Raw genomic sequence first — 243,793 nt, 5'->3', positions numbered from 1 at the left:
AAGAAGATGTTCGATCGAAGGATAACGCAGGATGTTCTCGTGTCATCATATCAATTATTGGTCAAATTCGATCTTCATAAAGGTAAATAAATTTTTACACGATTTTTGTAAAGGATTCGTTAAATTTTGGTAAATTTTCGAGATGAATTTCACACTCGTGAAACAGATACGTAGTATACACTCGTGACTTTTAGCGTGGCGAAGGACGCGAGCAAATATTCCACATATTCTCGTGTTTCCAACGCTTCGTATTTCCGAAACATACATTTCTATAGTAACATAAATACTTCTATGTAAGCTCTCACGTTTTCCAGTTAAACAATTCGCGCCTGATTCTCTGCATTCTGTTTGTTACGTTTCTGTATTACATTGTCTTAATATATATATATATATATTGAATTTGTTTGAATTCGAATAAATTTTAATTAATAGCAGATTAAACACGGATTTATTTCAAACGTAAGGTTCGTTAAGAAATATGGTAATTCGATTGAAATTGCTGAAGGCTCGACTATTTCAGATACATGAAGCGATATTCGAAAAAAAAAAGAGACGATTCGACACGATGCTCGAAAATGATAGAAAGATCGTCGTTGGAAGTATAGCAATAGCTATCATTTCGATATGTTGTCTGGCATCATTTTTGGTAAGAAATTCTTTCTTCGTTTCTAATATTAAAAATATTATAATATTGCTATAAGTGTTGGTTTCGTTGTTAAAGAAAATCAGTCTGAATATACTTCTCATTTTACACTCTAATATCATCGCGAAGTTGGAAGGTTAATACTTGTCATACGAAAAGTCGAGTTTCTAATGAATAATTTCGATGGAAGTTCGGTAACTTTTCAGTCCCATTATCGATCCCTGTAAAATTGTATAATTGGCCGTAATTAAACTGCGAACGTTTGTCGTAATTATAGAAAGTTTGAAGATGCAAAGATATGTAAAAGTACGTGAAATACTCGGATCGAAGTATTTTATAACATATCGCGCGTTTGATCCTTTTTAGGAAACAAACTTTTACATTATAATATAATAATATTATAGTAATTTTCCGCAATCCCGTTTCATTATTTGCCTCCATAAAAATACGAATTTACGCAAAGATCCCCGGTTTAATCGTAAATTTAATTTGCAGTTGAATCCCAACTCGCCAATTTCGAACATGAGAACGAACAATCCCTTTCGAATTCTTTTGCTTGTAAAATAGCTGCACTAATTCGTCGAAGGAGTAGAAAAGAATAGAAATATTCGGCACGGAGAGGCAAAGCTCGTAAAGCGTGCAAGCCGGAGCGATTAAAAACTTTTATGTCCGCGCAATATGACGCGGCGACTTGTTTTTGTCAGCCGGCCTATTTATACGCACCTTTTGGCAGCTACGCGAGAAACTTCGTCACGAGGATGCCGTTTCCGTTTCGTAGCTCCTTCGTCTTCCTCTTCTCTCGAGAATTTACAGAGTTTCTGTCCCCTCTTCCTCCAACTTTCTTCTATTTTCTTACTTCCTACTTATGTGTCGTTTGTTTTTGAATTTTTCTGTCTTTTTTTGTTTTTTGTACTTGTAAGGAGATTTAGGACATTTCATAATTTTGTGCGACTAATATAATAACATGGATTCTTTCTATTAAAATTGACGTTTGATTATATTTCGGATTTTTTCGACAGGAGGATCGCGAAGGATTAGATATTAGCGTTGGCATGTTAGCGTAATAATAACGGCTTCAGGGATTTTCAAAATTAGAGTTACATTAGATTCAGGATATTTCGCAGGAGTGGACGCAAAGAATCAAATATTCACGTCGGTATTTTTAATAACAGCGACCTTGCATCGAACTCGATTAAATTTCGCGTTTCCGTATACGTCGCAGAGATGCAAATTTTCGCGTCGTCGATGTAAGAACAATAGTCTCCGATTAAATCAAAGTTACATACGTATACAGAGAAGATTTCCAACTTTTGAAACTTTTATAAAAGAATATGCAAGGATTTTGATTTAGCGGTTCGATTCAAATATCCATCTTGAATATCTTTTAACGATAAACCGTGACTTCGTATTCGATCAAAGCTGTTAAGTTAAAATTATAAAAGTAAAGATATAAACTTTCAAACTCTCCATTAAACGTTCAGAAAGAGAACACGCGAGAAGCTTCAACATCCACATGAATACGGTTGAACCAACTTTGCAGAATTATCGAACTTTCACGAATAGAACGTACAAAGAGTTCAATATTCGTGTCAGTAGCGTAATAATAGTAGTTTTATGTTGGCTATGGCTGGAAGATGGAAAGGATTGATGGGCAACGCCAGATGGCTGACTCGTATCGCGTTTCCCTGGATTCTGTCCGTGGATTACGCGAGTTTCGCCTAGGGATCTCGGTTTCGGCAGCTTACTCTGTTTATAGTTATGCACGTTTGTTTGGATCTCGAACGTTGATGATCTGGACGCGCTGTGGAAAGCGAGATCACCGAGTTTTGTAAGCAGCCTTCTTGGACATTTACATTTGGAGATCGTGTTTCTTCTTTTTTTCCTTTTCCCTTTTGCCAAACCATTTTGTTTCAAAGGATTTGCCAGAAGGAAGATTTATCGAATAGAGAAAAGCAATCAAACGATTCGATTGCTTTCCAAGTATCGCCTCCTTCTTCGTTCGTTCCTCTTTGTGAAACCGTTATATTCCTGCGGTTAAATATTTCAGTTTCGGTATAACGATTTTAAAGAGGATTTCATATATATGTACATATACACGATTGCCGGTTATGTTGCCGTTTTAAAGCAAAACAAGTTTTTCTGACTTCTGTTCTCTGTATACGTTTGAAACGTGTATACAGGTCGGCGAAAGAAATTTCCCAATGTTGCCGTGCTCCAGCGTTTCGTATTGAAATACACCGACTGATCGTGAATTAATAATTTGTAGGCTGTGGATATTCATGCAAATTCACATTTTACGCGAGCAAAATTTGAATAAAATTACGTTTTATCCTCTGAATGCTGTAACGCGTACGTACTTTATTCCTTTCTTTATTAGGCGTTTTTCGTTTATACATTTGTGTTTAGTTTGTCCATTGTTTTCGTGTCTACAGTTAGCATAAATGCATAAACATCGGCAGCCGTGTAACTAGCAATAAAATGAATACACGCGTGTGTACTTTTCGAAAGCGTGCGTTATTTCCCATAGTCCGACACCTAAAGACCTGTTTCATTAAAAATCTGCATTAGTAAGAGTCACAAATACGATCGACTGTCTCATAAATATTCATTTATCGCGCTACCATAACCGTGCACTTTCTCGATTAGTTTGCATCTTCAAGACTACTTCTATTTGAAATCTTCGATACGAAGAATCGCAAATACGATTAGCTATGTCGTGAAAATCCATTCATTGTGTTACCATAAAAGAACAAATTCAGACACCCAATCAATCCCAAGAAATCCTCATCATATTTCTACGAACTTCGAAAGAAAGTCGCGTAAATAAGTTCGGAGTATACGTACGTACGTATGTATGCGGTGTATGAAAAAGATATTATAGTGTACTAATGAAAAATGTAGTAAGACAAAAATGTAAACGAAGAATTCTTATTAGAGCTAAAACGACGAAAGGACATATACGTCAGACAACCATGAAGATAGAACACGGAGGTTCATCCGAGCTTTGTTACTAGCTAGGAAGTAAGTAACACAAGAGGAAATTAAAAGGCCGCGGCAGCATTAAAAATTAAACGTAGAATTCATTTTACAAATGTTTTGTAACTGGATTCGAGCTTGTTGCCAAATGAGGATAATGGAAATTGATCGATGATCGAGAAACTAAAAACGTGACTTCGCTTAAGAATCGAAAATCTTAGCAAAGATTATCGATTCTAACGAGTCCCTTTCGTTTTTCTCGACTTTTCGATTAGTTTTCATTCATAGATTCATTTAAATATAAATTAGAATTTAATCTCGCGAGGAAGATACTTCTGACGATGTCGCAATTATCGGAATCGATTTTTGTATAAGAGTTTTGTTAAAGATATGTGCTCTCATCTTAGTTTCGCGTAAATCTTTTTTTGTAAGCTTAGAAAATAGGTGATAAATGTATAATTTGTTTGTAAGGACCTGCGAATTTAGATATAATTAGGTAAATATGATTAAAATAATTATTACGTCAAATTTGTCTTTTGATGAAAAATTTTGCATACATCTCGAATTAATTTTCATAAATTATGCATTATTTGGAATGAAATATGAACGCTGTATATTGTAAAGGTACCTAGGAACTGTGATCACATTATGTTAAATTTTGTAATTTTAAATTTGTAATTTTAAACAATCGATTATTCTAATTGATGTAGGTTGTATTTCGGCGGGCAACCGTTTAGATTTACCAACCACATCTTATGATATAATTTCATTGTTTAAATATATACAATTTCAAATAATTTGAATATATTAACAGCATAATAATTGTTCAAATTTTAATAAGCAGAAAATTAATCTTTCATATTTAATTAAGATATACAACGTCTGTATGTATAGGTAGAAACAAATAATACCAAGGTTCCTTAAATCACGATTCTTTTTTACTAAGTTAAATCGTGGTTCCTTTTTTATACTTTTTGAATCATTGTTTTATATGTTTTTATAATTTGATTGTTAGCAGACTCTTAACATTATTCGACTATTATCTAGTTCGACTTTTACGACTTTTACTCTTTGAACGTGATTTTTGGTTAATCCGAAACCATTGTTTGGTTCTATCCCCTTTTTAAGTTTCACCAAATGTTTATTCGCATATTGTAAACTTCAAAAATATCTTCCTTGTATACATTGTTGTACTCACCTTACGAAGAGGCAAAGTTCTTATAACACTATAGACTCCTTAAAAGATTGTTAAATAATTGGTAGCACAAGTTGAAATATTATATATATATATATATGTGTGTGTCATTCGTATGATTGGCTAACTCTTCTATTTATATGTTATATTTCTATGTTGATATAATTTTTATATTGCATCTATATTTAACATTATAAGAAATACATCCAAATTCAACTGAAACATTGTTTGACCACTACGCACCTATCTCCCTGCGATTTCTATCATTTGACCTTTTCAGTCCCTTTCGCGTTTTTCTTCAAAACATTCGTAAAAAACTCTCTAATGTCGATCGAGATATAGCAGAATACACGCAATAAAATATATTTTTAGAATCGTATTTCGAATTTAACGTAACTACCATGTGAAAATATTCTTGCACAGGAATAATTCCGAATTTTAATACGCAAAGTAGGAGGAAAGTTAGTTGAAATTTTGAAGGCGAACCTTCTTAATGGGCTACAAATTCAGAACGTTATTCTTGCAACTTCATTGCAAAAGTAGAAACAAATGATCTCGCTGTCAGTAACTTCGTTCGTTTCACAGTCCTTTAAATGGAAAATGAATCTTCTTCTCGGATTAAAGATCGACAGCGTTATTCGACCAGTTGATTTCTGAACGTACTATCCTCGATAATTGAGATTACCGATATCTGATCGCACTTTGACTCACGCGCGATCGATTAATAGGCAGCTTTTCACAAATTGAAATTTAATATCGTCTACAGGACTTTATGGAAATTCGACACGCTCTGCAACCCACGAGAAAACGGTTCTACTGCGCCGGAAACTTCCTTTGAAAGAGATGAAACGATTCTTTAAAGTTTCGAACGATTCTTATTCATGAGGTACAACGCGGAACATAGTTCTCGAAAACAGTAGCGAAATAGTGTTGCAACGTTTCTAGTCTGTTAAAGCGTATAGGCGGTGCGCTGTATTTTGCCTTCGAATTTTATATAATTCTTTTTGGCCAGAAACAGTGGCTGCCGAGCCTCTCGAGACGATACTATTCGGTATCTCTCGCGAGGATCGTGGGACAAATAAAAAGTTGGCCAGCTTTAAGCAAGCGGTTTCGTCCGGTCTGAGCGAATTTTCTTCAGGACCAAAAGATATCCTCCCTCTGCCTCCGGGTGATTTGTGTTACTTGAAATTTTGGTCAACCGGATACGTTGGTGTCTTTGTTTTAATCAGGTTGGTACTTAATGACTTGATTTAAACTAGAAAAACTAACCTACAATTTATCACTGAATATATTTTAACACGTTAACTGAATTTTTTTGGAAATTTCTATAATCATGAAATAAAAGATTAATGAAGACAAATTAGTTTTAGTTAGATAGATTTTAATCCTTGACGCGATTCAGGTTAGATTTCTGGAGAACAAGTAATCCTTAGAAAATTAATTAACAGCGAACTTTTATGAACACTGGAACGTTTGTATTATATATAAGAAAGAAGTTCGACGAAAAGATAAAAATTGATAAGGGATTCGGATAAAAATTGGGCAATTTGCGTTGTAAAGGAAGAAGCTTGGTGCAAAAAAGAAAAATATTTTATTTCTGTTAGTGATTTAGTTAGTACAGCATTAGTTCAGGATTGATACTGGAAATTATCTACTATTTATTCATAGCATTTTATTTTTAATTCTATTGATCTAAATATAGCATATTTAGTTTTGAATTATAACTACATAACATGATCGATGATATCTCAAGCTAAAATTAATTTTAATTAATTTTGTAATTGCAACTGTCTTACTTAAATGTACCTCGGTATCAGACAAGCAGCCAAACCAGTTTATTACGTACGTATTTCCAGTGAATTTGGTAATGGAAAAGAAGCAGCATAATACAAATCGTAAAGGTAATTCGATATTAAAGACAAGAAGCGAGAGCAGTTTATCATAGAAGTGAAAGAGCTAGCCAATCGCAGATAACCAAACTATCCAATTACAATCCAACTCGTCTGTCTACACCAATTAACCACGAGTTGCCATACACGCCACAACCAACCACGAACCAACGCAAACCACTGTGCTCGACCAATTAACTCACCGTTTCAATACGCAACAACTTCACTGTACCGTCGTTATTTTATCTACGTTGCAAACGACGAATCTTCCAACATCTTCGAACTCGACCGAACCAAAAGCGAAAGTTACGCTTCTCTTATTCGTGTTGATGTTTGTATGGTGAAAGTTGCACCGTGTCATGTCATCGGACGACGTTTGCTACGATTCTTCATCGTTGTTGAAGAAAAAGACTGAAACGGAGAATGGAGAAGAAGAGGAACAAGCAGAGGGGAAGGACAATTGTCGAAAACCGTGGAGAACGTTGGACGCCCCTTCGGTCGATCACGACGATAACTTATACGTAGCTGTTCGTCAGAGCTTGCACAAGGTTAATCGAGTTTCAGAAAATTCCTTGTCCCCGCTAAGAAACGCTGAAACTGGGAATAGAAGTGGAGTGTCGCAGGAGTCCAGCATGGGAAGATTTTCAACCATAAAGGCGTACTTTGATATGGGCCAGGAGGAGGGGTCAAGGTACACATGCAGGACCACCATAATGGGCAAGCTGAAGAGGATGCTGGAGTTGAGAAAACGAGAAGCGAGTTCCATGGGTTGTTTGACACAATTTCTTTTTAATTTTTTTCTCGTTTGTATAATAATTTCATTTGGTCTGCGAGAGTTTGAGTGCCACGTGTTCAGATCGGTATATTGTATTGTATGGTATTGTATGGTATTGTGTGCTATTGTAATTAATACGATACATTGTGGACAACAGTGCGTTGTGAATAGATGCTTGAAATGTGTTTGGTTGTCATTTTAATGGAAAATTGGAACTGCAAGTGTGTTCGACTTGATAGAATTTCTTCTTAATTTTGTTTTTATTTCAATGATAGGTTTATCTAATTTACGAAGGTTTGAATGTTACATGGTCAGGTTGTTATATAGGATGGTGAAGGAATGTACTTTGTGAAGGACGTTTGAAACGTATTTGATTGTCATCTTAATTGAAAATTGCAAGAACGAGCGTTTGACTTGATAGAATTTCTTTTTAATTTTTCTTTTGTTTGAATAATAAGTTTATCTAGTTTATGAGAGTTTGAATGTTACGTGATCAAAGTGATACATGGTATGAAAGAGATATGTATAATAGATGTAGGTTTTGTGGTTGATATAATACAATGTGGGCAATGGTGCATTGTGAATAGATGTTTGAAATGAATTTCGTTGTCATTTCAATTGCAAATTGGCGTAGCAAGTGTTGATCGTTGTGTAGCAAGGTTTGCCTTTAAAGTGGTGTAGGTTTATGTGTTATGGATAATGAGTTACATAAGAACATAATATCGCAAGATTATTTGATTATTTCGTTTAATCGAATATTCTGATTGTTGCATGTTAATAATAATATTGACATAGAAAAGAAATTAGGGATATAGGTTTTAAAGTTAGATTCATGCATTTTGTATATATATACAAAAGATTTGAAAGAAATGGACATGTAAATTCTCAGGGTAGATTTATGATACTACGATGATACCTTTAACATTCTGTTTTCATTCTTTTTGCGATCTGAAGTTCTTCGGTAAACTTCATCACTGTTTCCCTTTCTTCGTTGCTACCAGCTTATCTAGAATATACTATCATAACCGTGAGCTGCATTTTTATCTCCAGTTATAGAGCTTTCGAGACGACTAAATTATAAGACAAATATTTCCACGACCCTTGAACCTTCTACTTTTTCAAACAAAGTAAAAGAACAAAAATGTATCTTCGCTTCGCAGAATCGACGATGAACGGTTTGAAGAAAGACGTAAACGGCAATATAATATCAGACTAGAAGAGAACTACGAAGAGACTTGAAAGCTACTGCCGTTCTATGATCAGCGGAAGGAAATCATCGAAGAGGAAACAAACTGTTCAAGAATCTACCGCTGTTTTATCGGATAATCCCCGCAAACGTGGGACGCGAGCAAAATTATATTTTAATTCCATCTTTTGGTTGTTTCGTCGGGAAACGATATCGTGAAACCTGGAAATACGAAGCAACACGAGCTCATTTTTCAGTATACGGTTAAAACTATTTGCGGGGTTCAGACGAAAGATCTTATAGGTATATCATACATACTTTAATTTGAGAAAACTAAAGTTATTTTGTCTAAAGTTATCAGGATATTAGGATTATTATTTACACTATAATAGGTATATTTATTCGAGTTTTTGTTTTCTCAGCAGAAACATGTATTCTTCTTTGTTTTGCTTAAAGTAACAGTGAATCGTTTTATTATTTTTCATTAGTTGTTTTTAAGTTATAACAAAAATACGCCGAAGAGGAATATTAGGAAAAAGAATTTCTGGTATTTCTAGCGTTAAATTCTTAAATGTAATAAAGACATGTTATCATACGTATTCATAAATATTTGGGAATCTATAGCAAAGTTGCCCAAATAAATACTCGATATTGTGTATTTAAATTTATATGCCGGTTTTAGAAAAATATTCGCGCTTGTGCCATTTTCTCATCGATTGGTCGGACATTGGTCAACGGTTGTCTATTGAAGATTTATTTACACGTTGCGATTGTCCGCCAATTCACAACTAGCTCGATAATAAAGTTGTCACGATGAAGTTAACGAGGTACGGTGATGGAATGAAAATTAAGTAAGTTTTTCTGAGAAAGATCTTGGCAATGGAAAATGTTGAATGATAAAGATGATTTATGACATTGTGTATGATTTTAATAAATTTTCTGCGACTTCCCTAATTCTGGCTCCTTCATTCTGGAAAACCTGGCTCGTTTAATGAGATGGATATATCTGGTTCAATGTTGTTTCAATATAGTTAAACTCTTCCTGAGAAAGAATATATATGTAGTTGTAAAAATACTTGTAGTTTGCTTCCAAACAATTTTTTGTTTCTACTTCGATCAAGTGACATTATATATGATAATATGTGACAAATAGATATTTACAAATCTTCCTTTATATAATTTATAGACTGCTTTTTAAAAAAAAAAAAAGAGAGAAGATAACCTTCTAGAAGGTTTTTACTATAAACGTATCTGTGACATTTGTTAGGCTAAATCGTTACGAGAGCCGAATAAGTTTCCTTTGAAAATACTTAAAACAATCAAAGAATCGCATTCTTCAATGACGTTGAAGAAATGATCAACTGAAATATTAACAACCATTTTACATCTGGAAAAAATATCAGCGAACTTTGTCAAATAAATTAGCAGCAATAAGGATCAACGATCGTCTTACAGCACAAAGAAACTAGCTATCCGTCAACGAGTAAATACACAACGAATAATAAAAAAAGTCGAAAACATAATCTTTTGTAACCAATCGACGTTGATTAAAACTCTTCGTTCGGAGCAAGGTAAACGTCAACCAACAAAATTAAAGGAACAGCGGCAACGTTCTCCAATCAATTAACAGCGACAAGGAAAAGAAATTTTCATTGGCCGATCGGAACACCAATTCAAATCGGACTCCAACGTTGATGTAAATGTTCTCCCAACCCATTTTAACCGTCTTAACTGAAATCGACAACCGTTCTTTCCCAACACTTTTCACTGTTTAGTACTATTTCGTATTATCAACGTGGCTGATCTTTCTATCGGTTCTAGAATTCGTTCGTTCGCGACGTGCCTTAGATGTAAGTGACTGGTTTCGTATGCGCATCGTCGTGTATTGTTGCTGAGACTGTACTTGCAAAAGAAACAAAGGAGTTTTGTTGTCTCAGCGTGCGCGTAGAAACCGTTAACGATTGGTTCGTACAAGGTCCGTGATACTCTTCAACCGAATTTCGTCCGACCTTTCTGTCAATAGACGGATCATTTTCACTTTGCGAGACGAATAATAGGCAACAAATAATAAATAATTCCACGGAGTAATACATACGAGGGTCTGTATTTAAGACTAGAGATTTATTATTGTTATTTAAGACGTCTGAAAGGAAAGAACATAATGGAACAGTAATAGAAATATTAACAAATAACAGAGGCTATTCAAATAATATATGATTATTAATATATAAATAATAGATAATTATCGATATTATATAATAATAATAATAATAATAATAATATAATATAATAATAATAATAGTAATCAATCAAAATAAAAGAAGAAACAATCGAACAACCAAGACTCAAGATGTCTGAAGAAAAACGTAGCGAGACCACCTACCGTTTGCTCGAGGATTCCTCCGACTCACCGGATTTGTCTCCATCCGACAGATACGACACTCCAAACCCGACGCCTTCGAAATTTCATACAGATTCGAGTCCCACCATGAATAGTCTGATAGAAAGGTTGAGGCAGTTACGAGTGAAGACGCCCGTGGAACCCAGGGTACCCTTTCCTACTCCTGTTAAACTATCTCCCACTGAGTCTTCCGAGCCGTCTTCGAGCAAAGACACCAAGCTACCCATCTGTAGTGGGCCTGATCTGGTGAAAATGTTAGAAATGCATATCAATACGCGTTTATCGATTTCTGAAGAACGATGCAGTCCAGTTCGCGGCAACTACAGTATCGACAACGAAACGTTGAAGATGATGTTAGCCAAAGAACATGAACGTCGTCAGATGGAAAATTGGGAATTAGACAGGGAGAAATTAAATGAAGGGAAGAGCGAAACGATCTTGAGTCCGCTTTTAGGTCGCCGTTTGAAGAAGAATCGAAAGTTCTTCGTGGATGTCCCACCTCTGGAAGAAATTGATTCACCGCAGTCAAGCGTGGACAGCTCTCTCCTGGTTGAAACTGGTTCACCTGTGTTAATGGAGTGTCACCCGGAATGTGAGCCAATTCGTCAGGACGATGAACTGGCGTTCTTGTCACATAGCTTGCACAACATCTCTGGAGCGTTTTCTGAATTATTGTCGTTGAATAGAGATAGTATGGGATGCGAAGCTAGTGACAAAGAGAGTAGCGCGAAGTTGGAAACGAATGTATTGATAGAAGAAGGGAAATTTAAGGAGCTTATAGACGTTTACTTGGGAGATTGCGTGAGCTACGAGCAGAAAGAGATGGTGTTCGATAGCTATATGAGTAGCATTAATTTGAACAAATCTGAAGATTTTACCGAATTTACCGAAGCGTACAGAAAGGACGATCTTGTTAGTAAGTTTTTGGCTAGGGTTTCTTTGGAGGATTTGCCTGAGGATCGAAGAGAAGCGAATTGGAAGGTTAAAATGGTCGAAGAGAAGACCGTGGATCAGAATTTGTCCAAAGAAGAAGGAAGCATCGTGTCTCAAGACAGAACGTGTAAGAACGAAGATATTGTATCTCCTAATAGAGACATTTTTTTGAAAAAAAGTTGCTCCGAATCCGATATTTCAAACAGTCCTAAAACCAACGATGACGTTATATCCGAAGAGTATATCAAAAGATTGGATAGATCTCAATCGATGACGGACGAGTTAACACGCGCCGGGTCCTACTCAGAGCTATCAATGAATTTTGATATGCAGATCGAAGAGAGGGTTACTGATACTTTCAAATTGATAGATTCTTTTGATACAACTGGTGATCACGAAAGCTCTGATGACCCCATAGATTTTTCGATAGCTCCTGAACAGAAATCGTCTGGCTCGGTTGATTCTTTGACGAGTTCAAAAGAAGATATAAATGATGATCAAAGAGATTCGAAATCATATGCTAGTGACAAGTGTACCGAAGATTCGAATAAAAGCAGCGAAGATAATGTTGCGAGCATTTATTATTCAGTCAGCTCTCGTGGGAGCTTTGGTTTAAACGAACTTCCCAATGAAGTAGACAATATAAAGGATTCTTCTATTGATTCGAGGGAACGAGAATCGTCGACAGACACGAGTCATAAAGATTGTGGTCCATTGCCTGACGCAGAAGATGAAGTTTTCGAAAATTTTGGCTTGGTCGATACTTTTAAGAGGGAGGCCTGTTTCCAATCGTTTCTGAGAAGAGTGATGAAGAGAGAATGGATACATTCGATCAGAAAATTGAGGAATTCGTCAGAGAAAATAATGGATGCTGAAGATGATAGGAAAAAATCGGAGAAAACGAAGAAGGAAGATACGTCGTCTTCGTCGATGCAGAAATATGACGGCAGTGATCTAAAATCGACGAAATATTACGAAACGGAAGAATGTCTGAAAATAAAATTTAAGAAGAGGGAGCCTAAGATATTGGAAGAGAGAAATCCAGGTAATCTGTGTTGTGTCAATTTATTTTAGAAAAAGATGAAGAAATTTAGTCTCGTCGCGTTGTATAAAATTTAGTAATTGTCGGAAAATGTACAATTGCAGACGTGTCGTTTGACGTCGGAAATTTGTATATAAGATTTTTATTTGAAATTTATATTGCGAATCGTAGAATTAGAAATTGACATGAAAGAAATTGGTATACAACTGGAAATTGTTGAGATTAGAATCAAAGCGCAGAGAAATTGGAGAATTTACGAATTCATGTTAAGTCCTCGGAAATTGCAGCATACGGAGTTGCATGAGTCCTGTGCCGGTACGAAGCGAGTTGATTGTGGTAACAAATTCTTCATTTATTTAGGTGGCTTCTATCGACAGAATAATCCAATTAGGTGAACAAACATTGGACAGACTGCGAATGTTTTAAGTAATCTAATCCAAAGGTTTAACACGTCGAAGATACAGAGTTACCAATATACTTTCTAAAAATGACAAATAATAAATTTCTTAGAAAATACTAATTATAAATCAAACATCAAACTTTTAAAATCCTAATCGTGATACAAAGCGTAATATTTGAAATCAAACATTTTCCTTCGTTTCAATCCTAACACCTTGCAGTTTTTACCTCGATATCTTCTCAAAATTATCTTCTGCGGATATATATATATATATAAAACGCAGCACGAAATTTATCAAAGCAGCAGGTCGGAATATTCATTATAAATTCTCGATGGTGTCACGAGGCTCGTAAAGACAGAACGAATAGCTGCATCGATTTATCTCCGTAAAACGCATGCGATGCTATCGATAGAAAAACGGGATTATGGTTGGCGTGCGATCCAACGTACCACCGCGGTTTCTCTTTCTTCGTCGACCGGCAAACAGCAATTTACAATGGCCGGCGATAAGCCAACTAACCTATAAATCATCCACGAAGAAAGAGAGGCCGCGAACAAAATATATGCGAAGCATTAATTGGAAAGATAACAGGTTGATTATACCAGATAACGTTTGCTACTGCCTCGGTCAATATTTGCCAATAGTTAATTACCACGAATAGCACACTGTCGTTCATAAGCATGCGGCCACTCCGCAGAACTTCTAATAACAATGTGTGAATTTTATGTGTTACGTTCCATTAGCGATGAATTAGTAATTGGGAATGATATTTATTATTTTCTTATTTTTGTTACTATTATTATCGGATATATAACTCTTTAACGTACAATTCGGTTACAAGTCGTTCATGGATGACAGTGCTCTATTAATTAATATTATATTATACCAAAAGAAGTATAGTGAGAAGAGAAAAGTCTACCGAGTCACAAAATTTATCGGCGTTTGTTGTTACGCGATTAACACAGTTAAATTGACGGAAGATCGTACGATGAGCTTCCTTTGACAGTTGTTGAAGTGATCACCACTTTTAAGAAAACTCGACGTCTGGTCTTTTTAGTTTTCTCAAGCACTGAAGCCATCGACAGCGTATAGACAATAGACTAGGACGAAGGCAGACCATAGACAGTAGACAGGCGACGATGGCTTCGAGGTTTTCAGTTATAGGGTAACACTGCCAGCGTGCGGATCTGGACCAGCTTAAATTATATTCCTACTTGTACTTACACTTCTGTATTAAAATATATTTTCTACTTCACAATTTATCTACGCGTTCCTCTCTTCATACATCTAATAACCTCAACAGCAGTAAACTACGATCTCGTCTGAATGACGCTGACGTATTTTACTTGAAAAAAGACACTGTGTCAGCGCACACGATAGTGACATGTGTGGAATCAATAGATTGTACGTTGAGAATGTATATTAAAGAAACATGTCAGTAATGTATTTTATTAGTTGAAGATTACAGAGGAGAACACGAGAGGTCACACTTTTTATTCGATCTTATTTTAGTTGTCGTAAAATTAATTAAATTATTAAGAACGTCTTATGAATGATAACAGTTTGGTTTGTCCGTAATTTTGTAATTAAACTAAACTCTCGCAGAGTGCAAACACGAGCGACAGTGCAGCTGACTGATATAAGCGCAATACAAGTTTAACGTGCAATAGAAAATAATAGGAGAGAGATCGAATCAGCGTGGATTTTAGCTTGGTAATCCGTACGAAATGTTCGTTCGAGAGATACTAGGAGATTACCCGTGTGCTTTTTTCCGGAAACTGTGTCAGATGCGTGGTCACGATAAGCTGGTATAATTTCTGGAATGGATACCGGCCGAGCTGCTTCGACTTCGCGATACGAACGTGAGTCCTTCGCTGATCTCGGGATTCGGGATTTCGCTACGTTTCAGCTTGTTTCAGGGATATACGTGTGTATGTATATATACATATACGTGTTTCGATCGTTTATTCTAAGGGGGAAGATCGACGATTTGGAAAATTAGCTGGTGATAACGGTCGTATCGATATAGAATATCGTTGAATTTTTTTAAATTTTTATAACTATGGGTTCGAGAGATTTGACAGACATGATTTTTAATAATTTCTTTTAAGATATCGAGGGATGAATTAAATATGCACGAACAATTGTACATCGATTTCTTGCCTTCAATCTCTAACTGAAAATTAGAAGTTGCAGAGAATCGATGAACAAGGTTTTTACGAATTGTTTAAAACATCGAACAACTTGTCGCTACTTTCTCGATGAGTTCATAGAAATGGTAATTTTTCAGTGTTTATATTCCATTTCATCTTATACATGTAGTTTCTTCTTACCTCAATGAGCAAAAATGATTCTCGTAACTGGGAGGAAATAAAACAATGTACCAAGTTAGCAAGATATCGTCTTATAACTAGAGGAAATAAAACCACGTACTGAATTAACAACATTAACCACGTTAACAGTAAGCATTCATGTCCTAACAAGAATTTATTGATTTTATTAACAGATGTGCCCTTTCCGCCGTCGCAAAAATTGACAGTGGCTGATGTGTTCGACCCGCGAACGGATCGGCCACGGCCGGAAGTCCTCAAGCAACACTTTATCCTGGAAGGTAGAATCGACGAGGCAGCGGCTCTTCGTATAGTCAACGATGGAGCAGCCCTTCTTCGCTCAGAGAAGACTATGATCGATATTGAAGCTCCAGTTACCGGTGAGTCCTCTTCATCTTTTTCTTTTAGAACATTTTTACATCGCCCTCCATCCCGCAACGTCAATTTCAATCCCCCGTGAAACGTGTATCGATCAAATCTACTTCGCCAAACCAATCCAAAAAAAAGAAAGCAAAGAAGGAAAAAAAGAAAAGAAAGAGAATAGCAACTCTGGAGAACCTTTCGAAGAATCGAGTCGCAGGAAAGGACGCGTTATATGGCAGCACGTTAGAGGGAAAAACATGAAAGGCACTTGACACAGTTACGCGCGGCGAGAAAGACCACCGATTCCACGGCTTCGATATGCGTTTACATGAGAACGATCGCGACATCGTGAACGAAGCGAAGTATCGACTTCGTGCTACCATCTTGTCCTTCATATGTGTATACAGAGTGTCGCGAAATATGTAGAGGATATTTGAGCCTTTCGAAAACCAAACAGATTAATTCTTCTTTTTATGAATTTCTTAATTTCGTTATACAGACTGTCCCAAGTTTGAACGATCGAACTTCGCCAACATGTTGTACGATGAGTAGAAATAAGGGAAATACGTGTACGAATATACGTGTGCTTTAGTAACACACGTTATCATGTTGAACATAAAATCGATTTATTTTTCCATTTCAAAGTACCGTCCACCGTTTCGAACTCAAGCTTAACGTCGTACGAACAGATTGAGCTTATCGCTCTCCGAATTTCATGTTTATCTTGCTTTAGTTCAATGAACGCGCTATTAATCCTTTTTATTAGTTTTTCCCAAGAACCAGTTTTTGTACGATACACAGTTCACTTTTTCTGTTCCCCGCAGATAAAAGTCTAACGGTGTCGGATCTCGTGATCTCGCGGATCAAATCGTCTTTCACGATAACGTTCGTCCCTCGCCCTTAGGTTTTACATTTTTGTCTTTTAGAAGCCTTTATAAAACGTTTACGGATCTGTGTTCGTACAAAATCTGTCTCTTGTTTCCACTTATGGAACATATTGGCGAAATTTGATGGTTTTTGACCCTTATCCGCCCCTCGGTTTCGCATTTCAATCTGTACATATCCCTCGGTATTAATTTGACAGTGGTAAAAAATCAATGAGACGAAGAGGTGAGTAGTTCATTTTGTAAATTCTCTTATCGAGTATAAAAATTCGCATTCTTTACAAGGAATAAATCTGTGAGATGACCGTAAAGTTGTTTTACACTTGTCACAGCATGTGCTGCGAACATTTACATTCTTCTTCCCTCAAGTTTATGCTAACTTTCAAGGTTATAGATGACTATATATATCCTGGAAGGGTGGTACATGGAGAGCATAATTGTCGTGTAATAGCAAAATTATAGCTGCCAAAGGGCTTGATAAAACGTCAAAGTTATATAGGTCAAATTGATACCCAACAACGTTTTCGTAACAAATGTCATTTACAGGTCTAAAGGTATTTTTTGTCCATAAAAATAACAAATATATCCTATTCGTGTGAAAAGAATAAAAGTCAAAAAGATCCAGAAAAATGTTTGTACAAATGAACGAGTGTAATAGAATCTTTCACTGAGAAAATATGTCAGATTGACACAAGGGGCAGAGTAAAGGTTAAACTTGGAACACCCTGTATAAATACGCGATGAACGTTCAATTCTTAAGGAGCAAATAACTTATTTCCGTAAGACAGCCCATCGCAAGATGATGACATACTTAATGGTATTTGTAAATAAAGAACAGTGTTTGTACCATTATTGCTTTTTCGTGGCGCACTAATATTTTGTCACACCCTGTATATACGTAGAACGGACAAGTTAGTGCCGCGTGCGACGGATGCACGGTTGAGCGGTTCGTTTCGTCTGATCCAATAAGGGTAGCCTGATCGATTCCGCTCGTGTGAACCGGCCTTAAACCCTCGACAAGATAGAAAAGCGAGGCCTCGAAGCGTCGATGCCTGCCTGCTGACGCGTTTCTCTGTTTTAACGCGACGTCGAGCCTCTCTCTTTACTTTGCCTCTTCTCGTCCTGCCTTTCTTCCCTCTTCTTCCTCTTTTTTTTTTTTTTCGTCTCTGTCTGGCTGCTGCTGATACTTGGATCGAGTATCGCGCCGCTGCAATTGAACGTTGCAGATTCAGATCGGTGGTTGAGTTTACACGAAATGGCGAGATTCTTGAAACGGTGCGCGTGGAACTGGGAATTTTGGAAATTGGCGCCAGTGGAATTGCAATTTCTGGAGATGCGCGCGTATAGAATTACGTTTTGAAAATCGGAGCACGTAGAAATGCGATTTTAGAAATTGGCTCGTATGAAATCGAGAGTTTCCGAGACTAAAGCGTACGGAATTGGGAATTCTGCAAACTGGTATCCATGGAAATCCAAATTTAAAGATTGAAGCGTATAGAATCGTAAGGTTTTTTTTTAAATTCTCAACAAATTGCCAATATTGGAATTCGCCAGGCTTGGAAATGCGAATTTCTACGTTTTCGCCTGTCGGTTTTTCGTATTAATTGCAAGAAAATTAACCGAATCAAGACGATTAAGATCTCCTTTGAGTCGTTCAAAATTAAAAATACAACAACGAGGAATAAACTGGTAAAAAAGGGTAATTTAGAGGGAAGAAAAATATGCAAACAAAATGTCCAAGCTCAGATATAAAGCAACGAGGGTAAAACTCACAGTAAACACGGGAATCGGGATTTTTCCAGTAAATATGTATGCCTCTTTGAGCTATATCCCTCGTTAATTAGTTCCAGTTTACCATAATCTATTAGTTTTGCAGCAGGTAAAAAGCATAATCCTTCAACATCTTGCACATTATCCTCTTTCTTTTTTCTTACAACTTCCTCTTCAATTTCGACTTCAACCTTTTTTAACTTTTTATTTTCTTCTACCTCATCTCTCTGATTTCACGCGTCCCCCCCCCCCACCTTTTACCTTCATTCTCCGGCTCTTTCCTTTAATTTTGTCTCAAAAACTTCTCTCTGTTCGCTTACTGAACTCGTTTTCTTTTGTATTTTCTCCGAGTAGTCATTTCTCTCTTTTTCGCGAAATCAGCACCAGTCAACGGACCGAATCTTCCCCGTTCTTCTTTTCTTGAGTTTCTCCTCTCGCTAGTCAACCATTCTTCTCCATTTTTCTCTTTCTTTCCGCCCCTTTCTCCTCGTCGATCCTTGGAAAAACGCACCTGGGCAGAACTGCCGCAAAACCATCCACTCGAACCTTTGAAGTACGTTCTTTCGCACCTTTCCTCTCGTGTTCTCCTCCATTTTCGCGGATCTACGTGCCGACGGATAATGGCTGGATTAATTGGGTCGAGCGGTGAACAACCGCGTTCCTTAAATAATATTCCTTTGAACCGAAAAACAAGCAGAACAAAATTAAACCTATCCGTTAAAGAGGGCAACTTTGAACGATTTCTTAATTTCGAATCAATTAAAATTTTTCAATAGAAACAACATAAAAACTAGTCCACCATAGTTCAACTAAAACAGTCCATTTTTAACAATTCCGCTCATTTTCGCCTCTATTTTCATTCTTCGCGTTACACGAGAAACGGTATTTCACGCGAAAAATGCTGTTATACATCAAAATAAATTTACGCATCGATTCTTTCAGTTTTCAAAGCTATCCACCCAGAATCCCCCTTAATTTCGATTCTTCACGATGGATGGCGTCCGACAATAGGACAGACGTGTTCCCTAGGTGGAACGAAATGAAAGCAACAACCCCGACGCGACGACACACACACACCCCCTGCCCACGTCGCGAATCCTCAATTACGCGCATCAATTAGTTCCATCACGGTCGTCTTCACGGTGTCTGCGATTGTTCTGCAGACACAATACACGCCAGAACACAATAACTCGAATCGATTCGATTCTGTCCTTCATCCCTCCGCAGCATGCCCTCGTGCAGCCTCCCGCCTTCCAGGCGACGACGACCACATCTTCCAAAAGGGGTTGTTATTACCTTTCGTCGACGAGACGACGACGCGACTTCTATCGTTTACGATTAATCCGCTATCATCTCGTCGTTGTCCTTCTCTTTTTTTCCACTGCTCTTTTTCTCCTTTCTGACGAAAAACAGCGGAGTAACTTTTTAATTCGGTATGGTAGGGTAGTTCTTTGCGAATTCTTTTAGGAATTTTGTTTTCGGATGTTTGTCTCGTGAAAAAATTTTGTTTTCACACAAAGATTTACTTTTGAATATTTTTATATTGAATATTTTGTATATTGTTGCATTTTGTCGACGTTTAGGATTAATGTACTGCCGTATCTTCTTTTTATCTATTTATTTTTTCTTCTTGGAAGGTTGAGAGAGGTAGAAATGAGGATAAAGATATCGAGGGTACTTTACTCTTTCAGGATATTTCTTGTGAATTTTTAAAGGAATTTTCGCGTTTAATCGGGTTCTTCTTTTTACAGATTCATTGTTTCGTTGTTTGTTTCTTCGTAATTAACTATTTCGTCGTTCTTCGATAATTTACTAAAAAGTTACTGTATATTATTGTCTTTCGTCTACAATCACCATTAATCCTCCATCTGCTTCCCGTTTTTCGTTTTCTCTTTCTCTTCGTTTACTTCGATATGGATAACTAAGATATTGATAGTTCTTTACCTTGCGCTGAATTCTTCATGAATTTTTTACGAACTTCCTACGAATCGTGTTTTAATATTAGATTCTTTGTTCCACTAATAGTAATTGTTCCTTCGTAATCGGATATTTCATGTTTTAATCGTCCAATATATCATACAATAATTATGATATTTTACGTAACAGTAATTCGTGAAAGTTTCGTGAAAAACTAGTCTCTTGTCGAGGAGATTAACGGAAGAGACTGGTATAATCTTATTTCGTAGATGTAACGGAACAAGGATGACCGTTTCCAAAGTCAGTAAAGGAAGTGACAATAAAATTTCTTACGTCTTGTTTATTAAGAAAATCAGGATCAAGAAAATCTCGTAGCACTTGGCCGGGACACGGTTCGTCACTCCAGATACTACGTTAAATGAGCTACAGTTACTTCCACCGCAGAAATACTCCGTTGAAAGCTGTTTTTCAAGCTGGAACGTCAAATTAAATGTTTTGGAAGACGAGAATCTTCGCAACTGTTGGAAAGCTGGAAGTGACGTAAAATAAACTCGGTCGAAGAGAGAGCTTGCAACTTCTGCCTGTGTCCTTTGTCGTTCAGCAATCGATCGAGAACCACTTTGGAACGGTGCCTTCGACTCGAAATATCCCCTGTGAAAGCAATCGATTCTATCATTTCTTCGAGATTGTTGACAGAATCTCGACAACATCCATGTTATGGAAAAAGGGAATAAAAAAATAGAATTATTCTGTAATTTTCTGTATTATCGCGTTTTAATGCCCGGTGGTCTTGAATTTTTACGTTTCTAATTATTCTAGTTCATCCCGCAGATTGTCCATTCAAAGTTTCATATGGTTTCATGTGCTTCCATCTTTCATGATAGATAACATCTATTTTTTCAATGTAATTTGTTCCTTGGCCTTAAAGCGATACAAAATAAATCGAGATAGGTACACGCAGTAAATTGATACAAGGTAAACCGGTAAGAGGATAATATTTCTGTACGTTCAGGTGTAATATTGTTCGCGTCACGAAGAAGAATAGAAAGTAATAATAATCGAGCGAATATACTTTTTAGAAATTTGTCGCTATTTTCTAAATATCTTAGAAATATCTTGCAAATATCGTGTCGTATTAACACGAGAGCTGAATAATAATTAGAAGAAGAACGCATTTAGCATATAAAATATGACTGGTAAAAAATGAAATTTTCTAGACTCTAGAAATTTCAATTTTGAATCGATTCTTGTCCAGAAACAATCCTATTTTGCGAATCAATGTGACCCTCGCGTGAACAAACCTCGTCCTAAGTAAATTTACATAAACGACGTTTAATATCAATCAACTTCAAGTAGAACAGCCGAGATGTCAGGTCAGTTGGACGAACTTAAAGCCAGTCATTAAGAACAACCAACGTTTTTTTATTTCTATCGCGCAATTTGCCTTTGTATTTGTATCTGTCTACGTATCCGTGAATGTGCTCTTAATCATCGCGGACGCGTTTTGGTGCACACGCTGCGACCGAGATGGAAAAAGGGAACAACAGGCGACTGGCAAGAGAAATTGCGTTTTGCGTGGGTTGGTTCGTTGTCGAACGTGGAGTGAAATGATGAAAGAAAAAGGAAGCACGAGGGTGTGCAAGGTGGCGAAGATGAATTATAGACGCAACGCGGGCGCAGCAGCCGGTGGATATAGCAAGAGAAATAGAGTTGAAGGACGTTGCGTTGGAAGAACGAGCGATTCTATTGGCGGACAAATTTCTTTGAGCTGATTTTGCGGAAGATTCGCGGAAATTTGATGTTAAAAGCACGGCTTGGTCCTTCGGCTAGGATTTCTGTTCGTAAAACACTCTGAAACTTAGTGCTTCTTCTAAAATGGATACATCTATAACATCGTTCGTGTTAAAAAGAAATCTTGACAATCTAAATTGGTACACACTCAATAGTAATAAATAAGAGTACAAATTTTGAAGCAGAGATTGCAAATGTAAATATAAATGAGAAACATCTTTATCATAGACAATATTATATAATATAATAAATTTACTATACAATATAATAAAAATGTAAATTTATCGAATTAAGTACCAAACATATTCCACAGTATCACTGCGAATAAAGCAAAGCTCATTCTTGTTATACTTGGAGAGAAAGGGAAAGAAAGTTAAAAAGAAGGACGAAGTTTTTTTTCCAAATTTTTTCTAAAAGCCAAGTCAGCTCGGCGTACGGGCCTTGCAATTAAGAGGATCATTATCCATCCAAACACCTAGCGCGTTGGTAGAAAACAGCCTCGAATTTCGCCTCATCAGCGTGGCCCGTATTCGAATTCCTGTTTCAGCGTAGAATCACGAAAATACGTAGATCGAAGCTTCGTCGTAGCTACGAATCCGATGAATTTCGTTGGTTCTTCGTGGTGCCGGACGACGATGCTCTGCACGCTGACGGATAATTTTACGAGTAGCCGCTTTACGGTCGAGCTGATGGTCGCAAACGTGGCTCGATAAAGAATTTCCAACGATAGAAACGGAATGGGATAATAAAGAGAGTCGACGGTAAAATCGTCGAATGTTACGATTCCGCGGAATTGTCTGGAAAATTTTAACGCCAACCTAGCTCATCCTTTCGCGACGTTCGGACGAAAAATCGAACGGAGAGAAGGTTGAGATGGCTTTCAGATGGAGTAGAATTTCGAGAAAGAAAATGACAGAGTTGTGATTAGAGCGATTGGTCACGGTGATTGCGTGAATCTAGATTTCTGTGAAGATTTATTTATTTGAGATAAGGATAATTAAGATTTCCTAAGGTATTAGGTTAGTAGTTTCCTAACTAACTTTTCTAACTTCCTAAAGACACTCCTGTGTTCATCACAGGACGATAGGATGTGTTATCGTTTGTTTTTGATAATATTGAAAAATGTTTCAAGTACAAGTTGGACGATTTAGAAGGTGACGCGTTGAGTTTTGAGATGAACGCGTAGAGAAGATATGAAACTCACCTATGTTTTATTTCACATAGAATCATGTACATTTTTAATGTATTAATCGATCCATCTCTGCATTCCCCAAGGAAAGGTATTAATATATTTACGAAATAATCAGATCGAAAAATGATTAGTTTAGCAAATGTATCAACTTCAATTTGTCGAATTTAACGTACGAAAGACGAAGACAACGTAAATACAGAAATGCCGTTTCGCATTTTTCCTCGCCTTTCGTGCGTTAAATTTCACAAATTAAAGTTAAAATATCTGCCAAACTAATAGTTTCTCCGCATTTAACTATATTAATGCATTCCTTGCGGAGAATGTGCAGCTGGATCGACTAATGTGTTAAGAAATATATAATTCCATTAAAAAGACACCGGTCAACTTCGTCTGTTCTCTACGCGTTCATCTTCGAAGAAACTAATCATTTCAGATTACGTCGGAATCATTCAACTTGTTGCTGAAATATTTCACAATATCATTAAAAACACACGAGATACTCGAGCTGACGAAGTTAGTAGGATCAGTCTGTATATTCGGATCTAGAATTATGCGCTCGAATTTCGCTTGAACGCATAATCCTAATAACCTTGTTTAACTCGTAATCGCGAGAGACTCTTCGATAATCACGCGCGATACTTAAACAATGGACGATAATAACATGGAGTATGCTTTACGGCGATCGAAATTCCGAAATTCGAGGATCTCGAGGTGTTATCTTTAATGCGGTTGGAAAATTAATAGCCCGAAGGCAGACCTGGGTGGTAAAAGTTTACCTGTTTGATCTGGCTCGCTGGTCGGAAAGCAACGCGGTCGCGGTTTAAATTATTCAGAAAATTCCCGCGGGATGGCCAGGGTGCAAAAGTTTCGGGAGCAACTCTCGTCGAACATTAATTGAGCCTCGCCGTGAGCTCACCTTCGTATAAACGCGACCGTTTAATGCTAACGATCGCAGTTTCGAGGGCTCGTTTCCCACTCCCCCGTCGTGAACTTGGCCGCGGATGCCAATTCTCTGTGTCCGCCTTTGTGCTTGCTTTATCGGCCTTTCCACGAATTAATATCCACCTGGAACGCGCGAGTTCCTTTGTTACCAGCCAGTTTCAAAACATTATTTCGCCGCCTGCGAACTCTTGTCTTTTGCAAAAATCGTTGCTTCTCTTTTTATTTGTTTGTTACGCGACTTGCTACACGGCTCGTTTCCTATACGATGGAATTCGTGCGTTCTTCTTTTAAAAGCTCAGAGGATGGTTCATCGCTTGTAATTAGTGCGCTTGCAATTAATGTGGGAACAAGTGGATGTCGTAATTAGAAAATGGAGTTGATACCTATTAACTTCGTGTAGTATAAAATATATTAAATTATACTATATCTATGTATGCTTATAATTAAGATGGAAAGGAATGGATGTGGTAATTAAAAAATGGAGGTGATACTTATTAACTGCGCGTGGTATAAAGAATATTAAATTGTGCTGTATTTTGAAAATTTTGTTACGGGTATCGGGTTGTCCAGAAAGTTTCTTTCGTTTTATAAGGAAATGGTAGATGCACATTTTTCGTTTTATATTATTTTATTGAATTATGTATGATAATGGTAATAGAAATAGAATAAAATCGCATCATACATAATTCAGTAAAATAATATGAAAGAAAAAATGTGTTTCTTACTATTCTCCTATAAATCTTTTGGAACAACCTAATATATCTCATTGGTAATTATATATCTCATTAAAATTAGTAAATGAATCCTTAGTTTATGTATAGTCTCAGTCTATGTAAATGATTTTTGATTTCCAGATACTTTTTGAATCGCGAAGAAAGAAAAACCCAGTCAGGCGTTTACAATTAGTAACAAGGCTGGTATCGATTCTAACTTTACATTTTACGATTGAAACTCAGTGTCTTCGATTATCCTGTCGTGTCAATTTATAAATATATCTACATCATGTAGAATGCAGAAAAAGATTTCGTGGTAAGATATTAATTTTTGCCCTCGATTCGTAGTTGTATCGTGTAATTTTATAATTAAGGGCTCCAAGTTAGATTCGCAGGGTTTTGTGAAAATTTAATATCATCCGATATTGGAAAGTTCTACACAGCGAGCTAATTATGTCGGAAATGGGCCACGCGGCTCTCGAGAGTCGCTTCACGTGCGAAATGAGATTTTGACCTAAACTGACCCACGTGGCTTCGTCGAGGCTTCTGGATCGCGTGTGTGATAGCTCCACCCACGCTTCTTCCTCACGTCGTTGCACGTGGCACGGGAATGTTCGACTCGTAACGACCTTACGCGTCCCTCTGTCAATTATCTCCTACTGCATTTTACAAACATCTACGCGTTACCAAGTCTACAGACACCAGAGTTTTAGTAAATAGCTAGTAATAGAATTTTAAATCACGCGCTTCTATAAAATGTTTAATGTACGAACGCTGTATTTAAGTGTTAAACCTTACCGAGTAAACCCACGTTTTGCATTTTTCTTGTTTGAATTAAGTTAAACAACAAACATTATGTTTCATTTGTCTTACTTTGTACTATTGGGTTGGCAACTAAGTGATTGCGGATTTTGTCATTAGGTGGTACTGACAAAATCCGCAATCATTTAGTTGTCAATATTTACTGTACGATTTGTCAGAGATTTCGCAACAGTGTTAGCTGAGAAAGTTTGAAGGCGCAGTTACATAGTGAGGGTTAATTAGTTGGTGATAATAGAAGCATTTTATACAAGAATCTGCGAAACGGGTCGATAGAAAGGATAACAGAGTGGAAATTATGAAACGAAACAAACGTACGATTTAATTAAATTTATTAATTAAACGGGCAATGGTGCTTTTCACAAGAAAGTGACATGCAGTAACAAGTGTCGGGGTAATACGGTCGCTCTGAGACAATTAGACAAACACAAAACAAATATAAATGCGCTATGCTAAAACTACGCTAATGCTCGGCTCGGGTTAGCTAAGGCTTCATAGACCTTCTCTCTGAGATTGCTGGTTGAGGTGGAAAAAAGGTTGATATCATTGCATAAGGCGTTGCTTAACTCACATAGATGGGCGATAATATTTACGTGACCAATCTGGAGAAGAAAGACGGAGGAAGTCGTCTCGTCGGACGGTCGATAAATCCATTTAAGATTTTAAATAGAAAAATAGCCTCGTCAGCCAGTAGTCTGGTTGCAAATGGAAGGAGTTTATATTTGCCATGATAGAAGATATAAAATAATCGTGAAATCGGGCGTAACTCGAAACGAGCTTTTGGCGGTGCTTCGAACGAACAATATCTACGACCCAAAAGCCTAAAAAGGAGGGGAGGGATTTCTAGAGATTTCAAGGGACTCTGAAAAATCCAATGAACCAGGTATACGTATCAAGTATCGCGCATTACCCCGAAACGAACGTGGAAAAAGGGAACGATAAAGCTTCGAGGTCCGTCCACATGTTCGCGTTTCATCGAACCATTGTTTGGTATCGAATTCTCTTTGAATTCCATTCCAGTTTTCGTCTCACGAGACGCTTTGTGCGAACGCGTTGCTGCGTATATCGCCATAAAGTAGAAATTGGTATTCGCGGCAGACACACGACGGGAACAGTCGCTTTTACGCCGTTTCGCCCCTTTCTAAGACTTCTTTCGCGCTTTTCCTCGTATCCAGAAGCCATATGGCGACTATCATCGGTAGATTATCTTCGTAGATTTGCTAGAACCATACGAGAGCTGATTTCAATGAATTTTTCTTTAAAAACATAGACATAGACTGGGGTAGATTTTTCTTTCGAAATCCCTATTTCGAAGATTTTATTTCTCCTTGGTGTGTAGAAACGTTGGGACGCAGACAGAGATCAAACGTAAGATATACACCGCAAACAGGGTTCAGATATCAAATACAACTCGTTGAATAAGAACATCTAATTCCTAAAGTGAATTTTTCATTGTCGACATATTGTATCGTCGACATTGTATTGATTCTACGAAGTGTCTGGCCACGGTTGGTCCGTTTCTACTGCGCCACTTGTACTTCAATTCAACTTATATATATCTACGATTTATATCCGTACCAATGTTTTCATAGTATGCGACGATTTTCACAATTTTATCATTGCTTTCATTTATCGTTCTGTCGTTGTACATTGATGTATCCCTATGTTAGTGTATCTACTAATACAACATTATTTATAGTAATTAATAGAGTTCAAATAACAAGAACAATAAACAATTGGATCATTATCCAAATTAATTAAAAATTAAATTAATTAATTAGAAAGAAATCACTTTAGCCATTATTATAATACATTAACCTCTTAACCTACGATTTACGTTCGAGAATTTACGTTTGGTCCGATCATCGTATTATACTACGGGCTATGCCCGTGGTTGTAGGTTAAGGGGTTGATATAATTCTATACTAGTACGTATCCTATTGATACAATATGACGTATAGCAACTCAAATTTCAAGTTAACGAAAAGAAACGATAACCAATCGAATTACTACGACAACAACAATAATTTGTTTGGCTTCAACCTCGCGGTCAATCAACAACGCGATTTGGTCACAATCCTTCTAACCATACACTTCCTCATCCTATCTTCTCACCGATCTTTCCAAACTTTATTCTTATACTATCCTTAACCTGATTACTACATAGTAAAAATCTACGCTCGAAGTTTTCTCTATTTTAAAACTATTATCTCCGCCAGCCATCCCTATCGTCCGCTTATTGCACTTTTTAATCTTATTTCTCCCACCATTTCTCTCTTTATCTTCCTCTTTCCTTATTCTTCCTACCTTCCTTAACCGTTCCTCCATCTATGCCGATCTTTCATCCCTTAGAATATTTTCTACGCTCACGACTATTCTTCCTACCCCTGCTCAGTTCTCCCGTAGAAGTTCCAATGTCCCAATATTCCTCTCACAGATTTCACACATTCTTTCCAGTTCCGACCTCCAATATTTGTTCGCCTCTCCCACGTTTCCACATCTCAATCTGGCTTTGACCATCCTACCCGCCCTTTCTCCCTTAAATAGCCTGACATTCGGACATCTTGTCTCGATTAAATTGCTATTGTTCCACTAAGTAAATACAAAAATTCACGAATCTTCGCCTAAGTGCAACGCTATCCTTCCCAATTTCATCCGATATGCTTCGATGTCCCTGTACGGAAAAAAGGCAAATGTTCGTCGTCGCGGTGTCGACGTCGAGATTCGCGAAAACGCGAATACGTCGCGATCGAGCGCCAGATATCGATGTTACATAACTTCAGAGAGGGATGGTCGCGATTAACGACAAGCCCTAATTCCCCGTTGAACGTCCCTTTCTTCCCCGGAGGCACCATTAAGAACTGCCTATCTGCAGATGCAAGCACGCTTCCGAGTGCACTCGGTGTCGTTATTGCGCCGAGTCCGAGATACCGGCCAGCGGGGAGGAAATTATTTCGTGAGCCGTTAATGGCTCTTCTCCTCCTTCCGTCTCATCTTCCTTAACGCTTCGGGATCTCCAATTAGAGACCAATTCGAGCGGTTTTTCCCCACTCGAGATGTAGCAACACTCTCCTCTCCCTCCCTCTCTCTCTCTCTCTCCCCTCCATTATCCTCTACTATTCCACTTGTTGTTATATAGATTGAAATAACCCATATGTTCGCGTGATCGATGAAATGGATGCGCTTAAGTTTGGATAGAATTGTGTATTCGAGTGGAAATTTGTAGGAAACTGAAGGTAGAGATGTTGAAGTGTAGGTTGGAATATTTTAAGACTTGGAAAGTTAAGTACATCTTTCGTAATTATAGTTTGTGTTTAGAAATTGTGTTGTTTGGTATTATCAGAAATTTTGCAACTTTAGTATCACAGCGTCAGAGTGTAATTGGTAGATATTTTTGTGCAGTTTCGTAGTTTTATTAACGCGGAAGCTGCATGAAGATTTGTCTCATCTGCGACCGGCTATTAATTTTTAATTCCGTAGTTGAAGAAGATTCTGATTTTAAAAAAGTGGCCCAGCCCACAAGTTAAGTGATCGTTCGATTGGAAGAATTATTCGATTCGATAGGATCGAACGTTCCGGTTATTATTTAGGCTACTGTGAATTTCCACCATAATGTTACGCAGCCACGTTGATTTATCGAGCGATATTGATTTAATTAAAAATATTCCCGAATAATTGCACGATATAGATAGAAAGTAATATCAGTCGTTATATTTGTACGTGCAAACGAGCGTCATACAAAGTGGTTAGAAAAAGTATTTACACATAGCGTTATTTTCCGATAAATTATATGTCCATCAGGCTGCACATTTTATTTTCACAGCAACAAATTGTTATAGCCGTATGAACTACTACTAGCGATACAAAATTTAATACACTTATGTAGACCTCATTAAACCACCATATAATCACCGTAAAAATTACGGTGCCGTGAAATAAATAAAAAATACTTTTGCAGCCACTGTATATCGATATCACGCAGTATGTAATTCCAAAGTTTCAAGCCTAAAATAGAAGCTGCATAGAAGACTGCAGTACAAACCACAAATAACAAAAAGTTATCACGAGTTGGAGCATAAAAATCGTTGAAACTCCATCCTTATTAAAAAAAAAAAAAAAAAAAAAAAAAATCTACATAAAGCAGGGGTAAAGGATTCTATAAATATTCCCTGCATCGTCACCTTCGCCAAAAAGGCTTTTCTCGAGCCGGTAGCCACCTTGTATCATTCCCTTGATTCTATTCCCAACAAGCTGAACGTTTTTCGATGGTCTTGGCCAGGTCCTGTTGTTTCTGTGCGTCATTTTTCTCGGCAGAGGATTTATCGCGTCCGGCATGGCATTTCGTAATTCTGCCATCGCTTTAACGTTCCGATACACGTTTCACGCTCGTTTCTATCCGTACTTCCTTCTCCTTTCGTTCTTTTCCATCGTGAATCTCAACCAACAGCCGTTGCCTTCTTGTTTGTCTTGGCTCCCTGTCCTACGTTTCGACATTTCCACAATACGACCGCTCCCACAGTGACCTCCATCCGTTCCCAGAGACCAGACGACCGCTGTGCGGCCTGGCAAGGATCGACTTGGTGTTACACAATCTTGACGTCGCCATATCTCCACGTGATGCAATGAATATAAGGTTTATCGTATAGCGTATTATGCGTATAATGTTTGGACAGCTTTAAACAAATTTTTAAGCAGAAAGGGAAGGTTTTCAGATGTTTAACTTTCACGATGATCGGACGATGTTTGTGATTCAAGTCTGCCCCGAACAAACAAATGTGAACTGGCACGTGGACGAAACGTTGGACAGTCAAGTGCAATGTACTGATAATTAGATCGCGGGTTTTTACGTATTTATGGGTCCCCCGAGGTTTTCCATCGACAAGCTTGTCGAAAACAACGGGCCAATCAGAAGCTTTTTCTCGTCTGCCAAAGCGGGGTTGAAGTGTTTTACAAATTCCTAGGGTGGTCTCTCGGACTGCTCTGGAAGATCTCTTCCAAGTTTCGACCGTTGACGCTGAAATGTTTAGACAACTTTGAGCACCAACAATGACGCCCGTTGAGACCCTTCGAAGACTCCTAATTTATGGTACGACTGTGTATCTCGACTCCCAACCAAGTCTAAAGACACGAGCAACTTGCGTGCTCCTCTTGAATTGTTTGATTTATTCAATACACAGACACGCCGCAAACCTTGTTAGCTGCGGTTGCTAACATACGCACGTAGATAGATAAACATCACATAGCTTATTATATATTCTTATTCTCGTATGTTTCTGTAAACGCAGCTAATTTATCTTCTAGATTTGGATTTTTGGATCTGTCGCAGCACTTGGTCCCGGTAATACTCGCGTTGAGACACAACCGCGAGTCCATTAAGATTCGTGATTAAGCAAAATGCTAAATACGCAACTGTTATGAATCTGACCTCCTCCGTCTTGCTCCGTAAATCCATTCCATAAATCCATTCCATAAATCTATTTCACTTGTCAACTACAACAATCGTCATCCTCCTCTTATCCTATCTTCCCATTTTATTTTTCTACTCCTTTCTCGTGTAGTCTCAAAAAAAGGACAAAAAAACAAGACAATCTGTAACAGATTCGAATCAATATTCTCTGCTTAAAGCACAAAACCCAGTCAACTGCGATTCCACCGAACCGAAAAAACATTCGTTCTTTTCCCAATGGACCTCGGTAGCGGTAGCGACGAATTAACGAGACTGCATGTCTCCAAATTAATATAGATCCATCGACAGAGCTTTCGGGTCGTTTCCACGCCAACAGGTCGAACCGATTATCGGGGGTCGTCGCGACGATGAAATGGAAACGTTTGTTCCCTCGAGTCGAGGCACTCGATAATTAAACGCAAAAGGATGACGGCCGATCGGTGGAGATACAATCTGGTTTCTCGGTTCGTGACTCGAGGCTGAGTTTCCTGTGCCACGTGGCCCCTGCCGCCATGTCCTGCGACCTTGTTCCTCCCACGGGATCAAGGAGACGTGTACGAGGCAGCATGATGTGGATCACCCTATAGGGAGAGTTATCGAATTAATTTTAGAAAGATTCTACTTTCGAATCGAATAGCCACTGCCTTTTCTTTTATCTTTGTTGTATCTTTCACGGTATCTTCCCAGGTTTTTTCTTTTTCATTTGGGGATTATTATTTTTTATTTGGTTTTTTTAATGATTTTTCATCAAAATTTTTTTGTTTCAGTGAATCTTTGAGAGTTTTCAGTTCTTCTTTTTTTTATATCTTTCCATAGAAATATTTGTTGGTATTTTTAAAGCATTTCCGACATTTCCACGATTTCGTTATTCTTTGCGATTTTTTCCGAGTGGTTTGCTTCGTATTTTCTCTATCATATATTTAGAAATTTTTTTCGGGAATTAATTTCCCGGAAATCTTTATATTTTTCCCGTATCTTTCCAATCTTTTTCTTCCCTCCTTTTTCTTTTTTACTCTTCATGACTTTCGAAATTATATGGATTATATGGATATAATAGACTGGATTTTTAAGCATTCCCAGCTATATCTCTAGCGAATTATGGTAATATTATATTTTCGATGGAGGTTAAGGGGAAGTTTTTCTTTTGTATTGGAATTTTGACGGATCGATAAAGCAGAAAAAAGAATACGGCAGAAGGACAAGTTCAAAATCGATTCGAAGGGCGTATCTACGAAGAGACGAGCTGGTACTATATATATCTTTGAAGAAAATTCACGGTTTATTGGTCGCTTAGATTCTTTTTATATTAGAATTTAAGTATGCTCGAGTGTGTCTCAACAAGCTGTATTACACGTGAAGCTGTTTCAAGCTCCAAGGAAGAAAAATTACAAAATCGATTTCAGCTCTATTGTTTTACATGTATATATATTAGTTTCTCTGTAGTTGTCAAAACAATTTCAATCAGGCTTTTATTTTAGAAAATTAATCTCTGTTTTAAAAAATTTTGAAAACCCTTAGAGAGCACGTAACGCGACGTAAAAAAATTGGCGTCATCTCGAAAACGTTTCGATTTTGCCAGCGATCCGTTTCGTACGAATGGGAGATCGTTTGAACGAATCCGACTTGCCCGGAAATGAAACGATAAACACGGAACGCGTCTCTCGGCTGTTGCTCTATAATGCCCAATAAAATTTTTTTGCTTCACGATCGAATGACCGTGTAGTTTTAACGGGGAATCGAGAAACAGAAATAGCCTGGTATCCGGGCAGAAAAGGCCGGCTGCTCGTGGCAAACTGCGCCCTCCAAGGTTTTACATTTTTATCTTGCTCAAACTATCGAAATGTCACGACCACGCTTCCCATAGATTCTACGTTTTCGACAGCCGATCGCTTCGAATTTCTTTTTCGTTTCAAATCTCGCTCTGTGTCAACGATATATCGAACCTGTGAATTTAATCATTTCGCAACGTTGTCTAGCTTTGTCCTTTGCAGAGAACCGGAACGCTGTGCGGTTATCCGACAAATGTATAGATCACTCTGAAATTTTCATATTTATCGCGTAAATTCTAAAGCGAAAACGATTTCGTTATGTTTTCGCTTGAAAATAAAAATCGTTCAAGAAAATATGGAAATTTTAAAGAATTCACTTTAGGGTTAAATTAAACTTTTATGGAGTTGAAATTAATCGTTTAACGGGATTGGCGAATCTTTGATGACTATAAGAACGTAATATTATAAAATTCCAACGAAAATGGAATAAGAATGTATTGCCTGTGATAAAATTATTTCTCCTTGGTTCGATCTTTTCAGTTCAGTTTTTCGATGTTGTTTTTTCTTCTCCCTTTTTTCTGTTAAACCGGTTGATTTTTCTAAATCTTCTCACATATGCACGTTCAACGTGTTCGTGTTATTTTTCTCCATATTTTCCGAAGTTGTTAAGTGCATCATTGAAATAGTTCAATACACGATTCAATTAACGCGTGCTGGAAGTAAAAAGGAATTTAATTTGAAGTTATTTTTTCGGTATGAAATGCTGGAGGAATTAAAATATGGAGACAGAATTTTTCTGCAGTTTTATCTCTGTAATTTATTTGACGATAGACGTCGAAGATAGCAAAGACGTTAAGGAATAAAATAAAATGAATTTTATAGGCGTCGCGCTTCTCGCAAGATCGCATAAAAGCATCGCTGGGTCAGTAAATTTTCTGTTACTCATAAACGCACACTTTATTCGACGGTAATTACTCGTCCCGACGACACTGGCAAAGGGGATCGAGATATATAATACGAGAGAATATTTATTTCGACTAAAGTAGAGCCCTTTTCTCGGGAAAATATCGCCATACTAAATTTCCTATCTGCCATAAATAAAGCTGGGTATATTCGATAATAGTTATCCATCTTTACGATGACAGAAAAGTCAAAGAATAAAACAAACAACGCCCAATACATCATATACTTCTTTTCTCATACTTGATATGTACGTTAAACATCCATCAGAACGCAGTGAGTGATTTGGGAATGAAACAACTAATCTGAGTAATAAGTAAACAAATATATAGAAAATCTTTTTTAAAAGATTCTTTAATTCTGAATTAGTATACATATTATCTGTATCGTTAATACGAAACTAATGGTAGCAACATATTAAAATAAGAATTATCTCTATCTAAAAAGATTTTTTAATTTAATTTATAAGGTTCGCTTACAATTTTACTAAAATATAACTAAAAATATAATACTTATAATACAATAGATATAGATATAATTGTGATTGCAATCTTCCGATGCATAAAATATAGTTCATTAGGGATTAGTCAGTACCTTACGCATTGAAATTCTAAAACTAATTTGCATAGTAGAGGATGAAAAGTCGATCTGATTGAGATTTCCGACTAAACAATTTCTAAATCGATAGAATTTCTAACTTCTTAATCTTTGAGATGTCGGATAGAACATTTGGTAATACCAAAGTTTTAGCTAATATAATAATACAATAATAATATAGTATGTAATAATAAATAATCCACGAATATGTTTGCAACGAAATCAATCGACGAAGATTTGAATTAACATTTAAAAATATCGAACGCAACAAATTAAAGGAAAAAGAAAGGAAACACCATGGGGAAAGAACACTCTTGGTTATTTGAAAAATAATTGGAATATGGTGGGCGATTTCCTACGCAAAACGATGCAACATATATTGCTTTCTCATGGCGGTGTTTTACGATGTATTAAGGTGCAAGATTCTTGTAGGAAAACGTCGATAACACGGAATATTGATACAAACACGCATTAAGATTTCATACGTCTGCGAGTGGCGTTGCGGTACAGCCAAGCTTTGATAAATATTCCCCCGTATCGAAGGGGATCTTATGGTTGAGACGAGCGCGACGAGGCAACAGGAAACAATATAACACGAAGCCTCTATTTTCCACTAAGCATCCTTAAGGCAACGTCTATAAAATAGCAGCACACGTGTGCCTTGTCGGGGATATTGATCGACGTTCCCGTTTTTCGCTCTAAATAGAAGCTGACAAACATTTGCAAATTATACAGCGGGCACATAACATTCATTTATTCATAGAATAGATAATAGCATTCATCGTTAAATTGTTAATCGTTCAGAATTTGGAATAATTTCCCAATTGTTAGTAGCCGCTAATTTTATTCTTATCTCTGTTTTGTAATCAGAGTACATTTTTTTGACATGCTCTATTTTTAAGCTTGGTATTAGGTTGTCCGAAAAGTTTCTTTCGTTTTATAAGCAAATAATAGACGCACAATGTTTTTTGTTTTATATTAGTTTATTGAATTATTACGAACATAATAATAGAAATATAATGAAATGGATCATACCTAATTCAACAAAATAATATAAAACAGAAATTGTTGTTCATTTATTATCACCTTATATAACCTAATATAAAAAACGTACGTCTTTTTTTTTTTTTTAACGATTTGTAACTATAATCGTCCTCTCGACGTAGGAAAGGAAAGTAGAGAAAGAATGATGATATAAAGAGACATGATATAGCTGAAATAATGTAAAAAATTATTTAATTATCGAATCTAACTGATGGAATGTATTTGATCTGGAAAAATTTTGACAAATTACAACGATCTTTTCTACTTGCTATTTAGGAAGAAGGAAGAGTTACGTTATACGAATTATTGTTCGTAGATCCTGAAGATCTCGAGGTGAAAGAAATTGAGATGAAATCGGAATGGAGAGAAAATGAAATGACATCTCGTTTCGACAATTTTTCTCCAAGAGAGGAATTTTACTTCGAAAGATTCTTGCCAGATTAACCGATTAATTTCCTTCCTCACGCGAAACTTGAAGATTTCATAGAGACGAATCGAAGGGAAGAGAAATGATCGGACGATCGTGTCTCAGACGGAATTGTTCGTTTATTAAGGCGATTCTGGTTGCTGTCAAGGATCAAGCCAAGTTGAGTTGTCTGAGAGAACAGTGGCAGCCAAGAGGCGAGATTTATGCGTACTTAAACGAAGCAGCGACGCTCGTAAATAAGGATACAGAGGAAATGAAGTTCGACCGCGGTGTCGGCGGATCATCGAGTGATTTATTGCGCAATCGACGAGAGACACGTCGCGTTAACGCTTGCAAAGTTTTCGTTCGCGTCGCTTCTCGAGGAAATTGGACAATTCTCAATGAAGAATGGGAATTTCTGGAAACAAAAATTTCTGCACTGCGACTCGTTCGACCAAGAAATTGTCGAATCTACTGAGAATACAATTAGCTAACTCCTCCAAAAGACGCATCCTAAAATTAAAATTAATCTTATTTATCGATCGATCAAATTTACTCAATTTTACCCTTCAGAAGAAACCACAAAATAATAACATCCACATGTCCATCTTCGAGAAATATAAATCGTGCATCGTTTTTCACATTTCCCAAAATCAAAACTGAGCTTCCTTATAGATCAATGAAGTTTTGTTAATAAATTCCTAAAAAAAGAGTAGAAAATAATATTCACTTGTTCATTTTTCAAAAACACAAGTCACAGGAGCTTCGTTTCTCACGCTCCCTAAAATCAAACCTGCCCTTACTTATAGATCAATGAATTTTTATTAATAAATTCCTAAAAAGTTAAGTTACAAGTGCGTCGTTTCTTACGTTCGCTAAAATCGAAACTGAACTTGCTTACAGATCAATGAAATGTAATTAATAAATTCCTAAAGGAAGTAGTAGCAGAAAATAACATCTCCCTTGGAAAATCACAAAACACGAACGCATCCGTTTTTTACTCGTCGCGCCAAACTCACAATTTAAACTTCGTTCGTCTTTCAATCGTTGAATCCACTCTGGAGCCACTCGGGCAAAATTCTCGCGAGAACCCGACCGTTCTTGTTAATTACAACAGTTTATTAATTAGAATGCTTGATAACGGTTTCCCACGGGAGGAATAAATCCCGCGAAAGCAGCGAATAGAGGGCGAGACAGCATTTGCCCGCGATAATTCGTTTTCATCGTTCTCGTGCCGGGTGTTTTCGTGTGCAACTTGCAACGGGACACGCGACGGTGCATGTATTCCATCGTTGCGATACGGTTAACGAAAGATAAGACCTCGAAGGCGGAGGAAAGAAAAGGAAGAATAAAAAGAAGAAAGAAGGATTGTTCGCTCCTCTTGCCTGTCCAGTGACGTTAAGAGTTGCTGGTGGCGGTTATCCGCGGGGCCATCGCTTCACAGGCGAACGAGCTTCGAGGAAAAATTGGCCGGAACGAATAAATATCTCTTAACGAACACGTCGGATAACCCCCCGACCTCTCTTCGTTTCTGGGTCAGCCCAGGTCCGCCTGGATAGTCCGGTTGGTTAGCTACTTTCGAGCCTCTTGAAATTAAATTTTACCAGCCAAGTACCTGGCAAACGATGTTTCACGTTTGTGGGAAAGGATAGCAAAGGTGTTCGTATCTTTCGTTTGACGTGTATAGTGACTGCAAGGAGTATCAGCGTGTATTTTTTATTATATTAGTTTCCAATGTAGCATTTCTTCTCAGGTTCTATACATTTCATTCTTTTGTTTCTGCTTTTTTTTTTTTTTTTGCAAAGTTTCATTCAACTTGATATATTTGTTTGAAGCTGAAATCTGATTATAGACACGTTTTTACTCGTTTTATTGTCTTCAAACTTTATACCGAGACTCATCTTCGATGACAATATCGGTATTTTATTGAAAACGAGACCGACGACCCCAGAGAATTAAATCAACTTAGCAATTATTTGTTCGTTAGTAGTCTTTTCTTGTGTGTGCCACTTTCTATGCGAGTGCACAATAATGTAATCAGTTAATGTAGTTTAAAAATGGTTCCATTTGGTAATGCTCGTTGGATGTATTTTAAAGAGCTGAAAATAAAAATAGAAATGTAAAAAATTTGGAAACAAGGTTTTATTCGTGTACTCGTTAGAAAACCGAAAATAATCTTTGCTTGCTGTATGTGATTACTGCGAGGCGTGGCCCATCTGAACAACAAACTGCCCTAATTGTTGTCAAAATGACATCAATCGATAACTCTAAGCTGATCGGGCTTCGTGTACCGTACTAACTCGTTCTCTTATTCACACGCGAAATTTAGCTTGCTTCAACTTGCAATTAGAGACATCATCATAACGTTAAGCAACGTTAGGGTGATAGGTTAAGATAGGTATCGTCCTAACTTTACAGTTGGTAATAACTAACCTAATCTTCTAGGTAGGCACCGTAAGCTGTACAAGTTGGAGCACGCTGAACGTTACGTGTGAATGGGAGGATGCTTGAGCGTGGTGAACGATCAACTTAGAGTTGTCGATTGATGCCATTTTGACAACAATTAGGGCAGTTTGTTGTTCAGGTGGGCCACGCCTCGCAAATGTCGTGTATCACACGTAGAAATTATTTTCAACGTTCTCGTGCGTTTACGAATAGAAACATCGCTTTAAATTTATTCTAATAAATTAGAAAATAAAATTTAAACGGAGGTTTTAAAAACACTAAATACGATTTTAGGAGAACCAAGTGCTTCGTTTTGTAGATAGGTAAAATGTTCGTTAGAAACATACGTTAGAAATAAAATCGAGATGAAGATTTAAAAGAGACAAAAATTCCGGTCTCTTGAATGTAATTTTAGAAATCCGTCGTACTACATTTCGTAGATAGGTAAAGCCCGTGCACTGTAGAAATAAAATTTAAATGAAAGCAAATTTAGTTTCAACAGGATAGAAGAGGGATTTCGGTTTCTTTCGTTAAATGTAATTTTAATAATCCAGGTGTTTTATTTTTTAAGTACGTAAAAATGTACGGTACAGAAATTTTTAATCGTCCGTGCTTTATTTCGTCGGCGAATAGACCGTTTAAACTTTGAAGAGTCGAAAATATAACGTAGGCAAAAATTCGATGAAACTCTCTTTTATTGCGTGCAATTTTGAAACATTCGATGCTTCACTTCGCCTTGAAGCAAACGTTTGAGTATTAAAGATAGAGTTCGAACAAAGCAATCGATTTTCGTATTCTTAGTTTTCCGATATTGTCCCCCGCATCTGCAAGCAATTCCCTCAAATCGAAGTTCCGCATTTTTCTCCCAAGGTTGCCTCGCTATTACGCTTCGTGCTGCCACATTTCCTCCCGTTTCTTCTTTTTTTCTTTTTTTTTTTTCGAAAATCGATATAGAAACAGATATGCGTGCTCTGCTTGGTGATTGCGCCGGAGACAGGATCAATTTTTGATCGACGATAAATGAAATTGCGAAATAGAATAGAAGAGAACGAATCACGACTTGCCGCTCGTAAAAGATGCACACGAAGCGAGAACGGTCGAACCGAAGCTGCAAAAGGTATTTTTCAACGAGTTGGGGATGAAGCTGAAGCGGCAAACAGTTTGCAAAGAAAGGCTGGATAGAAAGACGCGTTTACATGAAACGTTAATACGAAGCACGGTATCTGTTTGACGAGTATACAAAGAGAATGCTGATGTTCGAAAGTTTCTTAAGGAAAACGAGGATTTACAAAAGGTTCGAAAGAACTAGCATTTGCAGAAAAATATTTTAATGCCGTATATAAGAAAGAATAACGTATAATAAGGAATAGGAAAAAATGAAAAAAATCAAGGTCTCCGATGGAATATAAAATTGGTGGATACAGTAAAAATATGGAATTTATAACGAGGGAAGAATTTTTTCTCCTCTGACCTCTCGAGTTTCTGTTTCATCGTAAAACAATTGGAAATACTAGAATAAAATTTGCCAAAGCTTCGTCGTTCTTCGTCAATGATTAAATTGAACGGGGACGATCGTTTTACACGCGAGCGAAGGAACATCGGGTTTTAATTAACGAGCGACGAAAGATACTGTACTCGTTACAAACTCGATGAGTAAACCGATCGCAATGTTGCGCCGGCGTAATTGCGCGCTAAATTCAATACAACAATCGACACTTTCCTCCTCTATGAGCATCGATACCTCGTGGGTAAATTCGATCAATTTAATATTAAAGCGATTTCTCCGCTCATATTTTTAGAATGCGTTTGCTTTACGTTCGTCGAAGAGGAAACGTAATTTTCTGAACGTTCACGCATTTACATTTAAATTTATTATAAAATATGGTTACCATCAATATGATAATGGATTTTGAGACGCGTGGATTTTATACGTTGCTCGATGTCAACGGTCGTTTTATTAATTATGTTCTTTATTTTCGTAATTAATTATTAATTGACGGTGATTGAATATAACAATTACCATGTCACTAAATTATTGGCAACCGTAGTATCGTTATTCAAAACGAAAACAATTCATTAAGCGTGAATAAGATTGATCGATAAACCTGCTATTTATTATAGAAAAATGATGATGCAAAGTTTCACGGTCCCGTGTGGCTAGTCTCGTGGTGTAGTTACATACCTGGAACTTTTTCCGCGTCGATATTTAAATCCCCAGTGGAATCAATTTTCACGATAACGTTCGGTTGCGAATAAAGTAAATACGAACTCGCCAGGAATCTGTACAATATTTCAGTGATTTCGATGCGTGAAACGACAGAAAAAAATGTATTTCTTTAAAACACGATTGTTAGAATTCTCGTTAATTAATTTCACGTGCGTATCATTTTTCGATAAAAACTTAAAAGTTGGGAGGAGAGGTTTTTATCGAAGAATCGCATTATCTGATTAATCCATTTCACAAGTTTTCTTAATATAAGAACTTACGTCAAGTTAGGCGAACAAAAGAAGTAACAGTGAGTATTGTACAATTTTAAGTTAAATTTTGAAACCGGCCATTTGACCGAGTCTGGTTAGTGTTAAATGGATTTTTGCTTAGGAATTAAAAGTCGAAGATTCGAAGATTTTTATCTAAGGACTGAAGAATCAAATAGATTCTTGTTGCAGAATTAAAAATTAGAAGGAAAGATTCTTAATGAAACACTTCAAAAAAATTAAGTAAATTTCTGCTACAAAAAAAAAAATAATTAAAAACTAAAAAGAAAGATTTTCCAAGTCCAAGAGATAGACATATATTTGAAGTTCCATGGTTCTCTATGAAACAGAGGATATTTCCGGGGTTCAATCGTGAATTGTTACGCTTTATCTGACGTCTGTCTGAAACCTCGAATGTTTGATTACATTTCGCCGCCGGTTGACTGCGGTTCGAATAAGGACGAAACGAAAATGGGGGTGGCGTGATGAATATGAGTACATATACATATGTATATCGCGTACAGAAACGTTTCGATGGAAATTTTTATCCGTTTTCAAAATGTACGAATACAGAAGAAATAATTAAAACGTTTAATGGTTGAAAGTTAAATTTCGTTCGAGAAATTGCACACACCTAGGTTTATTGAAATAGTTGTCGAAAGAGAAACATTTTCTGAAAGCAAAGTTTCCTGTATTTTGTTGACGTAAGTTTCATAATCGTAATGAAACCTATGAGAGCTTCCGCCATGAGCGAGGCTCTTTGTTAAATTAAAGAATCATGCGTTTTTTATTGGTGGGCTATGTCAAGACTGACAATTAAAAAACGTGCTCCAGAAACGCAGTTACGATAATAATGAGCACATCTCCGAGGGAAGAGATCTAACAATAGAAGCGCGCAAATGAGTGAAAAGGTGCAAGAGCACGAAAAAGATGAACTCGAGCCATCGAAAACAGATGGCGTGAGATTATATAGAAAATGGAAATTCTAACGATAAAAGATGTTAATGCATGAAGATGTCAATGGAGACGCTTCAGCAAGAAAACGAACAGTACAAAAACAAACATCAGTAGAAATATTTTCGTAATAAGGAAAAACGACGTAAAATGTTATCAATAATAAACGCAGTAGAGCAAAGACACAAAAATGGGTTAACAGAGAAACAGAGGAGTTTTAACAATAAAAAAGCGAAACATTGGAACATTAGAAGGTAGAATTACAACAGTAAAAAAAACCCACGAAAACGTCACAAGGGAAGAATTTACAGCAGCAGAGAAAGTAGCGCAAAGGCATCAAAAAAAGGAAGTTGCATCGTGAGTCCACTAAAACAGGGATCCGAGTAATAAAAATGGATAAAAGATTCTCCGAATAAAAATTGCAAGGACAGCAGAAAAAATAGCCGCGATAAAAAGTACATGGCGGAAGGTTCGCGATAATATTCCATTTCCTCGTCCGAATAAATCAAAGGCTCGCATCGTTCTCAATCCTAACGCCTTTAATAAACTTCGTCCCTCTTTCCTCGTTATTTCACCAATGCCGTCTCTTCGGCAAGAAATTTCGATGTACAGTGTCGTAGTTCGTTGACAAATCCACGAAAAACATTTGATTCGAGGCGAGGGTAGTACGCGAAGGTACATAAATCGAGGAAATTGCGACGCGCCCCCGGTAGTTTCGCCTCTCAAGTTCGCGGCTGCGGCCGCAGGGGACAAAGGACACAAAAGTCCGCGCTCGGCCGGCCATTTAATTAAAAGCCAACCGGCTACAGCGCCACTCCAATTTCATTACCGCGGGTCGAAGAACGATCCATCGAACGGCCAACTTCCTGCTTTCTGCCTGCTGCGTGCTCTCCAGCTTGAAAATTCAACCGAGCCCCCACGAGTTGTTAACGAACGTTTCGTAATAACCGATCGGTAATCCGACTTCCTTCTGGTTCTTTACCTTTGAAAGGAAGAAAGATTACGGGGAAGTAGGAATTCGAAGAAGTTATTTGCGAGGGAAGAATGTTTGTTGAACGAGCCTTGAATAACAGAAAGTACGATTTTAAGAGGTGGCTTTCGCAGGAAATGAGATGGAGAGTAGATTGTGGAAAATTAAATATTTTTTCAGAAATTCTGTATTCTACATAGACCTGAAAAAATTTATATATAGAGTGAGATATTGCGTTTTAAATTCGTTAAATAACCGTTTGCCTAGAATGTGAGTAAATGCAAACTTGATAGGATCATATTTTCCTCGCTGCTAAAACAACCTGTTCTTGAAATCTCTTCTTAATTATACATTTTCTTCGCCCATTAACGCTCTAAAGAATTGACATTAATAAAATTAGCTTCCTCTAAATCTGTATTAACACGCAGAAAAGAAACACAAGGGCACATTCTACCCCTCGAATACCTAACCCGTAACCATATTCCACCCCAATCTCCCTTAATTACAGTCTTTCCTTAGTTTTACTTCTTCTCTTCATCTGCCTTTATTCTCGATTATGAACTTTTTCCCTCATTAAAAATACAAAGAGCTTTATCCACGTTCAAATATTAACAGCAGAGAACAACAAACCCCGTTGCTAGCAAGCTCCCAAGGGATGGTCGATACGACAACGGAAAACCGCAAGAAATCGTAGAATCGCTGCTCTAAGAAGCAAGATTTTTCACAACGTTATACGTTCCCTTCGAGCATGATCGCGGTTTCCATCATGGCAGAAAGTCGAAACGACCCCATCGCCATTTTCTAGCGAGTGAACGTGGCCCTCGAGGTGCTCGCAGCCCCTTTTCGCTCCCTTTCTTTTTTCCCTCCCTTTAGAAAGCCTGCGAGCACCGTGTTATCATGCGGTAGCACACGTGCCTCACTTTCTCTCGGTTAATCGACGTACACGCGAGGGTCAGCCTTTTCCACGGAAATTCTACGAGGGTATATTTTTATCGAAAGGTTTTCGACAAGAAGAGGTAGAGAGCCAGGGAACTATGCGTCCATGATTAGACGATACTTAGATCGGAGATTATCTTGGAAAAATTCGATTATTAATGGAAAGGGTCGAAGGTTTCTTTTTTTAAGGTTGTCTTGGTTTTAGAAACAATGTATTAGTGATTTCGTTCTATATAATAGGAAATTTATTTATAAAAAGATTGCCGGTTGTAGCAGCTTGATTTTATTTTATAACGAAGAGGCAGGTGTTTTTAAGGTTTTTCTCTAACGACCTTTTTAAAGAATTCAACTTTTTCATACAAAATATGATGATGTAAAACGTGCAAAAAATAGAGTTGATTAGATTGAACTTCTCAGATAGGGGCTCAAATATAAAAATACTGGAACCAATGTTAAATTAACTTCGAATGCTATTCTAGCATTCTAAGAGTCTCAATTTTTATTCTGAACACTCCAGACGATCTCGAACATATATCGTGATTCTCGTTCCAGTTTCTTCCATTTTATTCGACATACTCGAAATGAATTTAAATTAACTCCCCATTTTATCCATCCACGATATCCTCGCTTTTTACTTTAAATACGTTTCAAATGACGATATTGAAATTTGTTCGTAATCATTTTCATTTTCATTTTCTAAAAACTGCAGAAGAAACGTAATGGTGCAGAGGAAACACGTGCTTTTATTTTATCGCGGCCATCAAAAACCCTTCGACGACAAAATGCGTTTCTTATTATGTATCATTATATGGTTGTTATGGTATCTTGGAGTGGGAGGGTTGGGAACGGTGATTTATCTTTCGCCGGAGATTTCAAACGAGGGTTCGCCTCGAAGCTCCTCTTCCACGAGGAAAACATTGGGCATCTTCGGGACACGAATACAAATGATCACGCGAAACGAAAATCTTCCCGAACAACCATAAATAATTACTTTACAACGTCGTTTCACTTTTCTAAAAATTCTCGTTTTTCCTTCCTCCAACTATTTATCTCGGCCGAGTCCAGGTCCAATTTCCTATTCTACGACTTCCGGTTCGATGTTGTCGCTTGACGAAGATTTACGACATGCTTTCAGTTTCGCGTTTTTATGCTGGTCACTGAAACTACCGATGACTAAAATTTAAAACTTGTATCAAGGCAATCGATACGAAAAAAAATATATGCAGTACAAGAGAAGAACAAGATTCTGTTCATATAGTTTTAAAACGTTATTAGGACTCTCAAAACTACACCATAAAATAGCTTCTATAACGTACAATGTAAAAGCAATTTGTATAATGACAAAGCAAAATATTTCAAACTGCAAACGTTATCAAATTTCTATGAAAATTAACCAATTGATTATCTCGTTTATTTTGGTGGTTTCAATATTAAACAGAAATATCAAAAGCTGGATAAGGGCTTTTTCATTCAATTGCTTTAAATTTTGTGTATTTTAACATGATTTTAACACGAAACTGTGTGTTTCTGAAGTGTGAAACGAAGGTTTATAGATATTTGTATTGACATTTGTAACCATTGCACTGATGAAGCGCGCTAGTGTTTTATAATATATCGTTCAATTTCGTTCAAATTTAATTACACGTTGTAGTATTTTCCAAAAGCATCTGTGTGTGTTTCGATAATCGAAAGACATTAAAAATCTGAAATCCTTCAAAGTCTAAGTGGAAAGAATTTCCCACGGCTGAGTCGTAATTAAAAGTTTCGAGTGGAATGGTCTGTGTGTCGATGTTCGAACAAGGTCACGATCGAGCTAACAGGTAAAAAATTGAGTTGTCTACGCCACGTGGAGGCGCCCACGTGTGCACGAACAGCTGACGTTCGGGCCTCGAAGACGCTGCTTTTCAGTCGGTGCTCGTGAATTCTTAACGTCGCACGATCGACGACCCGGCACCGCGCGCATTACGTGCACTTTCGATCGGGTCTATCTATTTATAACGCAGACAATCGTGTCTTCCCTTTGATGTTCCTCTGCCGATGGCCACGCGTTTCCGCCTATCTTTAGCCTGCGTGTAACTTCGCAGAATCCCAACTTACTAACCAGCCTCTCGGACCTTCTTCGTCCTTTCTTACCGTTTCTTTCGGACTGTAAGAACGGAGGACAGTGCTGCTGAGAGAAAGAAAGAGAGAAATAGAGAGAGAGAGAGAGAGAGAGAGAGAGAGAGAGAGATGTAAATCAGTGGAGAAATGGTATAACGAAGGATTGGGTCGCAGGATGCAACAGATGCTCATGGAACTAAGTAGGCTTGTTGTAGGGTAGTTGGGATTAAGTTAGAGTCATACGAATAAGTGGGAATAAAAAATTCAGAGATCAGCAAAGAATTGTGAAAAATGAAAAATACACCGAGTCTCGAAGCAATCAGAGGATCGGTTATATTCGTTCTTTATTTTGTATTATATTGAATTTTGTTATGATCGCTCTCAAGTATCGTACGAATAACTTGTCTTTCTTTGATTGACTGCGCATCTTTTTACGACAAACGAATCTATGAAAGTAAATCAGAAAATTGTTCCTTGAAAATTGAATATTAAATCGCGTATCCGTGTAACGAAATTGTGAAATTGAAAGAGGATACAGTCAACTAGGAGGTAGATCGAACGATTGTTTCTTCAGAATTGAATATTAATCGCGCGTCCGTGTAATGAAATCGAGAAGCTGAAAGAAGACAGTGTCAACTAGTTTGACTTGTGGAGGATTCGCGTTACAGAAATAACTTAAAGCATGATTTTATTGGTTTCTCTGCTCCACTAATGCGGTTAGTAAAGTGAGAAATACGTTTGGCCGTATCGGTTGAATATTGTCCGATCGATAGTCAAAGAGGAGAAGAGCCATCACGCGGGAAGATCATCTCATTAGAGGAAGACAATCTCATAATCTGCGCTAGACCAGCCGCAGCTCGTGGTTCCCACAAGCTGCAGTTACATGCCCCTAATCTCCTTATCCACCGGAAGCGCATGGATATACATGCTCGGGCGCGTTTGCATGGGATTGCACGAATAGAAATTGCTAATGTTACATTGATAACATTAATAACTTCGTACGCTGCTAATATCGCAAGTTCCATCAGCGATTAGTGCTCTGTGCAAGCAGGAATAATGATGACGTCAGGAATACACTTTATATCGTTTATATTTCGTATGCACTAGCGTCATTAGGTTAAAAAAAAAAAAGGAATTCAAATTATAGAGAATCGTGTTTTCCAGAAATTACATTCTCTGAATTTCAGCTATTTATTTACTAATTTAATTTTTCATATAATTATTGTTTCAGCGATAATTAGATTTTGATACCTGTAGGGATAAGAGAAATCAATTGAGTAACACCTTTTGTTCCATATAGCTGTTCGTTCGTAAGTCACTTATTAGTTTTAGATATAATTGTTAGTTGGTATAACCTGGTTCTTCTTTAATAATAGGTCAACAGAATAAGTGGCATCTTTATTTCGTGATTATAGTCCTCAATTATCCTTATGCATATCAAATATGTTAATCTAAAACTGCTTACATTCTTCCAAAAGAATGTTGGAGAATAATTCTTAATAATTCGTTCCACTGAAACTGTAAACAGCTACATACACTGGCCAGAAATTCTCCAGCTTTCTAATTTGATCCTGCATCTAGGATTCTCAGGTAGTTTCTATTATTCTATACAGAATATATTCTCTGCACAGAATTAACTATGCCTCCGGCTCTCCAGTTCTTTAGCGAAACGTTTGCTCGTGTTTGAGAAACATGTTGGAAACGTTGTACGTAATTCGTCTGTATTCCACTGTACCATGCTTGATTTACTATTAATCAATTGTTAATTATTTGTTCACTTCTATCGATGTTTGTCTGCACAGCCACGGACTGCTACCCGTATATTTGTATAATTATTCATTCGCTTCCATAATTAAAACAATAAATGCAACGTACATTTCGCTGGTTGAGAACTGCAAAATGGAAAACACCTCGAATCCTAACAATTTCAAGTATCAAAAATGTTCAATCACCGATCGAGATTGAACTACCGAAAACTTGGAATCTATCTTATCACCTCTGAGTTCTAAAATTCTTCTCGTGTTCGCTCAACTCAACCAAAAAATCACGTTACCGCAGCGAAGTACGATCTTCGTGAATATTTACACTCTTCGTTGGGTGAAATTTCGCGGTTCAGAAGGGATGATCGCAGCGAAGTGCCATCCGATTCGTATGACAAATGGATGGACGCGTGATTGATATTGGCGGCGCTTGTTCCTCTCTGAATCAATGGGGCGGAGGCAAAGGATAGAACGTGCACACGCTGCGTCTTCACGTCATCGACATGCGTGTCAAACCGGCTGAATGCGCTTCAACGCGCGCGACGGCCCTGTTTGCCGCTCGTATTCACTGGAAAACGACGCGACACGCGATCTAACCTCTATCGCTAGCAATCGCTTCGTGCAACTTTCATCGCACCGACTTTTCCAAATGATAATCTTTTTCCTGGATCTTCGAGATCAACGTGACTCGTATTTCTGATGTGTTTCTTCCCTAATTTATTTTTAATTTATTTTTAATTTATTTTTAATTTATTTTTAATTTACTTTTCATTTATTTTTAGAAGACGAAATGATAGGATGATACGTTAAGACATGGAGTTTCAGATGGAAACTTTGGAATCATAAATGCCACGCTTAAAATTATATGATTTTTTAATATTAAAATTCAAGTTGTACCTCAGTCGTAAATCTCATATTTTAACCATCGCGATACGAACTCTTAACGATCGAGGGAGCTGCTGCGATAAGAAGGCAGCTTTACATCCTGATAGATCTAATAAATCAACAATAAACAACCCGAAATTGTACCGCGTTTTCAAACGTGTAATGAATTTTTACGCTTTAAATATGAAACCTACCCCACTCTTTCTTTTCCAATAAATACGATTTAAATATCAGAAGTTTCTATAAACTTTTCAATTTCAACTGCGATCGGTAATCACAAAATTCTACGAAAGGGCAAGCTTTCCCTGCAGTTCGCGAAATTATCTAAAATCCAGTCGACAAATCAAAACGCTCAAAATTTCGCGTTCATCTAACGAACAAAACGGCAGATTAAAAAAACAGGGAAACTTTAAAGTACCCCCTGGAGCACGCACATGTATATCTCCGTACGTGGAAATTCTCCGGCGGATATAATACGATACGAAAATATTCTCGGGTAATTTACGGCAGGGGCCGAACGACACGACGTATCATCCGGATTTATGGTGCTCGTTAAAATTGCCCATAAAAGCCGATGAGCCCGCGCGGATTGCTTTTTCGGATTAAACGCGGCCGCTGCCTCGGCAACATACATCTGAGCGCCAGGTTGCGCCGCCCCGCGTTTTCTATTCTCCACGGAATACATCACCGTACGTAATAATGCGGGCCAAGAGATGCATTCCGTGCAACGACCAACATTCGACCCCCACCAGAGAAACACGGAGGGCCTCTCCCCGGGGAACCTGGCCGGGAATAAAAGTCGGGAGCGTAGCGGAGGCGGCGCGTAAGGAGCGCGAGTTACGAGTTTTGCAGGAGTACGCGCGGGCTTCGTTGACGAAAATGGGTTTCGAGTTTAGACGGGGCCAACACCGTTCGTTGGTCCCCCGTGCAATTTATTCCGGAGAATTTCGTGCCGCGCACACGTTGCACGAGGATTTGCCACGCGAAATGGAGAAGAGGATGGCTTTTGGATAGAGAGGCAGGGTTCGCGTCTGCTTCCAGGGGAAAGATTACGGTGTTTGGAGATTAGAGAGGAGGGCTATCTGACTGAGGGAGATGTGGAAGTTTATGGGGTCTTATTGGGGTTTCAAGGTTTGGACTGTAAATTTTAGCGAAGTCACTTGGCATTGATCGATCTTGGATAGGTTTTGCGGTGGAAGGGCTACTGTAATTTTGATTACGGAGGACTTAGAAATTGGTGTACGCGATCTTCTTGCGGTTTCTAGGTTCTAGATTTTGGCTGATTAGATACTCATTGATTTCGTATTGATCGATCGTCGGTCGATAGGGTTTGCTTGTGGCGTATGGCTTGTGCAATTTTGATTCAGAAGAATCTAGAAGATGGTTTACGAGATTTTGGTGGGTTTCCTAGGTTTAAATTTTAGGTTCTGAGCGAAGTGATTTCGTATCGATTCATTCTGGATTAATAACGTTTCGAATGAAGTGGCTTGTATGATTTTGATTAAAAGGGATTGGTTCATGAGATTTTAATAGGCTTTCTAGGTTCAAGTTCTAGGCTTTGGGCGAAGTAATTTGATATTGATCGATTCTGGATAGAGTTTACAGTGAAATGGCTTGTGCAAGTGTAGAAGTTGGTTCGTGAAATTTTGTTACGGTTTCTAGGTTTAGGTTAAAGGTTTTGGACGAGCTGAGTTACAGCGTTTCACTTAAATAAATCTTCGAGGAGACCTCAAAGTTCCTATTGCATCATCGATCGACGGAAATTTCTTCAGGGTCGCGTCGCGTGCGTTTTATCGGGTCGAATACGCGTGTACACTCGTTTCTTAAGGTTTATCGTAGCTGATAGTTTCACGACACGCAACCTCGTGTAAAATCTTGATTTTAGATTTTACAAGACGCAGTTTTTATCGAAACCACCTTTTCCTGCCCAATATTGAAAACAAGAAAGTCCGGTTACGGGTTGTACAAATTCCTAATCATTACATACACGTTTTAGTAGAATCTTATCGATTAATAAGAACATTAAATATACTAAATCTCAGAGCAAGGTTCTATAGCGTCTCACTGAATATATCCTTTTCTAGTGACCGCGTTACGTCTTCTATCCTCGCACACATTGTACTAGATATTTACCAATCAATAAGAACCAATTCAACCTACTAAATCCCGAAAGAAAATTCTCGTATAAAATTGAAACTTTACAGTGCTTCGTAGAATTCGTCCTTTTCTACCGTTTCCATTACCTCAGCGACTCTCGTTCAAACTTCCATTTCCCACCAGAAATTTAATGAATATTCAACCAGAACACTCCACAAATACTGTACCACAAATTTACCACTTAACAAACCCACTGAAATATACTAAAAGTTCCAAACAAAAATCCAAAACTGAAACGTTAATATCTGACTATGCACCGTCCTTTTCTGGTCTTCGCTTCTTCCTTCGCCATCTTCGCTGCGTCTTCTACTCTCATTCGAAACTCTAATTTTTCACGAAAAATCGAATGAATATTCAACTGGAATACTTCACGAACGTCGTACTAACAAGGACAAGTTAAATATACGAAAAATGTAGAACGGAAACTACGTCTGGCTAGATTCTGTCCCTTTCCACTGTCTCCACTACTAAGTCTCCTAATCTCATTCGAATCTGCCATTTCCTATAAAAGAAGCAAATGCTCGAACTATTATAGAATCAATCTGCCAGAAGGGAGCAACCAGTGCCCATAAAACCAAAATTTTACTCTCTTCCCTCGATCACGACGTTATCAACCTTCCCCTAAAAATTTCTTCCCAAGATTCTCGCGATACGGTGGCAAATCGAGTGTATTCTCCCTTCAGCGCACGGAACACAGATCCTTTCACAATTTACTGCTCCCCCTTGACTCTTCGTCCCCGACCCGCGTACTTTAATTTCCTCGGCGCTTCCGGCAGCCCGGTTTCCGGCTATCGCGTCGCCACGGAACCTCGCCGTTGACCCTTTCGTCCGGGCTGGCAATGGCTTCGCTGCCGGGAAGTCGGTTTTCACGACTTCCGCCGGTGACCCGTGTCGACACGAGACGCCGCTGCCGCGACTCGCTTTATCGACCATCTCTTCCGCGTTGACCGACGATAACCGTTATCGCGATATCGAGATCGTACTTCGCTCTCCTTCTCTGTGCTTGCTCGGTGCTCGCCACGAACCGTGATACTGCAAACGGAACTGTTCGACTGCTCGACTCGTAAAGAATATGGAGATTGTTTTTCGTGGAACAGGGTCAAGGCTTTTTCTAATGCATTTCATGAATTTTGTAACGCGGTTGTTTATGCGAGTGTAAAAGTTTAGGCTCTGAGGGTTGCAAAAGACACGAAGATGATTTCTCGTGGAAGAGGGTCAAGGTTCTTGCTAATGCATTCGATGAATTTTTGTAATCTTAATTAGCGAGTGTGAAAAGTTAGGTCCTGAAAGATGTAGAATGGTAGATTTATCCGGGCACTGGGTGATTCGATCGATTATGATATTTATGAAAAATGCGAGGATTATTCTTCGTAATAAGAGTTGTTTGCGTTGCGATTCGTAGTTTTGATGGAATTTTGTGTAGAATTTGATCGCATGGGAATTATAGCTGTTTAAAGTATACGTTTTTGGAAGTTTCGAGATTCGCAGGAAATATGAAAGTTATTTTTGAAAGTAGGAGGAAATGTGAAAGTTATCTTTGCAAATAGGAGAAAATGTGAAAGTTATTATTGGAAATATTTCAAGTTTTTGGAATAATTTTGTCCAGTTTGTATGGAAGTTTATAGACTGTAGAAAGTAATTTTCTATCAAAGTTTGTTGCACGGATGTAAGAATTATGTTCTTCGTAGCGTAGGTGGAGACTGAAAGCGTTCGTATTTTGAATAATTGTCATCTTTTCTGTATCACAATTGATCGAGTTGGTGCAAGATATCGATTCGGTAGATTTAAACTGTAATCGTTCAATAGGTATTCTGGAATCAGAGACTTTTGACTTTTGTGTAATTAAAATGTGTGAAAATCGCGGTACAATTAATCATCCTTGACTGTTACATATGTTTCAAAGAAATTCTCATCTATATTCCGAATAAACGTATTAAGTAGCACAGTATACGGTTATATATGATAGTTTGCAGGCAAGTTTGGGATTAATTCACAGCGAATGTGTCGAGTGAGTAGGTTATATAGAAGAAAGTTCCGAATTTAATTTTGATAATCCATTGAGAAGATTAAAAGTTAGTTGCTTAATAGATTTTAATAATGTCGAAGCTCGTATAGTTGAAGCCAGCGAGCTATGGTTAATCAATATTATGAATATATATATTAAAACATTAATAAAATATATATATTACATTATTAAATTACTTTAATTATTTTATAAAATACGACATTATTGAATACAACCCTTAGAAATTATTTATTTGTTTAGTACAATAAGTGGGAAACGCCGTTTTAGAACAATGTTAAAGGTACAATTACAAATGCATAGAACATTGATTTATATCTATTATTATTTATATAATAATTTATTGGTTATATAATTATTTAATTGTATCATCATTTATATAATTATATATTGATTTATATGAGTTACGAAGATATAAAAGTACACCCAAGCGTTAAATATAAATTCTAATTAGACGTAATTGATGGTATATATATATATCGTCGAATTAAAAAAATCACACTTATCATCAATTACGTCTAATTAGAATTCCTATTCAACGCTTCAGTGTATTTTTATATCTTCGTAACAAATAACGTTGACATTGTTCTACTAAAGTGACTTCAAATATATAATCAATGTTCTATGTATTAAATGTAAAAAACAGATCTAATAAAATAGAATGTTGATGCAGTTACAGTTCAACAACATAGAACTACGAAAGTTAAAAATAAATGTTACCTGCCTAAAATTATCTCAGTACCTGTCTGTATTAATTCGAGAGCTTAAGATATGATTATAAGCTGGCTATCTGCAATGACAAGAGCGTGATCATCGCATCCATATTTCAGACGATTCTACATTCTGCGAATCTCGTTAATTATGCGTGCGACCGATCCCAGGAGACTGTGCGACGCGGATGACAAGAAACTAGTCGTTACGCGGCATGGCCGTAATACGGCGTTTCTTTGTCCTCTTCCACGTTCTTTCGCCACAGAGTTCCGTTCATCCGTGGTCTCCTTTTGTTGGACAGTCCCTTTTGTTCGATAGAAGCTGGATTCAAGCGGAATCCAGCAGAGGACCGCTGTGTGAATTTGTTATTACGTGAACGCGCTCCAGTTCCAGCATGTTAATGCGTAATCGAGTCTTGTTGGCACGTTGCACTGGAAAAGATGACTGAGTTTGAACTAAGGATGAGCAGTGACGTTGTAAAATGCAAGCAATTGCCTTTTGGTGTCCCTTGGTTTCTTTAGAGATTCAGATTTCGCAAATATTCCGCGGTAATTGAAGAGATCGTAACAAAGGCGATCCTTGTTTATGTTCGTCTTCATTCGGCAAAGCAAAAGAATTATTCTGGCATCACTAATTTCCCTTCGATACTTTTCAGTGGATTTTTAAACGAATAAAATAAGAAATCAAACAAATTTGTAGTTGAAATATTCATGGTATTACTCAGCATACGGTCCCTATCGAACACTATCTGATAGGGCTGTTCAAAGAGCCAAGGATTATGTATCGTACCCTTAACATTGTTCTAAAACAGCGTTTCCCACTTATTATTATACTAAACAAATAAGTAATTTCTAAGGGTGTATGTATCTGTAACTATGTCTAATTAAGTGACCAGTTAATATTCACTTTATATTTTCTACAATTCCGATTCCGATAAAGCTTCTGAGTACAGTTTCTGACTAGTAGTACAATACCTTGTTATAAACACAAAGTTGTACAATTCTCAATCGTTTCAAGCTTTATCGTGAAAATCGCGAAGATGAATACATTAAGTTTACCAATTAATGACCACTTGAGAAGTTGGACGAAAACACATGTTTCTGAAAAATCAATAAATAGCGTGTAACCGGAAGAACGAAGATAAGAATAAAGAATGCTGAAACCATCTCTTCGCAAAATGTCGTTAGACTTGCACAGTGGTATCTCAAAGCTATTATCATCGACTCTCTGCGATAATGTACTTTCTACAGAAGCTCAGAATTCAAAGAAACTTGTTCTTAGCATCGATGTTATCTGCAGGACTAGTTTGAGAATTTCATATATGCGCTTGAACGAGATACGTTCCAAAGGAAATTCCACGAACGACAGGCAGAACTTGACCAAGAGAGACCAAGAGAGAGACGCGAATGGATCACAGTATGAGGTATATATATTGCTGGTTCACTTACGCGTTCCTGCAAGTTGGAGATCGAAACAGGCAGGACGATTTGCGGCTGACAAAGCCGGTTAAGCGGAAGTGGCAGTCGATCGGGTATACCGCCACTAAGTAAGTGCGAATTAACGTGCACAAGGGATCAACGTGGACGATAGAAAGGAAGAAGTGGATCGAACTGAGAAATTATCAGGATTTGGTCCTTTCCTACGTATCAAAGGAATGATTCTACCGTATAAATAAATTTATGAACACTTGCAATTCTTTTCTTCTTGAAAAAAGATATTTGATTTTAAAGGAGAGAAGTGGCTTTTTTTTTTAAAGGAGAGTATTGATCGTACAAAAAGTTATCAACATGCAAAGAGCTAAAATATTGTTTAGGATGATTTTCATTTAATTCGCAATATTCGGATTTTTATCTTCTAGTCTTAATAAACAAAGAAACTCTGAACGTTCTAAGGAAATTATCATCGCGTGTGTCATGTGATTTTCGTATACCTTTCTCAAACTTAATAAATTTCTCATGTTTTGCAAACACCGACTGGATTTGAAGATGAAGCACAGGAGGATTCGAATCTAAAAACGTGATTCGAAATTTTAGACATATAGTGGTTTTCGAATAAGAGCCCCGGGCGTTTGTGGATATGATACGTTGTTTGAAAAATCCGCGATAAAATTCAATGTTGAATCTCTGGGTCAAGGATAAGCCCGCGATACTTTTCTTAATACATTAATACATTAAACCAGAGATATAGTTAAATCCATTTACCTTAATGGGAACATATACTTCTCCCACGCGCTATGCATACAATTTCTAATTACCTCTATCTCTATGATTAAGAATAACATTCAGAAGCTTCGTATAAAAGACCAGCGTAGATTTTTCCATCCCAACAAAGTGCAGATATCTCTTACGGGACTCGTTAGCCCGAAAACGTAACGCAAGTTTCCAACAAACTCGAACCTAAGCGAAGAGGACGAAAAGCCAATAGCTCGGAGTAAAAATCTCCGATGGGAAGTATACATAACCATTTCGAAAGGAAACTGCGAACTGCTCGAAATAAAATTTAATTTCCCGCGAAACCAACTGCAGCGTTGTTTTTCCGGGGAAAAAAAAAACAATTTTGCCAGACTGTTTTACGATTCTCTATGGCACGCTGTTGGAATTTGTTAATTGATACGAGCGACAATCCCCCGTGGAAATCCCTCGTTATTACACTTATTTCGTCGGTGGTCTAAACAACAGATGGAATCGACGTTCCATCAGGGAATCGGCATTTTTGTAAGCCGATTGACCGATGATTAATATTCTGTCAGCCGACATTGCTAATTGGTTTTTCAACCAACATTAATGGAACACGAATATAATAAATCCGACAGGATTTTGCTGCTGACTACCTGTTAGTAAGCCTCGCGTCTTGCGTAACGGAAATCTAGCCATTTCCACGAGAGAAACAGAGCGTCGAGATTCGAATCCTACGTTGAATTAAAGTTTGTGGAGTATTATATCGCTCATTTGATTGTATAACTTGATCTGTTCAAGAAAAATGCGAATGTTTTTGAATTTTATTAGAATTGAATAAAATTCTTAAAATAAATTAATATTCTAATAATAATAATAATAATATAATAATAATAAATAATATTCTTATAATAATAAAATAATATTCTTTCCGTGAATAAATTAGCAAACAGAATTTCTGGAAAGAATATCTTACATCTTTTTAATATTATAAGAAGCCAATGTTGTGCTCGAGATTCAATCATCAAATCACAAAATTAATGATATATAATAAAATTAATAATAATAAGATTAAACCTTCTTGTAAACTTTTGAAATGGTAGGAAGATCGAACGATGTGTTATTGCAATTACGATGGTATTTTGTATTCAAGTTAAAACAGTGAAAATCTCTCTTTATCGTGAAACTGTTAAGGAGACGCTTAAAATTTAAATTTTGTTTGTTCAGTTAATCGAGTAATCGTTAGCTAACACTCGACGTAACATGAATGATCATGAAGAAATCGGGAGAGTGAATTAATTAGTTGAAGCCTTACTTATCTGTCTCCCCTGCAAATTAACTTGATTTCATTGCTTGTTAGAGAGAAGACATGTGGAGGATAGATGTGTCTTTAATTAGAGAAACCGCATTGGAACAAACTTTCTGCTCTTCTTTTGTCTTTCTCTTCTTCGTTTTACAATAGCAACGGGAAACCATGAAAAGAAAATTTCGAGAGTTTCGTACAAATGCATAGCGTTCTCTCTTTCTCTACCTTTTGTACAATCTACTGGCGTCCCGTAGAACAAAGATTCGAGGAAATAAAAATTCTACGATTCTAAGAGAACGCAACATTCTTCTCTTTTCCGAGTTTCTCGTCGGCAACGAAAATCCTCGAAAGCAGAAATTCGACGCATTCCAAAGAAACTCGGTGTTTGCCTGTCTCCACGTTTTCCACGTCCAGAAGAGAAAAGAAGCAAAGAGCCAGAAAAGGACATTCTTCTCTTCCTCCGCCAAAGATTAATAAAACTAACGGATTCTACAGATTTCAAGGAAACGCAACATTCTTATTCCTTTTCTTTCGAGAGGCGATAAAAATCCACAAGAATTCCAACGTGTTCCAAGAAAGTCCGGCGTTTCTCTGCTCTTTTTGCGCCAACGAAAAGACTAGCAGAACTTGAAATTCTACAAATTCGAAGAGATCGCGACTTTTCTACTTCTTTTCGATAACAAAAATCCGCAAAAGCAGGAACTTGACGCGTTCCAAGCGTTTCTATCCTCCGCGAAAAATTCCAGAAACCAAAGATTTAATAATTTCCAAAAAAAGCACAACATTATTCCCTTTTCTTCTCCCATTTTTCGATAGAGAAGAAAACAGACAGCGACGTCCCAACAGACACCGACGAAAGGAAAAGTTTCCTAACTACAGAATTCTTCTCTTTCCCTACTTTTTCGAATTTCGCGTGATTTGCCAAAGTAACTGTTGGGAGCCAGAAGGCTATTCCGCTCGATAGTTTGTCGAGCAATTTCTTCTGGTCTTAAATATTGCGCAATATTGCTACACTGCCTATGCCCGAAAGGCCACCCAATTTCGACGTAGTGGAAACGTTATGCTAATTATGTCACTTGAATGAGACTGACTGAACTTTACAATATGCTGAAATTTACTGAATCGAACGAACTTGGCGATAGACTTTTCTCCTTTTCTTCTTCTTCTTCTTCTCTCGACTCGAAAAACCGAAAGCTGCCTTCCTGGTTTTGCCCATCCTCTCCAGGAGTCATCCTCCTGATTGAGAGTCTTCAAGGTTGTTGACTGGCCTGCTTCCCTAAAAGCCAGGGCCAATTAGCACTACAGCGAGACTTCGTGACTTGCTTCCAGTAATTTGCCCTTTTCGGAGCGAGGGTGAAGTGATTCCAGGGATCATCGAAGGTGGCCTCTCCGGGTACCGCGTGAAATTTCTTCCGAATCTCAACGATTGGTGGCTGTCGAGACCCTTGAGGCTCCTTAATTTCTGGCACGACTACGTGTGGCAAGAAACTAAGCGATCTTGCTACGCGTGAAGCGTCCTGTCATTCGATCGCCCAGAGACGCTAAACCAGCGCTTCTTAAACTTTTTCCATTCGAGGTCCCATCTTGCTCGGGTAAATTTTACGCGATCTCAGTTATATATAAAGAGAAATATACGTAAAATATATATACAAAAAAACATTAGTTGCTAACAAATGAACAAATATTTGATATAATATCATTATGATTGTATTATTTATTATCACTTAGTATTAGGACAAACTCGAGATATACATGTTGATAAGACATGTTGTAACTTCCACTTAACAGAGCATCGTCAATCTTCAGTATTTCGAGGTCGCTCGATATCTGAATCTACAGTCGCGATTTTGCAATTGATGTGTGGTGTGAAATGTCATGAGCCTGTCTGAGGTCATTTTAGAATTTTTCGCAAACTCTGCTCTAATTCCAAGCAAAAGACCGTTTGAACTATTTCTTAAAAAGCTGATGTTTCACGCTTACGTCGATCGATAACTCAACGAAGTCTTTGTGATTCTTTAATGACATACGATTGAGACGTTTCATCTCACCGGTGCGTGGCAAATTGGAAAATTTTCACGACCCTATAATAAACGGGCGACAGTTGAAGAAGTCCTCCTGTTCTAAACTAAATAACGCAGCTGTGACACAAACGGCGTTAGCGATGATCGCTAACAGTAAGAAAGGAGAAAGAAGATTAAAGATGGGGGAAGAGAAATCCTGCGGGAGCAACACGTGTATGAAAGAATTAGACGTGTGTACGTGAGTGAGCCAGCATCCCACGACAAGGATGCGGTTTCCGGCGATGATCGACCCGGATTTCGAGGCACGCGAACAATGAACCCGCGGCGAACAGCGAATCTGGAGCTGTGTCCAAGGCGCAAGATTCCTCTCTACCTGGTTTCGTCCCTAAGAAAATCAAATATCCCAAGTTCCATTGCGACTTGAACAACCGAATCCCTCTATATCAGACTATAGAAGATGTCGGTCGTCTGCTCCTTGCTCGTCCAGAGATCTTAATTGCACGTGTAATAAGGTCCACATGACGCCTCAATATTCTCCACAGGGTTTCTATCGTCGAGAATATTGAACTTCTTTTTGTCTTCTTAAATCGAAGCTGTGGAACCTGTGCTAGTCTGAGGTTTATTAAGATTCGACGAAATAAGATTACATTGGAATACCGAAGTTTTGATAGAATCTAAGTATATTCAAGGCGTGTTCGGAAAGTATGTGACCCGTAGATGTATCCTTTTTACCTGTATTTGTTGTCGCGAAGAACAGGTTTCTGCCATTTACGAGGAACTTTTAGAAGTCGACTGCTGAATTTTATGCATTTATGGGAATTTCAACGTGGCAGAAGTTCGCAGAATGCACGCAATATAGAAAAATATATAAAATATGTAAAGTATGGTACACTAGGGCCTGTTCTTTCAGCTACGTTCATAAAGATATAAATTTACATAAATGTAATATCGTGATATAATGTGTTTACAAAGAGTGGACAATAGAGATGTTAATCAGACAGAAAAAGACGATTGTTGTTCAACCTGAACTATTCACGCCAAACGCACAGAAAACAGCGCAATCCACACTCTCTTGGCAACGCCACTCGCAACCTCTGTCTCCGCTCAACTCGCACTCGGCTCCTCGACTCACACTCTGCTTTTCGACTGCCTCTCGGGCCGTTGTAGCGCTCTATTGTCTATTGCTGGGCCCACCGCACACGTGTTTTACAAACGCTCGTAGCCAGGGTCACGAAGGTCTTTTCGGCTATTTACCTATTTACCTGAAGGACCCGGTAATGCATTGATGGAGCCGACAGCGCCTCGGCTCTCGCGACATTGTCTGTAGTTAGCTCGACGTTTCTTGGGCCCTTCTTCCCGATACTACATAAATATATCCAGACTATTTGTGAGTGCCACTACCAAATAGCATAATCGTCCGGATGTTCATCGACTCGCAGAAAATAGCATCGGTCATCGTCGACTTTGCGTTCGTTGATGATTATACAAGTATGGAGAATAGTTTAAAATCTTCGAGTAGCCGTGACACTTTTTCCAACTAAATTTCACGTGATAATAGGAAATTTACATACTGTCGAATTTACGTCGTACATACTGCGCATTTAAATAAAAATGGAAACGAACCAGCTATTCACGATTCTCGCGTAAATTCGAAGACTATCCGAGTTTCAGTTCTAATTTGGGGCTTAAAGTAGTTGGTTCGACGATGAGGAGTAAAAAGGCGTAGAATTTGTGACTTCACACGCGAAACGTATGGAGTAAATGGACAAAGTGGCGTGGTATAGGAGGTTTCAAAGGGGAAGCAGCGTTCTATATAGGTCGTTCGTTAAACGAAGTGGCTCGCTGCAAGGCTGCTCGTCTCGGCTGTGAAACGGTGCATAAAAATGCACTTACTTAGCCGCATAAATCGATCCGCTCCGGTATGTTTACACCGCTCCATAGCGGTATACATATAAACCCTCGTCCCTCTTCTATTCTTTCTCTCTCTTGTTCTCTCCATTTCTCGTTCAGCGACGATGGTAAGTAATGTCCCTGGAAAGAAAATACGATGCCGTGTACATGTACATGTATATGCACAATGTAGAGGCTGGTAGGCGCGAAAAATTTTCTCTGCCACGAAGCAAGCTGGCTCTCTTGTAGTGTTTTAAATAATCATCTGGCTGTTTTCTAGTGAGTTGGTCGGCTTCCTGAGTGTCGTTGATGTATACCGTTCTCGCGTTGAATTTCATCCAGTTGCCTTTGTAGGGTAGTTTTTACATGATGGAACACGCATGGAGTGTTTTCTAAGGAACCTGGTATCTTTAAAATATCCGGATTCAGTTTTATTGGAATATATTTTCGAGACCCTTTTGTTCAAGTTTTCGTGAAGATCCTTTTGGAAAAGTTCAAGTTTGGCACGATCTTTTATTTAGGGTAGTTTTTTGAATTATGAAAAATATGAGAGAACTCTTCTCTAAAATATAACTGTACGGGACTTACTTCTATTCCAAGTTTTCCACTCACTTCGCATCGCGTTACTAGACAAATCTTCAGACTCTTCGTTTAAATTTCGAAGTTGGTTCGAAATTTCAACAGGACCAACGCCTTATCTTGCAGTTTTTCAGCTACAGAAACCCGATAAAAAATAACGAGAAGATACTTGGAAAGTTCAATCGTTATTTTCACTCCTGACTAACTTTGCTTAATAATAATTAAATATCCTATTTATTTTGTTATTCGTCGTAATACATTCGCCCTCTTCTTCGCTGTTTAAAACATGTTCAGAACTGTGCATCTGAGTCGCTGAAATAAATGTATGGAAACACTCACATTATACGTGGAAATGATATTAAAATAGTTTCAAATTTATTTAATGTGTGATTTACAAGATATTCGTAGATGCACATTGCATACTCTTTTTGTCTCAGCATCTTCTTTACCACCATGCGTACGGAACAGTTGTATTCTTCTGTTTTACGAGACGCTGCGCACGCACATACTGCCACGCATACTCATACTCATAAAATTTTTACCAATAAAATTTTTTTTAATTTTTCCATCGAGACAACGATCTACAGTGAGATCCGTTATAACGAGGCATGATAAAGTGCACGCGTACCGAACGAAAATTCAAAGTCGATTTTCTCGAAAACAAAGCCTCAAACGAAAAATTGTTATTCTATATTTTCGACTTCTTTTTTCGCGTAGAATCACCCCCTTTCCGCTTGTACCACCAGTTACCAACCACCCTGTAGTGTGTCACTACCACGCGGATAATTCAGTGTAGCACACAAAATTACACGTATGTCAATAAAACGTAACTGTATTAAATTGCCGGAAAATTCTAGTCTTGACACGCGCGATCTCGTAAAACGCGGCGCAAATATGTACCTAACCGAAAAAAGGAGGGAAAAAGCACGAATGAAAGAAGCGACGAAGATAATATAAAACGTTGCAGGCGGTTTTTCATTCATCGAAACATCGTTGAGCCGAGTGTCCGTGAGATCGATAGCGTCTGACCGGCAAGCGAGTCATCGCTTTCGCCTTTTTTCTGCTTTATTATCATTAGGCCGGTTGCGAGCGTGCTTACAAATTGCACGGCTGAACTCGTTAATCACCCGACATGCGAATAATTGATACGAATGGCCGGCTTTAAACGACCGACTGTGCGGCCAGCCTTTAAACGAGGACGGATTAAAACGCGAGAAAAAGGAGGGAAGATAAATTCTGTTGGTGGAGTTTTATCGCGGATCAACCTGCTGACAATTGTTTGCGCCACTTTCTTCAGTTTCCCGAGATTTTACAAACGTCGATAAATGGCGCTATTGTTATTTTTCTTGGGCTTTTTGTTTTATTTTAGAGCAATGAATTTTCTATCGTCAAATATCTGCTGAATTTTCTTCACAAACTATAAATTCGTAGGAACGTATTTCTAAAGAAAGTGTCGTTAGAGAATAAAAATTGATTGCCTTTAGCGCACGCCTGCATGTAGTAATTCATGAAATCATCTTGCGAAGCAATCTCGTCGTTAACGTGGATTTTTTTATTAAAAATCGATTTAATGCAATGACTGTGAACAGAACCGCTTAGTCTACAATTGATTGCATGCTATTTTATCAATTCGTCGATTTTATTTCCGAGTAAGAAAATTCTATAAGGAAAGTAATTTCAGTTCACCGATCATCCGTCACAAACTTAGAACGAAGTCGAAAAAATCACGTCTATGAAATCAGAAATTCCGCGAATCACAACAGCACCCCAATCCACTCTTCCACTTCATCGTAATCGCGAACCTTCGAACGAGAACATTCCACTCGAGTCTCGTTAAACCGTAGTCGCTTCGAGGCAAGAATCAACGAAGACCTAATTAATTTACTCTGTGCAAAGAAATTACGGTCCCCTACCGAATTCTTCGGCCGAAATTTCCATTTCACCGACTCGACGTTAAGACTCCTCCTCCTAAGTTCCTGCCCGTTCTACCTTCGTCTAACGACGAAGAATTCATTTTCCAAGAACAAGCGTCGCCTCAGACCATAATCAGACCTAGTCCGCACTTATCCTAGCAATAATTGCGATTCGTCGTCAATGATCGAAACAAAGCGCTTGGTTTATGTTTATCCTACAATATATATTTATTTCACCGATTTTCTCTATATTTTTATTTTTATTTTGTTAATCGATTTAGCAAGTAAGCGAATAAAAGTAACATATATATGAAATTTATGAAATTAGGTAAAAATCTATGAAATTTCGTGAAGATCCTAACGCTGTAATATCTAATACCTGAAACGTGATAGTCGATATTTCTGATGGAAATATTGTTCAACCAAAAAGAGATTTAACAAAATGAATGTGACTTCAGTGTTACAAAATTTCTGATTCACCGCCGGAAACAAAAATACATGACAAGTAGCGATTTTTTTTACTTAAGAGCAAAACGTGAAAAAAAAAACGGGAAACAACATTGAGCCACTTTTTCAAGAAATATTACAGATTATGAGAAAGAACGTTAACGAGAATCTCCTCGTTGTTGGTTCAGCGAAGACGCAGCTTCACGACATCTGTCTCTTTATCCCATGATGTCTCTGTTTCGTTCATGTGCTTCTAGCGTTGGAACGCGTTTGTGCGAACGAATTCCGGACACGTAGCAGCGTAATGGTGCAACGCAATGCTCTAAACATCCAGGTCACGATAGCGCAGTTAACCTGTATATCCGTCGAGTCCATTTCGCGATACGTTCACGCTGGAATCGTCGTTGTTCGCGTTGTATCACTTTAACCAGGAAACTGACTCTGTCGAGCGGAACGTGTGCTGAAATGGAAAGACATTAATTTTTCGAAAGTTAAGAAAAAGAATTGTCGTCATTGAAAATTGAAATTAGAAATTAGCGGTATTTTGATAGACTGTAGCGTGTTCGTTGAGAGGCTGATGATACGCAAAGACATTCGTTCCTTTTTTTTTTTTAAATTAACAGAAAGAAAATCAATTATTGTTGAATCGCTGTTAGAAACGTTTTGTACAAATCGAAGAAACTACTGTGCCAAAGTCCAAGTAGTCGAAAAGCAATTGAAAATCAATCGCAATGAAAACCATTTTTTCAAACTGTATTATAAATTCATAGCCAATTAATATTCATAGTTACAATTTACACTTTCGAATATGAGATCTAATGGTAGCTAGCATTTCTCAGGTTTAAAGCAAGTATAATTAAAAAGAACGTTATTTAATTACCCCTCCATATACGTAGCGTATAGCTTGAACGTATATCCTATTCATAAATCGTTTCATTCACATCACGCGTGCGGGATAAATCGGCGAAATAAAAGCACACAAGCTTATAGAGAACTCGTAGAGCTTGAGAGTCGCTTCGATCACTCAATGGCCTGGTTTATGGATATCGGTGCGGCGATATAATCCAGATGCAAATTATCGTCTTCCAGCTTCGGTCCACGGCGCACTTAATCAGCCTCGAGCACGATAGCATCGTGAAGAGCCACTCTGCCCCCCTATTAGTCCCTCCAAGAGAAATTCCCAGGGTGACTGTCACAATTAGCTTAAGCAACTTCTAAGCACAATGACCGTTGCTCGAAGAGTTTCTCGTGCGTCCTCTCGCATTTTCCTCACGTACCACCGCACCCCTTTCCTCTTCATCTTCCGTCTCTGATCCGCGTTCCGGAAACGGATGTTACTCGCGGTGAAACGTAAAACCCAGCTACTCGAGGTATTTTGCTGCTCTGGGGTACGAGAGACAATTTTTAATCCTCTTACGTTGCATCGAGTGTACGACTGAAAAATATAAATTCAAAAAATGTGAAAAATATATGACGTTGACAAGTCTAATGAAACGATGGATTAATTAAATCGATGGATTACCAGGAAAAATGTCGTCACCGGCTTATTCAGAAGAAAACAACTTCCGTTTCCTGGACAGGTTTTTGATACGGCGAACTTCGAGCGAGCTACTGGAAGCTGTCAATACTTGAAAAGGGGTAACGAAATGAAATTAAGAGACACGATTCCCGTGACGTTTCAGTTCGTAGGTTTAGGTTGAAACGAGTAATCGAAGATCGAACGCTTTTCCATTGAACACGGATAAATTTGAAAAAGAATGACAGCATTCACGCACCAGTAAGCTTCGCGACAATTATAATTACAATTACAAATTGAGTTAGAAAAAAAACGCGATGTAAAATCGTTGCAAACTTTGACTAATCTTTTTTTATATAGACGGTAGTTATGATAGAATTGGTAGTAATAATCGTTACAAATTGTTTATTGCAATATTCTCTTTCTTATACGTATTTTGTAGCTTTTCTATTAATTTTTGTTCAACGTGGTAGTAGAATTTCCACTGCTATCAGTCGTAGGTAGACTCAGTATGAAGTATAATTAAATTATCTAAGAAAATAGAAAAATCTGTCCTTTCGAAGCGAATATAAAGTTTCTTATCTTTGGACATAAGAGTCTTATATTATGTTATATTAATTTAAAATAAGAACAAATAAAGTGGAAGGAATATTACGATAATTTTGCGATAGTGATTGAGAGAGTGATTCTTTAGCCTAGTTTCCAAGTTTCCAGAGAGAACTCATCGGTTGTCTCGTGACGATCGACGAAATCGAAACTTACTCGTTGAAACTAGCCTTTCAATTCTGTCTGTCGATAGGAGTAAATTTTATCAAGAAAGTTAACAGTTCGATATAGCGATTCTCGACCTGAGGGTAGTTGGAGAGGCGCGCATGTCAAACGTTTCCCCTCGAGCGTGCAACTACCTTCAAATTTCATACGTATACCTGTGAATAACATCGTTTGCTCTAGCGAGACGTGCAACGCGGCTCTAGCTGCGCTACAATGTCGAAACATACTTTGGTGAATTAAAAAAAAAAAAATAAAAAAGACAAGAATTTTAAATTAATTTTCCAATCTATAATTGATGTACGTGTACAAATTTTTAGGATCAATCGATCAAGAACGTCTTAAAATATCATGTAAGCCAGGTGGAAAATGATATTTTCGAGAAAATTGCGTTTAGACACGTCTGCGTGAGATTTTCGTTTTCGCCACACACGCGTTTCAGAAGAGTGGAAAGAAAATTCTATTTCAGGTATTTATAGAGGCTTGAATAATTCAGGAGGACGTGTCCAAGGGGAAAACACCGTGAAAATTGCAGCGAGTGATTTATGTTTCGCTTGGTCATGGGAGATAGTCTTTTGAGAGATAAGAAATGGCTAGGTTTGATAGTAAAATGCAACTTAGATTGGTAAAACGCGATAGCGCGAATATTAAATGTTATTCGGTTGGAATTTTAGATGAGATTCAAAGAATTGTAGAGTTACGCCGAGAAAGAGTGAAATACGAATTTACAAATGGGATTTGAAAATTTGATGGACACGAGGTTTGTTGAATTTCGATGAAATAGCGTTGTTAGCACCTTCTTCTTCCTTTTTTTTCTAAAAGCGTAGGACAATGAAAAAATAGAGCTTGAACATGAACGACCAAGTTCGCTTATGTTTTACTCTTTCTTTACGCATTCTATCAGTCATTCCACTATTTCTATTACCTTTCAAATGTTTCTAATAAATAGAAAGATCTCTAAATACAATCTGTACGACACATTTTTCAAAGATGAAGAATCTCTCAGAGATCGTACTGAAGGTTCCTCACGCAATTCCTCGCACAAAGTACTTCTGACCAAGTACGTATGTTTCTCCAATAAAACGTCTCTAGCTATCCTTACACAATATAAAAAAGAACGACAGGATGAAAAATAACTGTCAAGATGTAAAAATAATTAATAAAATAGCGGAAGCTTGCAGCGCATTGTAATTCACAATTTCTACAACGAATTTCTCAAAAACAAAGAAAGTCTCAGACATCGTGCTGAGGGATTCTCACGCGATTCCTCGCGCAAAGTGTTTCTCAGCAAATGCCTACTTCTCTGATAAAACACCTGTAATTATCAGGAAACAGAGTAAAAAAGAACGACAAGATGAGAAATAACTGTCTAATAGCGGAAGCTTGCAGCACATTGTAATTCACAATTTCTACAACGAATTCCTCGGGGATGAAGAAACTTTCAGATATCACGCCAAAGGATTCTTACATAAATCCTCGCACAAAGTACCTCTGATCGTAAATAAATAAATAAATCAATAAAATACCGCCGATTATCACGAAACAACACGAGGAAGGAACGAAAGAAACAAATATCCAAGGAATAAATATCCAGTAGCGGAAACTCGGCGTCGACCTAGCAGAGCCGAGATTCGCGTGCGTGCACGCGTGCTTTCGTGACTAACGCAGAAGTGAGACACCGTATCGCACGCGATCGCTCGCACGTGAGTGCGTCTTAATTAAAACGGGGTCGCGAGCCAACCGGAGTAACGAACCTCCGACAAGTTAAGGGGGTTCCACTCTGCTCTCCGCCTTCTCCATCTCTATTCTCTCTCTCTCTCTCTCTTTTTTCTTTTTTTTTCTCGTTGGAGCGCTGATTGCGACAACTTGCTTTCGAACGTAACGAGATACCGATCTCTCTCGGTATTTGCAACACCTCTCTCTACGTTCCTTTTATTAGTTTTTCGCTTATAGGGAAGCTACCCCGTGAAGAGCTGAAAATAATCAACGCGAACGGGGACACTTTGGGGGCTGTAAGAAAATTGACGACAACGAATTGACGATGAATCGCGTTAGATTCGCAGTAACAAATCGGATTATGAAGTTGTTCGAACGATAGAAAATGAACCTTCTGTTGAGCGTTTAACGCGCGTACTGCGATAATTAGGCCGCCAAGTTTCATGCAGATTTTGAGAAAATGAGACCTATAACATTTATTTCTTTCGCCTAAGTATCGTGATAGCCGCTATTTTATGAATTTTATATATTTTTGCAATTTTAAATTCATCGTAGGTGCATAAATATTCGTGTCATTTTGCTTTTTTTTACGTATTAACCGTTTATTTGAATAACAAATACAATTGAGACGTCTAGGAAAGATAGAGTTAACCGATTTAGTTTCTAGGAACATCAAATATTCTCAATGCATCTTACGTTTATTATTCTCGGGACATTAAAAGGATTTTTCATTTCCATTCAACGAATTCTAAATCTTCGGAAATCCATTGAATCGAAGGTATTCAATAACGGAATCGAAGGATAGAACCAGTTATTGGCATTAGAGAAGTAGAATATTTCACAGTTGCTCTTTCCGCTTTTCGTAAGAAATTATCCGGATCGCTTTTGCGTTCCTTTATAAACGTGGAGGATCGTCTAGGGAACTGGTGGTAGTAAAATCAGACCAGGCGAAGTTCTCGAATTGTCGTTCGGGGGAAGTTTCGACGTGAATTGCGCAGCTTTTTAGTCGTTTGAGAAACAACACGAAGAGTGACGTATGAATGTCACCGATAAATTCTTGTCGATAAACGTTGTGGCAAGGCGGGGAAGTTGTTAGTATTCGCGACATCTTAAACGGCGGATCGCTTTCCACTGGTAACATATTGCTTAGAAAGTTGTGAATGTGCGCCGCTTTTCTGCCAACGTGTCGCGCGAGTTTACTGCATCATCGTATACATAAATCTTGCCCGTGTCTCGGTCGTATTAAAATCACTATTTCCTCCGACGATAAACAGTATTCCTCGTTGAAGTATAAAACGCTCGAAGTTATAAGTTTTATAACAGTTGTTCACACGAACTGTCTCGGTTTTCAAATTTACATCGAGGAGAAGATTGCGACCAGCTTTTTTACCATAACGTAAAAATTAAGTCTGACGTCTAATGCGTAACGCGATGGTTCTTAACCATTTTGCAAATATATACATGCAAAACGTGGAAATTTAAATATCATAAATTAAAATGTCTACTGTTCAAATAAGAGTTAAACGATACGCGTGTTGTTGATTAAAAACCATTGTCGTAACGCATCGTCGCCTGTATTTCCTTTAAGACAATTCTCGGCGAAATGTTAGCCAAACTGGAATTTGTTAATAAATGTTGATAGACGTAAGGGTGATACGATATCGTGGAAATAATAATTTTGATTTATTTATTTTATGTTTATTTCAAAAGGTTAAATGTTAATACAGATAATTGCAATATCCAATGTAAGCATCCTTTTTTATTAGTATTTAATTCTTTGTATGACATTTCGATGTAATCTTGTGCCAATTTTAGTACGGTTCTTGAATGTAGCTTTCCTGTATCAGAAAAAAGGTAAAAACCCTCTCTTTTCAAATCCTCCGTATGTCACCGTGTTAAAATGCATTAAGTTTTGTTAACAAATTCTCGATAACTGTGTGATAAATCGATTCCAGATAGACAACAGTTTCTCGTAATTGAAATTTAAAGATAATGTCTTTAATAAATTAAATAAATAAGTCTTGAATTTTGAAGTTCACCTGAGGAATATCTTAAAATATCATCCTTCTAATAAAAAAAAAGAGAGAGAGAGAAAAGGAAGCCAGTTCTTAAATCTATAAATCTTCCCACTATTAACAAGACATAAATATATTAAAAGAAAAAAATGCAATAACCAGAAAAAATTACACAAGTATCGTAAAACGTTAATCTCGTTTCTTTCTAACCAATTTCTAGCAAACTGCGTTCCTCTCCAAAGCCCTTAAGATACCACAAACCATCCCTCACGGATTACTTCAACAGCTTTTCCCCATTTCGAGTGTGGTAAAGCGGTTGAGTAGTATAGGCACGTGTGTGGTCAGACATTGAACACAGACCCTTCGAAGGCGGCCTAATAAAAGCCGAAGGAAAGTTGCCACTTGTTGCTGAATTACGCAGTAGAGAACTATACGGGCAGCGATGCTTAAGCCAACCAATATCGTCTCGGTATATCCTGGGAAACGGAATGGCCGCGTCGAATTCGCATAAATCGCACGGAAGGGAAACAGAACTCGAGACCCGTGTAATCTTGACGCTTTTAACATTGAACACACACGCCGTAGTGCGTGTCTGTCCCTTCCGTTTCCACCACGTTCTGGTAACAAGGCGAGATTTATCGCTGGACGATATCCATTATATGTTTGAACACACACGTTTGTTATACGTTTGTTGTAATGTTATAACATTTTCATTTTTAGTGGATAGAACGTAAGTTAGTCGACTGAGACGCGATTCCCAATCATATTTTGGCTTCATTCTGTTGTCTTCGTCATTTCTTAGACATCTTTTTTCTTTTTCTTTTTAAATATTTTATTCGTACGAAACGTGGAATATATAAAAGATAGTAAAATTATATTGAATACTAAAATCACATATTTTAAAAACTATCTATATCGTAATAATCTCTGTTGAAATAGAGCATTCATTTCGAGAACAACTTTGCAAACTTCGTACTATTATATTGGTAGAAACAAATTTGCAGAAATAAAATATCCGAATGAATAATTTTATATATCAAAAAGGTATAAATTTCCTATGATTTAAAATACCATAAACCATAACATTACAGGGTACAATTTCGCACATCAACTACCCCAATCACGACCCTCTTTCAATTGTACATATTTCAGAAATAAGATATCTATAATTCGTTCTTAACCCCGTACACACTCGCAGATCAGAGAACCAAGAATCAAAATTACTACTGTACTTACCATACAAAAAGCCAACAGCATTGAAAGAGAGAGAGATCGCCAGCTTTTTATTCCCGATTTTCCTCGACGATGTTCTCTGCGGATTATCTCCATATACAGTGGAAAACGCAACAGCAGTCCGCTCTGAGCTTATGCAAGGAGAGATCAAAGCGGTTTTCCCAAAGCTTGATCGTATGGATTTACGCTTCGTTAGTTGCCGCGGCCGCGCCTTTGGCCTTATTATCGCTATAGTAAGCGGTCCACCGGGCGACCGACGACCGATGGAAATTGCTCGCGAAACCGCTCGGGATTATGGTAATCGCGCGATGCTCCCTACGTACTCTCGTTAATTTACCTCGCTCCTCTTTTTTCTCCCATCACCTCGATAAGGCTTCTATCTGAATCTACTTCGATTTCCATTGTAATTCCTTGCGCGCTTATCACGCGAAAACGGTTTGAATACGAAGGTACGCAATCTTTATCGAAGAATTTTGTTATTAATGTATCTGTTGGGAAAATCGAACTTTGCATGATTAATGGGGAGTTACGGTTTAATTAATCATCTTGGGTCTTATCTTATGGCACATGTAAGGTAGATTTGTTATGATGCTAAGGATTTCGAGATTTAGAGTTGGACAGATCGGTACACTGGAACGTCGTTTGTATAGACGAAATTTTAGAAGTCTTTAAGTATTATTCCACATGTCGCCGATTGTCAGCTCACTTACACGAACGACTAACAATAAGACACGCGTTTCGCAGCCGATACAAGTTTGCAACGCTATTATGTATTTTACAGCAAATTTGAAATGATCTTGTACGAACATGAACTTTTATTAACTGAACGAAAAGTTATAGATGGTAGAAAGTAGTATGTGAATTCTTATTATATGAACGACTTGATTATACGAACTAACTTGTCCATACACATAAACGGAGTTCTATCGTATGTCACTTAAATCAATCGTTCGAATCAGTAGGTACTTCTAGTTTCTGTTTCATATGAAATCTCATAAGACGATACTCTATACATTGCTTATGATTATACACATGCTCATGCTTTCACCCCTTTTTGAATCCTCGAGACTACTGCGCTGTAGAGACAGCATTATGTACCTATATTACAGGAAACAAAGAATCTCGATTTTTGAGGATAACATTTAATTTGACACTGTAAAACCATATATTTATTGTACTATTATATTGTCATTAGTCAGCCTATTTATAGTAGGCTATTATTATTCCCAGGTTTATTAGACTAACGTAGGAACCTCTTACTAAATAAGACTTTGATCTTTTCTAAAAAAAAAAAAAAAAACTACGAAAAATTGATAAAAATTGGATAGCTAGAAACATGTACATGCGTATAATATATAAATATTTCCATTTTATAATTATATCAGAATAGAATTATACTCTCCAAGATATCTACCTGTAAATATCCAAAAGACGGAAATTTTACGTTTCTTCTTCGAAGCCACCACAACCTTTTCTCCAAAATTCCACTTGAAAAACATCATCCTCCGCTGCTACCGCATAATATTTCCACTCTTACCTTCCCTAGAATACGCATTAGAACTCAATTCCTCGATCTGCGCAACGGATTTCCTCATTCTTCCAAGTGAAACAGATAGAAATCCCAGCTTTACAGAAGCATATTTCGCCGAGTCACGTCTCCGCGCTTCATCCTCCAAGAAAACCAAGACTTCATCCGTGATTGTGGATCAAAGAACCGTGGTAAAAATTCCTGTTCAGGCCCCGTGTTGGCCAGCTTACCATCAAATCCGTGGCGTATACGTGGCAAATGTTTCCTTTTGAACGAGTTGTAAACGTCGGAAAATAACTTGCCTCCAGTTACGTACGTCTCCGTGTGTATGGAGTTTGCCAAGTAACATCGGTTGGAAAGTTTCCCCTAGCGCTGTGTACCTCTCTCTCTCTCTTCTCTCTCCTCTGCAACCATCGTAATTTCACTGTGGAAACATTCGCAAACAAGTTTACCTAATCTCCGAAGTAAATTCGTGTACGCGTGTTTGACGTTGCTCGGGCATTAATCGTGCTCGATTAATCGTGCTAGGTAATTTCGCGAATCGACCTTGAATTTCCCCAGAGAGAGAGAGAGAGAGAATCGCGTTGGTTCTTCCAGGCAATTCGTCTACCATTTCGGTTCCGAGCTGTTCAGACGATCATTCTAATTTAGTTTCTGCTGCAGAGAGCAGTTTCTTGGAATTAATTGTGTTTCGACGAAGATAAAGGTTGAGGTCTTCTGGTTAGAGCGGCGATGAGAGAGCGGTAGAATTATTGAGATTTCGGAAGGTGGCAATATTTTTGGAAACGTGGAAATAAGGAATGGTTTTACGGACGTAAATGAACGTAGAAATGGACGCGATGAAATGATTTTTAAATATATTGCCAAGCACAGTAATAAAATTCGAACACGATATCAAAGTTTGGTTAGAGTTAATTGTGTTTGGAAGATAAAGTACATTTACGTTTAGACAAGTAGAGTCAATGGACAGAAGTTCATTTAATTAAACCTTAAGTTATTTCTATAAACGGAGTACAGATAGATGCAATGCGGATGTACAAGGATTTTCCGTATAAATAAATTATGCAGATATTCTCAATACATATTTGATATTCGTTCTGTCTCTGCATCCTAATCTCAAGTCTCTCCTCGCGCTCTCTGACGTTCGAAACTTGCCAGTTACTTGCTATAAATACGTAAAAAGCTCGCTAAAATATTTATACCGAATTCCTGTACCTATAAAATTAATTAAAAGAAAGTCGAACGATCTCATTATTTTTCGAATGCTCTCTCGGGGATAACGAACAGGGGCGTTTGATCGATCAAAATAGTGCGATGACAATTTACTCAATATAGATCATTTCCTGAATTACTATATTTTGCTTGATTTCATAGAAGGACGCGTAAGAATATCGAGAGAAAATAGAATGGCGAAAAACCAGATTAAGTCGTTAAAAAATGTAAGTTTGGATTGGTTGACGATTTCGTAATAAACTGGCAATTAATTAGCCCGAAGAAAATGTATGTTTTACATAATTGTTTAAATTGGTATTCTTCAGTTTCCTTTTAAACCAGCTCGATAATAAAAGAGAAACATTTTAAATAATAAATGAAAATTATGTTAAAAACTCGGTTGATCTCTAGATAGTCTTTATTAATAATAAGAAAACGGTCTGAATAATTTCTTTTTCCTTCTGCTTCAGTGTGCGGTGACATTCACGGACAGTTCTATGACCTGATGAAGTTGTTCGAGGTGGGCGGGCCACCCTCCACGACGAAGTATCTCTTCCTCGGCGATTATGTAGACAGGGGTTATTTCAGTATCGAGGTAAGTTTGAAAATTCATTACGATACTCTCGTTCTCTCTCGAACTTCGCACAAACGCCTCCGTAGATCGTTATCGCGTTAAATAGAAATATTAACGAAAAAAAAAAATGGCATTTGATAATATCAATTTACGCGATTAAAACTTCTTATTCGAGATAAAATAATAATTTTAATAATGATACAAACGATTGGATACAATATTTATTCATTACGTGAGACTGTTCTTTTATTTCATTGAAAACTTTCATTTCATACAATAAAACAAGAATTATTATTTTATCCTCCGCTCCAATTGAAATTTTGAATTGTATCGGATGAATTCCGTATCCTTGAGGTTTTCGAACGCTTCCATAAATCGCTATCGCGCCGAATGGATGGAAATGTAACAAATAGCGTAGAATCTTTTCCCTTGGATTATTTCCTGCGCAAGAAAAATAATAATTTATTTTAATAATTTTTCTTAGAGACAAGAAAAGAGAGAGAGAGAGAGATTTCTTCTTTCAATAGAAATATCAAGAAAAATAATTATTTCGATAATTCCTCCTGGTAATATCATTCTGTGCTCGTTTCATTTTATCACGAGGCTGCACAATTTTCAAAAATACGTTTCTCCAACAAAATTTCGAGAAAAATGTTCTTTAAAAATTTCAGCCCACCCTATATAATATCAATGATTATTTTACTATCTAATTTCGTTCTATTATCGTACCAATTGAAATTTAGCACGATATCGAGCAGATTCCAAGTTCTTGAAGGTCTTCCTATTACGATAGAACACGGAACGCGTGCAGACTCGCATTCACGAGGCACGTAGACCGGAAGCAGAGAGTTTCTCTGCTCCTTCCCTCGATTATCGGACTTTCTAATTAGCGATCCGCTCGGTTAATTACCAATTAATATGCTCTCCGTTTGTCCTGGAATGTGGTTAACCATAGAGAATACGAAGTTCAGGCCGTTCTCATTTGAAATTCCCGCGCTCGTTCGAAACTTGCACGGATTTATTCCCCTGTAGGTACTACGAGATGCGCTTTATAGGATTTCTCATATTTTCCTAGTAATCGGGAGAGCATGGAGAAAGGAAATTCTATTAGGTCTGCTTTCGAAAGAATTTAGAGGAAAAGTAGCTTTTCAGTGGAATAACAGCGATTCGATTTTTCAGCGTTTCGAAATTTTTATCAAAAATAAGAAAGTTTGAAATTTTGGTTTACTAATCAAACGGAATTGCCAGTTAATTAGACGGCTGTGAAACAGAATCGTTTGGAGTTACATTAGCGAGTAATTAGAAGCAGTTTACGTACTTCCAATGACTGGACAGGGACATCGTTGATACAAGTTTTCATGTAATTAGTATTGTTTGGTAATCGGAATGGTATTTATCAAATTCTCCATTTGCATTAAAATGTATAAATAGTATAATGGAATATACGAATATTCTATTTATATTGCTCCATTTCCATTACTCGAGTTCTATACGTATCGAAATACGAGCGAATAAAGTAAACTAGTGGAAAGAAAATGTTTGTTGTTCATTAATGATTCATAACAAAAACTGAAGTATTATTTAAAAAAATAAAAGCAGAAAACGATAGTAGGTATACGTACTATAATATACAATAATCATAATGATAAATGTCAAAGGGGGAAAAATAAAGGAAGACGATGTAGAAGAAAGTATGCAAATACTCAATTATTACAATAATTGATTTATCCTGTTACACCAATCACGATTATTATTAACGACGAAACACATAAATTATTCCTCGATATTTAAACGCATCGAACTGCAGCTCAATCGTCGCAGATATTTCATCGTCAAACAATTTTTTCACAAATATAGAACCGTACCTGTATGAGAAGAAATCTATAATATCATAGTAATAAATAACGCTTGCCGGAGCTAGACTTGTCGTCGTCCACGTGAAAGAACGTCCTCACGATCGAGCAAGATGAAAAGAATTTCAACCGGTGGCTGGATTGAAAAATCGAGAAGCAGTTTACCGTCCGTTTTTAAGAGGATCTTGCCGCAACAACGTGAGCTTCTGCGTGACCGTGCTCGCACACGCGAACAAGAAGGACGCAACGAGCCTCCATCGACAGATCGATACTCTCTATCCGCAATATGCTTCGCTCGATTCTCCGGAGAACGCCAGAGGAAAACAGATCCTTCCAGTTTTCTCCATGAAATACACATAGGCGTTCTATGATGTTACGATACGAAAGGAAATCGCGTAGTATCAGTCCTTGAGCTTGCTCTTCAGGTTTATATTCTTTACGGTTATTCGTAATTAAACTGTATAATATTTTATGCAAATTTTATGAACGTTGTTGAAGAAACGGAATAATGTTTGTATGGTGAAAAATGCCAATGGTGGGCGCGCTATGATATATTAGGTTGTCCGAAAAGTTTCTTTCGTTTTATGAGGAAATAATAAATAAAGACGCACAATGTTTTTTGTTTTATATTATTTTGTCGAATTACATTTTGTTCTGTTGAGATAATCACCAAAACATTTCACTGACTTGGTTTCACGTTTGTATGCATTGTTGTAAAAAACACGTTTGCGAAAGAAAGACACTTTCCGGACAACCTAATACATGACAATTTCAAGATGCAAACATACAGAGAAATCACGTAAAATGCTAAAATATGTAAAATGCAAAATATGAAAAATATCCAGGAAGCATCAAACGCATTAGAAAGCTATAGTGAAGCGTGGAAACATAGAACAGGCAGATATTGTAGTTCGAAAAAGGGGAGAACGTGTAAGATCTGTGAGAGAAACGTGAAACGTGTGATGGAAGATCCCGCAGGAGTACAAAGCGTGGAAAAGATTCTAAAGGATAAAAGATTGCATCAGATTAAACAAAATAGAAAGAACAGGGAGAGAAAAAATGTTAAAAATGGTGGAAGAAATACTAAAGATTAAAAAGGTGTCATAAACAGACGGTTAGCGGTGAACTGTGGGAAATAATAGTTTAAGAATACGAAAAACTTCTGGCGTAGACTCTTAGGATGAGGAAGATTGGAAAAATTGTAACCAAGTCGCATTTCTTGGCTTCGAAATCAAATAAATCATTATTATTGTCAAATATCCAAAGTAAAGTACTTGTTATGATATTAAATAGACGAAAGAATTCTCTGCTCGGTCTCTCTTCAGTTTTATTCGCAAAAGTTTGAATCTATATAGACGTCTGCTCTAGCTATAACGCATTGCAACAGCCTTTCAAAGGTAATAGTACTGCAACAATGGCAAAATCCAATTCTTATTGAACTTGGATAATTCGATGTCTATTAAAGCGTAATATTAGGTTGGCAACTAAGTGATTGCTGATATTGTCAATACCATCTAATGACAAAATCCGCAATCACTTAGTTGCCAAGCCAATACATCCTGACGATGGTTTTACGAATAAGAGTGACGGAATAGGAACGAGAACGACGTAAAAAAGAACGAGGGGAAAGTTTGTAAGGGAATATTTTGAGAGGTTGATGATAAAAAGAAGAGAACAGGGTGTAAGAACGGAATATTTAGTAGCAAAGAGGAGGAGAGAACGTGAAGGATATAAGTGGGTTAAGAATGCAGAAAAAGGTATAGGGAAGCGAAGTGACAGGGGAAAAAATGAAAAAAGCGGATCACGGGGAGATTCGTGTAAAAAGGGAGGAAACGAAGAATGAATTGATTACTCGGTTAAAAAAGAAAAGGAGGGAATACAAAGGGGAAGAAGATATCGGAATGAGTGGAATAAAAAGGAAATAAAATATAGGTAAAATATAGGAAAAAGAGAAATAGGGATTTAGGATAAAGAAATGGATAAAAATAACGAGGAGTACATGTAACAATTTTCAAAAGAAAAAGTAAATTGAATAAAGGTATTGAAAAAATAAATTGAATAAGATATCCCCTTTATGCAAAAATGTAAAAATGATAGCTCGAATGTAGTGGAAATCGTAACAAGAGTAGCTTCCAAATATTCATATTATCATTCGATAAAAATGACTATGTTCTACACAGACAGGGTAGTTTACGATTCAACTCTCTGGTAGCCGAAAATGGTTCCGATTGAGTTTCCAATGTATCTTGGATAAAGTGCCAATTTGATTTTCAGGAGTTGAATAAATAGTAGCAGAGAGAAGTAAAACATTGAATTTTTTATTTAGAAGACAAGTAAGACAAACGAATTCTACTAAACTGGATTCTACTAGAATGTTAAATAGGGCTTGAACTATAACATCTATGGTGTCATAGAAAGGGCTTATTCTACTATCTTAGGACCAAGAAGGATTCTACTACTTTAATACAGTTGAACAGGTCATAAATTCTATCATCTTTGTCGCGCACACTAGTGAACTTAAGCAGAAACTGGAGAGTTCTACTACTCTTACAAATAAATTTCCATCTTTATGGTTATCGTCACAGAACTCGAGAGCTCGGAGCGTTGATTCTGGAATATTACAATAGGGTGCAGCATTCTCCGTTCCTTTTTGTTTCAGCTATTCCTAGATCTTAGTTATTTATACTTTCCGGTCCCTTTTGCACGATCAAGTTAATATTAAAACAGTAAAAATTGGTTAAAGTCACTAATCGTCGGTATTAATAAACAAATGGAACAGATTTGATTCGAAATACCTGATTATGATATTTCACGTGAACTTGTCAATTTACCAAGAATTGATGATATCGTCAATTATTGCGCAACAAACGTGCTAGTAATATTCCAACATAAAAATGAATATTACATTGAAAAGATTATGTCTACCCGCCATTCAAACCTCACGTTCGCCTACTCTCACAATTCGAACATAAAATCCGCCGATATACCGATAAATTGATTGCACGCACGTGTAGCGCTCCGCCATAAAAATCTAAACTAAAAGTAAGAAAAATAAAGAACGCGCCAACTAAAATAAGATATAAAGCCACATAACTAACAACTACAAGAGATGAAGTTAAATCAAGGCCGAGTTAAAGGAAACGAAGGGAGAAGCTAGAGAAAGATATTTCCAAGAGGAGGTGGAAGATCACGGAAAACGAGAAACAGGATTAAAGGCGAGGAAAACCATTCAGGAAGACGCAGAAGGAATAAGTCAGATGAGTCGGAGAAAATTGGACTCGGTTAAAGGAGAAACAAAAAGGAGATGTCGTGCAATGTTCAAGGAAAAAGATAGCTGTTTCTTCGGCTCGAAGCGATTTCAGAAAAAAGCGAGTAACGAATAGGGAACGAATCGAGCTAGATGGTTATGACACACGAAGGAAAAAAAAAATGAATGACAAGGGAAAGATAAATTGGGGGCCATAATTCCGTGAAGGATCAATCCTTTGACCCTCTCTTATCGTTCTTATCGGCGATATCGTTCATCGGGTTTCTCTTATGTGCGTCCCCGGCAACTCTTATTTCCGGTTCTAGTCAGAGATACAGTCCTACGAGAAATACATTGTTTCCGGCTCGTTTTTATCGATATTCAGCCACGGAATTACTCGGAGGAAAACGACGATACGATTATCGGAACGCGGGGAGGGAACAATTTTATTTTCTTCTTAGAGAAGAAGGCTGGACCATTCAACGTTAAGGTCAGATATCTCCTGTGATCCTTTGCTAGAAGAAGATTGGGAGAACGTAAATGGTCTCCGTAGTTTATGGGAATTGGCCTCTCGATACGTTTTCTTGGCGATGTGCGGAATAGAGAGAGATTGGAGTAGTTCGAAGAGGTCGGAAGCTCTTGGGTCAGTTTTGGCGATGATCGATTAGAAATACGTTTGTCTCTTGAGAACTTGTGTTTAGCAACACGTTAGGAAAAAATTTATGGGACATGTTTGTAACCTTCTAAGCTGCCTTCGAGTAAAGTTTTTGCCTTATATCTTTCTCGTATCTTTTCCTGAATCTTCACAAACTTGCAAATATTTCGTCCCGCGTGGTAATATTAATTTTAGAACACTTAGCAGATACATATTTCATTTAGAGATGTGAGAATAAAATTTTCATATTTATACTGGCCATTCGTTTATTTCGATGGAATGACTTACACCTTACCAATTCACGGAATAAGGTAAAAAGCACGAAAATGGTAAAATTAAGACTGCAAATTTTTTAAATGAAGAAACTGAAGAACTGTTTCATTGGAAAATCATATTAAGAATCAACAAGAGTGCAAATATTGTGAGCATGACAGCAACGTGGATATAAACAGAAAATATTGTTTCAATTGTTCGCTCTAAATATTCATACGTGTTATTAGTTATAAATTAACGATGGTTCATATCATTCTTACAAAAACGTTTGCAATATTCGTGAATTATATTTGAACATATGAAAACGGTCATGAGTTAAAACATAAAAATTCCGTTTATTTATTACCAGAGGAAAATTAAAATTAAGGTACAAAATTTGGAAGATCGCGGCGGACTTAGATGCACAAAACGTCGTTACGCAAGCGAGTCGTCCAAGTTGCACAATTTTTGGCAGCGATCGTCGCGAGCAAACGCGCAATTTCCTTATAACTGAAAACTCCACGGCCTCGACGTAACCCTCGAGTCAATTAATTTCACTTCGTTAATTCGTTCGACTGTCTGCGTTGTTCTCGCTGACTCTTTTGTACTTCTGCCGTCCTTTTGTGATACCACTGAAACGATATATTCCCTTTTTGCTCGTCCTATAATTACGCCCGATACCGCAGCCATATCGCAATGAAATCATTTACCTGGTCATTGTTCCGCGGCTTGCGCACTGTAAAATGGTCGCGCAGACAACGTCTCGTTCGTTATTTCGGTTTGAAGGGCGATTGAACGCGAATGGCCAAGTTCTTTCAGTTCGAATTCTCGCCAAAAGCGAATCTTCCCAACGCAAGATGAATATCGAGCAAACATCGATGGTTCGGCGCGTTAAGCCAGTAGAACGCGTTCAGAAGTCGATCTCCTACTTTCTGTTTCCGCGAACTTTGAGTGTCTTTGGATTCGTTTGAAAATGAACGAAGAGTAAAATTCCTGTCTCGGTTTGAGTTAGGTTCTGTAGTTACGAAAGAGGCCTGTGAGAGAGTGTGTGATTGCCTTGATTTCTGCGCTGTACGTGACGATTGTATGTACCTATTCGCGAGGATAATTTGACGTCTGGTGCTCGGCGAACGTTGTGGTTGAATGTGTTCTTTGCTACTCAATGACGTTACCTTTTCGTTACGAATTTACTGTTTAGGATTGGTAAGTAGCATCTTGTTTCGGATTGATCGTGGTGCGAGAGTTAGAGGCAAATTAAGTTTAGGTTTATACGATTTGCGGTGGAAGGTTTTAGGTACGGTGATGTGCAATTTATTATTATTATTTCTTACGGGTTCTTTCGTATATTCGATGTAGAATGTAGAAATGTTGAGCTGCAGGGGAATGCTACTCAACTAAATGAGAGGATAATGATTATGTTCACATAAAAATACCTAAGCAGTTGAGTATATCTTCTGGTTGTTGCGCTCTAGAGTGGCGTTATTTCTAGAACAAATCTCTTCAAGGATCGTCAGAAGTATCAGTTTAAACGTAGCTAATGTTTCAAACAATTAGAATAAAAATTACTTGAGACTAAACTTGAAAATTTACTCGATTCATCATGTTGTCTCGTAAGTCTTTTCCCAGAAAGTTCATCAATTTCAGTTAAATTGTCAAAAATTTTTGTTTACACGAATAGGTTTGTGTAAATTCTATTCGTCTAATTGTATGAAAATATTTTTGGCAATTTAACTGAAATTGAGAAGCTTTCTGGAAAAAGATCTACGAGACAACATGATGAATCGAGTAAATTTTCAAGTTTAGTCTTAGGTAATTTTGATTCTAACGAGAATTTGATTCTAAATGAGAAGTTGAAGTTTAGTTTTAGAAAAATTTGTTTCATCGTTATAAAACCTGAATTATCCTCGATACTATTCGATCCTATGATGTAGGACACGGTTTTTGGCTATCGAAGACGACAAAGATTAAAACCTCTAAACTTCCTGTCAGCAAACATCATTCAACACTGCCAACAACGTACTTCGATTCAAAGATATCCCTTTCTCTTCGCGATCCTGTCGCAAACTTGCCAAACGAGAATCTTTATCTATGTCGTTCCATCAACCAAGACAATCATCGACTAAATAATTTCGCTGATTCGGCTGTAAACATGTGTCACGTTTTGTTACATGTTCCGACATGTGCAAAGAATCTGTTGTCCTAAAATCAAATGGAAATATTTTAATTTCACGCGACGTGTAATTTTAATTGGCGTAGAAATTTCGGAAAGAGCGCATTGTTTGTGACAGGCGTGACCGGACGCTGATATTTTTGTTTCGCAAAATTGGAAGGTAAATAAGATTGAGAAGATCGTGGATCACAATCGGGACGATTCTTCGGGGTACGTTGCAAAGCAACGCTTAGCTGCGCGTCTAATTTATCGGCTTGGCAAATGATCATGCACCGTGTCACTGATCCAGACAACGTCGCTCATAGTCACCGTGGGTGGCATTAGTCATCGTGCCAGATTCTCTTGTCTTTAACCACGTTACTTCGTTTGTACAGATTAGTAGAATCGTCTTGTAATATGTACCGATCTCTGTCTCTTGTTAAAATTGTTTACCGCGTTCCAAGACGAAAATGATCGCCTTGGCAGAGTTTGGAGACGCAGTGAAAAAATCGAAAGCACTGTTAAAATATATCTTCTTAAACTATTGTAAAATTAAGTACAAACATATTTTTGTCGTTAACGTATAGTTAGATGTATCACGTGTGTACCGTGTAGGGCATAACTAATTCAATAGCTACAGATTTTGTTCACGTCATTTTTTATTAGCATTAATAAAAGAGAATGATGTGCAAGAAAAATAAACACTTTTTTAATTCTGCGAATGTTCTTTTATTGGAGTTTTTATTTGAGTCGTAAATTATTGAACGATCGTTCGCGACTAGAAAGTAAAGAAAATTAAAGTAGAAGAAAGGATTTGATACTAGTCGATGTAAAAGAGTATTTTCAATCTTTAAATGGCAATTATGACTGACATTTACAATTTAATTTATGTAGCGTCGTATTTTAAAAGATTTTATGCGTCTTTTAGTGGAATTATTCGTTTTCGAAACTAAGTTATTCGTTTTCTAAAAAATCACGTCGTGCTCTAATTAATAATTTTTTTAAAAGATTTTCCAGTTCTCCCAACTTTTTCCTGCCCTCTGTATACGCGTATGCAAACTTCCCCGAGTTTCCAAGCAAGAAAGGAAAAACGGGAGGGAAAAAATCGAGGTTATATCCCATAAAATGGAATTACAATGAAATTCTCAGGCCACGTACTTCCAAGATTTCCCGATTCCACGTGCACCGCTTAAGTATGTACAGTGTATAAAACGTATATAGTGTATAAAACGTGTTAGAGTAACATGGCCCAGGCGTTATATGCACGTTAGAGTCGTCCTTATTTCTATTGTGCACAGCAGCCTCTAGAAGTTGCAGTACAGTCAGCCAAGCGCTATCATCCAATTCTTTGAAATGGCAAATTTTTCTGAAAGCACCTATGCTTTTCTTTTCTTCTCTATTATAGTTCTAGAAACGAGATATGAAGCGTTTAATTCATCGACAATGGAGACATTTTACTGAGAAGTGCGTTTCGTTTTAAATTCGGAACAATTTCACTTGAGAATGCACCACTGTAGATATTAAAAATTTCGAAAGGATTTTTTGACAGCGCGCTGTATTTGCGAAGAAAATTAATTAAATAAGAAAAATTAATTCAGAGATGCATTGTATTTCTATGGAAATTTCTACTAAAAATTCTACTTAAAAATGCACTCTATTTACAAAAAAAGAATTACTTCAACGATATATTTCTATAGAAAGTAAAAATTCTATTTAATGGTGCATTCTATTTTGTATATTTATTTATTCTCTGATATGACAAAATTTCGTAATTGTAGCGACATACAAGTTTCAATGGACGATTTTTTTTCCTTCAAAAACAACTTTATAGCGTAAACGTGCAAGAATATTGCAGCAGAGATTACTAGAAGGTAAAATTCGCGAGGCTAAAGCTTAGGATTGATATACATAGGACACTGCGATTCTGTGTTCGCGAAATAGACTATCGTATCTAATAATAAAACGAAAATGGGGGTTCACAATGAGAGGTAATAGCGATGATAGCGGGTAACAGACACGCGGACAACGCATAAGCGCGTGACAAGAACAAAAGCGGACGCGCGCGTCGATCATTTTCCAAATTTCTATTAATCAGCCCTCTGATGATGAACAATCGTGTGACGAGTAATTAACCGCTACTCCGGTAGTTTCGTAAATGAACAAAAGACACGCGTGCACTTAAATGATTCGACGAACTTGTTAATTACACGCGTTCTGTTCCAGACGAACAGATATCTCGGCATGTGACATTCGCTCTTGGATCATTTAATCATTAAATATGGCAAAGTGAAAAATGAATACACTGTATTGTAATTTGATTCTCTAATGGACAAGTTTCAGTAAAAAATATTACTTCGATTTGCAATTTTTAATTCTTTTCGTCTTTGAAGAAAAAGAAATGACGAGAAGAAAACGAGAGGAGGAGGAGTTCGATCGAAAATGATTTCTCCACTTCGTAATTTTTTCTTTCTTTTTATCCTACATGAATTCAATGATTCCATGAAATTTTAAAAACTTGTAGTCTTCGTAACATTACGATAAACTATCATTACTGTTACGTCGCGTGAAATGGACAGACCCTCAATAGACCTAAGGCCCCACCATAAACCGAATCTTATTCTTATATCTAATACTCGCAGGAACCTTTAATCCTGCAAGTATTTTCGGTTTATAGCTGGTACTTAAAACAGTCTTTAGATCTATTGCATCTAATGAGAAAAACGAATAATTGTCTAACGGAAAAGCTGGTTTCTCCCATAAACAATGTCGCCCATGAGCCACGTTGGTCGGAGGCTTCTTCCTTCTATCTTCATTCCTAACGTTGGTCATAACCAATCGGCATCGCGGATCGTTACCCTCACTTTCCTGACGAAAGGTGTGAGCAACGAATCCACGTTCTTCGTGGGCACACCCTTACCGAGCTTTCCTCCGTAATCATATAAGAACGAACTTCACTTCTTCTACGACATCAGGAGAGTCAACTCAACTTCCTCTACTACACTAGACTTGTTCCACAGTAACATTCAACAGACAAATGTCATCAGTCATTCTACATCAACCCGAGTCAAAGGACAGCAAGAGTCAGAAGTCAAGCAGAATCTACAAGTCGAAGACAGTCAATCGACAAAAGATACATCATCATAGTCGACACGAAAGGTCGTACTCATTCGTAGTTGTCATTTCAAATACGCAATCTTGTATCACACTGAAGTTGTTGGATCATTCAAAATATATAGTAACCTGTTAATAGTAGCGTTATATTCGATCAACCGCCCTTATTATCCCACAAGAAATAAGGGATCGAACGATTCGTAGCTTCGATTAGTCGAATCTTAACGGGAATTTACGACTCCCGTTGGCGCGCTTCTTCGAGATCGCATCTCCCCGCTAACGTCCGAAAGTTCAGGTACTTAACCCACTGACGGGAATATGGTTTTCGACTAATGTGAACCGCACGATCTTCCATTTCCTAGCCTGGTTTCTCGTTGTTTCGGACTTTAAAAAATCTGAAAATATTCTCAGGTACTTACTATAGTCTCTCGTTTATTATACATGTAATATCGTGATATAATGTGTTTACAAAGAGTGGACAATAGAGATGTTAATCAGACAGAAAAAGACGATTGTTGTTCAACCTGAACTATTCACGCCAAACGCACAGAAAACAGCGCAATCCACACTCTCTCGGCAACGCCACTCGCAACCTCCGTCTCCGCTTAACTCGCACTCTGCTTCTCGACTCGCACTCTGCTTTTCGACCCGCACTCTGCTTTTCGACTCGCACTCTGCTTTTCGACTCGCACTCTGCTGTTCGACTGCCTCTCGGGCCGTTGTAGCGCTCTATTGTCTATTGCTGGGCCCACCGCACACGTGTTTTACAGACGCTCATAGCCAGGGTCACGAAGGTCTTTTCGGCTATTTACCTATTTACCTGAAGGACCCGGTAATGCATTGATGGAGCCGACAGCGCCTCGGCTCTCGCGACATTGTAGTTAGCTCGACGTTTCTTGGGCCCTTCTTCCCGATACTACATACAAGTGATATTTCAACCAAGTGTTTGCACCTTTCTGTAATAAAAATAAAATTTCGACGCGAAGTTATTTGATAGTACACAGTGTTGTAATAAATAATTATATAAAACAAGTAATTGTAGGATTTTGCCCACAGGATCATGATCATTCAGGATCAAAAATATAAAGAAATTTGCCTTAGAAAAGTATAATTAATCGGAGATCTATGTTTGCGGGATTTTTTATTGGATTATTATCGAAAAACGATACGAGACGTTAACTTGGAAAATAAAATGATTCATAGAAACGAATTAAAAAGTCGAAAAAATAATTTATTAAAATTCCACAAGATTTTATTATTACATATATTTTACACAATTTTCAGTATATATATATGTAGTATCGTGGACGAAAGGCCTAAGAAATATCGGGCGAACTATGAACAATGTCGCGAGAGCCGAGGCGCCGTCGGGCCCATCAATGTGTCATCGGTCTTTTCAAGTGCATAGTTTCGTGGAAAAGACCTACGTGACCCTGGCCACGAGCGCTTGCAGAACACGTGTGCGGTGGGCCTAGGAAAAAGACAACGGAATGCGGCAACGGCCAGAGAGTAAGTCGAAAAGCAGAGTGCGAGTCGAAAAGCAGAGTGCGAGTCGAGGAGCCGTGTGCGAGTCGAGCGGAGACAGAGGTTGCGAGTGGCGTTGCCGAGAGAGTGTGGATTGCGCTGTTTTCTGTGCGTTTGGCGTGAATAGTTCAGGTTGAACAACAATCGTCTTTTTCTGTCTGATTAACATCTCTATTGTCCACTCTTTGTAAACACATTATATCACGATATTACATTTTTGGGGGCTCGTCCGGGATTGGACAAGACAGAAAACGAAACGGTTTAACAGAGCTATTCGAGCTAGTTGTGAATTTACCGGTACGCGGTGCGGTAAAAGACGATATCGTTGACGGTTTAAGTTTGTGTAGTGTGAAAAATGGCAAACGTCGGGGACGAGCGATTGTCGGGTGAAGAGGGTTCGACGCTGGAGGAGCTGAGGAGTAAGCTCGCGCGAATGAACCTCCCTATATCGGGTGTGAGGTCAGTGCTGATTGCAAGGCTGAATCGGGCGTGTAGGGCTGGACAATCGTATCGTAAGGGATCGACGGGCGGTGAAGAGCTAACCGGTCAACGAGATTTAGAAAATGTACAGAGAGCTGAGCGTGATTGTAACGAAGATGAAGATGTTGAGAAAATGAATACGAAGGAGTTGAAGGAGCGCCTCGCTAGTTTGGGTTTAAAAACGACGGGAAGAAAAGTAGAATTACGCGCACGGCTACAAGCGGCCATGGATGGTAACGACATATCGTCGGAAGAAGAAAGCGACGACGAAAGTGAGGATGAAGATGACAAGAAAAACGCAAGAGGATACAAGAGAGATACGCGAAGGGTGTATCAGGACCGTGATGAATATTGTCGAAGGGCATGCGTTGGTTCGACACTGAGTTTTAGAGACGTCGAAGATGCATTAGAGTCGTTTAGTGGCGACAAAGGTGAAAATGTCGAACGATGGTTCGAGTCGTTCGAGGAAGTCGCTGATACGTGCATGTGGTCGGATGGGCAGAAGGCAGTCTACGCCAGGAAGCTGCTGAAGGGATCAGCGAAAATATTTGCGAGATTCGAGTGTCATGCCAGGACTTGGCATGAGTTGAAGAGGGGGCTAGTGAAAGAATTTTCGGGGAAAGTCAACAGTAGGCAAGTTCATCAGAAACTTGAAGAAACGAAAAAGGAGAGTGATGAAGCATGTTTGGCTTACATGTACCGTATGCTCGAAATAGCCAGCCATGTGGACATGGAGGAGGAAGCAAAGGTGGAATACATAGTGGATGGAATAATAGACGACGAGAACAATAAGGCTGTATTGTACGGCGCTACGTCAATCAAAGAGTTGAGGAAGAGGTTAGTGATGTACGAAGAGCAGAAGAGTCGCAGAGCAAAGTCGATTGTGAAGCCGGCTAAAACCCAGAAGAACGGGAAGCCCAGTCAATCTGTAGATGCAATGAAGAAAAGAAGATGCTTCATTTGCGGTAGTGAGGATCATCTAAGTGTTAAGTGTCCGGAGAGGGGAGAAGGTGTTAGGTGTTCCGAGTGCAGCGGATTTGGACATATTGCAGCGAGGTGTACGGCGCGACCGAAAGGGACTTGCGTAGTGTCAAGATCCGAAAAAGGGAAGTATGTGAAAGAAGTGGCGATAGATGACTGTAGGTTTGTGGCATTAGTGGATACGGGTAGTGATCTCACGTTCATCCGATCAGACGAGTATGCGAGGTTAGGGTCACCACCGCTAGGTAAATGCAAGTTTAAGTTCGACGGTTTTGGTTCCGCTGGCAATGAGACCTGGGGTGAATTCACTAAGGTAATGACGGTTGATGGGTGTAAACTGCCAATCACTTTGCACGTTGTTTCAAACAAAATATTGACGAAGCACGGCCTGTTGTTAGGCACTGATTTTCTGGATCAGGTAGAGTTACGGGTTAAACGGGGCGAAGTGACTTTCTTGCGGCTTGACGAACAGACTAACAAAGACGTGTCGGATGTGTTTAGAATTAACGTAGTAGAAGAGACTGACGAAACAGACCTAACACACGTACAGGAACCGCATTATCGTGAAGCGATTCGAGATATCGTTAGGGGGTATAGGCCGGAGAAGAAGCGAGACGTCGGAATAACCGCAAAAGTAGTTTTGGAAAGCGACAAGCCGGTAGCGCGAAGACCGCGAAGACTGGCGCCGTCGGAAAGAAAGGAAGTAGATGATCTGATGGAAGCGTGGACAAACGAGGGTGTCATCAAATCGTCAGACTCGGAGTATGCGAGTCCGATAGGTGTAGTTAGAAAGAAAGATTTGTGTGTGCGTGCGGCTAGATGGGCCTTGTTACTAGGCGAGTTTAAGTATCAGGTGTGTCATCGGCCGGGGAAAAGTATGCAGCATGTAGATGCTTCGAGTAGGAACCCCCTGCCGAGCACTATGTATGTAACGGAGAGTGAAGACGGGCTGATTGCACGGTTGAGAAGGGCACAGAACAAAGACATTGAAGTCCGTAGGATTTTGGACGCCGCAACGTGCAGTCAGGCCGATGGGCAGGTAGTAAGAAACAATATTTTGTATAAGGAGTGTAAGGACGATGTGCTAATAGTAGTATCGAAGGTGATGCGGGCTCAAGTAGTCAGGCAAGCGCACGAGCGTGGGCATTTCGAGGTTACCAAAACAGAAGCTATGGGCAAGAAGGACTTCTGGTTCAAGGGGTTACGCGAAAAGGTCGAACACGTGGTATCCAACTGCCTTGACTGTAGCCTAACCGAACGAAACATAGGTAAGCTAGAAGGGAACCTGCGAAATTACAAGAAAAGAAGAAAGCGTGCGAAGCAGTACCGAAGGAAGGACCCGCACACACCTCGATTTTATGAAACCTTGGGTCCTAAACGCCGAAAGTGACGCATCTGATGACAGCGAGATAGAAGGCAACATCTGAGGGCAGATGTTATTGCAGGATGGCCGAGTGTAGTATCGTGGACGAAAGGCCTAAGAAATATCGGGCGAACTATAAACAATGTCGCGAGAGCCGAGGCGCCGTCGGGCCCATCAATGTGTCATCGGTCTTTTCAAGTGCATAGTTTCGTGGAAAAGACCTACGTGACCCTGGCCACGAGCGCTTGCAGAACACGTGTGCGGTGGGTCTAGGAAAAAGACAACGGAATGCGGCAACGGCCAGAGCGTTAGTCGAAAAGCAGAGTGCGAGTAGAAAAGCAGAGTGCGAGCCGAGGAGCCGTGTGCGAGACGAGCGGAGACAGAGGTTGCGAGTGGCGTTGCCGAGAGAGTGTGGATTGCGCTGTTTTCTGTGCGTTTGGCGTGAATAGTTCAGGTTGAACAACAATCGTCTTTTTCTGTCTGATTAACATCTCTATTGTCCACTCTTTGTAAACACATTATATCACGATATTACATATATATTTTACACAATCAATATATTTTACACAATCAGTGTCACTTATTTATCAAAAAGACTGTGGGCGGCAATACGGGTCACTGGAAGCACAGCGCTTATTTTACCTTAATCAAAGCCTTGTTGGTGCAAGGTTTTTCAGGTGCGACAGGTCTGACACCCTCGTTTTGGAGAAAGTGAGCGATGAAAATTTCGGCTGGAACGCAAGGACCCATTATGCCAGCGGATGCTTAATAGGTTAAATAACAATGGCAAATTGATAGGAAAATTACGATTTTCAAAAAATTTACGATTAAGATATCCTGAAATCATCGAATCGACGTTGATATGTCGCGACGATTCTCCTAGTCTTTTGGAATTACCATAATTTCGCTGTTTCACGTGCCTCTGATAATGAAGTCGGTGACTCGCAACGTGTCTCAGCCGGCGGCATCTCGCCTAATAAAACGAAAATGCACTCATAATCCTGTTATCAAGCCAGCCCGGTCAGGAACAATAGCGGCGACGCGCGTTCACGCGTATTCATAGCTACTTATACGCGATTGTTCCCTAGGTCGTGGAATATGCGCGACGTGCATTAATACCTGTGGATACCCGCATTTGAAACAAACGGTTAATGTATACACGATGAATAAAACATAGCCTGGCCCTGCCCCTCCTCCTGACTTCTCCCATTTCTCGCCACCCATTCGCCCTTCCTTCGATATCGATTTTACTAACGCGGCCAAGTTTCGACGATTGTTTTCCGCCGAACCGTACGTGCACTTCATCGATGCGCTTTCATCGGAAATAAATTATTGTTGTGGGATTGTAAGTGGGCTGTCTCTTCTTTTTTCTTTTCTTGGATTTTGGAGAGAATTTATGAATGAGAATGAATTTATGTATTGGGACTAGGTTATAAGTTGGATGGGAAATTTTTAATGAAATTTGAGAAAACATTGGTATTTTGTTAGGTAATTCATTTTTTCCTAGCTATTATGTCGTCCGAAAAGTTTCTTTCGTTTTATAAGGAAATAACGGATGCACAACATTTTCCGTTTTATATTATTTTATTGAATTACGTATGATCCATTTAGTTTTATCGAGATAAATACATATACAGATTAGGTTTCATGTTTGTATAAAGATGTATCGTTGTCTGTAAAAGAAAGACACTTTTCGGACAACCTAATATTTTGGAGCAGCGTTGCGAGCTTTTCTCAGAAAAGTTTTCGTCCTTTTCAGCGACGAGTTTCTTCGGGTAGATTTTACTTGAATTTCCTTAAATCCCTAGGAGATGCAAATTTTCATAATTGTAGTACGCTTAAAGGTTAGAAATTAGTAACGTTATATCGCCTGGTTTTAATCGCAAATATTGTTAAATTAATGGTAGCATTTATTAACATCGCAATAGCAATTGACAACGATCGATTATGTCCATTCTATTCCTGAATTAGAATATACGCATTAAAACGAAGTTGTGATTTAATAGTATCGTCTGACGCCGTAAATCATCGTGCATAATAGAATCATCATCTCTTGTTTAGTTTAGTTTAGTTTACATAATTCACATTAGATTTCCCAATTCTGAGTGTTGCTTTAATTTTACATTAGCTTCTAATAATAGATATATCTATATATCTGCATATTTCGTATCTCCATCGATTTATATTTATATAGTAACTATTTTTAACTAAAAGCCAGTTACTAACACTGCCCAAGGTAGTGTTAGCGTGATGCGAAATCTCAAACAACTGTACGCTTAATCATGAAACTGGAGAGGTATAAAAGGAAAGGAATTTGCTACTTCTCTGCCAAAATTCTCACTTTTATCATTGACGATGCAACCTCAACAGCCTGTAGTTCGTATTAAACGCGCGTTGCGAGAAACAGAAAAAGAGAAAACGGGAAGATTAATTACGTGCCGACCAATTGCGTTGAAACGTGAACGAAGATTTCGCGTAGGCGCTTTTGTTCGCGGTGCATGCCAGTTCCGCTAATTTCGTCGTCTCGCGTCGAGCTGGTCACTGCAATTAATTAACCAACGCCTCAAATAAAGCGAATAATGCTTCTTTCTATCTATCACCATGAATGCCTTTGTGATCTTTACAGTAAAGTTCCACCGAACTTTGTATTTCATACGATGCAATGTTTTGATTCGTTCCTATAGAATCGAGAGATTCTATGGAAAACGATACGTATATTTTTATTCGTAAACGTTTATAAATATTGTTAATTCTATATACAGGTGCTCATAAAAATTCTCTGTGAGAATCGATTGTAATGTTCTATCCAATAAAAAATATATAAATATTATAGTTGTTAGTAGCGATACTATAATGTAATGTAATATAATATAGCGTAATTGCTATGAATTATTTAATTGCCTTCGGGATCTTCAAAATGTTTACAAATTTCGTTACTAAACGTTTATAAATATCGCTATTTACAAATATCTTACAAATGTTATTGAATATTGTTATTTAAAAATAATATATAAATATAGAATAATTAAACACTTTTATTGATTCGTATAAACAACAAAAACTTGCATTTTTCTGTATAATATTGTTTAGATACTTTTGCGATCTTCAAAATGTTTACAAATCTCGGTCATAAACGTTTATAAATATCGCTATTTCTTATAAATGTTATTGAATATTGTTATTTAAAAATAATATATAAATATAGAATGATTAAACACTTTTATTGATTCGTATAAACAACAAAAACTTGCATTTTTCTGTATAATATTGTTTAGATACTTTTACGATCTTCAAAATACAAATTTTGCGACAAATTTTGTTTACAAATATCGCTAGTTTTATTTATAAATATTATTGAATATTGTTATTTAAAAATAATATATGAATATAGAATAATTAAATTCTACATTGTTTCGTATAAACGACAAAAATTTGCATTGTTCATTGTATTCATATTGTTTAAATACTTTGGCGATCTCCGCGAAATATATGTTTGCGCGGAACATTTCGTATCCTCTGTATACTCTTTCCAATTCGTTTTCAGTCTTTAGGAATACAATCATGATAGACGAGTCTCATAATAACGCTATTTCAAAATGTTTCTCGCAACATACATAATATGCTCGTAAATGGTGTCTACATGTGTTGGAATTCTTTCGTTTTCTCTGTAGGTCTGAACACGAGGCATCGTAGTACAATTCGTTCGTTCCAACACGGTAAATGTAATTCATGGCGCGTTATAAATTATAGAGCCAGGGCGCGAAACCGAGAGAAATAGAGACTAGAGACGAAAAGACGGGCGGATAAATAACGCGTTTTCAGCTCCGCGCTGGAATCGCTCAGCCGGGCCAGGCCTCTATAAAAAGCAAATTTCCCGGGAAAATAAAGCGGGTCGCCATCGATGTTCTCGCGTTGTTCGCTCGCGCCAACGCAACGCTACAAAGATCCTGGGAGAAAAAATACGCGCGATTTTCAGTCCGATAATTTTGAATCTTTTATTTTCCGCCCCAGGTTCCCCATTTAATCTATCGCGATTCGTGAATTTATAGAATTTATAGAAGCGTTCGTGCACTAAATCTGTTATTCGCGATATAAATAACATAAATATTAACGATATTTATAAATATTGCTATGGCCGGTGGAACCGCGTCAACTAAAATTCGTAAACTTCCGTAGGAAATTGATAAATTTGTAAGCGTGCGTTTTTTTTTTTTGGCGATTCGAATAACTTATTTTTAAAAACTTGTTTCTCATATACCGTTCCATTTCCACTTCTTTATAATCGTTGGTTGTTGTTCGAACGTTAAACCAAAATACTATATTTAGTTGGACAATAACTTATAGCCAAAATTCTATCGTGAATAAAAGATTATAGATTTTGATTACGAGACACGATAATATAGAAGAATGCTGGCATATTAAAATGACAATTTGTCTCTCTTCTTTGTTGCAGTGCGTATTGTACCTGTGGGCACTTAAGCTGTGCCATCCAAACACACTGTTTCTTCTCAGAGGCAACCACGAATGCCGTCATCTCACGGAATACTTCACATTTAAGCAAGAATGTAAGTAATCTCGCTTTCACGAAGAACACGTCTCGAAAATGTAAGCGTTTCCAGGAGTTCATGAATCTATGATCTTTCGATGAATTTTTCATACGTTCAACGTTTTTTAGAAGAATTCATAGTTCGATAGCTCAGTCGTTTGGAAATTCTTTGATTTCCAGAGGAGAAAATTATTTCGGTATATTTGGGATATTTGCTGAAGCAAAAATTTTTTTTTATCTTTCGTCGCCCTTTTTTCACGAGAGCGGCGAATTTCGGTAGATTTTCAATGGATCGCCTCTGATTTCCCTCGGTTTCAATTCCCCAAGTTTCGTATTTCAAATTTCTACAAAATCACACCTATACATACATATATATGTACATGGTTAGCTATCTGAATAGAATCCAGGCTTTAGAATATTTCATTCTCATCTTTCGTGTTCTTTATTTCGTCGAAACTTGCAGCATTCTTTATTATGATGCTGAACTAAACCGATTTTCTATCCACAAACAGATTTCCTCTTATTAGGTATCGTACAAAGCAGGATTTTAATATTTTCTGCCTCTCTGTTACGTTCGTTTACTTTTTGAAATTGAACGTTGGTTTCCTACCATCTTCTTAGGCTTTAAATAATATTATCATTAAAAAGAATATTTCAGTAGAAAATCCCAGTGTTTCTGCTATTTTCTTCGACTCTAAGCATCCTATATCAGTAGATCCTGATTCAGAATCTTCTTACTAGCTTTGTACTACTTTGAAATAATCTTGTTGAAATCTTAATCCTTTGACATAATAGAAATTTGGAACGAACGATTTGACAAATAAGTAGAACCTTGAACACACCTTTGAACTGTTTACAGAAAAGAAATATTAACAACTATGTTATGTATGATGACATTTGAAGCACGAAATTTAGGAACACATACGTAGAAATAACAAGAGATAGAAATACGTATTATTTCTATCAATGAATTCTAGCTTCTATTAATTTGCATGAATTTCTTTCCAAAATTCTTTTGGAACCACGTCAACCACGTAATTTAAATACTCCTGTTATCCTAATTGCCTAGAATTCACAGTTTTCTTCAAAACTGTTGAGGTTATTTGATGTGTAAACAGAGAAACTCGTGGATAAATTATAAGGTAGAAAATATATTTAAATAGAAGAGTAATTATAAGTAAGAATACAATTTGAGCTGATCCAGATCCGCACGCTAGATGTGTTACCAAATAACTGAAAACCCCGAAGCCAACGTCGCTTGTCTATTGTTTATGGTCTGTCTTCGTCGCAGTCTTTTGTCTATACGCTGTCGATGGTTTCGGTGCTTGAGAAAACTAAAAAGACCAGATGTAGAGTTTTCTTAGAAGTGGTGACCACTTCAACAGAAACAAACATTGATTACAAACGTGGATTACACTAACCATCGTATGAATCATCGTAGTAGATAGTCGGTCAAAAATTTCATTTACCATCATACTAGATCGTTGTTCAACGAATTCAATAAATCTACGTACGTTTACAACACTAAGAAGTTGTTCATGAATTTTAACCAACAAGAAGATGAAAAAGTCATGCAAAAAATATTTCTATTTCCCGTTTCACTGTCAAGCACAAACATATATATTTCCATCTCTCCCATTCACCGAAAATCCAACAAAATAATACTTTCAGCTACCCGTATCTGCTTCTCTAAGCCCGGAAATCCAGCGAGATTCCTCGGCGAAATTCCATTTCGCCACGGAACACGTCAAACTGTCGTGAGCATTCGTGATCCGACGAAATTATCGCGGATCCGGGATCTCCAGGTCCAGGGACCATTTATTCAGGTAGCTTCGACTGGAGGTTCTCGCGCGATCTTCGTGGAATTGCAGGATCCGAGAGTTTCCGCGTGCAATCAGCGATATCTCGAGGCTCTCTGCGTGGCGCAGCGGAGGCGGCCCGTGGAAAACCGTATCGATCCTTGGAAAATTGTCCGATACTGGGTCAAGCCGCGTGTATTTACGAGGCTCGTGTTAACCCGCCACTGTGTTACGTTCGCGATTTTAACCGTGTCGATTTGGAATCAGGTTAAGGTCAAAGACCGAATCATTCGATTTCTAACTCCAATGAAACTGGATGATCGTGCACTGGATGAAACTGAATCCTTTGGATTTATGCGGCTCCATCGCGATCAGGATTTTATAATCTTGTAATGGATTGTGAGTTCATTTTCAAACAGAGATGTGCATAGCGCGATATGAAATGAGGAATAAAATGTGGAACGATGGGAAGATAGGAATGAAATATAGGAATATTTCATGGAAGAACGGGTTGTTGATCATTCGTTTCTTAGTTACGGCACAGAGAGAACGTATTTTACGTTAAAAATATCTCCAAAGAACTTGAAATAATATTCTTGAAAATTCCTATGAATTTCCTGTCGCGCTACAAAATTTAGCCATCCTTTCCACACAAATCAAGCAAATTGTAATCTAGAAATTGCCCAAACAATTGCGAATCTTTAATTTCAATAATTCTTTTCTAATTTCGTTCCATCAACTTTAATAATTTCGAAAGAAAATTCCAACGTCCCGTTTCTCATTTAACAAATTCTCAATCCGAATGATTTCTCGATTTAAATCATTTCAAAAGAAATGTTACATATTTCGTCGATTATTATCAAAGAAAGGCGGGGTCGAAATCAACGATATTCCAATTCTCGTTTCTTCGATTCGCTCGAATCCATTGCGGAAGCACGCCGTTTCCATGTTCGCTGCACGTTGAACGAACAAAGTGGTGAAACACACGGCCAGAACGAGGGTTGTTCGGCGATGATGCCGCGACGAAACTCGCAATCGTTTCGTTCTTGACTTATTTATTCGGGTCAAAAGCTCGCAAATGAGCTTTCTGGAGTGTCCCAGCGCAATGTCTGACTGGTATCAAAAGAAAGTCAAGGAGACGGAACTCGATCTGCTCGTTAATACAACGAGAGAAGCGTGAGCGAGAAAGGAGGCCGAGCTGAGCAGGAGGAGCGTGTAGAAGCGTGTTGGCAAGGATGATATTACGAACCATGTGCAATTAACAAGAACCAGACAACCAACCAACGTAATAATCAAGATTCGCAGTTCTCTACATTCGACACGTTTATCGCCGGTCTATTTTGGCTGTTCGTGAACCGTTGATTTCATTCTACGTTCTAGTCTTAGGGGATTCTAATTAAACGAGAATCTTTGAAATGTCTCTCTGGCTTCTCTTTCAAAAGATATAATTAAACAGAAACGATAGCAAGTACAACGATTTCAGGAAAGTAAGAATTTTATTTGCTTGAAACGATACAACGAACTTCGAATTCTCTTTTTCCCCTTAGATTTCCCTGCTGTTCCCTGTTGTATACTGTCGACAACGAAATATCAATTTTGATAATTCTGTCGAGACTAGAACTTTCTGTGATTCTTTTCTTTGTCGTTGTTAGAAACAGGTCGCAATTTCTGACAAGATTAATCTACACTTTCATCCTATCGCTTTAATCGTATTATACTTAACACTTTGACGGGCGTAAATTTTACTGCCAACTGGCACTTTACTGGCTCAATTTATTATTGCATAATTATGATACATTTTTTGAAAAAGTCACGTTACATTCATCTTCACTAATCAAATCTTTATCATATTATCTTAAGTATTTTCGTGCACTTATGCATTATATATGAATTGATTTATTTATTTCCTGACTTATTTATCTGTTTGTTTCCCATATAGTTACAGAAATTTGAATAATAAATTGTTTTCTCGCCAGTCTCTATCAGTGGATCGTTAGGCTCACAAATTGCTGGTCTTTTCAGTGTATTTTTAAATCGTTTCACTCTGATGGAACACGATCGAATCTAGGAATCATTCGTCATCGGCGCGCCGAATAAATTGCAAAAAAGAGCATAAACATGACGACAGCGGACGACAGGTGGCAGAGCAAAATCACGTTTACGCAGTAGCGACCGTCGAAGTGTTAAACAGAGGTTTGTTGTTCTAGTATGTTAGTCCATGAAAGGTAAAAAGAACGTGAAGCGACTCTCATTGTTATCAGAAGCCTAAGATATTTATTTTTATAGCGATAAAACGAAAAATAAACTAAAAAGACTAGTTTGATAAAATAATACGTAAATGTAACTTATAAAGTAACAACACATACAATGATACAAAGTAGATAAAAAAGTGAATAAAAATAAACAACGTGATGTATTATCATTAATCAAAATTAACCTAATCTCCAGCATTCGAGATGACATCGTCAATTATCCTGTTAGCTGCGGAGTTTAGTTTCAAAAAGCTTTTAAGGGGTCGTAGTTAGAATCTATCGACGACGAGTATACACGTCGAACGCAGGCCGAATGCTCCTATTATAAATTTTACGAAAGAAGCAAAACAAATCGAGGAAGGATTATATTTATATTCGATAAAACATTAATAATTCATCGTTGAAAAGGCTATTGTTATTAAAAACTGAAAAATTGCCAAAGGATAATATAGTCAACAAGTACACAAAACAATTTGGGGGATAACCGATATACGCAGCATAGCACAAAAATGGGGATTCATTGGGGAAAATAAACAACTCAATTTATAAAAAGCCATATACGGACCATAACTGATATACCAAAGAGAATAATCAAATAATCAAACTTTTTTTTTCATAAAATACATAATAGGTTTTCGCAAAAAAAGCAAACATGCCACTAAATGTTATTTGTATTAATTTTTACTAGAATTTTGAGTTTTTATAGTAAATGATAATCTTTTATTTCACACGACGAGTATACAAGAGAACAAGAAGGACTTGCTGTCAATAAAACGTAATTTTCAGTTTTTATAGTCAATGGTAATCTTTTATTTCACACGACGAGTATACACGTCAAACGTATCGAAACGAAGCTCTGGATTAACGTGTATACACGTCGAACCCAGTTAACTGGTCAGACATCATCGAACAAGGGTGTAATAAATTCATATATCAACTTGAATTATGTCGACTATGTCGACTGTTGAATTATGTCAACAGTAGATTCGTCGAGTAGACGGACAAAGTGTGGAAACGTTGTTGTTAGCCTGAAAGAGACCGTCGAGTTCAGCCTCCGATCCAACTTCCTGTCTTGACGAACAAGAAGAATTTCCTGTCAATAAAACGACCTCCCTTGCAATCCTTTGGACAACCTGTCTGAGGATTTGTCGACGTTGAAGCTGGACAGATCGTTTCTCGTGGCTGATACTTGGGATCTCAACCGAACAGATCTCGAATTTGCTCTAGGATCGAATCTTTCAGCGAGGAAAATCGTTTCGATCGTTGTTACAGACGTTAAACGAAGGGAGAACGTTAGAAAAGTGGAGTTTAGAAGACAGAATCGAGCCGGAAGTCGGTTAGTGGATTTAGAGAGTTGAAGAGTTCCGAGGGACACTTGGAAGTTTGTAACGGATGGTTCTTTTAATGGAGGTCTTAGGTTCGATTGTTTTAGATGTTTAGAAAGCTTGTTTTAAAAAGTAAATAGAGAGGAAGATAAAGAAAGTTGTTGATCGAGGCAGAATGGGGCGGCTGCCTGATGTTGGATGTTTTATTGGTACAAGGATTTCCAGTGATATGAGGTTTGAAAGCTTTTTCATTAATTTTTCACAACTCTGAATGTACGATAGCATACGGAAGTATTCGAACTTTTAAATATTTCAAAACATTTAAAAATCTCGATAATAGTAATTTACTTAATTTTTATCTGGTTTTACCTGTTGTTAAATTTTTGTTTGCTCACTTTTCAAACGGACAGATCAAACTGACAAATTAAGAAGATATAATTTTCAATTTCTAATTCCCCTCTTCAACAATACTTTATATTTCATTATTTATTATTTTATACTTATTTTTAGCTATTTATTAATCTCCAATTTGTTTCTTCAAAAATAAGAAATAAAAATAAGAAATAAATAAACATAAAGGAGGATTGAAATATTAAGAGAAAAACTCAGAAAACCCAGTTAATTCAAGAAGCCAAACATGACAAAAAGAGATCCCAACTCTTTCTATTCTATGAAACGTTAAGTTTTCCCTTTTGGCTTCACTTTTCACTCGAGGCAACGAAAATTCCTCTATAGAGGGATTTATTATTCTCGGTGGACATACGGTGGCTGGGTACAAGAAACGATCCTTGAATTCGTCCTCCCTTTTACGATGTCCTCACGCACGTGCACACGGAAATCTGCACGGAGGTTCCATGGCCCGTCTACCGTGCAGCCCTTCTTTATTGCTCTCCAGAGACTTTTCTTCCCTTTTCTTTTTTTATCTGCTCTCCCCGACCTTTTCTTCCGCCTCCTGGAAAAGAGGATACCCGTCCCATGCTCCTTTGTAGCTGGCAAGCGACAAAAGTTGACGTGTGGCCATTAAAAAAGTATCTGGCTGCAGTGAAAAATCTGGGCCTAGACTTTTCACACCACCTTCGAAATAATCGACGCGTGAAGAACATTTTCTTTGAGAAAGAGGGTGACTTTGGCTCGTTTGTGTGGAGGGAGGAAAAAAGGTTCTTGGTATTCGAAATGGTGCGAGGGTGAGGTTTCAAAGTGGAACTGACGGAGCAAAATAATTTATTCATAATTTTTCATAGATATTTTATAGACCCTCGGGGTTTGAAAAGGACGTGTAATTTTTTTAATAGCGAACATGGCTAGCATTAAAACTAAAAAGAACATCCCCAATCCCAAACAAACGTTCGATTTACCTTTCTTTTATCTCGTAGTCTTTCTAAAAAGCAAATTACACGTTCCTCCATTAAAACATAAAATTCCATCAAACCTCTAAAAGCGAGAAATACATTAAACGAATAAATTGCCCAACTTTGATCCATTAATACCAGATGAATTAACTTTCTGTCTGAATAATTCAACACAAACGATGTGAAACGCGTAGACACCTCAAAGATTCCTTGCTCTATAGACAATAATATTCCGAATCGTGACAGCCAGTCAATTCCGAAGAGCAACTTTTTCCTCTCGCGTCTACCTTTTTTCCCCCCCTCTCCGTTTCTTTCTATTCACTCTCATCCTATTCACGTTACTTGTCGACATACAAAGAGCATCCAGAGCTACGTATAAAAAGGCTGAGAACGAAACAATCGAGCGTATCGAATAGCGTTTTAGCGACACGTGAATCGCCAACTACCGAGGCTGATCGTTCCTCGTTCTGACGACCATGTCCTCTTTTCTGCTTTTCAGGTAAAATAAAATACTCGGAGAGGGTGTACGACGCTTGCATGGATGCGTTTGACTGTCTACCGCTAGCGGCCCTCATGAACCAACAGTTCCTCTGCGTGCACGGTGGACTCTCGCCGGAAATTCACAATCTAGAAGACATACGCAAAGTGAGTAGAACGTTCATTGAAATATTCCTATTGATGAAACGACGTACAGAGTCTCTTTCATTCGCATATTGCGTATTAAGAGCGAACGAAGCGTTGATTTCTTGATAGAAATAATAACGTAGAGATGTAACGTAATTAGATTCATCGACGCGAAGATTTGACGCGTTGGATTCGACGAGGTTTCTAGAATTATTTGGATTATTTGAAAGGATTTGTTGACATTGTGCATTCTTTATTCCCGTTTTATTTTTTATTTTTATTATCCTACTGTTGCGTTGCAGAATCTTCCTTTTCACAAACAAACAGAATTCCGATTGTAGATGAGTGAATTTTCATTCCGGTTTTCATTACATTCTCGTTTCATTAAATAAGAATTTTGGTAATTTGTATCGATTTCTCGAATTATCGATAAGATATGCGGAGTAGAAAAACGGTCTTGAAAGAGATTTGTATAATGTCGAATCCGGGCTAGCTCTCTTGTAATTTTCGTTACTACTTAAATTGTCAGGAAAAATTAAATTTAGGAAAAATCGAAAGCAAGGAGCTGATTACAAATTAACAAAACACTTTCTATATTATTACATTAAGCTATTGGTTGCAATATTTTATTATTATTATTACTATAAAATATTCTTTTTAAGAGTCTCCTTCCTCCAGCATTAAAGTCTTCTACGTTCGTTTTTAAATTTTTGAGGTTTATCGTTGAGGAGTTAAATTCGTAAATGATTCAAAATACATTCGAAGCTTCTCTAAGTCTCCTATTTTTTTAACGGTTGTCGACGGATTCGTTGGTCGGTTTCCTAGCCGCGAAATTTTTCACTGTCGAGAGCAGGATTCAATCGATGGGCGAATTTTCGTAAACGACCAAGTCGCCTGTCAAGCGAACGACACGAGTGTTATTGGAGCCTGGCCTGTGTAGAGTATCGGAGTACCGGAAACAGAGCAGGCAACCGATGTGCTGCCACCTGCTCTATCGATCGTTCACCTAAGCAGTGTCCACCTTGACGCAGCGAGTACGCACCAATGCTACACGTTCACGCGTCTCTTGCTTGCCAATTTGTCAGAGGAAATACTCTTCTCTTCTTTTCCTCTAACTTGCTATTATCTATGTAACCTACAGAACATTTTTCAACTGTTGAATAATCTTCTACTGTTTGTTGGCGCAATTCAAACGTCTTTATCGGATACCTGATGTTGCAGCTTTTGTATGAAGTCTAAAATTATGGAAATTCTAGATTTAGTTGTTTGAAATTCAAAATTGCAAAAACTTTGGGGTTCCGATTCGTTGGGTTTGTAGAGACTCGAAAGCTTTGGAAGAGATCGAAGATTTTTACGAGAAATCTAGAGCTACAGGAATCGTAGGTGACACGTTTAGGACTATGAAAAATCCGAATTATTTTGTTAGAAATCCAAGATTGTAAGAATTCTAGCGCTTCAGTTTGATAGCCTTCTAGAAACTCAATAGTGTGAAAAGAAATCTACGATTTTTATGAGAAATATACACGTATGGAAATTGTAGCTTTTTAAATATAACATTTAGGATTATGAAGATTTTGGATTAACTTTTAATAGAAATCCAAGATTGCAGAAATTTTACTGCTTCGTCTTGTTAGGCTCGTAAATATGCAAAGGTTTTCAGCGAGATCTAAGATCGACGCACGATATTCATAAAAGTTTGCTATGATACAAGCGATCAAAGTATTATATTTTCATGAGTCATAGTACGTCCATCTACCGATCAAACGTTCAAATCGATAGCTGACACTCCTAGTTATTAAAAAGATGATTAATTTAATACGTATCTCTGGACCAGCAGTGGATCTCGATCGCTTATATAAATCGCGAAACTAATTAATACCGACAACGCGATATTTTACGAGTCCGCTGCAAATGAATATTAATGCCGGATCTAACCGTAACATATTAATATTCTATTAACGTCGATGCTTCCTGACGCGTTTAATCGTTACAGGATATTACGCACTCGAGTGTAGAAAACAGAATAATTTGCTTTGGAATTTGCCCAGCAACGATTAATGCAATTTTATGTTTCTGCATATTATTGTGTAGAATTCCTCTGTACATTACGCAAAGTAACGTTCCCGTGAACGTTTACGCGAACGTTTACGCGAACATTATACAGCGAACATAACGGCCGAGAATTTGCCTGACGAGCGACGTCGATATTTTCTATGAATAAAAATAAAATGAAGATGGAAATATAAACGTATATATAAACTGTTAAAAATTCCACGTTAAAATACCATGACGCGAATGAATGTGAAATACGAATACCACGTTTATAGGATTGCTTTTAATATAATGTAAAGTAAAAATTTCCTAGAGGGAAGTATAAAATATAATTTTTCATTTATTGTTAAAAGCTTACTATTTTTAATTATTATATTTTCATTGATAAAGACTGACGCGACATTTTAAAATACAATATCACGCGTTAAATACGGATCATGGACTGTCAACAGTCTAAATTTCGATGTGATTGCTATAATTTAGTCGAGAAATTTAATTAGATTTTTCGAAAAATAGAGCATCGGCAATTGTAAAACACTTGAACGAACAAAAATGTACACGGCCAAAATAAATATCTATATCACATTAATGTTTATCACGCGACGATATAATATCGATATAAATGTTTCTCAATTTACCAAATAATTTAAAAATAATTACTATTCGACCAGTAATACAACCATAACCGTATAAATGGCATGAGTGTGCGCGTATGTGAAATTATCAGGTACACTGATAGACTATTATACTTGTCTGTAACAATGGCAAAGATACAAACGTTCTGGAGCTGAAGTTAATATAATACAAAATAACAATTTACTACGTCCGAGAATAAATTGTCCATCAACGTCAATCTTCTTGCATTGACAAAATCCGTCATTTTAAAATACACCGTTAACTTTTCAATAAAGCTTTATGCTTATGGCCATGTTCGTATAGAATTTTCACCTTGTTTTCGCTCGTGAAACGTATCAACGAAACGCTCTTATTCTGCTTCGTAATGTAGAAAATTGTCGAAAAATGATATTCAAACATTCGATAGAAAAATAAGAATAAAACGTCGCGTTGACGACGTGTTTCAAAGTTTTCGAAAAAATCGTACAAGCGTCGCGGTATCCTGTTTCCTCGTTACACGAAAGGTTCCGGGGATTTTTATTTCCGCGACACTCGTAAAGATACACTCGTCCCGGAATGAGATTCCTCGGGAAACGGCGGCGAAATCCTGTTTGTACTTCCGCGACGCGACTTTTCCCGACGCTCGGTTCAGCTCGGTGGAAAGACCTATGCGAGTTGTTCTACCGATTGGATCTCAGTAAATCCAGCATCGAGTTTTCATCTTCTCCTTATCCAATAGCAGCTGATATAGCGTTTGAAATTTTCGAGCGGCAATCGATACTTATTCAATAGGAAGTTTTAATAGGAATCGAAGACACGTGAAAATCGTTGCAGCTCGCTCGTTGTTCGGTTGTGTCCTTTTTGGAAAAATAAGATTTCTCGAATCGGAAGGTAGTTTTGATCGCGGAAATAACAAAAGAAACGAGATTCTCTCTTAATAATGGAAAAAATAACGTGACAACATAATATTACGTATTGTAATATGTGAAATTTCGAATAGAAATACATTGAAAGTAGGTTGTAATTTTTTAAACGGCACATGTAATCTAAAAGTTACTTTCACAAGGATTAAACTTCTCGAACTTCTTGATTTTCTTATTATTCGATTACGTATAGTACAAAGAAAAGAATACGAATATGACAAGCGTAAAATTCATAAAAATTGTTAGAAATATTTTATTCCTTATCGAAATGCAAATAGTATTTTCTCAGTATGGCAGTAATTTTAATCTTGCAAGTTTAAGATTCGTGAAGATAAATGAGAGAAAGTTGTTTGTCGTTCGATTCTAGTTGGTACAGTTTTCGTGAAAGACGGAGGAATGTTGGGTGATGTCGATTTACGTGGATTTATGTGGCGGAATGTTGATAGAGTTCAATGACACGAGAGGATTTCGTGGTACGCGAATACCTAGTTGCTCGCTATTCAATCGCTGTTCTATTCACCGCACCGATCCATTCGCTGCAACATGCTTAAGACCAGCTAACTTAATCGGAGTGGCTCTTGGTAACCGCGGAAAATTGTTCTGTCTGCTTGTTGTCGCGTGAACTGTGTCAAACATATCGAAGGCGATGCACAGAATTTCGCTAACTCGAGAACACAAATGTTGTTCGATATTCGTTTGACAGGGAAACGTTTATACAACGTACGTCTCCCTTCTGAGTGAAGTTCCAACGAAACAAACTATAGATAATTACAGATAATTTGCATATTGGAGGAACGACCTTGAGTACCATCTAATTTCATCTAACTTGTATCTCGTCATGAATATTCCATACGTTAACCCGATCAAATTATAGATCCTCGAAGGAACTACCTGAGAACATTTCAACCACCAAAGGAAGCGAATCTTCCAGTTGAAAGATCAATTGTGGAACAAGAAATAGGATTTTGTCATATTGATACCATCGTCTGTTCTTCTCGAGATCTATGTAAGGTAACGCCGAGAGAATTAAACGGACAAAGTTTCAGCCGAATATTCAAAACTCTAGAAAATGTGATATTATTTCCACGGTGTAGGTACGATCTTGAACAACTGGTAATTTCACGCATCTTACATCTGGTCGTGAATATTCATTTAACACAATCACAAACTACGAAACATCCTCGAAGGAATTACCTGAGAACACTTTAACTTACAAAGGAACCGAATCTTCCAGTTGAAAGATCAATTCTGAAACAAGAAATAGAATCTTCTAACGTTAATACCATCGTCCGTACTTCTCAAAATCTATGTAAGGTAACACCGAGATAATTAAACGAGTAAAATTCCAGCCAAATATCCAAAACTCTAGAAGACCTGAAACAATTTCTATAGCGGAGGAACGACGTTCAGCAACCCCTAATTTCATCCGTCTTACATCTCGTTGCGAATATTCATTTAACGCAATCAAACTATGAAGCATCCTCAAAGGAACTACCTAAGAACGTCTGAACCGCCAAAGGAAACGAATTCTCGAGCCGGAAGAACCGTTCTGAAACAGGCAAAGACGCCAGCCGTCTTTGAATAATAATTTCGAGACAGACGAAGAACGAAGGCAATTAACTTGATTCTTTGTGTTGCGGGTCAGCGAGAAAAGCGACGAGAGACGATCGACGCGATTGTCCCGCGGCAGCTTTTAATATTTATTCACGAGGTTTCATCAGCGCGCATCATAAAGCCACAGATAAGAAATTCCAAGCGTGTTTCGCGATATCCTTCGCCGCGGTATACTTCGCCAAAAGCCAGCAAGTATTCCGTGATCCGCTTTCGCGATTCGACATCGAACCATGGTAATCCAATGTTTTATTTTCGAGCGATTTTACAGGCGCCAGGAACCGACACGCTTGATATGGAAATTGACAGTCCCAGTAGGATGATATCGTCGATCCTTTGAGACGCGAAAGCCCGTAAAACCGTTCCCATACGCTTCGTTCATCCTCTTTGAATTTTCTCCTGCTCGATCGTTCCCGGTGCTTGTGTTGATTCGTTGCGAAAATTGCTTTTGATCGCCGGAATCATAGCCTCTATCGTCCAAATTGACGGAGTTTATCGCAAATTTCTAACATTTCTTATTGATATCTTTGGCAATCTTTTTTGCGGTTTTCGATTTTATCTTCTATCGAGGGCACGCTCGGCTTCAGACAAATTTCGGGAGAAAAAGAGAGCGTGAGCTTATTTGTAGCAACGTTCGGTATGAAAGATCGATCTCTAAATACGCTTAACTCTGCTGTAAACTTTTATGCCTCGATCTTGGCCTTATTTTATAAAACAAAAAGAATTTGAAGGAAACGTTTCAGGCAAAATTGAAATGCCAACAAGAAGACCTCTTCCATATTTTGTCCAAACTTGGAGATTTCTTTTAACGATAGAAAAATATAACGAAATCGAAAATAACCGGAAGAACGTAACACGATGAACTTCCCTCTTCGACCATTCTCTATGCTTCTACTGGCTGCTCGTTGCAAAAATTGCTTTCGATCGCCGGTCTGAAAAGCTCGATCAGGCTCGTGACGCATCAACGGGGCCCTCGAATCCGTGGAACAACGCCTGGTGCATTTTATCAGCCGCAACGCTGCAGTTTGTGCTTTAAATAGCGGCAGGACCCGCGTGCTATCGGCTGCTGCTATTAACTTAATCGCCATTGCGGCCTGGCGTGTACCTATGCGTGCCGCGTAACACGCTCTTAGGAAATTCGCCGTAATAACGCTACACGTATAGAGGCACGTCGAACACCGGTTCCCGGCTCTGGCTTGGAAAAGCAGAAGAAAAATCGAGAATAAAGACCACGAAATAGAAGGAGGAGGAAAAGTCTTGGGCTGGTCGGTTGGAAGTTTCCGACGTTATTCTCCGGTCACGTACAGTGTGGCGAGAGAGAAATAAAAAGGGCACATCCGTTTCCGTCCGTGCATTCGGCGCACGGCAACCACTTTTATAAGCGTCGTTAAAACTTGTCCCACGGGAGAAAGTTCCCTCTTTTCGCGAAACCTGAGACACTTTTCCGAGCAAAGAAGCTTGCGAGTTTAACTAAAAATGCTGAACTTCGATCTTTTTATTTGCTGGAATTTTTCTAACTGTATCGTATTTAAGACTAATTATTATACATGTGTACGTATAATAAGCAATTTTTAATGACACGGTCGTAAGGCACGGTACGTAAAATACCGGGCACACGGTATGGTCTGTAAAATGAGCTCTGCATAATACACTGCTTTTTACTCGGGAAACATCTCACTGTCCTATATATATTAATATTTATTAATTTCAGCCACTGCGGCTTCGAAAAGGACTTGGCATTACAATTTCGAAACATTCGTCCATCCGAACCTTCGCATACGTACTTATGAATTATAGATTAATATCCTACCTCTACTTCACGACACCTATGAATTATAAATATACATATACGTTATTTATCGCTAGCTTTGGCGTGGGTTTGCACTTTTGTTTCTCATTTTCTCTAAGGAATAAATCCGGTTAGCAGCCGCTTGGTAATATTTTTTTTTCCCTAATTCCTTTCATATTGCTGTTCTCTCAAGCTGTTCATTTTTTCGCACTCTGTTACATGATGCTTCAGATTTTCTTCCCTATTATCGCATAATTTGCATTTTTTTTTCATCTCCCTCTAACTAAAATCTCCTCGATTCCTCTAAATTGCCGCATCTTACCCTTGCGATTCTTTTTCGGCTGTTGCTTTTCACACGGTTGTCTAGATATTCTGTCATAGCTTCGCATTTAATTTGTTTATAATTTTTGCTACATCTACTGTTACATATTCTCTTGTGTTACATTCGCCCTTGATATTGCCAGCCTGCAGTTGCCATTTCTGTAAACGTGTCCTTTTTACAGTTCCTCGTGTTGTCTACATCTCTCTGGCCTTGTCATTTCCTTCGGCTCTTTCTTTCGAGCTTTTTGTTTTCAGCCTTTCGCTCATTACCTTCTTTATACGTTCTTTCAGCTGATTCTTACCTTCTAATCTTGACCCTTTTTCTTAAGAAATTCAGCGGAAAGTTAGTTATTAATTGTGGAACTGTAGAGCTTCACGTAGATATATTCAGTCGCTCCCTTGATTCATTATATTTTGTACAAGGTAGATTTAACTATTGGCGGATTTTTAAAAATTGGTGCAAATTAATGCAGATGGATGTTCTGTGTTTTCGTGCTAATTGATTAAAATGATGATTTAAATCTGCGATCACGCGATTTCCGTTTCATTTGAAATCTAATCTCTTTACAATTCCTCCTTTCACATTTTCTAGTATACTTATAATAAACTAAATAAACATCCGATGAAGTATATCGTTCTTAAATTGCTCAAAAAATCGACACAGAAACCATCACGACACGCGCGTCATAGCTACGATATTGCACGCCTAAAATCAATTCCTCGTTCAAGGCCATTGCAGCCGGTCTCCCCACCACACGTTTCTCACTCTATCCCCCACCATTTCCACCATATCCTGCTGCATCTTATCGCCGCTTTGGTACACAAAGAACCTGCAATAATATGACCTTGAACCGTCAGTCGATTTCGAAATACGAAACGTTTCCATCGCGAAACATCGACGAAATTGATTGAAACGTACGACGAGATACGATAATTAGCGATATCGAAAGCCATTGCTTTACTGAGACGCGGTTGACACTATTTCCTCGATAAGGTTCTCATTCTTTCGACGAATGTGTGCAGCTTCCGGTTAACAGGCAGCCTGCTCGTTGTACCGCGAACAATCCGATGTACGGTGTTGTTGCTAACACACAGAAACACGGAGAATCGTGGAAGCACGGAGGAGTACAGCAAACATCAACGCTATTCGATGTAATTAACATGCTATTACAGTTGCGCGTTGTGTATCGCAAACTTCCTCCTACGGCGAATCGTATCGAATTTTCGCTCGCTACAGTGACGAACTTAACTTTGTTAGACACTCCTTGATTGATAATGTTTTGAGTGTTATACTATTTTGAAGAGAATTTAGGGGAAATCGGGAATATCAGAGAATGGATTGGAGATAATAGGGAAACGACTCTTTTAAGGCAATTATTTTGCTAGAGTTTTGAAAATTTGTATTTTTATAGAGATCTTTCGATTTCGGGAGGAACAGTACGTTACATGGATCCAAATTAGATGTCGCGATTAAAATTTGGAAGAGTATTTAGGGAAAGTCGGGAATATCAGAGAATGGATTGGAGATAATAGGGAAACGATTCTTTTAAGGCAATTATTTTGCTAGAGTTTTGAAAATTTGTATTTTTATAGAGATCTTTCGATTTCGGAAGGAACAGTACGTTACATGGATCCAAATTAGATGTTGCGATTAAAATTTGGAAGAGTATTTAGGGAAAATCGGGAATATCAGAGAATGGATTGGAGATAATAGGGAAACGATTCTTTTAAGGCAATTATTTTGCTAGAGTTTTGAAAATTTGTATTTTTATAGAAATCTTTCGATTTCTGGAGGAACAGTACGTTACATGGATCCAAATTAGATGTCGTGATTAAAATAAAAAAAATAGAAGAAACCAAATTGGTAGAACAGATACTCGTGTAAACGCTTGTTGCTCGTCTACCCTTAAATATCGTAATCAAAATAAAATTTAAAAGGAGAAGGAGAAAGTAAATTAGTAGAAGAGGTACGAAATAGATGTAAGAGGCAATCGTTCATCCTTTTGTCCACGCTAGAAGAACTAAACTTGAAGGCTGTTATCGGGCCAGTTTTCGAAGATCGTCGGTCATGTAAATGCGGAAGACGAGGAGCAACGTGTAGCCGAGTACCGACATTTGGTATTCATATCGCTTGCTCGCGGTTGCAAAACCCATCTTTTACATAGAAGCACGCGGAATAATACATAACAGAGGCGGATAGTATCGACGTTGGAGAGGAGTTAGAAGGCGTCTGATAAATATTGCATAGTCGCCGGTGTCCTTCGCCACCCTAGTCGCCTATCGTTCGAATTTCGAGCATATTTTGCATAGACCTCCGACGACGAAGATGGAAACGCCTCCCTAGCCTAGGGAAATAAATGATCCTCGTTATTACTCGATCGAGAGAAGTTAGGATCGATTTCGTGTTTGAAACTAGGGGCGAAATGCGAAAGAAAGTGGACAGTTTAAAGGGGGACGTAGACAAAGGAATTCTTTTCTTTCTTTTTTCTCGTCTTTTCTTCAGCGGGCTGGAGATTTTATGGTTTCGTGAATGGCAGATGTTAGGGGGTGAAAAAAAGGAATTTCGTGGTTTATGAAAGATATTATGGTAAAAGCAATGTTTGAAGTGTTCGCACGTTTCGTTTAAAGCGAAGGTCCTGTAAAATTACTCTCAAGGACGTGACAGTGGAGACTGACAGCTAGTATTTGCTTTTTAGTGCGTATTTGTATGTGCGTAGGGGGGTGGTTTAAATGATAAGAGGACGATGATGCGTCAGACTTCGAGAATCTAGTAAATTTTATATTGTAACCGTCAAACTCGTGAAACGATGGCTTTCAAATATTTTATTTGTACGATTATTGAAATTATACCGGTGCTGGTGGAGGAACTGGCCCGGAATAGAACGATTCAAGTCTTTCCTGCGGCATTAAAATATCGAAGAGGAACAACCGATAGCCGTCGATGCAAATTATTATGGATACTCAACAAATATTTTTAATCGGTCGAACTTCATCTGGTTCCAGCTCTTTTATTCTTTCTTTCTTTCTACCACCATTTGCTTTATTCCACACGATTGTTGCAGCTGAAAGAAAAGAGTACGATGAACGAAGAGATGCTGTTGAAAGAAGAGGGTTAACTACCCCTGTTTCTCCCACGAGAAATACCTCGTAATCTGGCGGAACAGATGCAAATCTTCTCTTCCAATTCTCCCTCTTGCCACCCCATTCCAGTTGTATGTATCATGCGGTGCAAAAGACTTGGAGCATCAAACGAAGATACTTTTCTAGTCGTATTTGTCGGAAATGTTCTACTTAATTTTATCTAAATAACTTTATTTAATTATTTATCGCGACCAATTCTGTTTCACAATTGTTGCATATATAATGAATGAACACAAGCATTTTTTGAAGATGGTAATAGTAGCCATTTGCTAATTTTTAAAAATCTGACATACAAAACTTAAGAAACTTGGAGATCAACATCTCTTCGTTTTGTGAAACCAATAGGATAGGGATGGTGTACGATTTTTACAGACTACTGTACTTTTTTGTGCAACTTGGTACTTGTCTCCGGCTGATGGAAGAGTGTTTTTCCGTTTCCCCTTTATTTTTTCTCTCGTTTTTATTCCCTTTGAGTCGTTTCCTGTACACCGCTCTTCTTCAGATCCTCTCATCTTTTTTCCTTCGTTTCATTCGCGATGGAAAAAAGTGGAAATTGCAAGCAATCATGGTGCACGCGCCAGGGATTACCTTCGTTTATTACAAAATTACCTTCCTTTTCTCTATCTTCTATCTGTCGACAATCCCACCGAACGCGTGCATGTCCTTTCACGATTCTTTCGTTTCACAAATCTGAGCTATCGACTAAACAGTTTAATAATAATTTACTAATTACATAATTTTAACAATTTGTAAATCCTTTGTTCCATTTTCCTTGTTTAAATATACATAGCACGGTATAACATTATAACGACTAATTTTCCAGAAAATCCTGATATATCGAAGCACATCTGTCGAGTGTCACTCCAGTCACAAAACTATCGAAATTTTCCAACGATAGCCAGAAGTAACAATTTGAAATTTTACATTTTGCGATTTTGCCTCGCAGCTTTCGTATAAGTTGATCACAGTAGTGGCATGCCATAATATCTCTAGTTGAGCAAAATGAACGTAATAAAAAATGCCGAAATTGTTCCGTTGCCACCAAAATCACCTGAAGCGCGTATGTACGTATTCGGTACACGTGTATTACGATCGCTGATTGCTTCTGACGGCTGTCACTACGAAAATTTACAACAGATGATACGCGATTGTTGGCTTGGCTGCCAGGTAAAAGTAGAATTGCGGATGTCGTACGCGTGGTTGTAGTTCGAGGATGAGAAAACGCGATACGGGAACGTTGCCCAATGGCAAATGTTTTGGCCACTGATTCGCCCGTTGTGTCGCCGCCTCTTTTTCGTCGTATTTCGTTCGGCTAACCGAGAAATTCCACCGCAACACACGATTATACATATTTTGTACGGTGTACCAATTGGCAGTCATCCGGATAGAACTTCTTAACGTGACTTGGACGTTGTCACGTGCAATATGCTTGCGGTAGACTAGCACGATTATGTTGAGTATAGTCCGTATAGTCGTAGCTGGTGGGAGAAATTTAATAAAACCGTAAAGATCGATCGAACGTCGAAGTTTATGATATTGGTGCGAACTGACAGAAAGTTGAGAAGAGTTATGATATATCGCTTGCAACTTTCTTTTTTTAGTGGCGCCCTTGTATATTTTTATTCTTCTTTCTTCTTAGTAGACACCTATACGGCGTTCTCTTATTTCAAGTTGGTATTTTGCTTTCTCACATCTTTTCTCTTTCAATCGCTTACTTGTTATTATTCCAATTCTATTTTTTAGCGTTTCTTTCAGTTATCTAATTACTTATTGCTGGTATATTTTTTTATTACTTCCAACCTTTTTTTCCTTTCTCTCTTTGTGTTCTTATACTACGTTCTTTATTGCCACAATTTCTATTTTAATTCTCTTACATTTTATTTTTTGTCTCGTTTCCTGTTTTAATTAATGCAACTCCTTTTTTAACATTTTCACCTATTTTAATTACTGCAACAACTTTTTTGATATTTTCCCCCGGTTTTTCTACGTTTATAATTCTTTTCTTCAGGCATATATTTTTATTGCTGCAAGCTTTTTTCACCACGCCTTTATAGTATTTTTTATGATTTTAAAACATACCTTTTAGTATTCTTGACAGCATAATCCGTATGGTCTTCTTACTACTATCGAGAAGGTGATTATTAATTACATAATTAAATTGGCATAATTAATTATCGATAAACTAGATCTTTAATTCCAAATACAGCGTGACGATGGAGTAAGTGAAAAGGGAACGCGTCTAGTCAGACGCGGCGCGCGCCAACGTGGTTGGCGCTATCTTTTTAAAATCGCTTATTATTTCATTAAAGCGCACGCGGAAACACCTCTTCCTTCTTAATTAAAAAATTTTTTCACGCAAATTAGAAACTTCCCTTTATGGGATTTAATTGAATTTAACTGTAATAAAATGAAAGTAAAATAAGGTGACACAAAAGAAACGACTTAAAAACTATGAATATTTTTATTATTGAAATTTGTTACCTTTCTACCGCCAGATTATGCAAACGTAATTATAAACTACCGGAGTTCTACAAGTGTTAAATTCTTTCCACGTTAATAATTACAACGATCTACCATTAATAATTTAATAATACACCTCGATTCTACTCTCCAAAGTAATAACGTTTAAATTTACATAATACATTATTTCCAACACAATGACCGTAATTTTTTATTTACCGACAAGCAAAATTTCTCTTGCAACTGTTTCAGATTCAGAATTGTTTCTGATTCAGAACAACGCAGCAATTTCAGATTTGAAATTTCCCTACCCTAATAATAATCTCAATAATCCACCATCCTCCGTCGCATTTTCTCTTTCCAAGAAAACAGTACAACAATTCAGGTTGCCGATTTTTAATTTCCCAACCTCAGTGAATTTCAATAATCTACCATCCTCCGTCGAAATTTCCTTTCCCAAAGGGACAAACGCGACAATTTACACCGGCAATACCAATGGAATGCAATCAACTTCGTCGTCCAATTCGATCGTTTCGAAGTTAAAGCAGATTTAGTGGCGAAAACGACGAAGCTACTTTGGCAAGGGTAATAACGCCGGTAATATTACGTTTGCTATTATTAGGTGCGAACTGCTCGTTACACTGTAAACTGTATTCTCGTTTCCTTCGTGTACGTGTGTATATACACATATACATACACATATATTGTGTATATATATACATACATACTTGCAGCCATGTGCGTGAGGCACACGCAGCCAGCCACTGTGCGCTGAGAACTAATGCCATTGAACATAATTAGCGTTACCCATTATGATCAAAACTTGTAGTCCACGACTGAGGTCTCCGCTGCACGATAAACACCGAGACAACGTCGATACGTCAACGTTAAGTCAGCTCTCGTAGTTGGGTAATTACGACCGGGTAATTATTGGAAACGTTTCGACGCCGAGAGCCTCTGTAAACCACTTCCCTTTCCAATGGTCGACGCGCGATTCCTGTTCGTCCAGCTTCTTCTTTTCGTTTCTATTTGCTGTCAAGTTTACGTTAGTTTACAAGTAATCGCAAGATATATACCGAATTTTGAGGGGCTTTTTCTCATTTTCTTTAGATGCTTTGCATTTTATAGCTGAGAATTTGTTCATTAATTTTCATCTACCTTTCTTGTTCTGATTTCACGATGCAAAACTTCGCGATGAAAGTTGTTGGTAAGTTTATTTTACCCTGTAATTGGCCAAAGGAACGCCAAATCGTCGACCGAAATTAAATTCTTTGAATTCATTGTCAGATGCTCGTATCTTTAAACGCTCCGTACTTTGAGATTGAAAAGTGATTTATGGAGATTTTGTAGATTAATTTTCATCTACTTTTCTTGTTTCTTATTTCGCGATGGAAGAAAGTCTACAACGGAAGTTGATGTTAAATTTATTTTATCTTCTAATTAATCAAAAGAACGTCAAGTCTTAAAGCAAAATTTCAGTATTTTAATTAATCACCAAATATTTGAATCTTTAAATGCTTTGTATTTTACGCTTGGAAATTGATTTACGGGGATTTTCTACATTAATTTTGATCTACTTTTCTTCTTCTTATTTCACGATGAAAACTTCGCGATGAGAGTTGCTGCTAAATTTATTTTATCTTATAATTAATCAAAGGAACTTCAGATCTTCGACCAAAATTCAATTATTTTTATTAATTTTCTGATACTTGAGTCTTCAGATGCTTTATAGTTAGAGACTGTGGAAATTGATTGAAGGCCATTTTCTGCATCAATTTCTATCTACTCTTCTTTTTCTTATTTCGCGATGGAAACTTTGCAACGCTAATTGTTGTTAAATTTGTTTCGTCTCGTAAACATCCAGTTAATTAAGCAACCATCAACTCTTGCATTAAAATTAACTTTTTTCCATTAATTTCCAAATATTTGAATCTCAATATTTTCCAAACTATCTCTTCCTTTTCTCTTTTCGTTATATTTACGCTCGATAGAACACACAAGAGAGTGAAACACGAATATAATAGAAAGTTGAAGAGCGAAACATGGGAAAAATAGGGCGTTAGCTGTCCGATATCGTACTGATATCGTTGAAATATTTAAAAATTTTTCTTCCCTTCCTGTGAGATGTGTCTTTGCGTGGTTTTTTCGGTAACCGTTCGAACGAGAGGCAGGGTAAAAGTTACCGGGTTGGAATTTCTCTGATTTTTCTTTGATTCCAACGAGCGGTTCGACACAAGCCCGGAATAAATCTAGGCCAGAGTTCGTGAATGCTTTATGACGCGGAAACACCACTCCAGAAGCGAATCTGCTCTCCTCCTAGCTGTCCGCCTGTGTGTGTTTTTATACGTGTGTGTGTGTGTGTGTCTCCTTCGAGTAAATAAGTGGCTCGTCTACCTAGTTTCTCCATCGAGAGAGCGTAAACCACTCTCCTTCCTCCTCCTCCTTCTCTTCTTCATTTTTCTCTTTCACAGGGTATTTTAAACGAATCCTCGATCGCGAGTAAATTAAATAACGCGCAATTAAGTGACACGCGAACCTCATAGTCGAGTTCCTTGTCATCGGAACTCGATTCAGTAGTTTTCATATCGATTTCCAGAGAGAAATGGTTACTGTGTTTATTCGAGTTGACTGCGGATGTTGGCGCGTTCGTGAGAAATTCTCAATATCTGTCGTTTAATCAGGAAAATTAATATTGTCGCCATTGCTGGATAAATAAACTAAATAATTAATGTAATATCGTGATATAATATGTTTACAAAGGAATGGACAATAGAGATGTTAATCAGACAGAAAAAGACGATTGTTGATTAACCTGAACTACTCATGCCAAACGTACAGAAAACAGCGCAATCCACACTCTCTCGGCCACTCGCAACCTCCGTCTCCGCTCAACTCGCACTCGGCTCCTCGACTCGCACTATGTTTCTCGACTGACCCTCTCTGGCCGTTGTCCCATTCTATTGACTTTTTCCTAGGCCCACCGCACACGTGTTCTGCAGACGCTCGTAGCCAGGGTCACGTAGGTCTTTTCCACGAAACTATGCACTTGAAAAGACCGATGACACATTGATGGGCCCGACGGCGCCTCGGCTCTCGCGACATTGTTCATAGTTCGCCCGATATTTCTTAGGCCTTTCGTCCACGATACTACATTAATAAAATTATTACTATTGCTTAATTAGAAAAATCGAATTTTCTATGAGAGCTTGAATGTTTGGGCGTTTAACACGTATAACACGTTTAGGGGTGGAAGAGGATATCGCGAGATAACATGAAATAATATCGATCGATATACCGTGGAGTAAATTTTATGCATTTCATGGATCGATGCAAGAGAACTGTTGCATTACACGTTTCTTTCTCGGAGTTTTCCTCCAACTAACAAAATTATTCATACAACTAAAACATATTTATACATTCACATTGAATTGAAAACGTGATATCATTTTATTCGAACGTTTCTTATTCTCGTCTTATTTCGTACATTTATTTCTATTAGGCCACGTATAAGAAGAATATTATTGACAAGTAACTGATATTATAACTCGATATTTCCGGCGAACAAATCTCGAATTATTTTTACATCTTCGCCTTGCTACATGATTCTAAGTTAGTTATATGATAAAGCTGTTGGGAAATAGGATATCGAATCCGATGATTTTCCGCAGTTAATCAGAAATGATTATGGTAGAGGTACACATGTCGATGTCAAAACACACAGCCGCGTTAATTAGAAGCTTGGAGCAACGAGTCCTCGCTACATTCGAGCGTTTAGATAATTAGACACGTGACGCGTTTACACGATGACTGCATCAGAGAAACCTGTTCCTTCGACTAATTCGATCGATGTTGATTTTGCTGTTTCAGTTGGACAGGTTCAAAGAGCCGCCGGCGTATGGGCCGATGTGCGATCTGCTCTGGTCGGATCCATTGGAGGACTTCGGCAACGAGAAGAACGCCGAACATTTCTCTCACAACAGCGTTAGGGGTTGTTCATACTTTTACAGGTAAACACACGGCTACTTTACATGTAGATTAATTATTATATTAAAATATAATACACAATATAGCAATATGCAAAATAATACACTGCTTTCTAGTTAGAGCTAGAAAGAAATTTTAAGGTAAAGTTGACGATGAACGAAAGTTTACGATTTTTCTAGAACGATACTTTTTCACGTTATTGTAATGATGTAGTAGTATAGATTATGTAATTACATAACTTTCTTTACAAATAATCTCACCCTTACGCGTATAGTAACATATAAAATGATCTACTTTCTTTTCGTTGTAATTAACGAGAAATCTTACAAAACAAATGGATAATGAACGATTTCAACAAAATATTTTTCCAGCACCATATTATTCTCATCGCTCTTTTACTCTACTTGTTTGAGTAGAAATGTACATGTATATTAGTATGAGTATATATTTTTATATTAACAAATACCAACACATTAATAAGTATAAGAAGAAATAACGAGTATATATTTTTCTATTAATATCTACTTTTCTACGTAGAATAGTGGGGAAAGAATGATCCACTGAGAGATGATTTTATATATTTTTCACAACTTGGGTCATATCGTACAATTCATTGTTAGGTGTATCTTTTTCGTGAATTTTTTAATAACGAATTTTTAATTTGCTTTTTGGCTACGCGACTTTATTTCATTAATCTCTCAAAACCATAAAACGTCCGACTATGACTTTGCTAGGCGACGTTAAAAACAACCTAGCTCTTTTCATCTCTTATAGAACATTCCCGTCGCTTTTCTGTCCCTGGGAAAATCTCTCACAGCCTTTCACGTTTCTCTTCCACTTTCCCTCGTCCCTTGATCCTATTCAGCGAATAATTAGCCAGCCGTTTGTTCGTCGCGAACTCGAAAGCGATCGTGGAACACCAAACGAGTCGGCTTTACAGCAAATTCCGTGTCAACGCCCTCGTCGGCTGACGACATTTTCATTTTTATTTTACCTTGCTTTATTTTCTATGTTTTTCAAAGAAATTAGTAACCAAGCCGTTGATATTTATGAATTTATGGAACGTTTAAAGCTAAGAAAATGCATAGAACACGCAGTGTATGAAAAATATAGGAGGTCTGAAATATAGTGTTTTATTAATTATAACTAAACTACGAATTTTTATCCATTTAAAGGTGCAAAAACATATTAAACAAATAAAGAAATTTCCACTATGATATTTAAAAATACTAAGGAAATATAGAATATTTGCAATGTGAAAAAATGTCAAATTATATAAATATTTCCGCTCTAATTACGTGTAATATTTAAATTACGTACTAATTAGGTTCATAGAGATATAAATTGCCGTAAACGTCAACACTGTATCAATTTTTTTTTTTTTTTTAACTGATCGTTAAAGCGATCAAATAAAATTTGAGTGGCGGTTCCTTTGACCGAGCTCGATGGAAGTTTTTAGAAGTATCAGGAATTCTTTCTGCCACAACATGCGGAAAATCTACTAAGAAAATCGGCGATATAATTCTGACAGGGACAAAGGAAACTTTTGGATCACATTTTGTATCTTTTTAAATTCTTTTGTGTCCCGTTGATAAATGAATGGACAACGAGCGAAAAACTCCACTGGCTGTTGGCGTTTAAATATTAGCATTTTAATAAAGAAGATGAACGACGTTCTTTTTCTACTTTAAAGTAGATCAGCGTTTTATAAGTAGACGCGGGCATCGAAATAGTAATGGACGATAGAAATAACGTAATTGACGACCACACATTGTACCTTTATATTTCATGAAAAATCGATGTGTCCGAGTCGAACAATTTTTCGCGAGTGCTGCTTGTGATTTCCTACTCGTTTATTTCCGCTTCCGAATCTCGTATATTATCGTATTGCTGCGAATCATTGTTTGCGATTTAATTAAAAGTTTGTAGAAAGTTTCTGAAAACTTTCGAAAAAATACATTTAACTTTTCCGCAGTATTCGATTTAAAAAGTTTCATTCTTTTAATTTTTACTTTTCCTGTTAGATCGGACGACGACTTGGAATTTCAAAAGTATAACACTCGCAGATATTGCAAATGATCGGTTCATGAAAGTAGAATGTACCATAGAATATAACATTTTTATTAAATTTTTCCATTCTGAATATCTGCATGTACGCTTGAGCGGACAACAGGACGCGACGTGACGTTTCAATCGAACGTGTCTCTTCGAATTTCGACTTAAATGAAATTCCTGATGTAACCTCCTCTCATTGAATTTTCGCCATGATGTTGAAAGCTACGTGTTTACCAAACTATTACACCCTTGACATATAATTTGTTTTGTAACTACGCCTATCCAACTTTGTAATGTGTTTGCTTCCAAAATACCTTGGCTACAAATATGAATATGAATGACCAAGATACTAGTATTAACTGCGTGGTAATTAATTGTTCAAGTAACAAGATATTCTAATAAATCGCTCACTAGTTTTATCCTATATTTAACACGAAAGTTATTTACTTACTATATTCCTTCGTTAACACTAATTTCTCAATTTTGGTTAATATAATAATTTACGTAAAGTTAGACGAACAAAATAAATAACTATGAAGGTGTAATTTTAAATTTAAATTTCCAAACCAATCATTTGACCGTGTCTGGTAAGGTTAGTGTTAATTACCCAATATCTAGTACGTAAATTATGATTTTCATATAAGCATTATTCACTTAAACAATCGTTGAACGACGCAATCTTCAATGCGAATATTTACTCAAAAACTATTTATCTCGTGGTAGATGGTAAAATCACAAGTAGCACGATGACGAATTTTCCAGTCGGCCTGGCCAAACGCGTGCCTTTCCATCGAAGCTCCAATAATTACACGACGACTGATTAGCGTTGTTTACGAACTACGATTTAACTAGGACACGTTCGGTCTCCGCCGGCAATTAGCCTGGCTAATGAAGGGCAATTGTGTTTCGTTTAAATTCGTTCGCGGCACACAAAGTTGCTTTAGTTGCGAAATCCCAGCCGGTTGTCTGACCATGCGTCGACTCGTTCTACTGAAAGCCATCCACTGTTCTACATTGGCGTCCTCGATAAAGTACATAATTGACGCGAATTTCGGGACAAACCACCATCTATCGACGTACATTCGAAAATAATATTGCTCGTTCGTTCGAAAATATCGGCCACCCGACGCACATACTAAATTATACAATACGATCTGGCTGGACAAATTTGACTCTCTCTCTCTCTCTTTGTCTCTCTTCCTCTCTCTCAAGAGTCAAACTGGCTGATTTTATTTCTTATGAATTTCATAGTTTTATTGCATACAGTGAGATTTAAAAATAACAATTCCCACATATTTTACATCTTTTCAATCAATTTGCAATTTATGCAACATATGTGTAAGAGTTGCTGCATGAATTTCGGGTCTTTAAGGTGCATACTCGCTTTTGACACTTATCGTAGATACCTTCATGTGTACATTTATCTTCGGAAGACATACGTACGTGATAATAGATTTTTAAATAAATTTAAGAAAGTAGTGTTCGTAACATCGTCGCTTTTGTCTAGTTCTTTCAATGATTTTAACGTGGTTGCTGAATGGTTTACTTGTTAAGTGACATTTTCGTGAATTTTTGGGTGTATCGAGACTTTGGATGTTCAAGGACACTATGTACGATTTTGGATTAAAATTAATTGAAGATTTTTATGGTTTGAGGTTTTATGGTTTAAGGTTTGAAGATCTTTATGGAATTTCCCCCTTTTTTTCTTCTTTTTTAGGAAGTTAGTTTAAGAAAATTATTTTCCAGAAGATTTCTCCGAATCCGGACATGGTTAACAGCGTTCCGAATGCTGTTACGACAACCAGCATCGCTGGCGTCTACGTTGAACACGACCGGTGTGTTCGTGTAAACAAATTAAGCGCTAGACGTCAGTCGACTGACCTTTTTCGCGCTCCTATAACTGACGTGGCCAAGGGCCGCGAGAAACGTTCGAGCCAAGGTAAAGGCAAGGCCGCAAACTACCTTTAAGCACCGTTCACAACGACCGCAGTGACCAATCAAACCACTGAAAAGTCACACTGATTAACTGCATAAATTATAAAAGTAAAAAAGTTACGCATTTACAGTTATTCGCGCCAAATATCTTTATAGAAATAAGTCATTCGCTCTTTGAACGTTCAGATACTAATTACGCTAATTACGCAAATGTTAAAATCGAATATTTATCAAATGTGAAATTCGTTAGTTTCACTTGTGAAAAATCAATTCCAATTAGGTATGATGATGAAAAATAACCATATGATTTCATATTCATATTCCTATAAATCTCATATTAATTCGTGAAAATAATATTCGTAATTAAATTATCAAAGGTATAACATTTTTCTGTTAACGAAGGGCCTATTTTGGTTCAATATCGAAATTCAAGTCACACAGGGTTTTATGATGGATTCTACATAGCTCATTATTTCAGGTACCGCGATGCGTCATTAATTATGGGCGATACGAGCGGATTTATGAGAGCACTGAATCGTTGTTCGCCATTAAAACTACGAGCGCGTCGTTTCATACAAATTGCACATTCGCCGGAAGCTGATGGCCCTGTGGGATAGTTATCGTGCTAAAAGCCACTGCTTCGTGACATTCGTTTCCACATATAATTGCCAAAGATTTTTAACAATTCCTTTTTCTTTCCTAATCTCGCCATTCACGAAATTTATTTCCAACTTCAACTATGATCTTCGATCTTGCATAATTTCTGCTTGAAAAATAGCTGAATTGAAACGTTAGAACTGCGAGTAAAGTAGACTTTTATTTTTACTACTTCTAACAAATTGAAATACTCTTTGCTGTTTATCATTTTTTGGATTATCTTAAAAAACGAAACTACTGCTTGCGATGAAGATATAAAATAAGCAATTGAAGGTAAATAGTACGAATAATTACCATTGTATGGTCATTGACAAGTTCGCTAACTAAAAATAAATGAGACTTCTAAATTTTCACTCGATGACTCTGATATAAAAATTGGAGAAGAGAGTGTACAACATTTCTGTTCAATAATATCATTATTAATATTTATGAAATGTTCAGTGCGGATAATATAACAGTTACTTTAACAAAATTGCTTTATCAACTTACACTCAATGATTTTCTCTGTAATCCCATTTACATTTGAAACAAAAATATACAATGTCCCAGTACACTGATAGAGAGATTACGCACAGCTACAGCAACGAAAATTGAATAATTTCGAATTTTAATCCCGTTTAATTCCGTGTACATCGATCCTCGAATCGTCATCCATATTCATAATGATAAATTTACTTAAAAAGAAAAACAAACTGGCGACGACAACAGCAATATAAATACCAGAAATTATCCGTACAACGCGCCAGAGTAAAACATATTAACACATCGTTGACCGGCTATTTTACGCAAAAAAACTAACGCGTGCTATTTTATATAAAATCGAACAACTCAACTTTATGCACGAGAGACACGAGTTCACCCGTGACCGGTCAACAATGTGTTAACGCGCTCGATCAAGCTTATTAACTAATTGATTCGTCCGCGATCCGTTTCTCTCTTTCCGCCCCGGATCGCTCGCGCGAGCGTGGACGATCGATTCGCGAGATGACCCCCGTCAGATGCTGACGATTTATCGGCCGCATTATAATTTATAAACGCTCTTGGCCCGTGCCTCTGTTATCGTGCTCGATCGCCGGATAAAATTACTCCGCCGCGAGAGGGGCGAGTGTGCGAGAGGGAAAAAGTCGGACAAAGACGGCGAGAAGAAGAGAGAAGGAGTTATCGTGAAATTTCGCGTGCTGCCTCGCGTGCGGCTTGCAGCAAACCCCAGTAAAATTGTCGAGAACGTTTTAAGCCTCCCTTGCACCGTACTTCCGGCCAACCTTCGAACCAATTTCACGTACGTGGATCCGTCGATGGCGCGATGCTGTCGTACTAATCTACTTTGAGTTTCGTTTAAATAATTCCAATGTTTCCAATCGTTTACAGTCCGTTTTTGAGGTCTAGGACATTTCTGAGAAATTTTGAGAAATGGTCTGCTGGTGTTGGATGGTTTTTTTTTCATTTCTTCCGACGATTTTTTATTCGTTTCTGGTTCAACAGAGAAGTCTTTTGATGACGTTGAAATAGGAAATTTTGGATAAATTTTATAAAAATTTGAAAGGGAAGACTTCTACCCTCAGACAATGTCTTCGCTCTTTCTCGGTTCTTCTTTCGCGATTGGATTTTTGAAAACAGGAAATTGTTGATGAATTTTTAGAAAATTTCGAAGGGCAGACCTCTCCTAGTGTTAAGCAATATTTTCATTTTCTCTGGCAAATTTCTGTTCGTCTTCGGTTCTTCTTCCTTCGAGACTCGATTCTTGAAAATGGGAAATTTTGAATGAATTTTGTAGAAAATCGAAAGGGAAAACACCCAACGCTAATCTAATCTTCGTCTTTTCTTTTCCTTTTTTTTAAGTAGGTTCGGATAATGAACATAATAAATATAAGAGTATGTATAAAAATGAATAGAGAAATATATATTAGGATAAATATAGAATCATAAGAAAATAAAAAGTAGGACTTCCACATCGTTAGGTCAGCTTCTGCATTCTCGTCGCTCTAATGCGAAACGCAAGAAACCCTCGTTCGAGGTTTTACAACGGACCAACAATAGTTTTGGCAATGGAAGCGACCGTAAAAGCTGACTCTAGAATTTCCGCTAAAATTAAATGCGTTTTCGGTGTAAACGGTGTGCCACGATAAATCATCGTGTCATAGACTGGCGATAAAACGCGCAATATTTTGCCCATGACACAATTCCATCGAATCTGACAGTCGACAGATAGTTCGCGCTCGTCGAAAAGCTGTCGTGCTTTCCTATTGGATACGAGGCTGTTGCACCCGTGTAATTCTCTCTGTACTCGATTTCGTCGAATTTCGATCGATATAAATTATATTTCAACTGGTTCGCGACGTTTTTGTAAAGTCGCCACAGGCTTTGTGTAGTCTCAATTCTACCAGCTTTCTACTCAGCCAAAATAGCTATGGTTTCCTACAATTTTGCATCTACGAACGATACGAAGAGTTTAAATTAATAAAAATGAATAGGAATGTTCACGTTTAAAATTTAGATTTTGAAGATTTTGAAAATGTCCAACTTTTAGCAGCCTCGAGTCTGTAATAAATGTTTACTATTGGAGCAAGTATTGACAAATTTGGTAAATGGTAAACCAAATTTGATACTTTGACTGATTTGATACTTGACATTTTGATAAATTTCGTAAACTTCACCTGATACCTTTTTTCATCAAATTCTTCATATTATATATTTGTAATTTATATCCACTTTGTTACATATGAAACATCGAATTAACCTAACAGACCTATACCTTAGACACAATGAGAAAAGAGAGAAAGTGAGTGTTTCGTCCAAGATCTGCTAGTATGGACTCTTCAGTAAATTAAACAATCTTTTAACGATCGCGTAACTTTTTCCAACTTTTGAGCAAATTCTATAGCCGATAATGCAATGACCTTGAAGCAGAAATTTAAGTTCTGTACATACTGTTTAACATAATTCGGTAATCTTCAGAGAAACTCGGCCATAAACCGGCTAATTAGCGAGGCAAGGTAATCGAAAAGGTTGTCACGCATTTCACGTGACCCGTACGAACGAATGAAGGTCACTGCGTTTACAAGGGTGAAATAGAACGGGGAGAAGAAGTAGGATAGACGGTTCACACGCGAGCTTTTTACGAGTCTGCCTTTCGAGATCCTACGACGACGCGGAGGTGCACCAGCCATCTCGAACGATTTCTTTATAGCGCCACGGCCATTACGGGATTACCATCGTACTGTTCGTGTTGTATTCAGTAAGGAATCCCGCGAATATTATCATCGCAACGAAGCGTGCTTGCCTATTTTATATCGCAAGAGTTGCGAGCAATTTTTCATCACCCTTCTTCGTCCTACCGAACTTCCTCTTTAACCGTGTCGTTAATGGAAATTTACTATTATTCTTGCCTCGAATATTATTCTCTCTTTTAACGCTCGGTGTAATTTGCATTTTTTGCAATTATCGCGTGCCTCTGGAAAGCCCCTTTGCCCTGGCCAGCCATATTCAACATCTTATCGTAGTTAATTTATGTTCAATAGGTTAAATATTTACTAGAACGTACACGGGGGCTTAGAAATTGCGCGTGTTGCAGGAAACCTTCTGAAATTTCATTCGCACTATTACGAGACTTGGCCATCATGATTGTATTGGGAAAGTTTGGAACAAATTTGAAAATATTCGTATATGTAAATAAAAATATGAATACGTGAATATATGAACATGTTTCGTACGATCTACGTACGAACATGATCTAGATGTAGATAAAAAATATTTGTAAAATTTGGAACGAGATTGGAAATACTCGTATACGAAGAAATTATAAGATATTTGGCATAGCAAAGGTAACAAAAGTATTTAAACAGTCGATAATTTATTATATTAATAAATTTCAATATTCTGTAGGATTATACGTAACACTTGTTACATGCTTCAGCTGCCTGTAATATGTACTTTCTGATTCTTTAATAAGTATTGCAATAAATATTTTGTAATATCTATATATATTTTTCAGATTGATTAGGTTTAGGGTCAGGTTTTAAATTTCATCAACCTATTTTGCTACAGTGCTAATGAAATTTCTGAATGTTCTACATAACATCTAGAACATGGACGTAGAAGTTTTGTAAATGTTCAAACATCTTGTTGAGTGTATTTCTATCAAATTAAGCTTTGATACAAAGGAATCCATTTTATGTATTAAATGGTAGAAGGAATGAAACCAGTAGAACTGGAAAAGATTAAAATAGTAATTATGATATTATGTTGGTAACTCTATAGTAACAAAAATGTGAAATATGCAAATCTTCATAATTTACAGCTTTTACACGTCGACCAGCCTGTGCATCGACCAAACTAAAAAAAAACTTTAGAGGGAGAATTTTATTTTCTCCTTTTCTTTCCCCTGTTACTTTCACCACCTTCATAAATATGTAGAACCTTTTTCTACCACTCTCACTTGAAATCAACCTAAATAGAATTCCATTTACGTGATCGGAGAAAGAATTCATATGTCTGCAGTTCATATAATAGAAAATCACTGATTCTCCCAATAACCTATGGCTTCTCGATCAAATAATAGGAATTCGTGTTCAGTTAAGTGGATTCAATCATCAGCGGTTCACTTAATTCGATGTTAATACAAATTTAGTTTCGATGCATGAAATTCGGATAATTTGAAGATCTATTATCATGAGTACCTTTGGTCGTTCTATAAACTATTCCAAACAATCGATAAATAAAACAGGATCATATCGCGATCTTTTTCGAAATTTTATCGCCTTTTGTTTACGAAAAGAAATTTTCATTGCGAACAATGAGGAGGAAGAATTTTTGACAGATTTTGCAACATATAAATATCATGTTATATCATATCACTTTTTGTAGTTTTATATTTTATATTTTTAAAATTTCATATTTTATCTTTTATCATCTGTTTGGATTTGTACATTATCGAAATTTAAGCGCTGCGAGAATATAAGTAGCAAACGCATAGAGAATAAGACTTATAAGAGGTACGTACATTCTTATGTTAAGTTTAAGTCGTAGATTTTAAGTCTAAATGTTAAGTACGAGAGATGATAAACTTGATTGTTGGAAAAGTAGACCGTAAGGATAAACCAAAGAGAAATGTAACTGGAAGGCTATCTCGGAGGGGAAGGAGGACCATGAAAGATAAATAGAGAATAAATCTTACATTTTATATTCAATACAATTCATATTTTTCGCGATTTTCTTCGAAATTCTATAGCCGATCGTAAAGAGGAGTTTTGTACCTGAAGAATTTGGCAAACAGCAGGAAACATTTCTATCGAGTTGAATTTTTGATAAATTTAACATATTCTATAGACATTTCCCATTTTTGTTTTTTGAATTCTGTCGCTGTGAAGGAAAATATTGCATGTAAAAGGAAAATTTGATTTCGGAAAACAATACGATTTGAGGAAACAATACGAGAGAAAAGATTTCTATTGAGTCGAATCTCTGGTAGATTCGATGTGTTCTACAACGATTGCGCGAATTGAATTCTGAATTCTATCGTTTTGTGTGTGTGTATGTATGAATGTAAAAAGAAATTTTGTATTTCGCAAGACAAGAGAACAATTTTCACATATTTCTCGAGATACAAAGTGAATTAATTTGTTTGTTTGTTGTCACAGTTACGCGGCGTGCTGCGATTTTCTGCAAAACAACAACCTGCTCAGCATCATAAGGGCGCACGAGGCTCAGGATGCGGGCTATCGCATGTACCGCAAATCTCAGACGACGGGTTTCCCGTCGCTAATCACCATCTTCAGCGCGCCCAACTACCTCGACGTTTACAACAACAAGGTGAGACGTCGACTACTTGAAAATTCTATAAAAAAAAAAAAAAAAGAAAATTGTACGGTTGACCGTAGAGTATTTCTTGGAGAATTTATTTTGTATAACATTTAAAAATAAATTTTTCTTGTTTACAATTGCAGGCAGCTGTACTGAAATACGAGAACAACGTGATGAACATCAGGCAGTTCAATTGTTCACCGCATCCCTATTGGTTGCCCAATTTCATGGACGTTTTCACGTGGTCTTTGCCATTTGTAGGTGAAAAAGGTAAGTGAATGATTTTGCATGTATATCAGAAAATTAAATAATTATCCATACCAAATGCCAATTATACTTGAGCAATGCTTATTATGCCTCATTATAGCTAATTCTCCACAGTGAGAATATTTAATGCATATATTTAATAAAATTAAATAATAATCTAATATGATATATCAATTATTAAGAATATTAATTACACGATTAATTCTCCGTAATTAAGATTAATTTTCTGGTATTCGTATTAAAAAATTAAATAATCCATATAACATATAATATTTGATTAATATGTCGTTTAATTATTATACGTAGTTTCATTCGCCTTGTAAAAAATGATCATTTTCAAAGAAACTTTTCAAATTTTATAATATATTTTAGTATATCATTATCGTATATAATTTAATCAGTTGAATTGTCGCAATTAATTATTCCGCGCTTTGTCTCTCAATTTCACAGTCACAGAGATGTTGGTGAACGTGTTGAGCATCTGCTCGGACGACGAGCTCATGAGCGACGGAGACGACGGGCTCGAAGAAGGTAATGTCCACTATCACATTGCTCGCCCCCGTTCTTCTTTTAATACGACCACGTTTCTTGCAGAGATTCTTCTTTCTCTCTCTATCTATTTACCTTTACATATTTATATAAATATTCTTCTTCTTATTTCTTTCAAATCGATATCCACTGGTCCCTCTTACATCGTGATCAGAGTGATCCCATTTGTGCGGCACGTTTGATGCTTGAACGATTAACCGATTGAGGGGAATGTTTATGTTTCCAATTCCCATTGCCGTATTTTTCCCCCTATTTTTGTTAAGAAAAATACGCAAAAGATATTATCTTTCTATTAAAAAAGCAAGAAGTGTTATCTTCAATATTATTATTATTCTTTTTTTTTTAATATCGTTATTACGAAATAAGAATTGTAGAAAAATATGCTTCTACGATTTTTCTTTTTCTTTTCTTTTTCTTTTTTGATGCATTTTTTATCTCATTAGTTTTTGAGTTAATTCAAAGAAACAACAAGAAAGAACGATTTTAGCTTAGACTTTTAGTTCCGACTATTTATCGGTGAAATCTAACGTGCTCTAGACACGATTTAAGAGAGGCCATGTTGAACGCTCGGGAACGCGAGGATTCATCTCTTTACCATGCGTTAAAGTCTCAATAGCGAGATAACGAGAGTGACGCGTGGTTCCCTTGATCTTTTATTCCTCTTTTTTTTTTTTGAGAGGGAAATAGGGGAATCGTCGCGTTCAACCGAATGGAAGATCGATCGCGTGACCGCAAAGAATTTAAAAAAACAAGAGTTATCTTCACGTTTTTCAATCTATTTTATTCACACTTTTTTCGATCCAGCTTCGATCCGCACTTCGCTTACGAGGGATATTCTTCGAGTGCTGTTCACTTTTATTTCGCTTCTGATGAATGTTAAATTTTTTATCTATCTTAATTATAAATTTTTTCTATTATATGAAATAATATACAGTACCTTTAAGTGACAAAGAAAGGGCAAAGTTTTGTAATAAAAAATGTTCCTCGTTAATCGACGTGAGGAACAAAACTCTTTAAAAATTCGACACGTTTCTTATTATCGAATCATTTCCTTCTCGTCGTTGAGTTGTCTTAAAAACATACAAATAGTTTTTTAAAATATGAACCTCTCAGAAAACGAACTGATCAACTTAATTCTCGTTCTTTTTTTTTTTTTTTTTTAATTTTCAATTTCGTTGCCTAGGTACATGATTGGTATTCAACATCAGTTTCAAAAATCACTTCCATAAATTCGTTTAGCTCAAGTTGATAATATACAGACTCCATTGCAATTTCTGGAGTTGATCAGCAAGACTTCTGAATCATTCGTATAGTAGAAAATAAAATTTGAAAGTATATCATCGCGTCTCGATGTTTCTTTAAAAATAAACGAAAACAGATTTCGAACTTTTACAAGACAACTCAGTGTAACAATTTTCTTTATTGTCTTCGAAAGCTTTTACTTCTTGTAAAAAGGCTATCTTGTGTCAGAATCTGAACGTTTTTTAAATTAAGCTTTGCCGCCACGCCTCGATCCGCCAATCGCAGAAAAGGAACAATGAATTGCAGACGAAAAAGCTGCACCCACTCCATACTATATATATATGTATAATACTTCCGAATTATTTCTTCTCGATTTTACTCGAATCACAATCTTTCGTTCTACCGTAACCACTCAGCCACGGCCGCACCTATATTTTCTTTCTCAAAAAATTTCATCTTTACTCGGCGTTGAAAAACAAAATGTGCTTCACGAAAAAAGAAAAAAACAAGTAACAATGAAAAGAAAGAAAAACGAGAACAAATAGTTTCAAGGAACGAACGATCGAAACAACGATCGAACGAAAGGAAAATCGCGCGCGGTAACATTACCACGACGAGATAAATCGTCAGGGCGAACTTCGATAGTCTGTTGTAGAAATATTCCCCTTATGATCCCCCTTTTCACCCTTTCTATCATTCCCAAAAAATTAATTAACATGTTATATATATAACATGTTAATTATCGTGAAATTAAGATATAAACACGAAAGAAAGATTTCATAGAGATAAGCAAGATTAAAAAAAAGTCGAATATCGTAAAAACAAAAAGAACGTCCCATATCCTGCGAGTCTCGACTTTCAAAGGAAGATTTTGAATTTTCTTTCTGTTTCCATTTTCACCCGCTGCACGGACAGATGGTAAGAAGCGCCACTCGACTCTTCTAATCGTCACATTATTAAGAGCTTCATTATATATTTGATCATTGATTTTTTTAGCTATATATATTGTTCTTTTTCCATTAGATAGTTTCGGTGTGTCGAAATTTATTTCTCTCTCTCTCTCTCTCTTTCTCACTCCTTATCTGTTTTCTTGTTACTATTGGATTCTATTTCTGTTCTACCCCTCACCATTTTCTTTTTTCGTCTTTTCTATTCTTCTTTTTCCTTACTTCGTTTATATACGTATATACATACATCATATAGATATACGTGTGTGTGTATATATATACATATTTTCCTTTCGTGTTTGTACGTTCTTTCGGTTCCTCTTTTTCTCCTTTTATCGAGGAACAGAGGGTAAAGGAGCAAGAAATATCACGCGGACGTGAAAAAGGAGCGAAAATTTCAGAGTAATCGAAGAAACGGAAAGAAGATTTAGAAACGAGAAACTTTTGTTTTTGGTTCTCTAGAAAAGTATACACGAAATTTACACACTTCCGTGAGAAACGTATACTTTGCGATTTCTACGGTTTTTCATTTTTCATTTGTCTTTTTTTTTTCCTTTTTTCGTATCTTTCTCCTTCGATCGAATCATAAATGCGCATTTTCTACGTACGAATTCTTCATTTTCAACTGTTACATCTTTCTCTATCCATGTTTCGCGGTTCGTAACACATCTTCTCGCATCAAGGTACGACAGATCTTTTCTACATTTTTTCTAGCTCTCTTTTTTTGTATCTTCTTTCTAATCCTCTCTCTCTATATATATACATATATATATCTTTCTTATTTGTCTTTACATATATTTATCTATCCTTTGTTTTCACTCCTTCGATTAAATATAAATATATTTTACGTTACTTCAATGGCACACAATCTAAATTATCGTCGTTGTCACCGGTAGAATTGACCATTTTTCTGCATCGTTACGATCATTTAGAAGATATTTTTCTGTCACCTTTGATTCGGTGCATCCATTCAAGATGGTGCTTTAGGAACGTTCTTTCATTTTTTTGTATCAATCTACAACTGTTATCGTTTGGTCATAATAGTTGGCCGTAATAGTTTTTAATCTGTCTTGTATCATTATATCTTGTATAACAAATACCAATGACGATGTTTATCATATAAAACGCAAGATACAGGTTAACTTGTGCCAAACTATTTTGCATCAGCTGCGATACCAACGATACCAATTGAATATTAAAATGTCATCAGAAATAGTAGATTATAGCCTGACTGGAATCTGCTGCGCTAGATCAAGGTCACTCCACTCTAACCTCTTTAGTTTGACTAGATACAGTGTTACTAAATACAAAGTATTTTTAAAACAGAAAATTCCAGCTTTAGGAGTTCAAAGGAGTGAAGAAACCTTTATTAAGCCATCAATTAATTTTTTATCCCTCCTTTATTTATCTTTTATTTGATTATAACAAGGTTATCTGTTTAGTATCTCGCGTTGACAAGACTAAAGGCAAAGGCGATGAAAAAGCGCCGAAACGACAACACAAGAATATTTTGTTCAATAAGAACTGGCAAGTTCATACTTGAGTGTCGTAAAAAAAGTATTGAGCAGCAGCGAACGCGAAACTCAACCGCGCCATCTTGAATGCTGCGTTCACGCATGCGTGAACCAACCGATCGTCGATTTTGCACGAAATCGACGTTCGAAAGTTCGCCACGTACCTATCGATGTGTTCTAATCTTCAGTCTCCACATATTTGCACCTCCTCTTTTCTCACTTTTTTTTTCATTTCTATTTTTCCGATCTCTTAAGCCGAGGATCCACCGAAAAACTGAGTCAAGTTACACTATGCTGAGTTGAAAAATATTTGCTTCGATGCGTTGTGTACGCAGCCTTTTCCATTGAACTTGTGCTATCAGCTTAGATGGAGATTCTTGCGCGTATTATGTATTGGAGGAAAAATAATTTTTTCACTCAGCGTAGCTGTCGCTTAACTTTCCGGTGGTCCTTGGCTTTAAACGTCCACTCGATACCACTTTACATATACCATCTTCTTAATCAAGTTCTCCGGAGCCGATTTATTCTTACTTTCGCTCTCTTTCTCTCGTATCACTTCTCTGCTATCCCAAGAATTCACTTCTATCTTCCACGCGCACTCTCTGTTCTTTTTCTCATCTCCATCTCCGTTTCTCGGTTTCGTACGCGCCGCGTCCTAAAATTCCCTCGGTACACGTGCACCGATCGCTAAAAGACACCCCTTGGACTCTGGAGAATAGCTGTTTCCCGATCGATGATTTTAATTCAGATCGTTCACAATTTGCTACGTATTCGCGGCGTATCTCATTCGTCTCGATCAGAGATACGTATTACGTTTGATGAAAGTAATTTATCGAAGATTGGTAGGATATAGGTGTAGGTTTGAGGATAAATGGCGGGTTCTGGGTGCCTGATGAGTATGGATGAACCTGTCTCACGTGTTTGACAGGTTATTCTCAAATATGATACATCGGGATGATACATCAGATGTTTAGTTTATTGCGTTATTAGAGGGCCTGGATTTGTTGGGTTAATAGTTTAAGAGTTAGATAATCGATGTGCTGCGACCTTCCAGTTGTCCCGGACATGCTCGTCATTTGCTTCGCACTGGTTGAATGTACAAGATTTCGGATGACGATTTTGCATCGTCCGCGATTTTCAAGTTGCGCAAAGTTTCTAAAATTACTCTGAGTATGATTGATCGACACTTAACTCCTTGCCTTATGCCAAACGCTATCAGAAACTGGATAGTTTCGTTCTTGTTCGTACGATTATTTTGCAAACAATCTGCTATTATGATCATCCGATTAACTACATATACATGAATTTACACTTACGATATTAGAAGTCAGAAACTGTCCTGAAAAATGTCTGACGACCATAATCCTAAGTAGCGTGTATATGTACAGAGATCTTTGCGACGAACAACCATAACTGCGTCTAGCTACTAAACGTAGATAAATGAGAGAAATTGGCAAATAAAGCGGACTTTTTCGAACAAGTCTACAACGCTTATCGACCACCAAACGGACGAATATGTATCAACGGAATACTCGAACCTGCTCTCAAAAACTACTTTAAGATCGGGAAACATCGATCTCGAAGAGTCCAGCCATCCAGAAGCAACCTAAACCATAACGATTCCACGACCAATTAGGATTTCACTTAACGTGAATCGAGGAGAAACGAGATATTCGAGAGAGATTCGTATACCTTATCCGTATGGTTGATTTTACATAGCTTACCCCCTTTGGCCCTTCTGTCACCTGTTTAGGAAACCAAACCTCCCCCACCCCCTGTGCCCTGTTTTTTTAGCTCAGCCCAAGAATGCCCCGTTTTACGACCCTGATTTTGAACAAAGCCCGAACGAAGTTGCACTGACTATCTTTTATCGTACTCCTTCTCTATTATATTTGTCAATCAATCACACTGGCCTTGGACTCCTCCTATCTCGGCACGACACTATGCTACTACTACCTCTACTACTTCTACTACTACTACTTCTACTACTACTACTACTACTACTACTACTGCTACTACTACTACTACTACTACTACTGCTACTACTACTACTACTACTACTACTACTACTACTACTACTACTCCACTCAAAACTCCGTTGTTCGGCATACGCAACCCCCGTAAAGTCGCAGCGAAAGTCGTTATCCAAAAAAAGAACGGTAAGTCCCCATTGAGAGAGCCGACGACTTACTTGAGACGCAAAGAGAGTTCTTTTCATTCTTCTTCTTCTTCTTCTTCTTTTTTCTACTTTTCGTTCCTCCTTTGTTTTTGGTTTTCTTTCAACTGGAACGAGCCAAGGATTTCCAACTTTAATTCTTTAATTCTGTGTACGAGACGATATAGATATACACGATGGTGTTTTGTACGTATCCTGTGTATTTCGTATACGTTACAAACCACACGTATGGTTTTCTTCTTTGTAGAGATGGTGTTTGCCTAATTCGTCCAGTTTAGAAATAGGACGCTTGTATATGTATATCGGCGTACAATTGTACAGGGTGAGGTTGAAATTTATGAGAGGATGTTGGTAAACTTCTGCTCTTGTTGGGGACGGATAATGTTTATGCAAATGAATGTTAGGATACATGAAATATTCGACGCTTGAGAGTCTCTGGTTTACATTGCAGTTTTATGCAAGTCGTGCGTACGATTATTATAAACATTTCTTTCTGTTAGAGGTAAACAACGTGGTAACGATTGCACGTAGATTTTGACAATTTGTGTTTTATCGATTATTAAAAGACGTATTATCAGTAACGAACACTGGAGTCTGGTTTTTTGGAGCTTACGATGATAAAGTTGAAATACCCCGATAGAAAATGAGAAATGTTTTGTAAAATCGTTGAGAATATTTTAATATTGGTAGATTGATAGTAGACCAGTTTCATGGTTTGTGCACAATTCCATTTTTCTTACGTCTTTGGATGTTTAATCGCGGAAATATCTTAAAAATTTAATTCGCTATAATATCATTGGTAGCCGGAATACGCTAAAAATGACAAGCTTATTGTCATTGTAACAAGATCAGGATTTCGAATGTTTTCTTTATAACTTTCCTGAATACGAAACGTGAAAATTTGCTTGTATCATAGGCGAAAACCTCTTTTATCTTTAAAAGAAAAGGTATCTATCTGTCTAAAGGAGAAGTGTTTGTATAATCTTCTTTAATCCCTAGGAAGAGCAGAATGCAGTACCAAAGTTTGTCTATCTGTTTCCTCGTCACCCTGCGTACATTTGAACGATTTAACTCGTTTTCTTTTTCCTCTTCTTCTCACACTTCTTTCTTCTTCTGTTTTTCTTATTGCCTTTGTTTCTTTCTTCTCTTCTTCTTCTTTTTTTTTTTTTTTTTGCCAGTGTTTCTCCTGTTTGCGTGGCAGAGCGCGCGCGAACGCGTCACCGCGGCCAGTTCTGCTGGATCGGAAATACGCGCGTTCCCTCGGTTATTTAATCGCCACCGGAAATTAATGGTATCACGCTCGTTGCAAGATTTATCTCAAGTTTCACGGAGAAACATCCTTGCGGATTTCCTTTTGTCAAAGACTAAACAAGCAATCTAACTACGTTTCCTCGCGCTGCTTGTTCGAAAATAGAACAACGCTACTTCAAAGGTATTAAATATTCCAGACAATTGCTCGTAATTCTAAGGAAACAAAGAATTCTATTAAATTCAACTTTAAAAGAAATTCTTTGGTCGAGTAATTTTAACTTCGACGTTCTGGATATAAAAAGGGAAAGAAGAAATATCTTCCACGCATGTTATACAGATTTTTAAATTAATAGATTACAGAGATTTCTGTTGAAAGTGTTGGATAAAGGTCCTCAGGCAAACCGGAAGCCAGCAGAGCGACCTAGCGACGAGCGTTCCGCGCGGGCTATAGTTTTCTCACTTGTTTTGTCTCTTTGTTCCCGAATTATTTAACAATCGACATTAATTCCACACCGTGATCCGCCTATTTGTTCACCTGTTTCTTTTTCGTACTCGTTTCGAGTCTTCTTGTTTTTTTTTTTTTTTTCAATCTTTAAATCGGAGCCTCTTAAACTATTCGCCATGTTTGTTTCCCGTTCTTCTTTCGTTCTTTTCGTTACGTTCTTTTCTCTTTTTTTCTTCCTTCTCCCCCTTTTTACGAAGTTTGGTTTCGTTTTCTGTCTCGTTTTTCGACCACGCTTCCCCCCAAACCACCTGGTTTTTTCCTCAATCTATCGAACACGCTACGTTTAATCACCGATCGCTCGCTGGTCTCGCTATTTCGACCGTTCTACCCAGTTTCCCTGCTCCTCAACCAGCCTCGTTTATACTCTTTTGTTTCCCGTTTAGTTTTTTTTCTTTCAATTTTTCGCTCGCGTCACACGAATCTCGGAGCAAAACGATCGGTGTTTCATCGCACACGAAGAAAGCGTTTCTGCGAGCCTGTCCTGTGATCGACCACGAAACGCCACCTATTTCAACACGTGCCAGGTTTTCGCCTGATTTTTCATGGCTCGTTCGTTCATGTCGGCATTGTCGAAATGTTATTTTTAGCGAAATCTCGCCCAATGGAAAAGATTGTTCGAACAATTGTTGTTAGTAGTGGGCGTAGAATTCGAGAAATATTCAGGAGATTCGGCAGAGAGTCTTCCAGCACGGCGTTAGCGTAATCGCAATTCGTAGCGTTTCATAGAGATGTAGTAGGATTTTTCTGTGGATTTCTTGGCGATTGCTCAGGCAACTTTGCTAATGTATCGTTGGCGAAAAATTTGGAATCGCTACAATCGTGTTTCGTGGAATTTTAGAATTTGAAAACGTTTGGGTATAAGATACTGCTAGCAGAAAGAATTCTTTGATAAAGGATACTATCGAATTAAAGTTTGGAATATTTTGTAATTAATGATAGAATTGACGAGTGATTCGATAGAGACACGAAAGTGATTCCAAATTTTTGTATCATAGTGTGTTTGATTGAATAATTTTTCTATTAATTGGATCACTTATTTGCTTCGCGTTTCTCTGTGTTTTAACATCGGAACTACCAAACTTATAAAAATTCGGATTTCTGTGTTTGCGTTTACTAAAAACGTGGAACTGCTTCTATCAGAATTAATGTTTTATTAAAAAGGAAAAAGAACGATTTATTTCATGCCATAAAGTGTCTATAACTAATTTTTGTATGTCATCTGTATTCCATACGCCCTTGTACATTTAAATTTCAACATTTTTGTCATAACGATATTTTTATTAAAAAAAAACTGTACGGATCTTTTTGAATATTTAAATTAAATTAAATTTCTGAAAATCTACATATAGCATTTTTTTTTTCTAAACATTAAAAGTTGGTAGTTCCGCTGTTAATAAAACAACGATACTAAAAATATGAAGTTGTTGCAAAGCATCGGAATATTTCATTGACATGTAGACTTTTATTTGTGGTTTACATTTCTCGTTGAACGCACCACGAATGTTGCAGATGCGTTTGACATCGGTGCAGCGTGATTTTTTCCACGAGAAATTTTCATACCAACCGGAAATTTTCGTGTGCATTTGACGTCGACGTAGAGCATGGCTTTTCTACCCCTTCTTTTTTTAATCAATTTGATAGCTCTCGATTTTTCCTGCGCACGCTTCAACGTCGATGCTGTACAGTTTCTCCTTTTTCTTCTTTTTTTTTTTTCTTTTCCTTTTCGTTGCCAAATTTCCCCCACCGTTACGACATTTCCGCTCTATTCAACCAGCTACCGTGGTTTTTTTCTTACGAATCGTTGATTAATCCACGAAAAACTTCCCCTACGAGAGCAATCACCGTGTTTTTTAACATATTCCAGTGTTTCGAATTGAAACGCACGATGTTTAGTATTTTCAGTATCGAACGAAAAAACAGAGCGTGTAAAGCCACTGGGTCCGTGTGCGTGCTGGAGGGCTTAAAATATTCCGAGCGACAAGCGATGGAAAATTTCGCGATAATCCGATTTCCAAACAAACGTAGCTTGATGAAACGATTAAAAGACGCATATCCTCGAAACGTCAGTAAGCGTCGCGTCTACTCGTCCACGTGACTTCCTCTTTAACATCACGCCCTCCCCTCCCCCTACAAGAACTATGCTACTAGTCAAAAATTTAGAATCGATTTTAAAGATTTTCAAAACTTTAAGTAAAATATCGATTTGATTTTTTATTACGAAAGAAGGTGGCTTAGACAAAAATCTATCGGACAAAGAAAATTGTCATCGATATTCGGAAGCATTTGTAATAACTAACTTTATATTTTCGAAACAAGTTAATTAATTGATTAGAATTCTTTAGTTGATAATAATTATAAAATTAACGGGAGATTCGTTAGGAATGTGATTTGAAATGTTTGACTGGTAGTGTATAACTAACATACGAAACTGATGTGAGACACCAACACGCTGTCGACAGAATTATCAGGTAATTTAGCTAGTAATTAACACGTCAACTGCTGTGTTCCTCGAAATCGGTACGTAAGATGGAGAATGAACCAAGAATTTTTCTGTTTCAATCACTTCGTGTGTACAGCATTTAGCAACAAATCCACCGCAACTGAGCTACTCAATAGTCAAACTGGTCAAATCCATTTTTTGCAAACTTGTACGTTTTTAATATCAGAGATAGTCGTATTTTTCAGAAATTAAACGATTTAGTTTGGCTTCTGTATGACTCAAATATTTGTCGACCCTCTTTCATCCGAATTTTATTCGCACGGGAAAAAGGTAGAAAGATTACGTTTGAAAAATAGAAGAGAATTTACATGAAAGTAAATTAGAAGATTAAAATAAAGTAAAGGATAAAGCAAAGTAAAAAATAAATCCGCTCGGATAAATAAATGAATTCGTTAAGAAGCAAATTGCAAATTAACTCTCGAAGATTCAGACTGTAAATTCGTATTTCTGTACCAAAGAATAAACCGTCAGTTCGATATTATAAAATAATTTTAAAATTACCAAAGATTTGAAACTACCAACTGTAAATAAATCCATTTTCCGTGATTTTCTAATATCCACGCTACTTGGCAACTAAAAGAAAGTATTATAATATCGTTTCGTTAAATCCAAAGCTAAAGTCTACTCGGAAATATCAAATATCAGAATCCACGAAATTTCATGGCGATCCAACGACATAATATTATGACAATGAATATCTTTGAAATGCTCGAGAAACTTACAAAGATGTATTGGATTGTCCGGAAAGTGTCTTTCTTTCGCAAACGTGTTTTTTACAACAGTGCACCTTCATACAAACGTGAAATGTCGCGGTGTTCATTTCAACATAACAAAATGGATATTCGACAAAATAATATGAAACAAAAAACGTTGTGCGTCTATTATTTCCTCATAAAACGAAAGAAACTTTTCGGACAGCCTAATACGTATTATACGTATCTAATACCACAGCCAAATTGAATTAAAAAAAAAAAAAAAAATTGGCAACGTATCGAATCTAAAAGAGTCGTTCCTCTCTAGAATTTCAAAAATGTGATTTATCGTGTATTCCTAGCGCGAAATTCGAATGTTAGAAATTCGAGAACGTATCTTACAATTAGAAACGGACAGGGATGAAACGAAACGGCGGATGGTCAGAGATTTCCAGAAGCCGAAACGGTAATTGGTGCAGAGGTGCGCGATTAACATCAAAGAGGGAGATTGTGAAATTTTCACGCAATCTTGCCATTAAGTTCGCTGGCAAATTCTATCTCTCCGTCTTTGTCTCGCATCCGTGGCAATTATAATCGGTATTATCAGCATGGAAAGGGGAAACAGCGCGTGTATAAAGCCAAGCGAATGAAAATTTAACGCGCGGCGTAAAACGAGACGCGCGGCCATGGATATAACGTGGAATTGCCTTTCGGTCGTTTTCCACGGCATTCCAAGGCTGAATTGAATTTTACTCGCGTTTGGTGGAAGGCAAGTTTATGATCGGCCGCGAGAATACCCTTGAAATATTGGCGTTGAACGTAAAATGCGTTTTCAAAGGGGAAACTTTTTAAGAGAGGTCGATGTTGCGTATTTTGTGACCGTCGTTTCGAGAGCAACGACGAAACGAAGGATTTAGAGAAGAAGTAACAACAGTTTAACTTTCCTTTTAATGAAACGAGCATAGAGAATGACGTTATATAGCATTTGGTGCCAGGTATTTAAAGGAAAAATGATACAAACGTTGTTTTACGATTTGTTTGCCGACGGTTATGCATTTATGGGAAATTTATGACATCGTGGATTGTGTTTTTATTATCATTCCGGACGAAAATTGCAATCTGCGGTAGATAAGATCGCTAAAAAGAATCGTAAGATGGGGCTAAGATAGAAGATTGAATTCTAAAAATAACGAAGAGGTTGTTATATCGTTTTACAGTCGGTGGTTCGATGAAAAGAATCGATATACCAGCTAATAAAATAGATTGTTCCTTTCGTTTAAGTGGTCTTGTTCTTTTATTACTTTCATCATATTGAACAGATTCTTCGATCGTCAGTATACTTGTACAGTATTATATTTCACGCCAAACCGTTTGTTATATATCGAAAACTAATTCCGATCAATTAGATCGATTCTGAAGATCGTCACTGTAATTCCGATAGAAATAACCGTAAAAATCTTCGAATCTTTTCTTCTACAAAAGTTTTCCTTCTCAAAGTGTCTGCAAAAAGTTCATGAAAAATTCGAGATTCCGTGTAACGTTCGACGTGCAAATGGAAAATTCGCGTTGCCAAAATATTTTTCTCACGTAATTTCCTTACTTTTTCTTTCTTTTTTTTTTTTTTTGTGTAAAACGAGAGAGCTGAAAAGGGGTACAAAAGGCAGATGACAGGACGAGTTGCTTCGATCGATAGCCGAATGACAATACGTCCCTTTCTTAAACAATCGGCGGAAGCAAGCGTTGACTGATACACGGATAATCCGAATGAAACACGTTTAATCCGGAATCCTGCTATACCATCCGGCCGATCATTCTCTCCTCTCTCTCTCTTCTTTCTTCCTATGAAAACCACGGATCCATCCGTTTATCTTTCGGGCAAAGACGAACGTCGCTCGCCTTTCCCGTCCACTTTTTCCTTCTATTTTCTTCTCGCTGTGTCTCGCCCGGGGAAAATGGCACGTCGATCGATCGAACGCATCGAGTTCCGTGAGATAAGGCGAGGAAGGCCACGGTGCATCGATCAACTTACCGCCTTTGAACGTGTGCGCTTCCACCGTTGCCTTTTTTACCCTAGTTTTCAGCTGGAAAGCTTATTTTATTGCCTCCGGCTTTTTACTCCTATCTCTCGCGTTAGAAGGTTTTCGATTTTAAGAAATCGCGGCTCGAGGATTCGCGTCTTTCGAATAGTCTCGCGGCAAACTGACAAACGAGCGTACTGGATAGATGAAAGAGATTCGAGATTATGGTTTTATAAAGATTAGATTATGGGATTATTATGGGAGATTATGGGATTATAAAACTGATATCACGGTTGTTTCTTTTCTTTTTTTTTTTATATATATATATATATATACATATATGTATATATATATGTTTTTATGTACGTTTCCGGAGTCGAGATAATTGGAACAATTTTGATTTCGAGAAATCGAGTCATAGCCTTGCATCGTACTGACAAAGAGAAAAGACGTGCTGCTAGTGGGAGAAATTTGAAAACGAGCTTATGAAATTGGTGAAAGAACGTAGTTTATAGGTTGTAAGAGGCGAAACGATTGTTTCAAGAAATCGAACATAATCTTTCATCTCTCGCGTTAATGAACAGAAACGTACACTGTCATTGAACGAGTTAAAATGTGTGAGTATCAAGTAACGAAGTTCTCGCGAACCGAAATAATAATTTGAAAGGAAGATTAGGTAATCGAGATCTTGTTCAGAATCGAACAACTCCGTAGAAACTAGTTTTACTACCAAAGAAAATTTGCTAGATTTAGAAAGAACGTTTGGTTAGAACAGATAAGAACTAGCGAGCACTTGAGAACGTTCTTCTCGTGTCTGAGAATGCACGGATTAATCTACTGTTCTCGGCATTTGCTGTATGTACAACGACACAACGCTGCTGTGTTAATTCTACGACAATGATAAGAACCGTCATTCTCGCTCGACAGATCATCCACACTGTATAGTCAGCAACACGAGTCCCCAACATCCGAAACAAATCCATTAAACTCGCCTCAAGTTCGTTATCTCTCGCGAACACTATATTTCCACTAATGAATCGTGAAATCGTATCGAATCGAGTACATGACACGTCCTGATTTTATCGATTTCGTTAGAAAACTGTCGATTCGATGCTAGATCCCCTCCTTACTTTTAATCAAAAATCGACGAACCTACACAATCACTCGCTAAAAATCGTCCTACATCCTACGGAAAAGCGATTTTTAAATATAATTTTGAAATAAAACTTCACGGAATTTCTTTGTAAAGTGAATGCTTTCCGCGTCAAATCTGAAAGCTATTTCGTTATTGATTTACGGTTAAATGTTAAACGCAGTAAAAATTCTATTTCGATCTATTAAATCATATAATTTATATGCGAATAAAAATATTTATCCAAGTATAATTATTTTATTTCGATAAAAATAGATTTTCCGTATGGTGTACGAAGACTTTTCTAAGCGATTACAAGTACAAACGTGTAAAGAAAACAGCCGTCGTTCTTCCTCTTCGAGAACTCAAACATCACACACCTTTTCCCTCTTTACTACGTGTGTGCTTTTATTATTTCTGATTACTTTTGTTCGTTCGTTCCTCCAGCCCCATTTCGAACAAAAATAAATTACTAGACGACCGTGTTATTTCCAACACATCTCGAGATGTCAGCTTTCCGGAGTGCAGCTCCGCGAGAAGCCTCGAATCTTTGCACTTTTCGCCAGCCATTCTTCTATGTTGATCCTCTTTCGCGGAACTACGTGACGCATAGACAGAACGACGTTTCGACACGGTTCTAACACCGACTTTTCCCTCGTTCCTCCGCAACATCTCGCTGCACCAATCCTTTTCATTCTGTGCACGCTTCTACGATCTTCTCGTGGCTGCGTCCGCGTGAAAGGAGACGAGTCAAAGCAAAAAACATTTGGTTACACTTGGAACGATAACAAGCCCGTGCTATAGCTCTCTTTTTGGTTTAATCGTTTTTTTGTTTTTTTTTTTTTTTTTTTTTTTGACAGTTCGTTTAATTGATGTTAGCATTTTAATGGGACACAGGTTTTTCATTCCAATTCTCCTTTTTATTTCTGTATCGTTTTTTTTTTTGGATTGATTTTTTTGTTCTGTGTAACTTGGAATTTTGAGATGGATAGTTTTAATTGGCCTTTTTAGGTCGAACACTTTTTACTTGATGCGTTGGATAAACTTTTTCTAAATTGATCGGTCCGAATAGATTTTTTTAATTGGTTCTGTCAGGTTGATTTCTTTCATTGTTCCGTGTAAATTGATTCCTTTATATCAATTCTTTCACATTCAATTCGTTAAATTCATCTCTTTCAAATTAGTCTTTTCGGATACGTCTATTAATTCGCTCTTTTACCTTCTTCTCTTTAAGTGGCATTTTTTACATTCGCTTTCTCCAATCAACCATTTTAATTCAATTCTTCGAATTGATTACTTTAACTCTGTATTTTTAGACACGCTATATCAACTTTATTTTCTTATATTCGTCTCTGTTCGCGTTAAAACAAGATCCTCGATCCGATGATCGTTCGAAAAGAGTCCTCCCTTGTGTCGAGCTGCTCGTTCGTATTACAAAACGGAGGACACTTGATCGATTAACGGTGCAAGGAGATCTTTTCATAGTCTATCTGCAACATCACGCTCCGCTGTGGATATATCTTCAGCTACTAAAATAGAACAGAAGAAAACTCGAACAATCTATCGAGGTAAACAGAAACAGGAAACTCGAAAGATATCTTTCGCTTAGTTTCTTCGATAAATTATTCGCTCTCGTCTTCTTGAAACGCGAACGAAGTCCACAGTACGAACAATTTTCGTCGAGGAACCGCATCTAGCAAGCTCCACATCTCCCACAGGGGAGAATCAAAGCCACGAAATGTCATATTCTCTTTATTCTCGAGTCCCGTGACAACATCATTGCCCGACATCATCTCTTATCTCTCTCTCTCTTTTTCTCTTTCTCATTTTCTCACGCATCGACCCCTCTCGTTTCTCTCTGTTCCTTAAATATCTCGCGATAGAAAAAAAGACAAGAAAAGAAAAAGAACACTCCAACTCTCTCTCTCTTTCTATCTCTTATCTTCCGGCCCGTTTTCCCTTGATTTGCTCGTTTTTTCTTTATCCCTTTAATGATCGTTTTTACGTTCACCCTTACTTGTATTCCTTCGTTGATTCGCGTGTATTATTTTTGTAAATCGAGGGTGTGCTCCACCCATTTGTACATTTCTCTATACGTTGTTTTCGTACTTTTTTTGTGTTTTTCTTCCTTGTCGATCTTTCGCAACTACCATTTTTCTTTTCCAGCGCATGCTAGCGTATAGTAGTTCTAGGATTAAATTAATCGAATAAACTTTTTTCCCATCGATTTAGATTTATTTAATTGATTCGACGATCGTCGAGGAATTCATTCTGATTAAAATGGAATTCGGATTCTCGAAGAATTCGTGGTTATTTATATTTGTATTTCGAAAATTATCTCAACGTGATCGTTTGATAACGAATTTTATTGAAGTTCCAACGCAATGGAAGTTTATTTATTTCCTCCGTTCTATTCTTTTCTCTCTCTCTCTCTCTCTTTTTTTTTCCTTTCTAAGATTTAATCGAAAGGCTAATAAAAATCATGAAGTAATCCTCGTACGATCGATAGACGACGTATTAATCAAAGGTTTTTCTTAATCAGTTTTTCCAGGTAGCTTCTATGTAGCGGTGTATTATTAACCACGCACAATTATTTCAAATACGTTCGAGCGAACGGTTTATTGTGTATCATGATCAATGTCGAGATTACTTTTCCTCTTTTGAAGCTGTATTTCAGATCCGGCGATACGCGTCGAGCGTGATTAGCTTTAAAGAAACAGACGAGAAGAGAGACATTGACAGTCACGTAGAAAGTAATCACGAAGTTGGATTCAGGGCGGTTTGCGTTTTCTTATTATTTAAATTGAAAGAAGCGCACACGTAATTTTCTCTATACCATATCAGGTAATTTTCTCTGTACCGTATCTGTATAAAGATGCGCGCAACTAATTCAAAAGATAGAGTTATTTGAAATCAACGTTAATATATGATACGCAAGTTCATCTTTTATTTAATTTGTTAATTTTCTTATTTGTTAAAATTATACGTAAATGTTCTCTATAACGTAGAATCTGTTTTAATTGCATCTATAAGTGTCGTACGATAATTAATCGTTTAAAACGGGTACCTAGGACGTTTGTGCTTATACCTTTTCTCATATTAACGAGAACTACCTCGAACGATATATCAAATGTCAGTCAAATCTTATTTCTTCTTGGAAAATTTAATCTGCATTTTTATTTTTCCACCTGCGTAAGAAATTCACAAGTTCTCGTATATTCGGACAAACCTTATGAACGAAGTAGAAAATCTTAAAAGTAGACGAGGACCTTCAGCAGCAGCGAATAATCGAAAGTAATCAAACCTCGATCGACGTTCATTATCTAATACGTAATTAAATCTTTCAGGACGCGTTAATTCAAAGGCGAATCCACAAAACGCAGACCGCCCACATTTCCCACTAACGAATTACCTTCTTACGCTTTCAGTATTCACCATTCGATATTAATTAAATAAATGATCGATCGCCTATTATTTTATCTTTATCGGGCCTGAATCGAGCACCTCCAATTAAATTAGCGTTGCAGAAATGTCTATACTGCGATTTCTACAATCTTATTCATTACGCGGATCGCTGAAATATTTCTCAGATTATCAGATTATGCTTCTTGATATTTCGATCTGTAATTTACAATTCACCGACACAAATTTATGACAATTATATCCTGTATTTTTTTATGCAATTAATTCGATCCGATTATTGTACAATTAATATCATTGATCTTTGGATGTACTCGATCGAGGGTAAGAAATGTATAGAGTGGTTCTCGATTGAGCGTTAATATTTCCAGGTGAAAATATAGAGGAAAAAATGAAAAAAGAATGTTCCACAACCGTAGGTTTTTTCAATATTATTTTTTTTTTTTTTCGTTTAATAAGAGAAGACCTGCGTGTGTGTAACATCTTTTCTTCCTTTTATGCCGCAGATTTACTCTTTGAACTGTTTACGCGCAATTAAGAATTACTCTCTTATATACGGGATGAGTCAAAAAAGATGGTACTCTGAATCCATTAAAACACTCATCCGAATCATTTTTAAATTAACCAAATAATTATTACATCGTTGAAAAACCAGATAATTCAGAGGTAAATGCAAACCCATAGAATAGAGTCACTCCATTTTTTTTCAATTCTGTCAAATTTTGACCCAACCTGTATAAAAAAAACGATTAACAACATACAAGGTATTTCTTAATACGTGAGAATCTTTACGAAAACTAAAAAAAGCACTTTTTCGCATATTCTCGTGTACACCGCCGCCATTTAAACCCCCATAAATATGGTGTTTATACCGTTTTTTTCACATACTTCAAAGAAAGATTCTAGGGTTAATCTCACCGTTGTGCTCTAAAAATGAGTATCATCGCTTTGACAGAGAAAGCAAAAGAGAAATCAAGAGACAACATAGAATATTCTAAACACAATCTCTCCCCTAATCTCCGTCATCATTCTGTGATCTATTACGTACGAAGAGACACCTTGTACAGAGCAACAATTTTCGAAATTCTAACGCACCAACGCTTGACTTGAATGCAACTTACGCTGTGCACTCTTTCTCTTGTCTGTTCTATGTGTTCTTTTCTTTACGCCACATTCGACCACCACCTTCTTCGCCAACCACCAACCGTCACCAACCAACCACTAAATATATATATATATGTCGACCATTCAAAACCAAAAAAAAAAAAAAAACCATGAAACAAACTTCGTACAAAAATACTCTACGATTCGAATTCGAATCTCCTTCATTGGACTGTTCGACTGACCAACTAAAAAAAAAAAAAAACATCTCCGCCTCTCTCTATCTCTTCTCTTCGGCCGCATTGACGCTGCTCTCACATTGTTGGTTACTTCTGTCCTTTTACTTACGTCCACGCTCACCATCGGTAAAACGAACATGGTCACCATGGCCGCCATGGTAACCCGACGGTCTGGTCCGAATACGACCCCACCTACCATCGCGTACGGTGAGTTGTTTTCTGTTGAAAGTGCGCATAGATCTCGATCGTCGAGGATCCGTGTGCTTGCGGAGACGGTATCCCGTGATTTTGATCCTTGGATCGTTCGAAATCCAAAATTCTCCAGATTCGTACTTCGATTATGTATCAATGAAATTTCTAAATTACACGTAGTAAATCGATGCGGATATTGAGAGTGAAACATGGCAATTTTAGTAGTTGGGAGAATCTAGAAATCACAGAATGGTTAAAGGCGAACAGTTGTATTTCGAAATTTTGGAATTTTATCTGAAACTGGAGTTAAATCGGTTCGAAGATTTCGAGTTGATTGGGTTATTGGACAGGTGATTGGATATTCCATTTGGTGATTATTAAAGGACGCGATAAGGACGACGAGGTATTTCGTCTGCGTAAAGTTGTAACAGCGTTTATTAACAAATGGATAAACCACGGGATAAATCTTCTTGGCCGAGATCCTCGACGACCAAGCAATGATATAGGAACACGTCCAACGCCCAATGGTTCCCCGTCGAGCGACTCGACGAGTTTCCGGGTTGGATAATTGAATCACGAGTCACTCGACGGAATCACGCGCCATTGGGTTCGTGAAGCTTCCTACTGTTGATAAGCGAATCCGCGTGAGAGGGCATCGACGAAATCGAGTTCCATAGGCGTCGCAACCTTACGAAAAAAAATAAGCTGGCAGGGCAAAGGGGATTCGCGGAGAATATTTGATCGTGGCGGCGCCTATGCATCGAAAGACACGGAGATCCATCAACATATGATAAAATAGACGCTTGGACCTGTATTCAAAACGATCATTCTCACCGACGTTCGACCCTTCGAGCTGAAATCTGTTAATATATTCGAACTTTAATCCAATGTAAAATTAAATAAAAATAAATTGAAAATTAAATTAAAGATGGGTAAAATTGGAGAAAGATCGCCTGATAGAAACTCATCGCTCGGTTTGGTTTTTTATTCTATTCTTCGTTTTCTTCTTCTTTTTTTTTTTTTTTTTTTTTAATACTTGCTAAGACCAGAATCGTTTAAATATTCGGAATGTTTTTACAAGTGTTGCGAGAAGATCGATTTCGAAATTTGCTCTTTGCTAATGGACGAAAGTAATGTATTTTATCAGCTCGAAGAGTGAAATATGCCTCTTAGAAACGCTTCTAAAACAGTGATATAGAGCACTAGTGGCCCGTGCAATATGTTTTGAGCACAGATCTGCTTGAGATCGAACGGTTCCTTCCCCAATTCGTCGGGTCTTCTATTGGATCGCGCAGATATCGTGCGTCATCCTTTGAAACGCCGTCGATACTCCCCACGGACGATGGATCTCCGTCTCTGGGACTCGGTGCCAAACTCGAACACCCTGTGATAAATGTTAGCTCGGTAGTAGACTGTCGCAATGGCGTCGTCAAAAGGAATCGTCAACGAGCCGAGAGTACAGAAAAGTCTGTACCGTTTCAAGAAAGTAAACTCTCATGCCTGGAAGTTGCAAAATGGATCATGAGACGTTAATACGCGAGCGTTTTAAAAATTATTTTCCAAGTTGAAATATATTCGACTTTATGGGGATTGATAATAAAATTTATTGATAAATGTGAAAATATTCAGTGTGTATAATATTAGTTTGGTGTCGTTTTAAACAAAATTTATATTTCGTTCATCGATCATGTAGCTTAAAACTACTTAGAAATATCAGAGTCCTTTTCTCTTTTTTTTTAGTTATATCTTAAAACAATTGTTATAGAAGAATTTGTTATTAGTTTTAACAAAACGATTTGACAGAACAATTTAAAAAAGTACAGCAGGGACAGAGATTTTGTTTCATTCGAATATTATAACAGATACTTCGGATGTTTTGTAGATTTTTAACGTTGCGTACATTCTTATGCTCTTTGCGTCTTAATGTTTACGCCATGAATGCACTGAATGAACTGTGCGATTTAATTCTGTTTATGAATAAAAACAATAAGTTTTATCGATTTATCAATCAGTCAAAATAACCTGACTAGTCATTTTCTATCGTTAACTATTAACAAAGTAATCTCTGTAAATGGTATTTCTTTAAAAATTCCCTAAAAATGAGAAAATATCGGGAATGGATCTAATTAGAAATAAAAGACACCAAACTATGTTACGCGTCTAATGTTAACGTAAATATTGTGAAAACGTAAAGATTGACGAATATTCGATGGTAATGCCCATTGCGACAGACCACGAGTGCATAATCATGCGCTGACACGTAAATGTCTAGAGAGCAAAGGCTTGATCTGTTGTATAAATTAGTAGTGACGTACGTCGTTGTATGTGCCGCATCGTCCTTCTCAGTGAAAACCGCAGGATGTAAAGGATGATCGATAAATGTCTGCTCCCCTCAGTCAGAGACCCACTGAAATCTCTTCGTCGTGCGCTCTTCTTCCTGGAAGAATGCGTCAGACGTCGTACAAATGATCAAAAAAAAAAAAAAAAAAAAAAAAAAAAAAGAAAGAAAAGAAATGAAAACCATGCTATGGTTAGGATAGCTCCTTATAGAGGAGAGATCGTTCTTTCTAGGCTCTCTGTGAAGTCCATCCCCTTTTATTCTAATTTCTTGAATATCCTCCTCCACCCCTGCTTTCGATATTTTCTTATCACCGCAAATGCGAAAGCATACGAGAATACATCGTTGAAGGTCGCTTCAGTCGTTGCTATTGATCAGGCAAGTTGAAAAAACGTTTCTCCTTCTTTTTAACTTCGACGATATTTTCTTTTTTTCATTGGAGAAGGTGAGAAGATGCATACTGTTGACCAAGCTTTTCAAATTACTAACGCGTTTCGTAGAAATTATTCAGCGAAATATCGTTTCGATAGATAGTCAGCTGAGAGTTCTATTGTTCTAGGAAGCAAAAATCTTTGGTAAACTTCGGATTAAAAGGTAAAAAGACACTTGGAAAATTCTTTCGAGGCAAAGACGAAGATCGTTCTTGAGATTCGTAGCGTTAGTTTCGAAGGCAAGCATAGCGATAGCAAGCGATATTTATTTCGAAGGAACAATAAAATCAGCATTTATAATTGGAGACGCGATTCGAAATATTTGGTCAATGGTGTACGTTGTAATATAATATGTATATTGCAAGAAATTTGAAGAATTCTCGGGTAAGACGATTATCTTCTATCTACGTTCATAAACAACACACAGACAAGAGATTATATTTCCCAATATCATTTTTAACGAAGCTTGTTTTAGTTAAGGTGTAGAAAACCAGTGTTCAATTTGCACATTGAAACCAACAAGACAAATGTGTACACTCCATACAGTCCAGAATATCGATCGTACTTTTAAAACTTCTCGAGCTCGAACGTTATCTAACCTAACCTAACAGAGTAAAGTGACCGAAGTAAAATAAATTCCACATTTCTTTTTATTTGCTTCTATTTTATTTTCTTTAGTATTTTTTTTATCGGCACGTGTTCTAAATAAACGGAATAGACGACGAAGATTCTCGATTCATGCTGACGTTTCGTGCCACGCTTTTACGCGGAAATGGACGTCGCAGGATATTCCAGAAATGTTTTCTTCCTGCCATCTCAGCAGAACGTTCGCAAAAAGCTTTTCCATGCAGCGCAGCCGCGCGATTGCGGATTACGAGAAATTAAAGCGAATCCGCAGTTGGCCTGGCGAAATTGAACCTTGTTCAATGTTCGACCCGAACACGCCACCAAAATTCACATAGTTGACATCGTTAAACAATGTTATCAAAAGAATTAAGAATATTCCATTGTTATTAAGAAAAGCAAAAAAGAGATAAATTATTTCATAGCTTAAAGTTGAATAAGACAAAGGAAAATAATTTGTAAATTTGTACATTACGAAATAAGAATTATCCATTCGATAATTCAGAAATAAAAAACGGATAGAGTCAGTAGAATCTCCTAATTCGCCAATTATCTCATCAGCAAGAACGAATCTCTTGTTTTCCTATATAAGTGACAAAATTACCCGATTTGCTGTAGCGTCACAAGCCCCGACATCCGCAAATTTAACTCGCGAATGCTTAGTGAAGCGGAAACACAGCGACAGCGGAACGATATTTTCACGTATGTCGATTCATGTGAAATTGTTTCTTTTATAGTACGAACAAGCTAAATCCTAGAGACTTCTTACTTACTAATATATACATACGTATACATATTATTTGTTTCTTTCGGTCTTCTAAAAACGAACAAAAAAGAGTAAACGTCTGTTTCTTTTTATTTTTCCTTTTTTTCTTCAAAAAAAAATATCTACTGACTATGAATAGCATTAACTGTTCCCTTCAAATAACATACAATAAAATTGCAAAGAAAGATTTTACGAACTATTTGTAACTTTTCAAAAAATATCGAAAATGTAAAGAATAGTATAATATTCGTCAAATCAAAGATTATAAAGAAATTATTTGATGCTATTCGATATAATGTAATTCTAGAATTTGAGTCTTAAACACTGTACCGCGATATCGAAAAGAGACCTCCATTTTGTGTCGACGTGAACTCAAGATGGCCGACCCTTAGGCTATTCGATACCTTATTTAGTCGATTATCCGTAGTCTGCTTCTTAACCCGTAACTGTGCGCCTAGAATTTTACGAGCGATTTCACGCCGAAACCTCTTCGCGACTGGCTTAATTTAATGGTCACTCCTCAATAACTAACCAGTGGTTCTCAGTCGAAAAACTTTCAGTCTTCAAGCCAAACTTTCAACACCAAAAAACCAAACCACGTAATCGATTAGCAAGATATTCGATTAAAAGAGATTTAATTGTTCCAAACCATTCACTTCTCTAACCATCGCATTCCCTTTACAAATTCGAAACACTCGAAGCTTACAATCAAATGAAATTTCGTTGCTTTCAAATTCTAACATTTGAATACAACGACTAAAGTTCTACCACACGGATACGGGTTAAAGACTAGAAAAACATCGAGCATAAAGATGCGACCGAACACGCATATACACAACTACGCTCTAAATAACACAAAACTAAAGAAAAAAAAAAAAAGAAAAGAAAGAAAGAAAGAGAAAATGCGAACGAGCAAGTAGGCAAGTAGCGACGAACATACGAAACGGCGACTGGTAAAAGCACCCGTAGTTGACCGATGGTGCGTACGTTTACCCGCGCTCAAAGCCTGCATGTGCATGTGTTGATCTCTTTCTCTTGCATTGGCCGTGTCTTCTTTTCGCGTAACTGAGGAAAACCTATGGTTTATGTAATCATTGGCCTGCATGTTAGTAGTCGCTGCTTATTACGATGTACATACGCACGTATTTCGCACACCGGCTTCCGTTTTGTAACACGTGCACGCGCGCGCGCCCATACGTAGCTGCGTGCATTTATTATATGCAATGAGCTTGTGCTATTATCCTCGTGCACTCTCTCTCTATTTTTACGCATATAATATATATGTACGTGTATATATACATATATATATGTTATATTTCAATATACGATTACGATTCAAAGGATTTCTTTATATTTTTCAACTTCTTTGTCACCAATCTGTTAATTCCGGTATAAAAACTGGAATAAAATGGACAGAACTTCGATAGACTCGTGTGAACTTTGAACGAGAACGTACACGAACGAACGTCTCGCTCGGAAAGCGAGAGAATCACGAAGAATCGCTTCTGCGCACGCGTCAGAGCGATTGGCCGCGAGACGCGCGAAATTCAAAACGGTGAAACAATTCTGTTGATTAATATATTGTTTTCTTTTTTTCTTTCTTCACGTATCGTTCTACTTTTTTTTCTCTCGTCGCTTTTCGTTTGCATAGAATTCGATAACTATCTACGTTGAGTATTTCTGTTCGTTTATCGTTCAGTTCGCTGGTCAGAGACGGATAGGAGATCTCGATAATCCGTGAAGGAAAGATAATTGTAACGATTCAATGTACATCGATGATTTCCGGTATACGCGAGTGAGTTCGGAATAAAGAAATTTTCCAATGAATCCGTCGGATGGAAAAAAGTTAATACGTGTAGTTTTATGCAAATAATAAATTCTTATTTAGACCCAAAAAGACAGATGAGCAAAATGAAAGAGCAAAATATTGTACACCGAGATTAATATGCACTCGCTCGTCGCGTGCACCGAGTTCTTTTGGCTGTAGTTTGCCGTTGTTGTTTGCCGTGAGACCCAAAAATAACAAGTGACATTTTTCCATTTTTTTTCCTTTAATTTTTTTTCAATAACATAATCACCGGATAAGCTGTTGTATGAATAATGTAGTGAAAAGCCAAATGTCGAATTACTTCGCGACGAGAGTTGCGGGGCGAATTCGTGATCGAGATCTCGCGAAGGCAAATCAAAATCCACAATCGTTCATTTATATTTTTAGCTTCACGTAAAATCGCTAATGTCCATTTCTTCCACTATTTTTTTTTTCCTTTCTTTTTACTCTTTTTTTCTTTTTTCTTTACGCAGCTACTCATAGGTAATACATAGGTATCGTCATGTTTATTCATTCGAAAATAACTGCTGTTTGCGAGTATGTAATTACGCAAGTTGATCGCTAGTGAAATTATGCTAGAAGCTCACTAGACCCTAGTAACTTTAGCGCCAGATTCTATTCGTTAGCATCGTGCCTTCGCGACTTCGTGGATCACTGAGAATGAATCAGCTAAATTATCGAGAGACGGATCGTCCTAACTGAATCTTGTCGCTTTTTTAGGTGCAGCAGCCAATCTACGCAAGGAGGTTATCAGAAACAAGATCAGAGCCATTGGCAAGATGGCGCGCGTCTTCTCCGTCCTCAGGTCAGCAAACAAATTTAATTAATAACAGTTAAACTTGTCTATTCAAACAGCTCCGATTATATTTCTATCGATAAAAATGTATCTCATAAATGCAACGAGAAAATATCATCTTTAACCGATGATATATTAGAGTTACAGCAGAGACAGGTAGCGTTTAAAATTAAAAATCGAAGATACATCGTGCGTTGCGTTGTTATTTTAATAGTTGCACCCGAGTCTTTGCAACTGGTCAAATGTTTTTCAAAATGAATTAAGAAGAGAAAAAAATAACGAGGAATTTCATGTTTCAAATTTACATACATGCATCGACTAAAAAAAAAAAAAAAGCGAAAAAACGCAAAATCCTCGAAATTCACAAAGTCGTACACTGCACACGACTGGCAGAAACAAAGCATGGTTGATAGAAGTCGAAATACAGAGATTCGGAGCAGAATGCGTAACGGAGAGAAGCGTTAAAACTTTCCAGATCGCAACTGTAGGTCAACGCAACAGCCATAAAAATTGCACACAACCGAAAGTTTCGTTGAAAAACGAAGAAGATGATGTTGCACCGGCGCAAACCATATTCTAGTAGCAACTTACTCGGTTGATGGAACGATTATGCCTCGACTAAGCCGATAGAATTGCTTAACGTTGCGAGAAGTCGATCCAAGTTTCACGGTCGATCGATGATCACCAGAACAATCCTGTGTTCTCTGTGAAGACTCCGAGGAAATCAAAAATGAAAGATAACTCGGCGTGAAAATTCTGCTATACCGTTCTGCTCGAACTCAACTTTCGCTCGAAAATTTTAGTGCTTCTGGCTAAACGATTAGCGCGAATTCGAACGCGTTTATTAAGAGCAGTTAATCAAGAGAGAAATTGATTACCATTACTTTCACATCTTTTGTCTCCTTTTTCCTTCTTTATTTTCATACGGTGCTAATTGTTGTCGATTGGTTCGTCTTTCAGAGAGGAGAGCGAGAGTGTGTTGCAGCTGAAGGGTTTAACGCCGACTGGCGCTTTACCTCTTGGTGCGTTATCAGGTGGAAAGACGTCCCTAAAGAACGGTGAGTTTCGTTTCTAATCAACTACATGTAAATAGAGCGATCTTCTGCAGCAGCTGATCTAATGGTAAACGATATTTTTCTAATAGATTCAGGAAGAATAAATTAATCCCTACTTTATTGTAATGTACTATCTAGGATGTCGTTGTCATCTTGTGGTACATAACCGTATTTATAACGTGCAATTAGTACGGATAGTCAAGGGTGCTTGATACACTTAGTGGACATAGTCAAAGTACACAGTCTCGTAATACATAGTCACATTTATGGTACAGCTGGTGGACATGCTCAGTGAACTACTAATTGTTGAACCGGTAGCAAAGCTTGCTAATGCATAGCTCGATACCAGTTATTTTTAACGAGTAAGAATCGTTGATCAACGATCATAATTAACGATCGAAAGAAACGATCATCCGGTAAATTAGAATTTCTCTGACAAAAGAATTTCGCTCCATTTTCCCCTCATCGAAATTTTAACAAACACCACCGCGATCTTCCCTTCACCGAACTTTCCCTTCTTTCTTGCGTTATTCATACTCCACCCTTGAAACGTTCCGCTCGAATAGCGGTTGATGACGACTCGTGAAATTATTGTTGACAGCTCTGCAAGGTTTCTCGCCGAACCACAAAATCACCTCGTTCGCCGAGGCGAAAGGTTTGGATGCCATAAACGAAAGGATGCCGCCAAGAAAGGACGCCCCGCTCACGCCGGTAAACGAGGAGAAGCCCGTGATAAAGCCACCGGCTCCTGCGGCAGACAAGCGAGACCACAACACACCGCAACCGCAATCGTGAGCCTCACACTCGTCCAATCAAGGTACACATCACACCCACGTGGATGATCCTGACAGGGAGAGCGTTTTTATTCTCTCTCCTTTGATTTCTATCTTTGCTCTTTTTAAATTTGGATTCTCGATCCTTTGGTCCTGTTGATGTATATATATATGTATATATGTATATATATATGTATATATGTATATATATATACACACATATATACATATATATGTATATATATACATATATATATAGGTACGAATCACGATATAGCAAGGTTGTAAAGGCTTCACAGCTAGTTAAGAATTAAATACGTACTATTGGATATTCGCAGGTCCGGGCCGAAGTTCGTTGAAGAAAGCTGTGTGCCATAAGAATGATAATATAGAGAAAGTTATTAACGCGTGTAAACTTAATATATTGTAAAGAGAATAAAGTAGATGTTGAGGAATCGTTTATTAGTTGTAGGTATACACAGAAAACAACAAATCTAGCATAATCGATGAACACTGTAGTCAATGTTGAGATATATATATATATCTAGAGAAAATGGAAAAAGCTAAATATGTTTCGGATGCGAATCTACAATTATATAAAGGATTGGCAAAATTTCTTTATAAAATTAAAAGTCCATTGTCTATCTGTACTGAATTATAAGAAAGTAGAATGACTGTCTCATTCGCAGCTAGTATTGTCGATAATATTCAGATTATTAATCCCCAATTCCGACTCTCCTATCACATATGCTATCTTTTCATTCTGCGCATATTTCACCATAATGTTACATTATAAGATTTGATAGAATCTATGTTTAAATACACTGAGATTTTGTAAAATTTATAGAATTTATCGGATTTATAAAATTTACTAACGCGGTAATATTTATAATATAGTTATTATATACAGGGTGCGGCCGAATAACATGCAAAAGTGTGCAGGACGTGATTCTTTGTAGAAGAATAAGAAAAGAATATAGAGTAGAACTTTGTCGTTCTCGGCTTGGTTTACGAGAAAATCGAGTTTGAAAATTTATCAAGTATATGTCGAACATGGCTAATCCCTCACTGAACATGACTAAATGACCGACAGGATTCATGTTCAATACATGTTCAAATGTATTTGGTAAATTTTCATACTCGATTTTCTCGAAAACTGAACCGAAAATGAGAAAGTTCTATTCTATATTATTTTCTTATTTTTCCATGAGGAATCGCGCCGTGCCCACTTTTACGTATTATTCGGTCGGATTCTGTATAACAGCTTTATAATATACACGCAATTTACGACTTCTCTGTAACTATCTTGAATCGTACTGTAGCAAAATTCACAGGATCCACGAGGGAGATCGGCAAGCGATTGTCGTTGGATGTGTCGAAAACGATAACTCGTTGGCCGATCGATCGGATCGAGCATTCGAAGGATATAAAGAAACGAAAGGAGCGACTAAAAATGTATATTACGATCATTATTATGATCAATAAAAGAACTTCAGTAGTATCTTGCTCAGGCGTTTGAAAGTTTGTTTTGTTGGAAAGAGTTGATGATATCGAAGAATGAACGCAAGAAGTTCCACGAGTGAATGTGTATCGAAAACTGTAACGAAAACAGCTCGATAATTGTACACCGATTAACTCATCACGCACGATACGCACCTTCAGACATATGTAACATATATATATATATATCTGACTTGTCTGTTCTCACCCTTTGTCGCGTTGTTGATTAACTTTGACACGTGGGTCACGGGGTCACAACTAACCTGGAAAAGGTAGTACCATTGGCGACACGTGGATTCACAGCTTCCTGTTGCGTGTTGCACGAGTATCGACCCGCGGAGAACACTTTGTTGGCCGAATCGTTCTTCCTGATGAACATCGTCCCTCGTTAACACGCTGTTGATGTTTCGATATTCATCCCTCGACGATAGGATTTTTTTTAATCCTTTCGATGCCGCGAGAATAGAATTTTTAGTATTTTAGAGAAATTTTTGAAGGATTAACGACTTTAAATTTGTCAATAAATTTCATAAGAAACGAAAATTCAGAATTTTTATCAATTTGCCAAAAGATTCGGAATTTAGCGTTTCTATAAATTTCGTGTGACATTGAAGTTTAACATTTTTACAAATATCTGGAAGGCTCGATATTCAGAATTTTTATAAATACTCTCTTGATATAATTATTATTTGTTCTTATATTGTAGAATAAATAGTTGCGATTTACCGTAATATTCCTTTAGCAGCGAACGGAATAATATCTTTCAAATTTTTTCTTACGATTATGCTGAGTTAATAATGTTTAATTAGTTGAGTTTCGAGAATTAAATTACAATTGGTAATAAAAATACCGTTGACGTTGTAATTGATGAGAACTGTGTAGGAGCGGGTTGTTCCTCGTTAGAAATACAAATTAGTATATCAGGAGCAGACGAGGCTGCAGCTCTCACTCCTCGAATTACAAACTCCGCCAAACTTGCTAACATTTATCAAAGTTTGAGCGATATTGTCTTCACGGTAACTGTCCGCTGCTAAACGAAATTAGAGACAAGTAGTTGCTGCCGTTTATAGTCCGCCCTTTGAACCACTGAAAACAACCAGTAGCATTTGACGGCCATTAACAGCCACAGAGCTGCTAATAAGATTATCGTTGCAACGAAAGGATTAAGAATGACGAGTCCCTTGAAAAAAGACACGACACTAATCAAATATATTTTTCACTAAAAACCAAATATTACATAACTTATTCATTGATTTCCCTTTGTCAATCTTTTGGCGATTAAAAATTTGAAAAGAGTATAAAAAGAAGAAATAAAAGAATATTTAAAGAGGAAATATGCTGTTTTATTATTTTTCTTTTTTAGCCATAATGGTTCAAGATTATAAAAATTAAAAAAGGTAAAATTTACGAACGCAAATGGCTCAGGTAAAATTGAAATAGAAAAATTATTAGAAAAATATAAAAAATATACACAAGGTAGAAACTTTCATTTTTTATCATGTTCTTTTATCATTTTTAATTAACTTACTGTCCAAGTGTTAACAGCAGTAAATCGAAGGATTTGTCTGAAATAGGTGGTTCCCTTGAGCGAAATTCACCGCATGCTAAACGTCAAGGCTGCAGAGTCGTAGAAGGGAGATCGATAGACTCGCACAAACTACGCGCACGTTTATTTCTCCGTGTTCCCCAAAGCAGATCTTAAACGGATAAACGTTCGCAAGATCCTTGCAGCAACCACTTGGAAAAGCTAGTTTCCAGAAATTTGGATCCTTTGGGGAAACCGGACATCAGACGAACCCTTTGCAATTCTCACGATTCCATAAACTTTGCTACAAATTAATTCACGGATTCGTACCTTATTTGAAAGTCGAAGATTCTGATCCTTAAAAAATATACATTCTTCTTCCAAACATACAATAAAAATCTATCGATTAATATCAATTTTGTCTTTTTTTACTATCGTACTTGTTCCATCTGATTTCTCATTCTATACTTATTGGTCACGTATTTTCGTATCATCTCATGTACTTATCCTCTTTTATGATTCATCCTAAAGATATTCATATTATAAAAAGAAATAGGAATAGCGTTCACATTTCCCTGTTAGAGAAGATATCTATTATCATTCAACGTTTATTTCATCTTACTCTTTATACTAAAAACATCATCGCTTATGATGACATATACGCTAGATACTTAAACTTGTTATTCATACACGTCAAGCATACTTAAAATTTAAATTTAAATTTACCCCATTCTTATTCGCTCAAAAAATATTACTTCACGAAACGTAGAAACAACAATCCACCAAATTTACGATCTTCCTCCCAATCGCAAAGAAATTCAATATCAAATTAAACAAAAGAAAAGTCAGGTAGAAAAAAAAGACAGCAGGTTTAAACCAGTCAAAATTTTTTAATTTCCCAAATCTTCGACTTCTATCCTCATCCTTCGCTCTAAGGCCGGGTGCAGACGAAAGACTTTTTGGCGCTGCGTCATACGTTTTTCATTATTCTCCCGGTTGAGAACAACGTATATCGTACGATACAATCGCGGTGCCGTTGGAAGAACAGAGAAACAAAGTTCTTCTGTCTCACAAAAGAAACATACGCGTACAGGTGTTTCCTCGTTCTTCCAACCCGCTGCCGCTACGACGATTTAACGCGTATCGCTCGTCTGCATCGGGTCTTACGTCTACGATACGTGAACGATAAACGGCAAACTCAAACTCAAATCTAACATGCAAAATATTCACCAATATGCGTAAACGATGTTCAGGAAGAACACGGCCGGCAAAGCATGATGGAACGAAGACGAGGCCAGCGTTGCACGTTTTTCAGGTGGCAAGGATGGGTGTTAAGGTCCCAGTGCTGTCGTCGCCACCGTCGAAAAATCCAAACCATCGCTCGTCTCTCACCCCCGGTTGTTATCGCCAGCGTGCCGTTCGTCGAGTCAAGAAGGTGTCATCGCAACGAGGAACGAGAGTCGCACCACAGCCAACCACGAGATGCGAGTGTCAGAGGTGGAGTTCGAGAAGAGGAAGCAACCCATCAGGGGAACAACGAGCGTCGTCGTCGTCGTCGTCGCGTATGTTGCTCGCGTCTTGGCAGCCGTTGCTGCGACAGATGTTCCGCACGACGTTTGAGATACTCGACGACGAATCGTTTGGCTCCATTCTGTTGTTCGCGGCCAAAACGTGGCGGAATATTCGCCTCGCGAGAGGAGTTGCGCGCCCGTCGTGCACTCGTCTCTTTTGTCCTCTTCCTCCCTGAGGACGACGACTCGTACGACCTCCTTCTGCCGCTCTACGAGCCGTGGTCGCGTTGGATCACCACTTAAAAGTCGTCTTGTAGCGTCAGAGCGAACAGGACGCGTACGAAGGTTCGTTCTCAGGAAGGCAGAAGTCGCGAATGGATCTCCGTGTGTACGCGCGTGCTGGACCGCGAAGAACAGACGTTGAACGAAATTGGGAACGAGATTGGATGACCGTACGAAGTACCGAGTTATATATAGAGTACCGATGATTGTAAGATAAATGACGCAAGGGTAGGATAACGAAGGGTAGCGAGAATCGTATGCGTTCGTTTGGAAGTCGGGGAAGGAAGGGACGCGCGTAGACACGGAGCAAGGGCAAAGTAGAAAGAGCATCGCGCTGTAGGTTGGCCGATCTTTTTTTATCGGAGACGCTGGATGGAAGGCGTACGGAGAAGTTGGCGTGGTAGTTGGTTGGAAAGTTGATCTTCTCGGAATCGAACGTGATAAAGGAAGATTGTCGTTCGACTTCCTGTATGCGAGGCGAGTAATGATCGAGGCAAGAGACGAAGGATGGAAACCACGCTCGTGCGCGGTCTCCGCCAAAGAGAACGGAGATCAAAGCGAAGAAACGGAAGTAATTTATACATGCGGATGCAAATGATTTGAAAGGAACGAGAATAAAAAGAAGGGAGAGGGTAATAAGGGAAGAATATAAGAAAACATTATTTTCTCTTTTAAATCATTTTCATCGCGTACATACGTTGTTTCCGCTTCTTCGCTTTGCCTTCTGTTCTCTCTGGCGGAGACCGCTAGATCGTGGTGTTTCGCTCCTCCGGCAAAGAAGCAAAAGGGGGAAAGTAAAATAAAAGATGAAAAATTTTAAGGCAGCTGGCCTGTCGGTACGGCGGAGCTTCCGGTTTTAGGATTCATTAGATTCTTAAGAAGTTCGCCCTGGTGGATGCACGGGCATCCCTCCGCGCGCGTAAAAAAAATGGGGGCGCGGATACTTAAATCGTAAGTCGAGCTAAGCTTTAGGATTAAGGCGTAAGTTATATCGGAGAATTTATTTAATATACGCATATATTATATATATATATATATATATTATTAATTAATTAATTAAAATTATGATTATTACTATGAATTATTATTATGAATTATTATTACTATCGTTATTATTACTAATTATTACGATGATCATCGATACTATCGAATACGATACACGATGTTAATGATGATCATAATAATAGTTCTCGCGACACCTATGGAAGGGAACATCGCACGTCGAGCGAATCGTTTTCCGCCCACCTGCAAGCGAAACTGTTTCCTCTGCGGTAGCACACGTTGCATTCGAACGAATTTAACCGGTTTATCGAACATCGACTAAGTCCGTACGTTTTTTTAGAACACGTTTAGCTTCATCCTGTATTCCAGCAAAACTGGCGACAGCTTCTGATCCTCAACCAGCTAATTCCGATTAATCAAATATTTCATAATTTCCAACGTAATATTCTTTCTAACATTCGAATCGATTTTGATTAGGAACGATATAATTGAACTTAAATAATCCATTTGAACTAATGAGAAGTAACGGATGAAAAGTAATTGAAAGATAGAAGAAGCAAGATAAAGCGAAATGATTGAATTCAAGGCAAGAATTAGCTGGTTCCGATCATGGACCAAGGTTTTCAAGGAATACGACCTAGAAATCCTTCCTCTAATCCCACAAATTCGCAGAAACCATTCACCCTTTCCCAGAGAATCGCCATCAATGTTCTAAACATCGAGGATTCTCTTTAAACTAGAACGTGTGTTTCTCGTTGCCACTAAAGAGAAAAAAAAAGAAGGTGGCACGCACACTTAAACCAAGTGAATTTTAATCTCTGATCACTTGTGAGAACATCATCCAAGTGTTTTAACTTTGTTCCCCTGACCAATCTACCCGGATGGGTATTTTAAATTCTCGTTCGACGAGAGCTCGATTCGCCGATTTCCACGCGACCATGCTAACCGCGGACAACGGTTTCGCTTGAACGACGTCCACGAGATAGATCCGTGCATCCTATTTGTTCTTCGAGGATGATGACCTAGAACAGAGAGAAAGAAAAGAATGGGTAAAATGGCACGCTCGACGAGGCAGAGGAATCTCTCGAGGCTTCGTGAGCCTCGACCGCGCATGAAGGATCTAATAGCACATATTATACAATTATATCGATAAACCATGACATGTGTGCTCGTTTTGGACGTGCGATGCGGATACCTCAACCAGTTTCCGAAGAGGCATCTTAACGTGAAAGGAAATTGCGGGGAACGTTCTCGAGAAGAGACGAAACAGGCGGAAATGGGGGAGAATGCTTGATCGATCCGTGCGTAGGTATCTACATTGTTTACGAGTTATCGTGGTCGAGAGGAACGGGATGAGGGATGATAAAGCGAGGGAAAACGGGAATGCAATAACGGACAGAATGTTCGAAGTCCTCTGAATCGCGTGAGAATGGTTGGAGGGAAAGCAAAGGGAAAGGCCAAGCGAACAGACAAACGCATGACACGTCTAATAACGTTGATCCTCTATGATTTTAATGTGTGTTCTTGCTACTATCCGACGTAAGTCTGGGCCACAGCCACACGTTGTTTGAAACTGGTGCCGGAAGTGGAGCCTTTAATATCTTGGGAAGGATGTATCACGAAGGGGATCGTAGGGTGGACAGAATGGTGGGCGAATATCAGCGAATTGTCTCGTAGTTACGTTGTAGTTTTTATTTTTCTTTCTCTATTTCTTTTTCTTAAGGGTCTGCTGGACGCGAGAGACGTTTGAGAAATGGCGGAATCAACGCGTTCCAAGGTGGATACTCGCGTGCCACAAAGTCCACCCGCGGAGAGATCGAACCTCGGTACACGTGACTTCCCAGTGGTTAGCTCTTCCTAGCCAAACGCGAGCGTGTTGAGTTCAAGCTGACGGGTATCAGTGCCAAACTATAATTCCTTTACGATTCTTGCGGTCTCTTCGCTCGAAGATCACCTTACCCCACTGTACGTAACTATAGTTCGTGAGACAAAGCGTAGATACGTAGCTAATTTTAATTAATCGATCGTTCTATGATTTGACCTTCGTTTTACAATTGTACGTTGCGCGTATCGATCTTTCGCTTTAAGGCCGACTGTTTTTAAGAATCTCAATCGCGATGGCGCCATCTGTGTCGGTCGATGGGAAAACGACAGTTTCACTATGTTTCTTTTATTCCCTCCTTTTCTTTTTTCTAAGTTAATTGCTTCTCCTTCCTGTGCTAGTTGTATACTGAGTTTTCCACGTTTTCCCGTTATTTGTGACTCCCGAGTGCATGGCTGGCTGGCTCCTCCTTCATTCGTTGAAGCGTTCCCGCGCTTATCGTCGCGTCCCCGCGACGTCATCTCCCCCGGCCGTGGCCAGCTTCGTAAACGATTGCAGCCACGGGGCTGCGCCACGCTCCTCGTCGTGTAATATTTCTAGTAATAAAGCGGTTTCGCGATCGAGTCGCGGGCCTTTCTCGTCGTTTTCGCTGTTTTTTCTACCTCCTCTCTCTAGAGATCGATGAAAAGCGGAAGAGAAGACGAGCGGGTATCGCGACGAAAAGCATGCCACTGTGAAGGGAGAGTTAATGGAAAGTCACGTTAGGTGTGCAAGGGCTCGTAGCGAAATATTTAAGTGGAAGAAAAATTGGGGAAAATACATGGTAGGAAAGAAGGTCACTTCCGACAGCCAAATGATGACAGCGTGCAAGAATTACGGTCTGAAACATAATAAAGATAATGAAAGAATATTATTATAATGAAAATGAATGAAATAAAATATATGTGTGTGTATATATATATATACAAAAAAATATATTGTGTATGTATATATAAACGCATGTACGTATAAATATATATATATCTCTTCTCACTATGGATAAAGATATACAGTGAATAATATAATTCTATCTCTCTTTGCTACCAAGTTGTACTTATTCTTAATTGATTTACTTGTACAAAAGAAATGTGTTAAATAATAATGAAATACAATTATATATATATAATATACAGCTATATAAATAATACATATACATAAATATAAATATATATATATATAAATATTATACATATGATATAGCGTTAATTAACTATTATTATGATTATTATTACGATCATTGTGAGATACGGTTATTCTTACTTATTTGATTATTGTCATTATATGATTATTCTTATTATTATTATCATGACTATTATATTGTATATCATTATTCCTATTAATTATTACCATTATATCGTTAACGACGTTATCGATGCTATATTTAATATTCTCACATCGTCTCACTATCGAAACGCAAAAGAATAAAAAAAATATATATATATATTACAAAGTACATAAGAAGTGTGAATGAGTGTTATACGGAGTGAAGAAAACGAAATAAAAAAAGAAATCAGAGCCGTTGGTAAAGTTAATATACAACAAAACGTGTATATTATCTATTACTGCTGTTCGATATTGTGATGGTCGTTACAGCTGCGTTACGACGAGGGTGACACGATAATGGTGATTCAGGACCATGTAATCGAGAATCCACTTGTCCTCTGCTATACTAAAAGCTCGACTTTATCCGTCGCTTTCTGCTCGCACGATAATCGCGTTCCCCTGTTGTTTATCCTTTTCTTTTCCATTCTGTCTTTTTCCATTATACAAACAAACAGAATTCTTATATTCGTGTATAATAATAAAAAAAATATATAAATTTGTTCAGTGTGTGTTTTACCGTATCGCAAGTTTTGATTGTTCGTGTCTCTTCGCGCTAGATCCGCCATTTTTCGTCACGTGACGAGTCTACATTGTTTCGCGCGATGTTCCTCAGCTTCCGGTGTACGGTTCTTTCAAATGTAATCTAGTAATCTACCCACGACGTCGAATATTTCTGTACGCATCATCGAATTTTCTATTCCCGTTGATAAACTCAATCTCTACCGATTTTTCATTTTCATCATTGGGAAATATCGTACTGAAAGTTCGCGAAACAATAGTTATACACGAAAAAAAAGGAAGGAAAAAAGAGGATACGGATGATGATCCTTTTGGACACGTGTAAAATCAGAGGATAAAGAAGAACGCGTACAATTAAATAAGACACCTATGGCAATACCCTGTAATTAAGACGTGTACAACGTCGAGCACAATTGCTAATCGAGTTTTATCATTAATTACCGTCGTTCCGCATGCGTACAGTGTAGTACTTAATCGTTAGCATTACCTAATCGCGCTCAAACAAAGGAAAATGGTAAAAGAGAAAAGAATGAAAATTGAAGAAAGGGACAATATGCTAGAATTTATTATCGGGGACCTTGTTTAACGAAGCGCTTTTTTTTTCTTATATCGAGTGATAATAAAGCGGTAATCAAAAACAAACAATGCGAAACGATGAGAGAAAAGAAGAGATGGACAGAATTGATAATGATTCCTGAACGCGAACCGTGTCCCAACGTACGTTTTTATGCAGTCGCCTCTTTAAAACAAACATATTGTACATATTTGTGCGGGCGTTTTGATCCTAACATGTATCGTGTCGTAGAAATCTTTTTAGATAGGTTAATGAAAAAAAATCCATAATGGAATGAAGAAAGAAAGAAATCAATGATCGATCGTCGATAAATCGTTAAAAACCTTATCGACTCGGCTCGGATCACCGTGGATCGGTAACGAAATTCCATAAGCGCGTGGATCGTTACCAATCCGGACGAGGGATCGATCCTGTCACGATATAATCAGGTTTAGTCGTTTGTTTCGATCTTATTGAACGGGTGTGTCAAAGTGCAATTTGTAACTGTGTCTACGATAGCAGGGCAAACGCAATTATAATTGCAATTATAATTGTACGATTTGTCGAACGAACGCGTACAATGCCGGTCATTTTTGCGTTATATGCCGAAGAATGAAACGTCTCGGTAAAAATACGGGATCGTCCTTTTTGACGGTCGTATCCTCCAATCAAATGGAAGATATCTGAGTATTAATCGGATCCTTCGAGAAAGGATACGACCATCGTTTGTTACACCCGAACCGTCCTCGTTTTCGTAATCACAGATCTACGTCGCTCTTTGCCTACGCGATTGATGCATTTTATCGATAAAGTAAATAACGCTAATTCAACGAACTTATCGACTCGAACTTGGTTACGTGTTTTTCTAAGCAGTTTAAGAAAAAGATGAAAAAGAGATGTTAAACGACATCTAGGAGAAAATAACAGAGGAAATGCATACGTCGGCGTGGCAAAGATCGCTAGAGAATGACAGATGAAAAACGAGAACTGTATTATAATGTAGAAGCGTGTATATCGTTAAGCTTACGATTGGGGTTGACCCAAAGCCTTTCTCTTAGACTTACAATGTGCGCATCCACTGAAACATCCTCTCGACTCCCGGATCGATTCTCCCTTTTATTTTTCTCTCTCACATTCTGAGTCTCATCGTTGTACGAAAGAGTACGGGTATAATAAAGTAACGTGCATTAAATATGTAACTTTACGCGATACGACATCCACGACTATATCACATGCTGGATCGTGTGCGCCACGTTCAGGAGAATCCGAAAAAGACCGTTGACGATAGACAGTGTACCTTCTGTTGTACCATTCATTCAGAAAATATCTACATCTTCCTAGAATGTAGAACAAACGATAGACGAAAGAGACGTATGAAACATAGACACGTTACATATTTTGTAATGGTTAAGCGATAAAGAAAAAACACAAAAAGAAAAATCGCAAACGTATGCACTAGTAAAACTAACGTGTAATATAATCGTGTATGTTTTTTAGTGACATATATAACTTTACGAATCGAACTTGATCGAATGGGAAATCGAGCAGCGAGGGTGGATCAGCGATCTCTTAGATTGTTACGAACTCGTTCGAGATACTTTTTGCCCCTCCGTGATACGAACAAGGAGAACAGCTAAAACGAGTATTTTACCATTTTATCTACATTTTTCAAAGACACGCACTCTTTTTCTCTATCTCTCTTTATATCTCTTTCTATTTCTGTCTAATGTTATTCCGCGATTTGTAGCGCCACCCGAAGTCATATGCGTCGATGTTTAGTATCTAGATTTTTCGATAAGAAAGGAAGTCGAAGGAAGGGCAGAACGAAGAAAGGAGAAAACATAAGAAATATCGAAAGAAATATCTGCGATTGCATTATTGATTATCAAGGAACCACATGTAAACGCTTTAATGAAAAATACACCTGAATTTTTAAGAATATTAAAAAGAAAAAGAAGAAAGATACCAAATACAATCTGCACCGGAAATTTTGCAGAGTTCCTTTTTTTCTTTAACGAATCTTCGAACAAATTAGATACCTTCGAAATGATGATGATGATAATAATAATAATAACAATAATAATAATAATAATAATAATAATAACGAAACGTCTTTCCAACACCTTGTTTCTTAAACGACGCGATAAAGAAAACTTTTTTAACCATCTTCGTTAATTCTTCGAATTCTATCTGCCAAGGGAGGAAACCACGCAAGTAAAGAGAGAGCAACCGTTGTTCAGATACTCATCGAACCTCTTTCGATAATCGACAAGCAATACAATAGCCTCATTGGCGCGTACAACTCGATAAGATGGCGCACGTTCGGGGAACAGAATTTTTGCGATGACTTATAGACGGTTATATACATGTATATACGCATATAATATGTATACATACTGAGTTAAGTTACATGCATTCTCATCTCTTTTATATACATATATAGACACACACACGCACGCGCGCGCACACACATACACACACCACACGCGCGCACACACACACACACACACATGTAACAGAGAAGAAAAAAGAGCGGAGGTAGCGATACACACAATGATACAGAACACAAGACCACAAACTAAATACTAAATATACATATAATATACGATATAATATATATAACCAGATGTTCAACCAAAGGAAACTTTTCCCGTACGAAGTGGATCCGAAAAATTTTGAAAGTATCTTGTCTCAAGAGGGAAAGGTTTCTCCATCGTTGAACGAATCCGATCGATTTAATATAATTTTGCTAAAAGGAAAGAGGAAGAAAAAGAAGAAGAGGACGAACCAAGAAAATTGAGAATCTAGCCACGTTCTTCGTGGTATTTGGCACGATGCCTGAAAGTTTTATGAAAAACAAATTTTTGCTACGTAGTACCGAATACCGTTCGGTTGCTTCACCGCAGCGTTCGTTGCGACTCAATGACGAATTCGATCGATCGCGAGTCAAATCGGTTTTTCCCCTACATCCAGAGATTAGAAGTTCTCGACGATACCGAACAACGATTCTCTATCACAGAAATCTACGACGAGTTTGCGTGGTAAATTTTACGCGAAACAACCGCGTTTTCTCATTTTTCAAATTGCTTTCACGTAAGACAGATTCATGTACATACTTATGATAAGTTAGATCGAGGAAAAGCTTCCATGTTTCAAACAAAACGTCGTACAATGGTGCGAAATTTGTTTAATGTAAACACAATCGGTCGAATTCACCGACAAACCACTTTTATGTACCTGTTACGACTGATTATTGCGTATTATTGCCGCGACAGTAAATATATACATATACATATATAGAATTTTGTGTGTGCGCGTGTGTGTATATATCTATATACCATAACGGTTCACCGTTATTTTGTAATTATCGTTAAATGTCATTGACTGCTTGCTAACCGCCGATTTGTGATCCACCATTAATCTTATATCGGTAATCGTATGTACATATCGAGTTAACAAGGAAAACAAAAAAATATAAAAAATATAAAAAATATAAAAAAATATAGACGAAATATTTTAAATCGTTGTATTGGAATCAGTTATATTGATCAAGGAATATAAGACTGGAACATAAAATTATAGAGGAAGAGGATGGAGAACATCCGATTGGATTTAAATTTGATTGATTACATTTCCACGCATCCTCTGCACTGCTAATTATGAAGATTATTGATCAGTTTAATCAGGATGTTCAATTTCTTATTAAAAAGATGATTAGATGATTACCCATGAATTCGTTAGAATTTATACAATTAATTAAAATGGAAATATTTTAATACGAAATACACTGTAATATTTTTTACTTTTACTATTTGTTATCGAAATAATGTTTAACTAAATATTTGGCACATATTAACTGTCGTACTTCAAATAGTATCTCAATAAAAATTAGGCATAATTTACTTCAACACTTATCCCACAATGATCTCCTTAGTGACGGTATGTTACGTCTCTATATTCCTAGATTCATAAACATGATGGCCAAGCGACAGAGAGAAAACAGGCATTACGAATCGTCATTGGATGTATTGTGAACTTTTTCGTTTCTTCCGTATGCGAATAGAACTGCCTTTCCGATAATGGGAAACAGTTAACTGAATAGATATACTGAAAGAGTAAAAAGTTCTAATGAAACAAGGGTAAAATCGATCGAATCAAAGGGTAAGAATCGTGAGTAAAGTATCGCGATGAAAGAGAGAGATTGGTTGGAGTAGGAAAACGCGCCTCGTCGCGATTTGAATTAATTTTTCCAGGGAAATCGTAGCCTTAGTCTTCGTTTCTCTCGACAGTTTTATGCAATGATTACGGCGGATACACTTGTACATATCTACAATGTTCGAAAACGAAGAAAAGAGAACGTAATGGACGTAATGATAGGTCAAACGACAAAGTGACGAAACATGATGTCATTTGAAGTCTGTTACGTATGGTCCCCGTGGTTATAACGGATGTTTACTACGAAAATCAACGAAATCATCGTATTCGCACTGATCGCTCGATCGTTGTTGAGTACATTGTTGAATCGATTAGATAAGATACTATGAAATATGATAGGTTTGTTAAAGGTGTATCCGCCTAGTTTGCACAAAACACTGCATGAATCATAATCGAACTTATATTCGCGGTATTCAAAGAATGGCATTCAACGATAAAACTGTACATACGCACGTTTACTATTGTCTATTTACTATTACGAGAAATCTTATTCCTAAGACCTTCGACTACATATGTGATTTTATCGAAATGAGAATAATTCTGGTAATGGGGACGATGACAGTAACAACAATAACAACAAGAAAAATGCAACAAAAAAGCAAACTGCATTGCATACATTGTTTAGCGCCATTGTGAACTTCTATCCCTTCTTACGAGATAAGCATAACTATATTTGTTTATATATACATATACACGACAAACATACGTATAGAAAACATTACGACTATTATTATTATTACTATTATTCTTATTATTACCATTACGATGATTATCATTATTATTAAATATGGCCACTATGTCTATTATTATGATTATTATCGGTAAACGAAAAATGAAAACGATGAAGGTATGATGGATAATTGCTAAAAATTAAATGAAAGGTCTTACTTATACATAATTATAAATACGTCATGATGACATATTCATAACAATTAATTATTATGATAAAGTAATAACATTATTATTATTACTATTATAAATAATACCCTATTCCCATTTGTTGTGAATGTTTACGTTGTTTTATGATATTCAGAATATTCTAAAAATAAAGTCTATAATTTCCACGAATACATTAGCGTTTCTTTCCGCCATCCTATCTCCCAGGAATTTTATATTAAATTCCAGATTATAGCAATCAAAATTGTGTTACAATACTAACGCGTTTTTTCAGTACAATCATATCAATACGTTTTATGTAACCATAACTATACTTTAATTATCTTATTTATCTCACGTACGAGCGTAACCATAGATTTTACACATTAAATAGAAAATAACATTCGTATTAACTTAACTGCGCACAGGTATTGTCACTTCTAAAAATATTGCATTGTTTTATGTTATTTCTAATAATTACAATAGTTGCAATACTATAATTATCTTAAAAGATAAAAAATCATGTAGTAATCCTTCTTCGGTATTTATATCATTCGAGATTATTAGACTGCGGATTTTTATGCAAATTTATATTTTTTTAAATATATTTAGAATGGTATAACCTTGATAAAATGATTATGCGTAAATTGAATCGTGACTGCATGAAATCCTAAGAAACGATGAAAAGAGTCGTTTAGACATAGACAGAGCGTCTGGAAATTTCCGGAGATAATTCTTAGCGGAGTCAGCTCTTGCGCGTACTCGTAAACGAACAACTTCAAGCAGAGGAATTGACATAAGTGCGCGTGCACGGAATAAGCGCGGCCACTTTCACGTTATTTTTTGTGCATTTCTGTTCGCGTAGCTCCTATTAGGCCACGTCAAAATTAATTTCTTCGTTATCTGAAGTGCAACGTGTAATTTTCCGATGATCGAATTCACCGTGGGGAAAAATGTGAAGAATGTATTGTAGCTGGCAACGTCGGTGTATCGAGGCCGTTTGACAAAACAGATAGTACTCAGCTCAAGTACTATTTTTATTCCAGTTGTTAACCTCGGTCGACACACTCGCGAAAATGTCATTCGAAGGGAAATACAACGCAAAAAGTCCCGGTGAGTTCTCGGCAAGGCAACAACTCCTTTTTATTTCGTTTGTTCATCATTACGATCACGATTCATATCAATAAATAATACACACTGCATACGTATTTCTACGATTCTACAAAACGCTTGTTATCTAGAAAAATTGGCTTCGCGTTATACTTGTCGCCAAACTTCCTTCTATAATATGTATCCCGTGAAAAGATATTTCATTTTCTTGAAATAATTATAACTGATTAAATGCATTTAATTATTTTTTATATGCAATATCATATTGGTCTTTTACATCATCTAACAAATGAAATTTCAGCTGTGAAAAGATTAATGAGAGAGGCCCAAGAGCTTCACGAAGCTACAGAAGAATATTGTGCATCTCCTTTAGAAGATAATCTTTTTGAGTGGCATTTTACTGTGCAAGGACCACCATCCACAGACTTTGAGGGTGGTGTTTATCATGGTAGAATTTTATTGCCACCGGAATATCCTATGAAACCTCCAAATATCATATTATTAACAGTAAGCAATTTTAATACTAAATATCCTTGATTTTTAACTTATGCATTGGAAACAAAAGTATGTTTGATATGTCATTTTAGCCCAATGGCCGTTTTGAAACCAATAAAAAGATTTGCTTAAGCATCTCTGGGCATCATCCGGAAACATGGCAGCCTTCATGGAGCATCAGAACAGCTTTATTGGCTTTAATTGCTTTTATGCCAACACCAGGAAATGGGACAATCGGATCTTTAGACTATAGTAAAGAGGAAAGGCAAAAACTTGCAAAAAAGTACTTGCAAAAAGTTGACATAATTTTGCAATTTTAATACTGTTAATAAACATTATTACTAATCAATAAGATTAAAAACATTAATAATGATTATAAAAATGTTCTGCCATAGATCACTAAACTGGCAATGCGATACTTGTGGGAAAGTTGTTGATTTATTGTCAAAGGACACAGTTAAAAAACCTATTACAGTAGAAGAACAAACTATGTTAAACACAATAGCATTAAAGGTACGCTTTTATTTATTATCATATTAACTCTGATAACGTGTCATGTATTTTAAAAAATTATACTTTTAGGCTGATGACTCACCAACATCAGACACATCCTTTTTAGTCAATTCAGATAGTGTTTCAGAAAATCAATTGAGACAACGTAACATCGAGCCGATTACTAATGAGAATCAAGATCGACAGCAATCGGATGTCATAGTAAATCAACAGGTGGAAACAATGTCATCTTCAAACGATTTATTCTGGAGCATCCTGATCGCTTCCTTGGTGTCAGCGATAATTCTACTTGTTTTGCGACGACTATTTCTTGTTTAAATTATTCTAAATGTAACAAAACGTTGTAATTGTAAGTATGTTAACAAAACAAAGTAAATTTTATACACATTTTATGAAACATTTTTAAAATTAGAAAAGGATGTCAAATTTATACACGCTAGAAATAATCAGAACTTCATGGAAATAATATATGACAGAGATTGCACTGATATATTCACTTTAGTACACATCTGTCTCTTTGTCTTACTCTTACAAAAAAGTTGTTCACTACGAAATCTAATTGTTTTGATGAGCATAAAAATGATAAGAATTATAAATTGCGTTAGTATTACTAGTATTTAATCGTCTTTTAGATGTCTTTATGTCTTTTTGATATACAATATATACTTACAAACATTGATTTAAAAATAATCTATTCTCACTAATAAAAGAGTTACAAATTGCATTTAACGCGCATATTTAGTTAATACTTTGCATATGATTCTTTAGTTACATATATATTAGATCAGTTTAAACAAATGTATGTATTACTTTCATCAAAGTCTTATCATATCTGTACAAAAATGACCAAACATTTTTTTAGTCAAATCTACTTTACAATAAAATTAACATCTTTCATGGAGGTAAATTTTAATTTCACATTGCTATAGTCTAAAACTATAATAATGTATTTTGTTCCTTCTTTAATGTTATATAAATGTAGATAACTCATGTGTTAGAAATGTATATAACTAATATAAATTTAATATAAGTTAAACAAGTTATTATGTTGTATTCCACGAAACTGTGCACATAAAAATAAAAAAAAATACACCAGTTATAAAAAAAATATTTAATTGCAGTACAAATATAATACCAATACTTTCTATCTTTCTCAATCCAAAAATGTATTCCATACTACAGAAATTATATATGTATATTACTCACATAATATTTAGCTAATGCATAATTAAATATTAGTACTAGATATATGAATAATATACCCATATGTATTTAAACACTAAGATTTGGAGCACTGCATATTATGACCTGTTCTAAGCTTCAATATAATAATAAACATCTACAATTTTTTGCATTATAAATATACAAAAATAAAGTATCATGGGACCATACTAAACATGGTTTCATTATATTCATGAGTAATAGCTAATTAAAGGGAAATTAAAAATACGAGGGTACTCGGGTAGAAAGTACACCTTGTTTGTCATTTCTTCTTGCATGTACATAAAAATATAATAAAGTAATTATTTACTAAAGCATATAAACATATTCATTTATCATAACATAATAGTTTTCCTTTTAATTCATGTTCACATTCAACTTTATACTCGTTGGCCGATTTTTATATGCTGAATAAACATAATATGATAACCCTTAAAAAGAATTCGTATATCGAACAGAAACACGAATGAAAATGTATCTCATCAGGTCATATGCAATATTAGATTTAAAAACGATTCGTCATTGATGATAAATAAAATTTATGCAATTTATTGCATTTTATGCTATGATTCTATACGAAATTCCATTTAAACAAATAAAGATACTAATACAAGATACCGTGTTTTATAACGGTTTTATTACATATTTTATTTAATTATACCAATATTAATTATTGTATTTAATACGTAAGCAAACGATGTACAGTGTTGATTTTTACATATCGCAAACCCACAATGAAATGTGAACGGCTGTGCACGAAATATAAATATTATTTCGATCTCTAATGCTAGGCGCAGATAAATATATTCTTAAAGCCAACAGTGATAAATTTTGTTTACAACTTCAAAACTGATACAATTATAAATTAGTCCTCTATACGTGAAACATATATATAACGCTATTCAATATTTGGAGTCGAAAAATATCAATTAATTCTAGGATTAAATACAAAAATCGATCGATTGAAGTCAAATTCGCTATATAATTATAACTTACATAAAATAATCGTTTCATTACAAAGTATTAGCCATTAAAAGATTTAATACTGAAAATATTTTTGGTCCCTATTATGTCGGAGCACTTAAAATTGTTGGAAATTATACTTTTGTATACACATTCGCTAAATAAACGTTTGACAAATAATAAAAAATAATAAACTTCTTGACACATATTTTGTACAGCACTAATTTGCGAAAACAAGTTGCGTTTGAATTTAATATTCTTTGCCAATATTCTTTACATTAGAATCATCAAAGTATCAACTTTACTTAACTCTTATATAAATAATGTATTCATCATTTTTTTATTGATATAGAAACAGATCGCAAGCGTTTTATAATTTTTCTCTTTTATCGTTTAAAGCACCTTTTCACTTTCCTCCATACTAATCATTACGCATCAGTTTGTATATTAGCATAGTGGACACATTTTGTGTTTAAGATTAACACAGGTATTAATGTTAAGCCACATATATTATGCTCAACTAATATTTCTGTGCGTTTATCATGCAATTTAATATAAACCTTTACAAACTTTACTTCTTTTTATTTCTATATACATATATAATATGTATCACCAAAACTTAATTTCAATTTTTGGAATTTAAAATAAATTATGACGAGAGATAAAACCTCTGGAGTGCATAAACAGCCATGGCACTGAATCATTAACATACTGCATCTTTATCATTTAACATTTTCATTATCGTTAACGTTAGTATTATCTATACGATTGCTGCATACATTTTGATTCGCTCATGATGCAAATTATCAGCAAACTTATGATCTTACAAATTACACAATTGTAAACGCAACAAAGTCGCAGACGTGATGCAATCAAAGTTTACGAGCATATTAGCGAATTTTTATACGTTTTCTGTTTATTGTAAGGCAGCCTACCTCGGTTTGAAAACCATTTATCCATCAGTAATCGACACTCTATCTATACTTGTAACCTAATCATTTTATAATAATTTAACTTCAGTAGAAACATGTTTTTGTACACCCAATATGTGTATCAACACTAATATTACATCGGTACCGCCTCATCCTCTCCCGCCCTCCCTTTCCCTCATTTCGGATTTTAAGGAGATTCACAGAATTTCATTGTGACTAGACTTATTTAGACTATTTAATAGCCCTTCTTGTATAAAATATGGCTAATGATACCAACAACAAGCTACAAAAGAAATTTCCTCCGGGAAAAACTGATCATAATTTCACTCGCAAAAAATATATTCCATTGATAGCACCTGATATATTTTATTTTTAATTTCCGTCTTAAAATTTTTTCTCCTATCTAGGTTAAATAATGCATAGTAAACTTTCCAAACATAAGAAAATTTATATTGTTACTATGATATGTACTGTTTAACCATTTGAAGCACAATTGGCCATTTATATAGGTCCTTTTCTGCTATGGTATTTGGATAGAAAATTCATCTTTTATACAAAATTAAAAAATGAAACAATTTTTCTTTTCGTGTTACTTTTTTATGCTTCAAAAGGTTAAAGTAGTATAATATGACACTGTAATACGGTATGTGTACGGAAAAAAACGAGATCAATATCGTTCACAGCAAACTAATCTAATGAAAGAAAAAATCTTTGGTTTAGAAATAAATAAGTAATATGAGTATTAACTAAAGTATTAAAACAATATTAAAAAATGAGGTTCTTTTAAAAGATGTGATGCAAAAATTATCAATAAGAAGAAAGTTATTGTCTCGTGGAAGTCGAGCGAAATCAGAATAAAAGTATTCTCAATGCAATATATAATATCCTCATCTTTATTTTTTAAACTCAAGGTGTCAAATGAAAGTTTTTTACGAGTGTAAAAAATATATATACGCATAATATAAAAAATTTTCGTTTTTAGTTGGCAATTTTTTTTAGTAATAATCTGTTGAAAAGTATTAGCAGATAATATATCTTTCTTTAAAATCTATGTGAATTATATTAACTTATACATGTATGTATATATACCTTGAAACAATATAAATATATCTTCATATTGTTTCAACAATACAAATATTGAAACAATAAAATCTTTTTTTTTGCTTCCTAAAAGTACTTTATATATGTTAATTCCATTGTGTACTCTTTTTTTGTAATACAAAAATACAAACAATCCTGTTTAATTGTAAATGCATTATTTATCAACTAGCATTAGTCCATTCTCCTGTTTCCTTTAACGCTCTATCTGTTAATCTTTCTATTTCAGTCAAAAGCTGTTCAGTCTCTAAATCAACACATACCATATCGGCTTCTACCGGATCCCATTCTAAACTATTTGGTGTCGACACCCTAGACCAAGGAGATGCTGTCAAACTAGAGGGTTGGCTATTATTTACTGATGTTTGAGTTATAGAACCATCTGTACTCTCAACTTTTTCATCATCTATAACTGGCAGAGGCATTCCTAAACATACAATAATTTTTTTCCTTTTATATCTTGTAAATGTATAATGTGTATAACTTTAGATGTTCATAATTAAAAACATTCCTTTACCTTCATGTTCCCATTCCAAATCTAATGATGAGCCAGGAGTGGAAGAAACGCATGTTTGTTGTTTCATCAATGTTCTTGCATCAAGAATTTGAAGTGGAGTATCTAGACCAGAACTAATAAAATATTTTATTGCAGTTAGTTTCTGTTTTGTAGTGTACTGTTTTAGTGATTTAGATAGGCATTGTACCTTGTAGAAGCATCATTCCTAGAGTTTAATCTGGCATATTTATTAGTACCCTTTGACCATGCTCCATCTTCCAATAATTCCAATGTTACAGGAACCCCATGTTTTTTCTACAAATATATTATAAACATTGGAAACATTTTCTTGATAATAAGAAAGTAATAGTTAAATGGAGTCATTGAATAGTGTAATTAGAATCAATAATCATATTAATAAATAGACTTACTATGCTCAATAAAATATAAAAAAAATTCTAATAGACTAATCCATTTACCTTGAACCGGTTTAAGGAGAGAAACGATAACAGGCTATCCAGGAAGCATAACAATGAAGCATGTAATTAATACAACAAAAATGAAACATTGCCCTGAGCTCAATACAATTTCTTACGTTTTTGATCCTCTAGGTTGGTCTGCATCTCCTTTGTCATCTATAAACTACAACAAAGTGATTCTAAATATTGGCAATATAATGAAGGACTTCATTATTTTATCATTAGCAGGATCATTAAAATCTTCGATCAACTGCAAAATTATATGTACCTCAACTTGTTCGTCTCCTTGGTAGGACATACTGGTGTGTCTTTGATAAAACCTTAAATTCAAATATATACTACATTAAAAAAAAAAGAAGAAATATACATAATATAATAATGAAAACAGGTATATTTAACAAAATTAATAGACTGTTGATATTTATATATCTATGAGAAATTGATAGCTGCAAAAATATATAGAATGCATATAATATACAAAACTACATTAAATATCCAAAATAAAGTGCTTATTTAATAAGTAAAACAAATCTCTATTTAAGTTTAATTTCTTTGGCTATATTCATAGATATATGAAGTTGAATAAATATCCATAGTCTGGAAATGAACAGAAGATGAAGATATCTGAAAAGATGCATTTTTATTTTGAGATAAAAGGTACACTTCTAACCTGTACGATAAAGAGTCTGTAACTTTGGAAATGCAGCGGCCGAAACAGGCCCCCATGACCTGTTAACACACGGCGTATCGCCGTCATCTAACTGATGTAGGCGTTCAAATACCGATATTTAATTTTCACGTGATACGTGAAGGATAATGGGAATAAGAAATGATGTTTCATACGAAGATAAGGATAATATCAAACGCGATTCATCTCCTTTAAATACAATGCATCGTAGCAGACCGTAGCTTAGAGCATCTGTCAGTCGCATAGCATACTTGAATGCACTCTTGTCCGCTGGAGTTTTATTTAACACGCTTGCGTCCAAAAAACAAGTTCGCCAACATTCCAAAAACGAGAAAGGATCTCGTACAGAAACTAACTCAATTATTTCCTAACTATGTAAGAACCAAAAAATCAGCTATCATTTTAAAACGTACTCGCTGTACGTTTATCTACGTGTAGATAGTAAAAGAATATTTAAGATTTCGTTGAGTTCGCTTTATTAAGTATTCGTGTTTAAAGTATATGTTCGTTTAATAAATTCGTCAGTGCAAAAAGATAGTGGTATGATTAGTATAGAGTAGAAAGGGTTGTGTCATTACTTTATATATAGTTTTATAGTTCATGAGAAATGAGGGAGCGTTTAGTATTTGGCAAACGGTGTCCGTGAATAGGAATTGACTAATGTTTCTAATTTTTTTTTATCATGTGAAACAACCATCTGGTCATTTTCAATTGGTATCGTTCGATGGAATTTTTTAGAAACTATGTCTATGTATACGATCGGATAGATTAATTCGGAAATAAGATCTTTTTTATTAAAAAAATATATATACTTACTGTGGCAGTTATCAATAACTGGATATTTTTAACTTTCAATCCAGGTCGAAGAAGATTCGTCACTGAAATGCTTTTAAAAGCATGAAGGAGATAGAATAATAACCACTAGCTAAGCACGATAACGATTCTTCCTGTTAAAGAACGATTTATACACGTTCACTATGAATTCTGTAACCATATTTATTTCGTTACTTGTTATGTTACTTAGTGTGAAGCATGGATTATTGATATCGCAACATCCAAAGTTGTTAGTAATATCATATGATGCATTCAGGTATTTTAGATGTTATTACTTTTTAATTTTTACTTGTATGTAAACGATTGGTTTAGTTGAATAATTTTTTTGTTTCATAGGTATGACTATTTTGACAGAACACCATTTATGAATAAACTGAAACATGAAGGCACATATGCGGATTACATGATGAATATTTTTGTCACAAAAACATTTCCTAATCATCATACAATGGCTACAGGATTGTATGCAGAAACACATGGAGTTGTGGATAATGAATTTTATGATCCTGCTTCAGGAAATACAACAAAATATTCATATAATTTGTATCATTATGATAATAGAATTCTTCCTATTTGGGTATGTAAAGTATGACACATAAATACATATATTATTTTGGTCATCATACTAGTCATATTTATTGTATTTTATACATATTTTATAGAACTGCTTTGTATGTTTGTTTAGACTGTTAACCAAAAGGCTGGTGCACAAAGAAGAAGTGGCACAATGATGTGGCCTGGTGGCATTTATGAATATCAAGGAATCTCCCCTACATTTGCTCAGGTATATATCTTTGACTATACTCTATTGAAAATATATAATTATTAGAATATGAATAATTAATTTTTAATTCTATCAGAATTTTAATGAAACTGTACCTTGGGAAGAAAGAATTGATACCTTAATATCATGGTTTGTACATCCTATACATCCAATAAATTTTGGAATATTATACATTGAAGAGCCAGATTATCATGGTCATGTGATTGGAATAAAAGGACCTCAATTTGATGATATTCTTAGGAAGTTAGATAATATAACTAGGTATCTTCACAATAAGATAGAATACCATGGTTTACATGATCTTAATGTTGTTCATTTGAGTGATCATGGAATGGCAACTGTTAAGTTGGACAGGATAATAGATCTAACAAAGTATATTAACAGCTCTGATTACAAATTTGTGGGTACCTCACCAGGATTGCACATTTTCCCTAATCCTGGTATATTGATTTATCATATGAACTATTAAGTTTGTTTAAATTATTAATAAGAGATTAAGAAAATAAACAAGTAAATTTTTTAGGCAAAGAAGAAATAATTTATCAAACATTGAAGCAAGCAGCGTTGAAATCGAAGACATTTAGAGTTTTTAAAAGGGATGAAATTCCTAAGAAATATCACTATGGAAATAATACGCGTATTGGTCCTATCTTTGTCATTGCTGAAATTGGATATGCATTTCAAAATCTCCTTGATAACATAGAATATTATAAGAAAAAGTTCAATATTACAGGTAGAATATGATTCATAACACAGAATTACTAATTCAAGTATGTATTAAAAATTAAAGGTATATATTAAATTTTATGGGGTATTTATGTTTAGTAACCAGTGATTCAGAATTTGGTCTTCATGGCTACGATAATGAGGCTATAGAAATGCATCCTTTCTTCTTTGCAAATGGTCCTGCATTTATGCCCAAGTGCAAGCTCGAACCTTTTAATAATCTAGATTTATTTCCGCTATTTTGTAAAATACTCGATCTACAATGTCCCATAGGGAATGGTACTATATCACATCTAACCAAGTGCCTTAAGAAACATCAACAGGATATCACAGTAATCGCGTATCAACTGATATGTAAGTAAACGTTATGCGTCATTATTATATACAGTTATTTACCATCTTCTATTAATTCAGTTGTAGCCACTATAATATCAATGACACTGGTAGTAATTATAGGAGCAATAATAATATTCTATATGAGGAAACGGCGATTAGGAGCAAAAAGTTACAGGTAAGTCAAAGTATATGTTATTCGTGATTTGAAGAGAAAGTTAAGTTACTAACTTGGAATTTTTTGATAAATAATAACTATAAGAAATGTATTGGATTTCGGGTTTGCCAGAAATTGAAGTTTAAGAAGCATTTTAATAATACAATATTGATATTTTGATTTTTCAGGAGATATTATCCGGTGGATGGGTAATATGTAAAAAATATCAAGCAATATATGAATTTTCATATTGCATAGAGATAATAAAATGAATTCAAAAAAATGACGACACAGTAATAAGAAATAGCATCGTGATGAAGAATACATAAACATAATTTCATTTTTTATAAATGAAGTTGTATTGTTTCAAACTTTGAAATATAGCAAAATGTTTAATTAGAATTTTAATCTGTTTAAACAATTATTATTTTAGAATTAATTTTAACACTTAGCCAACCGAATAGGGAGATCTTTGCCCTCTGTGAAGTACATCGCTGCGTGACCGAACGGGGAGATCTCCCTTTTTGACTTCAGTAATGCGTTTTCTTTTTTTTTTTTTTTGTTATTATCAATTATAGCTTACTTTGAATTCTTCCCAATTAATTGGGCCACTTTCTCTGCTTTTATAAGGTACAGTATATCATAAAATACACCAGTTTAGTGGTGTTAAATTGAAAAGTTACACTATCAGTTATGACTAAATAAAGTTATAATCGAACGATATCACACTGTAAAAAATATTAAAATGTATTATGAATTTTTAATTTCACGTTCAAATCGTTTTATTTATCTTTAGTCATTTTTAATGTTTTTAATTTTACCTATATTTTTAAATACTTTTAATATATACTTTTAATTTGATGTTTTGTATAAACAATATGTAAAATCGTTAAACAAAATTATTACCGCAAAATATAATTGACCACTTAAATAATTTTTAGATTTCTTTGTTTTTTAAGTAGTGAATATTAGTTCTTTATATTTGGGAAAATGCGTGGTAGACAGCGTATAAGTGGTTTATCCATTGCAGTAAGAAACGTATAGCTCGCTGTGGTGCGCACGGTTGACTAAGTGTTAATTGTATCATACATATTTTTAAATCCGTGCAAGGACATATGTAATTTTGAACTAGTTAGTATTAGGAAATTATTAAATATGAGTAGTACGTGAAAAGTTGCAATGTAATAACTATCAAAGCACAATAAGAATAAATTCTTTAGTAAAAAACGAAAGCTAAATTTCTCATTTATATGTTTACAAAGAAATCCATAATAAAAAGGAGTTGCTTCCTAACACTTCTCTTCCTTATAATGCCAATGTCAATAATAACCAGGTTCGACTTTTTGTTTTTAGAAGAATACTGGAAGATTTGGAAGCACAGTACCATTGGGACGAAAATCACGATATTGAAAATGATACTTGCAAGTAAATTTCCAAAAAATTTGTTTTCAAGTTTTTGCTTTCTATTTCACATTAAAAGAGAGGGCTGCTTTCTTTTTCTGCAAGACAAAACAAAAATTCTGAATCTCGTATTAATAAATCATGTTAATAATTTATTTCTCTTTTCAGATTAAACAATTTTCCAGATTTATTCGTAATTTCATGCTACGCGAAGAATAGACTTTCATATGCATATAAAGGAAATATTAAGTATAGGAAAACTCTTTTTCATTGTAGGTGACATATACTTCATTTATTGCGCGGTTATATGTATTTTTGAACACATATAAATGAGAAACTATTCCTGTGATAAAAAAGGAAGCAGAATTGATATCTTTGAATGACTTTAAATAACGTATATAAACTTATGAACAATCAGTCACCATTAATTCGTATTTTAGGTGTACACACAGATTTATTAAATTTTCCATAAAATGTACTTCCTGTACGAATTTTTTATTCTTCCAATTTTTACGATACTATGTCTTATATCATAACTGTACGTATTAAACGTAATATGGATAATTCGGAAATTGCCTCGAACGACATTAATTGTCTTTCTACTTATAACAATATCGAAATTACACGTAAAACTGGAAGAATACTATGCATGAGTGAATTATTTATTGTTTTAAACCAAATCATAACAGCATAATCAGTATGCTCAGTATTATTCTAGAAATTAGATTCTAATATAATTTATTCTATAGGCAGGATATTTTATAAAATTCAACTTACAGATCAAACTTACCTATTATAATAGTGCACCACCTATATCAGAATTCGTATGTAAATAAATCAGTTGTAAATAAATGATATTATCGTAACATCATCGTCTCTTTTCTTTTATCAGAATTATAGTAGTAAGTACCCATTCCTTTAATTTGTAACACAGCGACGAGACAGCTTTACAAAGATTCCGTGAATGTGGCAACCAAGGGAATTGAAATATTCATGGGAAAATACAGAGGAGTACCATGTACTATTCGTTGTTCATTGGTTTTTGATAATTCCGTGCCAACAAATCAATCACTTTTAAGATCAATTAAAGTTGCACGTGCCACACGAGCAGCTTTTATCGTAGAAGTAACTTTTATGTGATGTGTTACGTGCAAAAGTTTTTATTTCTGTTACCATGTTATTTCTATTTTGTGAATTTTAGTAGTACAGCTATTGATAATGTGCGATAAAATATGCTATATAATTGATAATTGTAAGTGATGGTTGTAAGTGAAGTGACAAGGTGATGGTATAAATAGGTGTTTAGATGGAAGTTGGTAGAAGTGTATCTTTATCTTTCAAGAATGGGAAGGTAAGTAGGAAGCCATATATAATAAAATTCGAATTTATATAAAGAATTTTGTTATAAATCACTGAACCGTCCTATGCGCAATCGTGCTTCGTTTCTGATGTAAATTCAACATATCATGCGAACTAAGCTTCTTTTATTGTTATCAGTTCCGCGTCCTTTCAATTCGTCACTTTTTTATTTTAGGACAATGTCGGGCTTCAAGATGCTGTATCTATGTTTCGCGTTAATTGTCCTCCTACATGCATTAGTTCACGAGGCGCCTGTTGAAGGTTTGCACTTTAAATTGTCTTTTTCCATGTACTTCAGATGCCAGTATGGTCCCATGAAATCATGTCGACTTTACGATGATATTTTTCTATTATTTCTAATTATCACCGTATAGCAAACAATACGTTCATAGAATTATCTCATTATTTCCGGTACCGCGCACCAATTGCTAAGTTCGAGTCGATCAAGAATCAGAAAAGTAACCCGTATCTTGCGCAAAGGAACTGCGCAACGAAGTTTACCCACATGCAAATACGTATTCTTTGCTGTATTTTCTGAGGAACCAATCGATGATAACATTACTTGATAAAAAGTGACATAGGCGTTCGATCGCAGCAAGAACATTTATGATTACGTTGTTTCGAGGTCTCAGGATTTACTGTGCATCTAGAAGGAACGAGACTAGAGAACATTAACCAAAACTTCACATTTGTATAAACTCCCAAGCTTTTTATTTAATGGCTGATGAAGTTAATTATAATATAAGAATATTCCAAACACATACTTCATACTTCCGGACTTCATATTTTCTATTTTCGTATTGTCGTCGTGCTAATAAATGTATGATCTAGTATAAGAATAAATATCTACGTTATGAAGATGAATGAAATATGTGCAGTGTAACTGTATGTTGTTAATGATGGGAGAAGCGTGTAATTGGACAGTATACGATGTGAACGAAGTATCAGGAGTAATGGTTAATATTGCATAAAGAAGATAAAACATTATTATGAAAAGTTTTAATCGATTCGTTAACCAGAGAAGATGAATTAATTCGTCATTCTGCTGTCAATTCCCTAAATATAATAATTTAATCTATAAATGTTTTATAGCAACCTCGTATGGGCCCTTGCGTCCACCACACTGTGGTTTTAGCAACGTTACGCATACCAGGGTGGTTGGTGGTAAACCAGCTAAACTTGGTACGTTTCATCTCTTCCTTTCCGATTAATAATAAGCGATTTACTACGAAGCATGAACTTTAAAGGCACTAAACAGCATATCAAAGTACGTTTCAATTACAATCAATAATAATTTCAATAAATTACTTATTAATTTGAATTATTTCTGTCGTTCACTTCTCGTTAGGAAGGCTATCTTTCTACTCGAAATTAAAAATCAACATAAAGGTGATGGATGTGGATAGCGATCAAAAAGTGTTCAGGAAGGAATTACATATTTAAACTTTATAGTTCGGTATAGTTCAAGTAGAAATTATGTAGAATTATCTAATAATTTTTATTCCAGTGGTCAAAATTTAATTTCTTTCTTAATCAAATTTCTATTTGAGAGTATTTGTACGTATGTAGTTATCGTCTTCTGCATCATCGAATGTCCAATGGATAACAATAGTTTCTAACTCATCACGCGAGAAAAAGTATGTATGTTCACAACTATAACTATTGCGTTTTAGGTGCTTGGCCATGGATGGTTGCATTAGGTTTTCATAATTATAGACAACCATGGAAGGATCCGGAATGGAAGTGCGGAGGTTCCTTGATATCGGCTAGGCATGTTTTGACAGCAGCACATTGTGCAATACACAGTAGTTTGTACGTGGTTCGTATCGCGGATTTAAATCTAAAACGAGATGACGACGGAGCGCATCCTATTCAAATGGGATTCGAGTCTAAACTAATTCATCCTGATTATAATCACCCGAAACACCATGATGATATAGCTATTCTTAAATTGGAGAGAGATGTATCATTTTCGGGTAAGTCGTCAAATATTGCTGAGTTTCTAATATTTATGCTATTGAGTATTACTAAATTATAATTTTTTTATATTTTTTATCATAAAACATGTACAATTCTTTCTCATACTTTTCGTCAACCGTTTCCTTCGCTATCATTTATTTCCTTACTTTTCAGAGTACATACGTCCCATTTGTCTCCCCCTAGAAGAGTCCCTTCGAAATAATAACTTCATGGGCTATAACCCCTTCGTTGCTGGATGGGGAAGATTAAGATATAGTACGCGATACTAATTTTAGAATAAAATTAAACAGTCCCAGTCTTAATGTCTTTCTCATTTTCTTCATAGGAGGGCCACTAAGTGATATATTAATGGAAGTACAAGTGCCAGTGGTTAGCAACGCCGTATGCAAAAAGGCTTATAGCGACGCCTCTGATACAGTAATATGCGCCGGATACACTAAGGGTGGAAAGGATTCTTGTCAAGTAATTAAATTACAGATTTAATATAAATTATACGGTGTTTGAAGACATGTCAATTCGAATCAACATCAAATCGACGTCTTAAACATTGAAAATAATAGATACACACAATTTAATAGTTTTGCCCATTTCTCACACAACATTACGGTATTTAATCTCATTTCCTTAGATTTACTCAAAATACATATAATACGTACATCGTAAACTGAAATATTTCAATACACAAAGTAATGATAGATTATTACTGTATATAAGTATAATTTCAATATAATTCGATTGAAATATTTCAACTTTGATTGAAAGCTTTAAACATTAAAATTAAAAATGTAAATCGTTTCAGGGTGACAGCGGAGGACCACTGATGATACCACAAAACTTCACCTATTATGAAATAGGTGTTGTGTCTTATGGTCGTGAGTGCGCTTTGCCTAGATATCCTGGCGTTTACACTAGGGTCACGTCCTATCTCGACAGCTTTATTCTCCCAGCGTTGAAATAATATAATTATTACTGTTTGCATAAATATCATTTTTCGTGTACGAAAGATAAAGTTGGAATTTATTATTGTAGTAATTAGAGGCAGCTCAAATTTATATTGGTTTGTACGTTACATATTATAGTCTTAAAATGCACGAAATATAACTTTGAAACGTCACTAATTTTTTATGCACGCTACACCTGCTCGACTTAGAGGTATAAAAATGATATTTTTTAATTTCTTAATTAAATTTCATTAATTACAGTTTTTTCCGCTCCTCCTTTTTTGATGGTAATAAGAAATCAATTTTTGCAAATTTTCTGATGTATCAAGGGAATAATTAAATATTCCACTTAGAACGTATATTTCTTGTATGTACATATAAAATTGACGACTACTCTGAAATGTTTCATAAAATAGAGAGCTTCTAGACGTTCGGACACAGAAAGTACATAAGATACAAGATAAGTCTCGCGTCTTCTAAAACTATTTTTTATTCGTTAAAAACGTCCTATATAATGTATATATGCATTAAACTTAATATAAAATTCAAACAATATTAATTGTCTTTCTACATTTGTTCAAGACCACTGAATGGATGAGAACAATCAATGACCATTGATTTCTTCTGGTCTTTGTTCAAATGGAATCATTGAAAAGATAAGGATTCATGATACTGTGGAGTGGGCATTAAGAGGAGCCTAAACCCCAAAATACTCGCAGGACCAACAGTATCTTAAACCAATCGGTAAACGATGCAAACTTTTATCCTACACTCCCATCTTGAACGATGAACAGCCAGGCAGATGTGAAGAATTAATCCTCCAGAGTTATTGTCTTCCATCTGACGAAAACCAAAGGTAGTGGTCTGACTGCCAGACACGTCGATATTTTGTGTTATATCTAAAAGAAACAGTTCTTTAATAGTCACACATCCAATAAAACCACAAAGTCCACTTTGTAATCAACTGTCTGGTTTATACTTCTTTCCTCCGTCAACCTGCTCACAAATCGTGAGTGTTCGAACGCGTACACTAATCGTATCTATACCGAAAGTAAAGCAGAAAGGATACTATGCACGATATATCAGAGAATATATTAAAGATTTATTACGATTATATGGAACATAAGGGTTACAATGGCAACGAAACATTCGTTTACGTTTTTAATAATCTGATGATCGTAAATCATAACTTAGAATATTTTGATTAGTGGAATCGTAAGATATTTGCTCGATTCCGCGAATGTGGCAACGAAGAGAATTCCATCGAAATATTCGTGGGAAAATACAGAGGAGTACCATGTACTATTCGTTGTTCATTGGTTTTTGATAATTCCGTGCCAACAAATCAATCACTTTTAAGATCAATTAAAGTTGCACGTGCCACACGAGCAGCTTTTATCGTAGAAGTAACTTTTATGTGATGTGTTACGTACAAAAGTTTTTATTTCTGTTACCATGTTATTTCTATTTTGTGAATTTTAGTAGCACAGCTATTGATAATGTGCGATAAAATATGCTATATAATTGATAATTGTAAGTGATGGTTGTAAGTGAAGTGACAAGGTGATGGTATAAATAGGTGCTTAGATGGAAGTTGGTAGAAGTGTATCTTTATCTTTCAAGAATGGAAAGGTAAGTAGGAAGCCATATATAATAAAATTCGAATTTATATAGAGAATTTTGTTATAAATCACTAAACCGTCCTATGCGCTATCGTGCTTCGTTTCTGATGTAAATTCAACATATCATGCGAACTAAGCTTCCTTTATTGCTATCAGTTCCGCGTCCTTTCAATTCGTCACTTTTTTATTTTAGGACAATGTCGGGCTTCAAGATGCTGTATCTATGTTTCGCGTTAATTGTCCTCCTACATGCATTAGTTCACGAGGCGCCTGTTGAAGGTTTGCACTTTAAATTGTCTTTTTCCATGTACTTCAGATGCCAGTATGGTCCCATGAAATCATGTCGACTTTACGATGATATTTTTCTATTATTTCTAATTATCACCGTATAGCAAACAATACGTTCATAGAATTATCTCATTATTTCCGGTACCGCGCACCAATTGCTAAGTTCGAGTCGATCAAGAATCAGAAAAGTAACCCGTATCTTGCGCAAAGGAACTGCGCAACGAAGTTTACCCACATGCAAATACGTATTCTTTGCTGTATTTTCTGAGGAACCAATCGATGATAACATTACTTGATAAAAAGTGACATAGGCGTTCGATCGCAGCAAGAACATTTATGATTACGTTGTTTCGAGGTCTCAGGATTTACTGTGCATCTAGAAGGAACGAGACTAGAGAACATTAACCAAAACTTCACATTTGTATAAACTCCCAAGCTTTTTATTTAATGGCTGATGAAGTTAATTATAATATAAGAATATTCCAAACACATACTTCATACTTCCGGACTTCATATTTTCTATTTTCGTATTGTCGTCGTGCTAATAAATGTATGATCTAGTATAAGAATAAATATCTACGTTATGAAGATGAATGAAATATGTGCAGTGTAACTGTATGTTGTTAATGATGGGAGAAGCGTGTAATTGGACAGTATACGATGTGAACGAAGTATCAGGAGTAATGGTTAATATTGCATAAAGAAGATAAAACATTATTATGAAAAGTTTTAATCGATTCGTTAACCAGAGAAGATGAATTAATTCGTCATTCTGCTGTCAATTCCCTAAATATAATAATTTAATCTATAAATGTTTTATAGCAACCTCGTATGGGCCCTTGCGTCCACCACACTGTGGTTTTAGCAACGTTACGCATACCAGGGTGGTTGGTGGTAAACCAGCTAAACTTGGTACGTTTCATCTCTTCCTTTCCGATTAATAATAAGCGATTTACTACGAAGCATGAACTTTAAAGGCACTAAACAGCATATCAAAGTACGTTTCAATTACAATCAATAATAATTTCAATAAATTACTTATTAATTTGAATTATTTCTGTCGTTCACTTCTCGTTAGGAAGGCTATCTTTCTACTCGAAATTAAAAATCAACATAAAGGTGATGGATGTGGATAGCGATCAAAAAGTGTTCAGGAAGGAATTACATATTTAAACTTTATAGTTCGGTATAGTTCAAGTAGAAATTATGTAGAATTATCTAATAATTTTTATTCCAGTGGTCAAAATTTAATTTCTTTCTTAATCAAATTTCTATTTGAGAGTATTTGTACGTATGTAGTTATCGTCTTCTGCATCATCGAATGTCCAATGGATAACAATAATTTCTAACTCATCACGCGAGAAAAAGTATGTATGTTCACAACTATGTCTATTGCATTTCAGGTGCTTGGCCATGGATGGTTGCATTAGGTTATCCTAATTACACACACCCAGATGCGGGACCAGTATGGGATTGCGGAGGTTCCCTCATATCGGCTAGACATGTTTTGACCGCAGGGCATTGTGCAGATGACGAAGATTTGTACGTGGTTCGTATCGCGGATTTAAATCTAAAACGAGATGATGACGGAGCGCATCCTATTGAAATGGGGCTCGAATCTATACTAATTCATCCTGATTATATTACCGGGCAACCCTTCCATGATATCGCTATTCTTAAATTGGAGAGAGATGTACCATTTTCGGGTATGTCGTCAAATATTGTTGAGTTTCTAAAATTTATGCTATGGAGTATTACTACACTATCATTGCTTTTGGTTTCTTATCATTTCTTATCATTTATTTCCTTACTTTTCAGAGTACATACATCCCATTTGTCTCCCCATAGAGGCATCCCTTGAAAATAACAAATTCGAGGGCTATAATCCCTTCGTTGCTGGTTGGGGAAAATTAAGATATAGTAAGCGATATTAATTTTGTAATAAAATTAAACAGTTCAAGTTTTAAATGTCTCATTTTCTTCGTAGGAGGACCACGAAGTGATGTATTAATGGAAGTACAAGTGCCAGTGGTTAAGAACTCCGAATGCAAGAAAGCTTATCCTCCATCTTGGATCACCGACAGTGTATTATGCGCCGGATACCCTAAGGGAGGAAAGGATTCTTGTACGGTAATTAAATTACAAATTAAATTAAACTACAAATTATACAAAATTTAATAGTTTTGTCCATTTCTCACACATCATTATGGTATTTAATCTAATTTCCTTCTAATCTTAGTTTTGCTAAAAATACATATAACATATACATCATAAACTGAAATATTTCAATACATAAAGTAATAATAGATTATTACTGTATATAAGTATAATTTCAATATAATTTAATTGAAATATTTCAACTTTGATTAAAAGCATTAAACATTAAAATAAAAAATGTAATAATCGTTCCAGGGTGACAGCGGCGGACCACTGATAATGCCACGGCAATTCACCTACTATCAGATAGGTATTGTGTCGCATGGTCATGAGTGCGCTTTACCTAAATTTCCTGGCGTTTACACTAGGGTCACGGCCTACCTGGATACCTTTATTCTCCCAGCATTGAAATAATACAATTATTAAGGTTTATATCATTTTCCGCGTACAAAAAAGAAAAAGTTGGACTATAGTACTGTAGAGATAGCTGTAGAGATAGCTCAAATTTACATTGTCTTTTATGTCACGAATTATAGTATTAGAATGCGCAAAATGTAACTTTTAATATTAATTTTTCACGCTTCTCTTTATTTGATGATAATAATAAATCAACTTTCGGAATGCTCCTATAAATTTTGCTTCTGATGTATCAAGGGAATAATTAAATATTTCACTTAGAACGTATATTTCTTGTATGTACATATAAAATTGCCGAATACTCTGAAACATTGCATAAGATAAAGAGCTTCCGGAAATTCGGACACAGAGAGTGTAAAAACTATTTTTTATTCGTTAAAAACTTCCAGTCCACTCATGCAATCATGTGCATCCCCGAAACTTTACTTATGTTTTTATCACTTTCCAATTGAATATACTCTTTCTGTATTTTTAGCTAGATATAAGAGAAATTTCCATTCAGCCAAAGGTATACTTACACATTACAGATACTTACGAGACATAAACTCCCAAACTATTGTGACGAATAAAAAATTTAATACTATTAAATCTGTTTGTATTTTGTTGCATGAGAATGCATATGTACATTACCTTTGTATCCCCTTGAACGCTTCAGTATTGCGCACATAAACCATATTTTATACAGATTTTATAAAACTATTTTATATATTTGTTTAGACTGTTAATCTAATGGCTGATATACAAGGAAAAAAATTTTTTTTATTTAGTTGTTTACATTCGCAATTTGTCCAATTTGGACATTTGGTAGAAGCAAGGAAGAAATGGCACAATGATGTAGTCTGGCGACGTTCATGAATATCAAGGAATCACTCTACATTCGCTCAGATATATCAGTCGGAGCTGAAAGGTATAACAAAGGTGTCTAACAAAGGTATGGGGTAATAGTATAGCTCTCCTTTAGAAGAAATAGTTGTAGCGGCACTCTACAGTAAACATTCCAACAGTTTCTGTCGCGTGTCTCGTGTCTCGTGTAACGTGTAAAGTTAATGGGAAAATTAAAAAGACAGAAATTCAATTTAGTTCGAAAGCTTCAGTGTTAAATACTTCTATGTTCCGTCTTTGGCTTAATTTGACTTTAACTAAGACCTAATAATTACATTAATCTTCGTAAATGCTTGAAAATGCTATATAACTGTATCAGCTTCTGTTAAAAACATTTTATAGTAAAATCTCTATAAATTTGTAATATTTTTTAGACAATTTGAATTCATTATATTATACATCATACATTCTAGTCATTTCTAATTAAGTTACTTTTGCGATGTTTAATTATATTTTATGTATATTCTTATAACTCTCTATGTTACGGCGCGTACGATGGTCCGTGCGCCGTCTGAAACTTTATACTATATACTGATCTACTACATACTATATACTATAAACTGAATCCTTTGACGTAATCTTAATAGCTTGAAGGAATCTCTAACCCTGTAAGTGTTTTCGGTTTATGGATGGTCCTTAGAACAATGCTTAGGTTTATTGCGCACTCTTACAAATAACGGAGAAAGCGGGTAGTTATTTTTCCAATAAACAATGTCACCCACGAGCCACGTTGGTAGGAGGCTTCCTCCTCCTATCTTCATTCATTAACGTTGGCTATAATCAATGGGCACCCTCACTTTCCTAACGAAAAGTGTGAACAACGAATCCGCGTTCTTCGTTCAGAAAGCACACCCACACTGAGATTTCCTCTCGTGGCGGCACACGAGAACGCAAATCTCACCACTCGAAACCAACTAGTGTCGGACGATGGCAGCGCAGTGGTTAGCGCCATAGAGTACAAACGTTCGGATCCCGGGTTCAAATCCCGGCGCCTCGTACTTTTCCAAAGTCCGAATTTTCTTCCACGACATCTAAATAAGAAGAAAATACAGCAGTACTTCACCCCCGGCAAGCGACATCTACAGCCAGCAGCCTACAATTATCACGGATATATGAAGGAAGACGGAGAAAAAGAAGAAAAAAAGTGTGTTTCGTCCAGAGCCTGCTAGTGGACTCATCAGTAAGGCTTACCTAGCAGGTTCATGCCTTAGACACAATGGAAGGAGGGAAGAAGGTTTATTTGTATACATGGCAGGAACATTGCAAACGGATTCCTCCCTCCCACACCATCGCCAACGGCGGGACACTGTATCCAAGGCCGGTGGGATCTGCTACCCTCTCCTGCGACGTTTCCCAGTGGAGCGGCCTCCCACCCGGATCAGGAGGGGATGTTTAATACTGACTCACGTGTAAAGATTGTCACACGTCTCTTAACCTAAATCGGCTAGTAAGGTTCGCGGACACCCAGTGTGTCGTCATACACAGCCGGTGAAACGGCGAGTACCTTACTAGTATCTTATCTTACTTGCAGCTATACCCTGTAAAGTTCAGTATTAGCGGACCCCCTTATGTCTAAAGGTTTACCGCCTGTCCCTTTCAAGGTTTTTTGGAAGCGATTTTCATCAGCTTCATTGTTTGATTCGTCGCACTTGCGCCAAAGGCCGCCCATGGGTAGTCCTCCATCGCGAAACTCCTCCTTTTTCTTTGTCAGTCCATCTTGCCCGTATGACTCAAGCAGAGGGGGGATGGATGAAGTAGAGTAGTCAAATAAAGGAAATGGAGAAGAGAGAAGTAGTGTTTCGTCCGAGATCTGCTAGTTGGGACTCTTCAGTAAGGCTTACCTAGCAGACCTTTACCTTAGACACTGGGATAGAAAAACTTGTGTTGGAAGTTATATTTATTGAAACAAACAGTGTCAATGTGACCACTAGTGAGAAAGCATTAATATCGCCTAGCCCTATGTTGATATCGATGGCCCTCTGGTGACAAGTGTAAGTCGTGTATTCTACGAACGTGTAATTTAAACTAAACCATTGTGATGAGTTATAAACAGATTGTACATTTATAGTAAATATAGAGTGTAGAAATACACAGATTGCATCGAATATAATGTGCAAAGATATTGGAAATAAGGTTTTTTTTTATATTGTTAAGGATTAACGTAATAAATGAGTTATGATACTTAATTGTATTGAATGAAAGAAAGTTTTATTCAAGTTCAATTTCCATAATTGTATTTCTGTAATAGTGTTAAATAAAGCTACGAATTTATATAAACATCCACGGTCTAATCATAATAGAGAATCTGATATAAACAAAATTAGAAGAGTATGAAACAGAATATCGGCAGTTAGTGAATTCCTGTTTACATATCGTTAACGCCATACATGTTTCAAAGGAAAAAACAAAAGAAAGAAATGCACACTGTAATGTTTCTGGCCTGATGTTTTCTTCCTTTTTCCATATTTTTCACGTACGCAGCATCGTGATGAATCGAACTGTTGAATCTCGGTGACAAATAACAGGAATTACGTGCTGGATGCTAGAGGACCTCTATTTGCAGTTTAATTGCTCGCGTTAGAATTTCATGGTTCGTACATCCTATACATCCAATAAATTTTGGAATATTATATATTGAGGAGCTACATTGAAGATTATTGTAACGTAAAATTGACACTTGGATTGTAAGAGAAAAGAAGGCTGAGTCGTAACCCAACTATTAATTTTCTTTTATCGAACTTTATTATAAATTTAGCACTTACAAGAACAGAACCGGAGAGAAAGGGGCTGCACAAGAACAGAAACTAGAACAAGAACTGCCCGAGCTGGCTGAAGTCTCGGTTTATATGCCTTTTGGTTTGAGGATGCTGAGGGGCTTGGTGTAGGTTATGATGTGGAAAAGTGTTCGAACGTCGGAGCTCGATGTCTTATCTCCGTTGTAGGTTGAGATGCGATTGATGTCACATTATCATGGTCATGTGATTGGAATAAAAGGACCTGAATTTTGTGATATTCTTATCCAGTTGGATAATATAACTGGGTATCTTCACAGTAAGATAGAATATCGTGGTTTATACGATCTTAACATTGTTCCTTTGAGTGATTATGGAACGGTAACTATTAAGTTAGACAACGACACAGGCATTTCCTCTGACGTAAAAAATCTGATAATGGTAAATCATAACTTAGAATATTCTGATTAGTAGCGTCCTAAGATATTTGCTCGATTCCGCGAACGTGGCAACGAAGGGAATTCCATTCGTAGGAAAATACGGAGCATCCGTGGCTAGAATATGGCAAAGAAGAGATTGATTCCCGAAAAAAGAGTAACGATGTGTCAGTCTCTCTCTCGAGTGCGTATATATTATATACAGAGAGGTACGACATACTGTTAACGTATGATAGCGCGAGCGTGAAGTATCACTGTTGGAGCATTGCGAAATTTTCGTAAAAATGGGCATCGTTGAGTGGCATCTCTTAGTTAACCATCAAGCGTACAAGTAGAAGATTCTTAAGATTTACGTGATTGATTTCTGATAATTCGGTGCCTACAAATCAATGACTTTTAAGATGAATTATAGTTGCACACGCAAACACGAGCAGTTTTCACCGCAAAGGTTACTTTTATGTAATGTTGTACGCGCGAAAGTATTCATTTCTGTTACCACGCTATTGCTGTTTTGTAAATTTTAGTAGCACAACTATCGGTAATGTGCGATAAAACATGCTATATAATAGATAATTGTAAGTGAAATGACAAGGCTGTGGTATAAATAGGTACTTCGACGAAAGTTGGTACAAGTATATCTACGATTCTCAGGAGTAAGTAGTGAGGTAAGTAGGAACGAAATATACAATAAGAATTGAATTTATATAGAGTATTTTGTTATAAATCTTCCTATGTACCTATAGAAACGTGTTTAATATTTACGAGTATCCAGATTTTTCTATTAAAAGTTATCTGAAATTAATGATTTTCCTGATTTGTACCTTTCTCCTAAGTTTCTTGTAGTGGTCTTACTAACTCAACAGAAATCAACGTTAATTTTACAAAAAGAGCTATGGAGCTTTTTAGCGATTTGCACAAATGAAAATTTTGAAGCTTGTCACTGCGACGAGTTTGATCGTTCTAGTGTTATACTAAACAATTTTCAAACATGAAATTACACAGAAACGTATGTCGATGATATTTGTCATTCCTACGATCTATTTCACATGATCGTGCTACCTGTCTAATGCAAATTCAATTTATAATACGAACTCGGTTTCCTTTATTGTTGTCAGTCTTTCTAAATCGCCACAGTTTTTCGCTCTTTGTTGCAAAACATTGAATGATAGTGTGAACCAAGTTTCTTTTATTAGATTCATTCATTGTTATCAGTCCTGCGTCTTTTCGATTCGTCACTTTTTTATTTTAGGACGATGACTGGCTTCAATATACTGTTCGCATGTTTGGCGTTAATTGTCCTGCATCCATCGGTTCAAGCGGGGCGCACTAAAGGTTTGCACTTTAAGTTGTCTTTTTCCATACTGCAGATTGCAGTACGATCTCGTCACACAGCCTTTATCAGTGAAAAAAGCGAAGTCACGCGTGACCACATAAAATTGAATGGAACACGTTTGATTTTTTATTTTCGAGATGGTCACGAAGTTAATGGTCACGAAGTTACTGGGAAAATTCCACTTAAGTATTCGCCTCTTCACCGGTTTTGTTTCTGAAAAATGCTTCGTTAACTTCGCGAATATTCCAACGACTCGCTTCACGTAGAAAACAAACGTGATAACCAGGATAATCGTGAAACAACCAGCGAGGACGAATTAATTCATCACTCTACTGTCAATTCTCTAAATATAATAACTTCTTTCACTATAAATGTTTTATAGCAACCTCGAATGTGCCCTTGCGTCCACCACACTGTGGTTTTAGCAACGTTACGCATACCAGGGTGGTTGGCGGTAAACCAGCTAAACTTGGTACGTTTTATGTCTTTCTTTTCGATTAATCTTTCCGTTTAATTAGAAGCGATTTACTATGAAGCATGAACTTGAAAGGCACTAACCAGCATATCAAAGTACAGTATGGACAGAGATCGAAAATTGTTAGGGGAGAAATTATATGTTTGAACTTATGAGTTCCGTATAATTCAAGTAGAAATTTTATGGAATTATCTAATACTTGTTATTACATTGAAGTCAAAATTTAATTTCTCTTTTAATCAAATCTTTATTTGAGAGTATTTGTACGTATCGTCCTTTGCATGATCGAATATCGAATACATAATAATAGCGTTTAACTCATTACGCGAGAGGAAATTATGCATGTTCACAACTATACTATTGCATTTCAGGTGCTTGGCCATGGATCGCTGCATTAGGTTATATTGATTGCAATGATCCAGATGGAGAACCGTTTTGGGGCTGCGGAGGTTCCCTGATATCGGCTAGGCATGTTTTGACTGCAGCACATTGCGTAGAAATTTTTGGATTGTACGTGGTTCGTATCGGGGACTTAGATCTAGGACGAGATGATGATGGAGCGCATCCTGTTCAAATAGAAATCGAATATGTACTAGAACATCCTAATTATACTAACGGTACACACCATGATGATATTGCTATTCTTAAACTGAAGAAAGATGTTCCATTTTCGGGTAAGTCTTCAAATATTATTGAGTTTCTAATATCTATGCTACTGGGTATTACTGAAGTATCATTTCGTTAAATTTCTTACTGTATATGTATATTGTATTATAAAACGTGTAGAATTCTGCCTTATACATCTCGTCCCTCGTTTTCTTCACTATGATTTATTTCTTTACTTTTCAGAATACATACGTCCTATTTGTCTCCCCATAGACCAGCCCTTACGAAATAACAACTTCGAGGGTTTCCATCCTTTCGTTGCTGGATGGGGAGCGGTAGGATATGGTAAGTAATACTAATTTCATAACAAAATGAAATTTGTTCCAGTTCTAAATGTCCCTCTCATTTTCTTCGTAGGTGGAAATTTGAGTGACGCATTACTGGAAGTACAAGTGCCAGTGATTAGCAACACCGAATGCAAGAAAGGTTATTGGCCAATTGACAAGCAGCGTATCACCACAAAAGTAATATGCGCCGGCGAGAAAGAAAAGGATGCTTGTCAAGTAATTAAATAACAGATTTACCATAAATTATACAGTATCTGATGATAACTCAATTCGAATCAATGTCAAATCGAGTTCTTAAATATTGGAAATATTATTAAAGTTAACTTAAGACTTTTGTCCACTTCTCACACATCATTATTATATTTAATATAATTTCTTTCTAATCTTAGTTTTTCTTAAAATACATATAACATATACATTAAAAATTGGAATATATCAATACATAAATTAATAATAGATTGTTGCTGCATATAAGTATAATTTCAATATAATTCGATAGAAATATTTCAGTAATCTTGATTAAAAATTTAACGATCGTTTCAGGGTGACAGCGGCGGACCACTGATAATACCACAGCAATTCACCTACTATCAAATAGGTATTTTGTCCAGTGGTCACAGGTGTGGCATTGCTAGATTTCCCGCCGTTTACACTAGGGTCACGTCGTACTTTGACGACTTCATTCTGCCAGTGTTGCAAAATTATTAGTGTTTCATAAATATAATTTTTCGTGTACGAGAAGCAAAGCTGGAATTTATAATTGTGGTGATAAGAGCCAGCTCAGACTTATCGTTTTGTATGGCACGGATTATAGCCTTAATATGCATGAAATGTCACTTTGAAGCGACACTAATTTTTTAGACACGCTAAAAATGCACGACATAGAGATATAAAAATGATAAACGAACATTAATTAAATTACTATTTCCGCTTCTTCTTTTTTGATGGTAATAATAAATCAACTTTCGCAAAGCTTTTATAAATCTTATTTCTGATGTATCAAGAGCATATTCCACATAGAACGTTTACTCTTTGTATGTATATGCAAAATTTCGGACTACTCTGAAACATTTCATAAGATAGAGAGCTTCTAGAAGTTCCAGAAACAAAGATAAACCTCGCGTCTTTCAAAACTATTGTTTTCCGTTGAAAATTTTCTGTCTATTCCTGAAATTACGTGAATCCTCGAAATTTTACTTATTCTTTTATCACTTCCTAATTAAATACACTCTTTCTGCATGTTTAGCTGTATGTAACAGAAATTTCCATTCAGCCAGAGGTATACTTATACATTACAGATATTTACAAAACACTTTAATTCCCAATCTATTATGATGCATAAAAAAATTTATAATGTTAAATCTATTCGTATTTTATTGCGTGTAAGTATAGATATAGTGATGTACATTATCTTTGAACGTACATTACCATTACTCCGTTGAATGCTTCAATATTGCGCAAATTTACCGTACTTTATACAGACTTTGTAAAAGTACTTTGTATGATTCTTCAGATTATTAATCAAAATGCTGGTGCATAAAGAAGTGGTACAATGATGTGTAGTCTAGTGTCATTTGTGAATATCAAGGAGTCTCCCTTACATTTGCTCAAGTATATATCTTTGACTATACTCTATTGAAAATGTATAATTATTAGAGTATGAATAATTAATTTTTAATTCTATCAGAATTTTAATGAGATTGTACCTTGGGAAAAAAGAATTAATACCTTGATATCATATATACAATAAATTTTGGAATATTATACAATGAAGAGTCAAATTATCATGGTCATGTGATTGGAATAAAAGGACCTCAATTTGATGATATTCTTAGGAAGTTAGATAATATAACTAGGTATATGATATTCACAATAAGATAGAATACTATGGTTTACATGATCTTAGTATTGTTCATTTAAATGATCATGGAATAGCAACTGTTAAGTTAGACAGCATAATAGATTTTACAAACTATGTTAACAGCTCTGATTACAAATCTGTGGTTACCTCCCCAAGATTACACATTTTCTCCAATTCTGGTATGTTGCTTCATCGTACGAGCTATTAAGTCTATTTAAATTATTAGTAACAGATTCCTTTTTCTGCAACTCAAAACAAAAATTCTGAATCTCATATGGATGAATGATGTTAATAATTTGTGTCTCTTTTCAGATTAAACAATTTTCCGGATTTATTCATAATTTCGAAGAATATGCTGGTATTCAAAGAATGAGGAAAAGAATGGACCAGTATAGGAAATCTCTTTTTCATTGTAGGTGACATATACTTCATTCATTGCATGGTTCAACGTATTTTTGAACACATGTAACTGGGAAAATTCTTGTGTGATTTAAAAAAAGGAGGAGAATTGATACCTTCGAATGACATTAGAAATATTTCAATATAAGCACCATTGTCGAAGAATTACAAGATTTTCGTAAAAGTGAGCATAAAAAAGTTTAAAAACATCTCTCATCGTGACAGGTATCTCTCAATTAGCCGTCAAGTGTGTAAGTAAAAGGGTCGTAAGATTGATCGAATTTGGTTTTTGATAATTCTGTGACTACAGATCAATCATTTTTAAGATCAATTAAAGTTGCACTTGTCACACAGGTAAACAGTTTTTATCGTAGAAGTAACTTTTATGTGATGTGTTACGTGCAAAAGTGTTTATTTCTGTTACCATGTTATTGGTATTTTACAGATTTTAGTACTAGAACTATCAACATGTAATGTTGTGCTATATAATATGTGTTACACTGACTGAATGTGCTATATAATACATAATTGTAAGAGAAACGACAAAATGATGGTATAAATAGGTACTTAAAGAGAAGTTGGTACAATTGTATCTTAGTTTTCCAAGAATGATGAGGTAAGTAGGAATAGAAATAATAAGATTTGAAATAATGATCTATTCCGCGTGCTTGTGCTCCTTTTCTAATGCAAATTCAATCTACACGAACCAAGTTTCCTTTATTGTTATTAGTTCCGCGTCTTTCTAATTCGCCACAGTTTTTAGCTCTTTGTTTCAAAACATTGTGTAGTATAAATAGATAGTTCGACGGGAGTTCTTACAAGTGTATCATCGTTTTCCAAGTGTGGTGAGGTAAAAGTAGGAACCGATATACAATAAGAATTGAATTTATACAGAGAATATTGTTATAAATCTTCCTATGTACGTATAGAAACGTGTTTTAATACTTACAAGTATCCAGATTTTTCTATTAAAAGTTATCTGAAATTAATGATTTTCCTGATTTGTACCTTTCTCCTAAGTTCCTTGTAGTCGTTTTACTAACTCAACAGAAATCAACGTTAATTTTACAAAAAGAGCTATGGTGCTTTTTAGCGATTTGCACAAATGAAAATTTTGAAGCTTGTCACTGCGACGAGTTTGATCGTTCTAGTGTTATACTAAACAATTTTCAAACATGAAATTACACAGAAACGTATGTCGATGATATTTGTCATTCCTACGATCTATTTCACATGATCGTGCTTCTTTTCTAACGCAAATTCAATTTATAATACGAACTCGGTTTCCTTTATTGTTGTCAGTCTTTCTAAATCGCCACAGTTTTTCGCTCTTTGTTGCAAAACGTTGAATCATAGTGTGAACCAAGTTTCTTTTATTAGATTCATTCATCGTTATCAGTCCTGCGTCTTTTCAATTCGTCACTTTTTTATTTCAGACAAATGACGGATCGCAAAGTGTTGTTTGCATGTTTGGTGTTAATTACTCTCCTGCATCCATTAGTTCACATGGTGTCTGGCGAAGGTTTGCACTTTAAGTTGTCTTTTTCCATACACTTCAGATTCTAATACGACCTCGTCACGGAACCTTCGAGCTATTTCGAAATTTTACGCGTTTGTTAATTAGCACCGAAAAGAAAGAAGCTACGCAATACCACATAAAATACAAACGATTTTTATAATTTTTTATTTTCGAGATGGCGACGAAGTTAGTGGCAAAACTGAACTTGATTATTCACGTCTACTTCCCCGGTTTAGTTTCCAGAAAAAGATTCGTTAACTTCGCGAATATTCCAACGACCCGTTTTACGTACAAAATGAACGTGATAAACATTGCATCACGTCAATGAAAACTATTGGCGTAATGCCTAAGATAAAGGTGCAAAGATATTCTCGGAATTTCCAATGACAACTTTATAGATTTCTAGTTTAATGCCAGTACTGCACTTGAATCACTTTTACCTAACTGTGTTACATACTGTCGCTGAGAATTTTCCTAATTGCATAAAATGATTCACTAAAAATTGTCCTGAATTCCTAAGAATTTATTTACCGCAAAACTGAGAAAGTGTTTATTTAAAAAATGAGGTTGAAGGTAGTCCTTTTCTTTCAAGTATGGCTAACACAATATCTAATCAATTAAAACTTTATATTTTCACGTCGAAAGTTGTCTGTTGGGCAATCCGGTAGACTTGATCGGCTTTTTATTTCGAAAGTTGAGTAATCGATGTCGCGTTCTTACGTATCTTCGAACTGTATAAATGTATATACAATAAATAACAATTTTAAAATTGTTTGATCTAGAATGTACAACACCGAACAATCAAACAGGCAACTGTCTCAACATTAAAACATGTAACCCTCTGCAAGAAATACTGCAGACACAGGGTCATACAGCTACCGATTTTTTGAGGCAATCACTATGCAGATATGAGGGCCATGATCCGATCATTTGTTGTCCAAACGATCCAAACAAGGAGAAGAGAGGGATTTTAATAGAAACTGTGTATAAGTACGTGACCTTGCGACCACCATATTGTGGTTTCAGCAACGGCGAGCATCCCAGGGTGGTTGGTGGTAAACCAGCTAAGCTTGGTACGTTTTATCTGTTCCTTTCCGATTAATAATAAGCGATTTACTACGAAGAATGAACTTTAAAGGTACTTACGCGAGAGAAAATGATGTATGTTCACAACTATGTCCATTGCGTTTTAGGTGCTTGGCCGTGGATCGCTGCATTAGCTTTTCGTAATCTCCAAAACCCAGATATACTGAACCAGAATGGAAATGCGGAGGTTCCTTGATATCGGCTAGGCATGTTTTGACCGCAGCACATTGTGCAATACGCAGTGACTTGTACGTGGTTCGTATCGGAGACTTAAACCTAAACGAGAATGACGACGGAACGCATCCTATTCAAATGGGATTCGAATCTAAACTAATACACCCTGATTATACTCCCAATATACACAATCATGATATTGCCATTCTTAGATTGGTGGAGGAGGTGCCATTTTCGAGTAAGTCCTCAAATATTGTTGAGTATATGCTATTGAGTATTAATGGAGAATCGTTTCCTAAAATTTCTTACCGTACACACATATTGTATCATAAAACATGTACTTATACTTAAACTTTCTTATACTTTTCGTCATTCATTTCCTTCACTTTCATTTGTTTTCTTATTTTTCAGAGTACATACATCCCATTTGTCTCCCCATTGAGGAGTCCCTACGAAATAAAAACTTCGTGGGCTATAACCCCCTTGTTGCTGGATGGGGAGCATTAAGATATAGTAAGTGATAACAATTTTACAATAAAATTACACAGTTCCAGTCTTAAATGTCTTTCTCATTTTCTTCGTAGGAGGACCACGAAGTGATGTATTAATGGAAGTATAAGTGCCAGTGGTTAGCAACGCCGAATGTAAGACAGCTTATTCCAAATTTCCTAATGCACCTATCACTGATGGTGTAATATGCGCCGGGTATGCTCAGGGTGGAAAGGATGCTTGTACGGTAATTAAGTAACAGATTAACAACAAATTATACGGTGTCTGAAGACGCATTAATTCGAATCAACATCAAATCGACGTCTTAAACTTTAAAAATAATGGATAAACACAATTTAATAGTTTAGTTTAATATTTAATAGTTATTTAATAGTTAAATAGTTATGGTATTTAATCTAATTTCCTTCTAATCTTAGTTATAGCATAATTATTTCAATATAATTCGATTGATATATTTCAGTATCTTTGATTAAAAATTTAACGATCATTTAAGGGTGACAGCGGCGGACCACTGATGATACGACAGCAATTAACCTTCTATCTAATAGGTGCTGTGTCTTATGGTCATGCGTGTGCTGTAGCTGGATATCCTGGTGTTTACACTAGGATCACTTCGTACCTCGACAACTTCATTCTCCCAACGTTGCAATAATACGATTATTACTGTTCCATAAATGTCATTTTTCGTGTACGAAAGGTAAAGTTGGATTTTCTTATTGTGGAGATAAGAGACAGCTCAAATTTATATTGTTTTTTACGTCAAGAATTATAGTCTTAAAATGCATGAAATGTAACATCGAAACTACACTAATTTTTTACGTACGTTATACTTGTACCACTTAGATACGTAAAGATTATAAACGATCGTTAAATAAATTTCCATTAATCATATTTATACTAATTTTGATAATAATAAACCAACTCTCTGAAGGTTTCTATAAATTTTCTTTCTGATGTATCAAGAGCCTGATTAAATATTCCATTTAAAACGTATACTTCTTGTATGTAAATACAAAATTTTCCGGCTAATCTAAAACGCTTCATAAGATAGAGAGCTTCTAGAGGTTGGGACACAGAAAGTTCATAAAATACAAGATAAATCTCGAGTCTTCCAAAACTATTTTTTATTCGCTAAAAATGTCCTGTATGCACATGCAATCACGTGCAACATCGAAACTTCACTTATTTTTTATCACTTTCCAATTCAATACACTGTTTCTGCATTTTTGACTATATGTGTAATATCAAAAAAAAAGGGGGGGGGGTATACGCTTGGTCTATCATATATTTAAGTTTGAGTTTTCTCGGGATAGTATAAGTTGTAAATTTAAGATATAGACTAAGAATCGTAAGAGTGCTGGGGAAAAGAGAAAGAGAGAGAGAGAGAGAGAGAATGTGTGTGTGTAAGTAAGAGGGTATGCCTTGGTGACGTCAAAGCCAAATGAGTAATGGAGTGTTGAGGCTCAGTATTTTTTGACCTGGGAAGATAGACGTTGTAAGCCGAGTGTTAGACGTAGGAAAATATTTTTTTTTTTATTATTATTTATTAAAATTACAATGAATTCTCGCGTTGAGAATTTTCAGTAATTTTTCTGGCGTGGCGCAGTAACATGGCTAATTATTTATAATAAGTTAATACTTGTTATAGATAAGTATAATTTGTAGTTAGTTTTTGGGTATTGCTTGTTAAAATAAAACTAAACTTCACTTCAAATAGAGCATCCTTTCTTGTCCTTACTCTAGACTATTTAGATACTACATATGTATAGCGGTCCTTAGGCTAGCTGGAAATATTCGGTACGAATGTATCGACATCTGGCAATCATCTTGTCCGCAGGTATAGGGTCTTTATGTCGTGCGTCACGCGACGTAAACTGTTGGGAAGTTTACTGTCAAGTGCCGCCACAGTACCCCCTTACAAGTGATAACGTTTTATACATTTTTTGATAGATCTTACGTGCTACTTATTTAAAACCTGCCTGGAAATAATCAGGAAAGCGAATTCTCCTGCCCGAGCGCGTGGTATACCGACTTCTTGAGTCGTCTTCGCGTTGCTGTGCCCGCTCGGTGTTTTGCGTAGTTGTGGTTTTAACCGGTATAAATATGTCGTGGGTTCCTGCGCTAGTTTCTAATTGTTGTTGTTCGATGTCGTCAGATACAGTAAAAGCGGGTTTCAACCGATCTAGGGAGACTATTACATTTTTATTATTTATTTTGATGGTAAAAGTCTTTTTTCCACGCTGTATAACCTGGTAAGGTCCGTCGTACGGTGGTTGTAAAGGACCTCCGCTCGCGTCGTGGCGTACAAATACATATGGTGCTGTTTCGAGCTCGCGGAACACGAAGGTTTTCTTCTCGCCGTGTCGCGTAATCGGGTGAGGCCTGATTTTCTCTATTTGCTCTTTTAAACGGTTCGCGAATTCCGTATTGGCCTGTTGCATCGTTGGTGCGAAGAACTCAGTCGGTAATCGTATGCCGGTACCGTAAACCATTTCGGCTGCCGTCGCGTTCAGGTCCTCCTTGAAAGCGGTTCTTATGCCTAATAAAACAATTGGTAGGATTTCTACCCAATTGCTCGTATTGTGACATTTTATTGCTGCCTTTAGTTGTCAAATGCTTGATGCCAAGCAACCGGCACAGTTCATTGAGGAGGTTTGATTCGAACTGGCGTCCTTGATCGGTCGTTATTTTTAAAGGTACGCCGAACCGAGCTATCCATGTGGAGAGGAGGGCTGAAGCGACGGTTGTTGCCTCCATGTCGGCGATGGGAATGGCTTCGGGCGAACGCGAAAAGCGGTCAATACACGTTGGACAATATCGGTAGCCCTGTGAAAATGGCATCGCGATAATGTCTATGTGTACGTGTTCGAAACGGCCTGCTAATTCTCCGAATGTTCCGACGGGCGAGGATACGTGCCTGGTGACTTTGCATCGTTGACACGGGATACATTGTCGTGCCCAAGTCCGGCAATCTTTATTTATGGATGGCCAAATGAAACGCGACGTCACCAGTTTTTGCGTTGCGCGTATCCTTGGATGGGAAAGTCGGTGGAGCGAATTAAATACATCGCGTCGCAAGGATTTTGGCACGTACGGCCTTACAATGTTGTTTGATACGTCGCAATATATTTCCGCGTCGTGCTCAGGAAAGCGTATCTTCTTTAATCGTAACGCGGTTGTGTTGGAATTTACGATGTCGCGGAGTTCGTTGTCGTTTTCTTGCGCGACGGCGAGAGTTTGGTAATCCACCGACTTCCCTATCGCGTCGATGCGTGACAGAGCGTCGGCTGTGTCACGTAATTTTTGGGTTGGTCGGTGAAAATAAAATATAGTTGAGTCGTAACACAACTATTTACTTGGTTTTAATCAACCTTTATTATGAATTCAGCAATCACAATGTATCACGCACTGAATTAACAGAAATCACAATTCACTCCAACCACGTTATGTAAGACTTAGTTACAACAATACATTAAGTACGCGACTTATAAGAGTAGAGACCGACATAGATATGTTGACTATTCTAAGGATACAGAATAAGTAAGTTTTACTGACGATACTGTGTCTGAGGAAAGCTAGGGGTGGGTGTGTCTAAGGACACAGGACTATCGGATTTGTTGATGATAATTTTGGTTAAGGAAGTGAGGGCAGTAGACACCATCTCCGATTGGATAATAGGACGGTTGGTGGACCAGGAAGGGTTTTAGCCGCCCTCGCGAGAAAGTTGCCAACGGAACATACCAGATGTGGAGAAAACCAACTTTCTAAGCTAACACGTGGTAGACAATAAACGTAAAGGGAAATTTAAGACAGGAAATACTCGCTTGGTCCGAAGGACCTTAACTATAAAAATGCCAAGGCCCCCTGGTGGGCACTTAAGACTATTGAGGGTGCGCGCCAAGGATATGCAGACATCTGGGTGCCATCCTGTCCGTGGTGTGTGGCCTGGTCTCTGATATGAATTGACGTTACAGCTGCGTTGTTGTCTAGGCCCTTTATGTTTCGAATGTCGGTGGTGAATTGTCCTATGTAGTCTAAATGTCGGAATTGTCGCGGCGAACATTTTTCTAATTTTTGTTTGAACGCGAAGGTGAGAGGTTTATATATATATATATATATATATATAGGTCGGTATATATTGTAAAGTTTCTGCCTTCTAAGGCGTATCGAAAATGTTTGACTGCGGTGTATATTGCTAGTAGTTCGCGATCATACGCGCTATATTTTTACTGAGCGGAGGTCAAAGATTTCGTTGCGAATCCTAGCGGTTGTAATTCGTTATTCGCGCGTTGTTGTAATACTGCCCCTATTGCGTAGTCGGACGCGTCTACCGTGAGACTGATCAGGTAGGAGATCTGCGAGTTCTTGTCCGTTACGAATATGCGGCGAGATGCCAAACCGTCGTCGTTTGCCGCTTTTACGGACGGCTGGTCCCGTTTCTCGAATTCCGCGAGTAAGGGAGTGTGCTCTTTCTCGCGCTATTTCGGAACTGTGCGTGATAGTAACGCAGTCCGTCTTGCCGCGGCGGATCGCGAGGGCGCGAACGGCGGCGGAATTGCGTACGCGAGCGTGATTGTGCTCGTGCCCTGCGGTGTTCATTGTTTCTTTGCTCGGCTACTAGCGCTCGTATCTCGCTCACAAAGGCGTCGATTCGCGCTATCAGCTCGGTGATCGAGTTGACGACGGCTGCCATAGCGTCGCCTAATCCGCTGTTCTGGCCAGGTGGGTGGGTTATCGTAGGTAGTCGGCCTGCGCTGGCCGCGACGATCTGCCTTGATTCTGAGGTGGCTTCGTAAATGATATCGGCAATTTGTGTGCGGGTTTCCGGGTCTTTGTTCTGTACAGAGGCTAGGCAGCTCCGTACGCGCGACGGAAGTCGACTTTCCCAGACGATGAGGATGACATCGTCTGTTAACAAATTGGCGGCTAGGCTTCTTAGAGCACGGTAAAACTGAGAGGGCTTCCTGTCCCCCATTTGTTCGTTTTCGATTACATGTCGGAGTCTCTTGGCGCCCGACTCTCCCAATCTCTTCATGAGCTCCTTTTTGACGTAAGCGTAACGCCCGGTCACCGGTGAGGCGTCCAATACGTCTCGAATTAATCTCGCGTGCGACTGGTCGAGATTCGCTATGACGGCCTGGTATTTTTGTTGGTCACTCGTGATCCGGAAAGTTTTGAACTGCAATTCCAGCAACTTGAACCACAAGTCAACATCGTCAGGCCAGAACGGTGGCACGTGGAAAGGAGCGTTTATCGAGCGTTTATCCTTGTTCCCGCCGGCCGTCGTACGTTTGGAATGGGCGTTAGTGGTCATTTCGAACTAATTTAGATTCAGGGTGTTACGTTTCACGAGTACTATCACGGCCACCTCTTTCACTGATAACCACGTCGGGGTCACCACTTTGAGGGGATATGTCGTGATAGGGTTGGAAGGAAAACTCAGATTTATTGAAAGATAAATGTTTATTCACTCTAATGTCAATGAGTACACTTGATGCAGGATTCGCGATTGTATTCGGTTCGCGAATGCGCGGTTATAAGATAGAGTTTAGATAGCTACGATTTGAGGTACGCTGCGAGTGCGGACAATGATTGCACGAGATGTCGAGAGCTTAGATAATTATTCGGCTCGAACCGTGTAAGTATAACGATCGTGATATGTCGACTCGCGGTAATAGACTGACTTCTTGTCGCGATGCTGCTGCGGAGGAAGACTCGTTGGGATGTGTCTAGGGATACGAAGGCATCGGATTCGTTGAGAAAAACTTTGGTTCGGAAAGTGAGGGAAATGTACGTTAATGTTTATTGGCTAATTCGTGTTGGTCGTTGGAAAAGAATGCTAGGTGGGAGAAGGGGGGCTCGAACCGTGTAAGTATAACGATCGTGATATGTCGACTCGCGGCAATAGACGGACTTTTTGTCGCGATGCTGCTGCGGAGGAAGACTCGTTGGGATGTGTCTAGGGATGCGAAGGCGCCGGATTCGTTGAGAAAAGCTTTGCTTCGGAAAGTGAGGGAAATGTACGTTAATGTTTATTGGCTAATTCGTGTTGGTCGTTGGAAAAGGATGCTAGGTGGGAGAAGGGGGGCTCGAACCGTGTAAGTATAACGATCGTGATATGTCGACTCGCGGTAGTAGACTGACTTTTTGTCGCCATGCTGCTGCGGAGGAAGACTCGTTGGGATGTGTCTAGGGATACGAAGGCATCGGATTCGTTGAGAAAAGCTTTGCTTCGGAAAGTGAGGGAAATGTTCGTTAATGTTTATTGGCTAATTCGTGTTGGTCGTTGGAAAAGGATGCTAGCTGCCCTTGAGAGGGTGTTGCCAGCGGGCAGCATCCTACGAGAGAGATAGCAGATTTCTCGTGCGTCCCCGTGGTAGGTGGTCGACTTCGAGACTGATAAACAAAGACTGTTTGTCTCTTTGGAGGACCTTAGCTAAAATAAATATTAAGATTTATAGCGGTCCTTAGGCTAGCTGGAAATATTCGGTACGAATGTATCGACATCTGGCAATTATCTTGTCCGCAGGTATAGGGTCTTTGTGTCGTGCGTCACGCGACGTAAACTGTTGGGAAGTTTACTGTCAAGTGCCGCCACAGTATCAAGAGAGTAATTAAATATTCCACTTAGATCGTATACTTCTTGTGTGTACATACAAAATTTTCCGGCTAATCTAAAACACTTCATAAGATAGAGAGCTTCTGGAAATTCGGACACAGAGAGTGCATAAAATACAAGATAAGTCTCGTGTCTTTCAAAATTATTTTTTATTCGCTAAAAACGTCCTGTGTACTCATGCAATCACATGCAACCTCGAAACTTCACTTACTTTTTATCACTTTCCAATTCAATACACTGTTTCTGCATTTTTGACTATATGTAAGAGAAATTTCCATTCAGCCAAAGGTATACTTACAGATTACAGATTCCTATACGACTCTCAGTAATAATTTATCCGCACTCCAGATAGTAAAACTTCTGTCGACCGTATTGACCCATCTGCACTCTTCGTATGACGTCAATATCTGTGCTGCTGCGTAGGTTTCATTGTGTTACGTCAATTCGTTTGTGACCGTTGCGAGAGTAATGCTGGACACTTCTAAAGCCCACAGTTCGCTGAAATTGCCAGAGAATTCAATTAAATGGCAAATTAAACCATTGAACTGAATCTGTTTCCAATCGTGAGCTTGGAGGTTCTACCCTTTGAATTTTTAAACCAGTCAACCTTCTTTTGTACGTATGGTAACGAATATAATTCATAAACTAATGAAGTGTGTAATTCAATTGAAAGCTCTTTTCACTGAATTCAGTTTAGACTAAGAAAAATGATATAATAACGAAATTATCAATTTACAATTTATAGAGCGTATACTTTATTCGAAAGTGAAGTTTATTACTGCAAATATTAGTTGGCTATTTATAGCCTGTTTGAAAAGGTGATTTAATTTCGATTGATTTTCGATAAGTTTTTGTTGGTTTACTCAGGTTAATTAATCTCCAATAAAATAGAAATACCAATCCGGTAGTAAAATTGCTTTCTTGCTTATAACTTTTTTACTAATTAGCGATGCACGATTCCAGACCAGTAAATATTTTTCCATCGGGAGAAATCTTACAATTAAATCTCGGTCTCGAATGGATTAAAATGAAATACATATTTGCAGCTTCAACATCTTCAATATCGAGGAGATTCAAACTTTACAAATAAAAGCGGCCTGTTCCTCTTTCCACGATAGACTCTCATACCATATCCGCTCTTATCCAGGCTTTTATTTGAAACCAGTAATGCGTTCATTTACAATTTAAATTTACCCGGACCATCCACTGAATCGTCAGCCCTTTATAAATATATAATAAACCCAGAACATGTGCCTGTGCCCCTGGTATCGACACTTGTGATGTTCGTACCGGAACCTTTGTACAATTTCAATTTGTCACGCGTGAATATCGATTCTTCCAAGGGTCCCAGCTTTATGCGGCTAAATCCTTTAGAACGATTAAAATGATACTAATGATATGGTATTTTTTACAAAGATTTAACATATCCATAAAATAGGAAGTTTCGTGCTCTCCTATTTTATATTAATTATAAATTAATAAGTTTTATATGTGTTATTTATAGATCTAATAAATTTTTTATTGGTTTACAGCAGGTGCTCCGGGTATAAACAGACGACAAACGAACAAATAGAAATTCAAACTATTGTCGTTGTTTAACTCGCATGGGACTATAAGCTCGAATTGGACTTAAACGTTACGATCGTCGAGAATAATTACTATATATACCCTGTACGACGGGCAGAGAATCTTAAGTTATTAACGGCAATTCCTTTGTGCATAATTCAGGTTTATTAACAACCTGTAATGGATAATCATCGATGAACTCTTTTTGAATAAAGTTCACATTTATAAAGTAAACACAATAAAATACGACAGGACAATTGTAATCGATAAATAACATTTTATTAGGATATTATAAGAAGCTAAGATATCGAGTTCTAATTGTGAATATCAAGCGCTCGTCGTTCGAGGAGATTACCAATATTTTCTTCCTTAACAATATTAATTACGAAGTTTCGATACCGTTTATGACATTAAGATCTCTTGATAAAGTTGTATCGTTAAAATCTTACTGTTCCTAGGGAAAATATATAGTTAATATATATAGTTAAATATATATAGTTAAAACCGGAATATATATAGTTAAAACTTCCAGAGGAGCATCTCGCAGACAAATTATTGATTATTAGTGTCGATTGACTGTAATCGATATTTGGTGCGTGAAGTTGTATGTTTCGCGAACCTGCGTTGATGCAGGGATTCTGTTGCAAATCATAAACTACGATACGTACTTCTCGCTACGATTCGGTGAATCGACGCCGCGAAGTAGTCGCTCCCCAGTTTCGGTTAAGATAACAGAGGTGGTTAAATGAATATGACACAGTAGAGTAAGTTATATTTCACCGTTTATTCCAACAACTTATAACGAAGGCAGTTACGCTGGTGCGTATGTACGAGATGAGTGAGTGACTGATCTACGGGTGTGTATACCCGGTTAAAAAGATGTTGACCGTTCGAAGGATGTAAAATCAGTACTGTCTTGGGAGACGATGCTGTCTCGGAGAAAAGCTAAGGATGGGTGTGTCTAGCGCACGGGACCATCGGATTTGTTGGTGACGATTTTAGTTAGGAGAGTGAGGGAATAGGCTTCGTTGTTAATTGGTTAAACGAAGGGTCTTAACCGCCCTCGAGAGAAGGTGGTTAGTGGGAGGAAAGTTGCAGCGTACGTGAGAAAAACTAAGTTTCCCTTGTCCAGCCGTGGTAGACAATAGTTTTTAGAAATTCTTCGGAAATAGACGTTTGTTTGGTTTGAAGGACCTTTACTAGGAAATCTATGAGATTTATGGAAGGTGTAATATCGGAATATATTAATAATGGATTGAAAATACAGATATTAGTTAGACAGAGAAACGATGTTTGATTAACAGGAAAACTAAATGCAACGCTCGTATTTACAACAAATAACTTGACAACTATTTGGTAACTCTCTCTCTCTCTCTCTCTCTCACTAGCAACTCTAACACTCGACAACACTCGCAACTCAATTCTAACGACTCTATGCTTCGACGTCTCGATCAACTCTGATTCTCGCAACACGCACACTTTTCGATTCGCCTTGGATAGCGAAACCGTCCTTCTTCTAACGTTGTCTATTGTTTCCCTCATACCTATGTAAGAACTACCAACTACGTGCCTTTAGTCACGTAGACACTCTTAAATGTAAACGAACCACAGAAACACGACGTACACGGTTTTTCTATTTTCAGTCGATCTCCAATCAAAGCTATTCTACGATATTACAAAGGTACTTTTTTTTTATTATTATTTATTAAAATTACAATGAATTCTCGCGTTGAGAATTTTCAGTAATTTTTCTGACGTGGCGCAGTGACATGGCTGTTTATTTACAATAAGTTAATACTTATTATAGATAGGTATAATTTATAAGTATTATAAGTAAGTGCATATGCTTAATTTGGATAACTAAATGAATCTAACGTTTAGGTCTAGCGGGTAGTGCCTCTTCAGCCTGCGAATCTGGTCCGTCGTATCGAGTAGTCCAGCGATTAGGGGGTTTCGGTGTTTGTTAACTCTTTTGCTATATCTGTCGCTATATTTTGCTATTTCCTCTTTGACTGTAGGTATCTTGAGGTCGCGATGGATGGTTTCGTTGGTAACATACCAAGGTGCGTCTATTAAGGCTCTTAGCGTTTTCGATTGGAATCGTTGTAGTATTTCGATCTTGGAGTTACTTGCTGTTCCCCATAGTTGGATTCCGTAGGTCCAGACAGGTTTTATTACGGTCTTGTAGAGGGTAATTTTATTCTGTATGTTTAGTTTGGAGCGTCGGCCCGTGAGCCAATAGAGTTTTTTTAGTTTGTCCTTTAGTTGCTTCGTTTTATCTGAGATGTGTGTCTTCCACGTTAGTCTCTTGTCCAGGGTCATGCCCAGGTATCGGACTGTGTCCGTGCTAGGAACTGTTGCATGGAAGGTACTTGAGGCTATTGAGGGTAGGCAGTGAGTATCCGAAGACATCTGGTTGCCATATTGCCCGCGGTGTGTGGCCTGGTCTCTGATATGAATTGACGTTACAGCTGCGTTGTTGTCTAGGCCCTTTATGTTTCGAATGTCGGTGGTGAATTGTCCTATGTAGTCTAAATGTCGGAATTGTCGCGGCGAACATTTTTCTAATTTTTGTTTGAACGCGAAGGTGAGAGGTTTATATATATGTATATATATAGGTCGGTATATATTGTAAAGTTTCTGCCTTCTAAGGCGTGTCGAAAATGTTTGACTGCGGTGTATATTGCTAGTAGTTCGCGATCATACGCGCTATATTTTTACTGAGCGGAGGTCAAAGATTTCGTTGCGAATCCTAGCGGTTGTAATTCGTTATTCGCGCGTTGTTGTAATACTGCCCCTATTGCGTAGTCGGACGCGTCTACCGTGAGACTGATCAGGTAGGAGATCTGCGAGTTCTTGTCCGTTACGAATATGCGGCGAGATGCCAAACCGTCGTCGTTTGCCGCTTTTACGGACGGCTGGTCCCGTTTCTCGAATTCCGCGAGTAAGGGAGTGTGCTCTTTCTCGCGCTATTTCGGAACTGTGCGTGATAGTAACGCAGTCCGTCTTGCCGCGGCGGATCGCGAGGGCGCGAACGGCGGCGGAATTGCGTACGCGAGCGTGATTGTGCTCGTGCCCTGCGGTGTTCGTTGTTTCTTTGCTCGGCTACTAGCGCTCGTATCTCGCTCACAAAGGCGTCGATTCGCGCTAACAGCTCGGTGATCGAGTTGACGACGGCTGCCATAGCGTCGCCTAATCCGCTGTTCTGGCCAGGTGGGTGGGTTATCGTAGGTAGTCGGCCTGCGCTGGCCGCGACGATCTGCCTTGATTCTGAGGTGGCTTCGTAAATGATATCGGCAATTTGTGTGCGGGTTTCCGGGTCTTTGTTCTGTACAGAGGCTAGGCAGCTCCGTACGCGCGACGGAAGTCGACTTTCCCAGACGATGAGGATGACATCGTCTGTTAACAAATTGGCGGCTAGGCTTCTTAGAGCACGGTAAAACTGAGAGGGCTTCCTGTCCCCCATTTGTTCGTTTTCGATTACATGTCGGAGTCTCTTGGCGCCCGACTCTCCCAATCTCTTCATGAGCTCCTTTTTGACGTAAGCGTAACGCCCGGTCACCGGTGAGGCGTCCAATACGTCTCGAATTAATCTCGCGTGCGACTGGTCGAGATTCGCTATGACGGCCTGGTATTTTTGTTGGTCACTCGTGATCCGGAAAGTTTTGAACTGCAATTCCAGCAACTTGAACCACAAGTCAACATCGTCAGGCCAGAACGGTGGCACGTGGAAAGGAGCGTTTATCGAGCGTTTATCCTTGTTCCCGCCGGCCGTCGTACGTTTGGAATGGGCGTTAGTGGTCATTTCGAACTAATTTAGATTCAGGGTGTTACGTTTCACGAGTACTATCACGGCCACCTCTTTCACTGATAACCACGTCGGGGTCACCACTTTGAGGGGATATGTCGTGATAGGGTTGGAAGGAAAACTCAGATTTATTGAAAGATAAATGTTTATTCACTCTAATGTCAATGAGTACACTTGATGCAGGATTCGCGATTGTATTCGGTTCGCGAAAGCGGTTATAAGATAGAGTTTAGATAGCTACGATTTGAGATACGCTGCGAGTGCGGACAATGATTGCACGAGATGTCGAGAGCTTAGATAATTATTCGGCTCGAACCGTGTAAGTATAACGATCGTGATATGTCGACTCGCGGTAATAGACTGACTTCTTGTCGCGATGCTGCTGCGGAGGAAGACTCGTTGGGATGTGTCTAGGGATGCGAAGGCATCGGATTCGTTGAGAAAAACTTTGGTTCGGAAAGTGAGGGAAATGTACGTTAATGTTTATTGGCTAATTCGTGTTGGTCGTTGGAAAAGAATGCTAGGTGGGAGAAGGGGGGCTCGAACCGTGTAAGTATAACGATCGTGATATGTCGACTCGCGGCAATAGACGGACTTTTTGTCGCGATGCTGCTGCGGAGGAAGACTCGTTGGGATGTGTCTAGGGATGCGAAGGCGCCGGATTCGTTGAGAAAAGCTTTGCTTCGGAAAGTGAGGGAAATGTACGTTAATGTTTATTGGCTAATTCGTGTTGGTCGTTGGAAAAGGATGCTAGGTGGGAGAAGGGGGGCTCGAACCGTGTAAGTATAACGATCGTGATATGTCGACTCGCGGTAGTAGACTGACTTTTTGTCGCCATGCTGCTGCGGAGGAAGACTCGTTGGGATGTGTCTAGGGATACGAAGGCATCGGATTCGTTGAGAAAAGCTTTGCTTCGGAAAGTGAGGGAAATGTTCGTTAATGTTTATTGGCTAATTCGTGTTGGTCGTTGGAAAAGGATGCTAGCTGCCCTTGAGAGGGTGTTGCCAGCGGGCAGCATCCTACGAGAGAGATAGCAGATTTCTCGTGCGTCCCCGTGGTAGGTGGTCGACTTCGAGACTGATAAACAAAGACTGTTTGTCTCTTTGGAGGACCTTAGCTAAAATAAATATTAAGATTTATAGCGGTCCTTAGGCTAGCTGGAAATATTCGGTACGAATGTATCGACATCTGGCAATTATCTTGTCCGCAGGTATAGGGTCTTTGTGTCGTGCGTCACGCGACGTAAACTGTTGGGAAGTTTACTGTCAAGTGCCGCCACAGTATCAAGAGAGTAATTAAATATTCCACTTAGATCGTATACTTCTTGTGTGTACATACAAAATTTTCCGGCTAATCTAAAACACTTCATAAGATAGAGAGCTTCTGGAAATTCGGACACAGAGAGTGCATAAAATACAAGATAAGTCTCGTGTCTTTCAAAATTATTTTTTATTCGCTAAAAACGTCCTGTGTACTCATGCAATCACATGCAACCTCGAAACTTCACTTACTTTTTATCACTTTCCAATTCAATACACTGTTTCTGCATTTTTGACTATATGTAAGAGAAATTTCCATTCAGCCAAAGGTATACTTACAGATTACAGATTCCTATACGACTCTCAGTAATAATTTATCCGCACTCCAGATAGTAAAACTTCTGTCGACCGTATTGACCCATCTGCACTCTTCGTATGACGTCAATATCTGTGCTGCTGCGTAGGTTTCATTGTGTTACGTCAATTCGTTTGTGACCGTTGCGCGAGTAATGACGCTTTGCAATGGTGATTTGCAGGAAAACAGTGCAGGATGCTGTGATTCGTTTCTTGTGGTCGGAGGCTATGTTTGATGCCTATATTTATCAAAGATTTAATGCACATTATGGAGAAAGTGTTTTGTCACGAAGTGTGTTTGAATGGGCACAAAAGTTCAAAGAAGATCGCACAAGTGTTATGAAAAAACAGCTGGACGCCCGTCCACATCCACGATGACAACATTGAACGTGCTCATGAACTTATGCTCTATGGAATAGACGAGTGACACTGGATAATGTGACAAATCATTTGCAAATCAGCCACGGCTCTGCTTATGCAATAGTGCACGACAGATTTGGGTTTTAAAAAGTTTGTGCGAGATGGATGCCGAAAAAGCTGATGAAAAGGTGAAGACGACGATGCATTCGTGGTTCGCAGCTCAGCCCAAAACATTTTTTAATGAGAAAATACGAAGGTCCTTCAGCAAATGGACAAAGTGTATACAGAAATTGAGTGATTAAATAAAGTGATACATCAAAAAATGATGTATGTCTTTTTTGACAATTGCTTAAAATAAATTCTACACCGACAGAGCGGGTAACTTTTTACTCACCCTCGTAAGACACTTAAATTTCCAATCTATTATGATGAATAAAAGAGCTTATACTATTAAATCTAATTGTATTTTGTTGTATGAGAGTACACGTGTATGTGATGTACATTACCTTTATATCCCCTTGAACGCTTCAATATTGCGCATATATACTATATTTTGTACAGCTTCTATAAAATTTTGTATGTTTGTTTAGGCTGTTAATCTAGAGGCTGGAGTACAAAGAAGTGGCACAATGATGTGGGCTGATGACATTTATAATTATCAAGGAATCACCCTTACATTCGCTCAGGTGTATATCGTTGACTATAATGTATTTAACATATATGATTGTTAGAATATTAATAATTAATTTTTAATTCTATCAGAATTTTAATGAAACTGTCCCTTGGGAAGTAAGAACGGATACATTGATATGACGGTTTGTACATCCTATATATACAACAAATTTTAGAACATTATATAACGAAGAACCAGATCATCGTGGCCATGTGATGTGAATAAAAGGACTTGAATTTGATGATATTTTTATAATGTTAGATAACATAACTAAGTATCTTCACAGTAAGATAGGATGACATGGTTTACATGATCTTAATGTTGTTCACTTGAGTGATGATATTATAAGGAAAAGTGTAATATCACAGGTAGGATGATTCATAATTTAGAACTACTAACTCATGTATGTATTAAAAATTAAAGAAATATATTAAATTTTATAGGATATTTATGTTTAGTAACCAGTAATCCACAGATTGGAAAGATTATCACTTTCCTCTGCGGTAGTTTACATATAACATAACGCAACTAACATGTCACGATTAATGCAAAATAAATAAATTACTAATATAGACATTTTTTTAGTAATTTGTATAATCGTGAAACGAATTGGACTTTTTAAAGGCAAATATTAAAGGAAACATGGAATTGATGCCAAATCTATCACAAATATTATTTATACTACTTATTTGCGCAGTTTGAAGCGAATCAAATTGATGAAGGTTTCTTTGTTACATGTTAATTTACATTTTAAAAGACATAACAGGCACGCTAATTAGTTTGCTTAAGATACTTTCGAGATACCAAGTTAGACGCGTTTCCATGAAATCATATCAATTTTACCATGATATTTTTCTATCAAGCATGCAATTATAACCGTATCGTTGATCAGTGCATACAATTATCCATGTACATTCGTCTTTCCGAGTACCGCGCTTCAATATTGCTAATTTCAAATTCGTACATTAATGTTCGTAAATGCTTGAAAATGCTATATAACTGTATCAGCTTCTGTTAAAAACATTTTATAGTAAAATCTCTATAAATTTGTAATATTTTTTAGACAATTTGAATTCATTATATTATACATCATACATTCTAGTCATTTCTAATTAAGTTACTTTTGCGATGTTTAATTACATTTTATGTATATCCTTATAACTCTCTCCGTTACGGCGCGTACGATGGTCCGTGCGCCGTCTGAAACTTTATACTATATACTGATCTACTACATACTATATCCTATAAACTGAATCCTTTGACGTAATCTTAATAGCTTGAAGGAATCTCTAACCCTGTAAGTGTTTTCGATTTATGGATGGTCCTTAGAACAATGCTTAGGCTTATTGCGCACTCTTACAAATAACGGAGAAAGCGGGTAGTTATTTTTCCAATAAACAATGTCACCCACGAGCCACGTTGGTAGGAGGCTTCCTCCTCCTATTTTCATTCATTAACGTTGGCTATAATCAATGGGCACCCTCACTTTCCTAACGAAAAGTGTGAACAACGAATCCGCGTTCTTCGTTCAGAAAGCACACCCACACTGAGATTTCCTCTCGTGGCGGCACACGAGAACGCAAATCTCACCACTCGAAACCAACTAGTGTCGGACGACGGCAGCGCAGTGGTTAGCGCCATAGAGTACAAACGTTCGGATCCCGGGTTCAAATCCCGGCGCCTCGTACTTTTCCAAAGTCCGAATTTTCTTCCACGACATCTAAATAAGAAGAAAATACAGCAGTACTTCACCCCCGGCAAGCGACATCTACAGCCAGCAGCCTACAATTATCACGGATATATGAAGGAAGACGGAGAAAAAGAAGAAACCTTAGCAGGTTCAAAGCTATGTACATGGCAGAGACATTGAAGACGGATTCCTCCCTCCCACGGCCGGACACTGTATCCAAGGCCGGTCGGATCTCCTACCCTCTCTTGCGGGTATAAACAAAATAACACCGAACCGGAGAATAGGGGTTGTATGAGTACAGCAACTAGAAGAGGAACAAGAACTGCCCGAGCTGGGTGAAGTCTCGGTTTATATACGTTTTGGTTTTAGGATGTTGAGGGGCTAGGTGTAGGTTATGATGTAGAAAAGTGTCCGAAGGTCGGGGGTCGATGTATTATCACTGATGTAGGTTGAGATGTGATTGATGTCACACTCCCATGGGCAATTTTCAGGCGCTACAATCATCCTCTTCCCTTTCTGTCACTTCATCTTGCCTTACGCACTGCAAGAGGGAGAACGGACGAGTAGGGTAGTCAAATAAAGAAGATGGAGAAGAGAGAAATAGTGTTTCGTCCGAGATCTGCTAGTTCGGACTCTTCAGTAAGGCTATGACCTAGCAGACCTTTGCCTTAGACACTGGGATAGAAAAACTTGTGTTGGAAGTTATATTTATCGAAACAAACAGTGTCAATGTGACCACTAGTGTGAAAGCATTAACATCGCTAGCCCTATGTTGATATCGATGGCCCTCTGGTGACAAGTGTAAGTCGTGTATTCTACGAACGTGTAATTTAAACTAAACCATTGTGATGAGTTATAAATAGATTGTACATTTATAGTAAATATAGAGTGTAGAAATACACAGATTGCATCGAATATAATGTGCAAAGATATTGGAAATAAGGTTTTTTTTTTATATTGTTAAGGATTAACGTAATAAATGAGTTATGATACTTAATTGTATTGAATGAAAGAAAGTTTTATTCAAGTTCAATTTCCATAATTGTATTTCTGTAATAGTGTTAAATAAAGCTACGAATTTATATAAACATCCACGGTCTAATCATAATAGAGAATCTGATATAAACAAAATTAGAAGAGTATGAAACAGAATATCGGCAGTTAGTGAATTCCTGTTTACATATCGTTAACGCCATATATGTTCCAAAGGAAAAAACAAAAGAAAGAAATGTACACTGTAATGTTTCTGGCCTGATGTTATCTTCCTTTTTCCATATTTTTCACGTACGCAGCATCGTGATGAATCGAACTGTTGAATCTCGGTGACAAATAACAGGAATTACGTGCTGGATGCTAGAGGACCTCTATTTGCGCGTTCAATTGCTCGCGTTAGAATTTCATGGTTCGTACATCCTATACATCCAATAAATTTTGGAATATTATATATTGAGGAGCTACATTGAAGATTATTGTAACGTAAAATTGACACTTGGATTGTAAGAGAAAAGAAGGCTGAGTCGTAACCCAACTATTAATTTTCTTTTATCGAACTTTATTATAAATTTAGCACATACAAGAACAGAATGACACTGAACCGGAGAGAAAGGGGCTGCACAAGAACAGAAACTAGAACAAGAACTGCCCGAGCTGACTGAAGTCTCGGCTTATATGCCTTTTGGTTTGAGGATGCTGAGGGGCTTGGTGTAGGTTATGATGTGGAAAAGTGTTCGAACGTCGGAGCTCGATGTCTTATCTCCGTTGTAGGTTGAGATGCGATTGATGTCACATTATCATGGTCATGTGATTGGAATAAAAGGACCTGAATTTTGTGTAAGATAGAATATCGTGGTTTATACGATCTTAACATTGTTCCTTTGAGTGATTATGGAATGGTAACTATTAAGTTAGACAACGACACAGGCATTTCCTCTGACGTAAAAAAATCTGATAATGGTAAATCATAACTTAGAATATTCTGATTAGTTGCGTCCTAAGATATTTGCTCGATTCCGCGAACGTGGCAACGAAGGGAATTCCATTCGTAGGAAAATACGGAGCATCCGTGGCTAGAATATGGCAAAGAAGAGATTGATTCCCGAAAAAAGAGTAACGATGTGTCAGTCTCTCTCTCGAGTGCGTATATATTATATACAGAGAGGTACGACATACTGTTAACGTATGATAGCGCGAGCGTGAAGTATCACTGTTGGAGCATTGCGAAATTTTCGTAAAAATGGGCATCGTTGAGTGGCATCTCTTAGTTAACCATCAAGCGTACAAGTAGAAGATTCTTAAGATTTACGTGATTGATTTCTGATAATTCGGTGCCTACAAATCAATGACTTTTACGATGAATTATAGTTGCACACGCACACGAAAAATTAATTCCGTGAAATGGAAGTGCAATCAATACGGTTTATCACGAAATAATAGCACAACGACGGTACATATTGGTATTGACGTCAGCTTCACAAAATTTCTCGAGTATCGCGGTCGACTATTTGGGTTAAGAATTCATTTTCAAGGTTCTACAAGCACGAGTATCTTATGGATATGAGATTTTCAGTGTACATTTTAATAATCATATTTCATATTGCATGCTGCGGTCCGAGAAAAATCCGCAGTTACTATTCTGTTAATCCCTGCTGCTTTTAAAGACCATAAGTAGTCGTCCGTAAGGTTTAAAAGGTTTCGAGTAGATTTGTATTACGTATTTTGTCTTCTAATTTTTAAAGAGAGGGTCGTGTTTAATTAATTGAAAATGACGAAACTGTAATGGGACATTATTATCAAATATTAAACGTGGTTCCATTGGGTACTTTTATGGTCTTTGCGAGATATATATGCATTATACGTTGCTATTAGCAACGCGTAGCGATGAACGATGGATCGTTATCTCGTCTCGGTTGTGTACATATCAGTAATGCACAGTACTCGTACTAAATATCTTACAAATTCCATACAGATTTTCAGATTAGTTTCGAATAATACCAACACGACCATGATAGTCACAGTACAGTATTAAATAGTGCCACTATGCATAATACACTCCTAAAATGTTTCTACAAATATATTTGTCCGAATATTTTTGTCAGCTACTATATCCTAACCACGATTTATTAAACAATATATAGATTTAAAAAAGAATATATAACGACATTACTTGTTTAGGATAGATTGGTTTAACTTGTATAGTTTTAATAACTGTGTAAGATCAAACAAGAACTTATCGTTAGTTTGGCGAGATTTGATTACACGAAGCAACATAATTGCTTTGAAACTCAGGACAGAAAACAATGTCAACCGGTAGACGCGTTTGTCTGGTGAACGTGTAACGCGTGAATAATAGATAGCGACAATCACGCGAACGCTAGTTACAGCTGACTTGGCTTACATTGTAGCATTCAAACTAGAGTATACGAGCCGTAAGCGCTATTGAAAGTTGAAAGGCCGACTAGTGAGCTTCACCCTATCTCATTTTTTAATCAGGCGATGGATCGACGAATCGTATTGATTTCGAGAATTATTATAGTTCTGTGACAATTTTAAAGCGTGGTTTGTCTAATCTTGTCTCGTTAGCTACAGACTCTTTGGCGAGCAGCCTGAAGCTTGATCCAGTTTCGAGAAAATGAAAAATTCGTTTCTTCTCTTTGCTTCCCTGTTCCTTCTTTCCTCCTTTTTCCCTTTTTACATCGCTTTGTTTTACATCGCAATTTACATTTATTTGTAAAGTTTGAATCTCCTCGATATTGAAGATGTTGAAGCTGCAAGTATGTATTTCATTTTAATCCATTCGAGACCGAGATTTAATTGTAAGACGATACCTAGGTGTCGGTACGATCTGAATGTTTAGTTAGAATGATTCTGTGTTTTACTCTCTCCAGGGTATCCTTTTCATACTTTGATTTTAAATCTATGACAATCTTAAATAGTATGCTTCATATTTTTAAAATATAAAATTATATACTATGTTATTCTATAATGTATTATGCACAGTTATATATATATATATATATATAATAATTCTATATTGAAAAAAATATGAAATTAACATGATATATACATTACTACATAAGTTATATATAAAATATGTATATTATACCCTTGCCTACTGACTGATATGAATTTCTTTCGGTCTCGAATGCGTTAAAAGAGAGCGCAAAGAAGTCGAAATTACTTATTGTAATTAGTAAAACGACCTGAGAGGCAGACAGATACAAGAAAGAAGGAATATTATATTCGCGGCATTATCATGTTTTTGCTCTCTTTAAGTCTTTCATCGAGACAGACAATCTACAGGTATTAATCGACCAATTTCTCCAAGCTGATAACTTCGAATTGATGTTTATATATAAGAAGTGTTATGTGTTAATCTGTCTAAATGTTTAAAAGGTGTTATAAATTAAATGTTGTTAAACGATACGTAATTGCCTTTTGATCGTAAATTTTACTATCAAGGGGTCTTTTATGTATGCGTAATCATTGTGAATTATAACAATTTATGTGATCGATATTAAAGGTGTTTAAAAGCATGTATTTTTTCTATATTATTATTCTCCTATATTATTATAGCATTCCTATATTATTATAATATCCAATTACATGTTGATACACAAGATATACAGATTATTATTTATAACGTTTTGGTTTTCTTAATTGAGTCATTCATTTAGTACAAATGATAAGAAATTAGTAATAATTCACAAAAAAAGGATATCGTAGTAGAAATATTATAAAAAAACATTTTCTGTTTTAGTGTAGAGTTACTCCTTCTTACAGACAGTGTCGTACAAATCTGTACGTCTCTGAGAAAATGTAGGTATCTGAGCCCTTACTTCCTCAACAACTTTTAGATCTGATAGAAAAAAGAAACATACGAAGTAATAAGTAATGCTTACTAATAAATTCAACAAATACAGAGGAAGATGGCTAAATCGATAAATTAACGAGACTAAAAATTAATTACATCATGGATCTCTCGCTTTTAATTTTAAGCTGTAAATTACCGATATCGGTGACTTTTTTTTTTTATTTATTTGTTGAAATTTTTTTTTTTTTTTTTTTTTTTTTTTTTGATATCGGTGACTGCCATATTCTCTTGAGTTTCCAAATCGTAAAGAATCTTTCCCCAGGGATTGGTCAACCAATCAAACCAACCAATTACTTTAATTAATGCAAGCTGTACTCGAGATTCGCGCATCTTGTGTAAACACACCGGGTCAGACAAAAGTTTTCATTCATCCCAGTAGAACTTTCGTAGTCCTTGAGGACGAGTGTCGCTTCTCGTGCATCTAAAGTTTCGTTCAAATTAGCCGATTTATTTGAACTCGATCGACTGGAAACCTCTTTGTCACTGTGAATTTGTTACTTAATTGATACTCTTATACGCCTTTGTCCTTTAAGCTCTTACATCCATTTTTAATTAGTCAAGTCGTTTGACTTTTCACAAGTATTTTGAAACTATTTTACTAGCGCGAATCTACTTTTTTTACTTGAGATTATCTGCTATTTTTATTGAAATGTATATGTACGTATATACACTTTTGAATTTTAGCCTTCTATTATTCTTATATCCTTTAAACGTCATTTCAAGCTACAAGCTACTTTAACTCAAATAGCTCGATTTCAAGTTCTAACGTATACTGTAAAGCACACTTGCGAAGTGAAACAGTAAACACGATATGAAAACTCTCTCCCCAGTAAGAAATCGAATATCCAATTTCAATCGTGCTTCATCGATGAAGCATCAATGCTACGTAAAAGCATCGTGGCAGCCGCAATGCGGATCCGTTGAACAAAAATTTCCTGGCGCGATCGTTTTCGTAACGCTATTAGCCGTTTCAGTATCAGGGATGTTTTAAAAATCCGTATCGGATTGTACCATGAAGCGCAATAGCGCTTCGTTTATTTATTTGCGAGAAGTGCCGATCAACTCGATTGCACTGCTCTTTTTTTTTGTCGAAACATACCGTTCAACGCGTTCACGCTTCACTTCATCAGCTATATCAGAAACGTTACACTAAAGAGTCAAAAGGTTGCCAAATATTCGTGCTTTACCTTTTGTTTGTGTGACGTTCTGTAATTGGTTTTCCAATTCAAGAGGTAATTTATACATTAGTTTTTTCTTTATTTGGTTTACGATTATTTGAAAGAAAAGTAATTACGAGAGGAAACTCTGATATTACTAGCGACAAGCTACGTTCGGAACCGAGCGCGTTGTGAATTTACAATCGTAACCAAACATCGCGACACAGTTCACCACACTACGCGTACAGCATGATCACGCTGAGTGGCGTTAAAACGGTTAACGTAACTGCGCGTACGACCGTCGAATGGCAAAGATATTCAAGCTGAGAATCGTTTTTAGATGCTATAGACGACGACTGTACTGACTTCCAAGGAGAAACCATTCGACATGGTCTTATGTTTGTGCCGGGACCTGCGGTTTGCAGTCTCTGCGTCTGCTATCATTCGGAGCCGAAGTGGTGCCAGGCGATCTTCTGCAAACCGCCCGTAGTGAGTATATTACTTAAACACTTAACACAACCAGAGAGAAACTAAAGTACACCGTTAACGCTTGCACGCTGGTCGTTAAAGCACATGCTACGCGAATAGGGTACACAGCGATTCATCTAACTTGCCTTGAATTACTTTTACAAAGAGAAACATGGACAGGAATAATTTTTTGTTACGAGTCGTTTAATTTATTCGTTCGTTAGGACGATTGGTCTGACAAATTCAAAGTCTTGTTCCGTATAAATACTTTTAAACAAGCACGTCATAAGCTTTGTATATTTTTTTTATCGCAACGAAGAAAGTTCAGAGAAATGTTGAAATTATTAATTACAAAAGAAGACATTTACGTTGTAAAAATGTTAGCGAAAACATTTGTGAAAAAATTACTTTGTTATAAATTCTACAGAAAGAAATATTGAAAATCACGTCCCATTTATTCAGTTGCACGTATGAAAAGTATATTGCATTCGCGCAAAAAAATCCCTTAAGGATACATATTTTATAATAATTGGAGTGTCAAAGTTATTACGCGGATTGGCGTACACGTGCCTTTTAATGAAACTAGGTTATTCATTTGTTATTCGTTCCTAACTTTCAACTTTATGATTTTTGCGGAATAAAATTTTATATTCCGGTTCAGTTTATAAATGATTCATTTTGAATTTAATAAAATTAGAGTTAAAGAACAAATAATCATTTGTACTTTATTAAAATGTTCTTTTAGCGTCTCGTTTTAATATTTCTCTAATAATATTTTCTTAACCGTAAATGGACGTACATTTATAATGAGAATTCAGAAGCAAAAATATTTCATACAAAAATAAATATTCCCCATGTGTAAATAGCTACGTTATTACTTTTATGTGTATCTAACGTCTTTCCATGCAAGGTAACGTATATTTGCTTCTTCGCTTCTGAGTAGTAAAACCTGGCATTCATGCGGCTGAGAGGTAGTTACGCGCCGACAACGAAAAACATAAAATGAATAAAAAGCATGAGCCATCCTATAAAAAAAATAAAGCTGCTTTTATCTTTCATTACATATTCGTCAGAATATTGTTAATAAATATTTAAGTTCAGATTTCAGCTTAAATAAATGCATAGGATTGGACATTTATTTATATATGTATCTGTGAACGCTTTTTGACATAAAATTTTTATAACGACTAAAATGACATATTCCGATATTAAATTAATTTGATGAGAATAAAAACTGAATTTTTTAAACGAGATTTTGTATGAAGTTACATTTATTGGGAAAAATTCATTCTTTTATAATATGATAAAACGAGACTCATAGTCTGTATAAATCATTTTATGGAATATTATGTGTATGTACATGTGTTCTACGCTTTTATTATAAAAATGCTAAATGAACATAACGATCAAATGCATCGACAAATGCATTGAACATATCGATTGTTATTTTGAAAAATTGATTATCTTTTATTTGTTTCGAACTACAAATTGATTGAGACATTCGTGTTTGCTAAATTGCGAATTTAACGCAATGAAGTCGTCTGAATCGCTTGCGAGCATGTAAATATAGCGTCGAATTAACAGGTCAATTACTTGAGGTTGGAACTGAAAGAAAGAGAAAGATGGAGGAGGTCTTGCCTTTGAATGCTGGACACTTCTAAAGCCCACAGTTCGCTGAAATTGCCAGAGAATTCAATTAAATGGCAAATTAAACCATTGAACTGAATCTGTTTCCAATCGTGAGCTTGGAGGTTCTACCCTTTGAATTTTTAAACCAGTCAACCTTCTTTTGTACGTATGGTAACGAATATAATTCATAAACTAATGAAGTGTGTAATTCAATTGAAAGCTCTTTTCACTGAATTCAGTTTAGACTAAGAAAAATGATATAATAACGAAATTATCAATTTACAATTTATAGAGCGTATACTTTATTCGAAAGTGAAGTTTATTACTGCAAATATTAGTTGGCTATTTATAGCCTGTTTGAAAAGGTGATTTAATTTCGATTGATTTTCGATAAGTTTTTGTTGGTTTACTCAGGTTAATTAATCTCCAATAAAATAGAAATACCAATCCGGTAGTAAAATTGCTTTCTTGCTTATAACTTTTTTACTAATTAGCGATGCACGATTCCAGACCAGTAAATATTTTTCCATCGGGAGAAATCTTACAATTAAATCTCGGTCTCGAATGGATTAAAATGAAATACATATTTGCAGCTTCAACATCTTCAATATCGAGGAGATTCAAACTTTACAAATAAAAGCGGCCTGTTCCTCTTTCCACGATAGACTCTCATACCATATCCGCTCTTATCCAGGCTTTTATTTGAAACCAGTAATGCGTTCATTTACAATTTAAATTTACCCGGACCATCCACTGAATCGTCAGCCCTTTATAAATATATAATAAACCCAGAACATGTGCCTGTGCCCCTGGTATCGACACTTGTGATGTTCGTACCGGAACCTTTGTACAATTTCAATTTGTCACGCGTGAATATCGATTCTTCCAAGGGTCCCAGCTTTATGCGGCTAAATCCTTTAGAACGATTAAAATGATACTAATGATATGGTATTTTTTACAAAGATTTAACATATCCATAAAATAGGAAGTTTCGTGCTCTCCTATTTTATATTAATTATAAATTAATAAGTTTTATATGTGTTATTTATAGATCTAATAAATTTTTTATTGGTTTACAGCAGGTGCTCCGGGTATAAACAGACGACAAACGAACAAATAGAAATTCAAACTATTGTCGTTGTTTAACTCGCATGGGACTATAAGCTCGAATTGGACTTAAACGTTACGATCGTCGAGAATAATTACTATATATACCCTGTACGACGGGCAGAGAATCTTAAGTTATTAACGGCAATTCCTTTGTGCATAATTCAGGTTTATTAACAACCTGTAATGGATAATCATCGATGAACTCTTTTTGAATAAAGTTCACATTTATAAAGTAAACACAATAAAATACGACAGGACAATTGTAATCGATAAATAACATTTTATTAGGATATTATAAGAAGCTAAGATATCGAGTTCTAATTGTGAATATCAAGCGCTCGTCGTTCGAGGAGATTACCAATATTTTCTTCCTTAACAATATTAATTACGAAGTTTCGATACCGTTTATGACATTAAGATCTCTTGATAAAGTTGTATCGTTAAAATCTTACTGTTCCTAGGGAAAATATATAGTTAATATATATAGTTAAATATATATAGTTAAAACCGGAATATATATAGTTAAAACTTCCAGAGGAGCATCTCGCAGACAAATTATTGATTATTAGTGTCGATTGACTGTAATCGATATTTGGTGCGTGAAGTTGTATGTTTCGCGAACCTGCGTTGATGCAGGGATTCTGTTGCAAATCATAAACTACGATACGTACTTCTCGCTACGATTCGGTGAATCGACGCCGCGAAGTAGTCGCTCCCCAGTTTCGGTTAAGATAACAGAGGTGGTTAAATGAATATGACACAGTAGAGTAAGTTATATTTCACCGTTTATTCCAACAACTTATAACGAAGGCAGTTACGCTGGTGCGTATGTACGAGATGAGTGAGTGACTGATCTACGGGTGTGTATACCCGGTTAAAAAGATGTTGACCGTTCGAAGGATGTAAAATCAGTACTGTCTTGGGAGACGATGCTGTCTCGGAGAAAAGCTAAGGATGGGTGTGTCTAGCGCACGGGACCATCGGATTTGTTGGTGACGATTTTAGTTAGGAGAGTGAGGGAATAGGCTTCGTTGTTAATTGGTTAAACGAAGGGTCTTAACCGCCCTCGAGAGAAGGTGGTTAGTGGGAGGAAAGTTGCAGCGTACGTGAGAAAAACTAAGTTTCCCTTGTCCAGCCGTGGTAGACAATAGTTTTTAGAAATTCTTCGGAAATAGACGTTTGTTTGGTTTGAAGGACCTTTACTAGGAAATCTATGAGATTTATGGAAGGTGTAATATCGGAATATATTAATAATGGATTGAAAATACAGATATTAGTTAGACAGAGAAACGATGTTTGATTAACAGGAAAACTAAATGCAACGCTCGTATTTACAACAAATAACTTGACAACTATTTGGTAACTCTCTCTCTCTCTCTCTCTCACTAGCAACTCTAACACTCGACAACACTCGCAACTCAATTCTAACGACTCTATGCTTCGACGTCTCGATCAACTCTGATTCTCGCAACACGCACACTTTTCGATTCGCCTTGGATAGCGAAACCGTCCTTCTTCTAACGTTGTCTATTGTTTCCCTCATACCTATGTAAGAACTACCAACTACGTGCCTTTAGTCACGTAGACACTCTTAAATGTAAACGAACCACAGAAACACGACGTACACGGTTTTTCTATTTTCAGCCGATCTCCAATCAAAGCTATTCTACGATATTACAAAGGTACTTTTTTTTTTATTATTATTTATTAAAATTACAATGAATTCTCGCGTTGAGAATTTTCAGTAATTTTTCTGACGTGGCGCAGTGACATGGCTGTTTATTTACAATAAGTTAATACTTATTATAGATAGGTATAATTTATAAGTATTATAAGTAAGTGCATATGCTTAATTTGGATAACTAAATGAATCTAACGTTTAGGTCTAGCGGGTAGTGCCTCTTCAGCCTGCGAATCTGGTCCGTCGTATCGAGTAGTCCAGCGATTAGGGGGTTTCGGTGTTTGTTAACTCTTTTGCTATATCTGTCGCTATATTTTGCTATTTCCTCTTTGACTGTAGGTATCTTGAGGTCGCGATGGATGGTTTCGTTGGTAACATACCAAGGTGCGTCTATTAAGGCTCTTAGCGTTTTCGATTGGAATCGTTGTAGTATTTCGATCTTGGAGTTACTTGCTGTTCCCCATAGTTGGATTCCGTAGGTCCAGACAGGTTTTATTACGGTCTTGTAGAGGGTAATTTTATTCTGTATGTTTAGTTTGGAGCGTCGGCCCGTGAGCCAATAGAGTTTTTTAGTTTGTCCTTTAGTTGCTTCGTTTTATCTGAGATGTGTGTCTTCCACGTTAGTCTCTTGTCCAGGGTCATGCCCAGGTATCGGACTGTGTCCGTGCTAGGAACTGTTGCATGGAAGGTACTTGAGGCTATTGAGGGTAGGCAGTGAGTATCCGAAGACATCTGGTTGCCATATTGCCCGCGGTGTGTGGCCTGGTCTCTGATATGAATTGACGTTACAGCTGCGTTGTTGTCTAGGCCCTTTATGTTTCGAATGTCGGTGGTGAATTGTCCTATGTAGTCTAAATGTCGGAATTGTCGCGGCGAACATTTTTCTAATTTTTGTTTGAACGCGAAGGTGAGAGGTTTATATATATGTATATATATAGGTCGGTATATATTGTAAAGTTTCTGCCTTCTAAGGCGTGTCGAAAATGTTTGACTGCGGTGTATATTGCTAGTAGTTCGCGATCATACGCGCTATATTTTTACTGAGCGGAGGTCAAAGATTTCGTTGCGAATCCTAGCGGTTGTAATTCGTTATTCGCGCGTTGTTGTAATACTGCCCCTATTGCGTAGTCGGACGCGTCTACCGTGAGACTGATCAGGTAGGAGATCTGCGAGTTCTTGTCCGTTACGAATATGCGGCGAGATGCCAAACCGTCGTCGTTTGCCGCTTTTACGGACGGCTGGTCCCGTTTCTCGAATTCCGCGAGTAAGGGAGTGTGCTCTTTCTCGCGCTATTTCGGAACTGTGCGTGATAGTAACGCAGTCCGTCTTGCCGCGGCGGATCGCGAGGGCGCGAACGGCGGCGGAATTGCGTACGCGAGCGTGATTGTGCTCGTGCCCTGCGGTGTTCGTTGTTTCTTTGCTCGGCTACTAGCGCTCGTATCTCGCTCACAAAGGCGTCGATTCGCGCTAACAGCTCGGTGATCGAGTTGACGACGGCTGCCATAGCGTCGCCTAATCCGCTGTTCTGGCCAGGTGGGTGGGTTATCGTAGGTAGTCGGCCTGCGCTGGCCGCGACGATCTGCCTTGATTCTGAGGTGGCTTCGTAAATGATATCGGCAATTTGTGTGCGGGTTTCCGGGTCTTTGTTCTGTACAGAGGCTAGGCAGCTCCGTACGCGCGACGGAAGTCGACTTTCCCAGACGATGAGGATGACATCGTCTGTTAACAAATTGGCGGCTAGGCTTCTTAGAGCACGGTAAAACTGAGAGGGCTTCCTGTCCCCCATTTGTTCGTTTTCGATTACATGTCGGAGTCTCTTGGCGCCCGACTCTCCCAATCTCTTCATGAGCTCCTTTTTGACGTAAGCGTAACGCCCGGTCACCGGTGAGGCGTCCAATACGTCTCGAATTAATCTCGCGTGCGACTGGTCGAGATTCGCTATGACGGCCTGGTATTTTTGTTGGTCACTCGTGATCCGGAAAGTTTTGAACTGCAATTCCAGCAACTTGAACCACAAGTCAACATCGTCAGGCCAGAACGGTGGCACGTGGAAAGGAGCGTTTATCGAGCGTTTATCCTTGTTCCCGCCGGCCGTCGTACGTTTGGAATGGGCGTTAGTGGTCATTTCGAACTAATTTAGATTCAGGGTGTTACGTTTCACGAGTACTATCACGGCCACCTCTTTCACTGATAACCACGTCGGGGTCACCACTTTGAGGGGATATGTCGTGATAGGGTTGGAAGGAAAACTCAGATTTATTGAAAGATAAATGTTTATTCACTCTAATGTCAATGAGTACACTTGATGCAGGATTCGCGATTGTATTCGGTTCGCGAATGCGCGGTTATAAGATAGAGTTTAGATAGCTACGATTTGAGATACGCTGCGAGTGCGGACAATGATTGCACGAGATGTCGAGAGCTTAGATAATTATTCGGCTCGAACCGTGTAAGTATAACGATCGTGATATGTCGACTCGCGGTAATAGACTGACTTCTTGTCGCGATGCTGCTGCGGAGGAAGACTCGTTGGGATGTGTCTAGGGATGCGAAGGCATCGGATTCGTTGAGAAAAACTTTGGTTCGGAAAGTGAGGGAAATGTACGTTAATGTTTATTGGCTAATTCGTGTTGGTCGTTGGAAAAGAATGCTAGGTGGGAGAAGGGGGGCTCGAACCGTGTAAGTATAACGATCGTGATATGTCGACTCGCGGCAATAGACGGACTTTTTGTCGCGATGCTGCTGCGGAGGAAGACTCGTTGGGATGTGTCTAGGGATGCGAAGGCGCCGGATTCGTTGAGAAAAGCTTTGCTTCGGAAAGTGAGGGAAATGTACGTTAATGTTTATTGGCTAATTCGTGTTGGTCGTTGGAAAAGGATGCTAGGTGGGAGAAGGGGGGCTCGAACCGTGTAAGTATAACGATCGTGATATGTCGACTCGCGGTAGTAGACTGACTTTTTGTCGCCATGCTGCTGCGGAGGAAGACTCGTTGGGATGTGTCTAGGGATACGAAGGCATCGGATTCGTTGAGAAAAGCTTTGCTTCGGAAAGTGAGGGAAATGTTCGTTAATGTTTATTGGCTAATTCGTGTTGGTCGTTGGAAAAGGATGCTAGCTGCCCTTGAGAGGGTGTTGCCAGCGGGCAGCATCCTACGAGAGAGATAGCAGATTTCTCGTGCGTCCCCGTGGTAGGTGGTCGACTTCGAGACTGATAAACAAAGACTGTTTGTCTCTTTGGAGGACCTTAGCTAAAATAAATATTAAGATTTATAGCGGTCCTTAGGCTAGCTGGAAATATTCGGTACGAATGTATCGACATCTGGCAATTATCTTGTCCGCAGGTATAGGGTCTTTGTGTCGTGCGTCACGCGACGTAAACTGTTGGGAAGTTTACTGTCAAGTGCCGCCACAGTATCAAGAGAGTAATTAAATATTCCACTTAGATCGTATACTTCTTGTGTGTACATACAAAATTTTCCGGCTAATCTAAAACACTTCATAAGATAGAGAGCTTCTGGAAATTCGGACACAGAGAGTGCATAAAATACAAGATAAGTCTCGTGTCTTTCAAAATTATTTTTTATTCGCTAAAAACGTCCTGTGTACTCATGCAATCACATGCAACCTCGAAACTTCACTTACTTTTTATCACTTTCCAATTCAATACACTGTTTCTGCATTTTTGACTATATGTAAGAGAAATTTCCATTCAGCCAAAGGTATACTTACAGATTACAGATTCCTATACGACTCTCAGTAATAATTTATCCGCACTCCAGATAGTAAAACTTCTGTCGACCGTATTGACCCATCTGCACTCTTCGTATGACGTCAATATCTGTGCTGCTGCGTAGGTTTCATTGTGTTACGTCAATTCGTTTGTGACCGTTGCGCGAGTAATGACGCTTTGCAATGGTGATTTGCAGGAAAACAGTGCAGGATGCTGTGATTCGTTTCTTGTGGTCGGAGGCTATGTTTGATGCCTATATTTATCAAAGATTTAATGCACATTATGGAGAAAGTGTTTTGTCACGAAGTGTGTTTGAATGGGCACAAAAGTTCAAAGAAGATCGCACAAGTGTTATGAAAAAACAGCTGGACGCCCGTCCACATCCACGATGACAACATTGAACGTGCTCATGAACTTATGCTCTATGGAATAGACGAGTGACACTGGATAATGTGACAAATCATTTGCAAATCAGCCACGGCTCTGCTTATGCAATAGTGCACGACAGATTTGGGTTTTAAAAAGTTTGTGCGAGATGGATGCCGAAAAAGCTGATGAAAAGGTGAAGACGACGATGCATTCGTGGTTCGCAGCTCAGCCCAAAACATTTTTTAATGAGAAAATACGAAGGTCCTTCAGCAAATGGACAAAGTGTATACAGAAATTGAGTGATTAAATAAAGTGATACATCAAAAAATGATGTATGTCTTTTTTGACAATTGCTTAAAATAAATTCTACACCGACAGAGCGGGTAACTTTTTACTCACCCTCGTAAGACACTTAAATTTCCAATCTATTATGATGAATAAAAGAGCTTATACTATTAAATCTAATTGTATTTTGTTGCATGAGAGTACACGTGTATGTGATGTACATTACCTTTATATCCCCTTGAACGCTTCAATATTGCGCATATATACTATATTTTGTACAGCTTCTATAAAATTTTGTATGTTTGTTTAGGCTGTTAATCTAGAGGCTGGAGTACAAAGAAGTGGCACAATGATGTGGGCTGATGACATTTATAATTATCAAGGAATCACCCCTACATTCGCTCAGGTGTATATCGTTGACTATAATGTATTTAACATATATGATTGTTAGAATATTAATAATTAATTTTTAATTCTATCAGAATTTTAATGAAACTGTCCCTTGGGAAGTAAGAACGGATACATTGATATGACGGTTTGTACATCCTATATATACAACAAATTTTAGAACATTATATAACGAAGAACCAGATCATCGTGGCCATGTGATGTGAATAAAAGGACTTGAATTTGATGATATTTTTATAATGTTAGATAACATAACTAAGTATCTTCACAGTAAGATAGGATGACATGGTTTACATGATCTTAATGTTGTTCACTTGAGTGATGATATTATAAGGAAAAGTGTAATATCACAGGTAGGATGATTCATAATTTAGAACTACTAACTCATGTATGTATTAAAAATTAAAGAAATATATTAAATTTTATAGGATATTTATGTTTAGTAACCAGTAATCCAGAGATTGGAAAGATTATCACTTTCCTCTGTGGTAGTTTACATATAACATAACGCAACTAACATGTCACGATTAATGCAAAATAAATAAATTACTAATATAGACATTTTTTTAGTAATTTGTATAATCGTGAAACGAATTGGACTTTTTAAAGGCAAATATTAAAGGAAACATGGAATTGATGCCAAATCTATCACAAATATTATTTATACTACTTATTTGCGCAGTTTGAAGCGAATCAAATTGATGAAGGTTTCTTTGTTACATGTTAATTTACATTTTAAAAGACATAACAGGCACGCTAATTAGTTTGCTTAAGATACTTTCGAGATACCAAGTTAGACGCGTTTCCATGAAATCATATCAATTTTACCATGATATTTTTCTATCAAGCATGCAATTATAACCGTATCGTTGATCAGTGCATACAATTATCCATGTACATTCGTCTTTCCGAGTACCGCGCTTCAATATTGCTAATTTCAAATTCATACATTAATCTTCGTAAATGCTTGAAAATGCTATATAACTGTATCAGCTTCTGTTAAAAACATTTTATAGTAAAATCTCTATAAATTTGTAATATTTTTTAGACAATTTGAATTCATTATATTATACATCATACATTCTAGTCATTTCTAATTAAGTTACTTTTGCGATGTTTAATTACATTTTATGTATATCCTTATAACTCTCTCCGTTACGGCGCGTACGATGGTCCGTGCGCCGTCTGAAACTTTATACTATATACTGATCTACTACATACTATATCCTATAAACTGAATCCTTTGACGTAATCTTAATAGCTTGAAGGAATCTCTAACCCTGTAAGTGTTTTCGGTTTATGGATGGTCCTTAGAACAATGCTTAGGCTTATTGCGCACTCTTACAAATAACGGAGAAAGCGGGTAGTTATTTTTCCAATAAACAATGTCACCCACGAGCCACGTTGGTAGGAGGCTTCCTCCTCCTATTTTCATTCATTAACGTTGGCTATAATCAATGGGCACCCTCACTTTCCTAACGAAAAGTGTGAACAACGAATCCGCGTTCTTCGTTCAGAAAGCACACCCACACTGAGATTTCCTCTCGTGGCGGCACACGAGAACGCAAATCTCACCACTCGAAACCAACTAGTGTCGGACGACGGCAGCGCAGTGGTTAGCGCCATAGAGTACAAACGTTCGGATCCCGGGTTCAAATCCCGGCGCCTCGTACTTTTCCAAAGTCCGAATTTTCTTCCACGACATCTAAATAAGAAGAAAATACAGCAGTACTTCATCCCCGGCAAGCGATATCTACAGCCAGCAGCCTACAATTATCACGGATATATGAAGGAAGACGGAGAAAAAGAAGAAAAAAAGTGTGTTTCGTCCAGAGCCTGCTAGTGGACTCATCAGTAAGACTTACCTAGCAGGTTCAAAGCTATGTACATGGCAGAGACATTGAAGACGGATTCCTCCCTCCCACGGCCGGACACTGTATCCAAGGCCGGTCGGATCTCCTACCCTCTCTTGCGGGTATAAACAAAATAACACCGAACCGGAGAATAGGGGTTGTATGAGTACAGCAACTAGAAGAGGAACAAGAACTGCCCGAGCTGGGTGAAGTCTCGGTTTATATACGTTTTGGTTTTAGGATGTTGAGGGGCTAGGTGTAGGTTATGATGTAGAAAAGTGTCCGAAGGTCGGGGGTCGATGTATTATCACTGATGTAGGTTGAGATGTGATTGATGTCACATTCCCATGGGCAATTTTCAGGCGCTACAATCATTCTCTTCCCTTTCTGTCACTTCATCTTGCCTTACGCACTGCAAGAGGGAGAACGGACGAGTAGGGTAGTCAAATAAAGAAGATGGAGAAGAGAGAAATAGTGTTTCGTCCGAGATCTGCTAGTTCGGACTCTTCAGTAAGGCTATGACCTAGCAGACCTTTGCCTTAGACACTGGGATAGAAAAACTTGTGTTGGAAGTTATATTTATCGAAACAAACAGTGTCAATGTGACCACTAGTGTGAAAGCATTAACATCGCTAGCCCTATGTTGATATCGATGGCCCTCTGGTGACAAGTGTAAGTCGTGTATTCTACGAACGTGTAATTTAAACTAAACCATTGTGATGAGTTATAAATAGATTGTACATTTATAGTAAATATAGAGTGTAGAAATACACAGATTGCATCGAATATAATGTGCAAAGATATTGGAAATAAGGTTTTTTTTTTATATTGTTAAGGATTAACGTAATAAATGAGTTATGATACTTAATTGTATTGAATGAAAGAAAGTTTTATTCAAGTTCAATTTCCATAATTGTATTTCTGTAATAGTGTTAAATAAAGCTACGAATTTATATAAACATCCACGGTCTAATCATAATAGAGAATCTGATATAAACAAAATTAGAAGAGTATGAAACAGAATATCGGCAGTTAGTGAATTCCTGTTTACATATCGTTAACGCCATATATGTTCCAAAGGAAAAAACAAAAGAAAGAAATGTACACTGTAATGTTTCTGGCCTGATGTTATCTTCCTTTTTCCATATTTTTCACGTACGCAGCATCGTGATGAATCGAACTGTTGAATCTCGGTGACAAATAACAGGAATTACGTGCTGGATGCTAGAGGACCTCTATTTGCGCGTTCAATTGCTCGCGTTAGAATTTCATGGTTCGTACATCCTATACATCCAATAAATTTTGGAATATTATATATTGAGGAGCTACATTGAAGATTATTGTAACGTAAAATTGACACTTGGATTGTAAGAGAAAAGAAGGCTGAGTCGTAACCCAACTATTAATTTTCTTTTATCGAACTTTATTATAAATTTAGCACTTACAAGAACAGAACCGGAGAGAAAGGGGCTGCACAAGAACAGAAACTAGAACAAGAACTGCCCGAGCTGGCTGAAGTCTCGGTTTATATGCCTTTTGGTTTGAGGATGCTGAGGGGCTTGGTGTAGGTTATGATGTGGAAAAGTGTTCGAACGTCGGAGCTCGATGTCTTATCTCCGTTGTAGGTTGAGATGCGATTGATGTCACATTATCATGGTCATGTGATTGGAATAAAAGGACCTGAATTTTGTGATATTCTTATCCAGTTGGATAATATAACTGGGTATCTTCACAGTAAGATAGAATATCGTGGTTTATACGATCTTAACATTGTTCCTTTGAGTGATTATGGAACGGTAACTATTAAGTTAGACAACGACACAGGCATTTCCTCTGACGTAAAAAATCTGATAATGGTAAATCATAACTTAGAATATTCTGATTAGTAGCGTCCTAAGATATTTGCTCGATTCCGCGAACGTGGCAACGAAGGGAATTCCATTCGTAGGAAAATACGGAGCATCCGTGGCTAGAATATGGCAAAGAAGAGATTGATTCCCGAAAAAAGAGTAACGATGTGTCAGTCTCTCTCTCGAGTGCGTATATATTATATACAGAGAGGTACGACATACTGTTAACGTATGATAGCGCGAGCGTGAAGTATCACTGTTGGAGCATTGCGAAATTTTCGTAAAAATGGGCATCGTTGAGTGGCATCTCTTAGTTAACCATCAAGCGTACAAGTAGAAGATTCTTAAGATTTACGTGATTGATTTCTGATAATTCGGTGCCTACAAATCAATGACTTTTAAGATGAATTATAGTTGCACACGCAAACACGAGCAGTTTTCACCGCAAAGGTTACTTTTATGTAATGTTGTACGCGCGAAAGTATTCATTTCTGTTACCACGCTATTGCTGTTTTGTAAATTTTAGTAGCACAACTATCGGTAATGTGCGATAAAACATGCTATATAATAGATAATTGTAAGTGAAATGACAAGGCTGTGGTATAAATAGGTACTTCGACGAAAGTTGGTACAAGTATATCTACGATTCTCAGGAGTAAGTAGTGAGGTAAGTAGGAACGAAATATACAATAAGAATTGAATTTATATAGAGTATTTTGTTATAAATCTTCCTATGTACCTATAGAAACGTGTTTAATATTTACGAGTATCCAGATTTTTCTATTAAAAGTTATCTGAAATTAATGATTTTCCTGATTTGTACCTTTCTCCTAAGTTTCTTGTAGTGGTCTTACTAACTCAACAGAAATCAACGTTAATTTTACAAAAAGAGCTATGGAGCTTTTTAGCGATTTGCACAAATGAAAATTTTGAAGCTTGTCACTGCGACGAGTTTGATCGTTCTAGTGTTATACTAAACAATTTTCAAACATGAAATTACACAGAAACGTATGTCGATGATATTTGTCATTCCTACGATCTATTTCACATGATCGTGCTACCTGTCTAATGCAAATTCAATTTATAATACGAACTCGGTTTCCTTTATTGTTGTCAGTCTTTCTAAATCGCCACAGTTTTTCGCTCTTTGTTGCAAAACATTGAATGATAGTGTGAACCAAGTTTCTTTTATTAGATTCATTCATTGTTATCAGTCCTGCGTCTTTTCGATTCGTCACTTTTTTATTTTAGGACGATGACTGGCTTCAATATACTGTTCGCATGTTTGGCGTTAATTGTCCTGCATCCATCGGTTCAAGCGGGGCGCACTAAAGGTTTGCACTTTAAGTTGTCTTTTTCCATACTGCAGATTGCAGTACGATCTCGTCACACAGCCTTTATCAGTGAAAAAAGCGAAGTCACGCGTGACCACATAAAATTGAATGGAACACGTTTGATTTTTTATTTTCGAGATGGTCACGAAGTTAATGGTCACGAAGTTACTGGGAAAATTCCACTTAAGTATTCGCCTCTTCACCGGTTTTGTTTCTGAAAAATGCTTCGTTAACTTCGCGAATATTCCAACGACTCGCTTCACGTAGAAAACAAACGTGATAACCAGGATAATCGTGAA

The 243,793-nt window shown here is 37.1% G+C and overlaps 7 protein-coding genes and 2 pseudogenes across 19 annotated transcripts; 8 read left to right on the top strand and 1 right to left on the bottom strand.

Moving 5' to 3' along the window:
* Positions 1 to 6,696: 6,696 nt before the first annotated feature.
* Positions 6,697 to 9,612, top strand: LOC117231922. The gene is made up of 2 exons (XM_033490892.1): positions 6,697 to 7,471; positions 8,639 to 9,612. Exons 1-2 carry the CDS (start codon positions 7,063 to 7,065, stop codon positions 8,692 to 8,694), a joined length of 465 nt encoding a protein of 154 aa, XP_033346783.1. The 5' UTR covers positions 6,697 to 7,062; the 3' UTR covers positions 8,695 to 9,612.
* A 1,402-nt stretch (positions 9,613 to 11,014) lies between these two features.
* On the top strand, positions 11,015 to 162,315 carry LOC117231917 (serine/threonine-protein phosphatase 2B catalytic subunit 3-like). 9 transcript variants are annotated; one of them, XM_033490875.1, is made up of 15 exons: positions 11,606 to 13,043; positions 15,948 to 16,151; positions 74,589 to 74,713; positions 94,761 to 94,872; positions 102,078 to 102,223; positions 118,982 to 119,121; positions 129,382 to 129,553; positions 129,688 to 129,814; positions 130,262 to 130,342; positions 132,518 to 132,520; positions 136,190 to 136,222; positions 155,997 to 156,081; positions 157,033 to 157,130; positions 157,729 to 157,944; positions 162,241 to 162,279. In XM_033490875.1, the coding sequence occupies exons 1-14, from the start codon at positions 11,639 to 11,641 to the stop codon at positions 157,920 to 157,922; spliced, it is 2,925 nt and encodes a 974-aa protein (XP_033346766.1). In that variant the 5' UTR covers positions 11,606 to 11,638; the 3' UTR covers positions 157,923 to 157,944; positions 162,241 to 162,279. The 9 variants fall into 9 exon arrangements, with proteins under 9 accessions (XP_033346764.1, XP_033346763.1, XP_033346765.1 ...); XM_033490873.1 differs by lacking the exons at positions 132,518 to 132,520; positions 136,190 to 136,222 and adding an exon at positions 153,301 to 153,384 and having other exon boundaries at positions 11,015 to 13,043; positions 162,179 to 162,315; XM_033490872.1 differs by lacking the exons at positions 132,518 to 132,520; positions 136,190 to 136,222 and adding an exon at positions 153,301 to 153,384 and having other exon boundaries at positions 11,015 to 13,043.
* An 11,507-nt stretch (positions 162,316 to 173,822) lies between these two features.
* LOC117231919 (ubiquitin-conjugating enzyme E2 J1-like) lies at positions 173,823 to 176,302 on the top strand. The gene is made up of 5 exons (XM_033490888.1): positions 173,823 to 174,180; positions 174,479 to 174,684; positions 174,765 to 174,955; positions 175,068 to 175,185; positions 175,255 to 176,302. Exons 1-5 carry the CDS (start codon positions 174,144 to 174,146, stop codon positions 175,501 to 175,503), a joined length of 801 nt encoding a protein of 266 aa, XP_033346779.1. The 5' UTR covers positions 173,823 to 174,143; the 3' UTR covers positions 175,504 to 176,302.
* Positions 176,303 to 179,379: 3,077 nt separating this feature from the next.
* On the bottom strand, positions 179,380 to 181,193 carry LOC117231920. The gene is made up of 7 exons (XM_033490889.1): positions 181,045 to 181,193; positions 180,643 to 180,694; positions 180,491 to 180,537; positions 180,375 to 180,408; positions 180,104 to 180,210; positions 179,917 to 180,029; positions 179,380 to 179,826 (listed from the first exon to the last, which is right to left on the bottom strand). The coding sequence occupies exons 1-7, from the start codon at positions 181,098 to 181,100 to the stop codon at positions 179,564 to 179,566; spliced, it is 672 nt and encodes a 223-aa protein (XP_033346780.1). The 5' UTR covers positions 181,101 to 181,193; the 3' UTR covers positions 179,380 to 179,563.
* Positions 181,194 to 181,304: 111 nt separating this feature from the next.
* On the top strand, positions 181,305 to 185,653 carry LOC117231918 (bis(5'-adenosyl)-triphosphatase enpp4-like). Of its 5 annotated transcripts, none has more exons than XM_033490884.1 (10): positions 181,305 to 181,437; positions 181,923 to 182,152; positions 182,233 to 182,473; positions 182,582 to 182,680; positions 182,757 to 183,120; positions 183,204 to 183,413; positions 183,506 to 183,760; positions 183,821 to 183,917; positions 185,250 to 185,321; positions 185,466 to 185,577. In XM_033490884.1, exons 2-10 carry the CDS (start codon positions 182,040 to 182,042, stop codon positions 185,575 to 185,577), a joined length of 1,563 nt encoding a protein of 520 aa, XP_033346775.1. In that variant the 5' UTR covers positions 181,305 to 181,437; positions 181,923 to 182,039. The 5 variants fall into 5 exon arrangements, with proteins under 5 accessions (XP_033346775.1, XP_033346776.1, XP_033346774.1 ...); XM_033490885.1 differs by lacking the exon at positions 181,305 to 181,437 and adding an exon at positions 181,586 to 181,602; XM_033490883.1 differs by lacking the exon at positions 181,305 to 181,437 and adding an exon at positions 181,634 to 181,776.
* Positions 185,654 to 188,228: 2,575 nt separating this feature from the next.
* LOC117231933 (transmembrane protease serine 9-like) lies at positions 188,229 to 194,058 on the top strand (the record flags this gene model as incomplete). Its single annotated transcript, XM_033490944.1, has 12 exons — positions 188,229 to 188,293; positions 188,373 to 188,632; positions 188,790 to 188,891; positions 188,962 to 189,098; positions 189,436 to 189,591; positions 191,157 to 191,209; positions 191,393 to 191,478; positions 192,310 to 192,399; positions 192,891 to 193,193; positions 193,306 to 193,407; positions 193,475 to 193,617; positions 193,900 to 194,058. Coding segments are annotated over 12 exons (1,656 nt in total), but the record flags the coding sequence as incomplete, so codon positions are not given.
* A 936-nt stretch (positions 194,059 to 194,994) lies between these two features.
* On the top strand, positions 194,995 to 201,791 carry LOC117231932 (venom protease-like). The gene is made up of 9 exons (XM_033490942.1): positions 194,995 to 194,999; positions 197,699 to 197,822; positions 197,886 to 198,067; positions 199,362 to 199,444; positions 199,828 to 199,917; positions 200,292 to 200,594; positions 200,770 to 200,871; positions 200,944 to 201,089; positions 201,417 to 201,791. Exons 1-9 carry the CDS (start codon positions 194,995 to 194,997, stop codon positions 201,579 to 201,581), a joined length of 1,200 nt encoding a protein of 399 aa, XP_033346833.1. The 3' UTR covers positions 201,582 to 201,791.
* Positions 201,792 to 204,488: 2,697 nt separating this feature from the next.
* LOC117231963 lies at positions 204,489 to 207,331 on the top strand (annotated as a pseudogene).
* Positions 207,332 to 243,415: 36,084 nt separating this feature from the next.
* Positions 243,416 to 243,793, top strand: part of LOC117231931 — a 7,956-nt pseudogene continuing 7,578 nt past the window's right edge.

The sequence above is a fragment of the Bombus vosnesenskii genome, unplaced genomic scaffold (assembly GCF_011952255.1).
Source record: "Bombus vosnesenskii isolate JDL3184/JDL3185 unplaced genomic scaffold, Bvos_JDL3184-5_v1.1 scf7180000013276, whole genome shotgun sequence".
Taxonomy (NCBI): Eukaryota; Metazoa; Arthropoda; class Insecta; order Hymenoptera; family Apidae; genus Bombus; species Bombus vosnesenskii.
Note: the sequence above shows the minus strand (reverse complement) of the source record. Positions and strands in the feature narration are given on the sequence as shown.

Coding starts and splice junctions, on each gene's coding strand:
- LOC117231922 (XM_033490892.1), top strand. CDS start 7,063: ATGTCATCGGACGACGTTTGCTACGATTCTTCATCGTTGTTGAAGAAA. Junction 7,472..8,638: donor ACGAGAAGCGAGTTCCATGG/GTTGTTTGACAC, acceptor TTCGCTTCGCAG/AATCGACGATGAACGGTTTG.
- LOC117231917 (XM_033490873.1), top strand. CDS start 11,015: ATGTCTGAAGAAAAACGTAGCGAGACCACCTACCGTTTGCTCGAGGAT. Junction 119,122..129,381: donor GGTTGTTCATACTTTTACAG/GTAAACACACGG, acceptor TTGTTGTCACAG/TTACGCGGCGTGCTGCGATT. Junction 129,554..129,687: donor TCGACGTTTACAACAACAAG/GTGAGACGTCGA, acceptor TTACAATTGCAG/GCAGCTGTACTGAAATACGA.
- LOC117231919 (XM_033490888.1), top strand. CDS start 174,144: ATGTCATTCGAAGGGAAATACAACGCAAAAAGTCCCG. Junction 174,181..174,478: donor ATACAACGCAAAAAGTCCCG/GTGAGTTCTCGG, acceptor ATGAAATTTCAG/CTGTGAAAAGATTAATGAGA. Junction 175,186..175,254: donor TAAACACAATAGCATTAAAG/GTACGCTTTTAT, acceptor TTATACTTTTAG/GCTGATGACTCACCAACATC.
- LOC117231920 (XM_033490889.1), bottom strand. CDS start 181,100: ATGGGGGCCTGTTTCGGCCGCTGCATTTCCAAAGTTACAGACTCTTTA. Junction 180,538..180,642: donor AAGGAGACGAACAAGTTGAG/GTACATATAATT, acceptor ACTTTGTTGTAG/TTTATAGATGACAAAGGAGA. Junction 180,030..180,103: donor AGGAATGATGCTTCTACAAG/GTACAATGCCTA, acceptor ATATTTTATTAG/TTCTGGTCTAGATACTCCAC.
- LOC117231918 (XM_033490882.1), top strand. CDS start 182,040: ATGAATTCTGTAACCATATTTATTTCGTTACTTGTTATGTTACTTAGT. Junction 182,474..182,581: donor ATAGAATTCTTCCTATTTGG/GTATGTAAAGTA, acceptor ATGTTTGTTTAG/ACTGTTAACCAAAAGGCTGG. Junction 183,121..183,203: donor GCACATTTTCCCTAATCCTG/GTATATTGATTT, acceptor TAAATTTTTTAG/GCAAAGAAGAAATAATTTAT.
- LOC117231932 (XM_033490942.1), top strand. Junction 197,823..197,885: donor TGAGGATGCTGAGGGGCTTG/GTGTAGGTTATG, acceptor TCTCCGTTGTAG/GTTGAGATGCGATTGATGTC. Junction 200,872..200,943: donor ATGGGGAGCGGTAGGATATG/GTAAGTAATACT, acceptor TTTTCTTCGTAG/GTGGAAATTTGAGTGACGCA.